At 57.2% G+C, this 219,760-nt stretch overlaps 15 protein-coding genes and 2 pseudogenes across 29 annotated transcripts in view; 8 read left to right on the top strand and 9 right to left on the bottom strand.

Moving 5' to 3' along the window:
• Positions 1–11,899: 11,899 nt before the first annotated feature.
• On the bottom strand, positions 11,900–13,061 carry POP7 (POP7 homolog, ribonuclease P/MRP subunit). Of its 2 annotated transcripts, none has more exons than XM_004617306.2 (2): positions 12,853–13,061; positions 11,900–12,673 (listed from the first exon to the last, which is right to left on the bottom strand). In XM_004617306.2, the coding sequence occupies exon 2, from the start codon at positions 12,661–12,663 to the stop codon at positions 12,241–12,243; it is 423 nt and encodes a 140-aa protein (XP_004617363.1). In that variant the 5' UTR covers positions 12,664–12,673; positions 12,853–13,061; the 3' UTR covers positions 11,900–12,240. The 2 variants fall into 2 exon arrangements, with proteins under 2 accessions (XP_004617363.1, XP_054990299.1); XM_055134324.1 differs by having other exon boundaries at positions 13,013–13,027.
• An 8,602-nt stretch (positions 13,062–21,663) lies between these two features.
• GIGYF1 (GRB10 interacting GYF protein 1) lies at positions 21,664–31,188 on the top strand. Of its 4 annotated transcripts, XM_055134308.1 has the most exons (29): positions 21,664–21,809; positions 24,158–24,252; positions 24,936–25,116; positions 25,371–25,487; positions 25,560–25,627; positions 25,740–25,848; positions 25,940–26,066; positions 26,136–26,231; positions 26,302–26,413; positions 26,492–26,600; positions 26,683–26,723; positions 26,823–26,993; positions 27,075–27,325; positions 27,423–27,531; positions 27,766–27,936; positions 28,070–28,170; positions 28,263–28,434; positions 28,522–28,688; positions 28,775–28,875; positions 28,949–29,059; positions 29,141–29,241; positions 29,311–29,393; positions 29,472–29,585; positions 29,677–29,868; positions 30,014–30,198; positions 30,275–30,435; positions 30,559–30,722; positions 30,791–30,920; positions 30,996–31,188. In XM_055134308.1, exons 6-29 carry the CDS (start codon positions 25,814–25,816, stop codon positions 31,046–31,048), a joined length of 3,057 nt encoding a protein of 1,018 aa, XP_054990283.1. In that variant the 5' UTR covers positions 21,664–21,809; positions 24,158–24,252; positions 24,936–25,116; positions 25,371–25,487; positions 25,560–25,627; positions 25,740–25,813; the 3' UTR covers positions 31,049–31,188. The 4 variants fall into 4 exon arrangements, with proteins under 4 accessions (XP_054990283.1, XP_054990281.1, XP_054990282.1 ...); XM_055134306.1 differs by having other exon boundaries at positions 26,683–26,993; positions 30,017–30,198; XM_055134307.1 differs by having other exon boundaries at positions 26,683–26,993; positions 30,794–30,920.
• A 1,803-nt stretch (positions 31,189–32,991) lies between these two features.
• On the bottom strand, positions 32,992–37,345 carry GNB2 (G protein subunit beta 2). Its single transcript, XM_004617308.2, has 10 exons — positions 37,177–37,345; positions 35,285–35,430; positions 35,097–35,135; positions 34,884–34,990; positions 34,695–34,758; positions 34,452–34,614; positions 34,291–34,357; positions 33,798–33,999; positions 33,511–33,727; positions 32,992–33,431 (listed from the first exon to the last, which is right to left on the bottom strand). Exons 2-10 carry the CDS (start codon positions 35,339–35,341, stop codon positions 33,325–33,327), a joined length of 1,023 nt encoding a protein of 340 aa, XP_004617365.1. The 5' UTR covers positions 35,342–35,430; positions 37,177–37,345; the 3' UTR covers positions 32,992–33,324.
• Positions 37,346–38,731: 1,386 nt separating this feature from the next.
• On the bottom strand, positions 38,732–47,435 carry LOC101547000 (pre-mRNA-splicing factor SLU7-like; annotated as a pseudogene).
• A 1,357-nt stretch (positions 47,436–48,792) lies between these two features.
• Positions 48,793–63,098, top strand: ACTL6B (actin like 6B). The gene is made up of 14 exons (XM_004617309.2): positions 48,793–48,944; positions 49,289–49,365; positions 49,562–49,727; positions 49,982–50,082; positions 57,178–57,275; positions 58,074–58,168; positions 58,236–58,342; positions 58,849–58,938; positions 59,044–59,105; positions 59,193–59,307; positions 59,407–59,487; positions 59,747–59,842; positions 59,938–60,024; positions 62,798–63,098. The coding sequence occupies exons 1-14, from the start codon at positions 48,920–48,922 to the stop codon at positions 62,876–62,878; spliced, it is 1,281 nt and encodes a 426-aa protein (XP_004617366.1). The 5' UTR covers positions 48,793–48,919; the 3' UTR covers positions 62,879–63,098.
• A 1,337-nt stretch (positions 63,099–64,435) lies between these two features.
• TFR2 (transferrin receptor 2) lies at positions 64,436–80,466 on the top strand. Its single transcript, XM_055136153.1, has 19 exons — positions 64,436–64,502; positions 64,658–64,871; positions 64,964–65,144; positions 72,331–72,471; positions 72,540–72,651; positions 72,726–72,848; positions 73,689–73,805; positions 73,896–74,035; positions 74,261–74,424; positions 75,622–75,741; positions 76,245–76,327; positions 76,405–76,468; positions 76,551–76,618; positions 76,698–76,774; positions 76,850–76,934; positions 77,021–77,248; positions 77,516–77,656; positions 79,545–79,855; positions 80,339–80,466. The coding sequence occupies exons 1-18, from the start codon at positions 64,470–64,472 to the stop codon at positions 79,827–79,829; spliced, it is 2,376 nt and encodes a 791-aa protein (XP_054992128.1). The 5' UTR covers positions 64,436–64,469; the 3' UTR covers positions 79,830–79,855; positions 80,339–80,466.
• Positions 70,484–70,577, top strand: LOC129404486 (small nucleolar RNA U3; annotated as a pseudogene).
• A 2,889-nt stretch (positions 80,467–83,355) lies between the features above and the next one.
• MOSPD3 (motile sperm domain containing 3) lies at positions 83,356–86,411 on the bottom strand. 3 transcript variants are annotated; one of them, XM_055135756.1, is made up of 6 exons: positions 86,081–86,411; positions 85,455–85,721; positions 85,170–85,245; positions 84,802–85,037; positions 83,653–83,826; positions 83,356–83,577 (listed from the first exon to the last, which is right to left on the bottom strand). In XM_055135756.1, exons 2-6 carry the CDS (start codon positions 85,657–85,659, stop codon positions 83,546–83,548), a joined length of 723 nt encoding a protein of 240 aa, XP_054991731.1. In that variant the 5' UTR covers positions 85,660–85,721; positions 86,081–86,411; the 3' UTR covers positions 83,356–83,545. The 3 variants fall into 3 exon arrangements, with proteins under 3 accessions (XP_054991731.1, XP_054991730.1, XP_004617368.1); XM_055135755.1 differs by having other exon boundaries at positions 86,132–86,410; XM_004617311.2 differs by having other exon boundaries at positions 86,148–86,407.
• A 1,144-nt stretch (positions 86,412–87,555) lies between these two features.
• PCOLCE (procollagen C-endopeptidase enhancer) lies at positions 87,556–92,316 on the bottom strand. Its single transcript, XM_004617196.2, has 9 exons — positions 92,166–92,316; positions 91,317–91,425; positions 90,512–90,770; positions 89,595–89,719; positions 89,225–89,361; positions 88,846–89,096; positions 88,556–88,633; positions 88,289–88,459; positions 87,556–88,005 (listed from the first exon to the last, which is right to left on the bottom strand). Exons 1-9 carry the CDS (start codon positions 92,258–92,260, stop codon positions 87,842–87,844), a joined length of 1,389 nt encoding a protein of 462 aa, XP_004617253.1. The 5' UTR covers positions 92,261–92,316; the 3' UTR covers positions 87,556–87,841.
• A 947-nt stretch (positions 92,317–93,263) lies between these two features.
• On the bottom strand, positions 93,264–102,487 carry FBXO24 (F-box protein 24). Its single transcript, XM_055136594.1, is given in 11 exon segments — positions 93,264–93,652; positions 93,858–94,028; positions 97,591–97,722; positions 97,904–98,025; positions 98,225–98,383; positions 99,737–99,971; positions 100,559–100,797; positions 101,529–101,712; positions 101,977–102,075; positions 102,319–102,456; positions 102,458–102,487. Coding segments are annotated over 11 exon segments (1,872 nt in total). The 3' UTR covers positions 93,264–93,289.
• A 1,524-nt stretch (positions 102,488–104,011) lies between these two features.
• On the top strand, positions 104,012–113,170 carry LRCH4 (leucine rich repeats and calponin homology domain containing 4). 2 transcript variants are annotated; one of them, XM_012934706.2, is made up of 18 exons: positions 104,012–104,291; positions 107,824–107,968; positions 108,052–108,178; positions 108,271–108,376; positions 109,331–109,467; positions 109,546–109,661; positions 109,749–109,851; positions 110,007–110,097; positions 110,170–110,252; positions 110,339–110,400; positions 110,485–110,598; positions 110,678–110,746; positions 110,828–110,931; positions 111,027–111,110; positions 111,263–111,351; positions 111,439–111,576; positions 111,665–111,742; positions 112,849–113,170. In XM_012934706.2, the coding sequence occupies exons 1-18, from the start codon at positions 104,072–104,074 to the stop codon at positions 112,951–112,953; spliced, it is 1,971 nt and encodes a 656-aa protein (XP_012790160.2). In that variant the 5' UTR covers positions 104,012–104,071; the 3' UTR covers positions 112,954–113,170. The 2 variants fall into 2 exon arrangements, with proteins under 2 accessions (XP_012790160.2, XP_054992537.1); XM_055136562.1 differs by having other exon boundaries at positions 111,969–113,165.
• Positions 113,171–113,331: 161 nt separating this feature from the next.
• On the top strand, positions 113,332–114,598 carry SAP25 (Sin3A associated protein 25). 2 transcript variants are annotated; one of them, XM_055136565.1, is made up of 5 exons: positions 113,332–113,478; positions 113,647–113,744; positions 113,831–113,919; positions 114,000–114,218; positions 114,289–114,598. In XM_055136565.1, exons 1-5 carry the CDS (start codon positions 113,333–113,335, stop codon positions 114,532–114,534), a joined length of 798 nt encoding a protein of 265 aa, XP_054992540.1. In that variant the 5' UTR covers position 113,332; the 3' UTR covers positions 114,535–114,598. The 2 variants fall into 2 exon arrangements, with proteins under 2 accessions (XP_054992540.1, XP_054992539.1); XM_055136564.1 differs by having other exon boundaries at positions 114,286–114,598.
• A 48-nt stretch (positions 114,599–114,646) lies between these two features.
• Positions 114,647–116,987, bottom strand: LOC101548071 (insulin receptor substrate 1-like). The gene is made up of 3 exons (XM_055134870.1): positions 116,474–116,987; positions 115,316–116,298; positions 114,647–114,819 (listed from the first exon to the last, which is right to left on the bottom strand). Exons 1-3 carry the CDS (start codon positions 116,850–116,852, stop codon positions 114,766–114,768), a joined length of 1,416 nt encoding a protein of 471 aa, XP_054990845.1. The 5' UTR covers positions 116,853–116,987; the 3' UTR covers positions 114,647–114,765.
• Positions 116,988–120,669: 3,682 nt separating this feature from the next.
• Positions 120,670–145,920, bottom strand: AGFG2 (ArfGAP with FG repeats 2). 2 transcript variants are annotated; one of them, XM_055134868.1, is made up of 13 exons: positions 145,561–145,920; positions 134,717–134,810; positions 132,628–132,743; positions 131,408–131,561; positions 130,745–130,904; positions 130,189–130,314; positions 129,664–129,696; positions 123,438–123,543; positions 123,272–123,354; positions 123,099–123,182; positions 122,238–122,348; positions 122,022–122,107; positions 120,670–121,631 (listed from the first exon to the last, which is right to left on the bottom strand). In XM_055134868.1, the coding sequence occupies exons 1-13, from the start codon at positions 145,779–145,781 to the stop codon at positions 121,572–121,574; spliced, it is 1,434 nt and encodes a 477-aa protein (XP_054990843.1). In that variant the 5' UTR covers positions 145,782–145,920; the 3' UTR covers positions 120,670–121,571. The 2 variants fall into 2 exon arrangements, with proteins under 2 accessions (XP_054990843.1, XP_004617370.2); XM_004617313.3 differs by lacking the exon at positions 129,664–129,696.
• Positions 145,921–194,701: 48,781 nt separating this feature from the next.
• Positions 194,702–203,781, bottom strand: NYAP1 (neuronal tyrosine phosphorylated phosphoinositide-3-kinase adaptor 1). Of its 3 annotated transcripts, none has more exons than XM_055136443.1 (7): positions 203,627–203,781; positions 202,293–202,444; positions 200,913–201,271; positions 198,981–200,468; positions 197,946–198,161; positions 197,637–197,746; positions 194,702–195,556 (listed from the first exon to the last, which is right to left on the bottom strand). In XM_055136443.1, exons 2-7 carry the CDS (start codon positions 202,358–202,360, stop codon positions 195,299–195,301), a joined length of 2,499 nt encoding a protein of 832 aa, XP_054992418.1. In that variant the 5' UTR covers positions 202,361–202,444; positions 203,627–203,781; the 3' UTR covers positions 194,702–195,298. The 3 variants fall into 3 exon arrangements, with proteins under 3 accessions (XP_054992418.1, XP_054992419.1, XP_054992420.1); XM_055136444.1 differs by lacking the exon at positions 203,627–203,781 and adding an exon at positions 203,371–203,538; XM_055136445.1 differs by lacking the exon at positions 203,627–203,781 and adding an exon at positions 203,289–203,316.
• Positions 203,782–208,255: 4,474 nt separating this feature from the next.
• TSC22D4 (TSC22 domain family member 4) lies at positions 208,256–217,721 on the top strand. Of its 3 annotated transcripts, none has more exons than XM_055136336.1 (5): positions 208,256–208,675; positions 209,081–210,119; positions 212,493–212,659; positions 216,881–216,926; positions 217,043–217,721. In XM_055136336.1, exons 2-5 carry the CDS (start codon positions 209,355–209,357, stop codon positions 217,250–217,252), a joined length of 1,188 nt encoding a protein of 395 aa, XP_054992311.1. In that variant the 5' UTR covers positions 208,256–208,675; positions 209,081–209,354; the 3' UTR covers positions 217,253–217,721. The 3 variants fall into 3 exon arrangements, with proteins under 3 accessions (XP_054992311.1, XP_054992309.1, XP_054992310.1); XM_055136334.1 differs by having other exon boundaries at positions 216,878–216,926; XM_055136335.1 differs by lacking the exon at positions 208,256–208,675 and adding an exon at positions 208,839–208,853 and having other exon boundaries at positions 216,878–216,926.
• Positions 217,722–217,822: 101 nt separating this feature from the next.
• The window catches only part of SPACDR (sperm acrosome developmental regulator), a 4,910-nt gene continuing 2,972 nt past the window's right edge, over positions 217,823–219,760 (top strand). The window contains exons 1-2 of one of the 2 annotated variants that reach the window (XM_055136337.1): positions 217,823–218,195; positions 219,009–219,299. In XM_055136337.1, the coding sequence (XP_054992312.1) occupies positions 218,067–218,195; positions 219,009–219,299 (420 nt within the window). In that variant the 5' untranslated portion in view covers positions 217,823–218,066. Of the gene's footprint in view, positions 218,196–218,273; positions 218,829–219,008; positions 219,300–219,760 lie in introns of those variants that run through there. The other variant, XM_004617201.2, reaches the window with a different exon arrangement.

Raw genomic sequence — 219,760 nt, 5'->3', positions numbered from 1 at the left:
CTGAGCACTGTGAATGGAGGTGGAGGTTGGGAGCAGGGTCTGAGCACTGTGAACGGAGGTGGAGGTTGGGAGCACAGTCTGAGCACTGTGAACAGAGATGGAGTTGGGAGCATGGTCTGAGCACTGTTTTGTTTCTTGATGTCAAACCCAGCAGTGCTCAGTGCTTCCTCTTGGTTCTGTGCTCAGAGGGTCACTCCTGGCAGTGCTCGGGGGACCCTGTGTGGTGCAGGGAACAGAACTGGGGTTGCAACTGAACAGCTGTGTACAAGGTATAACCTTATATTTTGCACTAGCAGAAGATCGGGGACGATCTTCTGCAGATTTTGTGGGGGTCTTGGGGTTTGTTTGGGGGGGGGACAATACCCAGCAGTGCTCAGGGCTTAATCCTGGCTTTGCACTCAGGGATCACTCCTGGCGGGGCTTGGTGTCAGGGATGGAACCCGGATCAGCTGCGTGCAAGGTAAACAAACGCCCTCCCCACTGTCCTAGCTCTGCAGCCCGTCATCTGAAGATTTTGAACTGGGTTTGGAGGGAGCAGCATTTGCCCATTTACTCCTTGGTTCATTCATGCAAGAAACAGCCCCGGAGACTCAGCCAGGCCCTGGGAAGAAGGTGAAGGAAACACGAAAACGCGCACCTTGGGGGGTGCCGACGGCTCCGTGCCCAGGCTGGAGGAACAGGGAGAGCGTCTCCCGTGGAATCGAGTGAAGGCTGCGGGGGCCTGGAGCGGGGGGCAGCCTTGTTCAGTCCAGACCTGACGGAGACTCAGAAGGCGCTTGATCATCTGAGTGGACGTGCTGGGAGGCTGGTGGACAACAGGGTGGAAGCAATGGGGGTCTGAGTCCTCTGAACCTGGTGCCCCGCTGCTCGTCCACGCCTCTCCTCGGCCCCCCCGACCTCAGGCTCCACGTCTGCCGGACAGCGCGGCAGCCTCCCAGCCTGCACGGCCCTCAGAACCCGCTTCTGCTCCCTTCCAGATCCCAGCTGTGGGACAGGCTCACGCACACACACGTCCACACACGTCCTGTGCCGGCCCCCCCCAGACTCCTGCGTCACTGCCCTGACCTGGCCATGGAGGGGGGCAGGCCCGGGGCCAGCTGGGGGTGCAGACAGTTCCGCCTCTCCCGGCCGTGAGTCCAGGCCCCAGAAAGGGAGGGAGGGGGCCCCCGGGCCGGACCCTGGGTGTTGGGGGCCACGGAGAAAGTGAGCAGGGCAGCCTAGCGGGGAGAGGAGTGGGGAGATGGAAGCTTGCCCCATCCAAACTTCCAGCCTGGGCAGCTGCAGTCCAGGGTCCCTGGGGTACTGCCCTGACCCTCCACAGTTTTGGGTGTTTTTTTTTCCTTTTGGGGCCACACCGGGTGGTGCTTAGGGCTCTGCACGGAGGAATCACTGCTGACAGTGCTCAGGAGACCATACGGGATGCCGGAGATCAAGCCCCGGCCAGCAGCGTGCCAGGCAAATACCTCCCCCGCTGTCCTACGGCTCTGGCCCTTCCTCGATGGCTCTGAAACCCTGGGCCACGGGGACCAAAGGGGAAAAGGGCCCCTCTGGCAGCCCCCATCACCCTCCCCGCCGTTGCCCCCTCTGGAATGCAGGCCCAAAGCTGGCCCGGTTCTGAGACCCCCCCACCCCCACCCCCTCCCACCAGCCCTGGATCATGTCCCAGGGAAACCATGTCCCTCTGGCTTCACTCCTGTGAGCAGGGGCCTCTCCAGGCACCCTGTGGCCGGGGCACATTCCCAGATGTTCTCCCACTCTGCTCTCCCCCACCCTCCAGGCGTGCGTAAGCTCAGTGACACGGTTTTCGGCTTCCTGCCCTTTGACCTCGTCGTGCCTTTTACCTGGTTTGCTCTCCCACTCCAGCCCCCGCTTCCAGGAAGCCCTTCCTGACGTCTTCCCTAACGTAGATAGAACTTTTCCTTCCTAGACACCGCCAGGGAGCGCACCTGAGAACCCCTGCCTGGCAGACCCAGACCCCCCCCACACACACACACACCCCCCTCTGGGCAGCTGTAGAGCTTGAGCACCTCACAACCCTAGGAGGCGCCAGACCTGAACAGCTCCTGAAAGGCCCGTGCGTGAGAAGCGAGCCAAAGATAGTGCCGGGCAGGGCACCTTCACCTGGGGACCCCGGGCACCCTGGTTTATGGTCATCACTCCCATGTGATTTGCATTCCGGGGTTTCTCTGCTCCCGATCCCTCCACCAGTGGACAGGAGGATGTGGGGAGAAGGAGAGAACTGGCTGTGGGCCATCCATGCACGTTTGTCGGGGTCCTGCCTGGATGCCCCAATTCTGGGATCTCGGGCGCCTGGAGTAGCTTCCAACCCCTTCTGAGCAGGCGGCCACCAAGGCTGGGACTATTGCGACAGGCAGACAGCGGGGGTGGAGGCGAGCCGTGTCCTACTGCATCCTCCTGGCAGCCAGTTCCCACGGAACATCCAAGGAGAAGCAAATTTACAGCCCCCCTGAGCAGCCCCCGACCCCAGACGGCACGAAGCCCCAGCTGTGGAAGCATGGGGCCTCGGGCCTCCCCCTCCGCCCTCCCGGAAGCCTCCCGGAAGACCTTCTGTGCCGGGATGGAGGACATGGCGGGTGTGGCGGTGGGGGCTTCCGGGCCCGAGGGAGCCGGGCGGGGAGTGGGGAGCAGGAGACGGGACTGGGGAGAGGGGCCCGAGTGATGGGACAGCGGGGAGGGCGTTTGCCTTGCACGCGGCCGATCTGGGTTTGATCCCCAGCATCCCATAGGGTCCCCCGAGCACCACCAGGAGTGATCCCTGATTGCAGTGGTAGAAGTAGCCCCTGAGCACCCCTGGGTGTGGCCATAAAAAAAGAAGGTCTTGGGGCTGAAGAGATAGCACAGCGGGTAGGGCGTTTGCCTTGCACGCGGCCGACCCCGGTTCTAATCCCAGCATCCCATATGGTCCCCTGAGCACCGCCAGGGGTAATTCCTGAGTGAAGAGCCAGGAGTAACCCCTGTGCATCGCCGGGTGTGACCCAAAAACCAAAAAAAAATGGTCTCAGGAGACCCGGAAGGTCAGTGGTCAGAACCAGAGGAGATGGAGGCAGAGGTGAGAGCTGCTCGCTGCGCACAGAATGGGTGGGTGGAGAAGCTCAAGTCCAGGTTCCCGCACCCGGGGCAGATGCGGGCCGGTGGTGTGAGGGGTGCTGGTATGAGGGAGCCCACTTTTTTTTTTTTTTGCTTTTTGGGTCACACCCAGCGATGCTCAGGGGTTACTCCTGGCTTTGCACTCAGGAGTTACTCCTGGCGGTGCTTGGGGGACCATATGGGATGCCGGGGGATCGAACCCGGGTCGGCCGCATGCAAGGCAAACGCCCTACCCGCTGTGCTATCGCTCCGGCCCAAGAAGGAGCCCACTTTAAAGGCAGGTGCAGCAGCCCACTGGGTAACGTGCTGGCCTTGCACGCGGCCTACCTGTTTCGGTCCCTACAGTGGGTAGGGCTCTGGACCCAAATAGTGTCTGTGTGTGCCTGTAGGAGCTGGGGGTTAAGCCTCAGGTACCAGGGGCTGCAGCGATAGCACAGTGGGTAGGGCATTTGCCTTGTACACAGCTGACCCGGGTTCAGTCCCAAATGGCCCCTGAGCCCACCAGGAATGAAGAGCCAGGAGTAACCCCTGAGCCTCGCTGGGTGTGGCCCCCAAACACCAAAGGAACAACATAAAAAGAGCCCAGGTTAGGGGCTGGGGGAGAGAGAGGGTGGCAGGGAGGCCACTGGCCTGGCAGCCGCCGACCTGGGTTCGAGCCCCCCAAGCAACTGTGTAGGGTCTCCAGGAGTGAGCCCGAGCACACCCCAAGACCCAAAAATAAATGAGAGAGAGCAGGGGGAGAGAGAGAGAAAGAGAGAGGGAGAGAGAGAGGAGGAGAGAGAGGGAGAGAGAGAGGAGGAGAGAGAAGAGAGGAGAAAGGGAGAAAGAGAGGAGGAGAGAGGGAGAAAAGAGGAGAGAGGGAGAGGGAGGAGAGAGGGGAGAGGGAGAGAGGAGAGAGGGGAGAGGGAGAGGGAGGGAGAGAGCTCATGTGCCCAGTCAGCAGACCGAGCCCTACCCTTCACGGACACCCACTTTGCTCATCCCTGGACCCTATGCCAGGGCAGCTCTCTGGACAGTGGTGGTCGCGGGGGCAGGAGGCCAGGCCGAGGGCTCCGTGAAGGAACCTGTTGTCGCCTCACGGCTGTTAGTCTGCACCTGGGCCTTCACCTGGGCTGGTCCTTGGGCTTCTCCTACATTCGCCCCCGTCCCCCAGGGGACTTGAGGGTCAGAGCGATGGAGCAGCTCAGTGGAGGGGCACGTGACCTGCCCACGTGGAACGCTGGGTTTGATTCCAGGCACCTGAGAACAAAGGGGAAGAAAAGAGATGCCGTTCCCAGAGTTTCCGGCGCCTGGTCACGCTGTCCCGCCAAACTGTTCCTTGGGTAATACTGTGAGAATTGTGGGGTGTGGCCAGAGGGGCTCAGGTAAACACTGGCTCTGGACCCAAATAGTGTCTGTGTGTGCCTGTAGGAGGTGGGGGTTAAGCCTCAGGTACCAGGGGCTGCAGCGATAGCACAGTGGGTAGGGCATTTGCCTTGTACACAGCTGACCCGGGTTCAACTCCCAGCATCCCATATGGTCCCCAGAGCACTGCCAGGAGAAATTCCTGAGTGCATGAGCCAGGAGTAATCCCTGAGCATTGCCAGGTGTGACCCAAAACAAACAAACAAAAAGACTCAGATTCGGAAGGGCCCGAAAGATAGTACAATAGGTAGGGCGCTTGCTTTGTACGTGGCCCTCCTGGGTTTCACCCGCAGCCCCCATATGGCCCCCCAAGGACCCAGAAATGATCCCTGAGTGCAGAGCCAGGAGGAAGCCCTGAGCACTACAGGTGTGCTCACTGCATGTGCAAAACAAAACATATCAAGAAACTTTTCAGTTTATTTAAAACCTTGGGTGGGATTCACCCTATAAGCTGACTCGGGTGCTTCTCTTTTTTTTTTTTTTTATTAGTTTATTTTTAATTAGAGAGTCATCGTGAGGGTACAGTTACAGATCCATACATCTTTGTGCTCATGTTTCTCCCATACAAAGTTCGATAACCCATCCCTTCACCAGTGCCCATTCTCCACCACCAGTAAACCCAACATCCCTCCCCCCCTCCCCAGTCCCGCCTCCCCCCACCCCTCGGGTGCTTCTCTTGAATCCCCACAGGCCTGATCCCTCCAAAGAGCCCTCTCTGGGCCGCAGTGATTCTGCCGGGCCTCAGGGCCCCTCACAGGGTTCTGGGTAAGGAAGGGGGGCGCCTTCTCGCATCTGGGAACACGCCTCCAAACAGCCCGCGCCCCTTCCCACCACGCAGCCTAGGGCAGAAGCTGCGCCGCAGGGCTGGTTCAGCGAAGGTCCCAGCATGGGACTCGCCAGCATGTCACAGGCACCGGGGTCAAGCCGTTTGTCTTGCTCGAACCAGACCCAGGTTTGATCCTTGGCACCGCACCTGGTTCCCAAACCCCTCAAGGAGTGATCACTGAGCACAGAGCCAAGAGTCAGCCCTGAGCACTGCCAGGTGAGGCCTCAACAAACAGGAGACCTTATTGTTGACTCCAGTAGGGGTCAGTACAGAAGGGAGTTTTTGGCCTCTTTTTTTTTTTGTCTTTTTTTTCTTTAATTTTTATTAGTGAATCACCGTGAGGTACAGTTACAGACTTATGAAATTTCATGTTTGCATTTTGTTTACATCCCTCCATCAGTGCCTATTCTCCCCCACCAATGTTCCCAGTATCCCTCCCACCACCCCCATCGGTCTCTTCTTTTTTTTTTTTTTTTGCTTTTTGGGTCACACCCAGCGATGCTCAGGGGTTACTCCTGGCTTTGCACTCAGGAATTACTCCTGGCGGTGCTTGGGGGACCATATGGGATGCTGGGGATTGAACCCGGGTCGGCCACGTGCAAGGCAAACGCCCTACCCGCTGTGCTATTGCTCCAGCCCCCGGCCTCTTCTTATTTCACGAACCAGGAACCTTCTACCTTTGAGGAAGATGTTATTCTCCCAGCCTATGTGATTCCTGTGCCCTGAGCCAGAAGAAACCGAGGTGATCCCAGGAAATTGAAGAAGCCCGCCCCCTGCTTACTCACCTCCACCCATGACTTGGGGTCTGTGGAGACTTCACAGAGATGGAGAGACGGTATTGGGGGAAGACGCTTGTCTTGCCTGTGGCTGTAATGGCTTTGACTCGAGTTCAGATTCTCATAGAGTCCCTGACAACTGTCAGGTGTCACTCTGGGCTGGGGTCAGGAATAGTCACAAAGCACCACTGTGTGTAGACCAGCCCCTCCCCCACCAATAAATGAAAGAAAAATGGTGACGAATAGAAGTGAGAGGCTTGTTGTAAGACCAGAGCTCGATGTGTGCTCTGCTCTGGGGAGCCGGGTTGGAGCCCCAGCGGCAGCCCTGGAGCCCTGTGTAGGAATCCTGCCAGATGTGGCTCCCCAAAATAAAAACCTTCCTTCTTGGGGTTGGAGAGGGAGGACGGGGTGGGGGGCAGGGCACTTGTCTCATATGCAGCCGACCTAGGTTCCTTCCCCCGAATACCATATAGTCCCCCAAGCCCGTCAGGAGTGATCCCTGAGTTCAGAGTCAGGAGTAAGCCCTGAGCATCTCTGGGGGTGGCCCCCAAACAAAAACAAACAAACAAAAGAAATACGGAGGGGGGGAAACAAAGTAATATACCTCAGGTAAAATTTAACTTTCTTTTTTAAAAAAGAAAATAGTTTTTGGGGCTGGAGTGATAGCACAGCGGGTAGGGCGTTTGCCCTGCACGCAGCCGACCTGGGTTCGATTCCCAGCATCCCTGAGCACAGCCAGGAGTAATTCCTGAGTGCAGAGCCAGGAGTAACCCCTGAGCATCGCCAGGTGTGACCCAAAAACAAAAAACAAAAACCAAAAAGACAAAAAACAAAAATAAAAGAAAATAGTTTTATTTAGAAAAACATAAGGTGAGGTGGCCAGAACGAAAGTACAGTGGGTAAGGCATTTGTCTTGCAGGGGGCCAGCCCAGGTTTGATCCCTGGAACCCCCATATAGTCCCCCAAGACCTACCAGGAATGATCCCTGAATGCAAAACCAGGAGCAGTGCCAGTGTGGGCCAAAAACCCCAGCCCCGCCCACCCCCCTCAAAAAACATAGGGAGCGAGAAAGTTGACACACAGACACACATGACAGGCTGGAACACTGTCCGCAGGGATGCAGCTGCTGGAACTGCTTGCCTTAACTTTTCCTTCTTTGAAAAGCAGTAGAGGAAACCGGAGAGATAAGACAGCGGGTTAGGTGCTCGCCTCATGCAATGCCAACCCAGAGCCCTGTCCCTGGACCCAAACATAAGCCCTCTAAGTCCCTCCAGGAGTGATCCTTGGGCTCAGAGCCAGGAGTCAGCCACTCGCACTGCCAGGTGTGCTCCCCAAGACAAAAACAAACAAGCAATAGTTGATCATAAGAAACCAGGGCAGGGAGGTGGCTCAGCGCAGCAGTAGGCCCGGAGTGCTCTCGTTTCCAGGTAGAAGACCCGTGTTCGATTCCTGGTGCAGGCAACGACAAGCGGGGGAGGGAGCAAGAGCAGGCAGTAAGCAGACACACATGATTCCAGAAGCACCCGACTGCTTGAGAAAGGGGGAGTCTCACAGATTGCTTGCATCACCACTGCTTTAACACAGATGCTTTGCTCCCCAAGGAACTGCATTTCACTGTGTCATCAAAGATTTCATGACAATTAATTTTGGAAAAGAGCAAAGTGGGGTGCTACCATGTATGAAAACGTTTAATTTTTTTTTTTTTTTTTTTTTTTTGCTTTTTGGGTCACACCCGGCAATGCACAGAGGTTACTCCTGGCTCTGCACTCAGGAATGACCCCTGGCAGTGCTCAGGGGACCGTATGGGATGCTGGGAATGGAACCCGAGTCGGCCGCGAGCAAGGCAAACGCCCTACCCGCTGTGCTATCACTCCAGCCCCACGTTTAATTTTTTTAAGTGTGCCAGTGTTGGGGCTGGAGCGATAGCACAGCGGGCAGAGTGTTTGCCTTGCACACAGCTGACCTGGGTTCGATTCCCAGCATCCCATAGGGTCCCCTGAGCATGGCCAGGAGTAATTTCTGAGTGCAGAGCCAGGAGTAACCCCTGTGCATCGCTGGGTATGACCCAAAAAGCCAAAAAAAAAAAAAAAAGTGCCAGTGTTGGAGGGATGGTTGTTGGAATACTGTATGACTGAAATCCAATCATGAACAGCTTTGTAAGGGTCTATCTTACAATGATATAATTTAAAAAATTTAAAAAAAAATGTGCCAATAATTTAAAAAATTAAAAAAAAATGTGCCAGTGTTGCTTAAAAACAGGCCTGGGGCCTGGAGAGATAGTATAGCAGGTAGGGTGCTTGCCTTGCATGTGACCAACAGAGTTTGATCCCTGGCATCACTTGGGGTCCCCTGAGCACTACCAGGAGTGACCCCCTGACCACAGCCAGGTGTGCTCCACACACCCACCTCCCAGCAAACAAAAAAACAAACAAAAATCAGGCTGATGGTGCGTGTGTGGCAATGACTAGGTGAAATACGGTACTCCAAGGCCAGCTTCTGTGGAGGTGAACGCATGTTCTTCTGGATACCAGGAACTCATCTGGGTCAGTACAGGGGCAGAAGGTCACATCCCTAGGCCTGTTCTCCCTCGCCAGGTGAGCCTAGTGAGAACTGGCCTCCGTAACTGTTTATTGAACCTTCCCAAGCTCACTCCTGTGATGGTTTGGCTTTGCCACTCGGAGCTGCCCATCTTCCTGTTCAATTGCCAGGAGCAGTGGGTGGCCCTAGGGCAGGCCTCTGCTTGCGCACACCCCCTTACTCCCTCATCTTGGCCTTTTGAGGGATGCTGGAAGCAGGGGGTCATTTCCTGCTGTGCACCCTGCAGTGGAGAGAGGAAGGGGACCTGTGTGGAGTCCCAGCTTCTGCCCCAGCCCATCCCCTGCTCCCCAGTCCCAAACACACCTGAGAGTGGGAAGGAGAATGAGCCGGGTGGGCCTCACTCCAGGTGGGAGGGAGTGGGCTCTGCCCAGCCTTCCAGGCCCCAGGGCTGAATGCAGGGCCACGCCCAAAGGCCTGCTGCCTCCAGCCATGTCCCCGGCCCTCTGCAGAGCTGGGGGCTGCTTCTGCAGACCTGGCCAGAGGGAAGGCAAAGGCAAGCATCCAGAGAACTGGAGGGAGAGACAATAGGCTGGACCCACGTAAGCTCATCTATCTTGCTCCAGAGACTCACAAGTAAATCTCAGAAGAGATCAACTAGCTGCTAAAATTTCCCCATCCCCAGCTGAGAACTCCAAGGTGATCTCAGGACAGGTGGGCCAGCTGCTACCCAACCAAGGCCCCAGCAGCTGTTCCCTCACAGGCTGCCCAGTGAAATATTCTGAAGTTTCTAAAGCATGCAGCCGCATTTGTGGCCATGTGACATCTCAAAACTCTACAGCACTGCCATATCAGTAGTAGCACACCAGATTGGATGGGATGTAACATGGCAGCCGACTGATCTGACTATCAAAACATTAACACAGAAAGCTTAACTTGCAACAATGGCTTAGTGAACCCTCAGATAAGGATGTAATGTCCCCATGGTCAGATATAACTGTCACTGTCACTGTCATCCCATTGCTCATCAATTTGCTTGACTGGGCACCAGTAACGTCTCCATTGTGAGACTAGTTGTTACTGTTTTTGGCACATGGAATATGCCATGGGAGCTTGCCAGGCTCTGCCATGTGGGCGAGATACTCTCAGTAGCTTGCTAGGCTCTCCGAGAGGGGCAGAGGAACCAAACCTAGGTCGGCTGTGTGCAAGGCAAACACCCTACCCGCTGTGCTACCACTCCAGCCCATGAGATATAACAATGTTCACAAATTTTCTTCTACAGAAATATTTTTATATAATTTCACTAAGCAGTTAGTGGTAACAAGCAAATAGAAATTATTGTGGGCCTGCTACAGGGGCAGACTTGAGGGGTGGTTGGGAAATGAAAACAATGGTGGAGGGAAGGAGGTAGGATTGGTGCTACTGGAACATGAATGCCTGGAATGAATCATCGTGAACAACTTTATAAGCTACCATGTTATAAGTGGGGGAAGACTTCTTTAATGTGACATACACACACACACACACACACACACACACACACACACACACCCAGGTACAGGTTGGTCTATCCCCGTCCGAAAGAGGCAGACCACAGTGCAGGGAGGCCAGTGTTCCATCCAGCACCCCGCTCTGTTCTGGGGGGTCTTGCAGCTACCCGTGACAGGAGATCAGGACCCAGGGGCGTAAGAGATATCTCCAGCCCTGCTTCCCTGTGACCCTTCATGCCAGAAACCACCAGCCTGCACCAGAGTCCCCTCTGTGTTCCCTGATCAGATAGATCCTGTAAGTCTCCTCCCCTTTTTCCTGCCTAACAAACTCCTATTTATCCTTCAACATCCAGGTCCCAGTGAAACCTTCTGCTTCACAGTAGGAAGGTAGCTGCCTCCTAATTCTCGTGTCTGCACCTTGCTTTCTGAGCCTATCTTTATCATTCACAAACACATCTGTAAGGGGCTGAAGTGATAGCACAGCGGGAAGGGCATTTGCCTTGCACGTGGCTGACCCGGGTTCGATCCCCAGCATCCCATATGGTCCCCCGTGCACCACCAGGAGTAATTCCTCAGTACAGAGTCAGGAGTAACCCCTGTGCATTGCCGGGTGTCACTCAAAAAGCAAAAAAAAAAAACACAAACAAACAAACCCACAACACCAACATCTTTATCCTCTTACTCCATTAAATGGTGATTTCCTGACTCTGGGGTCATTTCATTTGGATCCTTGAAGTCCCAAGGAACACCCAGACCATAATCAATGGGTAGTTGTCAGGCCTAGAAGGAGCCCCAATTCCTTGCTGGCAGTTATCTCCTGGCTCCCCTCAGAGTGAACAAGATTACTCAACCCAGGGCCAGGACATAGTACAGCAGTTAAGGCATTTGCTTTGCATGTGGCCGACCCAGATTCGATCCCGGATGCCAAATACATCCCCAGGAATGCCAAGAATGGCCCCTGAGCAGAGCAATGAATAAACCCTAACTATCTCCAGATGTGTTCCCAGCCCATCCCCACCTGCCCCTCCAAAAGAACCTCAAAAGAGGAGTTTCAACAAAGGAAGCACCAGTTTCAGAACCATAGCCCAACTGCCTTCCAGTGAATTAGAGCAAAATGCTGTTACCTTTCAACCACAGGCTTTCAAATGCCTTTGACCACAGCATAAAAGCACCACCAGCACAAAACTAGTGAACATGTAGACATTGATTCACCTCTATAACTGAGGTCAACAACTGCAGGGTCGCATTGAAGTTGTGCTTTTTAAAAAAAAAAAAAATGCTGATTTTTTTTTTTTAAAGGCTATGACCCTCTGAATTGATTTTAGGATCCACAATTGGGTCACCACCCACTTTGATAAACATTGCCTTAGGTGACTCCTTTGATAAACATGGGAAGACAGACCGATCAAGTCACAAATAGCCAAACAAGACTTAGTTATTACCTACTTGGGGGTGGCTGAGCTCTTTGTCCCAACAGTTGTTAGGAAAGATGGGGGGCGGGGAGCTCTTGATGCCCAGTCCCTCGGGACAGGAAGAGCCTATAGCTTCTCCCACAAGCGCTTCACTCCTTCCATCCCTAAATCCCCTATCGGGGTTTGGGGACTCTGGGACAAGGTCAAACCTCGGGATCCTCAGGGTCCTGGGGTCCTAGTCCCCTGCCTCCCCAGTCTGGAGAACTCTGTTCTCTGTTAAGGTAGATGCCACCACTGCTCCCCTCTTCCACCACACACAGATTTGGCAAGGGAGGAAGGAGTTTGGTGGACACTAAAGTGATACTTTTTATTGTCTAAGACAACAGTAACTGAACACAGATTCACAAAGACCGGCCGTTCGGCCCAACAGACAACATCCCTCCCCGACCCCCAATTCAGTCCTCGGGGCCAGAAATATAATACAGCAGGTATGGCGCTTGCCTTGCTCAGGAAGAACCAGGCTCGAGACCGGGCATCCCATAGGGTCCGCTGAGGATGCCAGGAGTAAGCTCTGAGCACCGCTGGGCGTGGCCCCAAACCAAACAAATTCAGCGTCCTGGGGACAAGGGGGAGGCCAGGTCGCGGTCCAACCCCGTGGTGGAGGGCTGGCCAGGCGCCGCTCGCCTCAGTTACTTGGGGGTGACCCTGAAGACGCGGATGTGGATGGCCGAGTTATTGCGGTTGCGCGTGAGCGGCTCTCTCGCGTCGCTCTCCGTTTCCAGCTCGTCCACGAGCTCCACGGTGGACGTGTTGGCCGCCACCTGCAGGGAGCCGAAGCTGCCCGCCTGCAGCTGGAGGGCAATGTTGATGGCTCGGTTGATGGCCAGGCCCAAGCCGTGGATGTAGATCTCGGCGCAAGCGTTCTGACCCCGCGCCCCTCCGTCCAGCAGCTTCTGGCAGCGCGCCAGCTGGGCCTTGAAGTCCGTCTTCATGTTGACGTAGATGTCATTGGGCCTCCGGGGCAGGCGGTGCGGCAGCCGCTTCCGCAGCGTGTACTCCACCGGGTCCAGCTCGGCCTCCACGGCCCGGCGGGGCTCTCGGTTTTCGGCCATGGCGGGGGCCCTGGCACGGGAAAGGGAGCGGATTAGGGAAGGGGGGGGGGGACAAGCCGCGGCTACGCTTTTCTGTCGGGGGTCCTTCCCCGCGGGAGCGGCCGGGAGGGGGCGCGCTCACGCCCCGCGGCACCCCAGTTCTTGGCCCCGTTCATTCATCCCAGCACCCCCTCCTCTTCCCGCGCCTACTCGCTCTCCACCGCGCAGGGCCCCTCCACGCGCACGCGGCCGCTCCCTCCGGGCCCCGTCAAGCGTCGCGGCGACCCGAGCGGAGGGAGCTGCCCGCGCCCCGAGAGCCCCGGGAAAAGAAAAGCAGCACAAGGAGCGCGGCGAAGGCCGGAGCGCGTACTCCGGAGCAGCGCGGGTAAACCTGGCTCGGGGCGCGGAATGCGCACGCGCGCCCCCCGCGCGCTCCGCCAATCGCCTTCTAGGTTTCCGTTTTCTCCCCGCCCCTTTCTGAGGGCTCGCGCCACCTCGCTAGTCACGCGAGGCTTCCGGCGGGGTGGTGACGCGTCGACCACGTGTACGCTCCGGGGGCGGGACAGGAGGCAGTGGGCGTGGCCTGAGGGGGCGGGACCCTAAACTGGAGCCAATCGGGGCTCCCCGCCCTGCAGCTGGAGAGGGGTAAAGGGGGCTGTGCCGGGGGCGCACGGGGTTGGGGTGGGGGCTGGCGAGGAGAGCGGGATGGGGCAGGGCCAGGCCAGGCGGCCCGTAGAGGAGGCGTGAGCAAATGGACAGAGCTGAGAGTGCTGGAGGGACATGGAGCGAATGACAGCACCCCAGGACTGCCCTGCGGGTCACGGGGACCGGTCCCTGTCGCGTCTCTCTAGCCGGATTGAGCCCGGGGGGACCCAGGTTAGAGCCAGAAATTTTGGCGCCCTCAGGCTCGCTCACACCCCCTCCACCCGCCATCCAGCATTGGGGCCGTGCGCCCCCTGCCGGCAGGACAGGGAGGCACCTGAGTGTTTGGCTCCCAGACGCCAGTGGACACTTTCCTTGGCCTGTGGAGGGGCTTCTCGGCCCAGGTTGCGGGAGCTTCTGCAGTGCTCCTCCGAGGAGTTGCCTGAAATATTCCTTGGCAAAGTCGAACTACTCTCCGCTTGGGTTTCCAAGTCACTGACAGGAATCATTCCTGCCTTGCCACCTTGTAAGCTCAGTAACATGAACAGGCATCGCTGTCTGCAGACCCCCCTGTCTAGCGGCCTGGGGTGCAGCCCCACCCCAACTGACCCAGACTGCGGAGAGGTCACGTTCCTGAGAACCTGTATCTGGACCATTTTCAGGGCTGGCGATCCCACCACGCAGTCTCATTCAAGGCAAGTGACGTGCCTCTCCAGTACCTCTCTTGCTTCTATTAACCGCAAGATTGGGAGTGGGGTGCAGAGCCCAGAGTTAGCCAGTAGGTAAGGATGAAGAACTGGCTACAACCCTAATCTACCTCAGGAATGATATCTGCACTGAGTTGGTGTTTTTTGTTGTTTTTTTTTTCCTTTTTGGGTCACACTAGCGATGCTCAGGGGTTACTCCTGGCTCTGCACTCAGGAATTACTCCTGGCGGTGCTCGGGAGATCATATGGGATGCTGGGAATCGAACCCAAGTTGGCCGTGTGCAAGGCAAACGCCTTCCCTGCTGTGCTATTGCTCCAGCCCCCTGAACTGAATTTTTTGGGAGGTGCCACACCTAGTGATGCTTAGAGGTTACTCCCGGCTCTGGTCTCAGAAATCACTCCTGGTGGTGCTCAGGGGACCATATGGGGTGCCTAGGGTCAAAATTGGGTAAGTTGTGTATAAGATAAAGACTATCTTTATGTTAGACTATCGCTCCTCCCCCATTTCCCTAAACAGAATTTTAATGGATAAACAGGAGTTTAGGGAAGTGAGGAATATTCTAGAAATATTCAATAGTATTTCTGAAAGCAGGCCAGCATGGGTCTGGCACAGGTGCTATGGGGCTCATACCCTGTGGGTGCCTGGGCATGAGTTCCAAGCCCACGTGTCCCAGCTGCTGTCAGCTGCCCCAGTCAGAGCCGGGGCCAGATGGGCACCACAGCGGTAACTTCTGTGCCGCCATGAGGGTATGAGCCCCGGCGAGCAGCTCGGCGGAAGCTGCCACTGATGGACTTGAAGTGGGCCTGTCACTGGTGTGTCCGCCCCGTGAGCAGGTGCGCACCCCCTGGGCTTCCCACCAGGAGCCACAGCAACAACAAAGACAAGAAGAGAAGGGGAAGAGGGGAATGAACTAAAAGAAGAATGGAAGTATAGGACCTAGTAAGTGTCTACATCCAGGAACTAGAAGAGTCAAGTAAAGACAAAGAATATGGGGGGACTGGAGTGATAGCACAGCGGGTAGGGCGTTTGCCTTGTACGCGGCCGACCCGGGTTCGATTCCCAGCATCCCATATGGTCCCCTGAGCACTGCCAGGAGTAATTCCTGAGTGCAGAGCCAGGAGTAACCCCTGTGCATCGCCAGTGTGAACCCCCCCAAAAAAAGACAAAGAATATGGGAGGAAGAAATTGGAGTGATAGCACATCGGGGAGGGTGTTTGTTTTACATGCTGCTCACCCAGGTTTGATCCCCAGCAACCCATAAGGTCCCCCTGAACACCACCAGGAGGGATTCCTGAGTGCAGAACCAGCAGTCAATTCTGAGGACTCCTTTTGAGGAGTCCATGGCTCCTCAAAAAAAACAAACCCTGGGGCTGGAGCAATAGCACAGTGGGTAGGGCGTTTGCCTTGCACACGGCTGACCCGGGTTTGATTCCCAGCATCCCATATGATCCCCTGAGCACTGCCAGGAGTAATTCCTGAGTGCATGAGCCAGGAGTAACCCCTGTGCATCGCCGACCCCCAAAAAAAACAAAAGAATTACTATATAAATACGGTAATTAAACTGTCGCACCTGCTAAGAGATATGCCCCCAATTCAGTGAGGCTGGGGGAGAGAATCCAGAGTAGGGCCGGATGGAATTCAGCAAACAGCATTTGCTTTCCAGGAGTGAGGCTTTGGGTTCAACCCCCCGTGCTGCAGAAAAAACAACAGAGAGAAAGAGAGAAAGGGAGGGACGGAGCGAGAGAAAGAGAGACAGAGATAGAGAGAGGGAGGAGAGAGAGAGCGCGTGCCCGGAAATAGACTCACACACGCCCAGCTGACTTTGACACAGGTACAAAGGCAGTTCATGGGAAAGGGAAATAAAACCTTTTCATAGTTGTGCTATAATGATTGGCTCACTAGGCCAAGAACTGAATGTTGGCCCATGTGGAAAATGAACACACAGGGATCGAAGGCCTAAATATAAAATTTTAAACGAGGGAAATTTTGGGAGAATGGCTAGGGGGCATTTTCACGACTTAAGGTCAGGCAAAGAAGGGGCTGGAGCAATAGTACAGTGGGCAGGGCGTTTGCCTTGCTTGCAACTGTCCTGGGTTCAATACCTGGCATCCCATACGGTCGCCTGAGCACTGCCAGGAATCATTTCTGAGTGCAGAGCTAGGAGTAACCCCTGTGCATCACTGGGTGTGACCCAAAAGGCCAAAAAGCAAAAAGAAAAAGGTCAGGCAAAGAATTCTCAGATAAGACTCTATTCATTATGAGGTCAAAACTTGATGGAAAGTGGTGAAATACATTTTTTTTTTTTTTTTGCTTTTGGGCCACACCTGGTGATGCTCAGGGCTCACTCCTGTGGATGCTCAGGGACCATATGGGATGCCAGGGATTGGCCAGGTCGGCTGCATGCAAGGCAAACACCCAATCTGCAGTACTATCACTTCGACCCCCACTAACTTTGTTCTAAAGAAATATTTTTTTTTATCATTCTGTAAGCAAATTCTTGATAACAATCAATATAAAATAAATTATCGAGGGCCTGCTATGAGGGCTTAAGAGGTGGTTGAGAAAACTGGAGATGAGAGTGGAGGGAAGATGTAATGGTGGTGGGATGGGTGTTGGAATATTGAATGCCTGTAACAAATCATCATGAGCAACTTTGTAAACCACAGTGTTTATATAAAGTGTAAGGGTAAGGGGAATATAAAATTTAAAAAAATTGATGGAGGGCGGGAGCGATAGCACAGTGGGGAGGGCGTTTGCCTTGCACTCGGTTGACCTGGGTTCAATCCCCAGCATCCCATATAGTCCCCCCAGCACCACCAGGAGTAATTCTTGAGTGCAGAGCCAGGAGTAACCCCTGAGCATTGCTGGGTGTGACCCCAAAAGCAAAACTAACTAACTAAATAAATAAAAATTGACAGAAAGGGGTTGGAGCAATAGTAAAGCAAGTAAGATGCTTGCCTTACATGCGCCCGACCAGGATTCAATCCCTGGCACCCCATCTGGGCCCTCAAGCCCACCAAGAGTGATCCTTGAATGCAGAGCCAGGAGGAAGCCCCGGGCACCACCAGGTGTGGCCAAAAGAAAAGGAAAAAAAAAAGAAGAAAAATAAAATAAAAGTGCTGGAAAGGAGCCCTAGGGACAGTGCCGGGATTCAGGTGCTTACCTTGATTTTGCATGCAGCCCCTTGGTAGCATCCTGGCCACCCTCTATAGTCCCCCAAGCCACGAATTATAGAGGGTAATTCCCAGAGCACAGAGCCAGGACTAAACCCTAAACGCTGCTGGCCCAAACAAAATGAATGAATAGTATCTCATCAAAATGAAAAACGTGTGCTCTGGGGGCCTGGGCTCGAGTGGGAGGGGCTGAGCTCATGTGTCCCATCCCCTGTGCCACACTTGGTCCCCTGAGCACCAAGCCTGAGTGCCATCACTGACCCCAGCACCAAAACAGCACAACAGTGGACTCTGAAAGACCACGGTGACAGAGTGAAAAGCGAGGCCACAGCTGGGAGAAAATCCGATAAAGGACTTGGATCAAAACATGGATAGAAGGCTCTGAAGTGGTGTTAGAATGCGTTAGAATGGTGGGAGAGGGTTCACAGGCTGGAGCGAGTATACGGCTGCCCCCCCCCCAGGACCCTACGTTCAATGCCCGGCACCACCGGGCTCTCTTGGCCCCCAACACCAACGGGGAACTCCACCACGCCTCCCTCCCCCAAAATAGACCCAGAAATTAGATGACCAAATTAGAATAGGCCAAAAGTCTTGAATAGAGAGTAGAGGGGGGGGGGCAGGGAGCCACTGGAAGGATCTGGGCCTTCAGCCCTTGAGGAAATGTGGATCAAGAGACTAAAGTGAGGGTCCAAAGCAGTAGCACAGCAGGGAGGGCATTTGCCTGGCACCTGGCCTGCCAGGGTTCAATCCCCAGCTTCCCATATGGTCCCTGAGCACCACCAGGAGGGATTCCTGAGTGCAGAGCCAGGAGTAAGCCATGAGCAATACCTGGTGTGGCCCCAAAACAAAACAAAACAGAGTCTAAGGCGGTACTGCTAGCATAAATGCACCCATTAGAATGTTGAACAGCAAAAGTCCCCACCAGGGGCCAGAGCGTTAGTACAGCAGCAAGGGTGCTTGCCTTGCACATGGCCAACCTGGGTTTGATTCCTTGCACCACATATGGTCCCCTGAGAGACCAGGAATGATCCCTGAGCACAGGCTAGGAGTTGGCCCTGAGCACCACCAGGTGTGACACCCCCACCAAAAAAAAACCCAAATACCCCCCCACACATCCACACACAAAAGGAGAGGCTAGAAAGACAGTCCGGAGGATAGGACACTTGCTTTGTATCTGACCGAGCACGGTGTGATCTGTAGGACCGTGGTACCCTGGGCCTTGCCAGGAGTAAGCCATGAGCACTGCTCACAACCCCTACTGATGCCCCCACCCCGCAAAAAGAAATATGTTCTAGTTTTTCTTTAAGGTGGTTGTGTGTGTGTGTGTGTGTGTGTGTGTGTGTGTCACACTCAGCAGTGCTCTGAGCTCAACAACTACTCCTGAAGGGCTCAGGGGACCATATATGGTGCAGGGAATCAAACCTGGGTCAGCTGCATGCAAGGCAAACACCACCAGCCCCCGGCCCCCCGTACTCTCGATCTGGAGCTTAATTCTTTAAGATTAATTTGCCTAAAATTTCATTTAAGTAGGGTTCACAATCTGTCATTTCACAAAAAGTAGTAGTTTCCAAAAATCAAATGAGTGAGAAATCAGCAAATCTGTGGGCAGGATTCAGGGGTTCCCCTTCCCAAGGAGACCTGCCTTGGAACCTCAGGGACCCCAGGTTCAAGAGGAATGTCTCAAATGGAAATGCAGGGCCTAGATGGTATAGCAGGGCTTCCTGTGCATGTCGCCAGTCTGGGTTCAATCCCCGGTACCTCATCTGGCCCCCTGAGCCCCTCGAACACTGTTAGGAGTGGACACCCCCCAAAATAAGTCAAGCGGAGACTCAGGCTTTTGGAGCAAGCCCCACCTGCTGTTCATAGGATGGGGAAGCTGAAGGCCTGAGCATTGGGAGATGGGAGAAGAAATCCAGAAACAGCCGAGAAGGAACGGGAGTGAGGGCAGTGGAAGGCAAAGCAAGGTCATCTGGTGACCTCAAAGCCAAGAGAGGCCATTCCCAGGAGGAGGGAGTGTCATATGCGGCTGGCAGGTCATACGAGATAACACCATCACAAGATGTTGCAAGGCACAGGTCACTGGTGACTGGACTAAAGAAGTAATTCTGCAGGCAATAAATTGATTTAAAGTTCCATTTGGTCTGACCATGAACAGTAAACACCGTGCAGGACCGAGCCCTGTCAGGAATTGACCGTGTACAGGGTTTGTGTCTTTTCTGAATATGTAAAATGTTTTCCTCACCTCCACATCAGGGTACCTAGGAACAAAGGCCCATACTTCTAACTTTTTGTTTGTTTGGGGGAGCACGCCCAGCGATGCTCAGGGATCACTCCTGGCAGGGCTCGGGGGACCTATGGGGTGTCAGGGATCAAACCCAGGTCATCCGTGTGCAGGGCCAACCCTCCTCACTGTCCTATGGTTGCAGCCTATGGCTACTTCTTTTCTCCTACCCTTCTTTTCATCTTACTGTATCATTGAACCCAGTCTCTGTTTAGTGTTCCAAAGCTGGCACACTGAAAACATCAGGGACCAGACAGTTGGTTTACAGCCCAGCACCTGAACAAAGAGTTTGGCGCTGAGTGATTTCTCCATTATGTCTTTAAGTGAGGGAATCCAGCTCTGGGTTCCTGAGTTCCCTTCCATAAAGGGGGCACATAAGCAGGGATGTGACTCAATGGCAAAATACTTTGCAAATAGATTCCCTGATTTCCATCCTCGCCAGCATACGTATGCACACCCGTGTGCACGTATGCACACACGCATGCACACACAGGAACACATGCACAGGAATGCACATATGCATGCATAGAAGAGGAAACTAACGGCAGGGGCCAAGTAAGGTAACAATTCCTAGGGAGCAACAACATTGCATTTAGGGGAGATTACAGTAGGGGTAGCATAGCAGCAACAATATTTAGGGTCACAGGCTGATGCTGGGAAGTTATTGTATCCTGCTTGGATTGCAGCCTGATTTATCCCACATGCTGCATCTACAAGGTGGGACTCTTCAGATATGCTTTCCAGCTGGCAAGTTCAAAAGAAGCATCACTTGATTTTTTGTTTGCGGGCCACACCTGGTGGTACTCAGGGGTCACTTTTGCCTGGTGCTTCCTCCCAGCTTGAACAACTGCCAGGTGGCCCCCGGTCCCCATACCCGTATCTCTACCGGGACTCAATGTCCTCAGGCTTGCTAAAACATTAAATCATTAAAACAGGCTGAGACCTTGCTCACTTGAGGCAAGGCTGCAGGTGGCTGATGCCAACCACTGCAGACATAACATAAAGAAGTTAGCAAGGAGGCTGGGAGTATAGTGCGGAGGGCGCTTGTGGGCTCAAGGCTGACCCGGGTTCCATCCCCAGCATCCCGTTTGGTCCCCTGAGCACCGCTAGGGCCAGGAGTGATTCCTGAGTGCAGAGTCAGGAGTAACCTATGTGCATCACCAGGTCTGACTCCCAAACAAAGCCCAACAAAACAAGAAGTTATCAACAAAAATGATGCGCTCTCATGGGTAAGAAACAAAGAGGGATCATCAGTTTAAGAACTTCAGGGAAGAATCCTGACCCAGGCTGGCATCGGTGGGGACAGTCAGACAATGTTCCTGGTGGGAATTTTGGCCCGCCAGGGGACAAGGAAGCCCCGGTGTTGGTGGTGTCACTGCCCTGTGCCAACCTTCGTGTTAAAGGCTTCCGGACTGCGACGCAGGCGAGAGATGATGATCAAAATCCTGCTGGAGCACAATAAATACTGCACCTCCCTGTCTGGGCGAGCAGCCTGCCTGCCGAACCCAGGGCTCCCGAGGAAGGGAGAGTCGAGGGATGTGAAAACCAGGCGCCCAACCTCCAAGTGCGCGGAAGCCCAGGGACGGGGCGCCGAGCGGGGGTCCGGGGCGTGTGGGGGGCTGGCGTGGGGGCGCTCCACCGGGAACAAAGGGTCTCCGCCGGGGCTCAGCACGCGGGCCAGGTTCCAAGCCGCACCGCCTTTGAGGGGACCGTGACTCCGTGTTCGTCCAGAGGCCCCCGGGGAACGGGGGGCAGCGCGCGCTTCGGGGAAGACTCCCCGAGAAAGCGGAGAAAACACACCCCCAAGTTGGCAGCCGGGAGACGTCGCCCTGGAAAGGCCCGGAGAAGGAGAAGCAGAAACAAAGGAGGGGTGTGCGCGCACACGCTTTCCCACTCCCGACTCCCTTCCTCGGGCGCCGCGCGGGGGGCGGCGGAGACGCCCCCCTCGAACCCGGCCGCTGACGCTCCGGGAGGCGCCGCCCCGCGGCCCGGGCCGGGGCCCGCGGGAAACGGCGGCTCCCCGGGGGGCGTGTGCCGGGGGCGGGGGGCGCGGAGGGGGGCGCCCCGCGAGGGCCGCCGGGCGTCCCCGGCCCCGCGCGTCCCGGCCCCCGCACGACGAGCGCCCGGGCCGGGTCCGCGGCCTCGTCCGCCCGAGGTGGGCTTCCCGGAGGCGGCGGCGGCGGGGCGCGCGGCGCGGGGACCCCGGCGGCCGGGCGCGGCGCGGGAGGGGGCGGCCGGGCGCGTCACGTGGTGCGAGGCGGGCAGCCATCTTGGTACAAACACAAACAGAGGCAGCGGCCGCCGCGGGAGCTGCCCCCGGCCCGCGCCCCGCGCCCGGACCCGCGCCCGGCCCGCGCCCCGCGGTAAGCGCCCCGCGCCCGCCCCGCGCCCGCGCGCCCGCCCCGCGCCGCCCGCGCCCCGCCGCGCCGCCGCCGCCGCCGCCGCGCCGCCCGCGCCCCCCGGCCCGCGCCCCCCTGAAGGGCACGACGTCCTCGAGGCCCGGCCGGCCGGCCCCGCGTCCAAGCAACGGCCGCAGCCCCCGCCGGGGACCCCCGCCCGCCAGCCGATCCCCGCCGGCCGCGGCCCTTCCGAGGGCGCCGGGCAGCCGCTGCCCCGGGCAGCCGCCCCGCGAGCCGCCCCCGGCGCCGGCCCAGCCCCGGGACCCCGCGCTCGCCCCGCCGCCCCCAGCATCCCGGCCGCCCGGCCCTGCAGACGTCGGCCGCGCGGGGGCCAAGTTCAAACTTGGCCGAGCCCCGGATTCGGCCCCGCCGGCCCCGGCCTGTCGTCCACCCCCGTCCCCCGCCCCGGTACTGGCCGCGCAGCTCAGGGAGGGGCTCCCCGGGGGTCGCGCCTGGGCTGCCGCCCCGCTGTGTCAGGCTCCCTCGAAGCGCCCCCCCCACTCCCACTACCGAGCGCGTCCACGGCCTGCAGGCGGCTGCCCCGCTGTCCGTCGCTGCCCCGTCGCCCCCTGGCTCACCCGCCTCAGGCGCGGGGCTTTGGCTTCTGCCCTCCCCCCCAGACCCCGGCCCGGGCCCTTCGCCTCTCCACCTCCCCCTTTTTGCAGCTGGTCTGGGAAAGTTGCTCCCTGGAGCCCTCGCCCCTCGCAACCCCCTCTCTGGCCCCACTTTTCTTTCTTATTAAACCCCAGTCTGGAGGGACCTGGGGAAGTTCACGTCCAGTGACCCAGGGAGGACCGTGTTCTCAGCCCTCTGGTGACCCCCCACGCCCCCCTCCCGGGTTTTCCCCGCTGTGTTTCTGAATCGTGCTGCTGGGAGAAGGGGCCCCGACTCATCCTCGCTTGTATGTCTGCAGGAGTTTGGGGGGTAGGACTAGCCCCCACTTGAGGGTGTAGGGGGGTGAGGGGTTGAAACTGTTTTTTGGAGGAGAAATCACCAAGTCTGCTTGCCCCTGCATCAGGAGGGGGGTCTTGTTGCTTATGTGCCCCTGTCTAGGCTTCTGAAATGAGGCTCTCTTTGGAACCCCGGGTCTGTGAGGAGCCCGTCTAGGCTTCTGACAGTGTTTGGGGGTCTCCGTTACCAGTCCCAACAGCTGCAGCCGCCTTGTTGCAGCTCCCGCTCAGGACTGGGCCAGAGGGTGAGGACAAGTGTGCAAGCGCTTTGCAAAAGCATCATCTGTCCTGCCGGCAGGCCAGCGGGTCCACTTGGTAGCTGACCAGCTCGGAGGCGGGCAGCCTTGCACCCTACTTAAAGCCTCTGAGTTCCCATGGGTTTGTTTGGAGAGGAGTGGGCGTTTGCTTTGCACATGGCCAACCAGGGTGCAATCCCAGGCACCCCAGATGGGCCACGAGCACCGCCAGGACTGATTCCTGAGTGCAGGGCCAGGAGTAAGCCCTGAACACTGCCGGGTGCGGCCATAAAGCAAAAACAAATCAAGCCTGTGAGTTCCAGCATCGTGAGGAGGAGGTGTGGGCTGGGGGCTGGCCAGTTGCTCCGATGTTGGGGAGTCTGGGGCTGGGCCCCTGTTCTGGGGACCTCTTCGTCAGAAGGCAGGTTGCTCCAAATTGGGCCTAGTTTTGGTGGTGAAAGGAGGAGAAAATGTTTCCTCTGTGCGCCTTGGGCCTGCTGCTGCCCACCTGAGAGGCCTTTCCAGCTGGGGGGGCATCCGGGAGCGGGGTGGGCTCCTCTCAGCTGGCAAGTGGGCAGAGGAACCAGTGCGGGAGTCCCCAGAGTCGTGGCCTGTGCCGCCCCGCTTGGTCTCAGCTCGTCTCAGGAAGGGGCCCAGCGTGGGCGTGGAGGGTGGAGGCCTGATGGCCAGGTCAGAGTGGCTGTCGTGTGGCTCATGTGTCGGGGGGCCCTCCAGCCCCGAGTTGGGGTTTTTGTGGGTTCTGGAGGGGTTCCCTTCAGCCGGGGTCTCTGTTCCTCTCCTGTACTCTGGGCAAACACCCCCAGTGTGGCACGGTCCAGCCCCAGCCGCTCCCCCACTGAGGTCGACCGCAGCTCCTGCCATGCCCCACACTGGTGGCCGTCCCTGCCAGCAGCTGGCCAGCGTGGCCATGGGCTTGGAGGGGGCCTGTGGACCAGTCTCAGTGCTGGTGTGGGGTACGGGGACCTGGCGTGGCCTCTGTGTGGCCTACGGCTCCAGCCCCTGGCGCGCCTTGGTGCTTGGAGGTTTGCCTGTCTCCAGCTGCCGTGCAAGCCGGGGTGTCCCCCAGGAGGGCCACGCCCTGACTGCCTGGCCTTTGGTTGTGCAGTGGCTCTGCTGCCCCGAGGATTGGTCACAGCCCGCCCGGGAGGTACTGGCCGCAGCGCGCAGCTCCGAGGACAGTGGCCTCGGCCCTCTGGGAGGGTGAGTCTCCACGGCGGCCTTTGGGGGCCTGCAAGATGGGGGCCCTTGAGGAGTGGATGGGAGGAGGGTCAGCGCAGTTGCTTTGGAGGGGGGACGGAAGTTGAGAGAGCACCTCCCCAAAGGTCTCTTGGGGGGCGTTGGGCCACACCCGGCTCAGGAGCTGTTTGTTCCTGGCTCTGTGCTCAGGAGTGACCCCTGGCAGTGACGCCATGCAGGGTGCCGAGGTCCGAACTGTGGTTGGCAAAGTGTGCGGCGGGCACCCCAATGTTGTCCTTCCTCACAACCCCCAGCGACGGGTCTTCAGGAGATAATTTACTGGTGGCGGAACGTGATCCGGAGCCACTTGGTGGTTTTGGTTAAAGCCGAGGGTTCTGTGGCACAAGGCTCATGCCCCAGGTGGGCCCAGCAAAGCCCTGTCTCCCAGGGTACCCCCTGGGCCCCTGTTTGAATCTGGATCACTCCAAGCAGAGGAATCGGCCCGGGGCTGTGAAGGCCCTTTTCATTTGGCACCCAGGGGCCCTTGATGGGGGCCGCAGGGGGACAGCGATGCACCCCACTGCTGGCCCCAAAGAGCCTCAGTGGACCCATGTCTGGCATGTCGTGTGGGGGCTGCCAGCCTCTGCGCTGTGCGCTCACGCCCCTTGCCTGGCTCGCCGGGCCTGCATCCTCGTCCTTCCTTCCAGAGCTGTGGAGTCCCGGTGCGCATGGGCATGTAGAAGGCTCCGGCCAGGCCTCCCCCAGCGCGCGGGAAGCCTCGAGCTCCCCCGGCCTGCCCTCCGCTCACAGCCGCCAGGGATGAGCTGCCCCCTGAGAGCCCCGTCCAGTGCTCCATAGGGGACAGACCGCGTCGCCCTCTGGTTCATGGTGAGCGCCTTCCCGGCCCGTCCTCCCTCGCTCGCGTCCTGCGCTTCCTGCTGCCGGACACAGTGACCGGGTGGGCTGGCCCTCACCAGCCCAGGTCAGTGTCCCACTCTGCACCCTGTCCCCAGCTTTGTGCAGCCCGGAGCTGCCGTGCTGAGCCAGTTCCTTCCCCTGGGGAATTTGCAGAGCGGGGTGCTGTGGGGGGCGGAGCGGGGGGACCCGCTGACCCCCCCTTCGTTCTCTCACTGCCTGTGAAGGATCGTCCCCAGATGTGAAGGTCCCTGCCAGGCTCCGCAGTGGTCAGACCGACACCTGGGTGCTTGGAGACCCTGGTTCCGTGGGCATCGGCCTCCTGCTTGTGGCCCCGGCTGCGAGTGAGTCTGGGGGTGGGAGCGGGGGGGCCCTGCAGCCTGGGGGGCCGCTCAGAGTGGGGCTCCTTCCCGCAGGTGGCGTCCTGTGCTGTGCTCTCGCCTCTGGGCGGCTCATGGTGGGCGTGGCCAGTTGGCTGGCATAGGTGAGTCCCGCGTGGACCATGTGGCCCCCCCAGCCCCCTGCCGGACGCAGGCCCCGGTGGCAGTTCTCTGGGTGCCCCGTCTCCATGGCCCAGTGTCCCCTTGTCGGCACAGGTGTTTGCTGCGTGGACGCCAGGCCCCCTCCTCTGCTCAGCCCCTCCGGCCCCCAGGACGCGCCCAGTTCCACGATGGCAGCCGAGACCCTCAACTTCGGGCCTGAGTGGTGAGTCTGGTGGGTCTGGGGGCAGGAAGGACGGGGACTGGGGACCCCGGCAGGGTCTCAGCGACCCTCTCCCCTCATGCCTTCCCTGCAGGCTGCGGGTCCTCTCTGGCGGCAGCGTGGCCTCGCCGCCACCGTCCCCTGCCATGCCCAAGTACAAGCTGGCCGACTACCGCTACGGCCGGGAGGAGATGCTGGCCCTCTATGTCAAGGAGAACAAGGTGGGCGCGGGCGGCGGGCGGCTGGGCTGGCGGGGTGGGGTGGGGGGCCTTGTGCTAACTCCCGCCCAGGTCCCCGAGGAGCTGCAGGACAAGGAGTTCTCTGCGGTGCTGCAGGAGGAGCCGCTGCGGCCTCTGGCGCTTGAGCCCCTGACAGAGGAGGAGCAGGTGGGGCGTGTTCCAAGGGGCGGGGGCTGGGGTGCGGGTGGGCGATCGCTCACGCCCCCTCCCTCCGCAGAGGAACTTCTCCCTGTCGGTGAACAGCGTGGCTGTGCTGAGGCTGATGGGCAAGGGGGCCGGGCCCCCGATGGGCAGCACCCCCCGGGGCAGGGCCAGCGCCCGGAGCCGAGGTAGCAGGGGGAGGGTGTGGCGGGTGGCTGGGTGGGGCCCGGGCCCGGCTGGACCCAAGGGTATCTCCCGTTTCCCAGGCCGTGGCCGCGGGGACAGCTGCTTCCTGCAGAGGAGCATCGAGGAGGGCGAGGGGGCCTTTGGCAGGAACCCCCGGGAGATCCAGCGCAGCCAGAGCTGGGATGACAGGTCGGCCGGGGCATGGGTGGGGCAGCATGTCGGGGCCGGCAGCCACGGAGCTGACCTCTGACCCACCGCTTCCTTCCTGCAGAGGCGAGAGAAGGTTTGAGAAGTCGACGCGGAGGGAAGGAGGTAGGAGCCGAGAAGGGCCCTCGAGGGGTGTAGGTCAGCGGGGCTGGGGCATGGGGGACAGGCCCCCCTCGTCCCTGCTGATGGTGCCCCCCTGTGCAGCTCGGTCCGGCTTTGAGGAGAGCGGGGCGGGCCCGCGGAAGGAGCACGCGCGCTCCGACAGCGAGAACTGGCGCTCCCTCCGCGACGAGCAGGACGCCGACGATGAGGGCCGCTGGCGGCTAGGGGCCACGCCCCGGCGCGACGCTGACCGCTGGCGCTCGGCCAGCCCTGGTGAGCAGGGGGTGCAGGGAGGGCTCCGTGGGCGGCACGGCCAATCCCGGGCCTGTTCTCCTTCCCCCTTTTCCCGTCCAGAGGGTGGTCCGCGCTCTGCTGGCTGGCGGGAACACGGGGACCGGCGTCGCAAGTTCGACTTCGACCTGCGAGGGGACCGAGGGGGCTGCGGCGACGAGGAGGGGCGGGGTGGGGGGGGCGCCCACCCACGGAGGTGCCGGGGGGCCGACGGCTTCGAGGACGACAAGGACGGGCTCCCCGAGTGGTGTCTGGATGACGGGGATGAGGAGATGGGCACCTTCGACGCCTCTGGGGCCTTCCTGCCTCTCAAGGTGCCAGGGGTGGGGTGGGGTCACCCCACTGGGTCCTGTCGCTCTTGCCTGACAGTCCCTTGACCCGCACCTCCCGGCCCACCCTGCCCCCCTGCAGAAGGGCCCCAAGGAGCCCATTCCCGAGGAGCAGGAGCTGGACTTCCAGGGGCTGGAGGAGGAGGAGGAGGAGCCCTCGGAGGGGCTGGAGGACGAGGGGGCTGAGGCAGGTGAGCCGCGGCAGAGGCTGGGGGGTGTCCTTCCCCCGCGCTCTGATGCTGAGAGGAGCTGGTGGGAGGTGCCATAATGAGCCAGCCTTGGAATGTACTAGAACACAGCCTGGGGCCTTGGGCTGGTGGGCAGAAGGACAGAGGAGACACATGCAGAGCAGCCAAGTGTAGGCCCAGAGAGGGTGTGCGGGGCCCAGACGGAGGGTGCGCACTGAAGGTGTCCCCGCACTGCAGGGCTGGAACCCGCTCGGGACTCCTCTCCCGCAAGGGGAAAGGCACTGAGCCCGCTGCCGTCGCAGGAGGAACAGCCCCGCTCACCATCCCCACTGCCTGCCTTAGGCCCACTCTGGGGGGCCCCTGGGGAAGGTGATGACGCTGTGGAGAAGGACATGCCAACGGCCGAAGGTGGGACCTGTTCCCGGGCCTGGCGGGACGGTGGCTTTCTCGGGCCGCTGGGGTTCGAGCTTGCAGTGAGGGTGGTGGGGCGCCGTGTTCCTCGTCTCTGCACCCGGGTCCACCTTCTTCCTGTTGCTCGTAGGAGACGATTCAAGGCGAGTACAGCTGAGCCCTGGAGTGGGTTCACCCCCGGGTCCCCCTGGAGACCTGGAAGATGACGAAGGCTTGAAGCATCTGCAGCAGGTAGGGCCTGGGGGAGCCCAGACCAGACCCTGGGCCACGGGGGGGACATGGCTCTCCTTCTGACCTGTGCCCCTGACCCGCCCTGTCCGCAGGAGGCGGAGAAGCTGGTGGCCTCTCTTCAGGACAGCTCCCTGGAGGAGGAGCAGTTCACGGCCGCCATGCAGGCCCAGGGCCTGCGCCACTCGGCGGCCGCCACTGCCCTGCCCCTCAGCCACGGCGCGGCCCGGAAGTGGTTCTACAAGGACCCGCAGGGGGAGATCCAAGGTACCTGTGGGAGGGGGATGCTCTCGGCACCGTCTCCTTGCTGGGCTGCGGCGTCTCTGACTGCAGCCCCCGTCCCCACCGGCGCAGGCCCCTTCACCACCCAGGAGATGGCCGAGTGGTTCCAGGCCGGCTACTTCTCCATGGCCCTGCTGGTGAAGCGCGGCTGTGACGAGGGCTTCCAGCCCCTGGGCGAGGTGATCAAGATGTGGGGCCGCGTGCCCTTTGCCCCAGGACCTTCGCCGCCCCCCCTGCTGGTGAGCAGCCCGCCCTGGGGGAGGAGGGGTGGGGAGGGGGTGCAGGGTGGACTGGGCAGAACCCTGGGGTGTGCCGGACCCCCCAGGGCAACCTGGACCAAGAGCGGCTGAAGAAGCAGCAGGAGCTGGCCACGGCCGCCTTGTACCAGCAGCTGCAGCACCAGCAGTTCCTGCAGCTGGTCAGCAGGTAGGAACCCTGAGGCCGCTGGGGGCGGGGGACACTGCTTCTGTGGCCGGCCCCCCAACACCTGTCTCCGCAGCCGCCAGCTCCCGCAGTGCGGGCTCCGGGAGAAGGCGCCTCTGGGGGACCTGACGCCTCCCCCACAGGTGGCTGCCTTCCTGCAGCAGCTCCAGGCGCTCAAACCCCCCAGGTGGGCCCTCGGGACGGGGCCGGGCGGGGAGACCCCCCAGGCCTGAAACAGTGGGTGCTAAGCTTCAGGGCATCTCCTCAGAGCCGGGGACCAGAACCTGCTCCCGAGCATGAACCGCTCCCTGTCGGTGCCGGATTCCAGCCCCCTCTGGGACTTACATACCTCAGCCTCGCCGCAGTCAGGTGGGTGTCGCCCAGCCGGGCTGCAGGGGCCCCCGGGAGCCCCTCCAGCAGCTGCCTCTGCTCCCGCAGGTGGCGAGGCCAGTCTTTGGGACATACCAGTTAACTCTTCGACTCAGGGTCCAATTCTGGAGCAGCTCCAGCTGCAGCTCAAAGTCAGTACCCTTCAGGGACAGGTGTGGAGGGGGGCTGGGCCGGGGTTGGGGCCTGAGTCCAGCCTGTGGCCTGGGCAGTTCCAGGAGCGCCGGGAGGTGGAGCTCAGGGTCAAGCGGGAGGAGGAGGAGCGGAAGCGGCGTGAGGAGAAACGGCGGCAGCAGCAGGAGGAGGATCTGCTCCGGCGCAAGCAGGTGGGTGTCGCGGGCCTGGGGGCATTGAGGGCCCGGGGACATCATGGCTTGGGGGTGCAGCCCACCTCACTGCCTCCATCTTGGGGTGCAGGTGCGGCAGCAGGAGCTCCTGCTGAAGCTGCTGCAGCAGCAGCAGGCGGCCCCCGTGCCCCCAGCGCCCAGCTCGCCGCCCCCGCTCTGGGCTGGTCTCACCAAGCAGGGCCTGTCGATGAAGACGCTTCTGGAACACAAGCAGCCCCCAGCCCGGGAGCCCACACGGGCCCCGGCCCCCAACCACCGCGCGGTGAGCAGGAGGACCCTCCAGTGGGGGGGGAGGGGTGTCTCAGCTGGGCCCAGGCTGCTGCCCCTTAGACACGCCTCTTCCACCGAGCGTCCTTAGGTTTGGGGGTGTCCCTGTGGGAGCCAGCCTGACGCCCTGCCATTTGTAGCAGCTCGGGGGCCTGGGCACCGCCCCCCTGAACCAGTGGGTGTCTGAGACCGGGCCGCTGTGGGGCGGGCCTGACAAGAGTGGAGGCGGCGGCCTGGGGCTCTGGGAGGACACGGTCAAGAGCGGCGGCGGGGGCCTGGCGCGCGGCCTGGGCCTGAAGAACAGCTGGAGCAGCCCCTCCCTCAGGTGGGTGTGACGGGCGCTGTGGGCAGGGGCCGGTCCCGCAGTGGGGTGCGGACACCCACACCCGCTGTCCCCTCAGCGACTCCTACAGCCACCTCTCGGGCCGGCCCGTGCGCAAGAAGACGGAGGAGGAGGAGAAGCTGCTGAAGCTGCTGCAGGGCATCCCCCGGCCGCAGGACGGCTTCACGCAGTGGTGCGAGCAGATGCTGCACACGCTGAGCGCCACGGGCAGCCTGGACGGTATGGCAGGGGCAGGGCAGGGGCAGGGGGCGCGGCCTGGACGGCCTGGACAGTATAGCGGGGCGGGGCAGGCGGCCTGTGGCTGGCTCCCCGTGGGCCCTGACTGCGCCCGCATGCCCACAGTGCCCATGGCTGTGGCGATCCTCAAGGAGGTGGAGTCCCCCTATGACGTCCATGACTACATCCGTTCCTGCCTGGGGGACACGCTGGAAGCCAAAGAATTTGCCAAACAGTTCCTGGAGCGGAGGGCCAAGCAGAAAGCCAGCCAGCAGCGGCAGCAGCAGCAGGTGGGTCCCTGCCCACCCCCCAAGGCCCCCCCCACCCCCAGCCCTCCTGAGTGCCTGTGCCCTGGCAGGAGGCCTGGCTGAGCAGTGGCCCCCTGCAGACGGCCTTTCCGACCAACCACAGCACCAAACTCGGCCCCGGTGAGGGCAGCAAGGCCAAGCGGCGGGCGCTCATGCTGCACTCGGACCCCAGTATCCTGGGTGAGTGGGGGGAGGGGTGGTGCAGGGGCGCCTGGCCCGGTGGGGGCGACGTTGCAACCGCCCTCCCGTTCCCAGGGTACTCCCTGCACGGACCTTCGGGTGAGATCGAGAGCGTGGACGACTACTGAGCGGCCCGACCCACCAGCTGGGCTGTGCGGGGAGGGGCCCTGCGCGAGGACTCGGGCCTGCCCGCAGGCGCCCTCGGAGTGCCGGGGACGCGGGGCCGGTCCCCAGCACTTGTTACAAACCACAGACGCACCTTAACTCACCCACCACGAGGCACTTTATAGAGGGGGGAGGGGTTTTCCTTTTTTTAAAATTTTTTATGTTAAACATCGAAGAAACGTTAGGAGATGGGAAATCTTTACAGCTCGGTTCCGAGCGCCCGCCCCCTCTGGGGGTAGTGGGGTGACCATGCAAGGCCCACAGAGGGATTTTTCTTTTTTGTTTTTTGTTTTTTTTTTTTTGACTTTTTCTGTTTTTTAAGAAAAAAAGAAAAATAATGAAAAAAATAAAGGTGAGGAGACAGAGCGCAGGACACTGTGGGGGGCAGTGGGGCGCGGCCCCGATGCACCACCCTCCCTGCCCCACAGGTGTGCAGGTGGGCCGTTGGGGTAACTGGAAGCTGGGGTGCCAGCAGTTTGCACAGCAAGGCCCCCTGCCCACCGGCCGGCCCCGCTGTGAACAGCCCCTGTCTTGCTGTGACTGGCAGGTGTCGAGGTGGGGGGGGGCTACAGGAGCCCCTGGGCTCTGCTGCTTTGGGGGGAAGTTGCACTAGCGGCTCCCCCAGTGGGGCCGGCGGGGCTGGCCTCCCCTCTGCGGCCACAGAAGGCCCCCTCCTCACCGCTGCCACGGGGGTCGGTCTGGGGGGGAAGCTGGATGCCCCAGACCCCTGCCTTGCCACATGAATGTATTCTTAGGGCTCCGCGCCCCCGCTGCGTTCCATCAACCTAGCTGGGGGCGCGGCGGCTCCTCGGGGTGGGGGCGCCCACACTGCACCCTTCCAGACTGGAGCTCCCGTGCAGGGGCGGGGAGGGTCTGTCGGAACAGGAGCCCCCACCTGCCGCTGCGGGGGTGCAGGGTGCAGGTCACGTGACTCCAGACTCCTCCATTGACCAAATGGATGCCCAGGCCCCCACCGCCCTGCTCACCGGGGGGGCTGCAGCAGTGCTGGGCCGGGCGGCAGCGGGCGGCCCTCTCCGTCCTCAAGTCGCCCCTGACCTCCGCCCAGCCCATCCCCCTGCATTTCTGCCGGTTCCCTGCCTGGGCCCCCCAAACTCCCTCCACCTCATCTGAGCGCAGCCTTGGGCAGGCCCCTGGGCTCTGCTGCTGCGGCCCTCCGTGAATGTACCCTCCTCCTGGCCCTGGGAAGCGGGGACGGCCCCCATTCCTTCCCTTCATCCCCAGAGAGATTTTTTTTTTTAATTTTTGCACCAAAGTGGCAACTGGGTCAGTATTTGGGGGATCAAGCTGGCCTCGGGGTGGAGGGGGCCCTCCACCTGCCTCTCCTGGTCTCAACAGTGTTAGTGTCCGTGAAAAGACAATTTTCTCTCTAAAGCAATAAGGGGGTGATGGGCCAGGGGGGGAATGTCTTGCTGCTGCTGGCCCCCAGCCCCCCTTCCTCGCACCAGTGTTCGGTGGCATTAGAGGTGTCGGGGGGCTCTTGTGACTGAATGTAACCGCCCCCGCCCCTGCCGCAGCCAATGCAGGGGAGGGGGGACCCTGCCCCGGCTCACCCTTCCCCTCCCCCGTCAGAGACTTTGAACTTCGCCTGGAGAGGCCTTAACCCTGTGAGGAAGTGTAGGGGACCCTCTCCCACCCATCCCCTTCTGAGAGTGCTCAATGTTTACAAGTCCCTGAGCGCCCCCGGCCCAGGGACTCAGACCCCTTCGCTGTCCTTTCCCGTCCTGCCCCCCACTGCCCCCCCACACACCTCATGTGACCCCTCCACCCTGCCCTGTAAATACTGCCCCCAATAAAACTCGGTGTGTGTTCGCCCCTCCTGCCTTCAGCCCTCTTTCTTTAGGGGGTGCGTGTGCGAGGGGGGATGAGTGAAGGCAGAAACCAGGTACAGAGTTTGAATTGGTTCCTTTATGGAAAAACTGAAAATATAATAAAAACGAAAATAAACCAGTTTTTAAAAAAGCCAGCCCCTGGAGTTCCTCCCTCGCGCCTCCGGCCCTCCAGAGAGGAGGCCCCGACCCAGGGTAGCCAGGGACCGGCTTCTGCCCGCCTCCCCATTGACCCCCCCTACATCTCCATGGTGGGGGCTTCGGGAGGAACCAAGCCTGGGTAGGGGAGCAGGCTGGGTGCTCCCGGCCCAAGCTCCCGGCCTGTAGTGTGGGCGTGGGCAGGGCCCCTCGTGGTCTGGGCCCTGTCTCAGGTGGGGTGGGGGGTGGGGCTGTTAGTTCCAGATCTTGAGGAAGGAGTCCCAGGACCCTGTGGCCACGGCCATGCCATCATCGGTGACCCCGAGGCAGCTCACACGGTTGTCGTGGCCAGCAAGGACGCCTGCAGGGAGGGAGAGGAGCCTCAGCACAGTGGGGGGAGGGGGTGTTGGCAGCGGGGCAGTGTTAGGGTGGACACTCACCTGCGCGGTCGCCCTTCATGGCATCCCAGATGTTGCAGTTGAAGTCGTCGTAGCCAGCCAGCAGGAGCCGGCCGCTGCGCGAGAAGGCGACGGAGGTGATGCCGCAGATGATGTTGTCGTGCGAGTACATGAGCAGCTCCTGGTCTGCCCGCAGGTCGAAGAGGCGGCACGTGGCGTCATCGGAGCCCGTGGTGAAGGCGTAGCCGTTGGGGAAGAACTGCGGGACAGGCGGGGGACTCAGGGGCGAGGCGTGGCTGGCCCGCCCGCCCCTCCGGCCCAGCACTTACGGCCACAGCATTGATGTCAGACTCGTGGCCGATGAAGGTCTGTCGGCACATGGAGTCCCGCACGTCCCACAGTTTGATGGAGGCATCACAGGCCCCCGACACGAACGTGCGGCCATCAGGGGCCAGGGATAGAGACATCACATCCCCGCTGTGTCCGGCAAAACCCACGGTCTGCTGGCCCGTCTCGATGTCCCACAGGGCACTGGGGTGGGACAGGAGAAGTCAGATAGCTGCAGCCCCGAGGGCCTCCCACAGCCCTGCCAGGGGGCGGGGTGGGCTACACTAGGGGCATTTTGTTCTGGATCCGGGAGACCACACCTGGCAGTCCTCAGGGCTCATTCCTGGCAGGGCTTGGGGGAACGTAAGGATGCTGGGCACGAAACCCAAGTGGGCCACCTGCGAGGGAAGCGCCTTGCCCTTGACGGTCTCGAAAGCCCCATGCTGACCACTGAGATGCCCTCCCACAGGAAGCCAAGACCTGGCAGGGCCTCACCAGGTGGTATCCCCAGAGCTGGTGATGATCTGGTTGTCGTCCAAGAACCGGCAGCAGGACAGATAGCCTGGAGGCAGGGACTGGTCAGCTGGACCCGGCTGCAGAAGCACAATGTCACCCCACCCCGTCCACCAGCGCCCACCCCTGGCTGGGCCCCTCACCAGTGTGGCCGGGCAGCTCCCGGCTGACCCTGACGTTGCCCTCGCGGGTCTTGAGGCTGTAGATGGAGCAGATGTTGTCCAGCCCCCCACAGGCCACAAAGTTCCCTGAGGGTGCGTAGGCACAGGTCATGACCCAGGAGGACCGCAGCGGGATGGCGTGGACCTGGGAGGAGAGTGGCCCCGGGGTGAGCCTGTGCCGGCTTCCCCGCCCCCCGCTGCCCGGCCCGGACCCAGCGCCCCTACTTTGTTGGTGGTGTAGCTGTCCCAGATGATGAGCTTCCCGTCCTGGGAGGCGCTGACCAGCAGCCTGCGGAGAAGCCAGGACAGGGTGAGGCCCAGAGGGCCCTCTACCGCCCCGCCGGGCAGCTCCGGGAGGTGCCTGCCGCGGTGCCCGGAGAGCAGTCACCTGACACAGCCCCACCACACACCCACCTTGAGTCTGTGCCCCAGTGCATGGCATAAATTTTTGCCAGGTGCCCGCGGAGGGTCCGGCGTGTCCTCATCTGGATTCTTCCCACTGGGTCCAGCCCAGCTGTGATCTGCAGAGGGAGCGAAACAGGCTGAGAGCAGCTGAGGGGGCAGGGCAGCGGGCCCCAACTAGGGCTGCTCCCCCACACCCCAGCCCAGCCAGGGTTGGCCCCTCACCTGGGTGAGTGTAGAATCCCCGCATGCTTTCCGGGCATCCTGGAAGAGATGCAGTCAGATAGGGGAGGTGATTCCAGGGGCAGGGGGTACCCCGGGGATGCCAGGAGAGATGAGGGTGCCACCCAGCGTTCCCTGCCCAGCCGCTAGCCCTGCCTGCGCCTCCCTGTCCACCCACCACCAGACCTCACCCGGATCTGGTTCCGGAGCTGCTCGGCCTCCTGTCTCAGCTGCTCCAGCTCACTCATGGCGCCGGGCCCGTGGGGCGGGCTTGGGGGCGGCTAGGGGCCGCCGGACAGGGGCTGGGGGAGGCAGCTCCTCGCCTCTGGCCCGAGGCCTGGGGGATACAGGGCTGACGTCAAGCCCAAGGCCACCGGGAAGGGGGAAGGCGGGGTGGAGGTAGGCGCAGCCCGGAAGGGGTGAGCTCCCGGGGAGGGGGAGGGGGTGTCCACGGGCTCCCAGCGAGGTGCCCAGGGCTGCCCAGGGCTCGCTGACTTCCCCAATCTCACTCCGGGGGCCCCCCCGGAAACGGGGCGGGAAGTGCAAGAGGAAGCACGGGGGAAACCCTCCCGCGGACAGCGCCCCGCGGCCCGCCAGGCGGGTCACCGCGGCAGGAACTGGGGGGTGGGGTGCTGAGGGCGGGGACAGTCCCTCCGAAAACAGCCCGGGGTCGGCCCGGCCCTGCATTGACACCGCCCAGCCAGCACCTCGCTGGAAACGGGGCGGCGCCTCTTTAAATTCCACCCCCCACGCCGCACACCCCCCACACACACCCCCAGCTTCCATGGGGCGGGGGACCTGAGGGGGAGGCTGGGTTGCTCCTGGGGTTGCCTAGGCAACCGTCACCCCGACTGAGAGCACCTCATTGGTGAAGGGCCCCCACCCTAGCCCCGTTGCCACGGCAACTGCATCCCGACAGAGACCTGTAGGGTGGGTGACCCCACCCCCGACCCCCGCACCCCCGCCCGGCGCTCCCCCCCCCCCCGCCCCTTCCTCCCCCAAACCGGCCGGGGGACCGTTGACAGGATCGGGGCAAAGCCGATTGAGCGCTAATCGGCTCGGGCCGGCTCACCCCGGATAATCCCCCGGCCGGCTGCGCCCCATTAGCCGCCCGCGGCGGGCGGAGGCGAGGCGGCCCTCGCGGTCATCAGGGCTCGGCAGGTCCCGCGTGGACACCTGTGCGCTCCGCCGCGCGCCTCGCCCGAGTCCGGGCCCTCTGCACATATGGGGGGGGGCCCGAGACTCCGCGCCCCCGCCCGCCCCGGGCACGGTCCCTCCCTCCCAGCTGCCGGAGGCAACGCTCCCCCCTCGCCCCCATCACCTGGCGGGGCCCTGGCCGCAGCCCCTGGACCGCGGGCGGCCAGCGGCCCGGGCCCCGAGAGGCCGGGGGCACCACCGCCTCCGCAGGCCCGGCGGGGCCCAGGGGACGGGCCGCGGAAGGGCCCGGATCTGGCGGCTGGACGGCGCGGCCCGGCCCTCCGGCCCCCGCGACCTCCATTTTGCCCCGAAGCGAGCGGGGCTGGGGGTGGAGACGGCACCGGGCCGGGGGCGCCCACGGGGGACGGGGGCGCGAGCCCCCAGCTGGCTCTCCAAGAAGGGGGACTAGGCAGCCCGGGCGGGACCCACGTCGGGAGCGGGGGGACCCCGGGCGGAGGGGGCGTCGTGGCCCGGCCCGCGGGAGGCCCGAGACACGGCGGAGCGGAGGGCCGTGCGCGGGGGGCGCCTCCGGGGCCGGCGGGAGGGCGGCGGCGGGGAAAGGGGGCGGGACGGGGCCTCGGGGAAGCCCCGCACTGAGCCCCCCGCCCAACCTCTCGGTTACCGCGAGGTACTGGGTGCTGGACAGGGGCGGGGGTCGCGGCCCACGACCCCCTGCGGTGCAGGGAACGCGTGCACTACGGGGGGCCTGAGGCCCCCAGTTCCCCTTCCGGGTTTGGGAGCGACGGGGCCAGAGGAAGGGAGGGGAGGTCCTGGGAGTTCCGTCGGCTCCCGCGAGGCCAGAGCCGACAGCCCGGAGGGAAGCGCGGTTCCCCCGGGGGCCGCGGGGCCGCGGGGGCAGGAGGACTCCTTTTGCCAGCGGAGGTACCTGTGGCGGCGGGACTCTGCGAGGGTCTCTCAGGCGCGCGGCCGGTCCTGTCTTCCTCCGCGGCGGAGGCGGCGGCGGCGGCGCGGATGGATTTCCTCACTCGCCCCAACGCCGCCGGCCAGCGCTGCTCCCCTGAGCGGAGGGATCCCGCCCGCCAGTGACGCGACGCCGCCGCCGCCGCCGCCGCCGCCGCCGCCGCGCCCAGGCTCGGCGGGGCGAGACCAAGGGCGCGGTGGGGGAGGCGCGTGGCCAGAGCCCGTCTGAGACGCTCAGCACGCCCCGTCCCCACAATGACGGCACTCTACGCTCTCTCGATGCCACTGGGCCCATATCTCTGTTTTGGCGTCCAAGAAAAAAAAACCAGACGCCCCCCAGGGCTATTTGAGGTGGTACAGGCCGGGGGGGGGGGCGGAAAACCCGCGCGGGGTCACGTGACCGCCCCTCCTGGATTGGGCGGCTCCAGACGGGGCCGGAAAGCCCGACGGCTGGTCCGGGCCTGGCCACGCCCCCGCGGGACCGCGCTGCGCTCGGGCGGTCCCGGCGGCGGGCGGAAAGAGCAGCTCTTCCGAAAAGTCCCCGAGCGCCGGAGCGGGACAGTGCGGGCCCCGGGGGCGCTTAATTAGGGGCCTCGGAAGCTCCCTCCGCTGCCCTCTGGGCTTTTGTAGAATTCCCTGCAGGACCGCCGAACGCTGTTTACAAGTCTTACTCCGTTGAGTTCCATATTTAATCCTCTGGACGGAACGATGCAATTTAGTGTGGTTACCCCCGCCCTTTTTTTTTTTTTTTGTATTTGGGGCTACACAGCCTGTGCTCAGGGATCGCGCCTACCGATGCTCGGGGGGGGGGCCCTATGAAGACCCCGTGATTGAACCAGTGTGGGCAAGCCCTGTGCAGCCCTAATGTGGCCCCCATTTATAGCAGTGGAAATAGATCCATAGGGATTGAGGTAAGAAGTGTTCGCCCCCTCCGTGAGCGCCTGTCGGGGTAGAGGCTCCGTCAAAAGGGAGTTGACAGGCGCTCCCAAATCGCCTTGATTCTAATGGCACCCTCAGGAAGTATGAAACTGCTTGGGGAAGTTGTAGTGCACGACAACTAGCCTTGGGAACTTGAGTCTTCAAACAGGTGTGTGTGTGTGTGTTTTGGGTTTTGTTTTTTTTTTTTTTTTTTTTTTTTTGCTTTTTGGGTCACACCTGGCAATGCACAGGGGTTACTCCTGGCTTTGCACTCAGGAATTACCCATGGTCATGCTCAGGGGACCATATGGGACGCTGGGATTTGAACCCGGGTCGGCCGCGTGCAAGGCAAACGCCCTACCAGCTGTGCTATCTCTCCAGCCCCTGGTTTTTTTTTTTAATGCAACTCCTGAAAGTTTCATTATTTAAGTCAGGCAGCATGAAGAGCAGACACACATTTTTTTCCATCTACTATATTCAGCAAGCAGCTGGGAAGAGTGGGTCCAGTGTGTATGGGGTGAAGTCTGTTGATTAGCCACTAATGTCTGAGGAAGGAGGCCTCTGGGGTCATCTGGCCTCTGACATTTTCATTCTGTAGGCCTCTATTTCTTTATGGGCTCCTGGGTTTCATGGGTATTGTTGTACATGTGCTTCCTCTCATCAATCTGCGTGACCTCCTTGCCATGAAGGTGGGCCTCCTCAACCCTCTACCTTCAGTTTTTCACATTTCTTTTCTTCATCATCACGTATGAACTGCTCTTTCTATGCTGCTGCTGCTGCTGCGTCTTTTTCTCTTCTTTTAGTTTTTCCTGATGATTCTCCATAAGGGTTTGAAGTGTTTTTTTTTTTTACTGATTCTTCTCCAGTTGCAAAATTTAGAATACATTCCTCTGAATTGGCCACCTCCTTCCCAGCCTCTCCGGTACAGTAGGAATACTTGAAAAAGGAGTGACAGGGGCTGGAGAGATAGTACATAGGTTAGGGCATTTGCCTTTCATGTGGCTGACCTGGGTTTGATCTCTAGCATCCCATATGGTTCCCCCTCCACCCTCCCAGTACTGCCTGGAGTAATTACTGAGTGCAGAGCCAGGAGTAAGCCCTGAGCATTGCGGCATATGACCCAAAAAGCCAAAAAAAAAAAAAAACAAAACTCAAAGGAGTGACAACACTTGTATCCCATCAGCCATCTTTCCAGCAAGATCCCCAAATCTGAGTGTGATTGTGGATCTACACACCCTCTTCACATTTGGAGCAGCCAACAGCCTGCGCCTACCCTTTGATGGTGTTGTGTATCTTGAGTATTCTGCGTAGTCTTAACGTAAGAGCAGTTCAGCTGAGGGCCATCCTGGTGTTCTTGACCACCGTACTTTTCTAAGATGCTTTCTGCTGTTCTTCAAAGTCTTCTGTTTTGACTCTAAAGGACTTACACAACAGTTCTATTTCCCCAGGATCAGCTTGTCTATGCACTTGTGACCCTCTGGCACAGGCTTCCCAAGTGAACAACTGTCTGAGCCATTGAAATGGCATCACTCTTGCATCTCACGAAGCAGTCGCCTGTGTAGATCACTTTACCTGGAGTCTTTCCTGTGGTGGCGCAGGGATTCTCTCTCATTGCTCTGGTTTTGGGATCATAGTAGGCAGAATCGATCTAAATTCTGCAATATCTTCTCAAATCCTAATATTCAGGACAGTGATCCGTCTTGGAATCAAAGTTCTGTCCAGGCATGTCAGTGTCATTTGCACATTTCTCTTCATCCTCACCCTTACTGTTAGGATCCTTTTCCGCCTGAGCATGGTTCCTTTTCTCCCCACTGGTGTTTTGGAGAATTAAAAATTCCACTAACTGGGGCTGGAGCAATAGCACAGCAGGTAGGGCATTTGCCTTGCACGCGGCCGACCCAGGTTCGATTCCCAGCATCCCATATGGTCCCCTGAGCACCGCCAGGAGTAATTCCTGAGTGCAAAGCCAGGAGTAACCCCTGAGCATCGCCGGGTGTGACCCAAAAAGAAAAAAAAAATTCCACTAACTTTCCCAAGGCTAATTCTTCTTGGAGTTTCTGATTTTTCAGTGTTCACGTCACCAGATCCACCCACTTTGGCATATTCTTCCACAATTTTCATGTGTTCCTCCAGTTTGTAGCCATCCCACCGAACCCGCGGTCCATCATCATCAAACATCAGGCTAAACATGTTCATCTGGAGCTATATTAGTCCCTGTAAATTTTGCTCCAACTCACCTCAGTCTCTCAATCTATCAAAGCAGGGTTATGTGTGTGTGTGTGTTTGTGTGTGTGTGTGTGTGTGTGATGGCCCCACAATTTTTATATTCTTCACTGCAGTATATGGTAGTTATGGACTTCTCTTTATACCCCTCTTGTATCATTCTCCAGATGACTATGCTGCTTCTGTTTCTTTGGTTATGGTCTCTGTTGCTTTAAAATGGGTCTTTTTGATGGATCAATGTACCATGACACCAAAGATACAGACTAAGTAGCATGAGGATTGATGTCTCTTCCTTCTTCATCAGCTTCTGCAGGAGCACTGCCCAGTTCCTGTTGTTCTTCCAGCTCCTTCTTTCTCCAGTCCTCTCTAGTCATTTTCTTCGATTCCTCCAAACTCATTTCTTTAGATCCTGACAGTGGAGCCACAGCAGTGGCTGCCATGGTAACGTGACCTCCTCGTCTCGCTGCAGGTGACTGGAAAACAGTAGCAGAGAGAAACAAATCCAATGCACACTATTTACTTCCAGGTTCTGCCCTCCACCAAAAAAGCATCAAAAACAGGGTGGGAATAGAGATCTGCATGCCAGTACATGCCTTGAAGTCCATAAGTTGGATCCCTGGCAAAGCAAAATAGTATCAACAAAGGCCTCTTTATTTAGCCTCTGTGAAAGGCATCAGAGTAGATCTCAACACAATTTTTTGATGGGGGAGGGGTGGGTTTCTTCTTAGTTATGCACAGCCCATTTAACTGGACTTAGCAATTTAATAATAATACATCAACAAAGATAATTTAATAGTGTATAAGCAGATATAAATTGGATGCTATAATTTAGCAGGGGACTGGAGCAATAGCGCAGCGGGTAGGGCGTTTGCCTTGCACACGGCCAACCCAGGTTCAATTCCTCCATCCCTCTAGGAGAGCCCGGCAAGCTGCCGAGAGTATCTCGCCTGCACAGCAGAGCCTGGCAAGCTACCCATGGCATATTCTATATGCCAAAAACAGTAACAAGCCTCACAATGGAGACGTTACTGGTGCCCACTTGAGCAAATCGATGAACAAGGGAGGATGGGAGGATCATGCTACAGTTTAGCAGGGGACTTACCTTTTTTTTTTTTTTTTTTTTGATCACACCCTGAGATGCTCAGGGGTTAAGTCCTGACTCTGCACTCAGGAATTACTCCTGGAGGTGCTCGAGGGACCGTAGGGGATGGCAGGGATGGCGGTGATTGAACTCAAGTCGGCTGCATGAAAGGCAAACACCCTACTCACTGTGCTATCACTCTGGCCCCACTTATCATTTTCTTCAATTTCCTCCATCAACAGAGGTTCAGTGACTTCCCTAAAGGCACTTTAAATTAGCAACCTAGTACTAGAACCCAGTTTTGTAATCTCTCTAGGGCATCCGACATTACATCCTCTCCTGTTGATTCTGTGCTAGAATGTTCCCTGTTTCAGCACATTCCCCAAGTAGCTACCACTTTGTATCAGGCACCGTGGAAACACTGAGGCTGCAGCCTGGCACCCGTCAAGGGAGCTTCCCCTCCGCAGAGTCAGAGACGATGGTTGAAAGAGTGATTATAGTGGTGGCCAGAGGGGCCATCTACGGGCATGCCACTGTTGGGAGGTGAAACACCAGAGTGGGGAGGAAGCTCAAGGGTTTGAAGCCAGATGTCTCCATGGGCGGTGCCAGGAAGAAGGTAGCGGCAGCAGATCTGGGTTCGAGCAGAAGAGCCTGGTTTGGGAATGGAGACTTGAGAGAGACATTGGAGCAGATGAAGCAGAGCAAGGTGCCGGCCAAAGACAAGATGGAGCGATAGTACAGCGGGTAGGGTGTTTGCCTTGCACACGGCCGACCAGGGTTCGATTCCTAGCACCCCATATATTCCCCCAGCACCACCAGAAGTAATTCCTGAGTGCAGAGCCAGGAGTAACCCCTGAGAATTGCAGGGTGTGACCCAAAAAGAAGAAAAGAAAAGACAAGATGGCCCAAGACCAAGCCTCGAGGAGCTAACTCCAATCTCAGAGGTCAGGGAGTAAACAACTGCCAGAGGGGATCCAGAGAACTAAGAAGGAAACTCGGGAGGTGGGCGGTGGCAAGGAAGCCGTGTTCTAAACAAGGAATGCAGGGCTGGAATTATAGTACAGCAGGGAGGGCCTTTACCTTGTACATGGCCGGCCAGGGGTCCATCCCTGGCATCTCATAGGGCCTCCCTGAGCATTCACGAAATCACGAAATCCTGTTGATCGTCGAGTTGCTGGAGCGGTCTCAGTAACCTCTACATTCGTCCTATCCCTGAGATTTTAGAAGCCTCTCTCTTCTCGGCCTTCCCAATGATGCCACGTTGGAGGCTCTTTCAGGGTCAGGAGAATAAGATTCAGCTGGTTACTGGCTTTGGCATATGGATATGCCATGGGAAGCTTGCGAGGCTGTCCCATGTGGGCAGGAAGCTCTCAGTAGCTTGCTAGTTTCTCCCAGAGGGAGAAGTAGCTTATAAGCACTTCTGAGAGCTTGCTTTTAAGTCTCTGGATGTTGGCCGTTGATGGGATTACACACACCTGGGTTCCTCAGCCGGTATCTTCATGAGCGAGGCTTGTCCGAATGTGTGGAGAGGGGCCTTGAGCATGGCTGTGGCTAGGATCCGGTGGTCTTTGGCCGCCGGGAGCTCTGCCGGGGTGGGGAGGGAAGCTGGAGCCCATCCCCTCCGAGGGGCCCCAGGGAAGACAGCCAGGCATGCAGGCAAGAGACTCTCTGCCTCCCCATTGCCAGGAGTAATTCCTGAGAGCAGAGCCAGGAGTAAGCCCTTAGCATTGCCGGGTGTGACCCAGAACAAGAAAAAAAAACCAATGTTAAAATGTTAAGATGAAGCAAGGCATAGGGCCAGAGTGATAATGCAGAGTGGGTAAGGCACTGCCCACACCTGGCTTAGGTTCAACCCCATATGGCGGTCCCCCACCAGGAGTGACCCCTGAGCACAGAGGCAGGAATAAGCCCTGCGAACCACCAGATGTGGCCCCTAAGAAATAAGGAACAAGACCCAGCTGGGAAGAGCATGTCTGGCTGAATGACATGGAGGCCTCAGTGCATCTGCAATGATTGAAATTCTGCTTACAATGGGCCAAGGGTGAGTGAGAGATGAGAAAGTGGAATGACCAAAGTGGCGAAGGCTGGAGACACTTGTCTTGGAGGGAGGTGCAGAAAAGCGACCATCAGCCACCAGCCAACAACCACTAGCCACCCAATGGCTTCTCACTCCCTCATTCCCCAAAGTCCAAGGCTGGCCATCCACTCAAGGTCTCACCCAGGGACTCACAGAGGAGAATGTAGAATCAAGATTTTTTTTTCTTTTTGGGTCACACCCAGTGACGCTCAGGGGGTTACTCCTGGCTCTGCACTCAGGAATTGCTCCTGGCAGTGCTCAGGGGACCATATGGGATGCTGGAAATCGAACCTGAGTTGGCCAAGTGCAAGGCAAACACCTCCCCGCTGTACTATCACTCCAGCTCCAATATTTGGGTTTTAATTAGAGCTACTGGAGTTTGTTTAGTGACATCATTGGTGGGGGGGAGGGGTTGGGGGGGGAGGGGAGGGAGGGAGGAAGAAGTGGGCGAAAGCAAAGTCGCTATGGCCAGACAGCCATCTGGAGGACATCTGGAGCACATCCTTTTCCCCTGCTCTTTCTCCACCTTCTCCTTCATCTCCTCCTCAGGATCCTGCTTCAGCCTCCTCTTCTTCCTTGCTGCCTTCTTTATTGGTGACTTATCCACAGCTATGACTCAACTTAGTATTGCCCTTGACTCTCCAAGCTATACCTCAGTGTGCCTCTTCCCATGTACAGGCCCAGTACAGGTCGATGCAATGGCTGGAAATCTCTGTCGGGCTGCTTGTGCCTGGGTCAGCAGGCCTGCTCAGAGCAGAATACAAGGTCCCAAGCCGGTTTCAGGCACGTCATGTTGAGATTAGTACCAGGAATGGTAGGGTGGGAATATTGGCACCTTGGCAGTTGGCAGACAGGTCAGGCCAGCGCTGCCCTCCACAGAGAATTGCTGTTAAAACATTGACTGTTAATGGGGCTGGAGAGCTAATACAACAGGAAGGGCACTTGCCTTGCATGCAGCTCACCTAGAATGGATCCCTGGCATCATATATGGTCTTTCAAGCCCCATGAGGCATGAGCCCTGAGCCCAGAGCCAGGAGTAAGCCCTGAGCATCACTGGGCATGGCCCTCAAACCAAAAACAAGAATGATACCATTAAACTAGTGCCCACAGATGTCTCACACTCCACATACACCAACAAAACGAATCCTCTCCTGCCCTCCTCTACCTCTCCTTGGACCCTCTTGGCCCAGCCAATAGCTACCAGCTATCCACTGACTTCTCACTCTCTTATTCCCTACAGTCCAAGGATAATCACGAGGCAAGGTATCACCCAAGCTGCTAGATATAGTTCTCCAAAATGCAATGGCTTGAATGATGACCTCCCCAGAAAATCCAGGTCTGTGGAAGCATCTCTGGCTCCCTCAGCATGTACTTCCCATCTCGATACTTTCCCGGTACTGCATCAGCACATCTGAATCTCATCCAGAGAGAAAGAGAGGAGAGGGGTGAGATGTACCAGTTTCTTCCTGTTTATGAACATCACTAACATCTGTCTAAAAGCGGGTCAATGGGGCTGGAGCAATAGCTCAGCGGGTAGGGCGTTTGCCTTGCACACGGCCGACCCAGGTTCGATCCCCAGCATTCCATATGGTCCCCTGAGCACTGCCAGGAGTAACCTCTGTGCATCACCGGGTGTGACCCAAAATGAAAAAATTAAAAATAAATTAAAATGATAATAAAAAAATAAAAGCGGGTCAAGGTCAAGGAAGGCTAGGAGATATGTCCTATAGCCATGTGCCCAGGTGAAACATTAAGAAGGGGGTGGTGGGCACGAGTGCCAGGCAGTCTCAATCACTGATGAATACGCCTTAGGGATGGCTGCCTCTAAATCTGGCTGACACTCATCCTTTCTACCGTATGCCCTGCTATCCCCTAGTTTTTCTTTCTTGACTTGAAGAAAATCAACCTCCCAAACAGCTGGCTGGAGGTAGCTTTCCACAAGGCAAATTGGATCATAAAACTTTGCTCCTGGAAACCAGGCAGTTCCCCACTGATTCCACGGGAAGAGTCCAGTTCTTTGCACGACAAAGTCTGTGTCCTCTTTCACCCTCAACTCTGCTAGAACTCAGTCTTTTTCTCAGGCTTAACTAGAGCCTGGCTGACGCCGGCATTGCCGGCTCCATCACTAAAGCTGCCGTTAGTGCTCAGGTTTGGCTAAACGGAATGTGGGCCTGGAAAGTGAGAACGTCCTGATAACTTTATTGAATTGATTCAATTCATTGATTAACTGTCAGTCTTTCTGAACAGACTCTCTAATCTCCAGATGAAGCTTTTGTTTATTTATTTCTGCAGGGGCAGCAGGGATCTGTTGGGGCCATGCCTGGAAGGACCCAGGGGCTCCTCCAGCTCAGGGGTCATCCCCAGCAGTGCTCAAGGGACTGTGGTAGCAAGGGTGAAATCCACATTTCCCGCAAGGAGTTCAAAGGTGTTCAACCCTCTGAACCCTACAGAGTGAAACTCTGTTGTTGTTTTGGGGTCACACACACCTGTGCTCAGGACTTACTCCCGGCTCTGGACACAAGGGTCGCTTCTGGTGGTATTATGGGGATCATATGAAGCATCTTGCCCACTATTCCTCCAGTCCCCCCACTTGGAATTTATTAAGTGATAAAATGCTGTTCTTTTTTTTGGGGGGAGGTGCTATATTCAGCATCTCAGGAGTTACTCCCGGCTCTGCACTCAGGAATTATTCATGGTGAGGCTCAGGGGACCATATGGGATGCTGCGAATCGAACCCAGGTCAGCCGTGTGCAAGGCAAACGTCCTACCCACTGTGCTATTGCTCCAGCCCCGGCCTTTACTATTCTTAAGATGTCCCGTCGTGTGTGTGTGTGTGTGTGTGTGTATGGTGGGAGGGAGGTGGGGAGGGGAACGAAGAGTCGGCAGATGAAGTAAGGTGCTTACTTGTTAGGCAGCAGACCCGGGTTTGGTCCCCAACATCCCATATAGTCCCCTGAGCATCCGCAGAAGTGATTCCTGAGTGCAGAGCCAGGATGAACCTCTGACCATTGCCAGGTGTGGACTCAAAACAAAACAAAACAAAAGATGTCCCTTGGGGGCTGGAGAGCCAGCACAGGGGAAGGTGTTGCCCTTCTTGCAGTTAACCCCGGTTCAATCCTATCCTTTAGTACCTTTGAATAAACCAGGGACCCAAGTTCTCTGTGTTCCAGACAATGAACTGAACTGAACCTGAGGAGGGGGTCATGGGAAAATGTCATGCACAGCCAGTTAGCAATCCAGGGCTGGTGATGCCTGAGGAACAGGTCACAGGAACGCCCCATTGACAATTGGGCCAGGGCCAGCCTGGATGAGGAACTGGGGTCTGAGGTGGACAGCGGGCTTGGGCCAGTGTCTTTTCTCACAGAACCTGATGCTCAGCCCCAGAAGAGGGTGGCTGAGTTGAGCTGTATTCTCAACACCTGCCGTTGTCTTGGAATCACTTGTCGGAGGGTCTCTCTCTCTCTCTCTTACACACACACACTCACACACACAGGAATGGGGCTCGGGATACCAAATTTACCCACCTGGTTCACCAGCCAGTCCCCATCTGAACTCGCAGTTCATGGACTGGAGCCATAGGACAGCGGAGAGGGCACCTACCCTCCAGATGGCTGATCTAGGTTCCGTCCCCAGTATCCCATATGGTCCGCAGCTCCACCAGGAGGGATCTCTGAGCTCAGAGCCAGGAGTAACCCCTGAGCACTACCAGGTGTGCCCCCAAAAACCAACCAAGTAACAAATCCAGCATACTCTCACCTTTTTCTGACTATTTTTTTGTGTGGGCGGGAACAACACCTGCCGTCCTACAGATTGGGACAGTCAAGCCTGAAGAGCGACAGCCTGTCACCAGGTTGACAACAGCTGTGAATTCTAGTCCATCTCTGCCCTGGTCAGGCGTGTACCCTGGATGCAGCACCACCTCCATGGGGGGACCTTGACCTGATGTGACGCCTGCAGTCCAGAGGTGTGTGGTTTCTCCCAGCCAAGGCCATTTCTGGATCTGAAACCCACGGGGTGGAGGAGGGTGGGAGGAGCGAGCGAGGGAAACTTGGAGTGGAAGTGAAACGACATCACAAAATGTCAAGAGGGAGAAAGAGGAGTGAAGACAGTACAGGGAGGAAGGCAACAGCCTTATATCCTGAGGAACCTGAGCCACCACCTATGGCCCCTACCCCTGAGATGAACAGAGCCAGAAATAGCCCTGGAGCATATCTGGATGTGGCAAAGAGGAGAGAGGTAAACCCAGGGATAGATTCAACTCGCTCTTCAGTATTTCCATCCTCAACCCAATTTCACAGGCATCCAGCATCTACAAGTTCCTTCAGTCCAGTGGGCCAGTGCCTGACCCCGGACGCCTGAGGAATATCTCAGTGTCCCAGAACTAAGTCAGCTCTCTGTGCTACAGCTCACTCCTCCCTCCGGAGCTGAACCCCACCAGCCAGGCCTGGACTTGGAGTCACCCCTGGGTATGTGACATGGCACAGCTGCCCAGTGGAACAGGTGAGCCAGCCTGGGCCCTCTCTCTTATGGTCTGGGCTGGATGGAGACTCCTCCTGAGTGGGCATCTGGGGAGCAGAAGGCCTTCAGGGCATGTGGCCATCACACAGCCTTTTGCTCTGCCGTCCTGCTTGGAGAAACCCACACAAGTATTGGCATGCACAGGTGCCCCCACGTGTGTGCACATGCGTGTGTTAGACTCAGAGACTCAAGCGCAGAGGCACGCGCCTACACACACTCACACGCGAGTCTCAGCTGAGTGGGCGGTCAGGAGCTGTTCCTTTAGTTCGGCTTTCAGAATTGCTGTGGAGGGGGCGGCATGCCAGCGACCCTGAAGAACCCTAAAAGGCTTTTAATAGAAACCCTACTTGCTTGATAACTGCTTCCCTGGAAGAGAAGAAGAGGGTGAACGCTGATGGAGCCTAAAGCTCAAGCACCTGGGCCCCGAAGGACTGGCCACCCAGGGACGAGGCGGACTGCAAAGGGGGAAGATGAAGACACCCCCTTCGCCCACCTCCTTCCTTCTTCCCTTCCCTCCCTCTTCCGCATTTCCTTCTGCCCCGGTTAGGGCGGAACCTTACTCAGGAGCCTGAGGACGATGCTTCCCTGACTTGGGCGCCTTCACCTAGAGCCCCATCACTTGGCAGGTCCCCAGTCTATCCCTAGAGGATGCTCTCCTCTTCCTCGCAGTCCACCCGCGAGTTGGCTGGCCCTTTAAAGCAGCGGCCCCCGGCCCAGTTATTGTCTCTCCTCGCAGCCAATCGGCGGCACCGTTGGGGGCGGGGGATCCGGCCTTCCGATTGGTCGCTGCGCGCCCCTCCCCGCCCCGCCCGGGATCCCAGGAGCTGTCCGGCCGCCTCGGTGCTGATCCCGCCGCCGCCCAGGGGCCGCGAGCCGCGCCGCGAGGCCACTATGAGCGGGGGCGTCTACGGCGGAGGTGAGCGAGCGTCGGGCTGCAGGCTGCGCGGCCCGGCGCTGTCTCGAACCCGCGCGACGCAGAGCTTCGGGCACCCCCGGGCTTGGCATCTCGGCGCCCGAGCGGGTGCAGCCCGGGCTAGGATCTGGCACCGCCGTCCCGCGCACGCCGAGCCCCGCGCCCCGCCGCCCAGCCCACCTCTGCCCGGCCCCGTCCTGGCCTGGCCAGCAGAACACCGTGGCCCCAGCCAGGCCGCGGGCTCCGAAGGCTCAGGACCCGCCTGCCGCCACTGAGGCCAGACTGGGGGGCTCTGATCCCTCCTCGGGGCTGGGGGACGTCCCTCACACTCCTCTCTCCCCGCACAGATGAGGTGGGGGCGCTGGTCTTTGACATCGGCTCCTTCTCGGTCCGCGCTGGCTACGCCGGGGAGGACTGTCCCAAGGTGAGCTAGCCAGCACCGTCCCGGCTCCTCGGGGTTCTGGACTGCCTCCCACTCAACCCCCGTGCCACCTGGGGTGCGCCCAGCCCAGAGAGAAGAGTCGCGGGACGTTGGAACAAACCCAGGGCCAGGCTGAGGGCCCTGCCAGGGGCCGGCTGGGCTGGAAGTTGATCTCTGTCCCTGCTTCCGCCCCTTCCAGGCTGACTTCCCCACCACCGTGGGCCTGCTGGCCGCCGAGGAGGGGGGCGGGCTGGAGCTGGAGGGGGAGAAAGAGAAGAAAGGGAAGATCTTCCATATCGACACCAACGCCCTGCACGTGCCCCGGGATGGGGCGGAGGTCATGTCGCCCCTCAAGAATGGCATGAGTAAGGGACCCCCACCACCTCCTGACACACACCCCATTGCTAGGCACACAGCATCACATACCAGGGGCCCCCTCTTGGCTTCCAGCAGCCGCCTGGCTCCCAGCCCAGGGCCTGCCAGGTTCCCGGGAAGGGGGGCTGGCTCCTGAAGGTGGTCTTACTCCTGGTTCCCTGCACTTGGCCTCCCTCCTTGCTCTCCTTCTGTCTCCACCCTGCCTGCCCGCCCTCATCTCTCCACGCCGCTCTCCTGGCCTTAGTCGAGGACTGGGAGTGCTTCCGCGCCATCCTGGACCACACATACAGCAAACACGTCAAGTCTGAGCCAAACCTGCACCCAGTGCTCATGTCTGAGGCCCCGGTAAGTGCCTCACCCAGCCCTGGGTCAGCTCTGGGCTTGGGTCCATCCTTTCTCGCACCCCCCCATCAAACTGCTGCCATCAACCATGCCCCTGGCTTTTCACACATCTCTATACTCTGCATCCACCTTGTCTCCTAGACTTCGTCTCATCCCTCCAGCCAATCATCCTTTGCTTTTTTGTTTTTTGGCTTTTTGAGTCATACCCAGAGGTGCTCAGGGATTACTCCTGGCTCTGCACTCAGGAATTACTCCTGGCGGTGCTCGGAGGACCATATGGGATGCTGGGGGTCGAACCCGGGTCGACCATGTACAAGGCACAACACCCTCTCCACTGTGCTATCACTTTGGCCCCAGCACAACCATCCTTGCATAAACCATTTTTCCCCAAGTCCTTTTAATCTTATTATTATTTGGTTTGGAGGCTACATCCAGCAGTGCTCAGGGGTTACTCCTGGCTCTGTGCTCAGAAATTACTCCTGGCAGGCTCAGGGGACCATATGAGGTGCCAGGTATTGAACCCAGATCAGCCACATGCAGGGCAAGTGCCCTAAATACTATACTATCACTCTGCCCCAAGTCCTTTTTAAACTGTTATTAATTTATTTGTTTATTGGTGCTGAGAATCTAACTCAGAACTTCATGCATGGAAAGCTGTGTCCTCAGACCCTTGACTTCTTAAGTTAATACTTTAGTTATTTACGTATACTTGATTTCTTTTTAAAAGTATTTTTAAAAAACTCATCATACCCCCTTCTTTCCATTTATTTGCTTCTCTCTCTCTCTCTCACTCTTCCTCCTGCTTTCTCTGGAAGTACTGAGGGTTCAATTCAAGGTCTCAAGTTTAAAAACCAAAGATTGTTACCACTAAGCCACATCTCTTTTTTTTTCTTTTTTTTGGGGGTCACACCTGGCATTGCACAGGGGTTACTCCTGGCTCTGCACTCAGGAGTACTCCTGGCGGTGCTCAGAGGATCATATGGGATGCTGGGAATTGAACCTGGGTTGGCCACGTGCAAGGCAAACGCCCTACCCGCTGTGCTATCGTTCCAGCCCCTAAGCCACATCTCTTTTAGATTTTCTTTTTTGTTCTTTCCTACCCTACCTCTAAATTTCACACTTAGCTTGCTCCTTGTGGAAATTTTTAGGTATTATAGATTTTCCAATAAAAATGTAAAATGATAAATTAGTATTAGAAAAAAATATAAGAAACTATGGCAAATGAGCATGTATCTTATTTTCCTATTGAAAATAAATTAGCAACTGTATTTTATTTTTATTTTAAATATTTGTTTTTTGTGTTTGGGTCACACCCGGCAATGATCAGGGGTTACTCTTGGCTCTGCACTCAGGAATTACTCCTGGCAGTCCTTGGCGAACCATATGGGATGCTGGGGATTGAGCCTATGTCAGCTGCATGTAAGACAAGCAACCTACCCTCTGTACTATCTCTCTGACCCGCTCCTGCATTTTTAATCCCAGGGGTTCCTTTTTTTGCATGAATTTTCCTCTTTATTTTATGTTTTCTTTAGTTGCCCATGGCCGGCCCAGGTTTGATTCCTCCATCCCTCTCGGAGAGCCCGGCAAGCTACCGAGAGTATCCTGCCCGCATGGCAGAGCCTGGCAAGCTACCTGTGGTGTATTTGATATGCCAAAAACAGTAACAACTCTCACCATAAAGACGTTACTGATGCCTGCTCGAGCAAATTGATGAACAACAGGACAACAGTGCGACAGTGCTACAGTGCTTCTTTAGTTGCCAGGACCACCCCCAGTGGTGTTGGGGGCTGGGGGTTGGCAGTGCAGTATTGTGGATCATTTGTGAACCTTGCACATAGAGGTTGTGCTAGCCGACCTCCTGAGTCACACAACCCCAGCCCAGATTTTCTTTTCTTTTTTTTTTTAAGCACATCCTAGTCTGTGAACTCACAAAGGATATCATTGACTTTGATTTTGTCTTTAAAAGTTTCCATATCTCTGAAAAACAGCGTAATTTCTGTTCTGACAAGTTGCCTTTATTCTGCCCCCTCAGGAGTCTCTCTGTCTGTCTCTTTTGGCTGCTTTTGTGTATGTGTGGGGACCCGGCAGCCCGTTGGAAGCTGTGTGGTGTGGCAGCTTGTGGCCCGTCTTTGTTCTGGGCTGATGTCCTGGGGTGTTTTACTGGCATCCTCTGAGAATGGAAACTTTCAGTCTTTTGTGTAATCCACAGGGAGACTTCTACCTGGGAGACAGGACTAGTTTCTGGACACAAATAAGGGAACAGGGAACAGGGCTGGTGTCTCCACCTTCCCTGTCATAGAGTCACCCAACTCCCCTGTGTCAGCAACTGTCCTGCCCGCGCAGAGACCCTCAACCCCCTCTCTCAGGGAAGCAAACTTCCTTTCTTCAATGGGGGATGGGGGGGTCATGGAAATGGAGAATGTGGTGTGTGTCTTGAATAACTAATTGGAGCAGCTTGAAACCCTCTTATTTTAGTTCTCCCTTCACCTCAACCTCCAGGAAGACCTGAAACGACCAATTGCTCACCCCTCTGCGGAGCCTCCACCCTGGGCTCAGGAGGCGGTGCTCTTGTGCGAGCTCATTCTCATGGCACCCACTTCTCTGGTTTCCGGCCTCCAAAGAACCTTGCTGTTTTCTCCTTTCTTATTCTTCCCAGTCCTGGGGGATATATTCCTCTCCTCTTCGCCTCTTGCAGTTCCATAGCATGCAATGAACACTTTAATGTGAATAATCCAGGGACATTTGGTATACTCTCTCTGCTCTACTTCCCAAACATGTCCATCATCCCAGAGGCAACTGCACTTTCTTTCAGCTGCTTCTCTCCCTCTCCCCTGCCTCCAGCCTGGGAAGTCACCAATCTGTGTTCTGGCCCTGTGGATGTACCTGTCTGGATTTTTCCTCGAAGTTCAATCATGCTTCATGGGACTTTCATTTAATAAACTTTTTTTTTCTTTTTGGGTCACACCCAGCAATGCTCAGGGGTTACTCCTGGCTCTGCACTCAGGAATTATTCCTGGCAGTCCTAGGGGGGTTGCATATGGGATGCCAAAGATCATACCCCGCACGCTGTGTGCCAAGCAAATGCCCTACCCGATTTACTATCATGCTGCCCCCCAGTAAACTGTTTTTAAGAGCCATTCATTTCATGCCATGATTTGTACTTAATTACTATGCCAGCATAACTGTCCATCGGATAGGCATACCACAATCAAATTTTCTTCCTTTATCCACTGATGTTCTTTATTTTGTTCCCACTTTTGGCGATTGTAGATAATACTGCTATCAGTCATTTGGGGAGTTTTTTTCTTTTCTTGGTGTCATATTGGTTTATAAGTTTTATATCTTTGGTTTGGGTTTTGGAGCCATTCCCAGCAGCGCTCAGAAGCTTTACCAGCTCTGTGCTTAGGGATTTCTGCTTGAAGAGCTCAGGGGACCATACTGTGCCAAGGAATGAACTCAGTATTCCCATGTGCAAAGCACACCTCCGCCTCAGGCTGTCTCTCTGGCCCCATGACTGTATATGTTTGTTGTTGTTTGATTAGGAGCCACATCAGTAGTGCTCAGGGCTTACTCTTGGCTGTGTGCTCAGGGACCACTCCTGGCAGGCTTGGGGGATCAGATGAAGGGCGAGATTGAGCCTGGATCAGCCACATGCAAGGCAAGAGTTCTGCCTGCTATATTATTACTCCAGCCCCAAGACTATTTATGTTTCAGGGGTACAGTTTCCACATCTCACAGTACCTCTCACCCACTATCCATCCACCAAAATTTCTTGGACTCCATCCTGAGTTCTTTCAAGAGTATAACTGGGCGTGCAATAACAGAGTATTTAAAAATGCAATAAAAGAGTATAACTGAGCCATGTTAATTCTATGCAGAACTTTTTTGTTTATTTGTTTGGGGGCCACATCCAGCAATGCTCAGGGGTTACTCCTGGCTCTGCACTCAGGAATCACCAGTCCTGGAGGGCTCGGGGGATCATATGGGGTGCCAGGGTTTGAACCTGAGTCAGCTGCATGCAAAGCAAGTGCCCTCCCTGCTGTTCTATTGCTCCGGCCCCACTGTTGCTGTACTTTCTGAGGAACTGTGCCCTGTTTCTCTCAACAGCCAAGAACTATTTACTTTCCCAACATTTTAATTCACACATTCTTTCCAACACTTGTTATCTTGGGTTTTTGTGTGTGTGTGTTGGGGGGGGGTGCTCTGATTCTCGGCAATATTCAGCCAATCACCAAGGATTCAGTGATCAGGCCTGACACTACTAGGGTTCACGGGGGTGATTATGGTGATGCTCAGGAGACCACGTGGTGATGGGTTTGAGCTTGGGTCTCAGCCAGGCGCAATCCCCTGGCCACTGGCCTATCTCCACAGCCCCTCTGTTTTGTTTTTTAATCATCATTTCCCAAGTGAGTCTAAAGAGGTGTCTCATTTGAGCTTTTTATTTTCTTTTTTTTTGGGGGGGTGTCACACCTGGTGATGCACAGGGGTTACTCCTGACTTTGCACTCAGGAATTACTCCTGGAGGTGCTCAGGGGACCATATGAGATGCTGGGAATCGAACCCGGGTTGGCCGCATGCAAGGCAAACACCGTACTCACTGTGCTATTGCTCCAGCCCCTCATTTGAGCTTTGATTTGCAACTCCTTGGTAGCTAGTGATTTTTCCCCTTTGTTTTGGTGACCATACCCAGAGATGTTCAGGGTTTACTCCTAGTTTTGCATTAGGAATTACTCCTGGCAGTGCTGGGGTCAAACCCAGGTTGACTGTGTGTAAGTCCAGTGCCTTACCTGCTATACTATCACTCCAACCCCTTATAGCTATTGATTTTTTTTTACATTTAAAAGAATTTTTATAAAGTGGTTCACAATATTTGATTACATTTAATATTCGAACACCAAGTCCACCACCATTATACCTTCTCACTATCATGTTTTGGATGCTTCCATTCCGAACCCCAATCCCTGCCCTAGAGAAGAACCAAAATAATTTATTTCATATTGTTTATTATGAAAAACCATTGAAAATGCTCCAAATAAGTTTCCTTAGAGGAAAGAGTGTGAAGATTGTTGTATTTCACCCAGGGGCCATTAAGCCCTTCTATAAGAAATCACTAATATGTTGTTAAATATATGTGTGTGTGTGTGTGTGTATCACTGTATCACTGTCATTCCGTTGCTCACCTATTTGCTCAAGCAGGCACCAGTAACATCTCCATTGTGAGACTTGTTACTGTTTTTGGCATATCAAATATGCCATGGGTAGCTTGTGAGGCTCTGCTGTGTGGGCGAGATACTCTTGGTAGCTTGCCGGGCTTTCCGAGAGGGGTGGAGGAACCAAACCTGGGTTGGCTACGTGCAAGGCAAATGCCCTACTGCTGTGCTATTGCTCCAGCCCTCATACACACACACATATATATATATTCATATATATAAGGCTCCAGCCCTCACATATATGTATATATGCATATATTGTATATTATATATGTATATATGAGTACTACACCACATTTACATAGTGCATACACATATATATGTGTGTATGTATATATATATGTGTGTGTATATACATATATATACACACATATTTCCCTCTAAGATTGGTTGCAGCCACATTTGCGGCTGCGCAGTTCAGAAATACATTCACTTCTGGGTGAGGCGCTGCTCGAGTGTGTGGAGAGCAACCATGTGCATGGTGGCGGTTGAGTTCTAGAAGTTTTTGGCTGTGAGGCTGGGTACCTTGGGGCAGGAGGGGTCTCACCCACCCCCTGCGGAGCGTCCCAAATGAAACATCCTGGCGTGGAGTCTGTGGCATGGTTATGATATGAGTCGTGTTATGTTCCCTTCCGGGAGAGAAGGACATGTGACTCTGGATCGTGGCCGATGATGAAATTATCTGGCAGAAATTAGAAGTGACTTATGGGCGTGACTGCTGAGTTGCTGGAAACGGGAGACAGGCGTGTTGACTTTCATGGGTTTCTGTCTTTTTGGGAACAGGGATTGAACCCAGAACCTCATTCCTGCAAAAGTATTGTTTCTACCACTGCTCTGCTTTACTGAGCCCCAGATTTATTTATCTTTGGTGTGTGTGTGTGTGTGTGTGTGTGTGTGTGTGTGTGTATGTGTTTGCCATGTCCAACAGTGCTCAGGGGATGCTCCAGGAATGGAGCTTAGGGGTTGCTTCCTAAAGTATCACAGGGGGTGGGCCCGAGTGATGGTACAGTACGGAGGGCATTTGCCTTGCATACAGCTGACCAGGGGGCATCCCATAGGGTCACCCTAGCACGGCCAGTAGTAGTAGTTTCTAGTGCAGAGCCAGGGTTAACTTCTGAGCACCACTGGGTGTAACCCAAAACCAAAATAAATAAATAAATAAAGTGTTGGTGGACCCACATGGTGTTAGGGATCAGCCCAGGCCTCCTGCATATCCAGCCCAGGCTCTAGCCCTTGAGCTATCTCCCCACCCCCACAGGCCTTGGCCCCCAGGCTTATGTTTTGTTAAGTTGCCTTGCAATTTTGCTGGAATCTTCGAGGGAATAAAACTTGACATTGTGGGTTGAAGCATTAGTACAGTGGGTAGGGTCTTGCATGCTGCCCACCCAGGTTCGATCCCTGGCACCCCATATGGTCCCCTGAGCACCACCGGGGGTGATTCCTGAGCACAGAGCCAGGAGTAAGCCCTAAGCACCAGTGGCCGTGACCCCAACCAAACCCTCGATATTGTGTTCAGTTCTCCATATTACCCAGAAACCCTCTTCCTCAGTTTGCTTAATTCTGGGGTGATCAGAAAAGGGAAGGAAGATGGGAGGAGCCTGGGATGTGTCTGTATTATCTAATAAAGAGCACTGGGCCCGGAATCACAGAATTGGATTAGACCCAGCTCTGCAGAGAGCTTGTAGGCCACCTGAGGCAACCCACTCTCCCGTGGAGTTTGTTTCTGCAGCTATATCAGGATGGGGACCTTTCACCTCCAACACGGGTACCGCATGCAGGGGGGCCCAGCCTCCATGAGTGGGACTCAGAGGTCATAGATCTGGGATGTGGATGAGTATCGCTGGGGCTCCCCCTTCCTGAATGCTGTCCTCTCGCACTTTCTCCCCAGTGGAACACCCGGGCCAAGAGGGAGAAGCTGACGGAGCTGATGTTCGAGCAATACAACATTCCTGCCTTCTTCCTGTGCAAGACAGCGGTGCTCACTGCGTATCCTCTGGGGCCAGACGTGCTGCCTGGGTGGAGACAGGGTGGAGGGCCTGGTGTCCTAACGGGGGCTGGGCCTGATTCTAGGGAGATAAAGACGCTAGGGGCTGGGGCTGGAGTGATAGGACAAGTAGGGCACTTGCCTCACTTGCAGCTGATCCAGATTCAATCCCTGGCATCCCATGTGGTCTCTGGAGCCCTCCGGGGGTGATCCCTGAGTGCAGAGCCAGGAGAAAGTCCTGAGCACTGCCGGGTGTGGCCAAGAAAACAAAAATTAAAAGCAGCATTGGGGCCAGAGTGATAGTATAGTGGAGCTTGCCTTGCATGCCGCAGACCCGGGCTCAATCCTCGGCATCCCACATGGTCCTCTGAGCACAGCCAGGAGTAATTTCTGAATGCAGAGCTGGGAGTAACCCTTGAGTACCATCAGGTGTGACCCCCAAACAAAACAAAAGAAGAGTGTTCTGGAGGAATATACCTCCGTGATTCAGAAGGCCTCTGGGATGGGGTCGAGATGGGGGCACACCAGCAGCCTTTTCTCATTCCTTGAATTAGGCTGAGTTGACAGGATGGGACAGGCAGAGAGCAGAGCTGGGGCTGGGGGAAGAGGGAGGGGTGTCCAGTTCCGAGGCCTCCTGTCCCCATCTGCTCGGGTACAGCATAGACTCGAATGACAGGTGGCCCATGGGACTGAGAATGAGAGGAAAGAGAAGGAGGGTGGGGCTCAGCCCCCCCAGCCCCCAGCCCCGCCCGTGCCTCCGTGCTGTCCCCCGTCTCTTTGACCTTCGTCCCTCACGTCAGCTTTGCAAACGGCCGCTCCACCGGCCTGGTACTGGACAGCGGCGCCACACACACCACGGCCATCCCCGTGCACGACGGCTACGTGCTGCAGCAAGGTGGGGCCTCCGTGGGGGCTGTGAGGGGCCTGTGCAGATCAGGCCCCGACCTGCCCCCTCCTTCCAGGCATCGTCAAGTCGCCCCTGGCTGGGGACTTCATCTCCATGCAGTGCCGGGAGCTCTTTCAGGAGATGGCCATAGAGATCATCCCGCCCTACATGATCGCGGCCAAGGTGGGGCCCCTCGCACGGACCCCGGTGGGGAGGGAAGCCAGGCCCCCAGAGAATGCTGAGGCTCGTGTCACCCTCTCAGCATCCGGGCTGGACAGATGGACGCAACCAGGGCACTTAGCCAGCCGCTAGAGACATGTGACACCGCAGGTGGGCTCAGCTCCGACTGGAGGCTGCCTTGCCCATAGGGTCTGTGCGACCTCGAGCAGGGACCAGGGCTGGAAGTGCCTCAGATGATAGACTGCTTGTATCTGCTGGCACCCTGGCACCCAGGCCCCGCGGGGTGTGGGCTTGGGGGGCCCTGCCTCCTAGGGGTTCTGCCCACCCAGGCCCCCACCTGAGCTTCTCAGATCGGCAGTGTCAACTGCTGTTGGACCCCATGGACATGCCCATCCACATTTGGGGTGCAGACCCTGTCCCCCCATCTCTCTCTCGTCCCGGGGAAGGGCCCCAGTGCCGGCAAGTGCCGGGGGTCTCGAGGATGGTGCTCACAGTCTGTGCCCCCACAGGAGCCTGTACGGGAGGGTGCCCCCCCAAACTGGAAGAAGAAGGAGAAGCTCCCGCAGGTCTCCAAGTCCTGGCATAACTACATGTGCAACGTGAGCCCCGGAGTGGTCCCCAAGCCTGCCCCTCCCGCTCCTCCCCGGGGGCCTTGAGCAGGGGTGGGTTGGGGTGCTGAGCTCAGCCCCCCGCCCGGTTCTCAGGAGGTGATCCAGGACTTCCAGGCCTCTGTGTTGCAGGTGTCTGACTCCCCCTACGACGAGCAGTGAGTGGGGCCCGCAGGGGGTGGAGGGACCCGGGGCTGTCTGCTCCCCTGGGAGCACCGGGGGCAGAGTCTCTCCTCCCCGTGCAGGGTGGCGGCTCAGATGCCCACGGTGCACTATGAGATGCCCAACGGGTACAACACGGACTATGGTGCCGAGCGGCTGCGCATCCCCGAGGGCCTGTTTGACCCCTCCAATGTCAAGGTCAGGGGCCGGAAGGGCTGGGGCAGGACCTCCGGGGTTGTGGGAGGAGGGTCCCCGAGCAGGGCACAGAATGTCCCAGCCTGACCCCTGTCTCTGCAGGGGCTGTCCGGAAACACCATGCTGGGTGTGGGCCACGTGGTGACCACCAGCATTGGCATGTGTGACATCGACATCCGCCCGGTGAGAGGCTCCTGCGCTGCGCCCCCCCACCTGGGAGCGGTTCCCCCCTCACTGCCTTGGGGGCAGTTCCCACAGCTCCCCCTGCTCCCCACAGTTGCCCCTGTCCCCACACGGCTTCTCCCTCCCTGCCTCAGTGGCAGCTTCCACAGCTCCCAGCTTCACATCTCCCCCCTCACCGCTTCCCCCCTTCTTGCCCCAGGGGCGGATCCCACGGCTCCCCCCCCTCCCCTTCCCACAGCTCACCCCCTCCCTGCCCCAGGGCCTGTATGGCAGCGTCATTGTCACGGGCGGGAACACGCTGCTTCAGGGATTCACCGACAGACTCAACCGGGAGCTTTCACAGAAGACCCCACCGGTAGGAGACCCGCGGGGCCCAGGGCCACCCTCCTCCCAGTGTCCAGCTGCCTGGTCGGCCCTGAGGACCCCATGTGCACCCACCTCTCTCCCCAGAGCATGCGGCTGAAGCTGATCGCCAGCAACAGCACAATGGAGCGCAAATTCAGCCCCTGGATCGGGGGCTCCATCCTGGCCTCGCTGGTGAGTGACAGGGTCACCCCCAGGCACTCCTCTGCTGCTGAGGTGGGGTGAGAAGTGAGCCGAGTTGGCCTGGGACGAGATGGGACCCCACTCTCCCCAGCAGAGGGAGACCCTGAAGTGTGAGCTGACAATGGCTCAGGTATGTTGGGCTCAACTTCAGGGGGCACCGTGGGCACCAGGAGGCATGCAGACCCAGAGAGAGCAGAGTAGGGGGGGACGGGAGTGAGAAGAAGGACAGGTTGGCTCCACGCGGGCATCTGGAAGGGAACAGATGGCTGACACAGTCCAGCCTCCATGAGCAACCGACAGGCCAGAGCCAGTTCATCCCCAATTTCCCATGACCGCGTACCTTCGGGTTCCTTCAAGGGAGACCACATCTAAGGGAGGGACTGGACCGGCAGAGATGGCAGGACAGCTCTGGGACACAGCAAACGAGGTGCTGGGATGGTGGGGTGCGCCCAGCCAGACCTCAGGCAGCGAGCAGGCCAGGCATGTGAGTCAAAGACCTACGACAGGGGCTGGAGCGATAGCACAGCAGGGAGGGCGTTTGTCTTGCATGTGGCTAACCTGGGTTCGATTTCCAGCATCCCTTATGGTCCCCTGAGCACCACCAGGAGTGACTCCTGAGTGCAGAGCCTGGAGTGACCCCTGTGCATCGCTGGGTGTGACCTAAAAAGAAAAAAGAAAAAGGACGTAGGACTTTCCCAAGCTGTAGAGGGGTTGGGAAGGATGTGGCCCAGTTTGCAGAATCTGGTCACAGCTTGACCAGCTCTGTCCAACAGGAAGGAGGCACATCATCGTTTCAAATGTTCCAGTAACGTGGGCCAGAGTGATAGGACAATGTGCAGGGCCATCGCCTTGTGTGCTCCTGACCCGGGTTTGATCTCTGCCATTCCATACTTTCCTGAGCACCTGCAGGAGTGATGCCTGAGTGCAGAGCCAGAAGTAAGCCCTACGCATTGCCAGGTGTGGCCCTCCCAAAATAAAACAGAAAAAAAAAATCCACAAATGCTCCAGTAACTTAAAAAATGTCTAAGCAGGGGCGGGGGAGATAGTGTAGCAGAGAGGGTGCTTGCCTTGCACCTGGGTTTGATTCTGTCATCCCATGTGGTCCCCCGAGCACTGCCAGAAATAATTCCTAAGTGCAGAGCCAGGAGTAACCCCTGAACATCACTGGGTGTGATCACCCCTCCAATAAAAAGTCCAATGAAACAGGGAATGAAGTTTGAGGACTACATATTTGGGATATGCGGTGCTCGGGACACCCAGAAGCCCTTCCCGATGACTCTTGGTCCTCTGAGCCAGCAGTTCAGTGCAAGAGCTGGAGGATGCAGAGCCAATTGGGCCCTGGAGCCTGGGGTGACCCAACTAGCTTTTGTAGTGCTGGGGATTGAACTGGAATCAGTCACATGCAAAGCAAGCGCCTTAGCTCACAATTTATTTCTCTGCCCTGTCCCAAGACTTTACTCCAGTATAGTCACAATATTAACCTTTCATATGATCCATATAAACAGTGTTGTTTTTTGGGGAGTGCACACCCAACAATGCTCAGGGGTTACTCCTTGCTCTGAACTCAGGGATTACTCCTGGTGGCACTTCTGGGGCCCTATGCGGTGCCAGGATCTCACCTGGGTCAGCCTGTGCGAGGCAAGCACCTAACCCACTAGATTATTGCTCGGGCCCCAAATTGACAAGCTGACACTCTTTTGACTGACCTCAGTCTTTATTTTTATTTATTTATTTATTTTGCTTTTTGGGTAACACCCAGTGATTCTCAAGGGTTACTCCTGGCTCTGCGCTCAGGAATTACTCCTGGCAGTATTTGGGGGACCATACGGGATGCTGGGGATTGAACCTGGGTCGGCTGGGTGCAAAGCAAATGCCCTACCACTGTACTGTCACTCCGGCCCTGACCTCAGTCTTTAGTCTCAGGGGTACGGTGCACCCAAGGCGCATCTCATTCTGTACTAGGCAATTAACTACATGTCGCAAGTGGTCACTGGTGGGCCAGCAGAAGCGAAGACAGTGACCGAGGCCTCAGCAGAGTCCGTCTGGGGCAGGTTTTCTCAGGGGGGAAGACGACGGTGAATACTCTCAACTGTGGGCAAGCTGAGTGGGAGGTTCAGAGGACCCCCTGGAAGAGGTGTCAGAATCTGGAACCCTCCCCTGTGGGACCAGGGAAGAAAGAGAACTGGGGAGAGGCTGGCAGGCAGAAATTACCCAGAGGCCGTGTGCTGGACAGTCCAGAATGGTGAGCGCTGAGCCAGGGGCTGACAAGTCTCAGGCTAGGAGAACAGAAGGCATGAGTGTCTGCAGGGTGTGAAGTTACTGTGACCAAAGGTGAGGCTATGAGAGACACAAGGTGAGAGAGGCCAGCGCAGTGACAGGGTACCATGAGGAACACTGTGCAGGGAGTGGGTCAGGGGACCCGGGGGTGGTGGTCTGGGGTCCAGAGCTCCACGCCAGCCTCTGGGATGGGATCCAAATTCACCCATCCCCACTGCATGGCCCCTAGAGCAGGGTTAGCCCTGTGACCCCAAAGTCCCACCAGCTGGCGGGTGTGTGTGTGTGTGTGTGTGTGTGTACATCTTATAATTGGGGTGGAGGGCAGAAAAGAGCATGTTCCAGGGCAGACTACACACCGGCACCCGGATTAGCCTCTGAATATAGAGCAGGGGTGTGCCTGCGAGGGAGAGGGGCCAGGAGGAACCTTGGGGGTCAAGTCTGCAGGGGTGCATGCGGGGAGGCCCCACAGCGACATTTCCACCAACAGGGCACTTTCCAGCAAATGTGGATCTCGAAGCAGGAGTATGAGGAGGGCGGGAAGCAGTGCGTGGAGCGGAAGTGCCCCTGAGGGCGCCCCCTCCCCACCGGCCCGCCTCCAGCGACCGGGGAAGGGACAGGAATGGGGGTGCCGGCTTCCCCCCCAAACTCAGCTCCAGGATCCCGCCCCCTCCCCCACCACTCCCCTACACCGCGCGTCCCCGTATTTATTTTTCAAGCCCCATCCGCTCGTCTTCTTAGATTGTGATGTTTCTGGGTTGAAAGAGTAAAAATGTTTTGAGAAAATGTCAGTCTGGCCTCTTTGAAAGCGGGGAGTGGGGGGCAGGGGTCTGGAGGAAGATGAGGGAGGGTCAGGCCGACGTGATGATTCAAGCTGAATCCGAGAGGATGCCCCGCGCGGCCCCAGGCAGAGCTTTGTAAAGCAGCTCGGAGCACAGAGGCGGGAGGCGGGAGTGTGACTGTGGAGGGGCTCGGCCGGGGGCGTGGCTCTCTGAAGGGGCGTGGCTTCCTTGAGTGGGGCGGAGTTTCTAGCTGGGGCGGGGCTTCTGTCACGGGGCGGGGCTCCAGCCACGGGGCGGGGCTTCCGGGGCTATGGTCCGGCGGAGGCCGCGGTTAGGCACCTCCAGACCTGCCACTCAGGTGAGCCAGGGCTGGGGCTCTTGGTGGAGACAGAAATGGGGCGGGCACTGGGGTACCCCAGTCTCAGCGACTTATAACGTTTTGTTCATTGGGTCACAGCTGAGCTTTCCCAGGGGAGGCACCTGGTTGGGGGTTGGGGGGCAAGCTGAGCCCCACTGTTGCAAAACTGCTCGTGCCCCTGCCCGAAACGATGGGGGAAATGCAGCAGTTTGTGCCCTGATGTGCTCTTGGGGTCTCAGGCCCAAGAGGCAGAATCTGGTGTAAGTTTCAACCCCCAAGGTTCTGGCCACCAAAGGGAGAACCGTGGTATCCAAGGTCACCCCCTTCTGCTCTCACCTTGCACAGAACTTTAGTGCAGTGCCTCCTGCATCCTGTCCCTTGACCTCTCCCCGACCCGTGGGCCTCCTGTCAGACACTGGTCCCCCAAACAGGCGCAGCCCCATGCCTCTTCCTCCTGGGTGGCCACCCGCAGACTGAGGCCCACTTTTCAGCTTGAGTCCCATTACATGGACTTTGCCCAGCCAGGTCACACCATGGTGGCCATTCCACTAAGGTGCCCTGGGACACGTGTCCGGTGCAGGAACCGTTACAGGGGCCATGAGTTCAGAGGAGAGGGGCTTCTTAGCAGGGAGTTTAGGGAGGGTCCCCAAGGCCACTGGGAGAGGTGGAGGCAGGATACGAGGGGGATGGAGAGCCTCACCTGCCCACCCCCACTCGCTGGTCACTAGGTCAAAGTCTGCCCAAAGTCAAAAAAATTGATTGTTTTGCAGGAAGTGGGCAGGGGTGGCCTGAGGAGGCCACTGGGGAAGGCGGGCGCCCGTCACCGTCTTGCTGGGGCTCGGGGGGTCACATCAGGGAGACCAGCCGAGGCCAGGGCTGTGCCCCCGCCCCGAAAGAGGAGGACGGGGCCTGGCCTGCGTCCAGACTGTCTGCAGTGGCTGATAAGGGGCCTCGGGGGCTCCCACAAACGGTTTTATCACGGCAGGAGGGGGCAGCCTGGGGGCTTAGGAGGGGACCCGACCATGGAGCGGCTTTGGGGTCTACACCAGAGAGCGGTAAGACCTCGTGGGGCTTCCCCTTCCCCAGCCCTCTCCAGCTCTCCCCTCCAGCCGGCTTCTCCCCTGCTGACTTGCCTCACTGCCTGCTCCTGCCTTTCCCGGTCTCTGGGCCAGAGTGGCCCCCAGCAAAGGTTGCCCCCCCCACTTCTCAGACCATCTACAGGCCTGTGAGGGACCCACCGCAGGGCCGCCTAGAGGAGGAAGAGGAAGACGGGGCAGAGGGGGGACCCAGGCCACAAAGCCACTTCTGCCCCATGGAACTGCGGAGCCCCGAGGCTGGGCGGCGGCAGGGGGTTGTCTGGGCAGTCGTAGGCCACAGGGCCACCCCCTACCTGGTCCTGACTGCCCTGCTCATCTTCACTGGCGGTGAGTGTGCCCCTCTCACCCTGGGACGGGCCTGGACTCAGGAGTTTTAGGGTGGGGGGGCTCGAGGACAAGCTGCACCTTGCCTCCCCCAGCCTTTCTTCTGGGCTACGTGACCTTCCGAGGGTCCTGCCAGGCCTGTGGGGACGACGTGTTGGTGGTCAGCGAGGATGTCAGCTATGAGCCGGACTCAGGACAGGGCCCACTGTACCGGAGTGATCTGCAGGCCATGTTCCTGCGCCTGCTGGGGGAGGGCTACCTGGAGGAGGCGATCAGGTAAGGGGCCAGCCCCGCCTTCCCTGCCGGGTCAGTCCTTCCAGCAGCTGTCCTGCAACACATAGTGAGTGGGGGACACTCAGAGGTGACAGAAAGTGGTGGCTGTGGGGGAGACCCCAGAAACCCTGGGGTCTTGGGGTGATGCATTTGGCCCTGGCAAGGGCAGAGAGTCCCTGTATCTCCATGACAGGTGGGACAGACCCTCCCAGTCTCGAATGTCACTCCTAGGGGCCCGGCTTATGAGCTGCAGCAGAGGGTGTCTTAGGGACCCTTTAAGGGATCAGGCCCTTTAAGGGATCAGAAAAGCCACAAGCACGCGAAGGTTCCAGTAGCCAATCCTGATTTTCTTTTCTTTAGGAGGGTGGAGTACACCTGGTGCTCTCTGCACTCAGGGATCTCTCCAGTGGGGCTGGGGGACCGTCTGGGATCCTGGGGATGAAATCTGGGGTCAGCCGTGTGCAAGACAAGCGCCCTCCCTGCTGCACCATGGTGACCCTCCCTCCTGGTTTCTAAGGCAACGATCAATGGTCTATAGGTCGATGTGGGGGGGAGCAGGTCACTCTCCTGGGACTCCTGCCTTTCCTGAGGGTGGGAGAGGAACCAGACGGGGGCAGGAGGACAGTAGCTGTTTTTTGTCTTCTTTGCTTTCTTTTCTTCATTTGGGGGGAGCAGAGGTGGGGCACAGTCAATAGTGCTCAGGGTTTACTCCGCAATAGCACAGTAGGGAGGGCGTTTGCCTTGCACGCGGCTGACCCAGGTTCAATTCCCAGCATCCCATATGGTCCCCCAAGCACGGCCATATGGAAGGATGACTCCTGAGTGCATGAGCCAGGAGTAACCCCTGTGCACTGCTGGGTGTGACCCAAAAAGCAATAAAAAAACAAAAAAAACAAAAAAAAATCACTCTTGGAGGGCTGGGGGACCATATGGGAGACCCCGGGTCGGCTGTGTGCATGGCGAGTGCCCTCCTGCTGCGCTATCTCTCCAGCCCCTTGCTGCTCTTGTGTGTGTGTGTATGTGTGTGTGGGGGGGGGTGGAAGGAGCACTGAACCACACCTGGTGGTGCTCTGGGCTTACTACGAGGACTGTTCTCGGGGGTCACTCCTGGTGGTGCTCAGGGATCATATAGGGTGTTGGGGATCAGACTGGGTCAACTGCATGCAAGACGAGCGCCTTACCTCCTGTCCTATACCTTTGACTTTAATTGATGAATTTGATTGAGTTCCAACCTTGCTGCAGATTCTGAAAAGATTCTTAGTTTACTTTGGGCTTTTTGTTCCTTTTGCTTGGGGGCTACACTCGGTGGTGCTCAGGGCTTACTCTCAGCTCTGTGCGCAGGGATCACTTCTGGTGGGCTCGGGGTACACTATAGGATGCCAGGAACTGAACCTGGTTTGGCCAAATGCAGGGGCTCGGGGGACCTGATTCAGTACCGGGGACTGAACCCAGATTGGCTGTGTGTGAGGCAGGTAATTTAGCTGCTGTGTTATTTCTCCAGCCCCCTGATTATATATTTTTGAAATTAAATTGAAAAAAAGAAATATCCTATTTAGTTTATGGGCCACATATGGTGCTTAGCAGCTCCACCCACTCCTGGGTCACTCCTGGAAAGGCTCAGGGGACCAAGAGCGCCAGGGACCCACCCAAGGCCTCGCAAGCAAAGCTGCGTTCGAAGCTGTTGAGCTGCCGCTTCTGCCCTTTGCTTTTTTGGTTTTGTTTTGGGGTCACACACAGCGATGCTCAGGGGTTACTCCTGGCTCTGCATTCAGAAATCACTCCTGGTGGGTTTGGGGGACCGTATGGGATTAAATCAGGGATTAAAGCCAGGTGGGCTGCATGCAAGGCAAGTGTCCTCCCCACTGTCCTATTGCTCCTGTCCCCTGCCCTTTGCTTTTTTGAGTCATCAGGAAAGGAAGGTCAGGTTCAGAGAAGTTATTTCTTCCAAGTAGTTTCTGAGACTGTAGACGGGCCTCTAACTTTTCTTGTGAAGTTGATGTCATTTGTGTCCGCCATCAGAATCCTTGGTTGACAATCCAATCAAAGATTCCTTGCTGTCACAACTCAGTGTTGCAATTGTTCTTGTTTGTTTGGTTTTTGGGTCACACCCAGTGGTGCTCAGGACTTAACTCCTGTCTCGGCCTCAGAGATTAGTCCTGGCGGAGCTCGGGGGACCATACGGGGTATCAGAGATCGAACCCCAGGCAGATGTCCTCCCTGCTGTACTGTTGCTCTGGGCCTCGATGCCACAACTGACCAGGGCCTGGTTCTATCCTGTCCACACCTGGGCAGGCTTGGCCCAAAGACCCCAGATCTCAGCTCCAACGGCTGTCAGGACTTGCTGCGTTCTAGAATAGAACTGACCGGGTGGGGGCAGGGGTTGACAGCTGGGCAGTCAGACAAGTCAAGGGATGGGGTGGAGGCTGGGTGGTGTGGTCCAAGGGTATGGAGGCAGGAGGAAGCAGCGAGCGGGAAGGGGTGGCTTCCGTTTGCCTTGGAGGAACCTGTAGGCCTGGAAAAATCACAGGTGTTGCAGGAGGCAGAGGAGCGGGAGAGTGAGGGAACCTGCTGGCCCCCGAAAAGCGCCCGACAGACAGTGGGCTTCTCAGTGCAGAGTTAGCCCCTAACTGTGACCAGTTTGTCTTGTGTGTCCAGCACCTACCACAGCACCATCTGCAAAACCTTCCCAAGCCTGCGTTCTGGAGGTGACAGGCTCCAGTGCACGAGAGCCACACGGCCCTTCATTAATTTGTCTCACCAGGGGCCGGAGTGATAGTCCAGCGGGTAGGGTGTTTGCCGTACACGTGACTGACCTGGGTTCGATCCCCGGCATCCCATAGAGTCTCCCAGCACCACCGGGAGTAATTCCTGAGCGCAGAGCCAGGAGTAACCCCTGAGCATTGCCACATCCTGCACGACATCATTTAAGTGATGAAAAGGAAGACAAGCAAAGGGTGTGGGCCAGAGAAATAAGACAAGGGTTAAAAGACTTCCTTGAATGTAGCTGACCCTGGTTTGATCCCCAGCATCCCATAGGATCCTCTGAGCCCCACCAGGAGTGATCCCTGCTCTGAGCAGAGCCAGGAGTAAGCAGTAGACAAAGCCAGAAGTGACCCCAAAACTATAACTAAATAAGTACATATGCACGCTGGAGAGATGCTCAGAGCACTGAAGTATGTGCCAGTTTGATGCCCCTGGCACCACGTGGTCTGCTTGGCATTGAGCCCATGAGCGCTGGGTGGCCCCTGAGCGCTGCTGGGTGTGGTCCCCAAACAATCAGTAAATAGAGCCATCTGGAGTCTGGGAAGTAGTGCTTCGGGTAGGGTGTTTGCCTTGCATGCCACCAAAGTAGGCCCAGAAGCAGACCCTGAACATAGTCAGGTGTGGCCCCCAAATGAAACAACAACAAAAACAAATAAGATAGAGGTCTATTTTGGGGAGGGGGGTCACAGCTGGTGATGCTCAAGGGTTCCTCCTGACTCTGTGCTCAGGATCACTCCTGGCAGGCTCAGGGGACCATATGGGATGTCAAGGATCGAACCCGGGTCAGCTGCGTGCAAAACAAGTGCCTTACCCAGTATACTATTTCTTTGGCCCCTACATAGAGGTCTTAGTAAAATAAAGAAGTGCACATGTGGCTTTGCCACTTTATGTGTATATGCAGATTTCCCCCAATATTTGGGGGCTCTGTGTCTGTTTCTCTCTGCATTTCCTCCATTGGCGCTGCTGCTGTCCTGAAGATTCGCTGTCACACTCGGTTTCGGTGCTCTCCAAGTGCAGCTCCTCGCCTCACGGTGCTCCTGTGCCAGGCTGTGATCGCCAGGGCTGGCACACATGCTCGCTAGGGGTCGCTGTGGTGCTCCCACACACCCAGCATTTTTCCTGGCCCTGCTTTAGGAAGTTCCAAGTCAGTGGGGCTGCTGGGACCTCACCGGGGCATGTGGGCGAGATTGGGGATTGAATTCGCAGCCTCACCGGGTGCTTTTTGCCACTGAGTTCCCCCGCCTTGTCCCCCGTCCTCTCTGCTCCTTTTCAGGTTTTTTGTTTGTTTAGTTTTTTTGCTTTTTGGGTCACACCCGGGGATGCACAGGGGTCACTCCTGGCTCTTCACTCAGGAATTACTCCTGGCGGTGCTCAGGGGACCATATGGGATGCTGGGAATCGAACCCGGGTTGGCTGTGTGCAAGGCAAATGCCCTACCCGCTGTGTTATCACTCCAGCCCCTCAGTTTCTGTTTTTGGATCACACCAAGCAGTGCTCAGGGATCACTCCTGGTGTAACCGTGTGGGATACCAGAGCTTGAACCCAGGTCGGCCGCATGCAAGGCAAATTGCCTTCCGTGCTGGAGCATCACTCTGCCCCCCTCGTCTACGCTCGTTTTAAAACATTTGAAGCACCAGGGATCAGGGAGGTGGTGCAGAGGGCTAGAGTGCATGCCCCAGCACCTCGTGATCTCCCGGAATCGAGCTGGGAGAAGCACCTGAGTTTTGTGGGGTGTGTGCTCCCAAACTAAAACAAAAAAATTAAAGCCATATGATATAAAAGAGTAAAAAAAAATCACCCCAGGATTCTCCCTTCAGATATAGCTGCCCGCAGTGTTTTTTTTAATTATTATTAATTCACCGTGAGATACAGTAACAAAAATTTCATGTTTGAACTTCGATCATACAGTCATCCAACAGCCATCCCTTCACTAGTGCACATTTTCCACCACCAAAATCCCCAGTATCCCCTCTCCCCCCCCATTTTCCGTACCTCCCCCTGCTTGTGTGGGAGACAATTTATAAGGTATTCTTCCTCTACTTTTATTACCTTCAGTATTTTGAGACCAGTACTACCTCCCCTCATATCTGCAGGAAATACAATTGCTAGACAATGTGTTTTGTGTTGCTTTTTATGGATATAATATGTTGTGGCGTGACCACGAAAGCTGCCGCACGCTTTAGGAATTCTAAGATTTTAATGATTAGGGTCTGAAGAAATTGCTGCCCAGGTTGCTCAGGTCCGAGATTCCTGTGTGTGTCTCTGGATCGTGGTCACGTGGGAGCTGGTGCTTCTTGCTGGCTTCTAGAAAATGGTGAGGTGACCGCTGGGGCTCTTAGAGGGCAGGCGGTGGGACGGCACCTGCCCCCGTCTGGAGCGGCCCAGTGGAGAAGGCCTATTGCAAAGTCCCGGGCCATCTCTGCCTCAGGTTGCTTGGGTCTGAGATTTCTGTGTGTCCTGAACGTATTGAGTACATGTGATAACAATCTCCAGTCACTGCTCAGGTTATTTGAACTGGGATGCCACATCAAAACTGCCAAACAACAGCAACTGTAAGCCTTGTGCAAGAATTCAGACCAAAAAATATACTTTCAGGGATCATTTCTACAGTTCATTACTGGAGAAGTTTCTCTGATTCTGCAGAGCACCCGAAACCATGAGAGGAGCCATGGAACCTGTTCTAGGTGTTGCCTTTGCAGCTGCTTTTTTTTTTTTTTTTTTTTTTTTTTTTTTGCTTTTTGGGTCACATTTAGCGGTGCACAGGTGTTCCTCCTGGCTCTGCACTCAGGAATTACTCCTAGCGGTGCTGGGGGACCATATGGGGTGCTGGGAATCGTACTGGGTCGGCCACAGGCAAGGCAAACGCCCTACCCGCTGTGCTGTCGCTCCAGTCCCTGCAGCTGCCTTTTACCATTGATGATCATTTTCTCTTCCCGGAGCCATGTTTGTAGAAGCTCCTGGTCACCAGGATTCCATCTGGAGAAGGCGGGGAGACTGCACCTGCTCCATCTGGGGCACCCCGGTGTTATCAGCTTGGTTTGCGATCCAGAGCATTCTCCGGTGTTGTGGTGCCCGCCAGCCAGGATTCTTCACTCCGGACTGTGTGTTTTTAATTCAGAGAAACTTTTTTTCCCCCGGGACCAAAGCAGTAGTACAGGAGGTGGGGCGCTTGCTTTCATGCAGCCAACCTTGGTTCAATCCCCTGGCACCCCATTAGGTCCCCCGAGCCCTGCCAGGAGTCAACCGAGCTCAAAGAAGGAGTAAGTGTGGCCACCACTCCCCAAAACCTATCAACTTGTTTTTTCTTTTTGGGGGGACCTCAGTAGTGCTTGTGGGTCAGAGGGCAGTGATGGGTGTGTGGGGGTGCAGTACAGGGGACCAAACTCTGGACGTCACACACACGAGGTGTGCGTGCTGGCCCTGCACTCTCTGCAGTCCTGCTCTCTGTGTGTGCTGGGAACGCTGACCAGCTGCGGGGTCTGGGGCCACTGCGGCAGGTACGCAGCCCTGCAGCGAGGGTGTAGTGGTTGGGTGTAGTAGTTCTGCCGTTGGGCCTGGTGATGCTGGAGGCCACTAGGGCCTCAGGAGCGAGAACAGCAGCCAGTGGTACCGGGGATCCGACTCGGGGACTTACCTGTGTTTGCAGGTATGCGCTCCACCCAGCAGACACGCTTTCTCCCCACGTAACACTGTGGCCAGGCCTGTCTCCTGGCCGGTGCTCTGCCCTCCGGGGGGGGCCCCCCTGCTGCAAGATTCCAGGAGGCCCTCCTTGCTGAGATGTCACCTGTGCGGTCCCCCACACCTGCTGTCCTGCTGTGGGTGACTCAGCAAGGGGACTGAGACTACTGTCACCATAGACTGTGGTTACAGAGAGATGCATCTGTCATTTGTGAGAACCTGAAGTCACTGTCACTCAGTAGCCTCAGTGCAGCATGGGGAGCATCGAGGGGGGAGCCTGAGCTCCCCAGTGTCTGGATCTGCCCCCTGCCCCCAACCAGGCAGGCTCCACTTTGAGCCGGGGTGGTGAACTGCAGGTCCCAGGGAGTGCCCCCATCTGCACAGGGGAAATGTGGGCCCAGGGGTGCTGAGCAGTGGGGGGAACCACCCCAGGATGGGGTGAGGGAGAGGCAGGGGATGTATGGCAGGAAGAGGCCCACTGGCCACAGCATCCCACTGGGGAGAGGGCGGGGGGGGGCAGGAGGACAGGGACGGATGGGGGTGGCCCTCAGGGAAGAGCAGAGGAGCAGATGGGGACCCTCAGGGAGCCAGTGGGCAGGCTTGAGGAGACAAGCGAGAGCACTGGGGACTCTGGGTGGAAGGTGGGGGCTGGGAAGGGTTGGGGGATGGGCTGTGCCTGTGGGCTGGGGCCAGCACAGGCAGGGAGGCAAGTGGGGGCTCGGGCGCCCCAAAGCCTCTGTCCCCCCAGGCAGACCAGCCGTCGGGCCCGGGTGGCGGGCTCTGCAGGGATGGCTGCCCTGGCCCAGGACATCCGTGAGGCGCTGTCTCGCCACAAGCTGGACCACGTGTGGACAGACACGCACTATGTGGGGCTCCAGTTCCCAGATCCGTGAGTGCCGGGGGGCGGGCTGGCCAGGAGTCGGCGCGGGGAGGGCGCTCACCACCCGCACTCGGCAGGGCTCACCCCAACACCCTGCACTGGCTGGACTCCGCGGGGGGACCCAGCGAGCCGCTGCCGCTGGAGGACCCGGACGTGTACTGTCCCTACAGCGCCACGGGCAACGCCACGGTGAGCGGCTGGGGGGCTGCGGCAGGGGCGGTGGGGAGAGGGTGGGGGCGCAGCCCAGTCACGGCCCCCCGCAGGGAGAGCTGGTGTTCGCGCACTTTGGGAGGCCCGAGGACCTGCAGTGGCTGCGGGAGCACGGCGTGGAGCCCGAGGGGCGCATCCTGCTGGTGCGTCTCGGGGTCATCAGCTTCGCCCAAAAGGTGAGGGGCCGGGGCCATGGGTCGGGGCGGGCTGGGATTCTGCGGTCGGAGGGGAGAAAGAACAGGTGGGGCAGGAGAGGCGGGGCTGTGCAGCAGGAAGACAGGGCTGCCAGGTACCCTGTGCAAGTCACAGCATGAGTGTGTGCGCCTATGTGTATGCGTGTGAGCACGTGTGCACCTGTATATATGTGAGCGTATGTGTACCTGTGTGCATGTTTGAACACATGTGCACCTGTGTGTATGCGTGTTTGAGCACGTGTGTGTGCCTGTTTGCAAGTGTATGTGTTTGTGCCTGTGTGTATGCGTATGTAAGCGCGTGTGTGCCTGTCTGTGAGCACATGTGCACCAGTGTGTATGTATGTGTGAGCACGTGTGCGCCTGTATTGTGTGTGCCTGTGTGCATGAGTGCATATGTGCCTGTGTGTATGCATATGTGAGTGCGTGTATGCTTGTCTGCGTGTGTGAGCACATGTGGCCAGTGTGTATGCATATGAGCATGTGTCTGTGCATTTGCATCTGTGTGCATGTTTGTATGAGCCTATGTGTGTATGCATGTGTGCCTGTGTGTATGCGTGTGTTCCTGCCTGTGGGTGTACACCTGCATGTATGTATGTGTGAGCGCGTGTGTGCTTGTGTCTGTGCACGTGTACATGTGTTTGAGGGCCCACACCCAGCAAGCGAGGTGTTCAGCTAAGGGCTGCTTCCCCACCTGCCGAGGCCTTGCATGGGGGGATCGAACCCAGATGCACGCAGAGATCTTGGTCCAGCCTGTGAGCGTCCCCCTGTACTGCGGGTCACTGTGCTGTGGAACAAGGGCTCCCGGCCACCTGCTTTCCCCAGGTGGCCAATGCGCAGGCCTCCGGGGCCCGAGGCGTGCTCATCTACCCGGACCCAGCCGACTTCTCTCCAGACCCCCCCAAGCTCGGCCTGTCCAGCCACCGGGCTGTGTATGGACACGTGAGTTGGGGGGCTGGGTCTGCCTGGGGTGCAGGCACAGCTTTCCCAGGAGCCCAACTCCATTCCAGTGGGGGTCCCCTGTCCCCACAGGTGCACCTGGGAACCGGGGACCCCTACACGCCAGGGTTTCCTTCCTTCAACCAAACGCAGTTCCCACCCGTGCGGTCGTCCGGCCTCCCCCACATCCCCGCGCAGCCCATCAGCGCCCATGTGGCCTCCCTCCTGCTGCAGTGAGACTCAGGGCAAGCCGGGAAATGGGGCTTCTTCCGGGAGGGCCAAGGGGGCTCCGACTGCGTTTCACACCCACCTCCCTGACCCCTTGAGAAGGACACAGCAACCATCCAGGGTGGACAGACCCCCGGAGGGTGCAGAGGCGAGGGGCAGGGGACAACAGGGGTGGGGGTCACGGCTCTTCTCCCACTGGGTCTCTGCTCCCCTTTTTGCCCCCCTTCCAGGAAGCTCAAAGGCCCTGTGGCTCCCCAGGACTGGCAGGGCCAGCTCCCTAGCTCCCCATATCGCTTGGGTCCCGGGCCAGGCCTGCATCTCCGGGTGAACAACCAGCGCATCTCCACCCCCATCAGCAACATCTTCGGCTGCATCGAGGGCCGCTCCGAGCCAGGTGCGCTCCCTGCAGTGCCCACCCTCTGCGCTGGCGGAGGGGGTGCCACTCCGGGTGCTGGCTAGAGACGGGGCTGGAGCAGGAGGCCCGAAGGAGGCAGCTCTGAATGGCAGGGTGCAGCAGAGAGAGGTCAGGGACTAGTGGCTAATTTCGGGGGGCGCGGACAATAGTACAGCCGGGAAGGCTCTGGCCTTGCATGCAGCCGACCTGGGTTCAATCCCCAGCATCCCAGAGAGTCCCCTGAGCTCAGAGCCCTGATGGTCTCCAGGTGTGACCCAAAATCTGTCACTGCCATCCCGTTGCTCATCGATTTGCTCGAGCGGGCACCAGTAACGTCTCCACTGTGAGACTTGTTTGTTACTGGGGAGGGCGTTTGCCTTACAGGCGGCCGCCCCGGGTTTAATTCCTCTGCCTCTCTCAGAGAGCCCGGCAAGCTACTGAGAGTATTTTGTCTGCACAGCAGAGCCTGGTGACCCAAAATACAAAATAAAATTAGAAAAAAGAGGAGAGCGGGCTGGAGAAATAGCACAGCGGGTAGTTTGCCTTGCACGCGGCCGACCTGGGTTTGATTCCCAGCATCCATATGGTCCCCTGAGCACTGCCAGGGGACAATTCCTGAGTGCAGAGCCAGGAGTAACCCCTGTGCATCACCGGGTGTGACCCAAAAAGAAAAAAAAAAAAAGAGGAGGGCACACAATTTTGTTGTCACTTGCCTTGCATGGGTGAGGCCCTGAGTTTGTTTGTTTGTTTTTTGGCTTTTTGGGTCACACCTGGCGATGCACAGGGGTTACTCCTGGCTCTGCACTCAGGAATTACTCCTGGCGGTGCTCAGGGAACCATATGGGATGCTGGGAATTGAAGCCGGGTCAGCCGCATGCAAGGCAAACGCCCTACCCGCTGTGCTATTGCTCCAGCCCCGAGGCCCTGAGTTTGATCCCTGGTGCCACAAGGCAAATTTATAAGAGAGGAAGCTGGTCAGGACAGCTGACCAAGGAGGTCCTGGGGTTCAGTGTGACCCTGAGCTGCCCAGGGTTGAGGGGAGGGCCACTCCTGAAGCGTCTCCAGAAATGGAAGGGCTGGGAGAGCAGAGCTGAGGCGAAGGGGTGGGCACAGTTTGGGGGTCTGGGACAAATGGTGGCCCAGCCTGTGGGCCTCTGCTGCCCGTGGAAGAGGTGGACCCTGGTATCTCGTCCCCAGACCACTATGTTGTCATTGGGGCCCAGAGGGACGCGTGGGGCCCGGGCGCGGCCCAGTCTGCGGTGGGGACGGCCATCCTGCTGGAGCTGGTGCGGACCTTCTCGTCCATGGTGAGCCACGGTAAGGCCGGGTCCAGGCGTGAGGGCGGGGGCCCCAAGTGATGGAGCACTAGCTCTGCAGGCGGGACACCCGGGTTCCATCCTGGCTCCCCACAGGGTCCCCCAAGTTCTGCCAGGAGTGACCCCTGAACAGAACCAAGAATAAGCCCCGAGCACCACCGGGTGGGGCCCCAAGACAAGGAACAAAAGAGCCAACATAAAAATGGATGAGAGGTGGCTGGAGCAATAGTACAGCGGGTAGGGCGTTTGCCTGGCACGCGGCCAACCTGGGTTCGATCCCTGGCATCCCATAGGGTCCCCCATGTACCGCCAGGAGTAATTCATGAGTGCAGAGCCAGGAGTGACCCCTGAGCATCGCCAGGTGTGGCCCCAAAAGCAAAAATAAATAAAAAATGGAAGAGAGGGAGAGGGCTCCTCTGGGTGGGCCGGGGGAGAGGGGCTGGGGCAGAGAGGAAAGAGTGGGGGGCAGGGAAGCCCCCTGCCCAGCCCAGACGCTGTCCCCAGGCTTCCGGCCCCGCAGGAGTCTCCTGTTCATCAGCTGGGACGGAGGCGAGTTCGGGAGCGTGGGCTCTACCGAGTGGCTGGAGGTAATGAGGGCCCAAGTGCTCCGGCAGTGGGGGGCAGGGAGGGGGGGGCGGGTTTCAGACCACAGCCCTCCCTACAGGGCTACCTCAGCGTGCTGCATCTGCGAGCTGTGGTCTATGTGAGCCTGGACAACGCAGTGCTGGGTGAGCCGGGCAGTGCCGCCATTGGGGTCCCCTAAGGTCCCCCTGCTGTCCAGCAAGCCTGGAGCCTGGCTTCTTCCCGCAGGGAATGACAAGTTCCATGCCAAGACCAGCCCGCTTCTGATCAGCCTCATCGAGGATGTTCTGAAGCAGGCACGTGGGAACCATTATGGGAAGTGAGGGGGGGTGGGGGGTGAGGTGTTCGGCCTGACTGTCCCCACCCTGGCCCTAGGTGGACTCCCCCAACCGCAGCGGGCAGACCCTGTATGATCAGGTGGCTGTCGGCAATCAGAGCTGGGATGCAGAGGTGTAAGTGGGGGCTGGAGAGAAACTGGGAGCTGGTGGGGGGCAGGGGACCCCCACGCTGACCTGCCTGTCCCTCAGGGTCCGCCCACTGCCCATGGACAGCAGTGCCTATTCCTTCACGGCATTTGCCGGGGTCCCTGCGGTGGAGTTCTCCTTCGTGGAGGTGAGCCCCCCTCCCCGCCCCTCCCCGCCCGGCGCAGCGGCCCCCACACCCCGGCCAGCGTGGACAGACCGTCGGGGTCCCCACAGGACGGCCCGGCCTACCCGTTCCTACACACCAAGGACGACACCTTCGAGAACCTGCACCAGCAGCTGCGGGGCCGCCTGCCCGCCGTGGCCCAGGCCGTGGCCCAGCTGGCCGGGCAGCTGCTCATCCGGCTCAGCCACGATCACCTGCTGCAGCTGGACTTCGGCCGCTACGGTGACGTGGTCCTCAGACACATCGGCAGCCTCAACGAGTTCTCGGGGGACCTCAAGGTCCAGCTTCTGGGGGCGGGGGGCGCACTAGGCCCTTAACGCACTGCTGGCGCATAGTCTGGGTCCTCTCTCGGCTCCCCCTGCCCCTAAGCTGCTAGGGTCCGCCTGCCCCCCGGGGATGCACAGTCAGCCTCTCCCTGCCCCCTGCCCGCCCCCTCCCCCCATTCCCCTCTGCAAGGCCTACCTCAGCCAGGCGCAGGAGCCCAGCCCTGTCCCCCTAGGGGGCTTGGCCCCTGCCGCCGGCCCCAGCCCACCCTCCGCCCGCAGGCCCGCGGCCTGACCCTGCAGTGGGTGTTCTCGGCGCGGGGCGACTACATCCGTGCGGCCGAGAAGCTGCGGAAGGAGATCTACAGCTCAGAGGAGAGTGACGAGCGCCTCATGCGCATGTACAACGTGCGGATCATGCGGGTGAGGCCCCGCCCCGACGCGCCCTGTGCCGGCCGCGCGCAGCGCAGCACCCCGCGCGCCCCTTGCCCCCAGCCCTGCCGTAGGGGCTGCGCGTGTGTAGGGTAGGTCCTGCAGGAGTGAGCGGTGCCCGTGCACCCTCGGGCGAGGGAACCGTGCACCCTCGGGCGAGGGAACCGACAACGACGGTGCCTCTGGCCACGTGTGCCTCCAGGCCACACAGCGTGAGCCCCTCCCTTGGTGGCCCCCTTAGGGAAAATAACATTTGGAGTGTTCTGTATGCGGTCTAAGTGGCACAGGTTATTTTGGCCCTGGAAATAGGGCTTATTACATTCAGAATGAGGAGTGCTCCCCTCTGAGATGCACGATAATTCAGAAGCAGTATTAGGTGAAAGTTAATACAAAGGGTTTTCTTCTGGGAGGGGAGTACACCCGGCTATGCTCAGGGCTTACTCCTATCTCTGTGCTCAGGGATCACTCCTGGTGGGCTTGGGGGACCCTATGGGGCGCTGGGGATTGAACCCTGTTCGACTGCGTGCAAGGCAGGGAAGTGTCCCACTCTATACTATTGCTCTGGCACCAATACAAGGTCTTATTCCCTCCTCATTTCCTCCTTCTTAGCTTTGAGTGCTTTGCTTCCCGCACCCCAACAAGCCCCACCCCTCCTCTTCTTTCCTTTTCTTCACTCCAAGAATGCAACGGAGCTGTTTGACCTCAGGAAGACGCTGGGTTGGGATTGTGGTGTGGGCAAAGGGCAAACTCAGGAGCTGGCTGGTGTGTGAGAGTTGAGCCGCAGCCGCAGTGTGCTGGCATGGTTTGTGGGGAACAGACCTTCCCCATGCAGTTTCTCTTATCTTTGTCTCATGCACCAAGTCCCTGTGTGAGGGAAGAGCTGGACACAACTCTGTCACATATAGATCCTTATTTACCCCTGTCTGGGGGACTCTACAGCACCCTGCTGTCACCTCCCTCAGAGGGAGCCATGCTAAGGGGACGAGAATCAGGCACAGAACCTCAGAACACAGGGCCAGGCCCAGGGAATGTCATGGCTCTACACCAGGGGTTGGTAAACTGGCCAGCTGACCAAGTTTGTCATGAAGCCTGGTTTATGAATAAAGTTTTATTGCAACACAGCCATGCTCATCGGTTGCTTTTGGTTTTTGGCTTTTACCGAAGCAACACTGGGGACTTGCAACAGGATGACTTGCAAATCCTGAAATGTTGACTCTTGGCCTTTTTTTTTTTTTTCCAGAAAATGTTTGCCAATCCCTGCTTTAGACTCTGACATGGGCCTGAAAGAATGGACAGGGTTGGGCGGGTGCAGAGAAAGAGGTTTCAGTGCAGAGATGAATTTCAGACCCGGGATGAAGCATGGCTGTAAAGGTTGCCCGGCGCTCCCTGTGGGCAGGATGTGGATGTTTAGAGCCCGACTAGGGTCCCAGGGAGAAGTGGAGGGGAGGGGATGAAGTGTGGGGTCAGGGATCCCTCCGGAAGAGCCGCATGTGCAAGGAGCGCTTGGGAGGGGCGTCGAGGCTGAGTGAGCGGAGCCGAGGCGGACTGAGCAGCTGTCCGCTCACCTTGGCTGAGCTGCGTGGTGGAGGTGGGGAAACACGGCTGGGGTGTGGAGGAAGGTGTCTGTCGAGCGGAACAGCCGCGCAGCAGCCTGCTCCTCGAGGAACTGCGGGAAGCAAGCCGACTTGGGACTGCTGGCAGCTGGGACACGCAGACAGGAAGCGCTGGCCGAAGGCAGCGTCCGTCCCACCCGGTTACTGGTGACGTCACCAGGACGTCGCCCCTGATTGGCTGGATTGGGGCGGGGCGCCCCGCCCCATCTGTAAGAACGGCCACGCCCCCTCCATTTGCACCCTACCTGAGCCCTTTCTCCGCACAGGTGGAGTTTTACTTCCTGTCCCAGTACGTGTCGCCGGCTGACTCTCCGTTCCGCCACATCTTCCTGGGCCACGGGGACCACACGCTGGGCGCCCTGCTGGACCACGTGCGGCTGCTGCGGGGGCAGGGCTCCGGGGGCCCGGAGGCCGCCTCCTCCGCGCTGGCCCCGGGCTTGGGCTTCCAGGAGAGCCGCTTCCGGCGCCAGCTGGCCCTGCTCACTTGGACGCTGCAGGGGGCAGCCAATGCGCTTAGCGGGGACGTCTGGAACATCGACAACAGCTTCTGAGGCCTCCATGCAGGGCCGATTTCTGGGTGAGGGGGGCCGCCCCGCAGCACTGGCATCGCTGGTGGATTTCTCATTGGGTCTTTGCTGGCCTCCAGGGCTGCCCGCACCCAAAGACACCAGCAATCACCCCCACACCCCTAGCCCTGCAAGGTAGGTGGTGCGGTGCCTTCCTACGGAGGGTACTTTTTCGGCCAACGAGAGCAGCCCCTTGCCCTGGAGGAATCATAGAGTATTCTGGAAGCTTTCTGGGCCCAGGGCCGTGGGAGGGATGGCAGGGGACTGTTCATAAAACCCGGCAGCATCGGTGTGGTTCATAAGCACCCGCCAAATGCTTCCTCCTTCCTTCCCTATCCCCCAGCCTTGTCCCTGAGAAAGTTACAGAAGACATGGCAGAGGGGCCAAGGGCAAGAGTCCAGAGGGCAAGCTGAGCGGTATTGGTTACCTAAGGAAGGGAACTAACTGCTCAGTGGGCTGGGGGAAGCTCGACACCCCCTTGCCCCCCCCACCAGATGTGGCCCCAAAAGCAGAGGAAGAAGCAAAAGACCACAGTGGGGTCAAGACTGTCCAGTCATTTGCTCAGGACCAAGAAGCCTCAACAAACTGCACATCCTAGTGGAAAAGGAAAATGCAATAAAGTCCCCCTCTCAACCTGACTTTGGGGTTTTTATTTGCTATCTGATGTCCAGATGCATGAGGCAGGGGAGCAGAGCGCGACAGCCACAGGCTGAGTGTGTGCTGCGGGTGGGAGGCTACATCCTCAGCACCACAGGACGTGACCCCCATGCTACTGGGTGCAGTTTCCCCACTACCCCCCAAAGAAAAATAAACTAAAAATAGGCTCCCTGATGCCCAGGTCTGTCTTCTCCTTGGTGGGGATCACAAATATGCACAGCTTTGTCTCTGCCCAACATTCGGGTGCTCCTGGGGCGGTGGCAGGGCAGGGTGGGGCACAGCGCTCCGAGGCCCCATCACTCCGTGCTTCCAAACTCTCAATGCCCAGACAAAAGCATTCCGAATAGGGCCTTGGGACTGTCTCCACACCCGTTTGCGCTGAGCACCACAAAACGACCGGTCTGACCCAGAAAGCAAAATAACACCCCCCCCCCCGCCCCCGCAGTACAGGCCCCCTTCAGCTGCTCTCTCAGACCTGAGAGAAAATGCACTGCTGAGCTTTAAGCCCCTCTACGTCCTGATGCCCCTCTAACCCCCAGGGCTGGTGGTGGTGTTCTCTCCATTATAATAGATTTGGGGTGGTGCAGGCACAGGAGAAAAGGAGCAGAAGCATCAGAAGCGGCTATATTCTTGCTTCTGTTTTTCCTCCTTTGGGGTGGGAGAGAGAAGTGGGGTGTCCAAACAGTGCTCAAGGCAGTGCACAGCCAGCTGGGCCGGGCGAGGGGGATGAAGGCACAGGCCGGCATGTCTCGCAGTGCTGGGCACTGAACTCGGCTGTCCCCTGCCTCTTGTTTTTCCGTGAAGCTGGAGGAGGGCGGGGCCAGAGGCTCTGGAAGCCCCGAGCAAGCAGCGGCCCCTCCTGCCACCTTGACCTTCCCAGAAGCATCTTCGGTTTCCAGGCCCCCATCTGTGTTGTTTTAACACAGGCTTCTGACGGGTGGATAATCATTTCCGCAGCTCCGCCCCGGGCGATGAGGATACACACAGCCCCTCAGGGACTGTGGGCTCTGTTATTTTCTCAGACACTGGCTTCTACGGGTTTTTTTTTTTCTTTTGGACCACACCCAGCTCTGCTCAGGGCCGACTCCTGGGTCTGCACTTAGGGATCACTTCTGGCTGGGCTCGGGAGGCCCTTTGGGGTGGCGGGGATTGAACTGCTGCTTGCAAGGCAAGCGCCCTCCCCGCGGTCCTGTCGCTCTGGCCTGTTGCTGTGGGTTTTGTTCCCCATCAACCATCTTGCAGCACCCCTCTGCCCCCTCTCCCTCCCCCAGGTGGGCTGGAAGCTTGCACTTCTGGGCTAATTCTCCCTGGCTCGACTTTCCCCAGCCAGGCCCCTTCCCGGCATCTTGGCAAACTCCTCCATGTTTCTGATCCGTGGGAATTGAAGCCTTTTATGAAGAAGCAAAATGAAAGAATAAAGGGTGAAGGGGGGGCTGGAGCGATAGCACAGTGGGTAGGAGGGCGTTTGCCTTGCATGCGGCCGACCCGGGTTTGATTCCCAGGGTCCCCTGAGCACCGCCATGGGTGATTCCTCAATGCAGAGCCAGGAGTAACCCCTGTGCATCGCCGGGTGTGACCCAAAAAGGAAAAAAAAAAGGGTGAAAGGGAGGGTTCTGGGGCGTGGAACCATCTAGGCCACCTGATAAGGAGCTGAGACAGCACAGACCCGCAGACTGGATTCAACAGTGCGTGTGCAAGGGCGGCTTCACTGCACAACTCAGACTTCACTTTTACTTTTTTTGTGAGGAGGGGGCGCATACCTGGTGGTGCGCTAGGCTGACTCTGGTGCTGCACTCAGGGATCAGCCCTGACGGGGCTCGGGGACTCTCTGGGATGCTGAGGATCGAACCCGGTTTCGCCATGTTCCAGGCTGGCGCCCTCCCTGCTGTACTATCACTCCCGTCCCATCTTTCTTTTTCTTCCCTTCCACTTCGCTCTCGGGGAACCATGCCGGGCCCCGTCTGCCAAGCACCCCAACCCTGTGCTATCTCTCCAGCCCCTTTTCTTCATGTTTGGAACTTAGGAACAGGCACGTTGGTATAGAGACAAGATGCTGCTTGAGAATTAACCTGGGTGGGGCCGGAGCGATAGCACAGCAGGTAGGGCGTTTGCCTTGCATGCGGCCGACCCGGGTTCGATCCCCAGCATCCCATATGGTCCTCCAAGCACCGCCAGGAGTAATTCCTGAGTGCAAAGCCAGGAGTAACCCCTGAGCATCTCGGGGTGTGACCCAAAAATCAAAAAAAAAAAAAAAAAAGAATTAACCTGGGGTCCAGAAAGACAGCACAGGGGTTGGCCACTTGCCTCACAGCGGACTCTGCCCTGAATCCCACTTCAGGCTCTGAGACTATCAGGGTCCTCCTGGGCCGTCAGGAGTAGGTCCTGAGCATGGGGTGTGACCACCCCAAAGATTTAAAAAAATAAATAAACCAGGGACTAGGGAGAGCTCAAACTGGGCATCTGGCAAGCAGGAGGCCTGGACTCTGACCCCTGGAGCCATGTGACCTCTGGAGTGTCTCTCGGTGGTCCCCAGCACCAGCAGGAGTGGCCCATGTGACCCCCCACTGCTGGCCGAGCCTTGAACTGACTCAGCGGGAGCGGCCTGGGGCCCCCAGAGCACTAAAAGAAAATAACAAAAATCAGCTCGCACGATTCGCTCATTTTACAACTAGAAAAACTCAAGTCCAGAGAAATTAAAAGGCCTTGCCCAAGACCCCAAGTTTTCCGGGAAGCCTTGGGAAGTCGAACCCCAAATGCCTGCTGTGCTGTGACACTGCCCGGGGTTCCCAAAGGCGGAAGGAGGCGGAACTGCAGAAAAGGAAGTGGGAAGAAGCGGGGTGTCCCCTTACGGATCTCAGGCTCATTAAAAAAATTTGGAGTTTATTCAACTTGGAAAATAAATACAAATCCCTGGGCGTGGGGGGAAGGGCGGAAAGGGGAAGGAGGTCGGTGCCGAGGGGGGGCCGGACATCACAGTGCTCCCTCAGCCCACAGTGCTCTCGCGTCCCGGGCGGCCGTGGGAAGGGGCGGAGGCGAGGGGACACTCAGCTGCGCAGGAACACCATGGTCAGAAGGCCTGCGGGGACGGGGGCGTCACGAGGGGCAAGGTGATAAGGGCGGCCCTCCCCCCACCACACCCCCTGCCCCTCACCCAAGACATAGGCGGCCGCCAGCTTCTGCCCCAGCGTCACGTGCAGGATGCGGGGCAGCGGGCTGCCCACTTCGTCCTGGAGCGGCAGCAGCAGGAAGGTCACGGAGATGGTGCCGGTCAGCAGCAGCAGGAGGAAGGAGCTGGTGGCCAGTTGCGGAGGGGGACGAGGGGGAGCTGGGGAACAAGGGTCATCAGGAACGCCCCCCCCCAGGGGACACGCATAGGGCCTCTCCCTGTAGCCTCTGCCCCCACACCTGGAAACCCTTCTCTCCTCTGCCCCTCAGCATCCTTCTCCGAGGCCTTGTGTGCTGAGTCCTGGCTCCGTGCGTCTCCCCCCACAGTTGGGGACTGCTGTCCCCCCTGGCTGATTCCCCCCCAGTCAAGTTTCTTTTTTGTTCGTTTTTTTTTTTCCCTTTTTGGGTCACACCCAGCAATGCTCAGCGGTTACTCCTGGCTCTACACTGAGGAATTACTCCTGGCGGTGCTCAGGGGACCGTATGGGATGCTGGGAATTGAACCGGGTGAACCACGTGCAAGGCAAACACCCTCCCAGCTGTGCTATCGCTCCAGGCCCTGTTTGGTTTGGTTTGGGGGTCACACCTAGTGGTGCTCAGGGCTTCCTCCTGGCTCTGATCACTCCTGGCAGGCCGTGGGGAACCATGTGAAGGGCTGGGGATCATCAAACCTGGGTGGGCTGTGGGCAAGGCAAACACCCCGCCCTCAATGCAAGCTTCTGATGGAACACAACTGAGCTGGCTCAGGACGACATGCTCTAAACTCAGCACCACGGAAAAGCCTCTCCCTTTCCACAGAAGCCAGAAACACCCAGGGAATGAGCAAAGTCTGGTCTCCCCTAACCTGAGAGAATATCCCAACTCCTAGGAGAGGGCTCACAGGAAAGCACAGACTGTTTCAACCTCCCTGGGGGTTAATGTCTGGGATAAGTCTGCCTCCACCTCCCTTCAAGAATGCCCCCGGGGCAGGAGAGAGGCTCCCGGGCTGGAGGGCAGGCTTCCCATGCGGGATGCCCAGGTTCCATCCCGTGGGCCCCTGAGCACAGAGTCGGAGTAGCTCCTCAGTAGTGCTGGGTGTGACCCCCCCAAACAAAAAACCTGATTAGAATAAAAGAATCGCCCTCTCCCGACTCACTCTCCGGGAGGCGCCTGACCGTGCTGGCGGGGGACGCTGTCCAGGAAGAAGGTCCTGGCTGGGGCGCTGGGTCAGCCTGTCCCTGAAGCTCAAGGGGGTGGGCGGGGGCCCGCAGGACCGAGGTGATGTCCTTGCGCCCCACCAGGCGGCCCTCAGCGCCCTCCTCAGACAGTTCAATTCGGAAGCGGTCCTGGACATCATAGTGGCTGGGGATGGGGGCCACGTGACGGATGACGCTGGGCCCAAGACAGAAGGGCAGTGAGGCCAGGGGGTGCAGGGCCCGCCCTTCCCAGAACCTCTCCCTTAGGGAAGCAACCCAGAGAAAGGGGACAGCCACCCTGGCCTCTGCCTCCCACCTTCCAACTCACATGTCGATGCAGGACTGCGCCTTCACGTAGCCCTCGGCGTCAAACACCGTGTACTTAGCAGGTGCCGTGCACAGGACTGGGGGACAGAGGCAGGGGCTGAGACCTCCACAAGCGCGTATCCCCACCCCCACCCCCAACTAGCCAGGACCGCTGGGCTCCCCGCCGCCTGCGACCCCCGAGGCTGGGGACCCCGGCCGCCCCCCCTGACTCCTGAAGCCCCCCCACAGCCCCACCCGGAGTCCAGCCACCAGCCCTCAGGTGCCCCGCGCCCATCCGGCCCTTCACCTCGGAAGCGAAGCGCAGCTCCCGTGGGGTTATAGAGGGTGAGCAGCTGCCGGTGTCCGCTCCGCTGGTCCGCCCTGAACACTAGATCCGGGGGAAAGACGAGCACCGGGACAACAGGTGCCGAGGGAGCAGGGGGGCTCCGGGACCCCCGCCCAGGAGCCGCTGGACCCTCGAGCTCCTGGTCCTGGAGCGCCCTACGGCGCATGCAGGCTCTGGGCGGTGGGACATCCGAGGGCAGCGCGCAGGGGACGGGATCGGAGTTTCGCGCTGAGGGCGAAAGCACGAAAGGGAATGGGATGCAATCCTGGGCCAGGGCCAGGTGCTGCCGTCTGCCGTCCGCCGCCCACCAGCCCCGTCCAGGGCGCCGGGATCCCTTAGGCTCCGCCCCCAGAGCCCCACCTCTGAGGTCACGCCCACCCCTAAACCCTGCCCCTCCCAGTTCCAACCCGAGCCGGGTCTCCGGGCTCGACTTCGGATCTCCCCCAAGCTCCCGCCCCGCCTCTCAGGAGGCCCCGCCCCTTCCTGCCATGGACTTCCGGGATCTTCCCCAGGGCCCTCTCCCCGCCGCCGGCCTCAGCCCGGACAACCCGCAGAGCCCGACCCCGACCTCGGCGCCTCTGATCTACCTCTGAGCTCAGGCCCGTTCTCCTTCGCGCTTCCGGCTGGAGCAGACCTACCTGCTGCGAGGCTCACCTTCTAGTCGAAGCGCCTATCCGTCAACTTGGGTTCCACTAGAGCTGCCATCTTCCCGGGAAGCCGCGTTTATACTTCCGCCGTACGGCGGCTGCTACTGGCCAGGCCGCTGGACTTCCGCCCCGGCTTTGCGCCTAAGGAACTGATTGGCTCCCGCAGTGGAACCTGATTGGCGTTTCTGGCTATCACTCTAACTTGGGACTAGCTCGGCGGGACCCGGGGGCTGAGCTTTGTGCTACCTTCCCCGCGCTTAGACCGTTTGCTTTAAACAAATACCCGGGCACGCTCGCTCTCTCCCTTCCTTTGGCTTTGGCTCTCGCTCTCGCTCTCCTCTCTCGCTCTCTTCTCTCCCACCTCTCTCCTCTTTGTCTCCTCCCTCCTCTCTCTTCCTCCCCACGCTCCTCCTCCACCCTCCCTTTCTCTTTCTGGTTTCTAGCACAACCAAGAGCCCTTTTTTTTTTTTTTTTTTCCTGTGCTACTTGGAAGTTGTTCCCAGCTGGACTGAAATCTCAAATCTCAGCCAGAGCTTCTCTCTCGAGCCTCTCCTCTCCCTGGGACTCGGAAAGTTTATTTGCACAAGGAACTAAGACTTAGCCAACCCTGTCATTTTAATTCCTGAAGACATGAAAAACCTCCCTCTGGGTGACTCAGCTGGATAGCAGAGGGGAAAAAACTAAGTTGATGGGGCCGTACTGATAGGGGCTAGGGCTAGGGGTGCGCACCCTGCATAGTCGGCCTGGGTTCAAACTCCCAAGCCCTCAGGAGTGATCGCTGGCTCCGGGGCCAGGAGTATGCCCTTAGTACCTCCAGGTGTGGTCCAAAAACAAAACAAAAACATTGATCTTATCCCAGATTCCTCCTTGCTATCAATGTAGAAGCCCACCGCCTGCTGCCTGCCTGCCCGCCCTCTCTTACCCCACTAGTCTTGTTCATAGCAATTGGAATAAACAAATGAGTGACTAGGGTGAACTTTGAGCTGCTGGGATGGAAGGTTAGGCAAGCTGCCACTGGGAGGAAGTGGACTTTTCTTGACCACAAACCGTCTAGAGACAGGGCCCAAGGGACAGCTCAAAAGGGCGGGAGCACATGCAAAGCAAGAGGGCTCAGATTGGATCCCAGCACTACATGGTCCAGAGAGACCCTTAGCGCCAAGCCAGTAGCCCCTGGTGCATGGGCTGTGCCCCCAGCCCACCCCCCCAACATGCACACATACACACACACACACACACACACAAGCAGTAAGGGAGACAATGGAAATGAAGTAAGGGGGAAAGCTTCAAGTCTGCTGATTGGTCTGGATTCCTTCTGAGAAACGGAAGAGTTAACATTTTGGAAAACAGCTTTTATTGCGATACCTTTGACATAGAAAAATACATCTAAGGTACACATCTTGATGTTCTGACAGATGTACTCATTGTGAACATCGCCACAATCAAGGGAATGAACAGATTCATCTCCTGCATAGCAGCAGGACCGAGTGGGGGAGAATATGGTGAATACGGGAGTTTGGAGCACATGGGGTGGTGAGTTCCTAGTTACGTTCTGAAAAGACTATTCTGTATGGGAAAAACCTCAATGACTAGAAATCCCTAAACTGGGGTCCCCCTCCAAAACCCTAGACATGGAGATGTGACCCCTTTCTCGTTTAGTTGAACGACAAAAGGGTCCCAGATAGTGGCGGCTGGACTTGGGTCTCAGCCCTGGGACCGCGTGGCCCTAAGAGATTGCGGGGGGCACTTTCTCTTGCTGAGGTTGGTGAGGATGGTGTCCTGGTTGTTCCGGTAGAGAACCACAAAGCTCTGGGGAGGGAGCACGGGCCGGTTGCCCTCCACCTGGCCCATGATCAGGTAACTGGCTCCTGGGGATGGGGAGGGGAGGAAGACTCGTTAGTGATCTGTCATGAACACCTGATCCTCCGTTTGACCACTTCCAACAGTTTCAGGAGGCTAAGGAACCCTTTTTTATTTTCTTTTGTGGTTTCCGGGCCAGACCCGGCAGTGCTCAGGGCTTAATCCCGGCTCTGTGCTCAGGGGTCACTCCTGGCAGGGATCAGGGGACTGTATATAATGCAGAGGCAGGGCAAACACCTGAGCCCTTGATCTTTCCAGCCCATGCTCCCCCCCTTCCCATGTCTCTCTTACCTTTCTTCATGGGGGGACACTGCCTGCAGGGCACATGAAACTTCAGGGGCGCGTCAGTGGGGGGAGAGGGCAGGTCGAGGCCTCCGTTTTTGTACACGCTCATGAGGCTGACAGTGACAGTCAGACCGTCCCCTGGGCCCCGGACCACTGACTTCACGGTGGCTGTCACCACTGTGGGAGGGGGGGGACAGGGGAGGCGTCAGGAGGCCAGAGCAGGGCTGGAGCCTGCAGGGGGCGCTGTGGGCGGGCGGGGCAGGCACTGCTTACCCAGGCTGCTGCTACATAGGTTGCTCTGCAGGGTGCCGCTCCTCCGGCACTGCTTGGGACAGGGAACACTGGGTGTACCTAGGGCGGTGGGGAGGCTATTCGTGGAGGAGACCCCCAGAGGTCAGGACGGTTCCCAGGACAGCATGGCGGCTCTGGGCTAGGCCTGGGCTGGCTCACAGCCTCTGTGCCGGGCCTCACTAATGAAGTGACGTGCCCAGGAGGGTTCTGGGTCACTGTGCCTCGGTGGGCACCCTCCCACCCCACCCCATTTCTCCCCTTCCCACACTCACTGGGCCCCTCGGGAGTGGCTGCAGCCTCAGGTGTGTCCTTGGGTTTGGGTTTGGGTTTGGGCCCCGGTCCAGGCTTGGGGCCGGGGCGAGGGGCTGGAGGCCGGGGCCGGGCTTCGGCTCCCGGGTTCGGGGCTGGGACTTCGGCGGCACCTCGAGGCACCGTCCGGTAAGAGGCGGAGAAGCCGTCGGCCGTGACGCTGAGGTCAGAAACGAACTGGACAAGGAGCTCGTTCCCATCAGAGGAGATGGGCCTGCGGGCACCAGGCGGACATCAGCACCAGCCAGTGCCTCTTGGCCTCCAGGTGTGCCAGCGCCACCCGGGGCCCCCCCGCATTTGCACCCTCACTCCGGAGCCCCTCTGGGCTGCCCCAGCCCTCACCCGGGTGCAGTGTCCCCGCAGAACTTCCCCAGTCGCTTGGCGTCATCGGTCACTGCCCCATTGAACACGCTGACCGAGTCGTAACGGCAGTAGGTGTCCGGCTCCAGATCAAACTTCCCGAAGGTCAGCGAGATGACCTGCCGGCGGGGGTACGCGGAGGCTGCGCGGCGGGCGCGGGCACCAGGCCCCCAGCACCTCCCATGCAGCCCGTGGAACGCACCCTGGCCCCGCACCGCACCCTGCCTCCCTTGGGATTTTACTTTTGCTCACTGTGTGGGGCGCACACCCCAATGCTCAGAGCTGACTCCTGGCTCAGTGCTCAGGGAAGCACTGCTGGCAGGGCGGGGGGGACCCTGTGCGGGGCCGGTACCTGGTCTTGGGGCGCTATGATGTGCCAGGAACAGCTGATACCCGCGGGGTAATCGGACTCGGGCCAGTTGGGCGTGGTCAGGGTTCCTTGGGCCTTCTCCAGGCGCCCCCCGCAAAACTGGTGCTCTGGGGAGGGGAGAGCGGCGTGGGGGGCGGTGGAAAGCCTCAGGCACCCCTTGGCATTGGGGGGCGCGCGCAGGAAGCGAGGCGGCCTGGGTCTCCGGGGGAGGAGACGCAAGGGCGGGCTGGGCAGCAGAGTCGGGGTGAGGTTAGCAGACAGGGGCCGGGAGAAGCGGGGGCCCGCACAGCCCGCGCGCGGGGGGGCGGGGAGCAGGCACCGGCGGGACCCGCGCCCTTCCTGCCCGCCCTGGGCCGCGGCCACTCCGCCCCTTTCCCCTGCGGATCCCATCTCCCCGGCCCGGCACAGAGCCCGGGCGGGCCCGAGGGTGCCCTTGCTCCGGGGCACCGCCTCCCTCCGAGGCTCCGTGGGGGGAGGTCCCCGACGTAACGCACTTGAGGGGAGCCGTCTGCCGCCGGGAGGGGGTGATGGGACCGCAATCGGGAGTCCAGAGACGGGTGCCGGGGGCTCGGGCCGGGGCGCCGAGTCCGCCCCCAGCGCGGGTGTCCCCGGGCGCCCGTCGGAGGAAGCCCGATTGCGGACGGGGCGGGCACTTACTCACCGTCCCAGTAACCCCAGGCCGCCCATTCCACCCGCGGGTCGCTGACCCATTTCCGCCTCGCGCCTGGGGGGGGCCCTGGAAGACGGGGTGGGTGGGGGCGGGGGAGGGGAGAGAAGACGGGGAGGAGGGACTGGAGGGGCAGTTAGTGCAGGAAACGGGGCGGGCGGGCGTGGGGCCCCGGGCTCCGCGGGGGGCGGGGCGGGGCGGGGCGCGGCGGGGCGGCGGCCGGCGAGCTCACCAGTGCCCGCGGTGGCCCGCCCGCTGTACCAGAGCAGGAAGCCTCGTCCTCCCGTGCCCTCGTCCGTCGTCATCCGCAGGGTCACCTGGTGGCCGGGGGCGACGACGGGCGCCGGCCGGAAGGTGCCGCAGAAGCGGCCCAGCCGCTGGCCCGCAGTGCCCGCCCCGGCGAAGACCTCCAGGGCGTCGTACCGGCACGCGGGGTGCTGCTCCAGGTCGAAGACGCGGAAGGACAGAGACACCTTCTGGCCTTCGGGGACCTGGGCGCGGGGACAGGGGCCCGCCCGCCAAGTCAGGCCGAGTCCCTGCCCCCGGGGCACCTACAGAGTCAGCCTGAGGGAGGAAGCCGGGGTCAGAGTGCAGCTCCTCCGTGGACTGGGCAGCAGGGGTCCAGGTGGACACCGGGGGATGGGAATGGGGAGTTTTGGGGTTTGGGTTTTCGTTTTTTTTTTTTGCTTTTTGGATCACACCCAGAGATCCTCAGGGGTTACTCCGGGCTCCTCAGCTCAGGAATCACTCTTGGCAGTGCTCTGGGGACCAGAGGGATGCCGGGGAGTGAACCCTATGGGCTGCGTGCAAGACCCCCATACTGTCGCTCTGGCCCTGAAGGGGTTTTGATGATATGTGTTAAGGTGTGTGGACATACGCGACAGGTTATGTTGGTCACGGAGGCCATCAGTGACCAGCCAGGAGGGGGCTGGACAGTCCCACATTGAGATGGGGGTGCTCAGGGGTTGGGAGGCCCCTTAGCAAGGCCTCTGGCTGCCATGGAGGAGAGAGTAGTGACGGGGGAGGTGGCTTCTCACCGTAACTGTCCAGACGCATTCCTTATTGGGGGGGTAGAGGTTGGGGAAGCCCTCGCTTGCCACGTACCCTGATTCCCCAGACACCTCGCCTCCACACAGGAACACGGGTCTGCGGGACACAAGAGGGTGGGGTCGCTGGAGTGACGCCCTGAGTACCGGAGGCCCAGGGGAGGCAGGGGCTGGCGCCCTCACGACGGCCACCCGGGATCGGGATGGGGAAGACTCCAGGAAAACGTGGGGCCAGAAAAAAAAAACACAAAAACGTTCAGGGAAGATCCGGAAGGAAGAAAGTGGGGCCAGCTGGCCCCCCACCATTTTCCCCCAACAGGAATTCCCGGAATCCTCCTCAGGGGGCCCCCCTTCCTCTCTCCCTTCCTCCCGCCTGGCGGTGGGGACAGGAGCCGCCTAACTACTTCCAGATGCAGACACAGCCACGAGGCGCGCGGGGGAGGGGAGCACCCGCCGATGGCCCTCTAGATGAACCTGGACCCGGGCCTCTGCCCGCTCCTGTTCCCCATCCCTCAGGCAGCTGCCTCCCCCCTGCTGCCCCCGTCTGCCCCTCGCAGCCTCGCTCTCTCCTGGAATCCAGATGTCCAATTCCCAGGCAAGTTCAAGGTCGGGTGTGCTCAAGGTCCACAGGGGGCCCGAGGGTCTGAGTTGCTGGGGCACTTGGGGGTAGGGGATGGGGATGGGGGCACAGTGAACGGGGGACTCGGGGGGCCAGGGAAGGGTGTGGGCTGGGGAGGGACCTAGGGGGCCACGTGAGCCAAAGAAATCCGCAAAACCCACGACTCTGACCTCCCTGGACTTTTGAAGCTCATCTGGTTCCGGAGGTGCTGAGGGACCTACCTGGTGTAGTTGGGGTTCTGGCCCTGGGCGAAGGGCAGCAGGGCGCAGGCAGCGAGGAGGCGCCCCAGGAGGGAGGCCGTGGCCGGAGGCAGCATGGCGGGGGGAGAGGTGCCGGGTCCGGAGGCCACAGCAGCTGAGCCTGCAGCCTCGGCAGCAGCAGCTCGGAGATAATCCGTGCCAGAAGGGTGTGGGCGTGGGGATGGCCGGAGGGGCGGGCAGCAGGGAAGGCGGGCGGGAGGAGCGAGAGGGACAGTGTGGCAAGTCCATCCCAGGCCCTCTCTGGGTCCCACATAAATAATGACTAAGTACAGGGTGGAGCCTGGAGGGGCCCGGGAAGTACCCAGCCATCACCTGGGTACCAAGTCCTGCCGTCTGCGGCGCCGCCCAGCATCCAGCCAACACAACCTCGTTCCTCCCGAACTCTCCTGCGCACACCCCAGTCCCACCCTCCCACCCCGCCCCCAGTCTCTGCTCACCACCCCAGGTCCTCACCACTCTGTTTTTCCGCTTACATTCCACTTCCGTCTGCCCGGGAAGCTGAAAGGGAGAGTCTCCCCCACTGAGGCAAGAAGAAAGCCGGGGTGGGGGAGAGGACGTGAGAGAGATAAGGGCAGGGTGGTGCTCCAGGAGGACGGGAAGGCCCCGGGAGCCTCTTCTTCGGGCTGGAGGAAGCGGAAGCGGGTTTCCGGTGCGTGGGGGTGTATACACCTGGGAGACCAGGAGCCTCTGGTCCAGGTGGGGCTCCCCATCAAGATCTGGGGAGGCCGCAGAGTGCGGCCACTCAAGGCTACAGCATGGCCCAGTCCAGGCCTATTTCACCCAACCCCGGCAGGGACCCCCCAGTTCTGCCCCGGGCTCCTCACAGACCCGGGATTCCAAAGAGAGCCTCATTTCAGCCTTTTATTCTATTTGTCCATCAAATCTCTTTGTCCATGATAGTCAGATTGGGGTCCCCTCCCGGGCAGCCCCCTGAATATTTTACAAAACGGTTCCCTGCCCAACCCTGGTATGTCTAGCAGCCCTCACCCACCCCCCACACCGGAACCCTCCCCATGCACAGTGCTCCTCGAGACCCGTCCAGCTCTCCTTCGCCCCGGCTCGTGGGGGAGGTGGAAGCGGGGGCGTCAGTTCTCAGGGGCCGAGGACTCCGGGCCGCCCCCGCCGGCCGCCCTCTGCAGCATGTCCAGGGCCTCCCAGAAGAAATCCTTCTGGGCCGCCAGCAGCGGCATCCAGCCCACGATCTCCTTCATCTTCTCCATGCGGTCTTGCAGCGTCGGGCAGCTGTGGATCTGGCTGAGGTATTCCTCGCAGGCCCGGGCGGTGCCCCCGGGGTCCTGGGGCACTCCAGTGCCAAGGCTGTGCTCGGGGGTCCCTACCACCCTGCTGGCTGGCAGGTCCCGATAGGTGAGATGGTGCTCGATGTCGTGGCTGGACAGCAAGTAGAGGCAGTCACGGCTGGAGCAGAGGGCGCAGGCGCAGAAGGGGACCTTGGGGGACAGAAGGGGCTGGCTGAGGGGGGTTGTCCCAGGAAGCCCCACTGTGTTGGCCTGGAGTCAGCAGGTCACAGGTCAGGCGGGGCCACGGGGTTGGCTGGGGGGGGCGTGGAGAAGCGGGGCCCGAGGGCCAGTCGCAGTCCTGCGGGCTGCCTGGCCCCATGGCACCTCCTGCCCACTCGCCTGGCCCTGCGCTGACCTTCACTTGGAGCTTGACGAACGACGCGCTGCCCTTGGGCCAGCCCGGCAGGCGGCCGCCGGCCCCGCAGCCACAGCCCAGCAGCTCCTTGCTGAAGTCTGAGCCGTGGCTCAGCACCAGCGAGTTGTTGAGGCCACACCACAGGGCGATGGGGCGCTGCAGATAATGGACCTGGGGACACAGGGCCCGGTCCCTCAGCGGAGGATGCCAAGGGACGGAGGCCCGGCTCACGACAGACTCTAGGGCAGACCAGGGGCTCATCCTAATCTCCGCCCCCTGCCCCTCCTCCTCTTCCTCCTCCAGGAAGTCTGCCCTGATTGCTGAGTGCAGCTCAGACTCCCCGTGGCTGAGCACCTGCGGCTTTCCCTTCTTTGCAGCCATCCTGCTACTTGCTGACCTCGCTGTTCGGGCTCAGCGCTCCCTCTTCCCAAAGCTTCTGGCCTCCCTCGGCCCTGTGCAATTCAAGGTGAGTCCCAGGAATGGCATCCTGTCTTTCCTCACAGTGGTTTTCAACTTTTTTTTGCTTTTTGAGTCATACCCGGTGATGCATGGGGGTTACTTCTGGCTCTACACTCGGGAATAACTCCTGGCGGTGCTCAGGGGACCATATGGGATGCTGGGATTTGAACCCGGGTCAGCCGCGTGCAAGGCAAATGCCCTACCCGCTGTGCTATCGCTCCAGCCCCAGTGGTTTTCAACATTGCTACACCTGCAGACTGCCCGGCCCATCGCCAAGAGCCTCTGCTCTAGGATGTACACTCGGCCGTACGTTACCCTACAAGATACCCAACCGGGGGCAGGAGAGATGGTACAGGGCTGAATGAAGGCACCTGAGGCTGTGCCTGTGGTCAGTCGAGCTTTGACCTGCCAAATCCCACAGGATCTCTGGGAGTGATCCACAAGGAGGGAGTGAAGAGTAAGCCCTGAATATGCCGGGTGGTCCCCAAAATGGTGACCCCTGAGAGACTTACAGTGGGCAGGGTACTTGCCTTGCATGAGGCCCACCTGGGGTTCGATCCCTGGCACCCCATAGGGTCTCTGAGACCTGCCATGAGTGATTTCTGAGTGTAGAACCCTGAACATCACCAGTTGTGGCACAAAGCAAAAATGGCAACCCTATTCGGAAAATACATGTCACGAGGCTCTGCCCTGGGCAGTGTGAGGGAGGAAAGGTCCCTTCCCCATCACCAATGCCCGTCTCTCCTGAACTTTCTTTTGATAGGGTGTCTCTCCCTGCTACGCTACTGACATATCTTATCCAAAGAACACCTGATGCTCTGGCCGCCGGGTCCTCAGGCCCTCCTGGCGCTCACTCTGCTTTCCTTTTGCAGCCAAAGCTAAGGAGAGACGCCATCATGACACAAGAAAGCAAAATGAACTTAGAAGTGACTGAGTGGCCCATCTGTTTTGCTGGATATTCTTTTATTGTGGGGAGCGCCCTGTTCTGCAATGCTCAGGGGCTACTCCTGGCTCTGCACTCAGAAATTACCTGTGGTAGTGCTCGGGGGAACCATATGAGATGCCAGGAATAAACTCAAAACTTGGCTGCGTACAAGACAAGATACTACCCAACTTTACTACCCAACCCCCTTGGTGGATTTTTTTTTTTTTGCTTTTTGGGTCACACCTGGCGATGCACAGGGGTCACTCCTGGCTCTGCACTCAGGAATTACTGGCGGTGCTCAGGGGACCATATGGGATGCTGGGAACTGAACCCGGGTTGGTCGCGTGCAAGGAAAACGCCCTCCCCGCTGTGCTATCTCTCCAGCTCTTGTTGGATATTCTTATATCCACATGTATATTTTTCAACAAAAACTGTCATGGGGCTGAAGTGATAAAATAGTGAGGAGGGTGTTTGCCTTGTATGCAGCCAACTGGGGTTCAATTCCTGGCACCCCATATGGTCCCTTGAGACTGCCAGAGTGCCTCCTGAGCCAGAAATAACACAGAAGCATCTCCAGGTGGTGTGGCCCGCCAGGAAAACAAAGAGATCTGAGCACTGCTGAATGTGCCCCCACAACACACACAACCCAAAACTACCAAAAAATAGGTCTTTAATATTTCCAGGAAGGAGCCCCAAACAGAATCACTGCGTGTGACCCCAAAATGGGTGTAATACTAAAACTGGGTGTGGCACTTGTGACACTGGGTGTGGCACACATTAAAAAAAAGCCACTAAAAAAGTGGAAGCATACTGTGTAACCAAATGTTTATTTTCTCTTGATGGGGCTGGTGAGACAGTAGCGGGTAAGGCGCTGGCCTTGTCACCCCTGAAAACTGGGGTTCAAACCCGGCGTCCCGTATAGTCCCCCAAGCACCATCAGGACTCCTGATTGCAGAGCCAGGAGTCACCCCTGAGCATTGCAGGGTGTGACCCCAGAAGTAAAAAACAAAAAACAAACACCAGATCTTTATTTTCTCTTTCAAATGTCTCTTGAGGCTTTGGGTGACAGCTCACAGGACCTCTGTGAAAAGCCCCTGGCTTCTGGCTTTAGCTTCTAACGGGGTAGGGGGCTGCCTTGTTTTCCGACTCGCCTTCATGCTCCTGACCACGTGTGACCACTGCGCAGGGCAGCTCCCTGACCTTCCCATCTAGGTCTACCTTGGTGCTGTACTGATGTCTAGAGTTCCGTTTCAGGGGCTGGAGCGATAGCACAACGGGTAGGGCGTTTGCGTTGCACGCGGCCGACCCCGGGTTCTAATCCCAGCATCCCATATGATCCCCTGAGCACTGCCAGGGGTGATTCCTGAGTGAAGAGCCAGGAGTAACCCCTGTGCATTGCCGGGTGTGACCCAAAAACCAAAAAATAAAATAAAATAGAGTTCCGTTTCAGTGGCCTGGTCTCAAGCTCCTGAGCCTGTGCTCTCACCGGTGGCAGTGGCTGCTGTCCCCGCTGTCCACAAGGGTTTCTGGTCAGCGTCACCACCGTCCTACCCACCATGCTCACTGCCAATCCACTTCCAGAGTCTGTTCGTTTTCTCAGCAAACCTCTTACGTGTCCATTCCTTTCCTTCCTGGCAGCCACAATGCCAGCCCCTGGCCTGGTCTTCAGTGACACCATTACTCACCAGCCTCCTGGGGCTCTTAGAGGGTCTTCCTGGGTGTGACTGCGGGACCAGGGCCACTCACCTGAGGGGGCTGCCCTCCCCTGCTCCGGAAACTGTGAGTGCTCACTCCCACATGCTGTTCCCTCCTGGGGGCTTGTCTCCCGCCCAGAATGGGCACCCTGGGTCACTGTCCACATTACCCAGCAGGCCTCTCTCTCTGCTCGCGTCTGTCCCTTTCCCACTTCTGCCCCGTCATCCCCGCCTCCCCGCCCACTGCATTCCTATAGCGAGACACCAGGTCTACACACAAGGGACTTACTAATACCACCTCTGGGAAACACACAGGCATTACCCAGGGCTCAGCTCAGGGGAGAGAGGGGGTGTGGAGGGAGGGCGAGAGATAGAGGGGGAGAGAGAGAGAGGGAGAGGGGGAGGGAGAGGAGGAAGAAGGGAGAAAGGGAGACAGAGAAGGAGAGAGGGAGGGAGGGAGAGATGGAGGGAAGAAGGGACAGAGGAAGATAGAGGGAGGGAGGGAGAAAGGGAGATAGAGGTGGAGAGAGAGAGAGGGGGGGGAGAGAGAGACAGAGAGAGTGGGAGAGAGAAAGAGAGACAGAGACAGAGAGGGAGAGAGTGCTGGACTCTGACCCTGCCGAGCAGGAAGGGAACGGCTGGGCAGTAATCAAACCTGTGTGGGCTCTCCTCGGTCCATCTTGTCGCCTGTCCCCAGCTGTCCATACCTATTATTTCCCTGCATAAAGATTCGGCCAAATTCATCCACCAGGCCGAGGTGATTGTAGCCAAGTGAGCAGAATAGAACCTGGGTGAGACAAAGGGGGGTGTGGACACGCAGTCCCCCCAGGAGCTCGGCGCTCCCAAGTCTCCCAGCTGCTCCTCAGCCCCCCTGAGCCCTCTCCGGAGCCCCTTCCCCTGAGAGCCTGCCCCTCCCCGCTCTCTCCCCTCTGCTCCCCTCTCTGGCCTGCCCGCGCTCCCCAACCTACCTTGGCGGGCAGTGAGAGGGCAAGTGGCATCTGCTGGTCCAGGGGATCAAAGGCTTGAAGGGTCCCAAAGAGATCACGATACACCCCTGGGGTATGCACCTCAAAATACACTCCCCCCTGGTCTGGGGGGTCGGGAGCCCTCAGTTCAGCAGCTGTGGGCACCCATTCCCTAGGGAGCAGGCCCTACCCAGGAGCCACGCGGCAGGATGGCAGGGGTGAGGGTGTCTCCCACCCACGTGAGGCGAAGCACCGGCTCCAGCGTGCGGGACGCTCGGATGCCCTACGGGGTGAGCGGGAGCGGTGCGGGGGCAGCTCTCTTACCCGTGATGTACAGGGTGCTGCTCTGGTTGGAGGCCATGCGGGCCACGCGGAGGTGCGGGAGGCAGCGCGACACCTTCCTCAGCGCCAGCTGCACCGTGTAGGAGCGGGGCTGGTCCAGCTGCGTCTCATTCACCACCAGAGAGTAGATCTTCCCTTCCTCTGGGGGCGGGGGCAGACACAGTGATGGGGCTGCGGGGACTCCAACTGTGACGTTTACTGGCCTAGAAAATCTCTAAGCTTGGGGACCAGAGAAACAGTACCGTGGGGAGGACGCTGGCTGACTTGTAGGAGGCCGACACAGGTTCGATCCCCGCCACCACACACCGCCCCCCGAACCCTGTCAGAGATGATCCCTGAGTGCGGAGCTAGAAGTCAGCCCTGAACACCGCTGGGTGTGCTCCCAAAACAAGAGACAAAAACAAGAAATACCCTAAGCCATATGAGACAAAAACTACTGTCCTGGAGTGCAAGAAGCAGAAGCCAAGGTCTCCCGACTCTAGCCCCTGACCTCTGAGACTAAATCTGGGCCAGAGAGGAAAGCTAGCAATGCAGGCTCAGCGGAATCGAATGGGTCTGTTGGGAATGGGGGTGTCTGAGGAGTCAGGGCCCCTGGAAGCCCAGGAGGTGGGCTGGGGAGGTAGTCCGGTGGGTAGAGCATTTGCCTTGCAAACGGTCCTGAGCCCCGCCAGGTGTGATCCCCAAGTGCAGAGCCAGGGGTAAGCATCACCAGGTGTGCCTCCCCACCACCACCAACAAAGAGCAGGTCTCAAACTAGTGCATGTGGCCAAAGGGGATGCCCAAGAAAGCGGAGGGGCAGACTGAAAGGCTGGGGAGATTTGAACTTGAAAAGCAGGCAAGGGCCGGGGTAACAGTGCAGTTGATGACCCCAATTCAATCCCTAGCACCCCCTATGGTTCCGCAAGCATTGCCAGGAGTGATCCCTGAGCACAGAGCCAAGCATACACCCTGAGCACAGCTGGGTGTGGCCCAAAGACAAAAACAAACAAAAGTCAGGCATTGGGGCTGGAGACAGCACAGCGGGTAGGGCGTTTGCCTTGCACGCGGCCAACCCAGGTTTGATTCCCAGCATCCCATATGGTTCCCTGAGCACCGCCAGGAGTAATTCCTGAGTGCAGAGCCAGTAGGAACCCCTGAGCATCGCCGGGTGTGACCCAAAAAACAAAAAACAAAAAGTCAGGCATTCGTTAGCTCAGCAGCTTTCAGATCATCTTTCACCCTTTAATTTGGGGGGAGGTGGCCACATCTGGTGGTGCTCAGGGGACCCTACCTGTGGTGCTGTGGTGGCAGGCTTGAAGCCAAGGCCTCTTGCACGCAAAGCACCTGCCTGGCCCTTTAAGCCTCCTTCCCAGCCTAGGCCCTTCATTAACTGAAATATGCAGTGCCCCAGGCTAGTTACTGGTTTGGGAAAGTGATGAGGTGGCCCTGGGCTGTTCCCCCATCCCCCCAGGCAGGTACCAGGCAGCAATTTGCAAACCACAGTCCCTGGCCCACCTGTGAGGAGCAGCAGCGCCCGCTGTGCCTCCTGGCCCACCAGCACAATCTGCTTAAAGCTCATGGAGTGGTGGAAGGTCATTTTGAAGACCCGCTGGCCGCTGGACTGCAGATAGACCTCCACGCAGTCACACGCTCGGCTGCCAGTCGTGCCCAGCACGCCTGGCTGCTCCCGAGTGGCCAATACATAGAGGTATTTCCGATAAACGGTGTCACATCTTGGGTCCGAGGCAAACTGGGAAGAGAGGAAGGTGGCAGGGTTGAAGGGGCGGTTGGGGCTGGGGACACTGGAGCAGCGGAAGTTGAGAGTCCTGGGCCTGGGGCTGAGAAATAACTTGTCTCCTGGGCCACAGACTACAGGGGGCGAAGCCCTTGCTTGCACGTGGCTCAGACTGGTTCGGTGCCTGGCACCACATGTGGTCCCCTGAGCACTGCTAAGGGTCACTCCTGAGCACAGAGCCAGGAATAGCCTTGGAGCACTGCTGGGTGAGGCCCATCAACCAACACTCCCCCATCCCCACCCCACCCCAAGAAAGCAGCATTGTTGGATGAGGGCTGGAGAGACAGCACAGAGGTTAAGACACTTGCCTTTGCATGTACATAGTGGCTGACCCGGGTCCAATCCCCAGCACTGTGTCAGGTTCTCTGAGCCCTACTGGGAGTGACCCCAGGCACAGAGCCAGGAGTAGCCCCGAAGCACCACTGGGTAGGCCCCTGAGACAAACTAACATCTGGCTCCTGGTGTGGGAAGGCAGGATTTATAAAGGTCTGGGTCCCCAGGGGAGGGGCAGAACCGCAGCGGGCGAGGGTGCTGTCACTCACATCCTTGGCGCCGCGACACAGCACAACGTAGCGGCAGGCTCGTTTCCACTGGATCTGGCCGAGGGTGGAGGAGACCAGGGCATTCTTGAGAAAGAAGAGGGTGCCAGCATAATCGAGAATGAAGACGTGGTCCTTGGTGGGTAAGAAGCGGCGGTAGCCGTGGGCTAGCAGGGGGGCTACGCTCTTGCTCAGACAGCGCCGGCGGCCCCCAAACGCCTGGAAATACAGGCCCTTTGTGTCTGGAGAAGGGAAGGAGATGGAGATTGCAGGGTCCAGTGACACAGCATGGAAATCCGTTTGGACAAACTGGTTCCCCACCATCTGGTAATGGGGGTGGGGGGTCACCCAGTGTACTTGGGAGTCAGTCTGAGGGGACCACGTGGCATCAGGGATCCAACCTGGGGCTCCCGCTTGTAAAGCGAGTGCTCTAGCCCTTTGAGTCACCTCTTCATCCTGGAACTTCACCCTGCCCCTGGCCCAGGACCCGAGAGCAAACCCCTTCCAAAGGACCTACGGGAAGCTTGAAAGGCACCCCAATTCTGTCTGAACACAGGAAAGAGCAGAGGGGTGTTCCGAGAGTGATGGGAAGGACCTCAACCCCACCCCCACTGTGGTGGTTAGACAGGGCTGGGGTTTAGAGCATGTTTTCCAACTGGGGTGCGAGATTGTTCCCCAGAGAATATCGGTTGTCCCGATTGGGGCACATGTTATTGGCATCAAGTGGGTAGAGGCTAGGATACTTCCCACTATCCTCCATCACCCTGATAACCCACCCCCCCCACCGTAAGGAACCATTTGGTCCCAAATGTCACTGGTGCGAAGGCTAAGCAGCCCTGCGTTAGTGGGGCACCAGCTGCAAGAGACTGTGGGGCTTGGGGGTTGCGTGTTTAGCAGGGGGGGGGGGTCTGTCTGACTCCAGTTTCTTCCCGGGGGCAGGGGAGGGGTGTGTGTCAGGGCTGGGGAGGTGTACAGTTTAGGATGGCGGCTCTCTTCCAGGGCCGGAGCCCGGACGCCTGCTCTCGGAGCCGGGGGCTGAGCCTCTGGCAGATCCTCCTCCACACGCCCTCCGTGTCACACACTTCGTGGAAATAGTGGCATGTCTCGCCGAGTGCGACCACGTCTCTGACGGGCAGGAAGGAGATGATGTGCTCCACCTGAGGGGCAGGAGGAAGGACTTGGGGGTCACTGAGGGCCCCCCAATCCCTTCCTCGTGATTTCTATCCCCCTCTTTTTTGAGGGAGCCACACCTGGTGGTGCTCAGGGCTGACTCCTGGCTCGGTACTCGGGTCACATCAGGCAGGCTCAGGGACCATATGGGGTACTTGGGGGTCCTACCTGGGTGAACCGCGTGCAAGGTGAGCACCTCCCAGCGGGACTATCGCTCCCGCCCCTCACCCCTCCCTTTGCCCAGGACTCACCAGCTCAGGGGGGAACAACTGAACCGAAATAGGGTTCCCTCTCCCCCTCTTCTCTTCATTCCCGGGTTCTGGGCCGCAAGAAGGGCAGCTCCGCTTGACCTGCCCAAGGAGAAGGGGTGCACAGGGGTTCCGTGAGGGGGTCTCATGCTCCTCTCTCCTCTCCCTTGACGGTCTTGCTCCCACTACAATCTGGGGGTGGGGTGGGGAGCTCAGAATTCTGACTTGCTCCATGAGATCCGCCCCTCTGCACCTGCCTGCACGGCTCCTCGGCCCATCCTCCCCCAGCTCCCCCCACCCCCCAGCTCGGGCTGCCTCTGTTGCCCTTTCCTTTGCCCCCCTCACCCTGAGCCCCTCTTCTCGTCTGCACAGCGCGGTGAACCTGGGCAGCTTCCGTCTCCGGCTTCTCCTCACCATCCCGCCTGCTCCTGTCCTGTGCCCCTCATGTCTCTGGGCCCCTTGGCCCCTGCACTCAGCTCCCCAGCGCCCGTTCCTGCAGCGTTTCCCACACCATGATCCCAGCTTGGACTTTAGGGGACTTCTTGGGGCCCCTCCCTCATGGAGTCTGGGGCTGACAAGTCTCTCTGTGACCTCACTGTCTGGCCACTGTGACCTATTTTCCCCCCATGCAATTGACCGAAGAAATAAAGGGGGACCTGCAGGGCCCTGGGGGTATTCCCACTGGCAGGGCCTAGTGGCACTAAGCCTGCTGGGTAATAGGGGTAAATTCTTCGCAGCTGGCAGCCCAGGGCCTGTGTGTGTGTGTGTAGGGGGCCTTGCTAATGACCACTGGGCACCGAAGCTTGCACCCCAATGAAGGGGAAACAATTCAGTGCAAACTCCTAAAAAACGCATATTTGCAGGCCTGCTGCCTTCCAGGACAGGAGAAAGCTGTTGCTTAGGCCAAGGGGCAACACAGGCCCGGAAGAAAGGTGGGGGGCAAGTGTAACCGGGCAATCTTCCAGCCTAAGACACTGACCATGCTTGTGGGGGAAGGGTGACATTTCGGACCAGGAGGCGGTGTTGAATCATGCCCCAAGAGACCCCAGGTAACTCAGTGAGGGGCTCCCAGGCGCAAGCCTCTGAACTCCCGGGCACTGGAAATCAGCTAACTGGGGGGACCTCAGGCGCAATTTTACTAGTTCAAGGCAGGTTTCAGGAAATCAACATCTGCGCGAGGACTTCGGAGGAATAAAGTCTGATAACCGCCAGGCGCCTCCGACCTCCGGAGTACAGAGCGAAGGCTCAGGCCTCTAGTTTTCGGGTTCCCCGTGTCCTGCGGAGGGGAAAAGTCCCCCTGGACGGAGCGAGGACGAGGGGTCCTGGCTGGACCCCGGCCCTCTCGGCCTCGCCAGGCGCGTCCCGGGACTCGGGGAAGCCGCCGTCTGCGACGGGAGCGCGATCCTCGAAGTCGCTGGTTCGGCGAGTCCTGGCTCCGCTGACCTCTCTCACGCCCTCCGAGCCGCGGGGGCCCCAGGCTCCAGATCGCGCACAGTTCAGCCTCCACTCTGCTCTCAGCCGGCCCGCCGCGCCGCGCTCTCATTCTTTAACTCTGTCTCAAAGTTCTAGCTCACCCGCCTCCTCCTTAGCGAAGGGACCGCCTTCTCGCCCATGCTATTGGTAGGTAGCGCCGTCCCTCAAGAGAAGAGGCCGAGCCAGGTTTCCTCTGGAGGATCTAAGAGGCCTTCTGAACAGTCACTCGTCCATATCTGGCTTACGATTGGTCCTCGCTGGAAAAGGCCTCGGGAGCGTCTAGTTGGGCTCCGGCGTCCCCGCCTCCCGCTTGGAAGTGATTGGCTTTATCTCCAGCCCTGAGCATTGTGATTGGATGCAGCTGCGAGGGGCGGGTCGGCCTGCCGCGCCGGCCGTTGGCGAACGCTCTGTTCTGGCGCCCCGCCCTTCGTGCGACTCTCGCCCTGCGCAGGAGTCTCAGCCTCTGATTTGCCACTCGCTACGCGTCTCCGCACCGCGATTGGTCAGCCGCGTCCCTCGGCCCGATTCCGTCCCCTCGAAGCGACTACGGCGGCCCCGAGGAGGGGGAGGGGGCGGGAGGGACGGCCGGTCCCGTCAGTCAGGCAACGGGAGCCGCCGGGAGCGGATGGCGGCGGTGGTAGCGGCCCCACTCGCCGCCGGGAGTGAGGAGTCGGCGCCCACAGCTTCCGTTCCCGGGACTCTGGGGCTGCCGGGGAGCCGCAGTGCAGAGCGGGCCCTAGAGGAGGCCGTGGCCACCGGGACCCTGAACCTGTCCAACCGGCGCCTGAAGCACTTCCCCCGGGGCGCCGCCCGCAGCTACGACCTGTCAGACATCACCCAGGCCGGTGAGTGCGCCCGGCCCCGCGCCGACCCGGACCCTCATTTGCATAGCCCCGCCCCGCGCCTGTTTCTCCCGCGGCGGGGGTTCGGACCGCCCCTTCACCTGGCCGTGGGGGTTCTAGACCCCTCTGGTGGACGTCAGCCGCCGCCCCACCCCTCTGTCCCCTCTGTTTTGGAACTTCTGGACAATGAACGCGCTGCTCGTTGGCCCCGAACGCTCAGCTTCTACGGCCGGGCTTGGCGCCTCGACCCCCGGTCCCAAGCCCGCGCCCCGCGTCTCTTTTTATTTGCGTGTCTGCGCACCTGTAGCGCGGCCCGCCTCTCACCTGGGCGGCTCATTTGCATCACCTTTCCCACCCTCGGTTCGAATCGGTCCCCTTCCTCTAATGAGGCCTTGCTCTGTCTCGATTGGTCGCTGCCTCCAGCCACCCGAGCGGTCGCCCCCGCCCGGGCTTGCCTCCGACTACCTGATGTGTGTGCCCACTTTGCCCCGTCCCCCCGTCGCCGGGCACAGGCCAGCGCCTCCATTTACTCTGCCAAGCCTTCCACCCCTCGCTCTCCGCGCCCCAGCTCCCCCACCATGATCTCTGCACCCCTTCTCTGCGGCCTCCTCCTCCTTCCTGCGCGTGTGAGGTCACTGTGGACCTGTGACCTCATAGGGACCCCAGAATTCCCATTTCGGGGTGTGCTGTCCCCTGGGAGGGTGGAGGCCGGGCGGGAAGGCAGGAAATCTCCGCTGGCAGGTCCCCTGGCCAGGCCGGGTGTGTGATGACGTGGGGTGGGGTCGCCGCCGCCACCGTGACAGGTGAGTCGGACCCCGCCAGGGCCGGCTGCGGAGACGAGGGTTGCGGTCCCCGAGCCGCGTCCCGGCCGCTCCCTGGGCACCGCGGGGGGCGTGTGTCCCCTCCCAGGTGCGCGCTCCCCTCCAGGCGCCGAGGGGGCACAGAGGTGCGGGGGTGAGGGGCGAGCAGGCCGGACCCCGCCGCTCTCCTCGCCCCGCCGGGAGCCCCGGGAGCCGGCCCGTCTCCCGCAAGCTCGGGATTGACCTCGGCAGCTGCGGAACACTTGCCTTCTGTTCCTCTCCCCTCCCCCCGGCTTGTTCTCTGACAAAGACCAAATGTTATTCTTGACTTCCGTAGGGCTCCGCGTTCTCGGCTCCCGGGGAAATCTCCCGATCAGCCGCTCCCAGGCCTCCCCTCCCCCGCCGCATTCCGGCGCGCCCCGGGGTGCAGCCGTTTTCCCTACGGGCCCTCCACGCTTTCAGGGCCCGGGGTCTAGGCTAGGTGGGGTCGATCTGGGCCTGAACCCCGTGCCCCGGTGTCCTCTCTCCCCAGAAGAGCAGAAAGGGGAAGTGGCCCAAGGCGGCTGGTGTTGCCTGCACCCAGCCTTTCACCCTTCCTCGCCCCCCTGCCCACACTGCAGTGCCCCCCACGGCTGAGGACCCTGCAGCCGGCACCGCAGAGGACCCTGCTCCCCCTTCCCAAGGTTTCTTGGGGGGCCCAGTCAGGGCTGCGGTTGTTTGCACCCTGATCCAGACCCCTGGGCTAGGCTGGGTCCTGGGGATGGGAGGGGCTGCCCCACAAAGGAGAAGTTCTCTCACATCCTGTCCTCCTGGGTGCCTCTGCACCCACACTCCCTGGTCTCCCCTTCCAAGGATCTTCCCATCTCCAGGTCTATGCTGATTGGGTGTACAGAGATCAGGGGTGAAGGGGCATGGTCAGCACCGCCCCCCCCCCAGGACCCCTTTCCAGGAGAGCGGGGTGAGGAGGGGGAGAGGAGGGCAGGAGGGCCCACTCGATTTCTGCTGCATTTCCTGTCACAAGACTCATTTCCTTGGGGGGCAGACCCCAGCTTCCTGCCCGCCCCGTGTTGCTCACCTCCCTGGGGAGGGCCTTTGAAGAAGCTCACCCGAGTTTGGGCCCTGGGTGAGTTTGGGCCCTGGGTCCTCGGCGCAGGTTGAGCAGCGCAGCAGAGCCCGGAAGTTTAATTGGCTGGTGCTCTGGTCTGGCAGGAGCCCCCCGACTCCGGGCTCCCGGGCCAAGGGGCACTCACAGACCTGACCCCACTCTCCTCCCAGCTCTCCTGGTGCCTGTGGCTGGCGAGGGAGCCACTGCCCCCCGCTCATCCAGAGGGAGGCTGGGGGGCTGGAAGACAGACAGGAGGCAGCCTGGTGACCTGTGTCTATGCTGCCCCGCTGGGACCCCGACAACATGGTTTCGGGCCCTGGCTGGCTGAGCGCGGGGCAGTGTGAGTGTCTGTGTCTTCTGGGCCAGCGTGTCGGGCCCCTCGGTGGCTCCTGTGTTAAAAACAGGTTGAGGGACAGAGAGATGGTTCACTGGGCATTAGGAATGGCTCAGTGGACATCAGAGGTGCCCACTGGACATCAGAGGTGGCCCAGTGCGTATCAGTGGTGGCCTGGTGGACATCATTGGTGCACAGTGGGTATCAGAGGTGGCCCATGGGACATCAGTGGTGCCCACTGGATATCAGTTGGTGCAGTGCGTATCAGAGGTGGCCCGGTGGGCATCAGAGGTGGCCCAATGCGTATCAGAGATGACAGAGTGGACATCAGTGGTGCCCAGTGGATATCAGGTGGCCCAGTGCATATCAGAGGTGACCCAGTGTGTATCAGAGATGGTCTAGTGGACATCAGTAGTGCCCAGTGGATATCAGAAATGGCCCAGTGAATGTCAGGGGTGACACAATGGACGTCAGGGATTCTCAGTGGGCATGAGAGGTGGCCCAGTGGGTATCAGGCGGCGCACTGGACATCAGAGATGCCCATTGGATATTAGAGGTGGCCCATGGGCATCAGATGTGGCCTGCTGGAGATCAGAGGTGGCACAGTGAGTATCAGGTGGCCTGGTGGGCATCAGCGGCGGCCCAGTGAACATCAGGGATGGCCCAGTGGGCATCAGGGACAGCTCAGTGGGTATTAGAAGTGGCGCGGTGGCCATCAGAGGGCCCAGTGGCTGAGCATAGACTGCGTGCAGGGCCTGGGCTCTGTCTTTGGCATGGCATGGTCTGCTAAGCTCACCATGAGTGACTCCCGAGCACCATCGGGTGTTACCCCCAAACCCAGATGAGACCAAATAAAAACAGACTCATGTTCCCTCAGTCCAGTGCCCGTACCCCCCGACCCTGCCTGTGCCCGACCTCCTAGTGAGAGTCACTGGGACTCTTCCCTCCTCACTCCCAGGATTCCCCTTTATTTGTGGGTTTGAAAACACGTTCAGGGCTTCCCCTGCCCCTGGAATGTGCTGGATTGCAGCTCACTTGGGGAGCTCAGGTTTAATGGGCCCATTTTTGTTTAGGGGCCACACCCAGCTGTGCTCCAGGCTTCTGGCTCTGTGCTCAGGGCTCACTATTGGCAGTGCTTAGGGGACCATATGGGGTGCCAGGGATCAAACCTGGGTCAGCCTCATGCAAGGCAAGAGCTCTCCCCACTGTCCTGTCACTCCAGCCCCTGAGTTTTGAGGGACCGAGGGGAGAGGCGAGGCTGTCTGACTCCCCAACTCCCCGACTGACTCTCCCTAGACCTGTCCCGGAACCGGTTCCCCGAGGTGCCCGAGGCAGCGTGCCAGCTGGTGTCCCTGGAGGGCCTGAGTCTGTACCACAATTGCCTGCGATGCCTGAACCCAGCCCTGGGGAACCTCACGGCCCTCACCTACCTCAACCTCAGGTAGGTGGTCAGGAGGGGCACGGCCCGCGGCCCAGGGGTCTGGCCTGTGAGCGAGCCCAGCTCCCGCCTTTCTCCCTCCTCAGCCGAAACCAGCTCTCGTCGCTGCCCCCCTACATCTGCCAGCTGCCCCTGCGTGTGCTCATCATCAGCAACAACAAGCTGGCCCTCCTGCCCCCCGACATCAGTGCCTTAGGGAGCCTGCGGCAGCTCGTAAGGAGGGTGGTGGGCAGGTGGAGGAAACTGGGGGGCCGGGCTGGGGGTGGAGGCCAGCTCTGAGGCTCCCCCGTTCTGCTCCGGACCAGGACGTGAGCAGTAATGAGCTGCAGGCACTCCCGACTGAGCTGTGCAGCCTCCCGGTCCTGCGGGATCTCAACGTGCGCCGGAACCAGCTGGGAGCCCTGCCCGACGGTGAGGGTCGCGCGGGCCGGGGGGCGTCACTGGAGAGGGCCACCGTCCCAGAGTCAGCCCATGGTGTGAGAGGCAGCTGGCCTGTGCCGGTTGCCAAGGGGAGAGGGGAGCACGGCCCTGCAGAGGCGGCCCTCCCGGCCCCTTTGATGGGCTGCGAGGCACCCCGAAATCTGGGTGCTTGCTTGGCCCTGGCTGTGCTGGGTGGTGGCGGGCTGGGTGGACCAGGTGATGTCACTCAGCTTGATTGGCTTATGGGGCTGGGGCTCTGTCTGGGCACCCCATCAGCAGTAGGTGCTGGCCTCGGAGGAGAGTCTGCGCTCCCCGCCCAGATGGAGCGTGGGCTGGCAGTGGGCAGGGGTCCCACCGTGAGTGGCCAGGCTGGCCTTGGTTTGGAAGATGGGAGGTGACAGATCTGTTATCTCAGGGCTCCTGCTCTTTTTCCCTCTGTTGGAATCAGGGTCCGCTGTCACGGCTGCCTCTGGCTTAGCAAAGTGCCCTGGGGTTGCAGAAAGGCAGCAGGGTTATAGTCCCAAGAGACTTCCTGGAGGAAGCCTTACTAGAGCTGAGCCGCTTGACGGGGGTGCGGACCAAAAAAGGGACTCTCCCAGCGGGGAGGCAATGAAGCAGAGGGGGCTTGTGGGTGCCGGCGTGAGAGGGAGGGCATGAGCAGGCTGGGCCCAGAGCCCCGCACTCACACCCATTGCACCATGCCCCAAGAGCTGCAGCAGAGCCCGTTTCCTGTGGGGGTGGGGTGCAGCTGGTGCCATGGGGGGCAGCCCAGCCTCACTCCCAGAGCCTGGTTTCCGGTGGGGCACCGTGTGGCAGGGATGGGGGTCGTTGCGGAGGGGAGGGGAGGGGAGGCAGGAAGGACTCGAGCAGGAGCAGGGGTCCCCCACCAGTCTGGGCCGGGTGTGTGTGTGTGGGGGGGGGTCCCTGACTTTGTCTCCCCCGCAGAGCTTGGGGACCTCCCTCTGGTCCGCCTGGACTTCTCCTGTAACCGTGTTTCCCGCCTGCCTGTGTCCTTCTGCCGCCTGCGCCACCTGCAGGTCCTCCTGCTGGACAGTAACCCCCTGCAGAGCCCGCCCGCGCAGGTGACGGGCCTGGGCCGGCCGGGCGGGCAGGGTGTGGGCGCTGCTCCCCTGACTCCCACCCGCACCTCCTCACCCCAGGTCTGCCTGAAGGGGAAGCTTCACATCTTCAAGTACTTGTCCACGGAGGCGGGGCGGCGTGGGGGGGCAGCACTGGGGGACCTGGCCCCTTCCCGCCCCCCGAGTTTTAGCCCATGGTAAGTGGGGAGGTGGACGGCGCCCCCTGGCTGCGGTTGGGCCTGGTGGAGGGGTGCGGTGCTGACCGCCCCGCCCATCCGCCGCAGCCCTGCTGAGGAGCTGTTCCCAGGCCGGCGGTACGACTCTGGCGGGCTGGACTCCGGCTTCCACAGCGTGGACAGTGGCAGCAAGAGGTGGTCCGGGAACGAGGTATAGAGATGTTCCGGGAACCTCTGAGGAAGCCCCCTGGAGATCTCAGGGACGGCTGGGCCTGGGGAGGGGCTGGCGCCTTAAACGACCCCCAGACCCTGCCCCCTGGCCCAGAGAGACCCCGGGCTGCTCACTCTCCATCTTTGCCCCTACAGTCTGCTGATGACTTTTCCGAGCTTTCCTTCCGGATCTCGGAGCTGGCCCGGGAGCCCCGGGGGCACCGCGGGCGGAGGGAGGACAGCGCTGGTGAGTAGGGGTTCAGGGCTGGGGCCCGAGGGGCGCCCCCGGCTGCTGGCTAAGCTGCCTTGCCGCCCGCAGCTGATGGTGACCCAGAGCAGATGGACTTCATCGACAGCCGCGGCCCCGGGGAGGACGAGGAGGCAGAACCGGGCGCTGCAGAGGTGAGGCCCCGGGCACTGGGGAGCCCTTGCCCGGGTGCCGGGGGTGGGGGACAGGCACTGCTCAGCCTCCCTGCTGTTTCCTGCAGGAGCAGAGACCCCCCGACCCCAGGTCTGCGGCAGGGGACGGGGAGAGGACGCCAAGCAGCAGGTACCCCCAACCCCCCCACCCCTGCGCCTGGCCCTGCCTGGCCCTGTCCCCTCTGGGCTGAGCCCCTCCCGCCCCCGCCTGCAGGAGGGAGGAGCCGGCCGGGGAGGAGCGGAGGCGCCCCGACACCCTGCAGCTGTGGCAGGAGCGGGAGCGGCGGCAGCAGCAGAGTGGAGTGTGGGGGGCCCCCAAGAAGGACAGGTGCGTGGGGTGCCCTGGGCACCGGGCCCCCTGAGCTGCTCTGCCCCTGGTGTGACCCCTCATCTTCTTCACTTTTCAGTTCTCTGAAGCCCGGGACCAGACCTGCCGGCGGGGGAGCACCGGCACCCCCCACCCAGGCCATGTCCAAGTACGCGTCCCCCACACTCGCCTGAGCGCGCTGCCCGGCCGGCCGCTGCCCGCCACTGACTTCCCTCCTGTCTCTTTTCAGCGGCACCGCCAAGTCCAGCGCCACCCAACTGGGAGCATCCGGGGCGCAGGGAAACCCCATGCCCGCCCCTGCCCCCCAGGAACCCTCTCCCCTGGCTGCATCAGGTAGGGGGGGTCTCTGAGTAGGCGGGGCTGTGGGGTGGGGGGCTGAAGCCCTGGGAAAGTGGACCCCTAAGGGACTGCCTCTCTCGACCCCCCAGCGCCAGCGCCCACGCCCCGGCCACTCGGCTCCATCCAGAGACCAAACAGCTTCCTCTTCGGGTCCGGCTCCCAGTGCGGCTCAGGTGTGTCCCCTTCTGCCGCCTGCCCCTCCCGGCCGGGGAGTTGTCAGTGTCTGTTGTTCTGTCTGTTGTTCCGTTGTGCCGTCGTGCCGAGAAGCCTGCTGTGCGGAGCTGGGTGCGGGGTTAGATACATATGGCGCCCCCCCTTTCTCCAGGCCCTTCCTCCCCAGACTCAGCCCTGAGGGCTCGGCAGGCCCCTCAGCCCGCAGACGACAGGGGGGCACTCATGGCTCAGCTGCGCCAGGTGAGCAGTACAGAGCGGCTGGGGGGGGGCTCCACAGGACGCCCCCTCGCCGCCTGCTCACCCCCACCTTTCCCCACGGCTCTCCAGGTCCTCGAGTCGAAGCTGCAGCGACCCCTGCCTGAGGACATGGCCGAGGCGCTGGCCAGTGGGGTGGTCCTGTGCCAGCTGGCCAACCAGCTGCGGCCGCGCTCTGTCCCCTTCATCCACGTGCCCTCTCCTGCTGTGGTCAGTGGGTGCCCAGGCTGGGGGTCTGGGTACCCCCGAGGGCAGCTTCCGCCTCTCACTCTTGTCGCCTTCTCCGCCCCCCCCCCAGCCCAAACTCAGCGCCCTGAAGTCGCGGAAGAACGTGGAGAGTTTCTTAGAAGCCTGTCGGAAAATGGGGGTGCCCGAGGTATGCAGGGAGGTGCTTCCTCTGGAGCTGGGCTCTGGAGGGGCACCTGGGGGCTTGGCGGGCGTGCTGCATGACACAGAGGCATCCCCGGGTCCCTGCCCCTCCCGCATGCTGCCCCCTTCCTGCCCTCGCATGCCGGCTTGGTGTGGTGGCAGCGCGGGGGACGTGTCGCTGCTGCTGACGTTTGTCTCTGTCTCTGTCCACCTGCCCCACTCTCCCTCCCCAGGCCGACCTGTGCTCGCCCTTGGATCTCCTCCAGGGCACCACCCAGGGGCTGTGGACCACCCTGGAGGCCGTGAGGCGGGCGGGGGGCAGGGTGCCCCCACCCCTGCAGGCCCCTTCTGGTCTGGGCGGCTTCGTCGTCTTCTACATGGCCCTCATGCTGCTGTTCTATGTCGTCTACACTCGGCTCCTGGCTTCCTAGGACCTGAAGTCACCCCCTCCCTGGCCTCCCCCCCGTTTCTATTTATGACTCCAGCACCCACCTGTGCCCCACCTGCACCTGCGGTGCCTTGCCCCGACCAAAGACACTAGTGAGCCCCTCACACACACACTGACCTCAGAGGCCCCCACGGTGCCCCCAGCCTCTGGCCCCCTCCTGTAGCCCCACACGCCTGCCCCTCAGTGCTGAGGTGCCTTCACCCCCCCCACCCCTCCCCCCGCTGCTTGGGGGCTAAATTATCTATATTTTGTAGAGAGAACTCTATATTTGTAGGGCTCCGCCCGGGCCCGCCTGCCGCTCTCTTGTATAAATTGTACAGACGCCTCACCTCGCCTGTGCCTGTCTGTGTCTGTGTGTGCGTTTGTGCGCGTGTGTGCTCCGTGCATGTGTCTGCGTGTCTGCGTCTGCGTGTCTGTGCGTGTGTATCTGCCCGTCTGTGTCCCAGCTGCCCGCCCCTCCTGCGGGCTGGACCCCCAGCCTGCCCGCCATGCCGCCGCCCCGGGAAATGACAGGTCTGTGCCCCACCGGCATCCCGTTATCTGCCAACAGCTCCTCGCAGCTGTGCGGCCACCCTGAGCAGCCCCGAACCCCTTTTTCCAGGCTCCTTTAGGGACATGGGGTGCAGGGGGGGGCCTGGGGACCCTAACCCGGCGCCTCCCCCCAGGAGTCCCTCTGCCAGCCCCACCACATCTTGGAAGAGGAGGGTGCCCCGGGAAGGGGTCTCCCCCACATCGCTGCTGTCGTCCGGGCGCTGCTGGAACGGCCCTAGGGGCTGAGACTGGGGGCACCCCGGCGCGGCCCCAGGGGCAGAGAAGAAACGAGGCTTCCGCCCAGCGAGGGCTGGGGAGGGCGCCTGGGCCCGGCGCGGGCTCCCCGGCTCGGGTGTGGCCGAGGATCTGGGCCGGAAGAGCGGCCAGACTTTGTGTCACGTGCAATAAAGAGAAGGCCGGACCCCAGGTTGCCCGACTGTGTCTGTGCGTGAGCTTGCGCGGCTGGGGGTGGTCTCGGCGGGTGTTGCTCCGCGCCCCGTCGGCAGGGGGCGCCCGCGGGGACGCGCGCCACGTGGGCCGGAAACGCGCCCGGGGCGTCGCGGCGAGGCCTGCGAACCGGGTGGGCGCGCGGTGCCGGCGCCCTCAGACCCCCTCAGCATGCAGCCTTGGCCCCCGCGGTCGCGGAGCCCCAGGGACCTGCCGGCGCAGGAGGAAACGGCCCCATTGGCCGGCGCCAGCGTGCATGAGGCCTGGAGTGCTGGAGAGGCGGCGGGGGAGGAGCCAACAGGAGCCCCGCGGGCCAGGTGACCCGCTCGGCCAGGCCTGGGGGGCGGGGGCCGGGCACCCAGCAGGCACCCCTGGGGTGAGCGGCCATGGGTGTGAGGCGCCCCGCTAGGAAATACCCCATGGGCGGCCAGCAGGATATCAGAGGTCCCGACTGGAGCATTTCAGCGGCCCCCTCCCCGCTGCAGCCCACAGACCCGGGCCCGAACCCCTTGCTGGACTCCGAGAGCACTGCGGCCCCCAGACCTGGCCGCTGAGCTGACTTGGGGAACCCCGGGAACCCCAGGTAGGTGCCGGGCCTCGCGGCTCAGGGTGCCCGTGGCTCGTGAACTGCTTTCATGGAAGCTTCCACCGCCCCTCTCGTCCCCACAGCTCCCGTCGCCCCGCAGAGGGCCTGGGAGGTCAGGCCGGCCAGGGTGACGCTGCTCGAGCCCTGGGATCCCAACTACCAGGTGACGTGGGTGAGTTAGGGGCTCCCGGCGGGGTGGGGGTGAGCACCCTCGGCAGGAGCGCGGGCTGACCGCTTCTGCTGCCCTCGTAGGGGCCTGGATGCTCGTCGGGCGCCTCCTTCTCCAGCCGCACCCTGTACCACCCCTCCTTCTGGCCCCTGTACCAGGCGGCGGCCGGCCCGGCCCAGCAGAGTGAGGTCGGCGCCCCCGAGGGGGTCCCCGTGCTCTGCTGCGAAGACATCTTCCTGTTGGACCCGCTGCTGCCCCGAGGGCAGCGCGTCCCCCTGTACCTGTCGGAGCCCCCGGGGCAGGTGAGTGAGCGCCCCTCCCCCCCACGAGCCTCCATGAAACGGGAAGACAGCACGGCCCGTCTCTCAGCAGGTCAAGGGCTCAGGGAAGCTGCTGCTGCCGCCCCCCATCATGGCCCCTTGGGTCCTGCCCAGCCGCCCGCGGGGCTGCCCCGGGGCCTGGCTCAGCGGGGCCGAGCTCATTGCCCTCACCGGCCTCCTGCAGATGAGCCAGGGGCCACCCAGACCCGCCCCGGACCCCTCCGAGGACACCCCCAGTCCCAGTGGCGGCCAGAGCTGCGCTCGGGGCGCCGCCCCATCCCTGCCCCCTGCCCCCTAGCCCCTGCCCTTGGCAAGTTTGGTTTCTGTGGACAATAAAACTTCCTGTTGGTTTGCAAACTGGCGCCTGGTGTGGGCCCTCGGCTTCCCTCAGACACGCAGGCACGGGACACTGGCAGGCCGGCCAGCAGAGCACCTTTAATGGGGGGTCCTTGGTACCGGTCCCCAGCTGTGTCCGGGGAGCAGGGAGCCGCCAGCTGGGCTGGCACGTCACCGCCACCTCCCGGGGCGCTCATCCCAGTGCAGCTCTGGGAGGGCAACTCGGGCTGCTCTTTGGATCCAGGCGCTGTGGAGACAGGGCGGTGGGGGGGGCTCAGAGGGCGCCCCCAGACTCGAGCCTGGGCGAGACTTTGTTGCGGAGAAAGTCCGTTTGTCTGGGTTTTGAGTGGCGTGGAGGGGAGTGTTCTAGAACTTTCTCTCAAAGAATCTAACTTCCTGGGGCCGAGCCACAGTACAGAGGGGAGGGAGGGCGCTTCCTTGGCACGAGGCACACCCAGGTTCCACCCTGGGCACCCTGCATGCCCCCCCCCCCCAGCCCGCCAGGAATGATCCCTGAGCGAGAAGCAGGAGACAGCTCCCGGAGGCACTGCGGGGTGTGGCCACATCCCCCCAAATTCTAACTTCCAACCGCTCCACCGCGGGGGGTGAGGGGAGGCGGTTGATGGGCTGAAAGCGGGTCACGTGACCAGGAGGCCCGCCCGGGGATCGGGCGCGGGGGCGGGGGGGGGGGGGTGACTGCAGGGGAGGCTCCCACGCCGTTGCCCACCCCTCGGGCCCCTCACCTCTGCTTCAGCCGCGAGGGCGCGCAGGTTCTGGAACTCAATGCGCGCGTAGCTGTGGGGGCTGGGCGAGCCTCCGGGGCCGACCCCCCGCACCACGTCCAGCGGCGGGATCAGCTCCAGGTCGATGTAGTTGAGGCGGCCGTCGGGGGCGGCTCCCTGGGGACCGGCCGCCGTGTACTCGATGCACACATACTCGCCGGCCAGCTCCCCCGAAGCCCCGCAGGGGGCGGGGCGGGACGGGGAGGCGGCCCGGGGGGACGGCGGGCCGCGGCGCATGGACACGTACTCGGTGCCCGCGCACTCCTGCCCGGGGCGCGCCATCACCATGTAGCCGCCCGCCTCGCCGCCCCCCATGAGCTCGTAGTCCCGCCCGGCCCCCATACGGATGTAGCCCCCTGCCCGTTTCAGCCCGTCGGGGTCCGAGGCCGCCGTCCCGGGCCCCGCCAGCGTCGGGAGGGCTGCGGGCTCGCCCCACTCACCCGGGCGCGCGCGGCGGCTCAGGCCGCTGGACGGGGCGGACGCCAGCGACTCATACGCGGGGGACACGGAGGGTCTGGAGGCGCTCGGCGGGGGGTCGGCCCTGCCACAGGCGCCCCCGTCCCCCAGGCGCTTCATGGCGGCCAGGACGGTCTCGTGGATGCTCTGGGCCACCACGGCGTCCGGCGCCTCCAGCCACAGCTCCCCGGGGCCCGTGGGCGCCGAGCGGCCGAGCTCCAGGAAGAAGAAGGAGTCGGCGTGGCCGCAGCGGCGCACGCTGAGCAGGGACAGGCGCAGGGCGGGCTGCGGCGAGGCCTGGGCGTCCTGGGAGCCCCGTGCCCGGGGCTTCCGCTGCAGGCTCAGGACCCCTGAGCCCAGGCACAGGCGGTAGCCGCCGCTGCCCAGCCCTCGGGCCCGCCCCAGCCCCTTGGGCCGCAGCGTCACGGGCCAGACGTCCTGAAACGGAGCGAGCAGCCAGGTCTCGGGGTCCTCGTGGGAGCTGGGACCTGGAGAGACAACGGGCGGGTCACGGGGGCCCGGAGTGCGGGGGGCTCCAGGTCGGAGTCCCCGTGTCCCCCGACCTGAAGAAGTTCGGAAACGCTTAAGGGTGCCACTTGGCTGCGTGGACGGATGAGCCCAAGGTCACCCCACCCCGCGTCCCCGGCCCCGCGCGGGCCTCACCGGCGGCGGCGCGCACCTCGAGCAGGGCGCTGTACCACGCCAGCTGCTCCGCCTCGCTGGCCGCCGCCACGCCCAGGCTGCGGTCGCGCGTGTACAGGACGATCAGGTGGCGCTGGCGCGCGTCCACGCGCTTGCTGATGGTGCACGCGCCCGCCAGGCTCACGCTGAGCTTGGGCGGCGCGCGGCCGCCGCGGAACTTCTTCTCGCTCTCGAAACAGTCCAGGCGCGGCGGGTCCGCGCGCAGCACGAAGAAGCGGCGGCGCTGGGACTTCTGCTTGCGCAGGTGGCCGCACAGACGCACAGCCGCGGCGACCGGCCCGGGCGGCGGCGGGCCCGGGGGCACCTGGACCCACTCGGGGCTGTCGTCTCCGGGCTTCATCTCCGGCCCCTCGGAGAGACCAGGGACTGAAGGAGGGGCGGGGACGGCCGGGGGGGCCCCCGGGGCAGCGGAAGACGCGGGGGATGTGGTGGTCCCCGGGAAAAGAAAACGGCACCTGGTCAGCCGCGCTCGTTCTCGATGCCCCTGGAGTGTCTCCCCTGCTCCCGAGTGGAAGTTGACGCCAGGGCTCCGCAGTGGCCCCGGGCCTCACCCCGAGGGTGCCCTGGTGGCGGCCCGGAGGCTCGCTGGGCCTGAGCTGGACCCGGCGGGTCCCCTGGCCGCCTCCACCGGCTGTTCCGCAGTCCCCACCCCCGCGAAGTTAACCCTCGCGCGCCCCGGGCGGCCGCAGGACCGTGAGAGCCCAGTGGAGCTGGCAGCCCGCGGGCGGCTCCTCCCCACCCCCTGGGACGGTCGGGGCAGGAGGGCGCGGGAGGGAGGCGTCTCTAGGCCCACTGCGGAGAAAGCGACCGGGAGCTGAATGCCGCTTCCTCCACTCCCTGCTGGGGCCCCTGGCTCCCCTTCCCAGAAGGGACCCTCCCTGCCAGCACTGACAGGAGCCGGAGTTGCTCCGTGGGTACCTGGGGAGAAGCAAACTTCCTGTTGGTGCCGGGGTGCAGACCCTGGGAACCTAGTCAAGTGACCCCTGAAGGAACCATCTCCAGGGTACTGCCCTTCACGCCCGCTGAACCTCAGCCCTCTTCTCATCCCTCCCCAAAGCTACTGCCAGGGTCAGTGGTGCTGATCAGGGCCTGGGGGTGGGGGGTGGGGGGGACAGGCGGCCTGACCCTGCACCCTGAGATGGGACTGGGCATCAGGGTTTGGAACGCTATTTCTTTTTCTTGTTTGGGGGGCCACTCCCAGCGGTACTCAGGACTGACTCCTGGCTCTGCACTCACGGATCAGTCTGGTGGGCTCAGGGGACTATATGGGATGCGGGGGTCAAGCCCAGATTGGCTGTGTGCAAGGCAAGCACTCTATCCGTTGGACTATTGCTCCAGCTCCAAGGACACCCCATTTCTGATCTCTGCAGGGACTGATCCTGGGTGTGTGTGTGGTAATGCCACCAGCACTTGGCAAGACAGAGCCACTGACACTTGGATAGGTCCTTGGGGGACAGGCCATCACTGGCTGCAAGAAGTGCGGGAGGGGGGGTGGGGGCGCTGCGGAAGGAGTTTTGGAGAGGAACCTGCCTGGAGAGGAATGAGTCAGACTGAAGCCAGGGCAGCCGCTGGACAGTGGGGTGCACTCTTGGGTTTCTCTGGATGCGAGTGGCTCAATGTGCCCCTGGACCCAGAGATGCTGGGTGCGGGGGCTTGCCAATGCCCGTGGAGGTGGGAGGGGGGGACTGGCAGCTCAGGTACTGCTGCTAAGCTAGCACTAGCCATCGCCACTGGTGCGAGCAGGAAGCAGCCCCTGCCCCACTTGTACCAGCCACAGCCCCCAGGGTGGCCTTGATAATCCATAGTTTGCTAAGTGGCAGGCAGAGATGCCTGCAGGGCCCTTCCCTTCAGAGATGGAGGAGGCAGCAAGGAGCCCAGGGCCTGGTGGGTGGGTAATCAATGCCAGGTGATTTAGGGGAAAGCCTGGGCAATCAGTTGTCCTAGCAACGACACTGCCCTCGGCCTTACCCAGGCAAGATTTAGTTGGGCCTGTTACCCTGGCAACTCAGTTGCACCTCAGAAACAGGAAGTGGCAGAACCTCAGCTCTGCTGGATTCTCACCTTCCCCATCTGGGGCCCCATGCGGGCTCTCTGCACCCTGCGCCCCTGGGGCTACCTGTTACCTGCACAGCCCACAGGGGACGGCTGGGGCCAGGTGGTTCCTGGGTGCCCCACTTCCTGGTGTGCATGCTCACGCTTGTGTGGGACAGGGTGCAGCGGGAGTGTGTGTGAGGGGGTGCAGTGGAGTGTGCACGCCTGGGAGGGATGCAGTGGAGGATGTTTGAGGGGGTGAGTGGTGTGTGACGGGGTACACTGGGAGTGTTGTAGGGGAAGGGGTGCAGTTGTAAGGGGTGCAGTGGAGTGTGAGGGGTCAGTGGAGTGTGTGAGGGGGTAGTGTTAGAGGGTGTGCAGTGGAGTGTGTGGGTGTAGCTCTGTGTGAGGGTGTGTGTGGAGTGTGTGAGGGGGTGTAGTTTGTGAGAGGGTGCAGTGGAGTGTGTGAAGGAGTGTAGTTGTGTGTGAGGGGGGTAGTGTGAGGGGGTGTTGTGTGTGAGGGTGTGCAGTGAAGTGTGTGAGGGTGTGTAGTTGTGTATGAGGGGTGCAGTGGAGTGCATCAGGGGGTGTAGTTTGTGAGGGGGTGTAGTGGTATAGTTGTGTGTGAGGGTGTGCAGTGGAGTGTGAGGGGATATAGTTGTGAGGGTGTGCAGCAGAGTGGGGGTATGTAGTTGTGTGTGAGGGTGTGTGTGGAGTGTCTGAGGGGGTGTAGTTTGTGAGGGTGCAGTGGAGTGTGTGAAGGAGTGTAGTTGTGTGTAAGGGGGTACAGTGTGAGGGTGTGCAGTGGAGTGTGTGAGGGTGTAGTGGAGTATGTTAGGGGGTGTAGTTGTATGTGGGGGGTGTAGTGACGGGGTGTAGTTGTGTGAGGTGTGCAGTGGGGTGTGTGTAGTGTGTGGGGGTATGTTGTTGTGAGGGGGTGTGTGGAGTGAGGGGGTGTAGTTGTGTCTGTGGGTGCAGTGGCGTGTGAGGGGGAGCAGGGGAGTGTGAAGCGTGGGAGGGGTGCTGCCGCAGTGCTGTACATTTTCACTCCCGTCTCTACCTTCTCACTGGGGCGGCTGCTCTGCCCCCACAGAAGGCAGCCAAGTTGAAGAGCCCCGTTTGCAAAGGGAGCACCAAAAGGGGAGCCTGGCCAGCCCCTCCAGGCTGCAGAGTGGGCAGAGAGCCCACCCTTTCCTCTCTGGGAGCCGCTGGCTTGGGGCACAGAGCACAGGGAGGCGGGGCTGTTCCCTGCCGAGGGACACACAGCAGTGCTGGGAACTCTTGATTTTTCTGCCCGGGGATCTGAGTTGACCCAGTGTGACTTCAGACTGGCCTCCAGGCCCAGCCAGGCAGCTGGCTGGACGCCATGTCGGCCAGAGTGACGGAGGGGCCGGGCGCCGCAGGAGGCTCGGGCACAGCGGCCACAGTTCACCGGGAAACGGCTGAGCCCTGCTGCCTCCCTCACCACCAGCTTCAACCTCACCCGGGGGTCTGTGGAGGTGGGAGGGATGGGGTGCAGGGGAAAGGTGAGGACCCTCCTCCTCCAGATTTCAGACCCCATCCTCTGGGCTGCAAAGCAGACGCCAGGAGGGAGGACAGAGGTCACCAGAGAAACACACCGGGAGAGGGCAGAAGTCACAGCCAAGTCCTTGCCTCCCGGCAGGAGACCAAGGACAGACACTGGATGCTGGAAGGACAAACTGGGAACCAAGCCTCGGGAAAGGTGGGGGGCACCCCGGGCTGGACAGAAACCGCAGCTGGAGGTTTTCTGGAAATCCAGAAAAATCCAGCGAGAACCGAGTGCCCAGCTGTCCTCCTGGGGGGCTGTTAATGGACCCCGTGGGAGCCCACGACTGAGCAGCTGAAGGACTGGGGAATTTCTGGGCCCGGGTGGAAGGGGGGGTCCCCTCCCACAGCCAGCTGAGCACGGCCTCTGCCAAGCCATGTGAGGTGTTTAACCCAAGCCACGGTCTTGTCACCACACAAACAGCCCAGACACTGGGGCTGTTGGCAAAACACCCTCAGGCGGCATCTGTGCCACTCTCCTGCCACTTCCTGCCACGCTGGGTGTGGCTGGCGCTGAGCGGGGCTGGTGCTCAGTGGGACCCAAGGAAAAAGCGCAGGAGTCAACGTCTCTCAGTGCATTTCTTCTGACACTGCAACCGCGGCTTTGGTGCGAGATGGGGGGGGGGTTGTGGAGGGACACAGCAGCCAATCACACAAAGCCTTTCCCGGGCGGGGCCTGGGGACCACCCTCAGCCCAACCCTGGAGCTCTGGGCTTTGCAGGGTTGAGGCACAGAGAGGGAGTCATCTGGGTCCGTGGGAAAGCGGTGTGTGCATAGATTTCTCTGTGAGTGTGTGTGTGTATAATAGGCTATATTAGAAAACTCTCGATTATAAATATAAAACACTGGTACCCAAAGGCTACCGTGCTAACTAAAGTGCCGGACCGGGAGGTGGGCGAGTCTATGCAAGAGGGTCCAGGAGGGGTCCTGAGGGGAGCAATCACAGGGGCCTCCGTGCCTGGGGGCTGGGGGCAGAGGGTGCACTGGCGGGGCGCGAGGGCACAGTGCGGCCAGTGCTCCTCTGCCCACGGCAACGCCCGCCTCTGTCCACCTCTCCCCTACTTTCCCCACGGGGCTCATGAGGAGAGAGGGCGCTGGGAGGCCGGGGCGGGGCGCGAGTGATTCCTCTGGGGAGCACAGGGCAGCTGGGCGCCTCCCCCACTCCACACAGGGCTGTGGGGGAGGGGTGCTGACACCTGAAGGACTGAGAAATAAGACAGTAGCGGGTGGTCTGGCCCTGCCCCTGTGGCGCCCTAGCCTGGCTGGTGTGCAGGGAGGTGGCACCCCACTGCCAGGAGTTCAAGCAAAGCGTTAGCACCTCCACCATCCCCAAGCCCCCTCCCTGCAAAACAAGGCCCGTTCTGGTCTCTGAGCCACAGAAATGCCACAAGCAAGTGGTGACCAGAGCTTGAAGGGGTTGAGGGGGCCCAGAGGGCAGGACGAGACCCCCCAGGACACAGTGCTACAAGAAGGGGTTGGTGGTGGGAGGTTTGGAGGCAAACGGGCTTGAGGAGGATCCAGTCTGAAAAGAAATAACGACCAGCTGTTAGAGGAGTCAGGGCAGCCTGAGGAAACGCGGGGGAGAAGGGGCGGATGGAGGGGAGCCGATGATAACACAGGGGTGTCTGTGTAGGGGAAGGATCGGGTGAGGAAGGGGCGTGGGCTCCACCAACAGGGTCTTTTTTCCTTTTTGGGTCACACCTGGCGATGCACAGGGTTCCTCCGGGCTCTGCACTCAGGAATTACTCCTGGCGGTGCTCAGGGGATCATATGGGATGCTGGGAATTGAACTTGGGTCGGCCGCCTGCAAGGCGCTACCCACTGTGCTATGGCTGCAGCCCCCACCACCCACAGGGTGTTCTCCAGGGCCAGGATCCCCCTTCCAAGGCCACGCCCGCCCCCCGGGGCTCACCATGAAGGGGTTGGTGGAGACGCCCGCCGGCTGGCTCAGCGGCCTCTGGCCCAGCTTGGCTGAGCCTAAGTCTCCGAAGGCCGCTCCTGGGAAGCGAGAGGAACCTCAGCCAGGCGGCACCGAGTCCCAGCACCCGCAGGCCGCGCGCTCCCGGGCTCCCCCTACTGGCAGGAAGCGGGGCGGGGGCGGGAAAGCGGGGTGCGGCCAGGCGCTTACCATTCTGCTGCGCAGGAAACAGCGGCGCGGGGCAGGTGCTGGCAAAGACCCCCGGGGGTGGCGCCGCCTGGGGGAAGCCCGGCCCGGCGCTGCTCACCCCAAAGCCAGGCCCTGTGGAGGGACGCGGGGCTCAGGGAGAGGTCCGGAAGGGCAGGGGACCCCAGCTCAAAGGCCGCCCTCCGCCCCCTCGCCTCTGCAAAGCTGGCCTGGGACAGGGGTCTGCATCTGGAAAATAGGCGCCTGGGTCCTGGCGCTGTTGAGGGCAGCTGTATAGGGCCCAGCTCTGGTGGCGAATCTCTGTTCCGGACTCAGGGTGGTTTTTTTGGGGGGATATTTTTGGGTGGGGGGGGCCTTGGGTTACAACCTGTGATGCTCAGGGTTGACTCCTGGCTCTGCACTCAGGGATCACTCCTGGCGGTGCTCAGGGACCATATGGGATGCCGGGAATCGAACCTGGGTCAGCCCTGTGCAAGGCAAGCGCCTTCCCCACTGTACTACTGCGTCGGCCCCACAGGGCTCCATGTCTGAGAGAGAAAATGGGAGGGAAGGGGGCCTAGGGGTTGGGTGATAGGCTTTAGGTGTCTCAGCTGAGGGTACTGCCTTGCGAGTGGGCTCCGGGGGTCCGTGGCAGGTGGTGGGAGAGGCAGCACCTTTAGGAGGGGCAAGGCTGGCCTAGGCCATTTCTGAGGGTTGGGGTCTGGGACCTGGGCGCCCCTCTTCCTGGGAGAAGGGAATTCGGTGATACTGGAGGGCTGGGTCTTACCGTGCAAGACCCCCCCCCCCCAGGCCAGTCTAAGGGCCTCCTGAGACCGTGAGGCATGGGGCAGGGTGTCAGCGCTGGGGACTGTCCCGGGGGCTTACCTGGGGCCAGGCCATTGGGCTGGAAGGGGTTGGTGGACGGTAGCACGGTGTGTACAGGGGGCGTCGTGAAGGGGTTGGTGAAGGCTGTGGGGAGAGAACAGTCTGTCTCCTCCCAGCCTCGACCCTTGGGCCCCCTCCGAGACCCTCTGGGCCCTCTCAGCGGCAATGCTCACCTCCAAAGGCCAGGTTGGCGCTGCTGCCTCCACCGGAGGGGGCTGCCGGGAGCGAGGGCACTGGGGTGCCCATCCCAAAGACGCTGTGGGCGGGAGGGAGGTGAGCATGTATAGGGGCTGCGGGCCAGGGACAGCGGCGCTTCCAGGCTGACCCCACCGCACCTACCTGCCGGGCATCCCTCCAGCGGCCACCCCAGGACCCAGGAAGCTTCCCATTTCCGTGAGGCTGTGAGGCTGGCTGACAGGTGCGAATGGTGTCACCTGGCTGCTCCCTGGGAATCACAGGGAGGGCAGTGAGGAGAGGGGGAGTTGGCAGCGATAAGGAAGATGGAGTCGGGGATGCAGTGGAAACGGAGTGAGTGATGGCATGAGTCTCCCCGGGTTCCCGGGGTCGGCCTGCCCACTGTGGGTCATAAGCGCAGAACATCTTGTCTCCCACTGAGAAATCGCCCCTCCCCGCTCTTATCTTCTGTGTACCACTTCCTCATGGAAGGAAAACCGGAATCCTCCTCAAACCAGCAAGTCCCAATCAATCCTGAGGACCAGGGGGAGGGACTGTGAAGGGCAGACTCTCCTGGAACTTGGAATTAAGAAGCGTGACTATTCCCACGGAGCACTGTTCTCACCTTCAGGGGGCCACTTCCTCCAAGGAGGTCTCCAGGACTCTATGAGTTTATATTAGGGCACACTACCCCCTGGAAACTTTGTCAGGTTTCCTGCCCTCCCTTCCCACCAGAGCAGCCTGCAGGCAAATGTCCTGGGAAGCCCAAGCAGTCACTCCCTGGGAGAAAGCCTGTTCCGGGTACTTAAGTGTTTCTTTAGGGACTGGAGAGGACAGAGGGAAAGGCATCTGCCATGCACATGGCTGGTTTGAGTTCAATGCTTGGCACCCTACTGGGTTCCCCCGGCTCCATCAGGAGTGATCCCCAAGCGGAGCCAGAAAGCAGGTGGCAGGTGTGGCCCCAAAACCAAGAACTGGGGTGGACGTGGCAGTGCCAGTGTTAGGGCGTTTGCGTTGCATGCGCCGATGGTGTTCAATCCCCAGCATCCCATATGGTCTTCCGAACACTGCCATGAGCCTTGCAGGGTGTGACCCATAATGCCAAAGAAAAAAAAAACCCCAAAACCCAACCCCCCCAGAAAACCAAGCACTGCCACGTGTGAGCACTGCCTGGTGTGGCCCCAAAACTGAAACCAAACCAACCCTAACTGCCTTTAGGAGTCAGGGAGATAAATGGAAGGGCTGGAGCACCTGCCTGCGTGTGGAAACCCTGGCTTGGATTTCCAACTCCATTCCATCTCCCCAAGCACCCGCCCCCCCCAAAGAAATTATATCATTATGATTTTAAATACATGTTGGGGGGCAATACAGCAAGGAAGGCACTAGCCTTGCATCCGACTGGTTCAAATCCTTGGCACAGGTGGACCCTCATAAACAGGAATAGCTCCTCAGCACCGCCAGGTATGTTTGCCTTTTTTTTTCCTTTTAGTTAAGCTGGAAAGCTCAGTGGGATGAGCACTCATGCGGGGAGCTTGGGTTCAGTCCAAGCACCTCAGGGAGTGACCCTTGACACAAAGCAAAAGCCCAGTGCAGAACCTGAGCACCACAGGGTGTGACCCCCAAATGCCTAAACCACATTACCATCCCTTCCCCCTTTCCTTTGTCGTGCTGCCAAGCTGTTGGGGGTGACGTATGAGGCTGTGATTTGTGGTGGTGCCAGGATCCCAGAGTCCTGGGGCCGCACTTGGGCATGTGGAGCAGCGCAGGGGTCAGGCTTGAACCTTTGGTCTCGCTTTTGCAAGGCTGGAACAGTACCACTGAGCTTGGTCCAGCCCAAGCGAGCATCTGTACCTGGAGGTCTGAGTGTCACCTGTGGGTGGGACCCCGCAAGCTACCCACGGCTGCCGGGAGGGTAATGTGAGGCCACTGTGGCGGGAGGCTTTACTTTGGTGAAGGCTGAGCAGGGCGCCCCATGGCAGCTCCTGGCGGTGCTGAATGAACATCTGCAAGAACTGGACACAGGGGTGGGGTGGGGAACCATCACTCGCTCCCACTGGGACTTTAGCAAGTGAGTCACTTCCTGAGCATACTCTCCCGGTCCCTCTTCTCAGAAACACACTGAGGGACTCATTCCACTCAGAACTTTCTCTGGGGTCAGAAATGCAGAGTTAAGGCTTCCCGGGCAGCGCGGGCTGGTGGGCTCGATCTGTAAACTGGTCCCACTTTGGCCCCCTCTCCGCCCTTCCACGAGCTCTCCCTACGGCTAGGTAGAGGCCCAGCCACCTCTGGATGGGTCACCCATAACTCCTGGTGGTGTAGGAACCATATGGCTGCATGCGAGGCAGGCACCCTAGCTGCTGTACCATCTCTCCAGGCCTAATTCTTCTTCTAGGGTCATACCCAGGGTTTGTGTGGGCTAGAACTTGGGCCTCATACATGCTGTACATGGGTCCTACCACTTAGGCAAGGTCCATTAACTGTAGCAGTTTTACAGAGACTGGAGTATGCTACACGTTCATCAACTGGGGACGACTTTAAATAAATGAGGGCAAACACACAGGCTGGGCTCTGCAGCTCTAAAGAGAACGAGGGATGGGGCTGGAGCAATAGCATAGCAGGGAGGGCATTTGCCTTGCATGTGGCCAAGCTGGGTTCGATTCCCAGCTTCCCTTATGGTCCCCCAAGCACCGGCAGGAGTAATTCCTGAGTGCAGAGCTAGGAGTAACCCCTGGGCATCACCGGGTGTGACCCAAAAAGCAAAAAATAAATTAAAAAAAAATAGAGAACAAGGTAGCTCCTAAGGTGCTGATAAATTAGAGACCTGACAGTATGTCTGAGCTACAAAAATTCCAAGTACAGAGCAGAATCCATGTTATGCCATAGATGTGTGGAGAAGGAGCAAAAAGGACAGTGAAAATGGAGTCCTCGAAGCCACAGGTTGCTCTCCAGAGTGCGGTCAGAGACAGGCAGGACCGGAGCTATGGAGACAGTTTCTGGGAGAACAAATATTTTATCATTATGTTTGTGGTGCTGAGGACTCCGCCCAGGGCTTCATGTTCTCCACTGCCGAGAAACATCCCTGCCTTGAGTCTGAACAGCTTCCAAGCATTGGTGGGAAAAGGGAATCTGGAACTGAAGTGGAGAGAGAAGAGCAGAAAGCCAGGAAGAAGCTGATGACCCCAAGGAAAGGGACCGGATGAGCGGGCGCCCTCACAGAGGAAGCTGCTTTCCTTCCAGAGACCGCAGGGAAAGAGAAAGATTCAAGGCAAGGCAAGAACACCAAGCCAGGCTGCTTCGCCGACTCGCTTTGCTCCCTGACACTAGATAACAGAGGCCTGGCTGCCTGTTGGTAATCTGCTGGTAAAGTTGGGCTTTTACCTGAATGCCCCAGAATTGTAACCTGAATCTCTGTGCTCTAACTCCCTGTAAAATGGTTTTTGCAGAAGCTGGGAGATGACTCCGTGGCCAAAGTGCTTGCACTGCAGGCTGGAGGGAGGCCACAAGTTCGATCCCTCAAGCTGCCTGCATGTGCCATGAGTGATCCTGGCAGCTCTGTGGTCTTTGACCTCTGGCACTGCGGCCACTTCTTGCTGCAGAGCAGTCAGGTATGTGGGTAGACCACACTTAGGAGGTGCAACCTCTAGCCAGCACAACTCAAAAGAGATTGGTGAGGGGCAGCCGAGCAGTACTACAGTGGGGAGGGTGTTTTGCCTTGCATGCAGCCCACCAGCTTTGATCCCCAGCCTCCCATATGGCCATCAGAGCCCACCAGGAATGATCTCTGAGCACAGCAAGGAGTAAACCCTGACTATTGCCAGATGTGGCCCCAAATCCAAAAAAATAAAAATAAATAAATAAATAAAAGAGAGGTCTTGGAGCTGGAGAGATAGTACAGCGGGTAGGGTGCTTGCTTTGCACATTGTTGATGGAATCAATCCCTGGCATCCCAGATGGTCCCCCAAGAACCACCAGGAGTGATCCCAGAGTCCAGAGCCAGGAATAAGTTCACACAACTGGATGTGGCCCAAAATCCAAAATATGATTTTTTTTTTTTTTAAGAAAAGAGATCTGCAGGTATTCTGAGTGGGAGTGAGACTCTGGTGGGCAGGACAGCTCAGTGCGGCAACACTGCACCAGGAAAGCACCACATCCCAGCTTTCCAGATGAACTGGACAGGCTCTAATGCCACTGCACACACATACTCAGAGTTAAATCCTCTCCAGGCCCAGGGTGACTGGGGCACATGCCATGTCCAGGCTAGCTGGAAGCTTCATTATCACTGGCCTGGTCTTTCCTCACTCTGCTGGGATGTCAGTGAGGCCCAGGTGCTCAGCTCCGCCAGGCTGTGTGTGTGGTGCTGTGTCTGCCTTGGACACCAGAGGGCGCACTGGCACACCCTAACAGGAGCAGGGATTAACAATACTTGAGTTGTGCTCCTCTCAGCTCCCAGAACCCAGCCCCTGGCAGCTGGTTCAATACCAGGTTTGGGTGTGGGGGAGGGTGTGCAGTTTGAGAAGCCGCTTCTCTCCACTCCGCCTCAGAAATACCAGGATTGCCATAGTAGACACACACCTCCCAACACTTCCGGACATTCTACTCAGTAGTTCTCCCTCTCACACACACGGAAACATCCCGTGATCATGGGGAGATGAAAAGTGAGTGAAAGCTGGCACACACCGGCAAGTAGATTTTTGCTGACCCTAGCCAAGCTGAGCCAGCTTCTTCTACCATAAAGTGGAGCTCTGCCCTCCTCTCGGAGGGAGGCAGGAGCTGGTGGAGCCACTGTAGCTGCAGACTGTCTGCTTTGTGAGATGACGAGGCCCCGGGTAAAAGGTTTTGTCCCAAGGTTGGCCTGGGATGGCCCGGCTGACGCCATCCTCTCCTTTTTAAGGGCTGGCACTATAAGTTCTCCCTTTAAAGTCATCAATTGTGCAGGCATGCATTTCCCAAGGGGCTAGTTCTGACAACCTTGCATGGGCACACTGTTTCCCGGAACCCTTTCCTCTGGCTACACTGAATATTCCAGTACCAATCCACATTCTCCCAACAGTGCTAAGAAATCCACTACCCCACACAATACTGGATATTTCCAATTTGTGAGTAGTACATAAAATGATCTTATCCTAAATTACACACACACACACACACACACACACACACACACACATATTAGGGGCTATACCTTGTGATGCTCAGGGCTTACTCCTAGCTCTGAACTTAGGATACACTCCTGGCAGTGCTCAGGAGACCATATGGAATGCTGGGGATCAAACCCTGGTAGGCTGCATGCAAAGCAAGCCCAGTCCCGCTCACTGTTTCTCTAGTTGAAGACATTGTCATATTTTTGCTGGTTCTGGCTGGTTTGTATCTGCTGCCCAGGATTTTAACCTAGTCTTTTTTGGGTTGCTTTTGGGCCATACCCAGGGGACTATGTAGTACCAGGAACTGAATCCAGTGCTCCCACACGCAAAGCCCTGTAAATTATCCTACCAGAGGCTCCCATCCAGTCTTATTGACAGGAATTTATTTTGGGGTTGGGGTCACATTTGGTGATACTCAGGGGTTATTCCTGACGGTACTCGGGGAATCATAAGGGATGGTGGGGATCAAGCCCAGATTGGCAGGAATTAAAATAAGACACTATGGCTATTAGCTTTCTATTTTCCATGTGGGAAGTACCTTTTCCCTGTTTCATGATTAAGTTGTGTTCAGGGCACCTTTGATAAAACGAGGCCTATGACAATTCCATCAGTTAGATTTTGCTTTCTAGTCACCGTCAAATTATACCGTTGTTGGTCTGGTTTTTGGTGGAGATTGAAATTAAACCCATGGCCTCAGACATGTAAGGCAAGGGCTCAACTGCTGAGCCCCATTCCTAACCCCTATGGTCAAATAATGAAATAATACGCATTCTTTCGGTTAAAGTTCTACTCATATTAGGTCAGAATCACTCAAGGGTTCCCTCACTGGCCTACTTTCCTCCTTTGCCTCTGGACCTCGGGCAGTCCAGTGAATTCTCTCACTCTGTCAGTTTATTAGCTTTCCATTGTGTCCTCTAGATTTAACTTTATAAATTTCAAGGCTATCCTGTTACTTCAAGTTCATGATGTGAGAATTTCTTTGTCCACTTTTTGAAGATAAAATGTCTCCCTGTGCCCCTTTCAGATGAAATAAAGATGGAAGCCACCACCCATGGCAGTGGGGGAGGACTGTGGGCAGAGCTCCAGCCAAGCAGTCTGGGCCGCACCACTCCATGGGCCGTGCCACAGGGACAGTTTGGCTGTCCTGTTCGTCAAACGGCTAGATTTGCAGGACTCCTTCTGCACCGCAAAAAGGGAGGCCAGGAACTGGGCTGCAGCCTCGGGCAGGCGGAGGGGCAAGAAGCACTTACCAAAGCTGTAACTTCCAGTTAGCATCCGACTGGCTGGCAGTGACGTGGGTGGGGAGGGACAAGGTGGGCAGGTTGGGAGGGAGAAAGAGAAAGCATCAGTCATGCGGGCATCCCGGCTGCAATCCCCACAGCCAGGATGCCCCGAGGCTGGGAGCTCAGGGAGGAGCCCAGCATCCGTTCATCTCTGCTGATGAACAGTGAACTGAGTTGATAAGCCTTGCTGAGCAGGATGGGTCGAGCCCTGGGGGTCAGCCACCATACATTCAGGCCCTCAGGAAAGGTGGTTCCGGTGGGGTTTTCTGACACAGGAGATCTCCCCTAGGTCCCTGACACGGGCCCGCAGCCAGCATAGGTCCTGCTGTGAAAAGAGCCCAGAGTCTCGTTCCCCGAAGCACTTTGTCCTGGTCCTTGGTCTCCGGTCTGGCAGTTCCTTAGGCCGGTGGAGATGGGAATGCAGGGCAATGTGGATGAATGTGGACAACTGGACACGGAAGAGAGAGGTGAGGACAGTGGGCCAGAGTTTACCTGGCAGTGTGGGCTGGGCCTGGAACAGGCCCGGGCCAGCTGGAGGAATACTTCCAAACGCAGAAGCGCCGGGGCTGCTGCCAAAGGCGTCGAAGCTGGCAAAGGCCCCATGGGAAGGAGTCTGGCCTATATGTGGGGGGGGGGATAGAAAGGTGCCACGTATGAATGTGTGAGTGATCAACTCCAGCTACCCCAATTCCAAAGGCCAAAAATACTCAATCTGTGGATTAATGCAGATTTTTGGGAAGGGGGCAAGGGAAATAATCAGCCCTGTACCCACAGACCGCACTTCCCAGTATTTTAATAGGGAGACAGAATACGAAGGTTAGCCCTGATATTCTAAAAGGAAGTTCTAGTAGGGTCCCTTAGCTATAACGCATTCTGACCAAACTCCATACATAATCGGTCTTACCCTTCTGTCCCTTCCTCCCAGCCTCGATATGTCCCCAAACCTCTGCTTAGCTACGGCCAAGTGATAATGCGGCTCAGGGGAGTGCACGCCTTGCGGTAGGAGTGCCCCTGCCGTAGAAAGGTCTGCATCCCAGATCCAACTTACCCCCATAGGCTGGGAATGCAGCAAAAGCTGGTGCCACCTGTGGAGCAGCAAAGGGGTCGCCACCAATGTCCGCCAGCAGGTCAGTACTGGCTTTCTTGCCTGAGGAGGGTGGCGGAGGCTGAGTGCTCCGGGCCTGGGACGTCCGCGTCTGACTGACACACTTGGAGAAGGAATCACAAATAGCACCTGGAATCCCAGACATGAGCCGGGCCCTGGCAAAGGCTCTCCTGGCTGCCCAGCCAGGGTGAGAAATGGCCCTCAGCAGAGGTTGCTGGGCAGCTGATTTAAGCCCTCTCAGGATACCAGACCACATTCTAGAGCCTTGTGCTCAGAGGGCCTTGAGGCCCACACGGATGTTGCCCAACGGCCCCCTTGGGAGAGCCGCCCTCATCTTTTCTAGCGGCTTCAGGCAGTATCTGGGTTCCCGTATATGCCCTTGGCAGCAATGGGCAAGTTTGGAGCTCATACTCTTTTCCTTAAATACTACTTCCTGTTGGGGTCTTTCTTCCGAAAGATAAAAGTCCAAGGTAACAGATGCAAGAGAGAGGAGTCAGCTGGGCTGAGTCAGCTCAGCCTGTGAAGTGCAGAGGCTGTGTGGGAGGAAACTGCTCACCCTGTCGCCCAGACCCCAGAACGATCCTGAGGGGGTGGTCTGGGAATTACCTGGCTAGAGGTGGAGGAGGCAGCCGAGACAGATGGCACAGGGTCACCCAGAAGTGTCCGCAGAGGCTTCCCGTCTGCGGTGGAGCCCTGGACAGGGGTGGAGGCACGGCCTTTGGTATACGTGGACCCCTTGACTTGGTCTGGGGGGACATACCTTTGAGAAAGAAGAGCTGGGCTGAAAGAAGTAGGGTGAAACGTGGGCCATGCCCAGCGGGGTGCTCGGGGGAAAACAGGTGAGAACAGCTCAAGTCCTTGTTTGCTTTTCTCCATTTATTTTCTAAAATCCATTTCTCCATCCATTTGCTAAGGGCACTGCAGCAACTGAGTGAAGCGCTGGCCACCCGGAGTGTCCCCCTTACCATCAGCTGTTCTCTCTCTCCACCTGCTAGAATATTTGGTTTTCTCTGGCTTGTGATGATAATTCCCACTTTTGATAACCTCAAACCAGCTGAATTTCGAGTCCTAACCCTATAGTGATACTCTCAGCCAGGGGATCCTTTTGTCCAACTTGTATTCAAGGTTCCCCCTTTTCCTTCCTGATTTCCCCCTTCTCGGGCCCAGAGGAAACATTTCTGCCATCTCATTAACTAGGTGCTCGCCCTCTCTTTCTCCCCACTCTTGCTCCTCCCTAGAGAACCCCCTTTCATTGTAGGGGTGATCTCTCCTCTGGAAACAGCTTCTTCACACTGAGGATCTCCCCACGAGGGTGTCCTGTTTGAGGTCTCTGCTCTCTGCATTCTCTTCTCCACCCTGGAGTCACCCCTCAGCGTGCATATACCCTAGAGATCAGGGGCTAGCAAGTGACACATGGGCAGATAAAAGTCAAGGGAGAACACGAACGCTGCTCTCCTCAGGGAAACAGAATGCATGTAAATCGTGCATCAAGTCAAAAGCAGAGTCGGGGCATGTGCTGCCAGCCAGTTGCCCCCCTGTGCAACATCAGTCGGGCTGTGAAAATGAACCTCCATTCCCACAGCCCTTCATCCCCCTCCATCCTCCCAAGACTGGGGAGGGAAGATCTGCAAGCTTGGTGACCGAGAGCAAGTTATCCTATCTTGCAGCTTTATTATTTGAAGTTCGGGTTAAATTCTAATGGATCAGAGTGGGACAGACTCAAGTCAGTGTTTGAGGGAAGCCCAAATGCAGCGCGAGAGACGAACTGTCAGACGGAGCACGTGGTGGACACCTGTCTCCACAGAAATCTCGGCCCTCCTCCTTACCATCTCTTCTTCTCATATTTCTCCTGGAGAAACTCCTTCACTTTCTGAGGATCTCTGGAATCTGGTATTAAAGATGTCCGAGCATCAAAAAGACCCAACCAGATCTTCCTGCAGACCTAAGGCAGAGTTGAGGCAGACGGGATGAACTGGAAACAGCAGTGTTTCCAATTTACTCATTAAATAATTTTTTTGTCTTTTCTTTGGGGCTACACCCAGTCAGGGCTTTATGGCCTATTCCTGGAAGGCTTGGGAGATCATATGGGGTATCAAGGACTGAACCTAGGTGTGCCACATGCAGGGTAAGCGTCCCATCCGCTGTCCTGTCACTCCAGCCCTCATTATAAATCTTTATTGGACAGGGACACATTATGGGGACCTGGCTATTCCTACAACACAGACATGATCCAGGTCTGCGGGATGTAAATCATGGAATGGGAATTTTGTCTTCTGTAAATAAAAGTCATGCCTTAGGTACATAAAAGGGAAATTATAATGTATATTGAGGTAAGTCTTTGGAAGGAAAATAGGGCTCTTGGAGAATTATGGAGAAAAAAATTTGGATGGAACAAGTGGCATCAAGAACAGTGTTCAGGGCTATGACTTCCAGGACACACCAGAGGCCTTTGCTAGGGCCTCAGGAAGCACTGCTTCTCAGAGCCTGTGATGCAGGAAACACTAGGGGCACCACACAGTGCTCGGCAGCCTACAGGGTTATGCCATGGGAGGCCAGGTAGTGCCAGGGATACAACCCAGGTAGGACCCATGTCTCGCTGCACTATCTCTGCTCCCTGGTCACTTTCAAGTAAATGACAGGGATGGAAATGTGGGCAGCAGAGCAGTCTACAGAGACTGAATACTCATCTGGGTGGCGCTCCCAACATTCCCCTTGCATGCCCAGGCCCACAGATGTTGCTCCTTCTCTAGCTTTGTCCGATTCTTAGGCCACACACGGTTTGGAGGGGCACCCCCTGGCCACTTCACTCACCTGCCCTTTGCAGATAGCGCCTGTAAAAAAGCAAACTGAAGATCTGTAGTCATATTTCAGCACTCAAGGAGCTTGAGGCCACTCCCAATGAGCCCCCCCGCCCTTTTTTTTGGCTACACCTGGCAGTGCTCAGGGTACTCCTGCCTCTCTGCATAGAGATCACTTTGGGCTGGGCTCGGAGGACAATATGTGGTATCAGGGATGGAACTGGGTCAGCCATGTGCAAGGCAAATGCCCTACCTGCTATGCTATTGGAGTCATGCTCGTTCGGCGGCAGAGCTGCTCAGGTCCTGCATACCAGGAATCACTAGGGCCATCTGGCAGTACTTGGAGACCTCAGTCATGTGGTGTTGGGGAGTGAACTGGGGTCAGGCACCCTAACCCGTATACTTTCTCCCTGCCCTGCACCGTGTTTTTGTTTTAGGGCTACACCTGGCAGTGCTGAAGGCTTACCCCTGCCTCCATGCTCAGGATCACTCCTGGCAGTGCTCAGGGGACCATTTGGGGTTAAGGGAACTGAACCCGGGTCAGCCATGTGCAAGGCAAATGCCCTACCCACTGTCCTATCGCTAGGCCCCTGCACCACATTTTTTAAACAAAATGTCACTGCACACTTAACAGATTAAAGTACAATAGAAAGATAACTTTCCCATGCATGCTGGAGCCAAAAAAGCTCAAGTGACTCTTTATTCCATAATAAATGGAGCTGAGTTTGCAGAATCTCTCCATGTGCCTGGTCTAAAAGACTATAAATACACAACTACATGGAAGACAAAAAACTTTATGAACTAAAAAATAAAAATTTAAGCCAAGGAAGCTGTAGAGTTTTTCCTTTTCCTTCCACCCCCGCCTTCCTTCCTTCCTTTTTCTTTCTTTGGCTTTTCAGGCTACACCCAGCAATGCTCAGGGGTTACTCCTGGCGGGATTTAGGGACCGTATGGGGTTCAGGGGATCAAACTCAGGTTGGCTGCGTGCAAGGCAATCACCCAACTTATTTATTGTACTATTGCTCCCACCTCACTCTCGAGTTTTTCTATCATCCTGAGCCCCAGCTCTGACAGCAGACAGGGTAACTAAGACCCAGACCCGCTCTAGAGAGCTCACCTCATTTCCCCGAGATTGTAGGAACACTACTTCAGGCTCTGTGAAAGTTGTCATGGAGATGGACTTGACTCGGTGAGGGGGGTTCAGGCCTCTCCTGGGGGAGAGAAATGGAAAAATAAGCGAAGTAATAACGTGGTCAGCACTCCTGGGAGGAGGAGAGAGGATGAATACAACAACATATAAAGTTCCAAGAGCAGCCCCCGCCTGCAGCTACCTGCTAATTCAATAGTGGAAGAGACACAAGAACGTCTGGAGGCGTCTACTGAGCAGGAGCACTCAGGGACAGCACTTGTCCTGGTGAGGAAGGCCGAGCCAGTGCACCTAAGAGCTTCCTCTACCTTGCCCCATATCCCCAGTTTCAGCCTGCAGCTTGGGGGTTGCGGGGGTGCTCTCAGAAATGCAGACTTGTGCTCACTTCCCATTTCCTGTCTGATCATTGCTTTAGGCCTGCAATAAAAGCTGCAGTCAAAGCTTCTGGGCCCATGATGACACGAATCCCTGAAGCCTGGGCCAGAGAGAGTATCCAGGAGGTAAGGTTCCTGCTTTGTGTGCAGCTGCAGAGGCTCCGAAAATGGCACCCTAAGCACTGCCAGGACGCAGTCCTAAGCCCTGACCTCTGCTGGGCGAGGCCCCCAACTTCCCCAGTCACCCACCCCCTCAAATTCTCCAGGCTGAGAGAGGGTCAAAACAGGGTTCACGTCTAGTTAAGATAAGGTCTGAAGACAACAGTAGCGCCCTCAACAGTGGCTGCCCTCCTGTCTCCAGGGAAGCCAGGATGGAGTATAGAGGCAGGGAGCCCTCTCTTTCTGGAGGTCTCTGAGTTTTTATTCTTATTTGTTTTTGGGCCACACTGACAATGCTCAGGAGTTACTCCTGGCTCTGCATTCTTGGTGCTGCTCAAAGGACCATATGGGATAGTGGGGATCAAACATGGGTCAGCTGCAGGTAGGAAAAGCACTCTACCTGCTGTACTATTGCTCCGTCCCTACACCTAACTTTTTCACTTCTAGATCTTTCCACGAAGCAGGAAGGAGATACAAGACTGGCAGGAGCCTGAAACCTCCTCTGTTTGAGCCTGAAACACTCCTCTGTGGAGTGGCTTTTGTCATCTTTGTGTGTCCTGTCCACTCCCTGGGAGGCATGTTCTGCCCACAGCAGCCCTGAGGGCACAGCAGAGCAGAAAGTTTTCCTGCCCAATCACCCTATAAAGCATAAAGCGTTTATTTATTTTGGGGTCACACCCAGGGTGTGTGTTTGGAGGGGAGCATTAGGGACTGTGTGCCTTCACGGATGGAACGTGAGGCCCCTGTGAGCAAAGCCTGTGCCCCAGTGCTCTGAGCCTCTCCTCGGCCTCCTGATTGGGAAGCGAGGGCCGAAGGGAAGCAGGATCTCAGAGATTTTTCTTTTTCACTTTTGGGGTCACTACTGGTCATCTCCAGGCTTACTCTTGACTCTATACTCAGGGATCAAATCCAGGTCAGCTGTGTGCAGGTTCCCTCCCTGCTGTACTACACTTCCGGCCCCAGATTCTCCTTTCTTTAGACCTTTGGTTTGACTCTGGTCTAGATCTACTGCCCTGAGTGGATGAAACCAAGGCTGGCTGATCCGAGTTAAATAAGCCAGAGTCGGGATCAGTAGTAAAAGGCCACAGGCGTACGCAAGAAAGATAGTCTCAACTGCGGAGGCCTCTTTGGACTACGGCCCTGGAAAGCAGGCAAACCAGGGTATGAAAACAGAAGTAACCTCAGCTGGAGCGTTAACACAGCGGGGAGGGCACTGGCCTTGCATGCAGCCAGCAGGTTTAATCCTCAGCATCCCATATAGTTCCCCAGCACAGCCAGGGGTAATTCCTGAGTGCAGAGCCAGAAGTAACTCCTGAGCACTATTAGTGTGGCACAAAAGAAAAAAATCAAAACAAAACCAGAATTAACTGTAGAATAGGGTCTACAATAAACTTTAACTATAAACAAAGGAGAAGAAAGAGATAGAGACAGTAAATGGAGAGCCTAGAGCAGTTTCCTGAACTGAAGGGCCAGTCCTCCCCAGCTAAAAAACAAATAACTTGGCACTCCTCTAGAAACCTACCTTCTTCTATTTTTTTGTTTTTTTGGGCCACATCTGGCAGTGCTCAGGAGTCACTTCTGGCTCTGCACTTGGAGATCATTCCTGGTAATGCTCGGGGGACCATATGGGATGCCAGAGATCAAACCTGGGTCAGCTGCATGGAAGGCAAATGTCTTTCCCACTATACTATCATTCTGGCCCCAGAAATCTATCTTCTGTAAGTGAAAGGACCACCAATCATACCTGAGGATACCTTACTACTGGGGTTGTTCCCATGTTGTGGGGAGAGGCATGGTATTTCCCACTTTGGGAAACACCACTTAAAGAAAGATGGAGGACATTTACATCTACACTGAGAGGTACACACACAGAATAAAGGGCACCTGCCAAGTCTGGTACTCGGGATGGGGGACAGATAACAGTAAAGACTGAGCAGAGAAGAATGTGTGCCCTTGGAAGGGTAATTTACTAATGATGGGATTCTAACAAAGGACAGAATGCTGGAGGCTACAATTGTGGGTATTTTCAGCAATTCTGGGGCTAACTTTGAAACAAGGGTCTCAAAAGATCCTTTCACTTATTTTGTTTGATTTTTGGGTGACACCTAGCAATGCTCGGGGTTGGCTCTGTACTCAGGCATTACTCCTGGCAGTCTTGGGGCACTATATGGGATCATCGAACATGGGTCAGTTGCATGCAAGGCAAGTGCCCTACCTGCTGTAATATTGCTCCTGCCCCTCAAAAGAGCCTTTAATAGACAGGAAATATGGGCTGGGGCGCAAATGGTAGGGCACATGCCCTGCATGTGCAAGGCCCTGGGTTTGGCCCCTGTAGCTCATGGCCCCACAGGAACCACTAGATGTGGTGTTCATGAGAGAGAAAAAAAAAAGTGGGGCTGGAGAGACAGCTCAAAGGGCTAAGCACACGCTTTGCCTGCAGAAGCCAGATTTGATCTCTGGCACTGGGTGCTCCCCGAAGCACCACCAGGAGTGACACCCCCCAAGCACCATGAAAGTGTGGCCTCTCCCACTCCCAAATAAATATTATCAAAGGAGAATGATGCCCCTGATACCCAGAGGAAAGATGAGGATGGAGGGAAAAGCCAAAAGTGAGGCTCTGTTCCTACCAAACAGGAGCTCTTAAACTTGCTCTGCATGGAAGACCCTCTTCTGCTCCTATTTCCTAGATGTTCCAGTTTTCTCTCTTCATAACCCTCAAATGACTGGCTGCAATTTGTTTGCTGTCACCACTGGACCCCAGGACCCAGAGTGCAGGTCTTCCTGAGTGCTCATCTTAGTACACCTCTCTGTTCTTAGGGCTGTGCTTCTCTCTACCTCCCACTAACCAAAACAACAATGGTAATAGGGTCCCACAGAAAGGACCCAGGGACCCTGGGCAAGAGAGCGGTATGGTAGGGTACCACTTGGGCACACACAAAGGGAGCAGGGAGAATTGGCACCTGGACACTGTGGTGGGGGAAGGAAGAGAAATGGTCACGGGAAAGGTAAGAGGTATTCTATTTACACTAGAATAACAGATTCTAAGCCAATCACAAAAAGGTCATTGACATTTCCTGAAAGGACAACTAGGAGCTGCTAGCAAAGCGTAAACAGGGCGCTGCTTCCTGGAGGGGAGGGCCCAGCTCACACCAGTAGAGGGAATGATCGCAACAACAGAACTTCCTATGTGGGGAGCTTGGACACGAATTTTTTTAATTTGGGGGGTGGGGTGCTGGAGTGGGGCCAAGGGCGGGAGGGAGAGGATGAAGGAAAGACAGAAAATAAGAAGTGATTTCAGGGCCTTGGGCCAAATAAGCCTGATGGAACAGGATGTTTCTATTGTACAGTACAAAAAGCACAGCTCTGACCTTGATGTCCGCAGACTGGATTATGTATAACCAGAGCCACAGTTTGGGGGCAGGGAGATTTCTCCACAACACAACGCTACAGCCCAGGAAGAAGAGCCTAGTTACATGGTCTATGAGTCAGACCGTTTGTTTCTGAATCACAGACAGACAGTCACAGGCTGAGAGAAGCACTTCAGAAACAAGAGCCCCCTCTCCCAGCAGACGAAATCGAAGTGGTGCCCTTCACTGGGCGCTTCACAGGGTCATGCAATGGGTCAGACGGGTCACTGGCTGAGAATGAAACAGGCCCAGCCCTCCAACTGGTTCCCAGGCCCCCTGACCTCGGAGCTTCTCCCCCAAACCAGTGAAAGCGAAAGGGATGTACTACCCTCCAGCTAACACAGGAGATCCACCCTGATATTCTGAACCAGGAGGCGCTGGGGAAGTACAGAGATACACTTACTTGTCCAGAACAGGGTAACTTTTTCCAGTTGAAAGCAAATACATCACCAGGACTCAAACCTTTAGCCCAGCAATAACGTGTTTTTTTGACTTCAGTTTCTTTTTCGTAAGCATCAAAAGGGCATTTGAAGTCCACTGAGTCACTCTTTGAAGTGTGCTGAGTTACACGGCAAGGGAAGTAACCTGCAGATCCTCAGCCTGCCCAACTCTCTTGCTTTGCTCCTCTCCCCCTCTCTTTCTCAGTTCCCTTGATTCCATTAAGCAAACCATTATTTCTGCAAATACCACACCTTTTGTTTTTCTTAGCTTACTGCCTCAAGTGGCCCATATTTGGCATCTATCTTTCTCCCTGAATGCCTCCAGCCCACTCTGCTGCTCAGATAAGAGGGTTTTCCCAGGACGACAATGGAAAAAAAGAAAAAAAAACAGCCCCACCCAAAACACTCAAGGGTTTTGGGGGTAAAATTTGGACCTGGGAGTTCCTTACCTCTGAATATCTGTGCTCCAATGCTCTAGTGCAGTCACCCCAGGTTGCACATGAATCGTATGCGGTTACCGTAACTGAGCAGAATCTGTTAGACCCCCACAGGAAGGATCCCCGTTATACTGCTCCAGGGTGGTATCACTAACATCAGGAAGCCTTGTCCTAATCTAAACGCCCCTGCTTCAACCCATTTCCTGTCCTTCTCCCTAAGGGAGCCAACAAACAACTGTCCTCTCCGGCACTCGCACAGAGGGCTGATGTTAGGAGCTGCCTGTCCTGCAGCTTGATCTCAATCCTTCCCGCCCTTGTCATCCCTTCCACAATGTATGATTTCCTTGAGACTTTTCAAGATGGTCCGTGGGCCTCTGTATGACAAAATGCCAACATCAGTAACTTGATGAACCTGCAAAGTGGGCAAGGGATGAGAGATAGGATGGAAACAGAAGCAAGGTTTAGTTCTCTCGCTCCTGAAAGCCGGAAAATTACTGTGTTATTGAACAACATGCTACGTCTTTCCACTGGGTGGAGAAAAGTACTCCCAGTACAAATTCCCACTAGCAAGCTGGACAGGGTCACTAAGGCCCCAGATGAGGAGAAATAAAGAATCCATCTTAGGGCTCTGCCACCCTAATCCTGACTGGATTCCCTCACCAGAATAAAGCAGGTAGAAAGTAGCAGAAAGAAGTACCCACTATTAGGGACTGCCTATAAGAGAATGCATTAAAGATCCCACACAGCCAGGTCAGGAAAGCAGGTCACAGACTTTTTTTTTGGTTTTTAAACCACACCCAGCAGTGCTAAGGGCTTACCCCCTGGCTCTGCGCTCAGGGATCAATCCTGGCAGGGTTTAGGGGACCATACAGGGTGCTGGGGATCGAATCCAGATCAGCCAGGCAAATGCCCTACCTGCTGTATTATTGCTCTGGTCTCTACAGGTCACATACTTTGCTGAAACAAAACAGTGTCAAAAGTACTGCTCACCCTAATGCCAGTGAGATCACAGGCCCTGACAGCTCACTGAAGAAAGTGGTTTTATCCACTGCAGCACTCAGGCAAAATAAAAAGAACATTTTACGCTCAACTTTGGAAATCCTTTTTAGTGGCTTTTTTTTGCTCCAATCAGGGCTTCAAATGCTAGAATCATCCCTTAGCAGAAGCAGAAATAATCCTAAACAAGTATATGGACACATTTGGAAAATTAAAAAGGACCTATAAGCAGGGGCAAGAAAGACAGTACCATGGTTATGGCACCTGCCTTGCACGTGGCCAACCTAGGTTAAACCCAACACCCCATATAATTCCTCAAGCCCAACCCGGAGTGATCCCTGAGAGGAAAGCCAGGAGTAAGCCCTGAGTACCCCCCCCACACCCCGTGTGACTCCAAAACAAAAACAAACAAACAAATGACCTATATCCAGGTTAAGGAAAGTAGGCACTGGAAGAAAACCAAATGAAACTGGGTCAAACTGGGGACCCACAATTGTGGCAGCCTGTGTGTAAATTTAGAAATGGTAGAAACTAGCAGCCTCTCTCCAGGGCCCTCATACCAACACTGTAGGGTTTTGCTACAGTTGAGAAAATATTTCTCATAAAAAAAGGATAGTGTGAGAATGAGCTCACATGAGCAGAGCTGAAGGCATAGTCATATCCACCCACCGATATTAAAACTGGAATTTTTCCTGAGATCTTGGAAAATTCAGCTTTAGCTCAAATAGTCAACTTGGCTACCTAGGCCAATCAAACCAGCTGGGAACTCTGGTAATTGTGTTCACTGCCCCCAAAACTCCATTCCCCAACGAGGTAGACAGATTTATTATACACACCAGAAAACTGATTTTTATTTTTATTTTGCATTTTGGGCCACACCCAGCGATGCACAGGGATTACTCTTGGCTCTGCACTCAGGAACCACCCCTGGCGGTTCTCAGGGGACCATATGGGATACTGGGAATCGAACCTGGGTCGACCGCATGCAAGGCAAACACCCTACCCACTGTGCTATCACTCCAGCCCAGAATACTGATTTTCAAAATATAGTCCATCCTGCAGTTTTTTTCCCTCTAGCTACGGCACTAAGAATGGATTTCAATCCTCTTCATTTTAACAATATTTCCACCCTTCACCACCCCAGCCTGAGCTCCCACCATTCTCTGGCCCAAGCAAAGTTTTCAATTTCTTCATGGTAGTGATCACGACTTGCAGTTAAGTATACCATGCTTTCTCAGAGTCCAAGATCCCCATTAGGATGTAATCTATGGGAAGATGGGTTCTAGTTAACCTTGTTCACTACCATATCTCTAATGCCTGAAAGAGTAGGGGCTTGACAGCACTCAATAAATATCTGAGTGGGGCTGGAGCAATAGCACAGTGGGTAGGGCATTTGCCTTGCACGTGGCCGACCTGGGTTCGATTCCCAGCACCCCATATGGTCCCCTGAGCACCGCCAGGGATAATTCCTGAGTGCAGAACCAGGATTAACCCCTGTGCATCGCCGGGTGTGACCCAAAAAGCAAAAATAAATAAATAAATAATTATCTGAGTAACTGAAAAACTGATGGACTGAGTGAACACAGAGTTTTGGCCTACCACAATTGTCACTCTTTAGAACCTCAAGATCCTACTTCCTGGGTAATCTACCAGGTGGATTTAAGATGATAATGGATGTGGTGTGGCCCGATGAATCATATATGGGATCATATATGCTCCCTCCTGTCTCCAAACCAATCTACCTCCCACAAAGTCCTTCCACAGAAAGTCAATGACCCCGACAAAGACTCATCAGAATTTGATGAAAGAGCCTCAGAACCCAGGCACACACACATAGGGAAACTCTGGCTCTCACGGGAGTTATTCCTCCTATATCTCTCCTTTGAATCTCATGCCCTCTTTTTAGCTTCATTTATTGGGCCAGCCTTGTAACCCTTCATTCCACTCTCATTTGCTGCTTATTAAGGGTTAGCCCACCATCTTTTTTTTTTTTTTTCTCTTTGGGTCACACCCGGCAATGCACAGGGGTCATTCCTGGCTCATGCACTCAGGAATTACTCCTGGCGGTGTTCAGGGGACCATATGGGATGCTGGGATTTGAACCCGGGTCGGCCGTGTGCAAGGCAAACGCCCTACCCGCTGTGCTATCACTCCAGCCCCTAGCCCACCATCTTATTTCCTAACTAGCAACTGTTGTTTCCTAAAGGACATCCACCACCCCAAGAATCGGTCCTGAAACGAATCTCATAATGCTCTATCAAACATATGTTTTCTGGGACTGGAGCGACAGCACAGCAGGGAGGCCATTTGTCTTACATGCGGCTGACCAGGGTTTGATCCCTGGCATACCATATGGTCCCCAAGCACTGCCAAGAGTAATTATTGAGTGCAGAGCTGGAGTAACCCCTGAGCATCGCTGGGTGTGACCCAAAAAGACAAAAACAAAACAAAACTTGTTTCCTCTAGAATCTCTGAAACTAAGATAGGCTGGTAAACTCTTCCTAGGCGGTCCCATGAGGACTAAACTTCCTACGGGACTAAAACCCTAGAGTTGAGGTACATACAGTGCCGGTCTTCTTGAGGTACTTTATAAAATGAACTGATCCTTATGCCACAGTCACCTCTACCCAGTGTTTGCCCAGGTCACAGGAATTTGATTTTTCATTAATAAGATCAACAGTTGGGGCCAAAGCAATATTACAGTAGGTAGCCTTGCATGAGGCTGACCAGGGTTTGCTCTCTGGCATCCCCTCTGGTACCCTGAACACCACCAGGAGTGATGTCTAAGTGCACAGACAGGAGCAAGCAGTAAGCACTGTAGGTGTAGGTGTGGCCCAAAATAAAAAGTTAAAAAAAGAAAAATGTCAGATCAACAATGACTAGAAGGGTTAAAGTGGAAATCTGCAAATTTATGCCCTTATGTTTAAGATGTTAGCTTTTCTGGCCAAAGAAACCAGGTTTTTGATGTAAACTTCCTTCTGTCCTGAGGGATATTCATTATAGATGGGAAATATTATCTTTGGGACACTATAACCAAGAGCTATAAAATAATGATAATGTTGTTGGAACTTGTCACTTAGAGTTTCATCTTTCAAGCCATTTCACGTAACCAAGGGGTAGTTCATTTCTAATTGTTAGGTCACTGTTTTTTTTTCCATATATTTTCTCCCTATGATTTGCACTCATCAATTTTATTTTATTTATTTTGGTTTGGAAGCCACACATCATGGTACTCAGGGATCTATCCAGGCAGAACTCAGGGGATCCTGTGGGGTCTCAGGGACAGAACTCAGATAAGAAGCATACGAGGCAAACACTCTGCTCTTAGTACTCTCTCTGGCTCCATGATCACATTATTTCCCTGCCTCCATTTACTTCTCTGCAAATTCTATCACTTTCTTTTTCTTTTTATAATAAGATCTTCAGAAATCTGCTCCTACTATTTTACCCTATGCCTAAACCTTGCACTTTTTGGTTTTGTTTTGGTTTGAGGCCACACCTGGCGATACTCAGGGGTTACTCCTGGCTCTGTATTCAGGAATCACTCTTGGTGGTGCCTGGTGGAACCATATGAGATGCCAGGGATGGAACTCGAGTAGGCTGCGTGCAAGACAAGCACCCTCTGCACTACACTACTGCTCTAGATGGGAAATATTGCACTTGCACTTTTGACAGATGCCTGTTTGACTCCAGAATGCCAAGAGTAGGAGTGGCCTTCATTTCTAACCCAGCTGAGTCTATCCTCACAACACAGTGAGGCTGAGGGGAGCACAGAAGCTTGGCACAGGAGATGAAACCCACAGAGAGATGATCCCCCGTGCTCTCTCTCCAGGCCCTGGATCCTTATTTTTGATGTGCCATGATTATAACTAATATCAAGCAACAAATGCTGAAAACAGCAACCCCCAGATGGCACTGGGTAAGTCACTGAACCTCTCTGCTTCTGTTCTCCCATCTGTCACGTAAGAACAATCCTGCATCCTTCTCAGCTCTTGAAGGTTTAAAACAAAAACCAAAAAAGGGGTGAGTGGGATGGTACAGCAGGTAGGGCGCTTGCCTTGCACCTGGCGGACTACGGGGGTTCCATCCTTAGCAGGCTATATGGTCCACGGAGCCCTGTCAGAAGCGACCCTTGACAACCTGGGGCCGTGCCAGAATAGTGCTCCTTGTGAAAACCAAAATGCAAAAGTAGGGATTAAAACAATACTTTAACCGCAAACAAATCCTCTGATAAACAAGTACAAAATAGAAATAGAGAACTGGTATAAATATTAACCTACCAAATCACCCCCTAAAGGTGTGTGCCCCTGGGGGTTTGAAGAACCTTCCTGAACCAGCAGAAATCTGGGCCAGCCCTGAGGCTCTCCGTCAGCTCAGGTGTGACCAAGTACCCGGCCAGAGCCACAAAGCTACCAACCAGGTTCCAGCCCTGGCAACTGGAAGGGGGTGGGGGTGCAATAGGTGTAAGTGGTGCAGGTGCTGCAGACATCGACCTAAAGCGGGCTCCTCAGCTCCCCGATCCATGGGGAAAGTTGAGTTCCCTAAAAGGGCATCCCCTCCTGAGGACGGCAGAGCGACATCCCCAACCCCTGCAACAACCGCGGCTCGTGGCTTGCCCGCCTCTGCCCTGTCGATCTGAAGTGCTTTCCTGCCCCCCCCCCCGCTACTCCCACCCCTAGTTCCAGGTGGGCACCGACCAGCGGGCAGAGCCCGGCGGGGCCCTCCGTGCCCTCTCAACTTTGCTTTCCGCCCGCCGCAGTTCCCGTGAAGGTGCAGGTTCTCCGCGTGGCCCCTTTCCCCGGTCCCCCGCTCCAGCGCCCCATCGATGCCCCGCGAGCCACCCCCCTCCCCCCGGTTCCGAGTCGCCTCGCCTTCCCCCGGGGCTGGGTCGAGCCTCTGCCAAGGTGTCCTTCCCTCCCGCCGGCCCGTCCCCCAGCTCTGCGGTCCGCGTCGCCCCCGACCCGGGGTCCCTCAGCCCACGCCGCTCCGCGGGCCACTTACAGGAGGCCGGAGCAGGACGTGCAAACGAAGCTGCCCACGGTGATGTCCACGTAGGTGACCCCGCGCTGGGCGCACTCGAAGCAGTGGCGGTTCCCGGCCTGGCTGCAGCCGCCCAGCTCCCGGACCCGGCGACACCACACCTCCGAGGCCGCCTCGGCCTCCGCCTTGCCCGCGCCGACCCCGCCGCCCGGCCCCGGGCCCTTCTTCGCCGCCATCACCATGCCGCACACTCCCCCCTCGGACCGCTCTCCGCAGCCCGCTACCGCCCCTTCAATCCGCCGCCTTCCCGCCTCCTCAGGCGCCTCCGCACTCGCCGCGTCTCCTGACAGAAGCCTGGGGAGCTGCGCCGACCGCGCGAGACGCCTCAGCCCACGGCCTCGCCTTTCCTGTACTCTAATTGGCCAGGATCGTCCCACCCCCTCGCTCTGATTGGCGCAAATCCGACGGCCTCGGGCTGCGGAGCCGCTGATGCTCCGCCTCACCGCCTTTAGGCCTCGGGCCTCGGCTATTGGTCCGCTGAGATCCGGAGTGAGAGATTCTGTGCGTCCCCTCTCCTTATCCCCGCCCCCTCTCGCCACTGCTTCTCGGGCGGCCCGCCTCCCAGATTCGATTGGTGAGTCTCCGAAACTCGGGCTCCGACGCTAATTCTGATTGGCTGTCTGAGTTGCAAGGCGAGCGCGCTAGAGTCTGTTTCTCGCGCCTGCGCGATTCTGAGCCTCCGTATGGGTGCTGTTAATTCCCGCCAAATTTTAAAGCCTTACTCTAGTCTGGACTGTGCAGAGGCGCTAAAGCAAACAGAAAGTGACTGTAGGAGGGGACGAAGGAAGGGGAGCGAAGAAGGCAGTTTTCAGAGAAGGGGAAGGAGAGACGAGAGAGGGTATTTTATAAATGCTGGAGAGTTTGATTATAGGAATTGTGCCAGTCACACAATTCGTATGTGGCCCAGCCAGGATTCTGATGGGTAGTTGGCCATTAGAAGCCCACTTTTTTTTTTTTATTTCCCAGTGTCATAGAAAAGGAACCATACCCTGCTCCCTAGAAGCCTTGCTTTTAACTACCACACTATTGACGCAGCAGTGGATCTTACTTGACAAACTTGTAGAATGTATACTAGGTTTCACACACTGTTCTAGATACTAGGCATAGAGAACATCTGTTAACTAAGCAAGTAAAATTCCTCTCCCCTCTAAGATCTGGGCTTATGCTTTGCATTCAGTAGTCTCAGTTTCAAGCCTTAGCACTACACCAAATTCAGAGCCAAAAGTGGGGTAGGGCTACAAATAAATTAATTAAAAAATACAATTCCTGTCCTCATGGAGTTTACCTCTGGCAAGAGATGGAAGACAATAACTCACTAAAGATGAGAAATGTTTTGCGAGAATGAAGCTACTATGCAAGAGAGTTGCTTATTGGGCATTTTCTATTGATCAAGGAACTGGTCTCTAAAACAATTATATGTAAGCAGAAACCTGTAACAAAAAGGAGAAGCAACACAGGTGGAGAGAAAAACACATGCAAGGGGGCTGGAGTAATAGTACAGTAGGTAGGGAGTTTGCCTTGCACGCGGCCGACCAGGGTTTAATTCCCAGCATCCCATATGGTTCCCTGAGCACTGCCAGGAGTGATTTCTGAGTGCATGAGCCATGAGCCAGGAGTGACCCCTGTGCATCACCGGGTGTGACCCAAAAAAAAAAATACCAGGCAAGCAAGGGTCCTAAGGCATAAAGCATGTTGTGCCATGTGGGGGAGCAGCAAAGAAAGCAAGCCTGGGACCCTCTGCACCTAAAGACTTTGATTCCAGAGACCTAACACATTCGGGCATCCAGCGCAGCTTCTAATAGCAATGCACTGGGACTTCGAACTGGGCTGCAACTCTGTGCTGCCCGGGGGTGGATTTTTCCTCCCCACCCTGTCTTCCTGCACGGGAAAACGGCGGAAGCGGTGGCACCCACATGACAGGCGCCATCTTCTAAGAGTCCTAACCCAGAGGTATTCGATTTTTACACTTGGGGCTCCTAGGGATTCATGGGAAGGGGGTGTAACCTGCACGCCCCCGGCCCAGATAAATTGGGAGCTGCTGAGAGTGAAGTGGACCCTCTGCGCCTAAAGACTTTGATTCCAGAGACTTCTTACAGCAATGCACTGGGAATGTGAACTGGGCTATGCAATTTCTGGCAGAATTTTCCCTGGACATTATACAGAAATCCAAAACCGCGCGGACGCGGCAGCTATACTTGTCAGCAATGTGAAACGGTTCCTTTTAAACAGGTCTGACTTGGGGGGGAAACTCCAAATAATAACAGTAAGTTTTTGTTGAAATATTGAAGGTTATTAATGTAGCAGCCACCTCTCTGGACTGTGAACTAAGCAAAAGCCCCACGCCGGCCGAGAAGAGGAAATATCCCTCTTTCCAGGTTGTTTCCCATTTTCAGGGAGAAATGCGCATGGCATACACCATACTATGAGGCGCGGGAAGGGGGATGAGGGGGAAAAAAAAGGAAACGGAAAAAGGAAAAAAAAGAGTTATGTACCTGGAGCAGTGAGGCTACATATCTCTTCATTCCCAGCAATGGAAAACTAATTATCAAATGCTTCCTTGGTAGTAGGGCTGTCTTTCTTGGGGGAAAACTCCAACAACAATAGTGAGTTTTGTGTTGAAATATGGAACGTAATCAAGGTAAAGAGAAAATGAAGTGAAATTCATTAGTTATACAGTAGGGGGTGGGGGTGGGGGCGGGGGTATACTGGGGGTTTTGTTGGTGGAATATGGGCACTGGTGAAGGGATGGGTGTTTAAATATTGTATAACTGAGACATAGACCTGAGAACTTTGTAACTTTCCACATGGTGATTTAATAAAAAGTTAAAAAAATAAAAAATAAAAAAATAGTGGCACTTCTATGTTCTATGTTTGAAATAAAAAATATGTATTACAAAAAAAAAAAAGAAAGAAAGAAAGCCTGAAGGCTGGAAGAGGTAGGACAGCAGGCAAGCTGGCCTTGCATGAGCTGACTCTGGTTTGATCCCTGGCATTATATATGGTCCCTCTGAGCTACTGCCAGGAATAGCTCCTGAGCACCTCTGGGTGTGGCCCCAAAACAAAGAAAGAAAGAAAGAGAGAAAGAAAGAAAGAAAGAAAGAAAGAAAGAAAGAAAGAAAGAAAGAAAGAAAGAAAGAAAGAAAGAAAGAAAGAAAGAAAGAAAGGAGAAAGAAAGAATGAGAGAGAGAAAGAAAGCTTGAGGTTGGAGTGATAGCACAACAGGTAGCATATTTCCCCTGCACATAACTAACCTGAGTTTGATCACCAACTTCCCATATGGTGCCCTGAGCACTGCTAGGAGTAATTCCTGAGTGCAGAGCCAGGAGTAACCCTTGAGCATTGCTGGGTGTGCTTCCCCCAAAAAAAGAAAAAAAGAGAAAGTAATAAAGACTGGGCATGGTGAGTGATCCCATCTGGAAAAGAATCAGATAGTGTGAAACTTTGCATAGCTTGCTAAGGAATTTGAATTTTTTAAGCGTGACGGGAAACTGTATTAGTTAGAATTAGGCACCCCTGTGACAGAAAGCCCCCTAAACAATTGAGGCATTATTTGAAGAAGAAGTTTACCTCTCTCAAGTAGAAGGCTTAGAAGGGCTTCAGAGCTGCTGGGTTGCTCCTGGCAGTCAGGGGCCAGGCTTCTTCTATCTAACTGGCCCACAGTCCGTTCCCTCTACTCCAGGCTCGCTTGTGATCTGTTCTGGCTTCAGTCACATGCCTCTTACAGCAGCGGAAAATGCCAGAAGATGGAACATTCCCCCTGAGTCACAGGATTACCCCATGCAAGGAGGGACACTGAACAATGTTGTCTTCATATGGTCACCCCAATTTTCATCTGAACTTCAGATGTTATCTTGTCAGGGTAAAGGGAGGGGAAGGATATCCGGGTAAAACCACACTTTGCCTCACAGATCATTGGCAGGGCTGTGGCAGGGCCAAGCCGGGATTTGATTTTTCACTTTTCAAAGCCATCATTCTGTCCACCTGAGGGAAAACGGTTATAGGTGGAGAACGCCGGGAGCAGAGTGACAAGCACGTTTAGCAGACCAGGTGAGGATGATGGCGACAGACTAGTCTGGCTGCTGTGGGCTGGAGAGAAATAGAGTGAGTCGGGGAATGTTTGGAAGGGAAGAACCCCCCACATTTTTTTTTTAGTTTATTTTTAACTAGAGAGTCATCGTGAGGATACAGTTACAGATCCATACATCTTTGTGCTCATGTTTCCCCCATACAAAGTTCGATAACCCATCCCTTCACCAGTGCCCATTCTCCACCACCAGTAAACCCAACATCCCTCCCCCCCTCCCCAGACCCGTCTCCCCCCACCCCACCCTGCCACTATGGCAGGGAATTCCCTTTTGTTCTCTCTCTCTGATTAGGTGTTGTGGTTTGCAATAAAGGTGTTGAGTGGCCATTGTGTTCAGTCTCTAGTCTGTATTCGGCCCGCATCACCCTTCCCCCACATGATCTCCAACCACATTTTACTTGGAGGTCCCTTCCCTGAGTTCCCAGAATGAGAGACCAGCCTCCAAGCCATGGAGACAATCTCCTGGTACTTATTTCTACTATTCTTGGACGTTAGTCTTATAGTCTATTATTCTATATTCCACAGATGAGTGCAATCTTTCTATGTCTGTCTCTCTCTTTCTGACTCATTTCACTTAGCATGATACTTTCCATGTTGATCCACTTATATGCAAACGTCATGACCTCATTTTTTTCTAACAGCTGCATAGTATTCCATTGTATAGATGTACCAGAGTTTCTTCAACCAGTCATCTGTTCTAGGGCACTCGGGTTTTTTCCAGATTCTGGCTATTGTAAACAGTGCTGCGGTGAACATATAAGTGCATATGTCACTTCGACTATACTTTTTGGCTTTTCTGGGATATATTCCCAGCAGTGGTATTGCTGAGAACCCCCCACATTTCATCTGGAGAGATAGTACAGGGGTGAAAGTGTTTGTCTTGCCCAGAGCTGACCCTGGCTTAATTCCTGTCATCACATGGTCTCCCCGAGCACTACTGGGAGTGGTCCCTGAGTTCAGAGCCAGGAATAGGCCCCGAGTGCTGCCAAACCTATAGAATTTGTTCATGGATCACACATGGAGGAAGAGGGTGGTGAGAGAATGCGGGTTTGCCGCCTGGATCTCTCCAGGGTGTGGTCCCGAATATGCTAAAGGATGAAATGGTCTGAGTGGTCCTGAGCATTTGAAATACAACCAGTAAAACGGAGAGTGTGATAGGTTCCTTTTTTTTTTTTTTTTGGTCACACCCAACAATTCTTAGAGGTTACTCCTGGCTCTGGATACATGAATTACTCCTTTTTTTTTTAATGGGTCACACCTGGCAATGTACAGGGGTTACTCCTGGTTCTGCACTCAGGAATCACCCCTGACAGGGCTCAGAGGACCATATGGGATGCTGGGAATCGAACACGGGTCAGCCACGTGCAAGGCAAACACCCTACCCTCTGTACTGTTGTTCCAGTTCCTCACGAATTACTCCTGATGGTGCTTAGGGGACCATATGGGATGCCGGGAATTGAACCTTGAGTGCAAGGCAAACGCCCTCCCTGCTGTACTGTCTCTCTGGCCTGATAGCTTCCTTTTCATTGTAATAATTTTGACTTGGTTTTTGTTTTGAATAATGGGATGACATAATGGCATCATTGATTTTTTTCTTTTCTCTTTTTTTTTTTTGTTTTTTGGGTCTCACCCTGCAATGCGCAGGGGTTTCTCCTGGCTCTGCACAGGAATTATGCCTGGTGAAGCTTGGGGGACCATATGGGATGCCGGGGATCAAACCCACATGGGCTGTGTGTAAGGCAAACGCCCTCCCTGCTATACTGTCACTCCAGCCCCAACAGCGTTGATTTTGGGGTGGTGGCTTCTAGGCAGAAATCAGTAGGTTTTGCTTTAAGTTTGAGTTCCTTGCGAGGCCTCCGAGCCTGGTGGATATATATAGTTTGAATCTGCGGGGGAGGTCAGGGCTGGGAATGTAGGTTAGGGATTCATCAGGACACAGGAGTCGCTTCCAGCCACGAGACTGGGTGAGGTTACTGAGGGGCACTGCAGACAGCGACAAGGGCCCCAGGCTAGTCCCAGGTGACCCCCAGGTGCGCTGGGTGTCCCTGCTAGGGAACAGTGCCAGTCTACATCCAGAAACGCAGCAGTCGTAACTCTGCCCCCTTGACTTATTGATCATGGGTGGGAGGCAGGGGCTACCTCTGGCGAGTCTCGGGCCACCCTGACTTCAGTGCTCCAGTCTGAGGATAGGATGCTTCTCAGGCCCTCCTGTGCTCAGGAATTACTCCTAGCAGTGCTCAGGGGGCCATATGGAATGCTGGGGACTGAATCCAGGTCAGCTGGGTGCAAGGCAAGCACCTTACCCAGTCTACTATTGTTCCAGCCCTCCTCCCCCTCCTCCTCCTCCTCCTCCTTTTTCTCTCCTCCTCTTCCTCTTCTTCCTCTTCCTCCTTTTTCTTCTCCTCCTCTTCCTTCTCTTTCTTCTCTTCCTTCTCTCCTCCTCTTCTCCCTCCTCCTCCTTCCTCTCCTCCTTCTCCTTCTTTTTCTCCTCTTCCTCCTCCTCCTCTTTCTTTCATCTCCTCTCCTCCTCCCCCTCCATCTCCTCCTTCTCCCCATTATCATTTGGTTTGGGGCCCTACTAGGCAGTACTCAGGACTGACATCTGGCTCTGCACTCAGGGATCATTCCTGGCAGGTTCTGAGAACCATATGGGCTGCCAGGGATCAACTAGGATCACCCACACGCCAGACCAGTGCCCTCGCCACTGTGCTATGGCTCCAGCCCTTACTATTATTCTCATGATGTTCGGACCACACCCCACTCTGTCCAAGGGAGTTGCTCCAGGGAAGGCGCGCAGTTCTGGGGACCAAAACCTGCCCTCAGTCCAGCCAGCCAGCTCTGCACTCACTTCCTGGAGTTTCTTGTGCGCCAAAGGTTACTCTTATGCCCCGAGAAAGCCCGGGTAAATTCAGCTGTCATGGAACCTTGCTGCAGATGGTGGTGCGGGAGGAAAGGAGAATGCTTCTGTTTGTTTCTGGGTGCCTGGTGGCAGGAAGCAACCATGAGCTCCCCCACTCCCTCCTCTGCCCCTCCCCGCCTATGGGCGAGTTACAAGTTTATGCTTATGCCCCTCTCATAATTGAGGCCCGCACAGCCAGCCTGGAGACACGGGTTTCTGTCCTAACCCTTGGCCAGGCGTTCTTGCAAAATGCCAGGTGGTGGGAACTCCCCCTGGGGAGAACATGATGGCCTGGAAGTTAAGTCTGGAAACTCAGGAATTTTTAGTGAGCAAGGTAGCTGTGAGGGCTGCCGTCCCCGCCAGCCTGCCTGCGTGGTGTCTGAGCCCCTCTGTTGGTAGGGAGAGAATTGATACCACATTGTCCCCTCTTCCCCCACGCCCCCACCTTGCAAAAAGCACAGATCAGTGTTTGCAGGAGCTAGTGGGCCCCAGCCTGGCAGGTGTGGACTCCCCAGTGCTGCTGGATCAAGTTTCAGGACCCAGTTCAGGTAGGAAAAGGCCAGCTGCTTCGATGCATGGGAAGCAACGGGGCTTGCCAACCCTCTTATTTCCTTCACAGGAAGAAGTGTTGGTTGGAGGGAGAGGAGGTCACGCCCAGTGGGATGCAGGGCCTTTTTCTGGTTCCCTGCTCAGGAGCGACCCCTGGTGGTTCAGGAGGACTATAGGTGGTGCCAGGGATTGAACTGGGGGCTGCTGCATGAGGCCAGTGCCTTATTTCCTGTACTATCTCTCTGGTCCCAGAGTTGTGACTGAAACTGTTCTCGGCAAGGTCATTCCCCAGAGATGGCTAAATAGTCAGAGGCATCAGGACGTGCAGGAAAGAAAACCAAATTTTTTATTTTTTAAACATTTCTGGTTTGGGGGGGGGTCACACCTTGCAATGCTTAGGGCTGACTCCTGGTTCTGCACTCAGGAATTACTTCTGGTGGCGTTTGGGGGACCCTATGGGATGCTGGGGATCGAACCCCGGTTGGCTGTGTGCAAGGCAAGTGCCCTCCCCGCTGTTCTGTTGCTCTGGCTCCCAAAACCCAAAATTTTAAATTCTGTGTTTCTTCCAGAGCCCAGCAATCACCGTGACCTCGAGGACAGAATAGACCTGGTATGGGAGCTGAATTTCCAGCAAGTTAAGAAGCACCAACACAGTCTCTCAGCTTCACAGGACCGTTTAGTCACCTAACTTTTGAACTCTGTGTTTGTTTATTTGTTTTTCAATTTGGGGGCCACACCCAGCAATGCTCAGGGGGTAACTCCTGCCTCTACACAGGATTCATTCCTGGTGGTGCTCTAGGGACTATGAGGGATGTTGTGGACTGAACCCAGGTCGGCTTTGTGCAAGGCAAGTGCCCTATCCACTGTACTGTCACTCTGGGGCCCTGAATTCTATTTTTATTGCTTTTGTTTATTCAGTCGATTATTCTCAGTTTTCCAGGGAAGATCACATTGTCCTCAAATAATGGCAGGTTTTCTTGATTTCTTTTGGTTTGGTTCAGGGGCCACACTCGGTGTTGCTCAAGACTCACTCTTGGCTCTCTGCTCAGGGATCACTACTGGCCAGGCTCAGGGGATCCTCTGCACTGCCGGGGGGTGGGGGGAGGCATTGAACATTGAACCCAGGTCAGCCGGGTGCAAGGCAATTACCCTACCTGCTGTACTATCTCTCCAACCCCCAAACAGTGACAGTTTTAACTTTTCCCGTCTCTACTTTCCTCTGTCTAATTAAACTGTTTGAGAAAAAGTAACAAAATGAGTCAATATCTTTTCTCCTTTAAGGGGAGAAGTATCAGAAGAAGCTTCTAGAAAGCTGGAGTTCTCCTGGCTACATATGCCTGGGTCCTGGGGCCATTTTTCTAATCAGAGTTTGATTCATATGGGCTTGATCAAAGCCTGTCTCGTGTTTACTGGGGTCTCCTCAGAGGATGACAAGGGTCCTGTGATGTTCTGAGGATTGGCAGCAGGGCTGACTGTGGGGAGGCAGGCCTGTTTATTGGTGGTCCCGAGAGAAGAGGAAGCGAATAGAAGGCAGCAGGTGTGAGAGGCTTGGTTTCATGGGAACACACACACAAGGCAACGAATAAAGAGCTTCGCATTTGGCGGGGGGCCGGGAGGGTGTTTCTAAATTACAGTTTCAGTGATAGAGTTACAGTCTTGTTTAAGTTTATAGTAAAAATATATAGTTTTGCTTTTGTTTTGGGGGCCTGGGGCCATCCCCACAGTGCTCAGGGGTTATTCCTGGTTCTGTGCTCAGGTCCAACTGCTGCCAGTGGCTGTGGGAGCCAGCCCAGTCAGAGCAGCCCAGAAGTAAGCGTCTCACCTTCTGTAGCATCTCTCTGGCCCTGTAGTATTGATTCGTAAAGTTACTGCACACCTTTAAGATGCTCCACTGCTGTCCTGATGTCACTTCCGGTTCCATCTTCATTCCCCCCCCCCCATCCTCCCGCTGTCATTTGTTGACAGACAGTTACCTCCTATATAGCCACCGACATGCCCCAGACCGTCCACCACTGCTCGGTGTCTGCCCCACCATCCCCCCATCCCTGACCCTGGGATTCTCGAATCTACAACCCAGGGTCCAGGGTTGATTATCACTCCAGTGTCTATGGCCTGGATTTCTCTCTCCAGGCCACAGATGAGTGAGAAGACCTGGAACTTGTCCCTCCCACTCTGGCTTATTTGTTCAAATGCTGAACATTTGAACTTGGGGGGCCAGGGTTGAAACTCAGTGGTAGAGCACTTGCCTTGTGTGTGTGAGGCCCTGGGTTTGATCCCCAGCCCTGCCTGGGGAAAAAAAAAAAAAAAAGAAAGCTTTACTTTATTGGAATGTATTTTGTTTCCTTGTAAAACTTGATGTGGGGGGCTGGAGTGATAGCACAGCGGTAGGGTGTTTGCCTTGCACGCGGCCGACCTGGGTTCGATTCCCAGCATCCTATATGGTCCCCTGAGCACCACCAGGAGTAATTCTTGAGTGCAGAGCCAGGAGTAACCCCTGTGGATCGCTGGGTGTGACCCAAAAAGCAAACAAAAAAACAACAAAAAACTTGATGTGGGCGTTAGAGTTGCCATATATATGTATTTTTTTCTTTAAAGAAATATCCATTAAGATCCCATTTTTTGGCAATTATCCTTTATTTATTTTGTTTTTGAGTCACACCCAGGAGGTGCTGATGGCTTGCTCCTGATTCTGCCCTCAGGAATCACTCCTGGCCTGCTCAGGGGATCAAACCTGGCTTGGCTGCCTCCAAGGCAAGCGCTCTCCCCGCTGGACTATCGCTCCATCCCCAGTTGCACTTAATTTTGAGATGGGGTCACACCTGATGGAGCTCAGGGCCACTTCTGGAGCTGTGCTTGGGGAACCATGAGGCCCCTGGCATCAAACCCAGGTTCTCACAGGCAGAGAATGTTCTCCAGCCCCTGAGTCATCTCCCCTGCCCAGGAGCTATTTTAGTTAATTAATTAGTTACATTTTAGTTTGGACTCCAGCCAGTTGTGCTCAGGGTTTACTCCTGGCTCTGCACTAAAGGATCACTTCTAGCAGGGCTGGGGGACCATCTGGGGTGTCGGGGATTAGGAAACCAAGTTGGCCGTGCAAGGCTCGCAGGCTACCCACTGTCCATTGCTCTGGCCCATGACTAAGTTTTGATTAAATTAATTGGGATTGCTTAGGGGCGTTTGCAGTCATACGTGGTCTGCCGGGCTAGACTGACATTTTTTTCCAACTTGGTCTCTATAATTTATTTCTCCAGCCTCTCAGGTTTATTTCGTTACTTTCTATTTCATTTCTTGAATTGGATGCTTCCTTACTTACTCTAATTTTTACTCTTCAAAGACCCAAATGGTTCTGGTGTATTTTTTAGATTCTGTTATGTGGTGGACTTTATGATTCTCTTCTCCCTCTTCTTCTTCATCTTCCTCTTCCTCTTCCTCTCCCTTGCCGCCTTCTCCTTCTCCTCCTTCTCCTCCTCCTCCTTCTTCTTCTCCCTCTTTCTCTTCCTCCTCCTCCTCCTTCTGTTTTTGAGCCACATCTGGTAGTGCTCAGGGCTTAATCCCTGTGATTCTGTGCACAGGGGTTACTCTTGGTGGTGCTCAAGGGACCATATGGGATGCTGAGGATTGAACCTGGGTTAGCCACATGCAAAGCAGAAGCCGTCCCTGCTGTACTGTCTCTAGCCCCTGAACTTCATTCTGAACTCAAAGGTTCTAGTAATCAACAATAGGGTCTGAGAAGATGCTTCATGGGCTAAGGGACTTGTTTTACACGCAGTTGGCCCCAGTTCAATCCCTGGCATGACATTTGGTCCCCCAAATGCCCCCAGGAGTGACTCTTGAGCACAGAATTAAGAGTAGCCACTGTGCATAGCAAGTTGTGCCCTACCCCCCCCAAAAAAAAACAAAAGCAAAAAAAAAAAAAGGAAACTGAGATATATATATTTGTGTGTGTATCACACACATATATTCAATGGAATGTTACTCTGCATTTTAAAATGCATTTGAGATCAAATAGATGGAACTTAAAGTGAGTACACTAAGTGAAATAAGTCAGTAAGTGAAAAACAGTTTCACTCAGGTCAAATCTAACTAATTAAAGGAAATGAACTGACAGAGCCGGAGAGTGCAGTGGGTAGGGCAGTTGCCTGATATGCGGCTGACCTGAGTTTGATCCCCAAATAGTTCCCTGAACTCTGCCAAGTGTGACCTTCAACCCCTCCCCACAAAAAAGAACCACCTAACAATCAAAGAAAGAAACATCTGGGGCTGGAGATATGGTACCAGGTAGGGTGTTTGCCTTGCACGCGGCCGACCCAGATTCGATTCCCAGCATCCCATGTGGTCCACTGAGCACCGCCAGGAGTAATTCCTGAGTGCAGAGCCAGGATTAACCCCTCTGCATCGCTGGGTGTGACCCAAAAAGAAATAACTCAAAGTAAACATCAAAAAATCTGTTTTAGGGGGCTGGAGTGATAGCACAGCCGGTAGGGTGTTTGCCTTGCACGTGGCAACCCAGGTTCGAGTTCCAACATCCCATGTGGTCCCCTGAGCACTGCCAGGGATAATTCCTGCGTGCGTGAACCAGGAGTAACCCTTGAGCATTGCTGGCTGTGACCCAAAAAAGCAAAAAAAAAAATCTGTTTTAGTTGTAGGGCCCTTTGCCCTTCCTCGTTGATATTACATAATCATCAGAGATTGACGGATCTATCAGATCTTGTTTTTCGAAACTCAATGAGGCTTTGCCTGCAGACTAATCTATAACAAACATGGGTGAGTTTCTCCTGCTCCCGGGACACTCCGGCATGTGAGATAGCATCTCATCTCTCTTATTAACTATGCTGCTGAGGTCACTCACTCTCTCCTGGCTTGCAGAGTATTTTCTAATATCAGCTTTCCTCTTTCAACTGGATACCCCCAAGTTAGACCGCCCCAGATGAGAGCTCGTCCAGGTGACCGTCCCTCCCCTGCCCTCCACCTTGCAGAGCTGAGGGCAGCCCAGAAAGCTCCTCTCTGGCTCTACACATCCAGTTTTCCCACCTGACCCTGAGGACATCTACCTTCAGAACCCCTCACCCATGAGAAATGGATGCTGGCTCTGTTGAAAGTGGGCAGGATGCAATGGACCACCGCCAGGGATGCTCAGGGCTCACTCCTGTCTTAGTGCTCAGGAGTCACTCCTGACTCCTGAGTTTGGGGTTTGGGGACCAGAGGCGGTGCTGAGGATCAAACCGGGGATGGCTAAATGCAAAACAAGCACCTTCACCCCTGTACTATCTCTCTGCCCTATGGGGCCCTTTTTGAGATCTGTAGCAGCTGGGACCTCACTTCCCTTGCACAAGCAGCTCAGCCCTTCCCCTGAATGATGGTGGGAAGCTTCCTAGCCTGTGGCTTTTAGGGGAATTGGTATCGTGTTATTGTTTTGTTCCTTGACTTTAGGATGTAAAAAAGAAAAGGGAAAAGTGTGCCTTATGCAGCTGCAAAATGGAACTTTCCACAGACCTTTAAGATAATAACCTGGCTTGGTCCTTTGTAGGCTCCCCGAGGAACCAGCCATGAGTCTGGCTAGAACTGACCACTTGCTGAGAGTGAGGAGTAAAGGGGTTGCTAGAAGGAGCTGGAGAGATTAGACAGGGCTGGAGGCCACTTGCCTGGCTTACAGGTGACCCTAGTCTGATTCCTAGCACTACCTAGGATTCCTTGAGCACTACCAGGAGTGATCACTGAGCACAGAGCCAGGAGTACCCCTGAGTACTACCGGTGTGAACCAAAAACAGGAAAAGAGAGAGGGAAAGGAAGAAAGTAAGAAATAAAGAAAGAAGGAAAAGAGGAAAAGGAAGAAAGAAAGAAAGAAAGAAAGAAAGAAAGAAAGAAAGAAAGAAAGAAAGAAAGAAAGAAAGAAAGAAGGAAGGAAGGAAGGAAGGAAGGAAGGAAGGAAGGAAGGAAAGAAAGAAAGAAAGAAAGAAAGAAAGAAAGAAAGAAAGAAAGAAAGAAAGAAAGAAAGAAAGAAAGAAAGAAAGAAAGAAAGAAAGAAAGAAAAGGAGAGAGAGAAAGAGGGAGGGAGAAAGAGAGAGGGAGGGAGAGGGAGAGAGAGAAAGAGAGAAAGAAAGAAAGGAAGAAAGGAAAGAGAGAGGGAGGGAGGAGGAGGGGGGGAAAGAAAGCACACAGTGTGGAGGGGAGAAGGTAGGGACACTCTCAACAACCTCAAGTCCTTGCAAAAGCCCCCAGGGCCTGGGTCTCCTGCAGAGGAAAGCCGTGGGCCCCCTGATGCTGAGGTCAGATGGATTCAGGTACATGGTAAGTTTTCATCCCAGATATTGGTACCAGACCTAAGTATCGTGCTAGGAGTTGCAGGAAGGAGTTACTGCTGAAATGTGGTCTCTCTTCCAAACCCAGGGGCCCTCTCAGGGTTGACTTTCTTTGGGGTGTGCCAAAGACTTGAGGACTAGACACCCCTGCCTCTCTGGGCCAGCAAGACCAGAGCAGGACCTTGCTCTGCAGGCTTGGCTCGTTTCTAAGGTTCCCTTTTCTTCTCTCCTCACGCCAAAGGACCTAGATTCAGAACAATCAGTAAATGAGTCAGAGAAGTTGGGAAGAAACAAAAAAAAATCACACACTGTTTTCAATAGTTTAGTTGTACCCCCATAGGGAGGTCAGATTTAAAGGGGACAAAGTCAAAGGCTGGAGCGATAGTACAGTCAGGGCGTTCCGGGTTCAAGCCCCAGCACCCCATAGGGTCCCCTGAGCTCTGCCTGGAGTCAGCCCTGAGTACCATCTGGTGTGGTTCCTCCACCCTCCAAAAAATAAATAAATGTAAAACAAACAAACAAAAAAACGCAAAATCCAGAATGCGTGAAGGCACGCAGAAGAAAAGAACTAAATCCCACCTGCAAAGGAGCAAGAAAACACGAACCATGCGAGGCAAGAAAAGCAAATGATAGAAACCGGCCCAGAAATGAAACAGATGATTTTGCACTGGCAGACAAGGCATCCAGGCATCTTGAAGAAAAATGCTTCACAGGTTCAAGGTGGGGAATGCTTGATGGAGGGGAGCGATAACGACGGGATTGCAAAACCTGGGCCTGGAGATGGGAGAGTCTGAGATGAAGCTCAGTGGATGACTCTGGTGTTTCTCTAGGAAAATAGCTCAGCTGGATCACCCCAGGGGGGACCCCACCCGGCTCCACCAGGCACCCTGACTCCCACGCCCCATTCAGGATCACCAGTCTTTCTGAGGAAAAGCTCTTGTTGTGAAAAGCATAAATCAGATAAAAAGGGGTCAGGGGTGTGACTCAGTGGTAAAGTATATGCTTCTCTTCTCTGCGACCGGGCTCAGTTCCTGGTGCATGTACCAAAAATCTCACAGATACACACGAGATACCCAAATAGAAGTAAGCAACTTGAAAGAAACAGATGCTCGGTAGAGAGACATATTATTAAAAATCTCACCACACAGATCGCATGTCCTTCGCTCCTGGAGGGAGCACAACATGACACTCGCCATAACCATGCTGCCAGACTGTTTCACTCAGGGTGCCCCAGAGCAGGGCGGGTGAGACCTCTCCCCGCCCCAAGGGACCCAGCTCTGGCAGCCGAAAACTTCCAGAACTCACCTGCCACCATGCTCAAGGCTGCTCTCCACACACTTGGGTGGAGCCTCACCCATGAGTGAGCCTATTCCTGGACACTTGATACCTCACACCCTGCCCATACTCCAAGGGAACCGCACCACATTTGATGGGGTTCAAAGTAGGAGGCAAGCAATCTTAGAGGGAAATATTTATATATATATAAAATCATACAAGGCTCAACTTCTAGCAACATGTTAGTGATCTCTTTTAGAAGGGCTTGGTGGCCCCTGGGTAAAATACAACAATCTTCACCCTCTTTCCTCTAAGGATACTTTTTTGTAGTATTCTCAGCGGTTTTTCATAACAAACAATACAAAATATATTATTTTGGTTCTGCGTTGGGGCAAGGATTGAGGTTCAGAATGGAAACATCCGAAATATGGTGGTGGAAAGGTATAATGGTGGTGGGTGGGATTAGTGTTTGAATATTAAATGTAATGAACAATTTTGAACTACTTTATAAAATAAAAAAAAATATTAAAAAAAAATCTCACGGTAGGATCCAGAGTGATAACCCAGCAGGGAGGGTGCCTTGTCTGCCTTGCACATGGCCAACCTGGGTTCAATCCCTGGCATCCCATAGGGTCCCCCAAGCCCTGCCAGGAGTAATTCCTGAGTGCAGAGCCAGGAATAAACCCTGAAAATTGCTGGTGTGGTTCAAAACAAAAACAAAAACAAGCAAGGAAAAGAAAAATCTCACCACAATCTGGTGGAAAATGTGTGCTGGTGAAGAGACAGGTATCAGGACACTGACTGAAACCCAACCACAAACAACTTTGTAATTGTGTATCTTACGGTAATTCAAAATTTCACTGTATCACTGTCATCCCTTTGTTCATCGATGATTTGCTCGAGCGGGTGCCAGTCACATCTTTATTTGTCCCTGTCGCATGCTAGTGTAGCTCAATGGCATCCGCTCACTCCAGGAACACAAAGAGCACGTTGTTGTTGCCGTTTTGGCATATCAAATACCAGAGCTTGCCAGGCTCTGCCATCAGGGGAAAAAAATAAATAAATAAAAATAAAAATTAATAGGCCGTGTGCTCAAGGAAAAATTGTGCTGCTCTTTTCCGGGAGCTTTGTTTTATAGTATCTGGATCTTGGTCGTTGATGAGATAAAATTAAAATAAATAAATAAAATATCAATTAAAAAAAACTCACCATTATCAATATCCTTGGAGAGCAGAGAGGATATATATGTGGAACCAAAATAAGATACTCTTGGGTCCCAAGAGACAGCAGAGTGGGTGAGGCATCTGCCCTGTACGTGGCTGACCCAGATTCAAATCCAGCATGGTACATGGTCTCTGAGCACAACCAGAAATGATCCTGAGCACAGCACAATACGGCCCCCCAAAATAAAAACAACCCCCAGAATGGAAGGGTCTAGAAATTTCTGAATACAGTCAAGAAAACTGGGGCTGGAGCAATAATAGCACAGCGGGTAGGACGTTTGCCTTGCATGCAGCCAACCCGGGTTCGATTCCCAGCATCCCATATGGTCTTCTGAGCACCTCCAGGGGTAATTCCTGAGTGCAGAGCCAGGAGTAACCCCTGTGGAACGCCAGGTGTGACCCAAAAAGCGGGAAAAAAAAGAAAAAGAAAACTAAGAACCTCACCTATGATATTGAGAATAAAGGAGTGTTGTTGTCATTGTTTTTGGCTTGGGGTCCTTCCCGGATATTCTCAGGGCTTATTCCTGGCTCTGGGCTCAAGGACCACACCTGGCAGGGTTCAGGAGATGGTCGGTCATGCCAGGGAATGAATGTGGATCAGTGGTGGTAAGCAAGCACCTCACCACCAGTCCTATCTCCCAGGCCTTGAGAATAATGGAGATTTCATAAAAGTAAGAACCATCTAAGGGTACAGAGAAATGATTTGAGTTAGACTTTCTAACAATGGGCTCAAAACATGATTCAGTGGTAGGGTGTGGGCCTCTGTGGTGTGAGGTCCTGGCTTTGATCAGGAGCAACTGGGGTCCCCTGAGCACGGCGGGGTGAACACCCAGAAATTCATGCACGTGGGCCCATAACTTAACCCTTCCCTATTAGATCACTGTATCACTGTCATCCCATTGTTCATCAATTTGCTCGAGCAGGCGCCAGTAACGTCTCCATTCATCCTAGCCCTGAGATTTTAGCAGTCTCTCTTTACTCATCCTTCCCAATGGTGCCGCATTGAAGGCTCTTTCAGGGTCAGGGGAATGAGATCCAGCATTGTCACTCTTTTTGGCATATCGAATATGCCACGGGAGCTTGCCAGGATCTGCTGTGCGGGCAGGATACTCTCGGTAGCTTGTTGGGTTTTCTGAGAGGGAGAACTAAACTATAAGAGGTTGTGCCTTATAAAGTTAAAAATCTTGCTGTAGAAAAGTAATTTCCAGAGCCAGAGCACTAAGACAGCAGGTAGGGTGCTTGCTTGTATGTGGCCGACCTGGGTTTGATCCCTGGCACCTCATGTGGTCCCCTGAACCCAGCAGGGGTGAGTTCTGAGCACAGAGCCAGGAACAAACCCTGACCACCACCCCCGGGTGTGAACAAGAAAACCTAAGAACACAGACAAACAAATAATAATCATTCCCAGCCTGCAGTTTTATATATAGTCAATCCCTTATATATAAATGTCTTCTCATTATGTTTAAACATACTAGAAATTAGTAATGCAGCAATTTATAATTAGTAAATTAATTGCTAATCAATTATTCAATTAATGTTAGTTAGTTATACTCACTAATTACCTATAAAGTGCTGTAAAATAAAGACACTTCCATGAATTCAAGATTCAGACACAAGTGACAGAAAACCTATAGCAATCATTAAAATTTTCTTTCTCCTTGGCCTAAAATTTTAGATCACCAGTCATGCTGAGCCATTCCGTCAGGCCCACGCTGTGGCCTCTGATCAGGGCAGCCCAGAGCATCGGAGCCCATCACCATCAGGAGGACAGGATGACGGAGAAGGGACAGTACATTTGCCAGCGATGGCTTCAGGAAATTTCTCAAGTGCCCTTTAACAGTTTTGCTTACATCTCTTTGCCTACTGGTCAGAATTTGTTTGTTTGTTTGTTTGTTTTTTGCCAGATCCAGTGGTGCTCAGGGCTTCCTCTTGGCTCTGCACTCAGGGATCACTCCTGGCAGGCTCGGGACCATATAGGGTACTCAGGGTTGAACCCCTGAGTGCAAGGCAAGTGCAAGGCAAACGCTCTCCCTGCTGTATTCTGGCCTGTCCCCCCCATTGGTCAGAATTTGATCCTCTGGTCCCACCTACCTACAGGGGTAAAATGTATAAATAAAGATGTAGGAGCTGATCTTGCACTCCCAAGTCTTTTCTGAAGGAAAAAGGGACAGCAGAAATGGGGTGGAATAGACATCGGGGCCTTAGAGAAACCTGCATATTTCCAGGGCACTTTTGCCCAGGAAGCTGAGGGTGGTACATGCTCTCCACCGGAGGAGGAGCCCGAGAAAGGCTTGGGATCCAAGGAGGGGCCGACAGCGGGGAGACTAAGAGACTCCTGAGAACAGCACGGTTCAGGCTGGCCAAGCAGGCACAGGCCAGAGTGTAGGAGGTCACCGGGTTCGACCAGGGCTTGAAGGAGATGAAATTGATAGAAAACTAATAATTTACCTGTGCCTGGAAGGCACAGAAACCTGTCTTTCCTCCTGTGCCAGACAATTACAGAGGTTTGAACCTAATGAGAAGACATTCATACACAAGGGGTTCAATTAGGAATAAGGACCTCGAAAAGTGGGCAAGAATAAAGACAAGGCAATCATTAACTCCAGGAAAACAAAGGGAAAACTAATGACATTATATCACAGGGCATTTACCTAGTTATCAAGATCTGCCCCTAAGTACCCTTCTAACCCAAATGACAGACGCCTTCCAAGGACAAGGACATAGAATGGACATGTATGACTATGGCGTGACAGAACCAGGCCTCTTGCCCGTGGCAGCAGAAAATGTTGGAACTGAGCAGAGCAAGAATTCAAAATGTTATCAAAATAGTAGGAAATATAATTGCAAACCCCAAAAGGAGAGAGAGAGAGAGAGAAAGAGAAGGAAAGTGCCTGCCATAGAGACAGGCTGGGGGCTGGGGGTGGGTGGGAAACTGGGGATATTGGTGGTGGGAAATGTGCACTGGTGGAAGGATGGGTGTTGGAACATTGTATGATGGAAACCCAACTATGAACAGCTTTGTAACTGTGTATCTCATGGTGAGTCAGTAATATATATATATTTAAAATATATATATTTTAAATATTATATATATGTTACTGACTAATATTTTAAATATATATTTATATATAAATATATACTATATACTGACTAATATAGTATATATGATATATATTAGTCAGTATATATACTAATATATATTATATATAACTGTATATATAACTGACTAATATATATTATATATAACTATATATAACTGATTAATATATATTATATATAACTAATATATATATATATTTTAAATATTAGGAAATACTAACCTGTCTCTTGCCCCCGCGCCTGGCTGTCTTCCCTGGGGCCCCTCTGAGTGGGTGGGCTCCAGCTTTCCTCCTGGCCTTGAGCAGAGCTCCCGTGGCCGAGGACCTCCGGAGTCTAGCCACAGCCATGCTCAAGGCCCTTCTCCACACGTTCGGACAAGCCTCACGCATGAAGGACCGGCAGAGGAACCCAGGTGTGTGGGAACAGGGGCTGAGACCTCCAAACCTGCTCAGATCGGGACTGGGCCTCTTCTGCCCAGATTTCCCATTTTTCAGTAGCTAGGCGGTCACACCCAGGGACCGCCCCTGGCGCTGTGTAATCCCACCAATGGCCAGCATCCAGAGACTTAAAACTAAGCTCCCGGAAGCGACATTTTAGAGCCTACTTCTCCCTCTGGGAGAACCTGGCAAGCTACTGAGAGTTTCCTGCCCACATGGGAGAGCCTCGAAAACTCCCCACAGTGTATTCATATGCCAAAACCAGTAACAATGCTGGGTCTCATTCCCCTGACCCTGAAAGAGTCTCCAATGCGGCATCATTGGGAAGGCCGAGTGGAGAGAGGCTTCTAAAAATCTCAGGGCTAGGACGAATGGAGACATTGAGACAGCTCAAGAAATTCGACGATCAACGGGATGATGATGAGGAGGAGGAGGAGGAGAAGGAGGAAATACTAAAATAATCAGTTACAGGAACTAAAAAATGTGTTTGCTTCTGATGAACTGGAAATAGAGAATTGAAAAGATATTTTAGTTTGTTTATTTTGGGGCCACACCTGGCAGTGCTCAGGGCTCTAGCTCAGGGGTTACTCCTGGCAGGGCTCCGGGGCCCCATGGGGTGCTGGGGATCAAAGCTGGGCCAGTCAATGCAAGGTAAGCACCTTACCTACTGCACTATAACTCTGGCCCCTGAGAGGGAATTTTTCCCTAACAAGTCCTTTTAGCTCTTTAAACTATATGTAGCGGGATGGAGAGATAATGCAGCAGATTGCCTTGCATGTGGCCGTGACCCCAGTTTGAATCCCTGAGCACCTCTAGGAGCGATCCTGAGAGCAGAGCAGGATTTAACTTTGAGAAGCATCGGGTGTGGTCCAGAAAGAAAAACAAGGGGCTGGAACGTTAGTACAACGGGGAGGGCATTTGCCTTGCACTCGGCCAAATAAGGTTCAAGTCCCGGCATTCCAAGTGTTCCCCTGAACACTGCCAGGAGTGACTCCTTACTGCATAGCCAGGACTAACCCCTGATCATTGCAGGTATGACCCAAAAAGCAATAATAAAAAGAAAGAAAGAAAGAAAAACAATACGTTTCTCTAAGGACCCAGGGGGCAGTGTAGGGTAAGATGACCCCCTTGCATACAGCTGCCCCAATTTGATCCCCAGAATCACATATGGTTCCCCAAGCACTGCCAGGAGTGACCCCAGGGCACTGATTTAGGAATAAGTCTTGACATCTTAACCCCCATGAGGTGTGGCCCCCAAACAAAAAGCAAACAAAGCAAAAAAAAATGTTTTTAAGAATGAATATAGTAGATAGTGGTTAAGCCACAGGATCCAGAAGAAAACTCACCATTTTTTGTTTGTTTTGGTGTCACACCAGTGATGCTCTGGGTTTACTCCTGGCTCTGTGTTTAAGGATCGCTACTGGCAGGCTCAGGGAACTTACATGGTGCTGGGGACCAAACCCAGGTTGGCTGCGTGCAAGGTGAGTGCTTGACCCGCTATATTATTGCTCTGGCCCTAAACTTGTTTTTTTTTTTCTTTTATTGGCTTTTTTGGGTCACACCTGGGGATGCTCAGAGGTTACTCCTGGCTCTGCACTTGGAGATCACTCCTGGTGGTGCTTGAGGGACCATATGGGATACTGGGGCTCGAACCCAGGTTGGCCACATGCAAGGCAAATGCTCTCCCTGCTGCACTGTCACTCTGAACTTGGGTTCCTTGCAGTAATCAAAAGTCCTGCTGGGAGGTACACACTGCCTGTAACATCTCTGACTTGTTGAAAGGATTTGCCCCGCTTCCTCCCCTTCCTCCCTGTTGCCTTCCCCCGGGAACTGGCTCCACCATCCTTCCTGTCGATGACTTCCAAAGACCTTCAGGGACTTGGAAGACCCCTGTATTTCTGCCACCCCAGTTGCAGTCTTGACTTAACCACAGAGCCGGTCTCTGTGTCTTAAGGTCCCGGTGAGTCAGCGCATTTTCGTCATGGAGACAGCAGATTAAGGCGATATCTACAGAGGCGACAAGATTCCCTGGGTGTGGGGCGCCCCGGGTTGGGTGTGCGGGTGTCTGGCCTTGATGACCACATCCCAGTGGCTGAGGTAAAAGGAATAAGGTTCTAGTGAAGAACTGCTGCCCCACTGCCAGCGTGAGGGACAGGAACAGCCTGGAGTGGCTTCGCTCATCTGGTGACACAGGGCGGGGGCTGGCCCTCCATTCTCTCCATTCTCTCCATTCTTTGTCAAGCCCCGCCCATCCTTGGTACCGAGCTGGCTGGGGCGCTGATGAGGTCGCGGTCACCTTCCCTGTCCTCCCCCAATCCTCTCCCAGGAGCTCGTGGCTGCCGAGACAGCAACAGTTGCCTGAGGCCCAGGACGCTGTCACATGTTGGCACAAGTTCCATCTTTGTTCCTTCCCCGAAAGAATTCTGTCTCAGCTCAGTGGAAGAGAGCCTGGGTCTGCCCAGCTGTCCTGTCCCCGCCAACACTTGGATTGGGAACCAAACCCTCAGCTCCGGGGGTCAAGTCCCCTCTCGGGTGGAAGGGACCATGCCCCGTTGGCATTAGCAGTTTCCATGGCCACAGCGAGGGGTGATTTTGAAAGTATGTAGCAGCTGGTTCCCACCCGGCCAGCAGCACTGCTCCACACACTGTCCATTTCCAGGAGGCAACAGCTGGGCTGGGTGTTAACCCTTGGGTTGCGGGACATTTAGGAGGTCGGGGGCTGAGGGGCAGTTTTGCAGAGTGGGTTGGGGGGTTCTCTGGAAACCCAGGAATCAGCTAATGTGGCCAGAAGCAGGTCAGCCCGACTCCCTCTAAGACTGATCCTGGATCATCCACCAATTTGCTTTCAGCACCTGAGTAGAAGCTCCCCGGCCTTTCCTGAATATGATCAGGCACGGCACTGGCTCCCCAAGCCCCTCACCTGGCCCTGAGGAGAAGCTCCTCCCCAGTCTTCCCCACAGAGAACATCCCCAAGGAGCAGCCTCAGTGGTGGGCTTTGATGAAGAAGGGGAGGGGTGGGGAGTGGGGAGACTGGCCAGCAGGTTTCAGTGACACACTGTTATTTACTTCTTTGGGTTTTTTTTTTTGGGGGGGAACACACCTGGTGATGCTTAGGGGTTACTCCTGGCTCTGTTTTCCGGAATCACTTCTGGCGGTGCTCAGGGGACCCTATGAGATGTCGAGGATCGAACCCAGGTGGACCGCATGGAAGGCAAATGCCCTGCCCGCTGTGCTATCTCTTGTGCCGCGTCATTCCCTTCTCCAATCTTGGTATTGATGCATCTGACCAGTGTGCTGATCAGCGTTGGCCGGGTGAAGAAGTGGAATCCGCTAAGAATGCAGGAAGGAGCAGACCAGGAGCTGGGCTAGGAAGGGCCCGAGACAGAGCAGAAGGAGGGATGCCTCATTCGCACGCCTGGTGTATTCCGTTCGTCCACAGGATTCAAGAGCGTGCGCAGTCACTCCTGCCTCTAGCCCCAGAAGCTTCTTGCAGGTCAGGAGTCTGTCATTCCTCTCTCCCTGCGCAGATTTGGCGCTCCCTTCTTCATGGCATTTCCAAACCCCTGTGGCCAGATGTTTCTCATCATGAGGTGACTCATCATACTCGCCTGGCAGTCGTGAATGCAGTGCGAGCTATTTGGAGGGACCCTGGGAATAAGGGAGTTCCACCTCCTCAAGGCAGCAGGTCTTTGGTTGCCTGGATTTTGAATTTCAGTCTTTGATGGCCACCACCTTAATGTTTCTTTGTTGTTGTTGTTGTTGTTGTTGTTTTTACACTTTTTGTCTTTTTGGGGTCACACCCGTCAATGCACACGGGTTACTCCTGGCTCTGACTCAGGAAATACTCCTGGCACTGCTTGGGGACCATATGGGATGCCGGGGATCGAACGCGGGCCAGCCAACGCCCTACCCACTGTACTATCATTCTTGCCCCACCAAATGTGTTTTAAAGCTACAGTGAGTAAGGTAGTACTTATCCAGACATGGATCACTGGCATAGGGTTGAGAGCTCAGAAATACACCCTTAGGTTTATGGTAAATTGATTTTTGACAAGATGTCAAGACAATACGGTAAAGAATTGTCTTTTGGAAATGGAGCTACAGTACAGTGGGTAGGGCATTTGCCTTACATGAAGCCAACCTGGGGTTCGATCCCTGGCATCCCATATGGTTTCCTGAGCACCACTAGGAGTAATTTCTGAGTGCAGAGCCAAGAGTTACCCCTGAGCTGGGTATAACCACCAAACAAAACAAACAGCAACATAAAAGGATTGTCCTTTCAATAAACATTAATGGGATGGCTGTTTAACTGCATAAAAAAGAATGGAGTTGGAGTCTTACTTCATTGTGCATGCAAAATTTAATTCAAAACATACCAAGACCTAAATGTAAGAGCAACTCTTAGAAGAAAATATAAATCTTTGTGACCTTGGTTTTGGCAAAACTTTCTTAGATAGGGCACCAAACTCATATACAATCAAGAAAAAAAATAAATAAATTGGACTTCATCCAAACTAAAAACAATTGTGTGTCAAAGCCACTATCAAAAAAGAATAACAAGGGGCTGGAGTGATGCACAGCGGGTATGGCATTTGCCTTGCACGCGGCTGGCCCAGGTTCGATTCCCAGCATCCCATATGGTCCCCCGAGCAACGCCAGGAGTAATTCCTGAGTGCATAAGCCAGGAGTAACTGCTATGCATCACTGGGTGTGACCCCCCCAAAAAAAGAATAACAAAAACAAATAACCACAGAGAATGGGAGAAACTTTTTGTTATTGTAGCTCTTCTTTTTTTTGGGGGGGGGTCACACCCAGTGATGCTCAGGGGTTACCCCTGGCTCTGCACTCAGGAATTACCCATGGCAGTGCTCGGGGGACCATATGGGACGCTGGGATTTGAATTCGGGTCGGCCACACGTGCAAGGCAAACGCCCTACCCACTGTGCTGTCACTCCAGCCCCTGTAGCTGTTCTTTTATTTGTTTGTTTAGGGGCTATACCTGTGCTCAGGGGTTACTCCTGGATCTGTGCTCATGAATCACTCCTAGGTTGCTCAAGGGACCATATGAGATGCCAGGGATTAAACTCAGGTCAGCCCCATGCAAGGCAAGCACCCCCTGGGAGAAATATTTTTGCAAATCATATATATCTGATAAAGGCATCATATATGGAATACATCAAAATGACTACAGCTCAATAATTAAAAAGATAACCCACTTAAAACTGGGCAGAAGGATATGATTATCCATCTCTCTAAAGAAGGTACACAGATAACTAAAAGGTGTTCAACATCATTGGTCATCAGGAAAACGCAAATCAAAGAGCCAATCAGATGGTTCTAATAAAATATGAGGACTGGAGAGACAGTACAGGGGTTAGGCCACTTGCCCTGCACGCAGCTTCAGTCCCCAGGTTCAATCCCCAGCGCTGCATGTGGTCCCCCAGCATCACCAGGAGTGACCCCTGAGCACAGAGCCAGGAGTAACCCTGGCTTCCGGGTGTGGCCCAACCTCGCCTCCAACAAATTAATATAAGTAAAATGCATGAAAGAAAAGAGAAGGCCAGGTAGGGAATTTGCCTGGCATGCGGCTGACCCAGATTCAGTTCCTGGCACCACATATGGTCCCCCCAGCCCCAGGAGTGATCCTTGAGCACGAGCCAAGAGTAAGCGCTGAGCACCATCGGATATGCCCTCTCCCCCACAAAAAAGAGAAAATAGAGAATTAAGCTAGTACAGGATGGTGGAGGAGGGGGCACCTACCTTTTTCCTGTCTTTTTTTTTTTTGCGGGGGGGGGGGGTGGGCCATACCTGGCAGTGCTCTGCACTCCAGGATCACTCCTGGTGGGACTGAGGGGGCCTTATGGAGTGCTGGGGATCAAGTCCTGCGTGGCCATGTGCTCTGGCCCACCTCTTTCCCCCCCATCTAATAGGAAGATGGGCTGGAGTGATAGCACAGCGGTAGGGCATTTGCCTTGTTCGAGGCCGACCCATGTTCGATTCCTCCGCCCCTCTCAAAGAGCCCGGCAAGCTACCAAGAGTATCCCGCCTGCATGGCAGAGCCTGGCAAGTTACCCGTGGTGTATTCGATATGCCAAAAACAGTACCAACAAATCTCAAAATGGAGACGTTACTGGTGCCCGCTGGAGCAAATCTATGAGCAACCGGATGACAGTGACAGTGACAATAGTAAGATAGAAAAGAAGGCGTGTTGCTGAGGGTTCAGAGAAAGGGGACCCCCTCCACTATTCCTCCTTTTCAGAGTGGGAAGCGGTACAGTTGTCCTGAGAAGCATCTGGAGTTATTTAGATGGTCAGGGTTTAGCAGTTCCCCTTCCAGGTCTCTGCACCCACGAGAACTGAGGCGCATGCGCACCCAAACACGTGTAAGTGTTCAAAGCAGCACGGTCCTGAACAGTCAGAGAGCGGAAACGGGCCCGGGGGGAATCACAGCACAGTGCCTATCGGGCCTCACATTTGCGTGTCGGGTCCCCCCCACGGGCAGAGTGTGATACCAGCAGCACTGCCCCTGTGATCCCTGGGGCCAACACAAGGGGCCAGACCTGTGCCAGCAGCTGTCACCACAGCAGCGACAGAGGGCAGGGAAGGGCAGTGCGGGCGTGTGCAGCGCAGACGTCCATCAGCTGAGGACCGCACGAACAAGCCGCACTGCCGAGCGTCACTCGGGATACAAAGGGAGAAATTCCCTATGGACACCGCGACACCCAAGGCCCTGGCGGCACACGGCAGCCCGGACGCCGCAGACAAAGACCACATCACAGGCGGTTTCGTTTTCAGGCTTTGGGGCCACACCTGGAGGTGCTCGGGACTCTTCCAGGCTCCATGCTCGGCAGCGGGCTGGAGCGGAGGGACCCGCGAGCCATGCCAGGGACTGAATTGACGTTGGCTGCGTGCAAGCCTCCTGCCTTAACCTCCTGCCCTATCTTTCCTGTGTGATTTCTTCTTCCTTTTTTTTTTTTTGGCTTTTTGGGTCACACCCGGCGATGCACAGGGGTTACTCCTAGCTCATGCACTCAGGAATTACTCCTGGCAGTGCTTGGGGGACCATATGGGATGCTGGGAATCGAACCCGGGTCAGTCGTGCGCAAGGCAAATGCCCTACCCGCTGTGCTATCGATTCAGTCCCTCCTGTGTGATTTCTATGAAAGGTGAGATTCAAGAAATCGACAGAAATAGGAAGTAGGTTCTAGGGGCTGGAGTGATAGTACAGCAGGGAGGGCATTTGCCTTGCACATGGCCAACCCAGGATCTATCTGCCATCCCATATGGTCCCCCGAGCACAGCCAGGAGTAATTCCTGAGTGCAAAGCCAGGAGTAAGCTCTGATCATCGCTGGGTACGACCCGAAAACCAAAAAAAAAAGGTAGGTTCCTGGAGGACATTGAGGAGTGTTTCCTTGGCAGGGTGGGGATTATAAAAAAAAATATTCCCCAAGGGGCTGTAGAGATAGTAAAGCAGCAAATAGCATAGACCCAGGTTTGAACTCAGGCACCCCATCTGGTCTTTGGAGCCTTACCAGGAGTAACAGTTGGATGTAGCCCCCCAAAAAATTTCACTGTGTCACTGTCATCCCATTGTTCATCGATTTACTCCAGCAGGCACCAGCAACGTTTCTATTATACTCGACTCTGAGATTTTAGCAGCCTCTCCTTACTCGTCTTTCCTAAGGATTGGAGGCTCTTACAGGGTCAGGGGAATGAGACATATTGTTACTGTTTTTGGCATATCGAATATGCCACGGGTTGCCTGCCAGGCTCTGCCGTGTAGGTGGGATACTCTCATTAGCTTGCAGGGCTCTCCGAGAGGTATATATATGTATATATATCTATGTATATACACATATATATTTATCTGTTACTGTATTTTGGATATGAATACGCCACAGGGAGCTTGCCAGGTACTCCCAAGTGGGCAATAGACTCTCGGTAGCTTGTCACGTTCTCTAAGAGGGAGAACTAGGTTATTAGATGTTGTGTGGGCGCAATGCTTCCTGGAGCTTGGTTTTCTAGTCTCTGGATGTTGGCCGTTGATGGGATTACACCGGCTGGGGGGGCGGGACGGGGGGTCAGTCTCTGGGTGTGACTGCTCTGGGTGGAAGAGACCCAGTCCTTCCACCCAGGGCAACCTTGGAGATCTCGGCCCAGGGTCCCACGCACCTGGGTTCCTCTGCCGGTTCCACCAGCGTGAGGCTCATCCGGACGTGTGGAGAGTGGCCTGAGCATGGCCGTGGCTGGGTTCCGGAGGTCCTCAACTGTTGAGGCCCTGCTCGGGTAGGGGAAATGCAACCTGTTCCCTCCGAGGGGCCTCAGTGAAGTCAGCCAGGTGGGGAGATATATAGAACAGGAAGAAATCACACTCTTAAACATATACGCACCAAAAAAATTAATATTAAAAATTTCCCCAAACTTGTGGTAGAGTGATTGTTGCACAGCTCTGACTACACTATAAGCCACAAAACATTTTTCTTTTTAATTTCATTTTTTTTTTTAATTTTGCAGGGAGTGGGGGATTAGACCACACCTGGCTGTGCTCAGGACTTACTCCTGGCTCTGCACTCAGGTACACTCCTGGCAGGCTTGGGGGACCCTATGGGAGGCTGGGATTGAACCTGGGTTGGCCACATGCATGGCAAGTGCCCTCCCGGCTCTATCATCTCTCTGGCCCCTGAAACATGTTCTCAAAGGGAGTGAGCGGCCCAGATCAGGAATATGTTTCATATGCTGGCTGGCCACAGAGAGGAACATTGCATTAGAGAACCAAAAGAGGGGCTGGAGCGATAGCACGGCAGGTAGGGCATTTGCCTTGCACTTGGCCAACTCGGGTTCCATTCCCAGTATCCCATATGGTCCCCTAAGCACCACCAGGAGTAATTCCTGAGTGCAGAGCCAGGAGTAACCCCTGTGCATCACCAGGTGTGGCGCAAAAAAAAAAAAACAACCAAAAGGAAGTCCCTGGCGGGGGGCGTTGGGGGGGGGGGGCAGTGCGCAGACGCGCAAGGAAGCTCTGAAATCCCTCGCAGATGGAGGTTTAATGCCCAGAGCACTGGGTGAGGGGAGAGTCTGTCACTCCCGCGAGTCGCTGACTTGGAACACTTCTCCCTTGCCTGTCTCATGTGCCCTCACCCCGCCCCGTCCTTGCCCCAAGGATGGTACTGGGAGAACCCGCACACATAAGGGGCACCCTTATTCGGGAGCCCCCGCCGGGAGGGCAGTGTGGGGAGGTGAGCTCTGAAGCCAGCCCTCATTAGACCCCAAGCCAATGTCTATGTAAGCACCCCGATTTTTTTCTTTTTTCTTTTTATTTATTTATTTATTTATTTTTTGGTGGGGGGAACACCAGCAAAACTCAGGGCTTACTCCTGACTCTGAAATCAGGTATCATTCCTGGTGGGGCTCAGGGGACCAGATGAGGTGCTGGGGACAGAACCTGGGTCAGGCAGGTGGAAGGCAAATGTCCTACCTACAGTACTGTCTCTGTGGCCCAGCCCCTGACTTCTTTCTTTCTTTCTTTCTTTCTTTCTTTCTTTCTTTCTTTCTTTCTTTCTTTCTTTCTTTCTTTCTTTCTTTCTTTCTTTCTTTCTTTCTTTCTTTCTTTCTTTCTTTCTTTCTTTCTTTCTTTGTTTCTTTCGCTTTTTGGGTTATACCCAGCAATGCTCAGGGGTTATTCCTGGCTCTGCACTCAGGAATTACTCCAGGCAGCGCTTGGGGGACCATATGGGATGTTGGGGATCGAACCCAGGTCAGCCATATTCGAGGCAAATGCCCTCCCCGCTGTACTATGGCTCCAGCCCCCAGCCTCTGATTTCTGTGCTCAATTCTGGCAACCCCAACAAAGTCCCCTACCCCCACCCACAGTTGATCCTTCTTGCACAGCTTCCTCAGACTCAGCAAATTGTGCCCCTTGTTTGCTGCCAATCTTTCACATGTGAACCCAGGGGATCTGGCCCCTTCCAACAGCTCTCTCCAGCCAACCCATCCCTCCCCCATAACCACCCCCGGGTACCATGAGACTTTCCCCGTTGGCTCACCCCGTTCCCTCTCCTCAGCCACCCCAGTCTTGCCATTATCTCCTTCTTCAAGGCCTGATTAGAATCCCACCCCTCCTTGTAACTCTTTCTCTTGGCCACTTGGCTTTTCCTACTCCTGGAACGCAGCATCTGGCAGCAGCGATACAGGAGGCACGATGCGTTCCTGAGTCCTGGGAGGGCAGGGAGGAAGGCAGAAACCATTCTGTCCCCTGGACACTTGAGCCTCCCACCCCCGTCAGTATGGGGAGGTATCCCTTTAAGGGGTCCCTTCCCCACATATCTCGAGATTTTTTTTTTACACTCTGAGGTGTTTTTTTTTTTTTTGGTATTGCTCAGGGCTTACTCCTGACTCTGTGCTCAAGGATCACTCCTGGCAGTGCTCAGGGGATCACGGAGGATGCTGGCATTGAACCCTGGTCAGCTGTGAGCAAGGCAAATGCCTTCCCCACTGTCCTATTGATCTGACATCAGTTTTTTTTTTTCCATAGAGCAGAAGCACCCAAGAGGTCCCAGGCTAGGAGCTTTGACCATTCATCTTTCCAGACCTTTCTGAGCACAGGTGAAGGGGTATCTCTTTGTAGGGTGGGAGGGCAAGAAGTGGGCACAGCTAAGTTAACTCCATAGACAACTTGGCTGTAGATGGGCCAGGGAGCTTTGGGATGAAGGGGGGCTCCAGGATAGAGGCTCTCGGACAAGGGGGTGGGGCCTGAGCACCCTGGTTTTCCAGACAGGTGGGTGGAGGGTGGCGGTCCTGAGCCTGACATCTCGGGAGAGAAGGCAGAGGGTGAACTAAGGGCTGGAGGGGTGGAGCACACGTCTGGCATGTGGCAGGCCCCCGGCTCGATCCCTGGCACTGCAAAGGGTCCCTCAAACACTGACAGGACTGACCCCTGATCACCAAGCTGGGAGTAGCTCCTGGGTGTCTCTCCCCAAACCCAACTGAAGCAGAAGGGCACTCTGCAAGTATTTCATAATGAAAGACTGGCTGGTGGGAGTGTTGTTAAGGAGATAGAATTGAAATCCAGACTTTCCAAGGGTGCGGGGACCATTCCTGCCATAACAATTCTATTAATACAGAAATAGTATAGAAATAGCGGTGGAGCCCGAGGGGGGCACTTGCTTTGCACACAGCCAAGCTGGGTTTGATCCCTGGCACCCCACATGATCCTCTGAACACTGCCGGGAGTGATCTCTGAGCACCCACTGGGCTCCCCGCCCCCTACCCCAAATTCCACTTAATTTGGTTTTGAAGAACACAGGAGAATTTTCTTTTTTTTTCCCCCTGAGTTTTTATTTTATTTTATTTTTTAGTTAATTGAGAATTTTCAATATCCAAAATCCACAAGATGCAAAGGGTATTTTGTCCAAACTCTCCATGGCTGGGGGAAGACAGACGGATTGGAGTGTGGGCACCTGTGTCAGAGCCTGGCATTCAGTCCTCGTCACAAAGGGAGGGACCCTGCTTCCTGCCTCCTTCATAATCTCTGACTTCTGATTCAGAACAGAAAGGAAAGAGTACATCTCATCTGGACATCTTTTGCCTTTGCTTTTATCCTTATTCTTTTTAATTTGTTTGTTTGGGGGCCACACCCAGCAATGACTTTTGGGTCACAAAAACTCTGTGGTTAGGGCTTGCTCCTGGTGGTGCTCAGGGGACCCTGTGGTGCTCAGGGGACTCTATGGGGCTCCGGGGAAAGAACATGGGTCGACCGTATGTAAGGCCAGAAGGCCAGTTGTACTATTTTCCAACCCTTTATTGGTGTTTTATTTTTCTTTTTGGGTCACACCCAACAATGCTCAGGGGTTACTCCTGGGTCTGCACCTAGAAATCACTCCTGGCAGTCTCAGGGGACCCTATGGGATGCTGGGAATCAAACCCAAACTGTGTGCAAGGCAAATGCCCTCCCCACTGTACTATTGCCCCAGCCCCTTTACCTTTATTTATTTTATTTTATTTTTTGCTTTTTAGGTCACACCCAGCGATGCTCAAGGGTTACTCCTGACTCTGCACTCAGGAATTACTCCTGGCGGTGCCTGGGAACCCTATGGGATGCTGGGGATTGAACCCAGGTTGGCCGTGTGCAAGGCAAATGCCCTCCCCACTGTACTATCACTCTGGCCCCTTTACCTTTATTCTTAATCATGTAAAAACTGTTAACTGATGGGACTGAAGGAGGGAGAGAGGGGGATAAGGCCCTTCCTTGCACAGAGCCAACCCCCCTCTGATCCCTGGCGTGATCCCCCAGCACACAGCCAGGTGTGTCCTCTGGGCCATGTTAGGCCCCAAATCTCACCCCCCATTTTAGAAAATTGAGAGATGGGGGCTGGAGTGATAGCACAGCGGGTAGGGCATTTGCCTTGCACATGGCCGACCCGGGTTCGAATCCCAGCATCCCATATGGTCCCCTGAGTACCGCCAGGGGTGATTCCTGAGTGCATGAGCCAGGAGTGACCCCTGTGCATCGCCGGGTGTGACCCAAAAAGAAAAAAAAAAGAAGAAGAAAATTGAGAGACATCGTTCTCATGCCACAGAGTTCGAGTCCTTGTCTGCAGTTTCGCCATAGCTTCAAAACGTATCCACAAGGGGCTGGAGCGATAGCACAGCGGGTATGGCGTTTGCCTTGCACGCGGCCGACCCGGGTTCAAATCCCAGCATCCCATATGGTCCCCTGAGCACGGCCAGGGGTAATTCCTGAGTGCAGAGCCAGGAGTGACCCCTGTGCATCGCCAGGTGTGACCCAAAAAGCAAAAAAAAAAAAAACAAAAAAAAAAAAACGTATCCACAAGGCTGTGCGGTCATCATTACTACCAATTGCAGAACATTCTCATCACCCACGGGAAGCTCCGCAGGGGGGACCATTCTCCATCCTGTCCCCTAAGTCCCGGTGTTCTAGTGCTGCTGTCAGCCTCGATGGGGCATGCCGTGTGAATGGAATCTGGTGCGAGGGGCTGACCTATTTTTATTTATTTATTTATTAAAGAACTGCGACTCACAAAGCTATTGATAGTTGCACATGGCCAACTCGAGTTCAGTCTCTGGCATTCCATATGGTCTCCAGAACACTACCAGGAGTGAGTCCTGAGTACACAGCCAGGAGGAACCCCTGACCATCTCTGTACCTGGCCCCCAAACACAAAAAATAAGACACCTTGTTAAGAGGGCAAGTTTGACCGGAAGTGCATTTGACCCGTGTTCAAGCAGATGAAAAAAATGGATTCTCAGCGTCCCTCCCCCCAACTAGGCTGAAAAAGTGGGGCTGGGACCTAAAAGTTAGTCCAGGAGGAAAGGCACTTGACTTGAGTGAGGTTGATTGGGTCATGACCCTGGTTCGGTCCCTAGCACCAGGTATAGTCCTTCCCTGAGCACAGAGCCAGGAATAACCCCTGAGCCACCAGGCCTGGCCCAACCTTCCCCCACTCCCCATGGAAATCTGAGAGCTGATTGAGATCACAGCAGCTTTGGCGCAAAAGGAGATTCCACAGCAAAGACCCGGGAAGGGGTCTGAGCAAAAGCAGAAGAAAACTTTTAGGTTTTAGGAAAATTCATGCTGCTCATTGTTAAAGAGATTAGCTAGTTCATCCTTGAAGCAAGTACGAAAGGGCATGAAAAAGGAACATTCTGAGAACAAGAGAAAAGGTCACGAAGAGGGGAAAAATGTGGTATTGAAAACCAAAACCTTAGTAGATGGGTGGGAAAATAAAGGTCCAAACCCAACCTAGCCCTCCTGGAGAGTAGAACAAAGGACAAAGATACTAAAAATAATAAATAAATAAAAATAAGAAAAAATAAAAGTAAGAAAATCGAAGGACCGATTCAGTAGTTCCATTCCAAGCCATTAGTTTCTGAAAGTGAAAAAGCACAAGGGAAAAAATGATCAAAGAAAATGACCAGAACCGAAAATACTAAATGTGTAGGAAGAAAGGCCCCATAAGGGTTTGTACAATGAATTTAAATAAACCCATACTAAGACAACTCATCTTGAAATTTCAAACAGGAGAAACCAAAGCAAAAATCTCGCAATTTTAGCTCTAACAGGGGATTAGAATGACTTCAGACTTCCCTATGGCATGATTCAAAACTAAAAGACAATAAAACTAGAAGACAATAAAACAATGTCTTTGAAATTCTCAGGAAATAAACATATCTGTATAACCCTCTTTGACATGTATCTTCAATCATTCTATTGTGCATTTAAAACAAATGCAATTATTGCTCCATTTTTGGGGACTCCCAAACATTGGGACCCTGGGGTTCACTCCCAGAGATTCTTAACCAATGTGGCTTGGAGGTTCAACACAAGGGCTGAGGATGTGGTGCTTCTCAGGCCTCGTGAGCCAATAAGTATCAAGAATCAAACTGAGGCTGAAGGGCCAGAAAGATAGTGCAGTGAGTAGGGCGCTTGCCTTGCATGGGGCTGACATGGATGGGATCCCCAGACCCAATATGGTCCCCTGAGCCATACCAGAAGTGATCTATGAGCTCAGAGCCAAGAGCAAGCCCCACGCACCAGGAAGCATAGCCCCAAACCCTTCCTCCACACCCCAAAACCTAGTTCCCTTGGTCTGGAGAGATAATGAAGGGGTTAAGCCACTTGCTTTGTGTGAAACTGTCACTAATTTAGTTCCCAGCAATGAATAGAGTCCCCTGAACACAGAGGCAGGAGTGATCTCTGAGCACTGCCAGGTCATGCCAAAACAAATTTTAAAAAATAGCTGGTTCCCATCTATCTCATAGATACCCATTATTGATTTTTTTATCGGTTTCAGACAGACACAAACCATAGAGGTTTCCCCTAACGGGACGGGAATATGCTGGCTGGCCTTCTTGCGCTCTCTCTCTCTCTCTCTCTCTCTCTCTCTCTCTCTCTCTCTCTCTCTCTCTCCCTTTCTTTATTTTTTAATTATTTTTTTTTTTTGCTTTTTGGGTCACACCCAGCGATGCTCAGGGGTTACTCCTGGCTCTGCACTCAGGAATTACTCCTGGCAGTGCTTGGGTGACCATATGTGATGCTGGGAATCGAACCTGGGTTGGCCGAGTGCAAGGCAAATGCCCTACCTGCTGTCCGCTGTGCTATCACTCCAACCCCTCTTTCTTTCTTTCTTTCTTTCTTTCTTTCTTTCTTTCTTTCTTTCTTTCTTTCTTTCTTTCTTTCTTTCTTTCTTTCTTTCTTTCTTTCTTTCTTTCTTTCTTTCTTTCTTTCTTTCTTTCTTTCTTTCTTTCTCTCTTTCTTTCTTTCTTTTTTTCTTTCTTTCCTTTTTTCCTTCTTTCCTTTCTTCCTTCCTTCTTTCTTTCTTTCTTTCTTTCCTTTTTCCTTCTTTCCTTTTTTCCTTTTTCTTTTCTTCCTTCCTTCCTTCCTTCCTTCCTTCCTTCCTTCCTTTCTTTCTTTCTTTCTTTCTTTCTTTCTTTCTTTCTTTCTTTCTTTCTTTCTTTCCTTCTTCCTTCCTTCCTTCCTTCCTTCCTTCCTTCCTTCCTTCCTTCCTTCCTTCCTTCCTTTCATCCTTCCTTCCCTCCTTCCTTTTTTCTTTCTTTTTCTTCCTTTTTTTGTTTTGCTTTTGTTTTGGGGCCACACCTGGTGCTCATAGGTTATTCCCATTCTGCACTCAGGGATTACTCTGGCAGTGCATGGGGGAACCATATGAAGTGCCAGGGACTGAACCTGGGTCAGTTCATGTGCCTGGCCAACACCTTATCTGCTGTACTATGACTCTGGCCTGCCTGCCTTCTTTTCCTCCTTCCTTCCTTCCTTCCTTCCTTCCTTCCTTCCTTCCTTCCTTCCTTCCTTCCTTCCTTCCTTCCTTCCTTCCTTCCTTCCTTCCTTCCTTCCTTCCTTCCTTGCACACTCTCCTCATCTCTCTCTCCCCCTCTTTGCTCTATCATCAGTCTCATAAATCCTAAGTATAGCTTTTATTATTCATTGTACATATTAAGTATTTGATATGCACAGCCTCTCATTTAAAATGCAAAGGGACAGAATGTTCCAGCACTCCGCCCAAATCTCTCTTCCATTTTATGGCTCCTCCCCTGTGGCCTTTTAGTCGATTCACTTGTATTTATTCTTATCATTTCCGAAGTTAAATATTAATCCTGAGGAAAAGCAGCCGCACCTCATCGTATTCTCAATCTCCGCCCCAAGTTCAGTAGTTCCAGGCCCTCTGGCTTCTTCCACTTCATCCCTCCTGTTTCCCCACAACACGTGGTACAGCTATTTCTTTTGCTTCTGCTTTTGTTTGGGGGCCAACCTGGCCGACTCCGAGGTCACGCCTGGCTCTGCCTCAGGAATCGCTCCTGCTGGTGCTCCAGGGACCACCCGGGATGCCAGGGATCGAACCCAGGTTGGCCTCGTGGAAAGCCAGTGCCCTCCCCACTGTTGTATCGCCCCAGCCTCCATAATTTATTTCTTGATTTTATTTTGATATTAGAGAGAATTTCTTAAATACAAATCCGAGGATTTAATCCTCACACCTCTGCTTCCCCACGTGATTCTTCTCCTCTCCACCTCCTTTCATAGCCTAATTTTGAGTCCAAGTAGAATGTAGTATTTATAATATTCTTCTTGTTGCTGTGGTTGTTGTTCTATAAATATTATTTACGGCACAGCCATGTGGTAGACCTTGATTCTATTTTCTTGGAGTTTTCTTTTCTTTCTTTCCTTCTTTTTTGTGCGCGCGTGTGTGTGTGTGTGTGTGTGTGTGTGTGTGTGTGTGTGTGTGTGTGTGTGTGTGAATGACATATCCAGTGGTGCTCAGGGGCCAATATCAGGGGTGCTGGGGATCTATTCAGGGTGGACTATGTGTAAGGCAAATACCTATTATCTCACGAGCTGGAACAGTTATTTCTTTTCTGGTTTTGGTCAGCATGGAGGGGCAGCAGGGGGAGAGGGTTTGAGCCAAATGGGGCTGTTCTCCTGGCTCTGTGATTTGGGGTCACTCCTGGTGGGGATAGGGGGACTGTACGGATGTATGCAAGGCAAGCACCCCAGCTGCTGTCCTATCTCTCCAGCCCCCAGAATAGGTATTCCTAAAAGGGAAGATTGGCTGGGACTCCTTGACTGAGATGAACATTTATAGATGGAAAATAATTTATTGTGAAATAAATAAATAAATACTTAATTAAATTAAATTTTAATTAAATAATTCTTTTCAATCTATTTTATTATTAAAATTAAATTATTATTTTCAATCTATTTATTTATTTCTTTTGTTCGGTTTCGGGGTCCTATCCAGCCACACTCAGGGGTTACTCCTGGCTCCTGCACTCAGGAATCACTCCTGGCAGTGCTCAGGGGACCATAAGGGATGTTGGGGATGGAACCCAGGTCAGCCGCATGCAAGGCAAGCACCTTCCCTGCTGTACTATCGCTCTGGCCCCTGAAATGAGGAGGCTTGGACGGGGATTTCCTGACTCACTTGACTGATGAGAAATCTGAGGCTGGGGAATGACACATCTGGGCACTGGACTCAAAAGACCCATTTCTGTTCCTGACTGTACATCTCAGTGTGTTTTGAAACTTGTGGATGCCGGTGCGCAGAATCTTCCAGCTCATCCAAGCTGTAGACTTCACACAGGCGTCTTGGGCGATCGTTGAGTTACACCTCCAGAAAACAGATGCTTAATAATGGAAATGTGATTTCAGAGCTTTCACTGTGCGGGCATCTGGGACACATGCCAAGCTGTTAGCAAGACAGAATAGAAATTTAAAATGCTAACGCGTGACAAAGGTTAAAAGGGCTGGAAGGTTTGTGGAATTCCCCATCAATATCCCCTTGGGCATGAATTAGAAATCAGAAGCATTACTTTGGTTTTGGTTTTTGGGCCACACCTGGTGGTGCTTGGGTACACTGGTCCTGGTTCTCTGCTCAGAGATCACCCTGACAGTGCTTAGGACGTATGAGGGGCTGGGATTTGAACCACGATGGCAGAGCCCCCAGAGCTATGCAAGCACCTTACCCTATATCTATCTGTCCAGCCCCAAAATCTTGGGGCCAAAGTGAAAGTACAGTAGGTAGAGTGCTTGCATTGCACACAACCAACCCGGTTCAATCCCTTGCACTTCATGTTGTCCCCTGAGACCACCAGAAGTGGGCCCTGAGTTCAGAGCCAACACACACACACACACACACACACACACACACACACACACACACACACACACACACACACACACACCTTGCTGGGTGGAAAACGCTGCTGGGTTCCACGTACTGAGCCCGGAGCTTGAGCTGGAGGTTTCTGGGCCCGAGAGACAAGCTTTCCAGCCCTCACCACCACTCACATGTGGTATGAGATACTAGGGTTGGAGGGGAGGGCCCTCAAAGAATCCTTAGCAACACACCTCTGGTCTCCACCCGCTAAAAGCCAGGGCGACCTCATCCTTGGTTCTGATAACCCTTAGCTTCCCCAGAGGGCCCCGAGGGAGCAAAGCCCGGCGGGAGAGGTACCTTGTCGCTCTCAGCACCTCACCTGGATGATGACTAGTGCGGGGGGAGAGGGGGTGGGGAGGAAGGGGACACTCCAGTCCCTCTTCTTGGCAAGGATCCAGCTAACTCCCAGGAAAAATAATTCCAGAAGCTCCCTATTATGTTGAGGGCCTTCCCCTGGCCCCCTCCAAGTTCCCGAGGGACTGTCCTCGAGGTTCTTTGGGGCCTGCTAGGTGGGGAACAACAGAAAGGCAAAGAAGAGCATGGACTTTGGCCCCAAACTTTTGTCAGTGTTTTGTTTGTTTATTTGGGGACCTCGCCCGCCCACCTGGTAGTGCTCAGTCAGGGCTTAATCCTGGCGCTGAGCTCAGGGATCACTTCTGAAGGTGCTCAGGGAACTTTCTGCAGTGCTGGAGATCGAACCCAGGTCAGCTGTATGCAAGACAAGCATCTTCTCCTGTACAGTCTCTCCAGCCCCCAGAAGACCTTTATTATCCCCCCCTTTCTTTTTGGGGCCACACTCAGGGGCCTCTCCCAGCTCTGTGCTCAGGAATCACTTTTAACAGTGCATGGGGGACCATACGGTATGCCAGGGAGCGAACCCAGGTTGGCTGTGTGCAAAGCAGGCACCCTACCTGCTGTACTATCGCCCTGGCCTTGCGAAAGACTCGCCCCAGTGCCAGCCTCCCAGCGGGAGAGAGCGGCGTTCTCAGTTTCTCTCATTTCCAGGTCGAAGTAGATCAAGCATGACCATTTCGCCACCCAAACACGAGGAGGAACTTCTTTTGACTACACCGGCCCAGTGAGTCCAGACCCTCAAGGACAGAGAAATAAATCATACACAGACATTTACATTTTTCCACAGTTCCGGGGGAGAAGGCCCAAGTGGCAGGGTACCTGTCTGGCATGTGGCAGGATCTGAGTTTGATCCTGATGCCACAGGGCCCCCGGTTCCCACCAACAGAGCCCCGCTGTCTTGCCCCAGCAACGTCAGGTGTGGCCCCCATAAAACGTTCCCCTTTCTCTCATGTTTCCACCAGGCTTCCCTCATTACCCTGAAATTTCTGGCATTTTCCTGATCCTTGTCTGTCCCATCCTGCTTTAGGGCAGGAATGTTCCATACCTTCAGCCGAAGGGCATGACTGGGTCAGTGGAAAATTTTTTTAACGGGGAGAATACCATCTCTGGTTCTTCCAGCCTGTGATTTGTAGTTCCCAGTCATAGTGGGGGACAAAAGGGACCCCAAAAGAAGGCCCTGGGTTGGCAGCACCAGCCAGTACACGGCTCATTTCATCTGGAGGCAGTGCTGAGGTGACAGAGGAGCACTGGCAGGGAAGCCCCCCAGATCGAATAGCCACTCAAAAGGCACATCCACTGGAGACCCCCACACCTGAACCACAAGCACCCCGAGTCTCTAACTGCCGCCAGAGTTATGACATAAAGGAAGTCAAGATAACGCATCAGTGAGAAAGGACAGCAGAGAGCAGAGGCAAAGCGGCTAGCCTGTCACTCAGCCGCTGCAGCTGGGCCCGCTCTGGGGGTGTCGGGAAGAGGAGTACGAGGAAAGTCTGCTCTGTGCTCACTCCTGCTGCACCCAGGGCACCATCAGGATGGGGTCCCCAGGAGGGACTGAGTGTCCTCTGATGAGAAAGAGAGCCCAGAGAGGCCGAAGAGATAGTGCAGCAGGTAGGGCATTTGCCTTGCACACAGCCGACCCGGGTTCAGTCCCTGCCATCCTGTATGGTCCACCAAGCACCTCTGACTGCCGAGCCAGGAGTAACCCCTGAGCATCACTGAGTGTGACCCAAAAAGCAAAATAAATAAATCTTTGAAAAAAAGAAAAAAGAGAGAGAGGCCAGAGTGGCCGAAGAGATAGTGCAGTGGGTATTGCATACAACGAACCTGGGTTCAATCCCTGACATCTCATATGGTCCCCCGAGTAGCACCAGGAATAATTTCTGAGTGTAGAGTCAGGAGTAATCCATGAGCATTGCTGGGTGTGATTCCCAAAAAATAAAAAAAAGAAAGAGAGGCTGGAACATTAGTAGAGCAGGTAGGGCACTTACCTGGCATGTAGCCTACTCAGGTTCAATCCTCTTTGCCCCAGACGGTCCCCTAACACACCAGGAGTGATGCGTAAGTGCAGAGTCAGAGGTCAGCACAGAACACAGGAGGGTGTGGCCCCAAATCAAAATAATAAGAAAATAAGTAAAATGGATTGCTATTAATATGACTCACAAAAGTCCAGTCACATGATTCAATGATAGTCAGTGAGTGACTGCAGTCTTATAGCTGCCCTGTGGGAACATCTGGTAGGAGAAATGCTATATCCTAGCTCAGTCTTATTTTTCAGCATCTGAATATACCAAATCGAGAGCTCTATAAATCTATGTAGATCGAGTTTTGTAAAAATAAATGGTACATTTTCCTTGGCAAGTTATTTGTGCGAAGGGGTTTTCCTATGTTGTTGGTTCCGGATCCTCATTTTTTTTTTCTCCATAGGAGGAAAACTATTCACTTGTCACCTTTGCTTTAAAAACCAAACCAAACCACTTTATCACGGAAAATTTTAGATGCCCAAGTGCAGAGAAAACATTCATCCAGAGTGGAAAATGGCCACTCAGGGCTTGTTCCCTGGGGCCCCACACACTTTCACTCTTTCCTTTTCCTTTTCAAACAAATCCAAGATCTTGTGTGTTTTACCCCACTAATATTTCAGTCTCAGTTCTTCAACAGTGCTGACCAATACATAACCTCAGTACGTCATTGTGTCAAAAACATCAGCCATCCTTCCCTGCTGCTGTCAACTACCTGCCCGGGATACCTCCCTGACTGTGTCAGCAACATAAAAGCTCTTTTTCAAATCTGACCGAAGCAGGGTGAGGATGACGTCAGGAGGTGGCCACGAACAACGTCTTGTTAGTCTACAAGTGCCACTTCAGCATCTCCCCTGGCACTGTTTTGGGGGAGGATCCCAGCTTGTTGTTGTTGTTTATTGTTTGCTTGGGAGCCACACCCGAACATGTTCAGGGGTTACTCCTGGCTCTGGACTCGGGAATTAGTCCCGGTGATGCTCAGGGGAGCATATGGGATGCCGGGGATAGAACCCAGGTTGACTACAAGGCAAATGCCCTCCCCACTGTCCTATCACTTGGCCCGAGAGCCCACTTCCTGGTAACTCCAGTTTCTGGACACTTCCGGTGTGTGCATCCATTTACCTTTCCTCTGTATTTTCTAAGTTGGTGGAGGACATGCTACCAATACGGATCCCTGAGATTAACCGTGTTTGTCTTTTTATCCATTAAAACCCATTTTTGTTTTTGGGTGTTTTGTTGTTGTGTGTGTGTGTTTTTTTTTTACGTTGTCAGGGATTGAATTCAGGGCCTTATGCTTGCGCCATATGGTTCGGCCAAACCCCCAACCCTGGGACAACCGTCTGTAGTATCCCCACTTTACAGATGAGGAGAGTGAGAAGCAGCTCAGATTAAGGCCTTGGTTTGCTTTATTACTTTTGGGGATAGGCACACCCCATGGTACTCCTGGTTCTGTGCTCAGGGCTTGCTCCCAGCTGTGCTTGGGGACCATGCAGAGCCATAACTGGGTCCTGAGCTTCCTGCAGGCTGAGCCCACGGTCCAGCTGGTTGAGCATCTCTCCTGCCCAGCCAGACCTGGATTTGAGCCCCAGCACAGAGACACCACCCCTCAAGCACCACCGGTGAGGCCCCCTCAAAAAAACAAAAAAAAAATTGAGTAATACATGTGTACATGAATATATATGTATGTATGTAAATTTTTATAGGGGTCACAACTGACAATGCTGTGCAGGGCTAGGAGTAGATCTAGGGGGGCATATAACCTGAGTGGCAACTGAGGGTCTCACATATGTTAGAGATGTACAATGCTAAATTAAAAAAAAAGATATGAACATGTTTTACAACTTGCGATTTCTTCCTGCCCCCTCAACTTATTTTTTTGTTTTTCTCCTGTGTGTGTGTGTGCATGGGGGCGACCCCAGGACTGAACGCAGTTTCTCTAAAGTATACACTCTCTGGGGTATATATATATCAGCATCTATACGAGGGGCAGCCACCAACCCAGATTTGACCCTGGTCCCCTGAACCCCACCAGGAGTGATCTCTGAATGCAGAGGCAGGAGTAAGCCCTGAACTCCACCTGCTGTGACCCCAATGCCAAATAAATAAGTTAAAAAATACACTCTGCCTTTGAAGTCTATCCCTTAGCCCCAAAATTTATTTATAATATGTCACGAGTGCTCAGGGCTTACCTGGCTCTGTGCTTAGGAATCACTCCTGGTGGGCTCTGGGATGGGGAGCCAAGGAATGCCCCATCGATAACTTGGTAGGGCTGGAGTGATAGCACAGTGGGTAGGGCGTTTGCCTTGCACGCGGCCGACCTGGGTTCAATTTCCAGCATCCCATATGGTCCCCCGAACACCGCCAGGAGTAATTCCTGAGTGCAGAGCCAGGAGTAACTCCTGTGCATCGCCAGGTGTGATCCAAAAAAAAAAAAAAAAAAAACCCATCGATGACTTGGTTGGTTGTTTTTTCTTTTAATTAATTTTTTGGAAGTAAAACAGAATTTATTTGAAGGTCTTTTGAAGGGAAGGAGGAAGAAAAAGTGGGAGAGAGTGGAGAGTAACGTGCTCAAGAGAGAACGCGGGCTTCTCCAAGGGCAGAGAGAGCCCCTACGCACACCTCAGCTTTCGACAGAAGAGCATGAAAGTCCCTACACACATCTCAAGACGGGAGATGTGGGAGACACATGTGCTCAGGCACCACATGTTCTCGGCCACGTGGGCACAAGTAGCACATGGGCTCGGACAGCGAAGTGTTGTTTTTAAAGTAAATCAAGTCCCCTCTCTTCTCAGCCTCCAGGCAGTTACCATTAACTCCTCGATGTCCTTTCAGACTTACCTGCAAGTTTGCAAACACATGTGTATTCTGAATCAGCGCCCCCCCCCCCCCCGCCACCGCCCCGCCACCCACCTTCTCCGCCTGTTCACTTAGTGGGAACTGTTGCTTGTGGGAGCATCTGCCGGCTCTGCATTCTCTTTAACTGCGTCGGTTTTCCCTCATTACCATGAATTATTTAGTCAGTGCCGTACTGATGAACTTTGGGGAAGCTTCCAACTTTTCATTATTGCAAACAATACCGCAATTAGCACCCTGGTGGATTCAGCTTGACACACTTGGAGAACTATTTCCGTGGGATAAATTCCTGGAAATGAAACTTCTGAGTTCAACTATGCACATTAAAAGTTTTAGTAAATATGATTAAACAGGCCTCCGGAAAGACTGGATTAAGTTTCATTGACACAACTAATGACTGTTTTCTGCTCACATTGGCCAGTTTGATATTGTAAATTTTTGTTTTCAGGTTTATCTGGTAGGTGAAAAATGTGACTCTGTGTTTGTTTCATATGGGGGCCACGTCCAGTGGCACTTGGAAGCTACTCCAATCACAGTGCTCAGGGGGTGCTCCTGGCACTGCTCAGGGGATCAGATCCAGGCCTACTGCGTGCAGAGCTTGTGCTTCAGCCCCTTGGGCCATCTTCCTGGCCTGTGTTATTTATTTTGCATTCCTTATGGTGAAGGTTAAACACACTTATTGATAACTGCTTTGTGTTATTATTGTTTGGGGGTCACATCCGGGGAAGCTCAGGGTCACTCCCCGTGGGCCCCAGTGATACCATATGCAGTGCAGTCGGTCCTGTGCAAAGCAAGTGCCCTAGACCTTGTACTCTCTCTGCAGCCCCAGTTATTTTTAATTATTTTTTAATTATTTTTTTTTGGTTGGGGGCCACATTAAGCGATGCTCTGGAATTACTCCTGGCTCTGCACTCAGGAATCACTCCTGGTGGTGTTTGGGGGACCATATGGGATGCCGGGGATCAAACCCAGGTCAGTCGTGTGCAAGAATAAGCACCCTCCCTGCTGTCTCATTGCTAGGGCCCCAGCCCTAGTTCCTTTTTTAGAAGTCACCCCCAGTGGCTTTCAGGAGCTCTGGGCCCACTCCTACCAGTCGGGGACACCAGAGCTACCTAGTGACCTTGCTAAGTGTGTGCTCTATCACTGGAACTGTGTCCCAGGCTCTGGGAAATGTCACTCTTAGATGAATTGTCTGTGTCCTTTGTTCACGTTGGTTGAGATTTTATTTTTCTTTTTGGGCCACACCCAGTGATGCTCAGAGGTTACTCCTGGCTCTGGAATCACTCTTGGCCGACCACATGGGTTGCTGGGAATCGAACCCAGGTTGGCATCCAGTTTTAAGTGTGAATGTGATCATACTTCAAAGTCTTTGTGTGATGGACACACTTGGCAGGCGAAGGGATTTCTCCTGGTTCTTGGCTCTCAATTCTCAGGGGACGCTCTGGGGGGGACACTGGGCATTGAACAGGGCTTCTTGTGTACAAAACATGCACTTCAGTCCCTTGAACTCTCCCCCTCCCCCCTCCACCCCCGGCTTCCGCACACTTCAAAGTATACTTGGTTTACTTCTGTTTTTCATGTTTGGAGAGACCTGCTGTGTTTACTTTGAAATCTTTTGGCAGAAGGGATGAAATAGAAACTCAGCCTCCCCTTTGACTGGCTAATTGTTCAAGAGACCTTCTCGAATAATCTTTCCCGAACAATTGCAACACCAGCGTCACCATCTCCGTGCTCCATCCCCTCGTGCATCTGGGGGCTATTTCTGGACTCTGTTCGGTGGGCACCGCCTGGGCCGTACCAATCCCAACACACTGAGCTTGTTTCAACTTTCATTGTTTGGGAGGGCAGGACCCACAGTTACGCATCAGTTTCAGAATGTTCTGGGTTTTCTCATTCTCACTCATTGGAAGTGATCATCGACCTAAAGAGAGGGGTTCGGCAGGGTGATACTATATCACCAAAACTCTTGAATGCCACCCTTAAGAATGTCAGGCGGCGACTGGAATGGGAAGGAATGGGAGTGAAGAGTGAAGATAGACGGTTGGCAGCTACACCACCTCCCCTACGCTGATGATATCATTCTAAGAACACCAAACATTAGCCAAGCGGCACAAATGCCGGCCGACTTCGACCGTGAGTGTGGAAAGATCGGACTACAGCTGAATCTCATGAAGACAATGTTCATAAGAAATGGACTAGTTCCTGACGTTCCTTTTGCTCTCAATGGAATGAACATCACCAAATGCAGCAGTTATGTATACCTGGGTTGAGAACTCAGCATGACGAACAACTTGACCCCAGAACCGCGCAGGAGGAAGAGAGCGGCATGGAACGCAGTCAAGAGCGTCAAAGAAGTTGTTAAGAGGATGAAGAACCTCTGGCTCTGGGCACATCTTTTTGACTCTCCCGTTCTTCTTGCACTAACATATGCCTCAGAGACCTGGGCCCTACGAAGAACAGGATGAGAATGCGATTCAGGTCTCCCAAAGAGGAATAGAAAGAGCTATGCTTGGAATATCATATTTCACTCAAGTGAGAGAAGTAATCCGGAGTTCCGACCTCAATCGATGATCGAGAATCAGGGACGCTGCCTTGTTTACCAAGCATGGAAAATCAGATGGGCTGGACACATAATGCAATTTGGAGATGACCACTGGACTAGAGCTGTTACTGACTGGATTCCACAGGACGTCAAAAGAACGCTTGGCTGCCCACCTACAAGATGGTCGGACTTCTTCGTCAAGACCCTAAATGAACAGTTTGAGGCTCTTCGTGTTCCTGGAGCGAGCAGAAGCCATTGGGCTACACTAGCACACAACAGGGACAAATGGAGAAGTAAATGGTACCCGCTCAAGCAAATTGACGAGCAACAAGATGACAGGTGATACAGGTGATAGTTATTCTGAGATGTTTTATAGATTTTGTTTAATAAGTGGAATCTTGTGGCCAGAGAGATAGTATAGCAGATAAGGCACTTGCCTTGCATGTGGTTCCCTGAGCACCACCAAGAGTGATTCCTGAGTGCAAAGGCAGAAGTAATCTCCGAACACCACTATTATGACCTCCAATAGCAATACATAAAAATAATCTTTTGAAATAGTACAGCAGAAAAAGCATGTCTTACATGCTACTGACCTGGTTCAATCCCTGTTACCCCATATAGTCACCAACACTAAACCTTGAGCATAGAGCCAGAAGTATCCCCTGAGCACCATCAAGTGTGGCCCCAAAATAATAATGGAAAAAAGTGAAAAAAAAATGTAAGCTGAATCTTTCCATCCATCCTCCCTCCCATCCTTCCTCCCTCCCTTCCTTCCTTCCTTCCTTCCTTCCTTCCTTCCTTCCTTCCTTCCTTCCTTCCTTCCTTCCTTCCTTCCTTCCTTCCTCCCTTCCTTTCTTCCTTCCTTCCTCCCTCCCTTCCTCCCTTCCTTTCTTTCGTCCTTCCTTCCTCCCTTCCTTCCTTCTCACACCCTTCAGGGCTCAGTGGCTCTGTGCTTGAGGGTTGCTCCTGGCAGGGTTTGGGGGACCATATGTAGCACTGGGGATCAAATCCAGGTTGGCTCTGTACGAGACCAGCGCCCTCCTCATTGACCTACAGCTCCACCCCTTTCCCTTCCCGGCATTGTGTCATCTTGATGGCAATGCCCAGGGGTCAGGCACAAGCCTTGCTGTGGTGCTTGGACACAACTGTGGGCTCACTCGTGCTTGAACATCGACTCACACTTTGGAGTGCTCCCCCATATACAATGCTCCTCGTCTATGGTGCTCTTCCATTTTTATCCCCTTTCCCTCCCCTCTTCCCACGATTGTTGGGGTTGCGTGCCTGGCTGTGAGATTGTTGAGGGTCACTCTCGTGCTCAGAGATTTGTGCCCCTTTCGCTGCCAAGCTCGTAGCAGGCGTGCCAGGGCTCATACCTTTAGTGAGTCACACAAACTCTGGTCGTGTGTTCAACAGGGGGTCATGTGCAGTTTGCACAATGCCTGCCAGAGGCTGTCCTTGCAGGCGGCAGTGCTCACGCGCACCTTTAGGAGCCGAGGTGTTTGGGGGGCTGGGGGATGTTTGCTGGTGTGGGGCGCTCACACACACCCCAGATGAAAGGCAACAGAAAACGGGTTGTGGGGCCATCTGGAGATCACAGAGCGCAGAGCTGCGGGACTCAAAGGACACAGCTGCCAGGACTATTCGGTGCATGTGGGACACTCAGAATTCAAACTCGGGACCGTGCGCCTGCCAGGCAGGTGCTCTCGGTCCCTGACCCATTGCTCCAGACCTGGCACATCTTTGACACAGTGTTCAGCAGGGGTCACACCAGAATCTGCTTTCAGCACAGGCCACAGAGCTGCTGCGGGAGGATTTGGCACATGTGGTGGCATTGAGGAATGGATCCGAAGCCTTGAAACCTCGGTTCTGCAAGGATGGCATTTGAAACCACTGAGCTCTCCCTGGGAGCGTGGAAAGAAAGCTTGGCCCTTTTTTGCCCCCCGTGCCTAGGAACAAACCAAGGACCTCAAACTTACAAGTCATGTGCTCAGCCACTGACCTGCCCCCCTGGTGCTCCTTTTGTTTTCTGTTGAAAGAGCACTCAGGAGGCCAAGGGGCCCCTTCCAGTGATTCTCAGCCGCCCGGGCCTGTGGTAAATGTGAGTCCAAGTGGCCCTGCAGAGCTGGGCATTGCCTGGAATACCCTGGGGTGCCTCGGGTCATAGATGGAAATGGGGCCTCCAGAGGATCCTGTGGTATTGAGGGTCTAATTGGGACTGGCCGCATACAAAGCATGCTCCTTTGTCCCTGTGTTATTACTCTAGCCCCCCACCCACTCTCTTTTTAAAAATTTTTGGGCCACACCAGCAGTGCCCAAAGCTTATTCTTGGCTCTGTGCTCAGGGCTCACTCCCGGCAGCTCTTGGAAGACCATCACAGGGTGCCGAGGGTCAGACCTGGCTCAACTGCTCACCAGGTAAGTGCCTGGCCCTGTCCCGTCTCTCCAGCCCCACTATCCTATTGTTGGCCACTATTCCATTCTTGGGTTTTTGGGCCATGCCTGGTGGTGCCCCCAGTCATTGCTCATGGGGCATGGGGTGGGGGACCATGATGCACCAGTGATTGCACTCAGGGACCCCATGTACACCGCGTGCATGCAGCCCCCGAGCCTCTCCTCACACCGTCATCATTCAGAAGCTGGGGAGTGCTCTGCTGTATTCATCCTGTATCTTTATCCCGTCCTCTTTCTGCAGCAGCTTGGATAGTCGAATCCAGATCTTTAGGGTAAATCACTCTGCAGACGGGGAGTTTTTATTTGTTTTTGGTTTTAGGGCCACACCCAGCCGTGCTCAGGGGTTACTCCTGGCTCTGCGCTCAGGAATCATTCCCAGCAGTGCTTGGGGGACTGTATGGGATTGTGGGAGAATCGAACCCGAAGTGGCTGTGTGCAGGGAGAATGCCCTCCCCGCTGTGCTATGCTCAGGGCTGACTGTCAGTGTCAGAGGGCAGGGCTCTCTCCAGTCACAGGCATCGCCAAGCAAACATCAAAGATACCTTAGATGCCTGCTGAGCCCCAACCCAGCCTGGTGTTCCCTGAGCCCGCCCACCCTCTGCCACCCAGCGCTTTCTGCCCCTCAGCACTCCCTGCAGAGACTTCAGGGCCCACCCACAGCAGACCCAGAGAAAATGATCTGGGGTGAGGGGGGCGAGAGCCACTGGGAAACAAAAGCAGCCGGGCTTAGGATTGTTAGTCTTTTAATATATTATTCTGAAAAGAAAGGAATTAAAAAAAAGTTCCTGACATCTCTTTTGATTTTTAATTTAAATAAATACCCTGCCCACCCACCGCCCGCTAAAATGTCCCTCCTTCCCCTCAGCCCACCCTGTCCCTGGTGCTAGCCCCTCACCCTAACGCTAAATTAGATGCCTGCTTCCAGCAGGCTCTGCTCCCTAACACATCCTGCCAGCTTGCCCTCCAGCCGCTACCTAGCATGGGGCAGGCGGGCACGGTGGGGCCCACGGGCCTGGGGGACTGTGCAAATTTGGTTCCCTTGAATTGCCCACGATTCCCCACTCACAGCTCAGGAGGAGGCAGGAGGACTCAGAACAGCCCTCCCCGCTAAAGTCAAAACCACAGAACCACCCGGTGCCCCCGCCCCGACTCTCTCAAAGAGCCACAACCGCTCACGCCCCCTTCCTGCGTCCGCCCGCCCCCTTTCCGCCCTCGCCCCGCCCCTTCCCCATGCTGACCAATGGCTTGGCCTTTGCCCTCCCGGGAGGCGGGGTCTACCAGGCTCAGTGGGCGGGGCCAACAGCCGTGGGCGGGTCCCGGGCCCTGCCTGCCCCCCCACCTCCGGGGCTGCACCTGGCACCCCGGGCCCGGGCGCAGGGCTCCAGTCCCCCCACCCTGGTCCTTCGAAGGTCCCTCCTGCAGGGCCAGCGTGTCAGATGGCAGTGTCCCAGAGGACCGTGTGCTGCCGGCGGCAGGGCGGAGTGCCCGACTTGCGGGGCTCAGGCCCGCGCCGCCAGCTGGGGAGGATGGGCATGCTCTCCTGCTTGCACAGGCCGCGCTCCGGCCGCTGGCGCGCCTTGATCTCCTTGCACACGCAGCGCTTGCGCTCGATCACCTCCAGCAGCTTCCCGTCGCGCTCGCGGGCCGGTGGGGGCGCCAGGGGCAGCGGCAGCGGCAGTGCGGGGTGGGTCTGCAGGGGACAGATGAAGAGTCGCGGTGACAGGCCTGCCCAACATGCTGAGTCCTCTGGCCAGATGTGTGCTTCCTCCCACCCCGGGGCTGGGATTATGGAGGGACCGTGTACCCGATGCCCGGTGGGGCCTCTCTGGACAAAGTGGGGTGGCCTTTAGTTGGTTGGGGTAGGGTCACACCAATGGGCTCTCCTACTTGGAGCCACCACCACCCACCTCCCTCGGCCTTTTAAAAATTGGCATTTTTGGCGATAGCACAGCGGGTAGGGCAAGCGGCCCACCGGGGTGCGATTCGTCCATCCCTCTCAGAGAGTGGGGCAAGCTACCGAGAGTATCCCGCTCACACAGCAGAGCCTGGCAAGCTACCCCTGGCATATTGGATATGCCAAAAAACAGAACAAGTCTCACAATGGAGACGTTACTGGTGCCCGCTGGAGCAAATCGATGAACAACGGGACGACAGTGCTACAGTGCAGTGCAACACTTTGGGCCACACCTTGCTATGTCCACTCCTGGCCCAGCTTGGGATGGGTCCTGGGCCAGCCATGTGTGACTCCTACTATTGCTCCAGACCCTCAAACTTTTTTGTTTGTTTTTTAATGGGGCCAGAGTGACAGTATAGCAGGTGGGAATTTGCCTTGAACTCAGCCTCTTGATTTTGATCCCTGGCACCACATATGGTCCTGTCCCCCACAGCCCTCCACCCAGACCACCAGGAGTTACTTCTGAGAAATGGTACAAGGGATCACATGGACAATCAGGGTTTGATCTCCATCTCCCCATGACCATGGCCAGAAGTGATCGATCCCTGAGTGCAGAGCCAAGAGTAAACCCTGAGCACCACCATCCTCGGCCCCTAAACCAAAACCAAACAAAGCACTGGCTTTGGGGGTCAAGTGATGGTACAGTGGGAAAGGGCACTTGCTTGCAAGCAGTGGACCTGGGTTCAATCCTCAACACCCCATACGTTCTCCTCGGTCCTGCCAGGAATGACCCCTGAGCCCCACGAGTATGACCCCAAAAACAAAAGCAAAAAAAAAACCCTTGACGGGGCTGGAGCAATAGCACAGCGGGTAGGGCATTTGCCTTGCATGCGATCGACCCGGGTTCAATTCCCAGCATTCCATATGGTCCCCTGAGCACCGCCAGGAGTAATTCCTGAGTGCAGAGCCAGGAGTAACCCCTGAGCATTGCCAGATATGACCCAAAAAGAAAAAAAAATTTCCTGCTCTACGGGCATCTCTGGAGGATCTCCAAGGAGCCCGGCGGGCCGGCAGCCCAGCTCCAGCAGCGGCCCCCAGGACCCCAGTGCACTGTGTGTGGCCGTGAGGTGAAGCTCAGGGGCTAAGGCTTCCATCCCTGCAGCAGCCACCTGCAGTCACCCCCCTCTCTCCCAGGGGTTCCACACAGCAAAGTTCCCAAGAAGACCGAGGTGCCACTACTGGGATTTGAACTTGAGAACTCATACTTGGGCTGGGGAGAGCTGGCAGGACAGAGGGCAGGCTCTGTGTGGGGGAGGCCTGGTCTGATGTCTAGCGCCACGAATCCTCAAAGCACGGCAGGGAGTGACCCCCAAGCACTGAGCACTGCTGAGAGTGCTCCCCCCGAAAAAAAAAAGACAAATGAAAAAGAACTCATGCTTAACAGCTGGCACTTTAGGGCTGGAGCGATAGCACAGTGGGTAGGGCGTTTGCCTTGCACGCGGCCGACCCGGGTTCTAATCCCAGCATCCCATATGGTCCCCTGAGCACCGCCAGGGGTAATTCCTGAGTGCAGAGCCAGGAGTAACCCCTGTGCATCGCCGGGTGTGACCCAAAAACCAAAAAAAAAAACAAAACAGCTGGCACTTTAGCCGCTGAGCCGCCTTTAAGGGTCTCCCCAGCAGGTGGGCGTCTGGAGCTTGGGGCGTCCCCCCATATTGGGTCCATGCTCGCTGCTGCTGATGGGGGCAGGGTGGGGGAAGGCAGGGGTCTAACTGGGGGTGCAGCAAGACATTCCAGCCCTTGCAGTCCTGTCCCCCGCACCACACCCAGTCCTTCACAAACAAAGCCAGCCCGGGGGCCTACTCTTCCTCCTCACCTGGCTCGGAGGGTCCCTGGGCTGGCTGCAAGGCCGGGGGGTGTGGAGTGCGGCCTGCCGGACGCCAGAGGTGGAGGCGGAGCGCCCCAGGCGGTAACCTCCGGTGAAGTCTGCAGTGGAAGGAGGAGGGGTGAGGAGGGAAGGGATGCCCAGCTTCTGCCTGCCCCCAGCCCCCTTCCCGGCTGCCCTGGCATCATCTCTCAAGGAAACAGGGGCTGAGATGCCAGGGTGGAGCGCCCAGGACGTGGACCCTGGAGCTGTCCCTCCCGTCCGTGTAAAGTGCCCAGAGGGGAGGGCGGGAATGGGCACCTCCGTTGCGGTGGCAGGCGGGGAAAGTCCGGCAGGGAACGGGCAGTGCTGTGCGGCTGCCCCCGCGCTCTGCTCCGTGGTGGATCCTGGCCAGCAGGCCCTCAGCTCCCTGGCTCCTCACGGGGATCCCCGACGCCAGGGCGCCCCGATCTTCCTGCTCCGCCTTGCCAGGCCCCTCGGTGCTGCCATTCCAGGCCCGGGCACTGTCTTCCGCCTCTGCTGGGGAGCAAGGAGAGCTCAGAGCACTGTACTGAGAACACGGGGGGGGGGGAGCTGCGACCACCAGCTCCCGGAGAAACGAGTGTTCGTTGTGGAGACCGGGGAGGGGGCCTCCTGTACATTCCCAGTACATACACACCCCACACTGCTCCCTTCCTTTGTGTCCCCTGGTACCCAGCCCTGCTCTGGAACTCATGGCTGTTTGCCACCTTTACCCCCAGTCAGGGGGCTTATGAAGGGCGGGGGGGTCTCTTATCTCCATCTTAAAGTCAAGCCCCTCCAGTCACGGATAGGGGCATCCGCTGAATCGGCAGCCAGGGGCGCTTCTCCCGGGGAAGGGGGCGAATTCGCCATCCTGAGCAGGGGGTACCGAGGGGCTCTGGCGGGGGAAGGGCAGCCTGTGAGTGAAGCTCATCTCAGAGAGAGTGGGGCTGGCAGAGCATCGCGTTGCCAAGCAACGCTAGGGGCCTCCCTTCGCTCCCTCCTGTCTGCATAGGTTGCCATGGTAACAGCTGGGAGGCAGCTGTGTTTAGCTCGGGTGTGTGCGCAGGCTCACAAACACGCACCCCTGCAGCCCTGGGAAGGGAGGGGCTGGGGCCAGGGCAGGACAGGGCGGGAGGGGCGTCAGCTCTTGGGGTCTGAGTCTGCACAGTCCCCCAGCCCGGTGTTTTCTGCGATGCAGACCATCTGCTCCGGCCTCCATCTTCCAGTCTCCCCGAAAAGTTCCCAGGACAATGGGCTGTCCCTTCCAAATAACCTCTCCGACATCCCCCCACACAAGCCTCGTGGACACCCCGATCCCCACCCTTCACTCACTGTCCAGCTCTTTCGTCTTGCGCCCTCCGTACAGGACCTTCCGCTGCAGCGCCCAGCCGGCCCCAAAGGCCGCGGCTCCCACCTCTTCCTCCTCTGGGGTGGCTGCGCTGGCGATGACGTGGGCGCAGGAGATGCTGGCAAAGGCACCCCCGTCGGTCCCTGGCTCCTGCAGCTGGATGTTGACCATGGGGGACGGGGCCCCCAGGCCGCAGCCCTTGTTCAGCACCCCCCCGGCCTTGAGGCTCTCGTAGGCAGGGGGTCTCTTGAGCCCAGCAGCCGCGGCCGGGTAGGTCCAGAGGGGAGTGAGGGGGCCGGCCGTGGGGTCCGGGAGGCTGTGGGGGGAGGCCAGGCAGGCGCGATGGTGGAGGGCCCCCCCGTGGGGGCTGGACTTTCCGGGCACGGGGGGCCTGGCGCTGGCACACAGCACACTGTGGAGCATGGCCATCTCCTCTGTCTTGGGTTCCCCGGCGCCCAGGGGCAGGCCCGCGGGCAGCACGGAGTGGGTGGTCACCTTGACGGCGGAGTAGACCATGGTGTACGACACGGCCTTGTCCTTGGGGGCGGCGGGCAGCAAGGCGGCCGGGGCAGGGGGGGCTGCCGGCGCCCCCGCTGCCTTGGGGTAGATCATGCTGTGGGAATTGGGGAGCTCGCGCTGCCCCCGGGGCTGGCCAGAGCCCTGGGGTGGCAAGGGTGTCGAGTGGCTCCGGGCCCGGCCCGAGGGTCCCAGCAGCAGCAGGCTGGCGGCGGGGGGCGGCGGGGGAGGCGTCTCCCGCTCCCGGGTAGGCACTTGGGGAGCCGGGGAGGCGCCCGCTGGCTCCTTGGCGTGGCAGAGCACGGGGAGCCGCGAGACCCCGTCGCCCGGGGTACGGGAAGCGGACTTGGCTTGGGGGAAGGCCAGGAGCGGGGGCCGGTGCTGGAGCAGATTGGGGAACGGCGGGGGGATCTCGCACGGCGTGGTCTTGGTGGGCGTCCCGTCCCTCCGGCTCGGGAGGGCGGAAGCTGGCCGGCGGTGGGCGTGCGGGTGCAGGGCCGGGGGCTGGTGCGGCGAGGGGGTGACCGTCAAGGGCGGGACGCCGGCGGCCCGGCCTTCCCCGGCCTCCTCGGCCAGGGGGTACTTCATCTCCTCGTAGATGGCCTCGCTCTCCTCTGAGTCCGAGTCGGCACCGGCGGGAGGGGTAGGCCCCCCGGCCCCCAGAGGGGGTCCGGCCAGGCCCCCCGAACTTCGCCCTCCTCCCCGGAAGACGTCCCCCACCATCTCGATGTACACAGGTTCCTCGTCCTGGGCACCCACCTCGGGGTCCCCGCCCAGGCAAGACCCTCTGCTGAGGCGCTGGAGGGGCAGGCTCGGCCCCCGAGGGGAGGGGGCCGGGGGGCCGGGCTCGTCCAGGGAGACCGACAGTTGCGTGTTGGGGCTCCGCCGGGGTTTCTGCGGAGGAACCTTCCGGCTGGACTCGCGGTCACGGGCGTCAGGGGGAGGCTTCTGGGCACCTGGGAGAAAGGGGGCGATTGGTGGGGGGAGCGACCAACCGGGAGGGCCTCTTCTTTGTTTCTTTTGGGGGGCTACTCCGGGCCTGGTGCTGGGGGCAGGGGTCACTTGCAGTGGGGCTGGGGATCAACCTGGGCCGCCCACGTGCCAAGCCCGTGCTCAGCCCCTCAAACCGTCTCCCAGACCCGTGTCTGACTCTCTCTCCCTCATAAGTTCACCCCACAGTGTGAAGCCCCCACATTTCTTTTCGCCGCTAGGCCCCCAGTCCTGCAAACAAAGCCCCCAACCCGCAGCTGCAACCTTCAGCTGCCCCGAGGCCGCCCCTTTCCAAGAGTGGACGCCCCGGGCTCCCCCACAACTTTCAAGAAGGGTCAGTCTCAAGCCCATCATAAAGGAGCCCCCAGTGCTCTGCGAACAGAGCCCCCCGGTCCTGGGCGGCGCCTCACCTGCTTTCTTGCTGGGCGGCGTCTCCGCCCCGGTCGGCCCCGTCATGCTGAGCTTGGTGCTGGGGTGTCTGCGGGGCTTGGTGGGGGGCCTGCGGGCGCTGCTGTCCTCGCCCAGGCCCACGCTGCCGCCCCCAGGCCCGCCGCCCACGGCGTCCATGCTGCCCACTGAGTGGCAGGACAGGGAGCGCGGGGCCATGGCGCTGCGGCAGGGGTGCGGCGTGTGCTCCTGGGACGCGGGCATGGTCATGAAGCCCATCCTGAGCGAGCGGCGCAGGGAGGCGATGTCCCGGGCTCGGACCGCGGGCCCCGCACCGGCCCCGGGCCCGGGCGGGCCTGCAGGGGGCACCTCCTTACCGGAGCTGGGGAGAGGAGGCCAGGGGCCGGGAGGTCAGGGCTAGGCGTGGATGCCCCGTGCCACTCCCGATGGACAGGAGTGACCACTGCGGGGACAGCGGGTCCGGGGCAGAAACAGAAGCTTTGGGCAGAAGCGGAGTCCATGAGGGGGCAGGAAATTAGGGCCCAGAGCAGAGCCGAGTGGCACCTGGGCACTGAGCACAGCATGAGAGAGGGGGACCTGCAGGGGGGTGGGGGGCAAAGGCCCCACCCCCCACTGGCCTCTGCTCCTGCCCGGCCAGCCTCACCCCAACGCCACTCAGCAAGCGGCGCCTCTTTTCTCCTCCGTCCCCCACGGCCCTCCCAGGCTCACCCCAACTCCTTCTCACTGTCCCTGAGCACTGGCGCGGGGGGCGGCTGGTGGGGAAGCGGGGAGGGCGCTCATTAAGGGCCTGTCTGCTAACCCTTCATTAGGGAGAGATCACTGCAGTGACGGCTCTGATTAATCTAATTAACAACAAGAATTAAACTCCACACAGGCGCGGGGGGAGCGGGCCAGGAGGCAGCTCTGAGTCAGGCGCAGGCGAGGCTCTGCCATCAATGGGGGGAGGAGGGGGTGCGGGGAGGCCCTGGGCGGGCAGGAGAGGAAGAGTAGGCCAGGGGGACCCCCGGCGCTGGCGCTGCTGCTCTGCATGGCCCTCCCCTCACCACCCCCATCTGCTCTGGTGGCCCCCAAATGATCCCACTTTCCAGCCTTGGGGGGGCACCAGGACCTGCCTCCCCCAAGGTCGGCTGAGGGGAGCACCCCCCCACAATGGCAGCGAGGCCAGCACAGGGGGGAGGGGACGTGGGAAGGAGTGACTTGGGTTTCTGGGGACACAGGGGAAGCTGCAGGGTCTTCCCGAGCAGCAGGTCCCTAAGAAGCCAGCCAGGAGCAGGGACGGGGTGGGGCTAGAGTACTGTCACTGTCACGTCGCGTCTGTGGGACCCGGGGCAGGGGGAGCAGAGGGCAGAGGGGGGCCTGCAGGGGCCGGGCTGCGGCCTTACCTCCTCTTGGCCTCGTCTTCCTTATGCTGCCTCCACTCCAGCTTGGTTTTCCGGTACAGGAGGTTCATGTCGTGGGGCAGGCGGTGGGGGCTGGGGGTCCCTGCTCAGCGCCACCAGGCCTGGGGGGCGGCCCTCACTGGGTCCCCGATCCACTTGGGGGAGGATGGAAAGGGGAAAAGAAAAGAGAAAGACGTGGGGTGGGTGGTGGCCGGGAATGAATGGGGGAGACAGGGTGGGAGAGAGAGGAGCAAAGACGGGACTTGGGGGGTGCCCCCCGCTGCCGCCAGAGGCCCCCCACAAGCCTGGCCTCTCGGACCCACGGCCAGGGGAGCAACACACACAGAGGGCCGCGGGCAGAGTCCCACAGCCCGACAAAGGTGTGGGAGCCGGCGCCACACTCGGAGCTGCCATCCACACAGACTGCCGTCCTGTCAATACATCCGAGCCGCGCACGCAAGCACCCGGCCTCGCCACCAGCACACCCAGGGACACACAGACCCGGCCGCCGACAGAGGCGCAGACACCCCGACAGGCAGAGGTAAACACAGACACACACACAGACATAAACACCGCCGACACACCCACAGCACAGCCTCGCACACACATGGGCTGCTGGCTCCGGACAGACCTGGACAGACCTACAGACATGGGTCACACGGGGCCTGTTTGCGTATCCTGGGCCCCACTGTGGAAGGGGGGAGCCAGACTCCCACCCCGTCTGGGGCCCTGAGGCTGGTGGGGGGGGGGTGTCACGAGGGCTGGAGGGAGGGTGGGGACTGTGCCTGGCCACCGACAATGCCACCCATCCGTCTCGCTCCATCCCCTGCGGTGCCACTTCCAGCGCCCGCCGGGCCTCCACCCCATCCCTGCTCGCTGGCCCCTGAGCGCGGGCCTCCGCCGGCCTCCCCAGCTCGCCACCGGCCCCATCACCTTATCCCGCAGGCCGGTCCCCGCCCCTCGCTCCCGGCCGGGGGTCTCCAGCGGGCCCCCGCGTACCTCCGGAGCTGCGGCCTCCATACCTGCCTGGCTTCCCTCCCCCCGCCCCCACCAGCAGTCTCCTCTGCGCCCCGGATCTCACCTCTCCCGGGGCGCCCCTCCTCACTGCTGTCCTCTCCCGCCCCTGCGTGCTCCAGCCCCGGCCCGCTGCATCCCCTTCTGCATCCGAGGACCCGGGGGTCCCGGGCACCCCTCCCCTGCGCCCGGTCCGGCTCCCCCGGCGCCCTCGGTCTCTCGCCCCGCCAATCCTCCCCGGCCCTGCTCGCCCACCCCTCCCCGCGCCCCGCGCCCATCCCACCTCCCCGCACCAAGCCTCCCCAATTTCTCCATCCCCATACCTGGCCTGCCGGGCGCCGGCCCCCCCATACCGGGCTCCGCCCGGAGCAGGAGGGAGGAGGAGAGACCGAGCGGAGGGGGGAGCGGCCTGGGCCCTGCCGCAGAGACAGCCCCGCCTCCGGGCCCGCCCCCAGACCCGCCCCCGGCCCCAAACCCACCCCCCACGCCCGCCGAGCGGGGCCGCGCCGCCGGGCCGGGCAGGGGCTGCCGGGGGGGTCGCGGGGAGAGCTGGTGGGGGTGTCAGGGCGGGTGGCAGCGGGGGAGGGGTCAGGCGCTCGCTCCTCGCCGCCCCTCGCCCCTGGCCCCCCGGTGCGTCGCCGGCCTCGGGTCCGGGGCGCGGCGCGGCGCCCCCCAGCGGCTGTCCGGGGCGCGTACCCCGTGTCGCGCCGGGCCCCGGGCTGCGGCTGCGGGGCGCGAGGTGCAGTGAGGCGGCAAGGCCGGCAGGGGGGGCCGCTGCCCGGGACCGGGGGCTCCCGGCCGCGCGGCTCGCGGCGCCGCTGCCCAGCAGGGGGCGTGCTCCGGGGGACCGCGCCCCTTCGGCCCGCCGCCCCCCAGGACCGGGGAGGGCCCCGAGCTGCGGGCCTCGGGGTGCAGCCGCCTCTCCCCTCAACCGCCCGGCGCCCGGCCCTTGTCTCACTGCCGGGGACCAAAGTCTCCGTCCCCGTAACCTTTGACTCTGCCGGCGCGCACCCGCTCCTGGCCACACCCCGTCCCCCGCCGACCGCGACCCCCGTGGGCCTCGTGCGCTCGCCCCCACCCCATCAGCTAGCGACTTCCCGGGAAATGACTTGGCCGCTCTTGGCTGCAGGCGCCACTGACCACAAAGGGAGCCTCTCCCAAAGGGTGCACGTGCTGGTGCCCAGAACCCGTGGACCCCGACTTTACGCGGCCGTCTGCAGGTGCGCGGTGTGGCTACAGGCAGAGGCGTCTGATCGCTCCCCGACTCCAATAAAATGCTCGGGAAACAGTGGGCTGATAGTGTTTTTTTCTAAACTGTCATGGCTCCATTCATGTGCCCTGGCAGGCAAAGGAACACCTCGGAATAGGCACCTGTCCTTCTATATTTATTTATTTACTCCGTTTTGTTATCGAATATTTGTTTGGTTTTGTTTGTGGGGCCACATCCGGCGATACTCAGGGTAAATTCCTGGCTCTGCGCAGGGATCGCTCCTGGTGGTGCTGGGGAACCATATGGGGTGCCGCAGATGGAACTGGGGTCAGCCAGGTGGCAAGGCAACCGCCTTCCGCGCTGTACCATGGCTCCAGCCCCGTGATTGAATATTCACTCATTCAAAAAAACATTTGAGGGGCTGCAGCTATAGCACAGCGGGGAGGGCATTTGCCTTGCACGCGGCCAACCCGGGTTTGATTCCCAGCATCCCATATGGTCCCCTGAGCCAGGAGTAATTCCTGAGTGCAGAGCCAGGAGTAACCCCTGTGCATCCCCAGGTGTGACCTGAAAAAAAAAAAAAAACATTTGAGAGGCTGGAGCCATGGTACAGCAGGGAGAATGCTTTTTTTTTTTTTTTTTGGCTTTTTGGGTCACACCTGGTGATGCACAGGGGTTACTCCTGGCTCTGCACTCAGGAATTACTCCTGGCGGTGCTCAGGGGACCCTATGGGGTGCTGGGAATCGAACTTGGGTCGGCCACGTGCAAGGCAAACCGCCCTCCCCGAGGACGCTTGCTTTGCTGGCCACATACTTGGGTTTTATCCGCGACATCCTATATGGTCCTCAGTGCCCTGCCAGGAGTGATTCCTGAGTGCAGAGCCAGGAGTGAGCCTCGAGCACGCCAGGTGTGGCCTAAAATAGGAAAAAAAATTATTTTTTAACATTCTGAGGACCATAGACCCTAAGGAGTGGAAGTGGGTGCCCACTCTCTGAGGCCGTGGGAAAGGGAGGTGCAGGGACAAGTTCTGAATAGTTAGTATCAAGTCAGCGCCAGCGAGGAGGGCGGGGAGCCGGCAGGACCTTGCCCTCAATACTGCTGAGCCCGAGGGAGCTGGGGGTGTGTGGGAGGCAGCTTCCTGGACCTCGCTGGCTGCTGGCTGCGAGGCCGGTCAGCTCTGGCAGTCATTGTTAGCAGGGAGTGAGTGCAGATGGGTTGAAACAAAGAGATAAACGTGGGGGTGCGGACAGGGGGGAGGGGTGTGTCACATGTTTTTGTTGCCTAATCCTAAGAATTGGTTAAATGTCCCCATGAACTAATGCTGAGGGGTGTTAGTCCGCGCGATTCACGTTTCATTAGAATCTGTTTGGGGGTCCCACCTGGCAGTGCTCAGGGCTTACTCCTGTCTCTGTGCTCAGCGATCACAGATCCTGGCGGTGCTTAGGGGACCCTATGTGGCACCAGGCATTGAAGCCAGCTTGGTCACATGCAAGGCAAGTGCCTTCCCTGCGGTACTGTCACTCAGGCCCCTAATTAGAATCTGTTTCTTTGGAACCTGGGAGCAGAGACGGGTGGTGGTCCCTTGATGTGGATTTGGCTAACATGAATCCAATCAGCATGAGGAGATACGAAGGGGTGGAGCACATGCCCCTCCTGTGTGAGGTCCTGAGTTGGATCCCTGGCACATCCTATGTTCCTTGTCTGGTCTCTCCCTCCAACTACCCCCATACCAGCCCTACAGAGCGTGGCTCCTATGAAAGAGTTCCTATGGATCCGGAAAGATAATACAGCAGGTAAGGGGTTGGCCTTGCATGCAGCAGACCCAGCACTGAATACTGTCCCCCAGCACTGCCAGGTTACCCTTGAGAATTGCCAGGTGTGACCCAAAAAGAAAAGGAAATTTAAATAATAAATAAAATAATAATAAAGCCAGCACTGCCAGGTTGTAAGCACAGACCAGAGTGGCAAAAAATAAAAATTCTGACAGAATGTTGAGGGAGGGACCTCAAAAAAATAAAATAAAAAAGACAGAAGGAAGGAAGGAAGGAAGGAAGGAAGGAAGGAAGGAAGGAAGGAAGGAAGGAAGGAAGGAAGGGAGGTAGGAAAAAAGACTGAAAATACAGGGCTGGAGTGATGGTACAGTGGTTAGGGTGCTTCCCTTGCATGAGGCTGACCCAGGTTCAATCCCCAGCATCCCATATGGTCCCCTGAGCACTGCCAGGAGTGATTCCTGAGTGCAGAGTCAGGACTAACCCCTGAGCATCACTGGGTGCAGCCCAAACACACACACACACACACACACACACACACACACACACACACACACAAAGAAAGACAAAGACAAAAGACAAAGAAAGATGGAAAGACTAAAAAAGAAAGAAAGAAAATACGGTTGAGGAGCGAGAGAAATAGTATTGCCTTGTGTGAGGACAACCTGGGCTCAATCCACAGTGACCACATATGGCCCCCCCAGGCCCTCCCAGAGTGCAGAGCAGGGGTAAGCTGTGAGCACAACTGGGTCTGACTCAAAAATCAAAAAGAGCAAGAAAAAAGAGATGGAAATTTTAATTTGTCACACCCAGCACATTGTAGACCCGTTGTGGCGATGTCTCTTGCTGGATAATGCCCAAGGAATGCTGGGAGGTCAGGGGGCTGCTGCTATTGGCTGATCGGGGTGACCCCGTTGCATGTTGGTGGAGTCTTCATTGCTTCTAATGGGGTGGGGGGCAAGGACAGGCTATGTGTGAGGTGTGGCCCTGCTCCACCACTGACCACAGCTTTCTGAACCTCCTGGCTCTCGATTTCCACAGGGAGCCAGGGGAATGACACGGCTGGGCCTTGATTCAAATACTCCAGCAGGGGAGGGGTATGAGGGCAATCAGGCAGGGGAGGGGGCTGAGGGCCAAACACAGACACGAAATAAATGAACACAAATTAGAAGACGAAACAAAGCTCTGGGTGGGGAGGGAGGAAACAGATGAAACACGCTGGCCCAGAGTTGAGTTGTTCAAAATGCACTGGCTGGGGGCGGGGTGCGGAGAGAGGGGCAGGGCACTAGCCTCTCACGCGGCTGACCGGGGGTCCATCCCCACAACCCCAGCGAGCCCCATGAGGAGTGAGCACCGAGCCGGGAGGAGCTTCGGGGCACCCCGGGTGTGGCTCCAAGCCCCGCTTCCAGCCGCTGGACGGAGGCCTGTAAGCTCCCGGTACCACGTTCCACTTGGGGCCTGTCGGAGACGTGCCACGGGAAACCCCATTTTTTGAAAACCAGGAGAAACAGGCCTTTCCTCCCCAGACACTGCGGCAAGCGGCGCGCGCGCGGCCGGGCCAGCACCCTAACATCTGCCGGGCGCTTTCGGGGCGCTCCCGGTATCGCTCCGGTTAAGTCTCCGCCCGGCCCTCCGGGGGACCGCAGGCCAATGGCAGCGCAGCGCCTCGGCCGCGGAGCCCGGGCCGCCCGGGCCGCCCTCCCCTTCCCCGGGCCCGCGGCCCCGCCCTCCGCGCCGAGCCCGGCTGGGGCCCGGCAGGTGTGGGGTTAAGCGCGCCCGGGGCACCCCCGGGCCCCCCGCCCGGCCCCAGCGCACGCGGCGGCGGCAGCGGCGGCGGCGGCGAGCCTGGCCCGGGGCCAGCTGGCCGGGAGCCCCAGGAGGCAGAGAGGGCGGAGGAAGAGGGGAAGGAGGAGGAGGAGGAGGAGGAGGAGGAGGAGGAGGAGGAGGAGGAGGAGGAGGAGGAGGAGAGGAGCAGTCAGCAGGCCGGAGGAGGCAGGACTTCCTGGTGTGGGGGTTGTCAACAGCCCGAGAGAAAGCCCGACACCGAGGCCCGGGGCGCCGACGGCCGGAGCGGGACGCGGCGGGGCCACGCGGGGCGCGCCCGGAGACGCCGAGGCCCCGAGCCGGCCGCCACCGGACGATCGGCGGCGCGGGGGCCCGAGCCGCCCCCTTCCGCGTCGCTCCCGAGACCCCCGGCACTTCCGAGGCGGCGCCCAGCTCGGCGGGGAGGCGGGGGCGCGCGCGGGGAGCGCCAACTTCGCGCGGCGATGCCCGGCGGGGCGACGCGCGGCCCCCGAGCAGGACGGCGCGGCCGCTGAGCACCGCTGGGGCCGCCCCGCCGCGCCGCCGGGTGGCCGGGACCCCGGGCCGGCGCGCCCGCCGCCGCCGAGAGGTAGGGCGCGGGGCGCGGGGCGCGGGCGCGGGGCGGGCGCGGGGTCGGGGCGGGCGCGGCGGGGCGGGGCCTGGCCCCCTCCCCGCCCGGGGATGCCGGGGGCCGGGGGTGCCGGCCCGGGGCCCGCCGGCCGACTTGCTTCCCCTCCCTGGCCAGGCTCGCGAAGACACTCCCGAGCGTGAGTTCGAATCCCAGGCGACAAATGCCCGCTCGGAGTGTGCCCCGGGCGCTGGTCTCTCTCGTCTCTGCCTGTCTCTTTGTCTCTGGGTGTCTGGCGCTTCCCCCTCCTCCCCCGTTCTGCTCCCCAGAGAGGAAGCCCCGGAGGTGGCCTGCCCAGGGCTCCGTTCACTCTCTCTCCCCCCCCCCCCTCGCTCGCTCTCACTCTCTCTCGCTCTCTTTTTCCAGTTTGCAAACTCAGCTCTGGAGCCCGCCAGCGACGACAGCCGGAAAAACCTGCCCCTGAGGTCCCCTCCCGCCGCCCTCCTTGCTCGCCCGTCACCAGCCAGGCACCCCCAGTTCCCACAGGCCCTCCCGCCATGTCGGACCCAGACGTCCCCCGGGGCCCCGATGCCCCTGCCATGTGGCCCCCCTGTTCCAGGGGCGCCTGAGTTCCTCTAGGACCCCAGCCACCCCCACCCCCTGCCCACCTTGGCCCAGTGCTGAGTGAGCCCCAGAGACCATGAGTGGCGGCCGGAAGAAAAGCAGTTTCCAGATCACCAGCGTCACCACGGACTACGAGGGCCCGGGGAGCCCCGGGGGATCCGAGCCCCCCACCCCGCCGACCCCCGCTGCACCCCCACCCCGCCTGCCAAACGGGGAGCCCGTCCCAGAGCCGGGGGGCAAGAGCACCCCGCGGAACGGCTCCCCGCCGCCCGGGGCCCCAGCCTCCTCCCGCTTCCGGGTGGTGAAGCTACCCCAGGGCCTGGGGGAGCCCTACCGGCGGGGCCGCTGGACGTGTGTGGATGTTTACGAGAGAGACCTGGAGCCCCCCACCTTTGGCCGCCTGCTGGAAGGGATCCGAGGGGCACCCGGGGGCACCGGGGGCCGCTCTCTGGATTCCAGGCTGGAGCTGGCCACCCTGGGCCTGGGCGTCCCGACCCAGCAGCCAGGCCTGTCTCAGGGCCAGACCACCTGGCTCCGCCCGCCCCCCAGCTCCCCAGGACCTCAGGCCCGCTCCTTAACCGGGGGGCTGGGCCAGCTGGGGGTGGCCCCCAAGGCCAAAGCGGAGACACCCCCCCTGTCAGCCTCGCCACCGCAGCAGCGCCCCCCAGAGCCCGGGCCCGGGGGCAGTGCGGGCACTTCCCGGGCCGCCACGCCCCAGCCCTCCCTGAAGGTGGAAGCGGAGTCCGGGGGCTCTGCCGGGGGCACCCCTCCCCTGTCCCAAGCCAAGGATGGAGCCGTGCGGCTAAGAACGGAGGTGGTGGCGCCAGAGGAGATGGGGCAGGTAAGCGCTGGCTTCCGGGGCGGGGAGACACTGAGGGCTGTGTGGTTGCGGGAACCCCATCCTGGGCCCCGGCCAGGACCCCATGTGGCCCCCATCTGTCCGTGGGTCAGGGCCCCCCTCCCCCCGCCCAGAGTGCACGTGCCTTTGTTCCCCTCTGGGCACCATCTCAGCCGAGGTCCTTCCGGTCTGATGGGGGTGGTCAGACGCCCCCCACTTCATGGCAGACTACTCCCGCCACCACCTTGTCTTGCTCCCATAAACCCTCGTAGGAGTTGGGGGTCTCTGGAGGAGGGGCGGGAAGCCGGCATCCCAACCCTAAGTTTGCTTTGTACCCCCTTTCCAAAGCTGGAGGCTTCGTCCCCCACCCAGCCGCAGCTCCAAGTTTGTCCTAAGCCCAGGGTCTCGGAGCACTGGGTCAGGGGCAGGGGGAGACCCAGGACCTGGGCTGGGGGACTTGGCTGGGTGGTCCTTGGTACCCAGCTGTCTGTCTGGGCCCCCACGGAGAGGGCTGGATGAGGGGCGCCTGAGAAAGAGTTAACCTCTCCGCGAAGGGGCTTCCTGTCTGCAAAAGAGGAACCCGCGGGGGCTGGGGGGCAGGATGCCCGGGTCGTTGTGGGGGGTGGAGCCCGGTCCCCGAGGAGGAGAGAGTGACCCCTGCGAGGCGGGGAGGCGTGTGAGGATGGGAACTCGCCTCCTGGCCTTGGGCACAAACCACGGTATAAAAATAGCCGGAGTCTGGGCGTCTGGGCCCTGTCAGGACCGGTCGGGACCGGCTCCCCCACCCCCTCCGGACTCGCACCTCTCCCGCCCCCCCTGCCTCCATTCCTCCCTCGGGAAAAGATGGGGGGGTCCCGCAGGCTTCCTGAACACCCAGTTCTGCTGCCTCTGCTCTTCTCTCGCTGGGCCTCCCTGGCCGCGCCTACCCTCTCACTGGCCCCTGGCCTGCGTGCCGTCGTCCCCTCCCCGCCCCCTCCCAGCCCACCCGCCCCCACAGGAGGACGAGGGCACCCCCAGGGCCCCCTTCTTCTGCTCTCCCTGTTCTTGGCTTTCTTAGAAGCTGGGGCCTTCTGGGGCCTCACAGAGGCGACTTGTTCCTGTGCCCCCCCCCAGCCGCGCCTCCCCCCCAAGGCTGCGTCCTGCCCAGGCTCCGCCTCCCCCACACCGGGCCAGGCCGGAGCAGCAGCTGGATTTCACCTGAGTCCCCAGGAGTCTGCGAGGCTGGGGTGGGGGCACCGAGGGGGCCCCTTTCTGAGGGTTCATTCATTCTACAAATAGCTCTTGGTCAGTCCTGGGTTCCCTCCTCTGGCGCTTACCTTTCAGCGGCTGAGGCAAAAATACTCCCATTTCAGCTCAGGTTAAGGGAGGGGGAAAAATTGGTGCGTGCAGTGGGGGTCCGAGGAAATGACATTTGAGCGGCTTTTATTTACTTATTTATTTATTTATTGGCTTTTGGGGTCACGGCCAGCGATGCTCAGGGCTTACTCCTGGCTCTGCACTCAAGAATTCATGCTGGTGGTGCTCGGGGGACTATATGGGATGCTGGGAATTGAACCCGGGCCAGCCGCGTGCAAGGCAAGTGCCCTCCCTGATGTGCTATCGCTCCGGTCCCTTGAGTGGCTTTTAGAGGCCAGGTTGGGGCCTGAGCAATAGTACAGACAGGAGGGCATTTTGCCTTGCACGTGGCCAACCCGGGTTCGATTTCCAAGACCTCAGCTGGTTTTTCAAGCATGGCCAGCAGTAAGCACAGAGCCAGGAGTCAGCCCTGAGCACCTCCAGGTATGGCCCAAAAACAAAAATAAGCAAAAAGTCAGGCTGGGACTGGGAGCTAAGTTCCAAAGGGTGGAGCTCACCACTGGGCACTGTACTGGGAGTCAGCATAGTGCTGGGGGGGTGGCTTAGATGGTACGAGTGTGGGAGCTGACTTCGAGAGAGGTGGCCCTCAAGGGCCTTTATTAAAATAGTAGTGATGGGGCTGGAGCCATAGCACAGTGGGTAGAGTGTTTGTCTTGTATGCGGCTGACCCGGGTTCGATTCCCAGCATTCCATATGGTCCTCTGAGCACCATCAGGAGTAATTTCTGAGTGCAGAGCCAGGAGTAACCCTTGTGCATTGCCGGGTGTGACCCAGAAAGAAAAAATAAATAGTAGTGAGGGGGTCTCAGCTCAGCCCATGGAGGGGTGTAGGTCAGTTCCTATACTCCAGGGCTCAGCCCCCCAGGCCTCGGGATGGAGCACATTTCCCAGACCCCGTCCACTGCCTTCCTGAGCTGGGGGTGATGGGTCTGGGCGCACTGGACTCTTGCGGGAGGTGGTGTGAGGACGGGGAGGTGGCCTCGCCCTTTCCTGTCGTGATGTTCTGCCTCTCGGCCCCCAGGTGCCACCGGTGCCCCTCGACTCCCGCCCCAGCTCCCCCGCCCTCTTCTTCTTCCCCGACGCCAGTCTGGTCCCCAAGTCGCCTGACCCCTTCGGAGCGGCCGCTGCCCAGAGCCTGGCCCGCTCCATGCTGGCCATCAGCGGCCACCTGGACAGTGACGACGACAGGTAGGTGGGCCTTGCCCCCACCCCCTGCTCGAGACCTCGGGAAACTCCCTTGAGATGTAGCGGCGTAAGCCCTGGGTGGAATGGATTGGGGGTCCCAAGAGCTGGGGGGGCACCCATCCGAGGCTTGGCACGTTGTGATTCTACAGTCATTAGAACCAAGAGTAGGTGCCTGAGCAACAGCACGGTGGGAAGGGCGCTGGCCGTGCACGTGCCCACCCGGGTTCGATTCCCGGCACCCCAAGCATCCCCTGAGCCCTTCCAGGAATGATCCATGATCACAGAGCCGGAAGTCAGCCCTGAGCACCGCCAGGTGTGGCCCCAAAACAAAAGACAAAACCAAAGATGAGCGAAGATCAGGGTTTGGGTCTCCAGGCCCCAATGAAGGCGTCTTCCTGTGCCCAGATGGGCCTCTGGCGGCCAGCCAGCAGGGCCGAAGCTTTGGCCCCTGGGGTCAGAGCACTGGAGGCCGAGCCGCCCCACCCACGTGCAGCCCAGCTCAGAGCAGCCTGGGACCATCGGTGTTCTCCCATGCAGGGGACTAGATGGGCCCGTGTTGGGCCAGGGGCAGAACTTCCCGTTTCAGGGTTTCAACACGGAGCTGTCGGGGTGGGAAGGGAGGGACGCAATCGCGGGCAGATGGCTCGGCGCAGCCTTCTGGCTGAGCACTGATAGCAGCCCCGGCAGCCCGGGGAGTCACCGCTGGTGTTTTGGGGGGAGGAGTGGGACTTCCTGTGTGGGGCCTTCCAGGGGAGGGACTTCCTGTATGGAAGGAAACAGGGGCCGTCCAGGACTGGGCTGGGAGTTGGTGGGTGCTTCCCTCCGGCAGCCCCCCACCCCGATCAGAGGCTGAGTTCTCTGGAGAGGGAGAGGCTGAGGGCCCCGTGGGGGGCCATGGAGAACAGGGACATGGCAGGGCCGGGCTGGGCGGCTGCTGGGCTCAGGAATGTGAGGTGCGAGGTCGGCCAGGGTCGGCCCAGCAGAGTCACCTGCCCGCCCTGTGGCTGCTATTCTCAGCTCTTCCCACCCGCCCCTCCCTGTGGGGCGCGGCCCTGGCCAGAGCACCCCTCCTCCCCTGCTCAGCGGGCGCCTCCCTCCCTCCCTGTGTCCCATCCCCTCCCTGCACCCCAGCCTGACCCCAGTCTGACCGGTCCCTCAAGCCTCGCCTTGCTGGGCCAGCGGGTTTGGGTTGGGCCACCCCCTTCTTGGCCCCCTGGAATGGGGCGTGAAGCCCCCACTTCAGCGGCTCTGCGTGTGCCCAGCTGGTGAGAACGCCAGCCGCAAGCGGCCGTGGGAAGCTCCCTTTGGAGGCCAAGCTGGCTGGGGCATTACGGAGCGGGATGGGGGGTCAAGGCGCGGCCGTCTGACCCAGAGCAGAATCGGAGAAGTTGGGGGACTTTAGACACCCCCCCTCATCTGGGTCTCTACAGGCTGGTTGTTAGAAGGTGTGTGGACCACAGGGAAGACGGGTGGAGGGATGCGAGGGGGGTGGGTCGGTGCGGATCTGGCGTTACAGGGAATGAACCCCAGGACTCAGGAACTCAAATGAGCAGTTGTGTCCCTCGGGTCAGGCGCTGCTGCTGCTTCTCACACGTCTGAAGAGGCACCCCACGAACGCCACTTTTTTTTTTTTTTGGGCTGTTTGGGTCACACCCGGCCATGCTCAGGGCTTACTCCTGGCTCTGCATTCAGAAATCACTCCTGGAGGTGCTCAGGGGACCGTATTGGGATGCTGGGGATTGATCCCGGATCAGCCACATGCAAGGCCAATGCCCACCTCGCTGTACTATGGCTCCGGCCTCAAGTCCTACATTCCTGATGAAGAGATGGAGAGGAAGAGGAGGAGGAGGATTTGAGGAACTTGCCCAGGGGTGCCGGCTGCATGGGACCCTGGGTCAGAGCCCACAGCCATGTCCTGCCACCGTCTTAGCTGCCCTTCCCCCCCCAGTACAGCAGGGACAGTACTTTCAGACTGGGCACGTAGCCAGATTCCCTTGCACCCCCGCCCCTAAGGCATCTGAGACTGGGGAGGGAGTGGACACCGGCAGCCTCAGGCCCAGCCCCTGGAGGCTCCTGGGCACACATGGAGGATGCAGGATGGCCCTTGGCCCGCAGCCTCCCCTCATATGTGTGGTCCACTGGATTGCGAGCTGGGCTCACTTGACCAGCCTGAGGGGATGAGGCGGACGCTGTGTCCCCCAATGTGTCCTGAGCCCCGCACAACTCCAGCGGGCGCCACACACCGCAGAGCCTGGAGCTCAGGGAGGTTCCTGCGGATGACAGCAGCAAGTGGCGTGAAGGAGGGGGCGTTCTGCTCCCTGTCGGCTCCTCTTGAGCTTGTGGCAAGGGTTGCTCCGTGCCAGCCACCCCCCAGCTTCCTGCCCGGGAATTCCAGCACGGTGCCCAGGGCGGGCCCGGGGGCCGGGACACCTTCATGTCTTGGTGTGACTATGGAAAAAGTCCCCATCTGAAGCGTCAGGCAAACAGGAGATAGTCATCTCACGGCCAACAAATGTTTATTGTTGTACTATTCCTTTATTTCTGGCAAGAGCGAGCCTCCTTCTTGGCATCCTTGCCCCCATGCCCGCCGGGCAGAGCCAGTGTTCTCCTTCCTGTGGATCTGCCCCTCTGCTCTCGGTCCTCGGGGTGCTGGGGCCGGGGCCCCCCAGTCCATCTTAGCTGGAAATAGCTGCTAACGGCCCTCGCCTCGCCAGCTATCCGGGTGTCTCCCCACAACCCCCAGCACCCGGGAAAATCTCAGGTGCCCTTCGGAGCTGCACCCCGCCCTGTCCTGGGCCTTCTTGGGGCCTGGTCATCCCCTCTGTTCTCCACCTGTCCACACCTGCTGCATCCAGAGCTCGGGTGGGAAATGGAAAATTCCCAGCGGCCTCCTGCCCCCTGCCTGGCTGCAGGGCCTCACCCAGTGTCACCTTGAGTGCGCGCTGGTTCCCCCACCAGGGAAGCAGCTTGGAGCCGACAGGCAGGAGAAGGGCCGGGTGCAGGATGTAGCTTGCGGGGCGCCTACGCAGTGTGAGCTGGGGACCTCCAGCAGGGCAGCTGGAGGCAGGTCAGGGGTGGGTCGGAGCCGGTGTGCGACCCCGCCCCCCAGCTGGGGCCTGAGTGATTAGGAGCGAGCGCCTGGGCGGCCAGGGCAGGGTGCAAAGGCCTGTGCAGGCCTGCTATGGGAGCCCACTGAAGGGAGAGCCAGGTGCGGGGACCCAGGGCTGGCCCTGGGGAAACCACTGAGCCAGACCGGAGTCGCCCTCTTGTGGCCACTTAGCAAACTACATCCAGGCCAGCTCTGGGCCTCCTGCTGGGCACGGGTCCCTCCTAGGCCTGCCTCCTCGCCTCCAGCACACACACGAACCCCAAGACCTGAGCGGGCCCGGGGTGTCTGTTGCCATGGTTCCCATCCCTCGGGGAACCCCGAGAGTGGGGTTTGTACATGGGCTTTTCCTGGCCCCCTGAAAGGCCACCAGCTTGTGCTTTTGCATTCCTGCATCTGGGGGAGGGGGTGACGGTGGGGTCGGAGGTCAGGGGCGGCCAGGGCTCCACCACCCATGGCCCCGCCTGCCACCCACCCGAGTCCCCCCTCCTGGCCCCCTCCCCTGCGTCTGGGCCGGGTGCCAGGGCGAGCAAGGGACACTGGCACTGCCCATGGCTGGCAATTCCCGCCCACCCTGGCACTGGCGGGAGGGGGTCCCCGTGTCCCTGCGGAGCCAATCACAGCCAGGCTTTGCCTGGGGGGGGGGCGGCTGTGTATATCTTCAGGGCAGTCCCCCCCGCGGGCGCTGTCTCCTCTACCCGCCTGGCACCGGCAGGACCCCGCTCGGCCCCGGGGGGCTCTGAGCCCCCCAGGCAGCCCTTGGGAGACAGCGTCTGCCCTCGGGGATGGCCCAGCCCACAGTCTCTGTCAGGTCCCTCGTGTCCTCCTATGAGACGCGCGCAGGGGCTGCAGCCCCAGGGCCCCCCCGGAAAAGGGGCTGTGTCTCCTCTCCTTGCTCTCCGAGGGGGGCATCCCCCATCCGAGGGGCCTCTGCACCCCCGCCTGCCCGGGGCCTGGGGGTGCCCGGGCAATGGCCCTCCACGCACCGGGGCATGGACAAGACCCTCCTGTCCCTGATCCTCTGCTGCCCCAGGTGCGGACGGGGTTGGGGAGCCCGCGGCCACTGGGCTCAGAGCCGCCCGGCTGGCCCTCACCCCGTCTCCCCCTCTCTCCAGCAGCTCTGGAAACCTGGTGGGCATCGACAACAAGATCGAGCAAGCCATGGTAAGAGCAGTGCGGCGGGGGTGTTCCCCCTGCCCCGGGGTCCCTCGCTCCTGCCTTGTCCCGCGCCCCCCAGCCCCCAGGCTGCCCGGTGACGGGGGCTGCCCGCCGCCCTGCAGGACTTGGTGAAGTCGCACCTCATGTTCGCGGTGCGGGAGGAGGTGGAGGTGCTGAAGGAGCAGATCCGGGAGCTGGCGGAGCGGAACGCGGCGCTGGAGCAGGAGAACGGGCTGCTGCGTGCCCTGGCCAGCCCCGAGCAGCTGGCCCAGCTGCCCTCCGGGACTCTGCCCCGCCTGGGGCCCCCTGCGCCCAACGGGCCCTCGGTCTGAGCCCCCCTGCCCTCACAATGTGCCTTTGGGGGTGCCACCGCTGCCACCCCCACCCTATGCAGCTTTAATGCCTCCTGGACCCCCAGGGTTGGGGGTTGAAGGCACAGAATTGGCCTGGTCCCCTCCGTCCCCCCACCTTACATGTCCCCGGGGCCCCCAGGGCTGGGCTGGGCTGTCCCCTGGTGTCCGCACGGAAGGGGAGGACTTGAGGACGGAGGTGTCAAAGGGAGCACCTGGCCACAGGGGATCCTGGCCACCATCCCCTGTCCCCTCCTGAGGTGCTCCAGGAGCCCAGCCGAAGATACTGTGGGGAGTCGCAGGCCCCCAGGAAAAGCCCCCCACCCCCCTCTTTCCCTTGCTGCGCCCTTCCTCTGCCCAGGGGAGGGGGAATGGACAGTATCTGGAAGTTCTGGGATTCAGGTTGTTATGAAAATAATAATTATAATTAAAACTTCTGAAGAAACTTGAATGTGAAGCTTGGAATCTCGCTGCTTGTTCCAGGGGAGCCCCCCGAGGCCAGTCGCGCCCCTCGAGGCCACCTGTCGAATGGGGAAGGTCCCGGAGACCAAGAGAGCGGTCCCAGGAGGGGGGGGGGCTCCGGGTGGGGGGCTGGCAGCCTGGGTCCTGGGAAGGGCCAGGCCGGACCAGGCTGCGGGAGGGGTGGAGGGAGAGGGGCGTGTGCCCACGTGCTGGGGGCACCAGGGGAACAATGAGGCCTTTGGAGATTGTGCCGGACCCACCCCCCGCTTCCCAGCGCGTCCCCTCTGTGGGCTGGATCCGGGTGACTGCGTGGGGGCAGGGCGGGGGGCCCTGAATGGTCCCCTTGTCTCGGCACTGGGTGTGGGCCAGGTTCCCGGGCACACGGCGCCCTTGCCAGCCTGGCCCGGCTCCTCGGCCTCCACCCCTCCCTGCTAGCCTGGGCTCCGGCCAGGCCTGGAGGCAGGTAGGGAGAAGCACCCCATCTAGTGGGGAAGGGGGGAAGCGGGGAAAGACGGGGCGGGCTCAGGACCAGTCCTGAGCTGCGGGCCTGGTCCAGTTCGATGGCCCTTCTGGATCGGTGCTTTCCCCCCCAGGGAGAGCTGGCACCGGCAGTACCATGCGCGGGGCCACTTGAGTCAGTGCCAGGAGTCGACCTAGCCCGCGGGCGCCGCTGGGAGCGGGGGACAGCGAAACTGGGGGCCCCCACAAAAATTCCACTGGCCAGCAACCTCCCGCCTCGACGGGGCTTGGTTCTGGGGGTCCTGAGAGCCATGGCGGGGGTGGGGTGAAGGCCAGGTCAGGCTCACAATGGGCTAGAATCTTCCCTCCCTTGAGTTCTTTTCTGCGTCAACTCCTCTCCCCACCCAGGGAGGGGAGGAAAGCCCGGGACGTGTACTGGGGGCGTCGTGCCCCCCAACCGCTCTGCTTCTCCCGTGGTGCTGGGCTCGCTGCTCTCTGACCCCCAACCCGAGTGCCCTTCCCAAATGCTGCCTCTGTCCCGCGCGCGCGGCCCTGGTGTGGTGCGGCGGGTGCCGCGGCAGGGATGGCGTTCTTCATGAGGATCTTCCACTGGGTTTGGAAGAAAATCACTGGCTGGGTGAGTTCAGGGCTGCTCCCTCCGGGGGCGGAAGCGGGGTCCCACAGTGGCCCCCACACTCGCCTCTGGCCAGGTGGAAAGAGGCGGGATGGGGAGTGAGACACACATACCACTGGCCCCTGATCGTTCTGCCCTGCCCTGCCCTGCCCTGCCACCCCCTCACCGGCCCGTCTGCCGCAGGTCTTTTTCTGGAAACGCAGAGTGAAGCCACCCGAGCCGAAGCACCTTGACCCGAGCAAGCCCGCGGTGACAGAGATAGAGAAGTGCAAGGTGGTGGAGACATTGACGGTGGCGGAGCTGCCCACGGAGTCCCTGGTCCCCAAGGCGACCGAGATCCCCAAGGCCCCTTCGGATGGGGTGGAGGCAAGCGTGGGGGGCCACTCCCGCCGTTCGCTGCTGCAGCTGCCCCGAATGGCCATGCAGTCCGTGTCCACCTTCATGGTCTCCACCCTGCAGAAATGCATCTGGAAGGTGAGCACCCGGCTCCCAGGGCCCACGTGGAGACCGCGTGGGAGGCACGCAGGGGGCGTGGGGCCGACCCACTCACGTCTCCAGCCCCCATCGGGCGAGCTTTGTGGGTCCGGGATGCCGCAGGCATGGGGCACAGGGCTGTGGAGACCCCAAGTCCCACGAGGCTGAGCCCCCGCAGGGGTGGGTGGAGTAGGTAGTGGAGGGCTTGGGGGGGCCAGACCCCCACCGTGGAGTGGAGTTGGCCATGTTGACCCTCAGAGCCATGGAAGCCCTTGAGCAGAGGCGGGGCACGACCGGGTTTGGATCCAGAATGTTCCCCAGCAGTGACTCTGTGCTGGTGGGCCCGGAGGTGATGCAGCCGCTCTGGGAAACGGTTTCTCGGCAGCTCGAGGCGTCCTGTCTCTCGTGGGGGGCCCGTGTCAGGCCCACATGGTGGTGCAGAAACCGGCGTGTGAACGTTC

This window comes from Sorex araneus, chromosome 4 (assembly GCF_027595985.1).
Source record: "Sorex araneus isolate mSorAra2 chromosome 4, mSorAra2.pri, whole genome shotgun sequence".
Classification (NCBI taxonomy): domain Eukaryota; kingdom Metazoa; phylum Chordata; class Mammalia; order Eulipotyphla; family Soricidae; genus Sorex; species Sorex araneus.
Note: the sequence above shows the minus strand (reverse complement) of the source record. Positions and strands in the feature narration are given on the sequence as shown.

What these genes read in the sequence shown, in the direction of transcription:
- POP7 (XM_004617306.2), bottom strand. Translation starts at nt 12,663, where the DNA reads ATGGCCGAAAACCGAGAGCCCCGCCGGGCCGTGGAGGCCGAGCTGGAC.
- GIGYF1 (XM_055134305.1), top strand. Translation starts at nt 25,814, where the DNA reads ATGGCAGCCGAGACCCTCAACTTCGGGCCTGAGTG. An exon ending in GGACATGCCAACGGCCGAAG is followed by an intron (nt 27,937 to 28,069) that starts GTGGGACCTGTT and finishes TGTTGCTCGTAG; the next exon opens with GAGACGATTCAAGGCGAGTA. An exon ending in CCCGCAGGGGGAGATCCAAG is followed by an intron (nt 28,435 to 28,521) that starts GTACCTGTGGGA and finishes CCACCGGCGCAG; the next exon opens with GCCCCTTCACCACCCAGGAG.
- GNB2 (XM_004617308.2), bottom strand. Translation starts at nt 35,341, where the DNA reads ATGAGTGAGCTGGAGCAGCTGAGACAGGAGGCCGAGCAGCTCCGGAAC. An exon ending in AGCTCCGGAACCAGATCCGG is followed by an intron (nt 35,136 to 35,284) that starts GTGAGGTCTGGT and finishes CATCTCTTCCAG; the next exon opens with GATGCCCGGAAAGCATGCGG. An exon ending in AGCTCTGGGGATACCACCTG is followed by an intron (nt 34,000 to 34,290) that starts GTGAGGCCCTGC and finishes GTCCCACCCCAG; the next exon opens with TGCCCTGTGGGACATCGAGA.
- ACTL6B (XM_004617309.2), top strand. Translation starts at nt 48,920, where the DNA reads ATGAGCGGGGGCGTCTACGGCGGAG. An exon ending in TGCTCATGTCTGAGGCCCCG is followed by an intron (nt 50,083 to 57,177) that starts GTAAGTGCCTCA and finishes CTTTCTCCCCAG; the next exon opens with TGGAACACCCGGGCCAAGAG. An exon ending in GCTCCATCCTGGCCTCGCTG is followed by an intron (nt 60,025 to 62,797) that starts GTGAGTGACAGG and finishes TTCCACCAACAG; the next exon opens with GGCACTTTCCAGCAAATGTG.
- TFR2 (XM_055136153.1), top strand. Translation starts at nt 64,470, where the DNA reads ATGGAGCGGCTTTGGGGTCTACACCAGAGAGCG. An exon ending in CTCGTCCATGGTGAGCCACG is followed by an intron (nt 75,742 to 76,244) that starts GTAAGGCCGGGT and finishes CGCTGTCCCCAG; the next exon opens with GCTTCCGGCCCCGCAGGAGT. An exon ending in AGTTCTCGGGGGACCTCAAG is followed by an intron (nt 77,249 to 77,515) that starts GTCCAGCTTCTG and finishes CTCCGCCCGCAG; the next exon opens with GCCCGCGGCCTGACCCTGCA.
- MOSPD3 (XM_055135756.1), bottom strand. Translation starts at nt 85,659, where the DNA reads ATGCGCCGTAGGGCGCTCCAGGACCAGGAGCTCGAGGGTCCAGCGGCT. An exon ending in GGTCAGGCGCCTCCCGGAGA is followed by an intron (nt 83,827 to 84,801) that starts GTGAGTCGGGAG and finishes CTTGTTCCCCAG; the next exon opens with CTCCCCCTCGTCCCCCTCCG. An exon ending in GGCGGCCGCCTATGTCTTGG is followed by an intron (nt 83,578 to 83,652) that starts GTGAGGGGCAGG and finishes CCGTCCCCGCAG; the next exon opens with GCCTTCTGACCATGGTGTTC.
- PCOLCE (XM_004617196.2), bottom strand. Translation starts at nt 92,260, where the DNA reads ATGCTGCCTCCGGCCACGGCCTCCCTCCTGGGGCGCCTCCTCGCTGCC. An exon ending in TGCGGGGACACTGCACCCGG is followed by an intron (nt 89,097 to 89,224) that starts GTGAGGGCTGGG and finishes TGGTGCCCGCAG; the next exon opens with GCCCATCTCCTCTGATGGGA. An exon ending in CCTATGTAGCAGCAGCCTGG is followed by an intron (nt 88,460 to 88,555) that starts GTAAGCAGTGCC and finishes CCCCTCCCACAG; the next exon opens with TGGTGACAGCCACCGTGAAG.
- LRCH4 (XM_055136562.1), top strand. Translation starts at nt 104,072, where the DNA reads ATGGCGGCGGTGGTAGCGGCCCCACTCGCCGCCGGGAGTGAGGAGTCG. An exon ending in GTCAGACATCACCCAGGCCG is followed by an intron (nt 104,292 to 107,823) that starts GTGAGTGCGCCC and finishes GACTCTCCCTAG; the next exon opens with ACCTGTCCCGGAACCGGTTC. An exon ending in TCATGGCTCAGCTGCGCCAG is followed by an intron (nt 111,352 to 111,438) that starts GTGAGCAGTACA and finishes ACGGCTCTCCAG; the next exon opens with GTCCTCGAGTCGAAGCTGCA.
- SAP25 (XM_055136564.1), top strand. Translation starts at nt 113,333, where the DNA reads ATGCAGCCTTGGCCCCCGCGGTCGCGGAGCCCCAGGGACCTGCCGGCG. An exon ending in GGGAACCCCGGGAACCCCAG is followed by an intron (nt 113,745 to 113,830) that starts GTAGGTGCCGGG and finishes TCGTCCCCACAG; the next exon opens with CTCCCGTCGCCCCGCAGAGG. An exon ending in TGTCGGAGCCCCCGGGGCAG is followed by an intron (nt 114,219 to 114,285) that starts GTGAGTGAGCGC and finishes CCCGTCTCTCAG; the next exon opens with CAGGTCAAGGGCTCAGGGAA.
- LOC101548071 (XM_055134870.1), bottom strand. Translation starts at nt 116,852, where the DNA reads ATGAAGCCCGGAGACGACAGCCCCGAGTGGGTCCAGGTGCCCCCGGGC. An exon ending in CGAGGTGCGCGCCGCCGCCG is followed by an intron (nt 116,299 to 116,473) that starts GTGAGGCCCGCG and finishes TTGTCTCTCCAG; the next exon opens with GTCCCAGCTCCCACGAGGAC. An exon ending in CCCTCGCGGCTGAAGCAGAG is followed by an intron (nt 114,820 to 115,315) that starts GTGAGGGGCCCG and finishes CTGTCTCCACAG; the next exon opens with CGCCTGGATCCAAAGAGCAG.
- AGFG2 (XM_055134868.1), bottom strand. Translation starts at nt 145,781, where the DNA reads ATGGTGATGGCGGCGAAGAAGGGCCCGGGGCCGGGCGGCGGGGTCGGC. An exon ending in CGCCAACCTGGCCTTTGGAG is followed by an intron (nt 123,183 to 123,271) that starts GTGAGCATTGCC and finishes CTCTCCCCACAG; the next exon opens with CCTTCACCAACCCCTTCACG. An exon ending in GCCCAATGGCCTGGCCCCAG is followed by an intron (nt 122,349 to 123,098) that starts GTAAGCCCCCGG and finishes GTCCCTCCACAG; the next exon opens with GGCCTGGCTTTGGGGTGAGC.
- NYAP1 (XM_055136443.1), bottom strand. Translation starts at nt 202,360, where the DNA reads ATGAACCTCCTGTACCGGAAAACCAAGCTGGAGTGGAGGCAGCATAAG. An exon ending in GAAGACGAGGCCAAGAGGAG is followed by an intron (nt 201,272 to 202,292) that starts GTAAGGCCGCAG and finishes TCCTCTCCCCAG; the next exon opens with CTCCGGTAAGGAGGTGCCCC. An exon ending in GCCGCCCAGCAAGAAAGCAG is followed by an intron (nt 200,469 to 200,912) that starts GTGAGGCGCCGC and finishes CCTTTCTCCCAG; the next exon opens with GTGCCCAGAAGCCTCCCCCT.
- TSC22D4 (XM_055136334.1), top strand. Translation starts at nt 209,355, where the DNA reads ATGAGTGGCGGCCGGAAGAAAAGCAGTTTCCAGATCACCAGCGTCACC. An exon ending in CTGGACAGTGACGACGACAG is followed by an intron (nt 212,660 to 216,877) that starts GTAGGTGGGCCT and finishes CCCTCTCTCCAG; the next exon opens with CAGCTCTGGAAACCTGGTGG. An exon ending in ACAAGATCGAGCAAGCCATG is followed by an intron (nt 216,927 to 217,042) that starts GTAAGAGCAGTG and finishes GCCGCCCTGCAG; the next exon opens with GACTTGGTGAAGTCGCACCT.